General features: G+C 39.3%; 3 protein-coding genes across 3 annotated transcripts; 2 read left to right on the top strand and 1 right to left on the bottom strand.

Moving 5' to 3' along the window:
- The first annotated feature begins 23,204 nt into the window (after nucleotides 1-23,204).
- PRUNE2 (prune homolog 2 with BCH domain) lies at nucleotides 23,205-164,768 on the top strand. The gene is made up of 21 exons (XM_059834013.1): nucleotides 23,205-23,240; nucleotides 62,388-62,492; nucleotides 62,954-63,156; nucleotides 64,415-64,578; nucleotides 71,432-71,584; nucleotides 74,175-74,269; nucleotides 110,265-110,423; nucleotides 111,445-117,949; nucleotides 118,396-118,988; nucleotides 119,097-119,227; nucleotides 141,447-141,526; nucleotides 142,436-142,636; nucleotides 146,632-146,808; nucleotides 151,822-151,924; nucleotides 155,604-155,735; nucleotides 155,888-155,974; nucleotides 158,194-158,292; nucleotides 160,387-160,422; nucleotides 160,944-160,982; nucleotides 162,507-162,554; nucleotides 164,747-164,768. Exons 1-21 carry the CDS (start codon nucleotides 23,205-23,207, stop codon nucleotides 164,766-164,768), a joined length of 9,168 nt encoding a protein of 3,055 aa, XP_059689996.1.
- Nucleotides 164,769-202,593: 37,825 nt separating this feature from the next.
- GCNT1 (glucosaminyl (N-acetyl) transferase 1) lies at nucleotides 202,594-203,880 on the bottom strand. Its single transcript, XM_009821839.2, has one exon. The coding sequence runs from the start codon at nucleotides 203,872-203,874 to the stop codon at nucleotides 202,594-202,596; it is 1,281 nt and encodes a 426-aa protein (XP_009820141.1). The 5' UTR covers nucleotides 203,875-203,880.
- A 31,028-nt stretch (nucleotides 203,881-234,908) lies between these two features.
- On the top strand, nucleotides 234,909-241,683 carry LOC104250456 (riboflavin kinase). Its single transcript, XM_059833638.1, has 4 exons — nucleotides 234,909-235,005; nucleotides 236,756-236,907; nucleotides 238,266-238,368; nucleotides 238,969-241,683. The coding sequence occupies exons 1-4, from the start codon at nucleotides 234,924-234,926 to the stop codon at nucleotides 239,097-239,099; spliced, it is 468 nt and encodes a 155-aa protein (XP_059689621.1). The 5' UTR covers nucleotides 234,909-234,923; the 3' UTR covers nucleotides 239,100-241,683.
- Nucleotides 241,684-266,710: the final 25,027 nt, after the last annotated feature.

Here is a 266,710-nt window from a genome sequence, read left to right as displayed (position 1 = left end):
GGACAAAAGGGAAGCTGAGGAATACAGAACTAGAGAAGGCTGACTTTCCCTTCTTACTTTAAAAGACCTACTGAAGTAAGCAGTAGTCCACAGGTGGTACTGTCATAGCTGAACCTGTGATGCTGTGGAGGCCTGGAAGGCTTCTTTTGGTTAAAAACGCAGTGCAGTCAGTATTTTAATACAAAGAACATGGATGCAACCTCTGGGTATGAAGTCTCACTTGTTTTTTCTAGCATGCCTGCATAGGGCTGCTTGCAGGTAGTTTGAAGGCTGGTTCTGACAGTGATGGAAACATGAAGAAGGCTTTGAAGTGATTAATACACAAAGGAGGTCTTGAAGCGATGCTGCCATCCTGCAAGAATCCTTGATTCCGCCAGTGTATTCTATCTTAAATTTACTTTATACATCTATATGATGTTTTTTTAACCAAAATATTGACAGGAATACATGCCTGTCCGTAACTCAACATTACCTTTACATCAGTTCATCTTCTTGCCTGTATTGCACCATATGGTACCCAGCTCAGTCAAAAACAATAGTTACATGAACTCTTGACTTGAGTTCCCATGTGTTTTACGTCCAAACCCAGGAAATCATACAAATTATAGCTGGAAAGACATACTAGGTTTATTGCCAAACCAATGCAGAGTGTTCCCTATAGGGCATTTCCGTGTGCTCTCTGCATTCTAATTTAAACGACCTGAGCAACAGATCTCCCTGTTAAGAAAGCTGTTTCAGTTTTGTATAAATTTCATGGACAAGAAGCTTTTCCCACTTTCCTTAGGGTAATTCCACTATCCTTAAATATACTCCATGTGTAATACTAAGTAATTATTTGAATTTTGGAGTTTATGGCCTTCAAATATTTGGAGATGTTTATTATGTCCCATTCCCTAAGCTAGGATAGCAAAATGTACAAGCATGTGGTATCTTTTTATGTCACATCCATTATGCTGCTGATTAGTTTGACTGCCAGTCGTCCCCTATTTTTTGTTGAATTGCAATTCTGCTAATAAAGAATTGAATAAACTACCTTACATGTCTGAATGGTTTCAGAAAAATAATTTCACTCTTTTTATAGTAGGACTCTCCCACCTTTATGGATCATATTAGTTTCTATTTCATTACCCTAAATCACTCTTATTGCCTTTGACGTCTGGTTGAGAACAGGTTTAGGAGAGACTAGCTTGTCATTACTGCTGACAGGGTTTTTGTGGAAATGCAGCAATTCATTTGTACTGGAGGTTGTGCTTAGAAAGAAACTTTAAATAAGAAAATAAAATAACTAACCCTCCCCTTAAAAATATTCTGTAATAAAAATATTTTTACCAATTGAAGAAAAAATGCTTTCAATGATCCAGTATTTTGTATGAAGACAAAAGAATCTTGCCTCGTTGAAGTGCGTGATTATTTTGAGTTACAGTCCTTTCTGGGACAGCTGATATTCTTGACACATCCAGCAGAGGAAATAGCGGTTGGACAGCAATCATTATTCCTGTAGATTCGGTCCTGGCAGCAGTGAATAATAGTACTGTTGTCATTGCAATCTTGTTTTAAATTTCAGTGCTACATCAACATACTGCTAAATCCTTGATTCTTAATGTGGAAAAGTCTTACATACATACATGCATACATATATAGATGTGTATATATGCACATGTATGTACATATTTGTATATAATGAATAGTATTTGTGGGGAAATGCACATAGAGCTTGTATATATTTTCAGAAAGCAAAAGGTATTTGATACTGTATTCTGTTTGGGAGATGCTGTATTTTGTTTGGGACAGTATTTTTATGAGTTTTTTGTTTATTACTGCTGAAAAGCGAACATTCAGCTTTTCTTTACAGAAAGCTGAAAATGCAACAAATTGTTAGGTTTGTAAAATATTGGGAGTGTTTCTTGTCTTGAGAATTTGCAAACCATGGCGCATACGTTATTATTACTAGGAAGGCTATCTCAAACATCTAGCCAGCCATGTTACGCGTGCGTGTGTGTAATGGGAAAAGCTGAAGAACAATAAAAAATCTTTGGCTGCTCTTGCTGTAGTCATTCTTACAGTGGTTATTTCTGCTATGCAGTCTCGGAGAAGTGTTTCCTTGAAATCGTCAGGTCAGTTCACGGCCAGAATATGAGAACAATTGCAGAAAATATTTATGAGCATCCATGAATAGCCCTGGTGGTAGCACCATATGCCATTGCTGGTTGAAAATTAAGAATAATGTGGAATTAGTCTGAAATCAAGTGTTGGTGCTGTTATATATCCACTGCAACAAACTCTGTCAAACATGTTATGGAGGGCTTGTATAGTTAGCAGTTCCTCCTTTCTGAAAAGAAAGCAATTTTCTAAGCAGGGAGGCTGGGGAGTTCCTGAGATCCCTCTAAATAGGTTGTCCTTTTTTGACGTTCTCCATGTGTTTGGCATAAAACAAGATTTTTGAGGACAGGCAGCAAATATATGAAGTTCAAGGGAAATGCATGCCAAAACAATTAAGGAAAGTAACAACATTGGCCATTTAAAAATCAAACTGTTATGCATTCAAGTGTTATGGAGAAAATATTCAGCTTGATTTTATATATTTGTTTAGAGTGAGATGTTTGGGGACATGCTATGCAGGTATATCACAAAAAATGAACAGTAGAACAGATAGAAATCCTACTTTTAAAGAACATTTCATATGTTTTAATAGTCCTGAGAGATAATCCACAAAAATTATTGTTATTATTATTTTAAAATCTATTTATTAATTTATTTTCCAAAGATTTCAGTCCATATGAAACCTGGTTTTGAGCAGCTCTTTCTTTTGCTATGGTGCAGCTCTGCAACCAAGCAGTAGAGGGCATTCTTTCTTTAGGAGATGGCACTAGTTCCTTTAAAAGACTAGTGTTTTATTTAGCAGGTTGGTGTTGGGTCCTTTTTGTCTTTAAATGTAGCCCATTCACATGTAGATACTGGAGATAGGATCAAGCGATAAATTCTTACCTGGAATGTGCAGTATCTTCCTTAGGGTTGAGTAAATAATTACTAAAATTTTATATCTTTTTAATTATTTCATAGAATATTTTTGGAGAAATGAGAGATCATATACTCGTTAGTCAAATTCACTCTGCATCATTTTTCATAAATTCAGTTGTCTCAAAACCTGAGCTATTTCAGTTTACTATGACCAGTTAATAATACTAACAAAAGCATTTTCAACAGTACTTAGAGCAAACAGCTCATGTTGACAGCAGCACCTGGGTAGGTATTTTGAGAGCATGTTCAAATGGAATTGTTGGGGGCTGTATTAAAATTCCAATGGGTATATTTGTTTTTTACAGGTTTTGACATTGCCTTAACCCAGCCCTGGTTGAAATTAAACTTAGTGTGGTGTCTTCCTCTCCCATGTGGAAAATGCTATCTCACCTGGGGGAAATGAGCACTGGGGGCTAGACCCCTCCCTTCCAAAGCTGGGAACTTTCCTCCTCCATTCAGTTGTCTGCAGACTGTCCCGTCAGAGCCCCGTGTTGGAGAGCAGTAGGGGGGCTGCACCCCCAGAGCAAAAGGCTAATTGGCAGTGGCTGTGGATTACCTTTCTGGTGCTGTTGAATGCTGCTTTCCCCTTACCAAAGAACTGACTACACACTGGGTACTTTGAGAGTATGTTTTTAAGTGTTCCTCTGTTGTGAGGAGATTGAGATTTTGTCTTCTTTTTAAATTGAGGTGAAACCGAGGTGACTAAATGGCTTCTAAATGTGGATATTAGGCATAGGCAGATCTGTTACAGGCATGGGTATAGACTAGGCATAGGCATAGGCAGATCCATTGTATTCCAGATGTCCTTTCAGGAGACGATTGTCTTAGTGAGTCTAGCACCTTCTGCGTTACTGGATTGTGTGGAATCACAGGTGAGGTATGAAACAGCAGACAACAAAATGTTTCTGTATAGATGCACTTTAATAGCATCAGGAAAACAAAAAGATCTGATGCCAGAGATTAAAATGTTTACATTTTAAACTTGAGGCTGCATATTGCAATTATATTTGCAATGTTGCATCTGAGCATGTGAAAATAAAACTCCTTCCCATGGCATTGGTCTACTGATTCACATCTGGTATTTTATAATTTTTCCCTGGTGTTGCTTGGTCATCAACAGTGCATAACCTCACCACATATTAAGAAGAAACACCATGGGAGAAGTTATTATTGAGAAATGTAGAAAGAAGCCTGAAGAGACGAAGAACAGAATGTGATCTGATAAACTACTACTCTGCTTATGACATATTATTTCATTTGATGTCTGGTAAGTTATTGTTCTAATTTTGCACCAATTTTGCTTCAGAAACAAACCAATCGTTTTGTTGTTGTATAATACTCCTGTCAGATCCTTCTTGGAACAAAGTTTTTGATCTCTATTTCAGGAATTTTCTCCAACTCGCTAAAAGAAGTTTTACTGTTGATACTTGTTTGCTTTTTTAAAAAAACATTAGTGTTTAATTAGTATAAAATAGCAATCAGTTATGAATGGGAGAAAAAACTTTTGTTCCCTGGAAAAGGGAGAGCCCAGCAGGTAGTGCCTCTTCAGCTGGCTAATACTTCTGGTATTACAAACCTTCAAAATAGTTACTTAGGATAATACCTGCAAATAAAACTCCTTCCCATGTCACTGGACTACTGATTCACATAACATTTCCTGGCTATTTTGATTTTAAATAAACAGGTTTTGCTTGCATGACCTTGACACTTTCAGGAATCTGACTCTGCAAAACAATGCTTATTATTTCTGAGGATGACTGTGAGCAGAAGCCGAGTGAATTTGGGCACATCTAGACTCTAATTATGTGTAAAAGAAGAAAATAATCCTGAAAAGTAAATATCACGGCTGTCTGCCGCTGTGGAATTGTGAAGATGGTTTTGAGGCTGGAACTTTCATTGTCTGTTGCTTAGCTGGAATATCTGCCTTAAGTTTTTTTTTATATGAATGAGTTTGCAAAGAGAATGTCGGAGAAGGGCCATCTTAGTGTCACAAGAGTCATGGGAACAAAAGTTATTCCCAGCTGAAAATTGGCGTTTGGGGAGAAGGCTCACAGACTTGAGTTGAAAAAGGTCTTTCTGTGGAAAATTAACCTGAAAAAAAGCCCAAAACCAAACCGTTTTTTTTTAATGGGGAGGGGGAGTTATGCTTAGAATTCGTCAGTGAGGAGCCCAGTAAGCACTTCTGGTGCAAAGAAAGGTGATGGGAGTGCAGAGCAATGAGTATTGGTGATAAGAGAAAGCAGGATCTCTTTGTAAGGTGAAGAGCTATGAGTTGGGTCATCTGACTAATCCTCTGGAATATGAATTGGTAAGCTCTATCCCATGGCTTCTATCCCAGGTAATAAAGTGGAAAAAGCTGAAGGAGCATGGAAATGGCTTTAGACCAGCTGCTGGATTTGGTGAGCTACAGGTGAGTTAGATGAAGGAATGCAACATTTACAGGTCTTGGCAAGTTCGGATGCCTCGTTGCTCGGCACTGGCAGTTCTGTACTTGAATGAAAACAGTTTTGTAGGCAATTTTCCCAGTGAAAGGACTCCCTAGGAAGTTGAGCAATAATTTAACAGGGTATTTTAGTACTTGCATTTTTTGATTTGTGCACAGGTAGGAGAATTTATTTTTAAGATCAGTCCATGAAAGTTAGTGAACTGCAGTCGATTTGCCCAAAACCAGAAAAGAAGTCTGGGGTGAGGAGATAATTTAATACAAGTGTCCCAGGTTCTGCATGTTCTGCTTTAAAACTGGTCTATCTCAGTTTCAATTGTGACATACTGCTTTTTCCTTTAAAGTAGGAAGTTTGAAATCTTGATTGCACATTTGGTTGCTTCACCAATGAACTTAGCGCTTTGTAGACTCAAAGCATGGGTGGAAAGTATTTGACAGATTAACTAGGAAATGGGAAGTTCTCTGAATAAAATACTGTCAAATCTGATGTTAATGGTGTATCTAGTTAATTGGTAATGCTCTTTATATGACATCAACAGTCCTGAGCAGAAATTGAAAAGAAAAAAAACAGATTGTACTACAGTACTGTAGCATATCAAGGCTAGCTGTCTTGGGACTCAAAAGGTAGCGTGATCTTAAACTTTTAAAAAACATGTACTAATATTGAAGTAATGATGCTATCTATCCTGAATGTTAACCCACAATAAAATCTCTGTCATTGTCCTGAAAAGCACTGCATTCTTTATTATATTTGATTTTTTTTTCAGGAAAAAACAGCACTAGCAAATATTAAACATTGTGTTTAAATATTAAACATCAAAGTGCACCATGAATTTTTAATAAGCCAATTAACAAAGAAAGATCTCCATTTGTTTCTCTGCAACCGTAAGGGTACCGCAAATTGTTCAGCAGGCAGAATGTCAGTTGCAATGAAAGGAAAGGACAGCACTGTAAAGCAACACTGCAGCTCCCAGAAGGCACATTATTATACCCAAAAAATACTTTGAAGAAATGAAGGTGCTGGTATTTTTAAAAACATCTTAATTTTGGGAAATGGTTGAAGGATACAACCTTTAAATCTTTAAAGGTTCATTAAAAGGAAATTAGTGCTCTAAGTTGTAAGTGACATGACTTACTTCCAACATTAAGGAGATGGATGTTACAGAAAAGCAGAACAGCAAATTGCGTAGCTCTAGCTTTTCACAAATGTGAATGTATTTTCATAGGTAAGTATTTCTTCAAGACATTACTGCAGACTGCTGTTGCTGATGCAGTCAGGCAAATTTGTATGATAGTTTTTTTATTGTAAGGCTATTTCCAAAATACAGACCCTTCTCCACCTGGCAAAGTACTAGGAGGTTCTGCCTCTGGAAAGCTATGAATGTAAGTGGGAGCACATATGTAAGTAGGAATTTCTTTCATTTGACACAATTAACATGGAAATGCCTTGCCTCTAGCTGTCTTTGAGGCTAAGATGAGCACTTGTGAGTTTATGAGGTGGGACAAAGTTTGAAACAGTATTATTTCTGGTCAAAGGCGATTTGGTTAGCTGCATGACAATGTGGCACATGGTATGTGGAATCTTTCCAGGAATCTGTGGTTTCAGAGTTGAAGTACTGTAGCAGGTGAAGGCTAACACAAAGGTCTTAACATGTAAGAATAGTTCTCTTTCCCTCATAAAACTGTAGCTCATAGAACGTGTTGAGAAAATAAAGAATTACTGGTGTCAACTTGTTTTTATTTATTTATTTTTTAAAATGGTGAAATAGAAGGGGTAGGAATAAATTTCATGTGTAGAATGATTATTTGTGTCAGTAGTGCAGGTTTTCACAGCTTCCACTGAAGCACCTGTTGCTTTTCATCATCTGAGATGAAATGTGTGACTTGATACAACCTAGGCTTCCCCATTCCTTGTACTAATTGCTGAGGCAGGAAAGATCTATTCCATCACTGAATTCCAGTTTAAGAACAACTTACATTCCCTGTTTTTTAGCTTACTGGGAGCATAAGACTACATTTTTTGTAGCGCCGAAAGATGGTTGCTGTGGTTTATAAACATTTTTCTTCCCAATGCCTTTTGAACTTCTAAAAATCTAGTGGATTAGGCTTCATCTAGTCTTAACTTTCAACTCTTCTCATCTCCCTTTGTCTCAGGTAGACACACATACCCTCCTCCTTTCCCAACATCCTCTCAAATCATCCCTCAAAATGAAAAAAAAAAAAGCCTTTTAGACTGTTAACTTTTTGAAGGCAATGGGACATTAAGAACATTAACCAGCATAGCAGAATGATTGTAGAGTGTTTCTCTTTGTGAACATCCTGCATGAAATAGCCCTGAGAACAAGCTGTTCTTTTTTGCCATTAAAGCACTGCTTTTTCTGGCACTTAATACCTCACTGGACTCCATTGTTATTTTACAAGACCTTCAAAAATTGCCTTGAGTCTGCTCTATTAAAGCCATAGCCTTAAGTGCAGAACTTTGTACTGTTCTTTTCCACTCAAAGCAGCCAGTCTCTGCACCTCTCTCAATTTGCTATTCATTATGTATGAATAGCACTTACATATATACTGGAAATCTACAGTACTTATGATGGGATCTCAACAGATGCAGAAGACAGGTATTTCATGTTTTCATGTTGTAATTGGGCTAGCTTAAAACACACAGGAATTGCTAGCGCAGTCTCCTGTTGCAAAAATTGTGTAAAGTTTGCAGGACCTAAACAGGTGGTATTCCTCCCTCTTCTTTCTGTGTGGTGCCTATGAGCAGAAAGGGCTTTCCATTTGTTACCTCTGTTCAGTTCCTGCTATTGAAATGCAGATGGAACTAAGTACATGGGAAGAAAGATGTTCTGATTGTAGAACAGTCAATGTGGTTTAAATAGTTTGGGCTCATCATTTCCTATTATGTTGATGGTTATGGCTGTGTGGTGGGTGTCAGGTGCCCACCAAGCCGCTCTGTCACTTCCCCTCCTCAACTGGACAGGGGCAGAAAAAATACAACGAAAGGCTCATGGGTCGAGATAAGGACAGGGAGATCACTCACTAATTACCAGCATGGGCAAAACAGACTTGACTTGGGGAAATTGATTTAATTTATTGCCAATCGAATCAGAGTAGGATAATGAGAAATAAAATCAAATCTTAAAAACACCTTCCCCCCGCTCCTCCCTTCTTCCTGGGCTCAACCTCACTCCCAATTTTGTCTACCTCCTCACACCCAGCGGTTCAGGGGAATGGGGAATAGGGGTTGTGGTCAGTTCATCACACGTTGTGGCTGCTGCTCCTTCTTCCTCAGGGGGCGGACTCCTCACATTCTTCCCCTTTCCACGTGTCCTTTCCACGGGGTGCAGTCCTTCAGGAACACACTGCTCCAGAGTGGGCTCCCCACAGGGTCACAAGTCCCGCCAGCAAACCTGCTTCAGTATGGGCTCCTCTCTCCACGTGTCCACAGACAGGTCCTGCCAGAAGCCTGCTCCAGCGTGGGCTTCCCACGGGGTCACAGCCTCCTTCAGGGCACATCCACCTGCTCTGGCGTGGGGTCCTCCATGGGCTGCAGGTGGATATCTGCTCCACCGTGGACCTCCATGGGCTGCAGGGGCACAGCCTGCCTCACCATGGTCTTCTCCATGGGCTGCAGGGGAATCTCTGCTCTGGCACCTGGAGCACCTCCTCCCCTCCTTCTTTACTGACCTTGGTGTCTGCAGAGTTGTTTCTCTCGCATATTCTCACTCCTCTCTTCCAGCTGCTGTTGTGCAGCAGTTTTTCCCCCCCCTTTTTAAATGTGTTATCAGAGAGGCACTAGCACCATCGCTGATGGGCTCAGCCTTGGCCAGCAGCGGGTCCGTCTTGGAGCCGGCTGGCATTGGCTCTGTCAGACATGGGGGAAGCTTCTAGCATCTTCTCACAGAAGCCACCCCTGTAGCCCCCCATTACCAAGACCTTGCCACGCAAACCCAATACAGGCTGGAAGACATTATAGCAGAAATCAGTGGTATAGTTCCTGCTAAGATCCAATTGTAAGTCATAGATGAATCTCCAACATACTACTAATGTGATTACTGGGACACAGAACTGGAACGCCAAGAAGGGCATTCTATAATCAGATAAATATTCGCACTGTAGTTTTCTGTCTGTCTATAAGTATACATGAGCTGACTGTGGTTTTCTCAGATTCCTTCAGTCAAATTTACTTAAATACCTTAGGTTTTCATTTTATCTGGTTTTACTCTGGTTATTCATGAAATAGGCTTTCTATCATGGTTTATTTGCAATAGTTCTGGGATTCAAACTAGGAATTGATTGTCTTCTATCAGAGGTTACTAGATAAAACTTTCAGCAGAGAAGTCAAAGTTAATTCATTCCAAATGTTGAAATTAATATGGGGAATATATAATTTTTTTATCCCTCCATCACAATCTCAGTCCTTCTTTTAAGCCTTGGAGCAGAATTTAACTTTCATCACTTTTGTTAATTAAGCCACTGGTGGCCCCAGCAGAATCCCATGAAACACTCTGTATATCTCAAATGTCTATGATGTTGTGCGCCACTAGAGTGGGAAGCTATAGAGAAGCAGCATGTCCTTCAGCTGAGGAAACTGATTCCTTCAGTCTACTGCTCCTAATTCATCGACTGAAAAAAGTATTTCACTGTTATCAGTTGACAGATATCTGAAACAAATATGCTTCTCACTTATTTTACATGGTCTTGTGTCATGTACGGCATTGCTATTTCTACAGCTTTTGGAAATCTTGAGACAAAAATAAGAAATAGAATGGGTCATTCTGAAATAGCAACACTGTTGTTTTTCAGAGTCAAATGACTTGCCAAACTTAGATAAGTATGATATGATTTGTGTATGGTAGAAATGATAATTATCGCTGTTACTAGTGTTGTTATTTTATTATATCAAAATGAAGAGAAAAACACATTAGCTGGGTGTTCTGACATGATTTCCCAGACTGGATGAATCTTTTTAAATAAAAGAGGAAGGGTAACTTCATTAAACAGAGTATTGGAAATTGAGGCCCTTGTTTAAATGAATTACAAGGACATGCTTGACTTAACACACGTAGTCACTGGACTTACTCAGATAAATGTTAGTGTGCTTGTATGCTAGTGAGATCTGGGCTTTACAAAGGCCTTGAGATAGTATTGGTACTCATGTATTAAAGTCAATGGGGAGAAGGGAGATAAACTTTTCTCAGAGCTCAGTGCCGGGAAGGGAAAAAAGGGTAACATCTGTCAACAATACTTTCTTTTTTTTTTACTACCGTTATCTGTAACACTAGCAAGAGAGACAAATTACAATATGTTAAGACTGATTATTGACAATTAAATAAGAAATATTTCTGAATAGTTACAATTTACAGAAATAACACCTGTTCTATGTAAACTAAAATATTTTTGTGGAGTATTAAAAAAATGAATTAAGATATGGAATAAGACATTAGCTTTGGACTTCTGAAGGCACTTAAAAGCCCTAGGCAGTTTATGTTTAATTGGCTCTCCAAGGTAGAAAACAATTCTATATAGACAGATCCCTTAACATATTATGCTTCGTTCCTACCTCATCCCATCTGAAGGAGAGCTAGAGGAGAAGTAAAAGTACAGTCTAGCCAGAAAAATAGGTAGGTCAGTTTCCCACCAAGCAAATAATTCCTGTGTGTCTTGAGAATTTTCTATAAAAATCAGTTGTGTATTCTTTGATCTATACCATGTCCTATATGAAGCAAATAATACTAATTCAGTAATTGCTCTTGAGAAAAACAATTGCTGATATTGTTGCAAAGTTGAACAGCTTCAGAGAAGTTCTACCCTCCATCAGATGATTAATTTGACTAATAATTGACTATTATTCAGATTACAAACAGTTGCTTTCCTATAAGAAGTTTCTGAACTGTAAGCAATCAGGAGGCATGAAGGTAAGTCTATAGTTGTTCAACTGCCTGAATGCTGTCTTCCAAGAATTATGTGCCTGTGATTCTGCTTACAGAAACTTTGGGCCATAAAACAAATCCCATTTTTGTGCCTCTAATAACACAGTTCGGATATCTCTGCTCCTCAGTGATTCTGTATGTTCTGGACAGATATGAGCTCTTTAAGTAGTAAAGCAACTATACCAATGTACAACTAGATTATCTATGTACTGCCAAAAGAGAGGATTCCGAAGGGTAGTGCAGGAATTGCTTACCAAGAGCTATAATCACGATAGTATAAAGGAGGCAATTTTTAGTACTACCTAAATAGTGTCATGCAAATATAAGCCCATAAACATGAGATGATAGAATACTGCTAACAAAGGAAATCAGTATGAATAACTGTAAATTTTGGGACAATGTGAGAAAGACACAACTAATACACAATACGAAGTTTTAGTTTAATTCCAGACACAAGAATTGTGGCTGTCATGAAGCACTATGATACATGTGATCTCAGTTGAAAATGAGAATTTGGTTATTCCTGTATTCTGTTCCTCATTGATCTATAAAAATTCAATACTTGTGGATTAGACAATTTTTAAGGTTGAAGACGAAATGAAGACAAGTAAGAAGGAGGAAATCTTGACCTCACTGATTGTGGTGGAGAACATTCTTGTTGACTTTAGCAGATGCAGTGTTTCATCTTTTATTAAAAAAAAAAAACAAAACACATCATTGAGGAAGAACTTCCATTTGGGCATAGTGAGTTACTTCACCTTCAGGTGATACAACAAAATTATCCCCTGTTCAGGGGAGGAAAGAAATATACTATAAAAAAAAAATTCCCTTTTTAGAGCAAAAGGGATATCTATGCAGAAGTGAATTGATTATCGTATTCAGGGGGTCATGATAAAAGTATATGTGTTTATGCTGCTTATGTTTCTTATTCCAAAGATTAATTAGTTCTGACATTCTCATTCATTGATTAGGTTATTCCTCCCATAAATTTCACCCTCTGTAATTATTTATTCTACATCAGTGCATTTTACCAACAAGATTCTTTCTAGGCTCAGTGTTGGTTCCACTAGTTACTGTAAGCATTACCATTTTTTTAATGTGCTTTAATTGCATTTTACAGTTTTCTGCAGGCTGTAAATCTTTCCACAAAAACCATTCCTGCTAAAGTGAATGGAACTGCTCACTGAGTAAGTAAACAGACTGAACTCAACACTCAGAAAAGCCTATTGAGGCATGTATTTAACTGGTCCTGCATGTTAACATTATGATTGTAATTATCTTGTGACTGTGATGTCACTGTTTAGTTAGCAGATGAGAAGGTCACAACCTCTAATCTGATCTTTTTCTCTAGTTTTGTTATACATACTGGGAGTGAGGGTGTAGAGGATGCTAAGTACTGTTTCATTCCTTCATAATCTCCTTAACTACATAACCTCTCTTTTCTTACTTCCATGAAAAAGTTTTCCTCCAAAAAAAAGAGGGCGTTCTTACCCCACCACAGATTTGTACTGACTTGCTAAGTAAATTTTACTCCCTTATCCTAGATTTCTGACATAATATTCCAATAACTAATAAATATATTTCACTGTATCTGAGTTTTGTGGTTTAGAGTGGGAGACGGGGCATACTAAGAGCATCCTGGATTCTCTCCCTCTCTCCTGAAGTTAGTGAACACCCAAACAGAGCGATTATCCAGCAGTCGCTTAGGAACAGACTGAATCCTGAGGAAAAGATCTGAGTAGGAGCATGCACATAAAAGGACACACCAACGTTGCTAACAAAATGTATTCTGTCCATGGGAAAATACCACTAACTGCAACTCCATTCACAGCTGTAAATTCCCCTCAGGCAAGTGGCCTAGACAATGTTTTATATTTTTGAAGTGTTTGGGGATATTTAAAACATTAATCTTTTCAAACAAACAATAATTTAGATTATTTATCAAGACATTAATAACCTCTTTCAACTGTGTCTTTTGCTTTGGGATTGCTTTGGAAAAAGCATATGTTCAAATTGTGTTTCCTAAAAACAAAAGGAGAAGATGATGATAATAATCCATATTAGGCTGTAGCTGCTGAAAAAGATCATTCTTGGTTTTGGAAAGGTGGGCTTCATCTGAAGAGGGCAGAACACTACCTTCTTACCTGTCTAGTGGTCTGTCTTTGCTTAACAATGTTTGAAAATTATAATATTGACTTAATAAACACATTGCTCATACTTCAGCAAAAAGCGCAGCCGATAGACACTGGATTAATTTGAAGTTTTTTTTTTAATATTCTAAATGGATGTTCTTAAAATAAATTATCAAACATTCATACGTGTTTCTTGATGTTTTGTGTGATAGTCTTTATGATAGCCCCAGTTTGCATTCATCTATATCTGCTGCTATGCTGCATATAGTGAAGTAAGCCTTTCATTTCAGCTCTCAGGGGAGGACTTTATGATATCAAATCTCTGTTTGTAGATTCTGATACTGGTGTTCTTTATCTCCTAAAAGGAAGTATCCCTGAATAAATAAAATACTCTGTAGTATTTTGAAATATCATTTTTTCTTGTGGGTGATTTGCATTAAAAGTGATAAAGTTTTGATTGTTCATTTGTTTGTTTTTAATGTTTTATTTTTATAATGATATGCTGGTTTGAAGGCGGATGCTTGAACAGACTGTTTTTTGATCTACCACAGTTCTTACTCACTTCTCTGCTTCTGCAAGTCTTATCCTTAATATAACTTCATGCATCCAAAACCAGAGTGTTTTCTTTGCCGTACGAAGATCCACATTTATTCTATTCTTTCCCTTTGAGAAAAGCAGTGTCCTTAGTTGAAAGAAAAAGTAATTTCCAGAGCTGCACAGGGAAGCTTCTACAACAGCTGCCTGCACTGTATTTGTACTGTGGGTAAGTAGGGGAGTTTGAATAAATATTGTAATTAGGAACATAATAGCACATTTTGATTGCTTTAATAAATAACACCAACATTAATCTTTTCTTAGTGGTGACACTAATGATCATTAATGGCCAAGCTTGTTATCTTTACAGTATGAATTCTTAGCTGAAAAGCCTAAGTCTTGCATACAAGACGTGCTATTATTGAAACAGAAAAGAAATGCAAAACCTTGGCATTAATCTCATTGGTTTATGATAATCCTGAAAAATATAAAACAGAAATAACAGAAAATACTCCAAACCTTTTGTTTCCTCTGGTTTTCATGCAAAAATAACAGGAAGCCACATGGACACAGCTGGATTCCATATAACCATATTTACTCATTACATGCAGCCTAGCCACCTTTGTGCCCCAGCTCTCTCAGGGTTCTAAACCACACACAGCAGTATCAGAAGACGTTTCACAATTTCCAAAAGGTATGTTATTCAGTGCTGATACTACAGGCTTGAGGTAGGGCAAGTAAGAGAGACAGCTTTGCAGGGGACTTGTATTAAATGCTGCCTTTAGCTAGCTCAGTCATATCCAGAGCCATGTATTCCTTGGGGCTGGGCATTTAAAGCTATAATGATGGGACACAATCTTTTTTTCCCCCATTGTGTGCTACTGATTGAAGCACTTGCAGCCCTTAACAATGCTTTTGGAAGAACAATGTCTATTTTAGCCAGTTTTCCTTTGGAAATGGTTACTTGCACATCTGCTACTGTTTTCCAGCAATAAATTTTAAAGCATTGATACGTATCAACCACATTTGAAAGAATTTTCCACTTATTTAACTTGGGGAGAGGAATTAAAGGCCAAAGATGAATTTATCTTTATTAAATGTCAGATTATCCATCAAGAGGGTCATACAAAGATTATGTTGACCATCAAAAGTCTCAAGACTTCCAATTTAGGCACCAGAAAGTCCTCCAAAGGAAATATACCTGTTCTTAGAAGACACTTTGTCGATCTGCTCCTCTGTGCTGCTCATGGAGCTACTTGTTTTTTGCTGTATTCCTCCCCTTGAATATAAAAAGACATTTTGATAACTGAAATGCACTAATGTCATTAAATATACAGCATTCTACAAATGAAGTCTTATTACCAAAGGTTCTCTTTGGATAACGTTTTACAGACTTTTTATGAAAACATGTGGAACAACGTGCTTTCTGGCCTTTCTTCATCAACATAGCCATCCAGCTGTGGAGTATTGGAATCACACTTGAAGTGTCTTATAGCAACAGGAATGTACAGCACACTGGTGGTGTTCTGTGACATTGGCTGTGCTTTGTTTCAGAAGAGGTATCCATAATGCATAGTGTTCTGTAGAATTTGTGGAAACTTTCTTGCATCTTTGCCAGAACACATTGCTATCTCTTGTATCTCGTGACATATGGAGAATCACAGACTCTCGTGAAGAAACATCACCATCCCCAGGTTTGTTATCTTTTGTCAGCTTATCAGTCCATCAGTGACAGGGTTATAATAAATCTGTATGGAGACCTCCAGCTCCATCATATAGAACACCTTCTCTCAGCTTATAGGACGGCAGTACATTTGCAATTATATGTTGTAGGACCTATTCTCAGTTATAATTTGAAATACTTGCTGGAATTCATGAATAAGTCTTTCACAGGAAAGGATAAAAAGGTGATGGGACGTATTTGAGACCATTTCTCTTTGTAAACAATTGAAACTCTTCAGAAGTTAACTGAATTCCATGGTGACTTAAAATCTATTCAGGAACTCTATTCTTCAATTATTATGGTGATAATTTTCAACATCTACATTAAGTTACAGTCATACAGAACACAACCCATTTAGAATGGGAATCTGTGGATTCAAAAGTCTTTAGTATTATCTTCAGAAAACAATGATTGCAATTTTTGAATTATCTGCATATATTCTGTATGTGCTTCAATTTATTACTCTTTTTTTTCAATTATCAATCATATGTATTGTGAGTAAAACACATTGTAGTTACATGTTGCCAATGTCTTCTGTTTACCCGCAGTTTACCTGATGATATTGAAGCTCCCTGGGATTTTTAGCAAAACTTGCCATTGACATGATGAAGTTTAGTACCAATTTTAAGGCTTAATTAAACTTAGTATGCATATCTTACTTTGCATGCCACACAGTAGTTATTCCCTTAAACTCTTCCAAACTGACAACATTTTAATTTTACCCAATTTAGTCACATAGAAACAGCTGAGTTACTATTTAATTCTATATATAAAGGTGGAAATGTGCTGCATTGGTTTAGGAAGGAGTTAATAGAAGAGTTAACAGCCACAGTCTTAGGAAAAACAGTCTTCTGCTGCATTAGTAGGCTCTGCAGAGAGGAGAAAATGATAAATTTTACCTCCTACTATGATTAATAAAATTTCTACTTTTAAATGAGCTATCATAGTACTGCTGTATACTGTTACAGCCTGGATGTTAAAAGGCTAATCTGTTAAGAAAATTTTCTTTGCTGACACAGAAGATTTTAGTTACTTAGACTGAACGTTTCAATCATTTTTCTAATAGCTGATAAACAGTACTCAGTCCCACTTTCCTAGCTTTGTTTGGATTATACTTCGTCATTGTGCACCTAGAGTAATAGAGTTGTCTAAATACTAAGGGTTGCTTATTTTGGTATTTATTCTGAAGCTGTACACAGAGTAACCATAACACAGCAAAGCTGGGGGTAAGTGTTCCAGAATACTTGCCTGTAAAATATGGTGCACTTATATCAGACAATTTTTGAGGTATACAGAGTCAGCAAGCTTCATTCAGACTTAAAGGAAGGACTGTGTGTTACAAATTCTACACTCTTTTCTGACATAATCTTTTTTTGTCTGAAACAAGATTACCTGTGCATGAATGCCCTTCACTTGCATCTTCAGATCATTATGGCTTTTGTAATTCTACTGTTGTATTTATATGCTTCATTAAAAGCACCAGCTTTCCTTTTTAAAAAAGTCAGAGATAATTTTTTCCCCCTATAAATATCCTTCTCCCTTTAAAACATGAGAATTTCAACTATGAAATGCTCTTTATTGTACTTTATTAATCATATAGGATATTTTTACTGGTATTTGGGACCTTCACAGTAAACGTTCCTCTATTTCCAGATAAAGAAACTCTTCATCTTCCTCACACCATTGCACAAGCCTTAATTTTAGCCTCAGCATATCTACTAAACATTCAGTATCATCCTCAAGGCAGAGGTCCTACGAATTTGTTAAGTGTGTGTGAATTTCAAAGTTCAATGTAAGAATTATACTGGCTTTATAGTATTCTTTTGAGGAAAGTAATTGTAGTTGGCTATGATACTTCTTTGTGGAATGAGAAGACTTGGCTAAAAATGATAATATGATATTCTACTAATTAAGCAGTTTCTAACTTAAAAATTACTTTCAGCTGATCTGTGATGAACAGTTGCATACTTTGGTCAGCTTGCAAAATCAGAAGTACTTCTATTACTCTTTGGATTTAACACAGTAACCAATAAAATATTTAGTGTAATGTGTTTTGGAATTAGGTTTATTGTCCCAGAGCCAATATTCTGTTAACATTATATTCTTTAATTTAAAATTGGGGAAACATTTTTATTTTCTTTTTATCTGTATTCAAACTAACATTTGTAGGATTGTTCCCTTGTGTACTTTTGCTAAACAACTCAAAAATCAATAATAATAAACTTACTATATGCAATTGATCAATGGTAATCTATAAAGCAGCAGAAGTTTTACGGACTGTTTACTCAATTTTCTCATAGTTAACTTGGGAATACCTTATGCTCACTGCAGCATAAAACCTTATTGTCAAAGGCATGAGACTAGATGTTGCTGAGAAAGGAGATCTGTCTTCAAGGACTTTGACCCATGTGCATGGGAAGAAAACAGTGTTAATTATTTAAGCCAAACGGCTTAAGACCTTTCCCTCTATTTTAACAGGGATTAATGTCGCTTGGAAACATACTTTCTGCCTAGTTTAAATGGTACTAGTGAACAGCAGGGTAGTGGGAATAAAGTTCCTTCAATTGACTTCCAAGTGAGGGGTAGGTGGACAGGAGGTTTGGTAACAGCTTTAACCTGCAAAGCTGAGCTGAGCACATCTATCAGAATTAATTCTTTGACCTGGGACTAGTTTAATCCAAGTAGCCTGTATTCAGGCTGTCTCTTGGTAGACTGATCATTTGAGCAGTTAGGGATGTATTCATATGGGGCATGTAATTTACCTACGTTCTCAGTATAAGTAGCGTAAGAAAGGGGCAGCAGCAAAGCAGGTTGACTTCTATAATAACCCGTCTTAGTACTCAGTTGTATTGAAATTTGATGAACAATCTGGGAACTCGGTTTCCATGGACTTAGTGCTAATGCGAGATGAATCTGGATTCTGGCTTCTCACACTCTTTATATCATGTTTTTTTGGTACAATTTGGAGTTTGGGAGGGGACTAAGCCTGCAGTTCTATTGTCTGTGCCTGTTGGCCTGTACTTCCCCACAAAGCAAGCCATTCAATCAGCCATTGTTTGGGATACCTCCAAGTACTTTTGGTATTGATTCAGTGGTGCTTTTTGGCTTTGAATTAGTAGCCAGCCTTGGCTCAAAAACATGCACTCTGGTATCTTACTCAATTTCACATGGAGGAACAGAACAGACAATTATTGTAACACAAGAATTATGTGCTATTTACAGCTAAAATGAGATTAATGCATTTGGTCTTTGAAAACCTCAACAGATATTTGTAGCAGATCTTTAGGAGTCATCTTCTAGCCAGGCATGCCTTCTCCTTTCTCTTTCTCTACCCCTCAGGAAAAGTAACAGCAATTTCATTTTTACCATACCTAATGTTTCAGAAGAGCAATAGGGACTGTTATAAAGCTTTCACCTTGAAATTTATGCTTGGGAAGGAGGTAATCAATTAAACAACAGTGATCCCTTGAAGAACATAATTTCTTATTAGTACTTGGTTTACACTGGGCAAACCAGCAGTCCAACAGGGACACTGAGTTCATTGACTCTTTTCATGCCCACCTTCTTTAAAGAAAGACAGGAGGCATTCCCAGTGTAGAGGTTTTATGCATTATTGATGGACAGTCTTCACATTTGGAGGAGAAGAGACTTCTGATACTTGAAATGGTTTCTCTCTGACCATCTTTATAGGTTGACCAGTGTAATTGAAACAGGTAAAACCGTGAAGGGCAAGTAACATGGAAAAACATTGCTCCCGATAGGAAGTGAAGATGCTCGATACGGAAGACTGGATAACTGGTGACTCTAAGTACATGTCCTATTGGTAAAACCTGTAAGAAAAAAGTCGTAGCTTTCATGGGTGTATGTGGAAATCATACAGAGACTCTAAACACAAAAAGGCTTGAGTGCCAGTGTCAATGTCTGTCAATCTGCTGCTGCTACATGCGGTTTTGGTCTTTCTTGTTTCTTTGGGTGGTTGCCTGGAGAATTATTCCTTCAGTAATTTGTGAAATCACCTTTTTCCTTTCAAATTCCTTAATATTCTCTTACCATAGCTAACAGACGTGTTATGTACTAACAGGCAGAAACTATTCATTCCTACCGCGGTAGTATAGCAACTCTTGCAATGGGAACCTCAGCCTTACTTATAATGGAAATGATTGTTACTATGCTATTGAAGTGTTTATCATAAACACTACTTATGATAGAAATGCTAAACCACTGGATAGCTGTATCAGTGTATTGTAGCTCTTGAAATTCCTTGCTAAATTGTAAAGATGAGCTACAGAGTTCAGATCTGAGTTTTTCTGAGACATGGGTAATCCCTGGTTTTGCTTCTCTGTCATATGGAATAAAACCAATCTCAACTGTGTGCCTGGAGAATAGATAAAATGGATATGAACCGTGGAAATTATGGAAGATAACAAAAGCCCAAGTTGTTTGGTATCACATAATATTTATGAGGATATAAGGTTTTACTAGGATACTTTGCATATTATGGAAATTACTTTTCCCTGGATGATCACAGCGAAGATGAGAGGAGAGTTTGAGAAGATCCTGTAGTGTAAGGCATTCTCTTTCTTCATAATCACTAGAGCTATAGTTTTTTTAGGACACAGAAAAATGGTACAGCAAAGTCATTATAACTTCCTGCATGCTTTAATAATGGCTGAAATTAAAAAATGAACTTTTCATTTCCCATGTGAATGGAGAAACATGCACTTCCAAACCATACTCTCTCTGAGAACTACAACATTATTTGTATTTACATTTTCAAAACCACAAAAATGTACAAAGCAGAACTCATAGTTCACAGGCTAAATCTTTTCAGCATGACAAGAGGTATTGCAAATGTGCTTATGAACACGCAAAAATTCAGCATTGCTCAACAAGTCTATTTTTTAATAATTCAATTCTATGAATGAGATACGGAGTAAATTCTCACTTTGGGACACACACATGAGTCCCGCTGATTTCATAAAGAATTATGTTACACACATCAAGGAAAGAACACCCTATAGGAAGAGCTTCTGGATGACTGTGAATTGGTTTTGTTTAGCTACTTCAGAAAAATGAATAAAAATAATAATCTAGATCCTGCTCAATCTCTAATTTAAGCTTCAGTAAAGCGGAAGTAATTTAGTGGCTGCAAGCGGGGTAGAAAAGAGGAGAATCAGACTGAGGAACTTCTAGAAAATATTAAGCAGATACAAAGACCAGTTCTTCATGGTTTTGCACAATAGGATGTGAATAATTAATTATACGGTATCTAACTCATACAATAATTATAGAGGAAAACAAGTTGTTTAAAAACAGTTTCAAAAGGTATCTTTTACAAAGATTTTCAGGGAGCTCAGGCACATTCTGTTGTGTTTTCAACACAGCTGTACTGGGGCCATCTATGGATTGCGAGCATGTGGATCACAAAGAATCCACAGGGTTCTTCTAAGCTCAGCGGAAAACTACTCGGATATTACAGTGCAAGGGTATGTTTACTGACTCTCCCCATAACCACATACAGAGACCTATTGATTGGATGTACAAAGAAGTAATTAGTCAAAACACTTTATTTACAGTATATGGGGTTAAGTGTGCTTATTGATATGAGTCGTAAGAACACAACTTTGCTGCCTGTTTAGCACATTCAGCTTTTTCTTCACCAACTATTTGCTGTCCAGAGTCTGCCTTCTGACATAATTTTTTTTTTAATATGTATGCAGCAAAACGACCCCGTTAGGCATCTGTTTCCTAAACTTCAGTTTAGCTGCTGTAGCAAGCTGGATTTTTTTTTTTTACCTTGTTTTGCAGACTTTGGTGAAGGGAAATATATACTTTACTCCATTTTTTGCAAGATCATATTGATTTCTTACTTGGCAAAACATTTTTAGTAGACCTCAACTCTGCATCTCAAATTACATAGCAATTCCTCTATTGCAATACTTCAGTTTCAATTTTAAGTTCCAAGTATGTGAATATGTTATGCAAAACTTGTAATCTTTCAAGAGACCTAATTTTCTATAGAATAATGAGAAAACCCAAATTCAGATAGAGTTCCGAAATGTACTAATGTGTTTCAGAAGAAGAAATGTTCCAGTAAACACAGCAGAATTCAATTTTTTTCTGTAGAACAGTGTCATTTACTATACTTTGCTTCATGTCATTTGCAGGGTGCTTCAGTCCACCCAGATATTTTAATGAAGATTTACCTTTCAGTTTTAAAGGGTTATGATACAGACTAGGGTTTTTTTTCTGTTCCCCAGAACACTTTGGAGCAGGAACATATTATGACTAGGCAGAGCAGATTGATTGTGACAGGCTACTCAGTAATAGGTTCTGCAAGATATCATGAAAGAATTAACAAATCAAATGAGAGTGAATTACACTCATAAGAAAAAGTTGCTTAATAAAGAAGCAAGAGCTTTTAGCTTTTACAGTAATATCTTCAATGAGCTGTAAGATAATACACAAGAGAAAAAAATCCCAGCTCTCATAGCACTGAATTTATTAATAATTAGCCACCGCTAACCCCTCAGTGAGGCACAACTTGATTGGAATAATAAATCTGTACTATTCAGGTTAGTTATTTATAGTCGGCAAAGGAAACACACCGGTGAACACTAGTGGTGTGAGAGCATTGGAGAAGCTATGAATCGTGCAGTTTATCTCCTGGTCTGCTCTACCCTCATTGCATGACCTTCCACGGACTTGTACAGTCCTGGGCAGGGACTCCAGCTCTTCCACATTCCACTGCAGTTCTCTGTAAAGTGGATGCTGTCCTAGGAGGCTCCTTTGTGAGTTGTTCCGTTGCATGTATATGAAATGTGACCGTGGGCACTATAGCTAGAAAAGATCCTGGGTCTGAAGTAGACGGCAGGGCTTCTGGAGCCTAGATTGTGCCTGGTAGGCTTCCTCCAGACCTCGTGCCACCCTGGTAAGGGGACCCCGAAATGGTCATGGCCTCTGACCCTGATGCCCTCGAGCTTTCCGTTGCTGAGTTTTGCCACCTGCGAAATGGACAGCTGAGAAATCCCTGCTTAAGGACCGGCAGCAGCCACCAGTTCGTACCTGTTGCTTGGAGACCCTGAGTTGGGTCTCGGGGTGCCCTTTTTTCCGGTCATACGCGATTGACCCAGAACAGATCGGGGCTTTTAGGGGCCTGACGGACTGCGCAGACCAGAGCGAAACGCGATCCTGCCGCGCGGGAGGGGGCTGCCGGCTCCACGCCTCCTGCCGCGGGGCTGCGGGGGGCTCCGCGCCCCTCCGCGGCGCTCCGCGCCGGCCCTTGCGGCACGGCCTGACGTCACCGCCCGCGGCGGGCGGGGCGGGGCGGGGCGGGCGGCGGGGCCGCGCTCCGGAGCGGGCAGCGCGGGGACAGCGCGGGAGCGCGGCGGGGCGCGGCGGTCCAGGCTGCCGGCGCCATGGAGGAGTTCCTGCAGCGCGCCCAGTCCAAGCTGGTGAGTCACGGCGGGGGGCAGCGGGCGCAAAACTTCGCCCGACTTGCCGGTCACCGCAGCCCTCGGCCTCTCCCCGCCGCAGCCCCGGGTGCAGCACCCGCGGATGCTCCCAAAAACTTCTCGGAGTGTTCCAGCAGCGCTCTGGTCCTCGGCGTTGCTCAGCGGGGCGGGCGGTGGGGAGAGGATGGGGCTTGTGACCTTTGCGCCGGCTGGGGCATGTTTTGGGGGTGCGTGTTCTGCTCACACCTTGCTGCCCTCTAGTAATTGCTGAATAATGCTCTGCTTTACGAATACACGAACCCCTATTTGACAGGCACGCGGGGGGTGGCAGCGTGCCGTTTCGGGATTATTTGCGCATTTGTGGAGACTTTCAGATGCGTCGAGTTGCATAGCTGAATGGGGAAAAAATTGTATCAGATGTCACTGAAAAACCGTCATTTCTGTGGTCTAAATGTCACTAGGAGCGGGGGGTAAGTTTGGATAGGCAAGACTTAAAATAACTGAGGAATATGCAAAGGTGATCAAGGACCAGCCCCATAATTGTGTCTCACTTGCCATAGGTCGTTAATACTGTGTTCGGAATCACAGAGATATATAGGTCCTGTTCTCAGATGACTCTGTTGGTAGGGTTGTGCTGAAACTGCAGTGCATTTATTTTGTTTACAGTGATTGATAATCTGGCCTCAAATAGTGTGTGCTTTTTCTTCCCCTATGTGCAGTGCAAAAGTAGGGTGTTTTTAAGACTGGGATGGTCTTAGGCCAGCTTGTTTCCAGTCGTGAGGGTTGATACTCTGCACAAAACGCAGTTTTACAGTTGTTACCTTTCATGGGCAGCCAGCACTCCTGCTAGCTATCCCAGCTCTAGGAAGTATGTTCAATTATAGGAATAAGAGTGGGTTAGTAAAAAATAATCCCTTGGCTGCTAGTTTTGCCCCGTATTTTTGGGCACTTGGGACCTGTGTGCTTGCAGGGTCCCCTCCGCACCCTTTGGAGAATTGCTGTAGATAACTAAATGTAAACTTCTTTCTTGATAATTAGAAGCCTTCCCAGTAGGGCCTTCCCAGTTTCATAGACCTGTTAGGAATCTCTGGAGAGTGAGCAATCATAAAACCAAGATACTCTTTCTCCGATGGCCATCGTTCTCTATATGTAGTGATTTGTAAAGGATGGTTTGTTATATCATTTTTTGTTATGCATATGTTGGAAATCAGACAATCAAGGCATTTTTCAGAGGACTGGCAAAATAGAAGAGAAAATTGATCCCTTGGTGGCTCCTTTAATATTTAACTGTTTGGCAAATGTTAAGGGTAAACATGAGGTGTGTCTTCTTGGTCACATGCCAGCAAAGTTGTTTTACTATGTATCTTAAGGAGTTTGTAAAGTGTTTCCCTTATGTTTTCATGTAAACAGTCTAAACTTTGGTAGCCCTGTTAAAAGATACTGCATAGCGCAGTTACAAATACTTCATACATTTTCATATCAGCGTTTCAAATACTGCAACATTTGAACTGGAGATTCAGTTTTGACAAGTTTCCTGCTCAAGTACGTCAAAGGTGGTCTTACTTGATAGACATTAATTATGTTATGATAGCGGTCCCCTCTGCACCATTAATAAATGGCAAGCAGCAAGTACAACTTGATTTTACTACTAAAAGCAAATACTGCATTAATCATTCTGAATAGCTATTGATTATCAGAAAAGAGTTGTCTGGAAAAGTACAATCTGAAGAGGCCCATGGATAATAGATAATATTATTTCTTTAATTCATATGAAACAGGTGGTGCAGCAACTGAATGGGAGCCCTTTTTATTCCTGCAATGTGGGTTTTCAAAAGAAATGCAGACTTCTCTTTGTACTTTCTGAACCGTGGGAGAAAAATGCATGTTTTGGAGCAGGTCACCTCTACAGAGGAGTATTGTAGGGGGGAAGTGTCTTTCTGACTGTGATGTTTCGTTGTATGGCCACGTAGGTTGAGCATGGCTGGGGAAGGAGCATCTGAGTACTAGCATGTTCAGTTCAGAACCGATTTATAAATCTTATAGGTTGACTTCAATTTGCCAGTTTACTTTGTACCACAGTAGCCTGACAAAAGTGAGCCAGAGTAACTGAAGGTTTGCATTCTGCAACACAGAAGGCTGATGGTATGTTTTCCCTCCTGCTTGGTCAAGCCTTTTGTGGGGAATCTTTCTCTGTTGATACAAGGTAGCCATAGACTGAGCTGAGGGCAAACCAGGGGCTGTGTTTGGTTTGCCACTGACGAAAGGTAAAGCTGCCCAGGTAGAGGGGTGAATGGCTCAGAACTTATGAGCTGCTGTGTGTTGCTGTGCTACTGCAGCCATGTCTGTGGAAGATGCTGAAGCCCTACAGTTGTATCTCAGAGGCCTGATGATGCCAGTCTTACCGTGCTAGTATTTCACACCATAGGTAATCTTGTTAGGTTAAACTGATTACAGTGCACTGACTACATGAGTGTTACTCAGCGTGAGTAAAGGAAAAATTTCTTTACTCATGAACAATAGCTCCAGAAGAACAATTGCTCTAGACTGTGCAGGAGAACCTATTACTGCAAGTGCTTCATCATTCATCTGGGTCTGGCTCCAGACACAACATTAATCAAGACTGTTTTTCCACAGGGAGCCTGGGAGTATACCACACAAAGGACTTGCGCATTTTTTTGTTTTCGAAGACTCTTGTATTGTGTACCGTCATTGATTGTCAGGGAGGAAAATTCTCTGTGTATTATCTATTAATAATAAAATCTCCATTAGGCTATGTTTTCTTTAAGAACAATGAATTTTGATTTTGTGACTTCTCATGTAGTCATAGAACATTCTCAGTAATTTTCAGTTCCCATTTTTAAGATTGTTATATATAATCTATGTAAAACCAAGGGGAAAAATATTAGAAGGCAAAACATGTCAGAATATAAGAGATGCTGGACTGACATTTTTGGGCATTTATGGTTCACGCCTGCAGGTTGTTCCCCAGTTTTTCCTAAGTCTAGTAATAATATGAGAATAGGTGAGACTAGGTGAGACCAAAGGTCCTTCTAAACCAGCATTCTGTCTTGGCCAAGGGAGGATTATAAGCAGCCGAATATACAGTTCTGCTGATCAGGTGTTGAAAGCTTAGATCAAAATGTGTATCTGAACTACCACGTTAGCCACAGCTAGAGCCATCTTCCATACGTTTGGCTGCATTTTGGGTTTGTTTTTTTTCTTTTTTTTTAAATCAACCTATGCTTTGGCTTCCACAAAATCCCTGAGACAGTGAGTTTTACAATTTTATCATGTGCTCTGTGTGAGTGGGGCAATATCCCTGTTTGTTTGCTTTAAATCATCTGCCCGACAATTTTATTGGGTGTTCCATGGTTCTTATGCCTTGAATGAGTATTTTTTGTTCACTTTCTTTGTGGTGTTCAGTTAAGTATTATCATATCCCCCTTCTCTTCTCCCAGACATTTCCAAGCTAAGGTTTTCTATTGCCCATTCTTACACGAGCACTGTTCTATCACTCTGCTCATCCTTGTGGCCTCTCTCTGAAGATTGCTTAATTTTATTAACCCTTTGAAAGTCGTGGAGCCCAGAACTGCCTGCCGTATTTAAGAGATGAGTGCATAAAAGACTTTGACAGTAGTATAACAACATTTCTTTTTTTTTTTCATTTTCTTAAGAGTTCTTGGTATTCTACTTACTTATTCTATTCTTTCTTATTCAATTTACTGTCAGAAAGCATTTTTCTGATGCTTTCAGAGTATCATTTAAAGTGAACGCATGATGTTTTTTCTGCTTAGTAATACCCATTTTAAAGCCTGCCTGATTGTGTATGGTACCTAAATATAGTTAAAATATTGAGGTGGGATTGTTTCCTCACATTTTCCCTAGTCTGCACTTCTCAACCCCCATTTCCATTTACTGTTTTATTACCTAGTCCCTCAGTGTCATGAGTCCTTTCTGCAGCTCTTCTAGTCAGTTTTAGATTTGACTCTCTTGAATAATCTGGTATTGTCTGCAGCTTTCGTCATCTCATTATTTGCCTGCCTGTCCTACTGGAAGTAATATTATTTTTTATTTATGGATATGAAGAACAGCACATATCCCAGCACATATCCTTGTGGAGAATCCTTCACAGATATTTTTCCTTCGTTATGAAAACTGACGATTTCTTCCTGTCCTTTTAGTTCTTTATTATTCCATGAGGGGATTACACCCCTTTTTTCTTTGGTCATTTAGTTTCTTTATTAGCCTCTAGGAAATTTTTCCAGTAATATTTTTGGAGACCCAAGTACAATGCATTGACTAGCTTGTCCTTCTCTGCATGCTTGTTGAATTATTCAAAGAACTTTAAAAGATTTTGTACCAAAATATCATACTAAACAAAACCTTGCTGTGTCTTCGCCAGTATATTATGTCATTGATATGTTTGGTGGCAATTCAGTCTGACTCTCTCTGGGGTTAGACTATTCAGGCACAGCTAAGCTCTCAAGTGGGAGAAGAGAAACTGATCAGTCAATACATAATTTTGTATAATTTAATAAGAAAAATACATCAAAAGTTTAAGGCTTTAGTGGTGTAACTTCAGAATTATTATCAGAAAGATAATCAAAATGTTAAAGGCAATTAAATAGAGAAATAAAAATTCAGAAATTATTTCTATAGTAATTCTGTGATGTGAAATACTGTGTGCTGCATGAGGTAGTTAAGTTTGGTATTTTTCAAGTAATCTCATACGCTTCAAACTGTTTGCAGTGAAGCTGAATGACTGTGAGAAGTTAAATCAAGGGAGTCATGTCAAGAAAGAAGCTGTAAGAACTTAAAAAAAAAATATTAAAAAAATTGACAGAATTCCCCCTGAGAGATGCTGAGACAATGGCTGCCAGCCAGTACTTTTTCCCTGGCCTTAGGTCTGTGCTTAATGGAGAGCCTAATGCTTCATATGCTGGCTTCAGGGAAGTCAAAGAGGACAGAATGAGCTCCTGAAAGGGCTTAATGTGCAGATGATACTGAGATATCCACACACTGCAGCAAACGGCTTCAAACTAGCAATTGAAAGATGGCCCTCCCGCTGCAGAGAACAGCAGATTAGCTGGGGAAATAATCTTTCTAAATGCTGTGTCATCTTCAGCAGTTAACAGCATTTGGAATAAACCCCAAAGCCCCTTAAAACTTCAAGTTCTTTTAATCCCTTGCTGCCGTAAGAGATGAGACTATAATGCTAGACCAATGTTACACGCGGCAGAATAATGGACTGGGTAAATGGGGAATTATGCCCCTAGATAGAAGTGCCCAGAGAAAAACTGGGCTGTGTGACTGGACATTTTCCAAAGTGAGGGCCAGGCCCATGACCAGGGAGATGCCCTTGAGAATAGTGAAAAAGGCTTCCAAGGCATTGCTTTGATAGATATGAAAAATGAATGTTGTGCTTGTTTCTGAGGCAAAGAAGTTCAAAGAACAGTTAGTGATGATGGCATGACTTCAGCAGATTTATGTGACCGCAGTTTAAAAACAAGCTGAGTCACTTACATGTTTATTCGTATTGCCTTTTATTTGCCTATCTGGAGTTTTGTTATCAGTGTTAGGCAGTGGTTACTTTGAAAATAATATTTGATTTAGCTGGAATAAAGTGGTGGCTTTATGGGAAGTGAAAGACATTACAGAAGTGAAGCAGAAGTTTTTTCCCAGAAATTGCTGAACTTATCCAAGCAGAGGGGTAAAAAAGCTTTCAAGCATTAAGACAAGGAATCAAGCCTTACCCTCTCATGTATCTTCTTTGCATTAATCCAGCAGCACACAGGGGACTTGACTCCATTTAGCAAGGCACTTACAGTATATACAGAATTAGGAGTATGAGTAATGGTATTGACTTCAGTTGGAAAACTCACATGTATAAGTTGTACATACACCTAAAAATGTTGCAGAATCAGAGTCTTATAGCTGATTAACCTTGTGTTCCTTAAATCAGTCAGAAGAAACCATGTACTCTGCAAGCAGGAACTTCAGAGTCAGGGTTCATTAGTAATGTGGAAAAAAGAGCAAACATTGCGCTAACATAATTCTGAGATAAATATTTAAACAAAGGATAGTTATGAGCCATTCTGAGCAGATACAGTAATATCAAAGGACTTGCAGAAAAATATTTTTGGAAATTCTATGGAAGAGTAATTCCGAATATACATTCAATATGAGGAGAAATGTCTGAGGGCATGAAAATAGGAAGATGGAGATGGGACCATCACTCTAATGCAAATAAGACATGCTTGTAGGGTGATATAAGTGTTAAAAAATGCAGTTCTGGGATACAGTCTTCATATCCCATGGTAAGGCAGTAATAGACCTTTGTATGTGTATACACACACATACACATCTGTCTTAGGGAGGGTTACATCCTGCAGACTTACTCTGCCTCTTTTTTATCATCATTATGCAATTTCAAGTGGAACGCTTCCTTCTGTTTTGGGTACCATATAACCAAAAATATTTCTTAACTGGAGGAAGAATTTAGAGAATCATAACAAAATAGTTCAAAGAATTGACTTCCAAGGAAATAAAAATGAACTAAACATAAAACTTGCTTAAATTACTGCTGAGCTGAGACATGAGAGCAGTCTGGATCTATGGGGTGCTAAAAGCAATGCAAAGAAGGAATCATTCATTCATGTACATAAGTATAAATAAAAAATTGCAAAATGGTCATCAGAGGCTTAATAACAAGAGAATATTTCCTGAAAATCAGATCTTTTAGCTAGGAGAGCAGTTTCCCAGAGGAAGGAGAGGAAGCCCTTCCATAAAAGCAAATCAAAATAAAACCTGTATTGGATGAACATATGTAAAACTACCTTAAAAAACAACCTACAGTTGCAAGAAAAATGTATTAGGTGATTTAATAGCATTTTACAGTTGCACTAAAGCCATATAGACTACAAACACGTAACAGAAGCTGAGAATTAAAAATGCTTTTCCCCCATGGATTTTCTTGGTTTTGGAGGACAGAAGTAACATTTTTAAACTATAGTCTACATACCTTGCCTTTCATCAGTCTCTGGTGCGTGGTATTTTCTCCTTTTTCACAAAAAAAAGGAGTGGAAATGGAAGAATAAAGGACATCTTGGTGAATTTTCCATTGGAGGAGGTGAAGTACATCAGATTAATCAAGATTAAGCCGAATTCTCTCCTGAATAACTTTATGGGTGTTGAATGCATGCGTAGCTGACATACTTTGTTCATTGTTCTACACAGAAATAAATTCCAAAGGCATTTCAGTGCAGTATACGTCAATTTACTAGGGTATCGTGCTATCCATACTATTCTTTAAGTTTGGTACTCTGGTATTGACCAGGATCCTGTTGTGCTGGATGCTATGCAAATACTTCATAAAAAATCTGTTCAATCCCTGTCTTAAAGGGTCTGTAAAGTAAGTTGGAAAACATATAGGAGGAAGCAGATGAATCCAAAGTAATAGTAGGTTGGTAGTAGGTAGCTGTGATAATGTTTATGTATCCTAACCTGTTTGTTAGCATTTTGGCAAAGGGCAGCTTTCAGTAGTAGTTAGAAAAAGGAAGATGTGAAGGTTTGGAAACATGTCTTTAAGCACAGGGACAACATAGGAGGAAATGAGAAGATTGATTGCTCTTTCCATTCCTCTGCTATTGACCAGCTGGAGATAAAAGTTAACATTTCCTTATTGAATAGGAAATGATAGATGAAGCAGTGGAAGGTTTGAAACGGTTACAAAATGTAGTTTAGGGATTCTATTTAATGTGTTGGAACAAGGAGAGACAGGAAAGGGAGGCCTGTAAGTACAGAGCCGAGGATGGTTCTGGAAGCTGCCAGGTTAACTCTGCTGAAGCCAAATAACTTTTATGTGATTAGACCATCAGGTAATTATAGCCAGAGTGTTAGCTCTGAGAGGTTGATGAGAAAAAAAACCTGTGGGACTTTGCAACAGGCAGGATGTGCGTGTCTAAACTGAACATGGTGTCATGATTACAGGCTGGAGTGATGGGCGAGATGATAGTTTTGTTAATCCCTATATACCTGTTATATATGTCCCTGTGAGAGAGAGGTTCAGTAAAAGGAGAGGGAGTAAAAGCTCAGCTTTAGGTGTGCTGAGTTGGAGTGTATGGTGAGATTATGCCAGGGAGGTGGGGAGAAGGTGCGGGATTTTAGTGTGAAAGGGGCAGGACTGGAGCAGCACCAAAGTCCTGTTTGCCAGCCTGGAGTCCTGAGGGAAATCAGGCTCAGAATTTAAATTACTTGATAATGTTCCTGTTATATTCTTTTTCTCCAAAGAAGAGAGCCTGGTGCCAGCAACAGTTAGACAGGTCCTTAACAACTGGAATGATATCACTTGTTCTAATAAGATACAAATAGATTGCAGCACAGTAAGGACACAGGACGGACAGTGAAAAGGTTAGGAACATTTCAGAAAACGATGACGTCTGGATGATATCAGATAGTTCTCTTTCCTTGTTTACTGTATCATTTGACAGTAACTGAATAATGTGTAATAGACCTAATTGACATAATTCACTGGCCCAGTTCCATCTTGCACAGTCATAACCTGCTTTTGTACATTCCCCTCTAGCCTCAATTTATTAGTCTTAAGCCTCCTTACGTCATCTTCTGTCTAGAGCACAGTGAGATTGGGCAGTATACCTGACATGATTTGCCTGTTTTGTACTATTTAGGAAATTTTGATTTTTCTGTATTTTGATAGCAATTATTTGGACACAATTATTTGTCTTTATGTCCTTTTGTAATTGACAGTTTTGATTCTGCTTTAGTTTTCTGTGTGGAAGTGGCTCTGTATACAGTGCCTGGCACTAACTAACCAAGAAAGCCGCTGAACCAGCCTTTGATTAAGTGACAAACCATCATGTTGAAGTGAGCTTTTCCCTAATGGTTAATCTTATTGTGCTACATTGTGATACAGAGCATAAGAACGATTATACTTAATAGATACTTCCTTGCTCTTGTACAATAGTGATTAAAAATCCTGAGCAAAGATGAGTTGGTAGGGAAGAAGAAACCTCTGAATTGTTTCTTCAGACATCATCATGCTTTTATAACTCTTGGAAATAAGTGGAGATAGAGTCTAGCTGGTGTGCTGACAGAGAAAGGCATATTCTGCTTGATGAACCTTGCATGCTGTTCTGCAGTCAGTGGCATAGGAGGAAAGAAAGGAGCTTTTCTTTTGAGTTTGTTTTTTTTTAAAAATCAGAAGCAGAATTGCTCCATTTAGAAGATATTTGACTCTTTGTGAAGCAGCGATAAATGGTAAACTTTTAAACACTTGGAGGGACAGTCTCTCCTAAATATAGACAGTTGGCAAGTGATCAGTTGACCGATTCAGCAGCCTTTCTTTTATTTAGCAAAGGTTTTAACACTCAAAGTCATTTGCAGGCCTGGCTGGATTACAGCTGAGTCAAGTGGAGTGCAGTGATAGGTTAACTTGCTGGAAAAGTATACTACTAGTTTTTGACAATGCATGTATGCAGTCCGTGGAAGTGTCATGTATGTTTACCTAGTTATCTTACAGATAAATCTGTTTGAGACTGTATCATGAGCATTACTAAGAAGAGCAAGTGGCTTTACGTGACGTACCTGTGTATTGTGTGTTTAAGAGGTTTAGGTCTATATGAAATCTTGGAAAGGTTAGCCTGCCAGGTTCTTGCGTGGTTTTTTATACATGTTTGAAGCCTATCAAATTAAAAGACCAGATATGATTTTAAAACCACTGTTTCACTTATGGCCTTTCTCTGTTTTTGGATTTGTTTCTGTGTTGCTTTGAGGTTTTGGTCTTTTAATTCAGCAAGCATAAAAATAGAAATTACCCTTTCAATTGAAATAACTTTAGTGGAGAAAACAAACAAAATTTCCCCTTTCTGCAAAGATGGATTTAGCTGTCCTTTCTCTTGACTTAGTTAAGATAGTAGCTGTGGTAATTTTTTCACTAGCAAAAATACTGTAATTAAAGTTTACCTGAACTATGGCTTATTTTTTTCCTTCAACATGAGTTACTTGTTCAATTTGTGAGGGGTTTACAGGCTGAATCGTATCACTAAGGCATAGTCTGTGGTAAGAGATGATATACTTCTTCTCCGCCACCCCTCAGGGACATGTGTGCGTTTATCTCTTTGTGATATGATGGAACTGTAGAGGCTAATGATAGATAAACTGTGCAGTTGCTGCAACCAGCTTTAAAATTATGCATCTTGGCTATTTTTTTACATAAAAGTTGTTTTGTATATGAGAGGAAGAGGTGTGGGATGCCTTTGTACAACTCGTTGCTTTCTGCATATTCTGAGAGGCTAGCTACAAACTTACACAAAAACAGTTCCATGCTACTATGTGGAATTTTTTCCCTCCTTTGAGAATTTGATGCACACTAGAACTTCAGCGTTAGGAAGAATAAGTAAAAGCAGTGACTTCATTTATTCTTATGAAGGGTGGCATAAGTGTTCATTAAAGCATTCATTCCAGGGATGAGAGAGTGGTGCAGATTGGAGTTCTAGTCTTTCATCTCCAGAGACATGGACTCATACCCTGTTTTAGATCACATGTGAAAATGAGTTAAGTGATCTAATCTTAGCAGCTCTTTGTTCACCTCCCAAAATCATTGCACTGTTTTCAACTGGCAGCTTTTGCACAGTGGAAGAGGGATTTCTAAGGCTGGGTCTGAAGTCTTTTGGTTCATCTGTTTTGCAAAGTTTGTGCAATTGTTGTTGGTATGAGCCTGTCTCAGTACCAAAGTGTTGAGCCTTCATTTAAGAAAGCAACCAACCAACAGCTCCCTCCCCCCTCACTGTGTGAGAATTGGGCCAGTTACAATTTCACGGTCTGAAAGGATAATATATTTACAGATTCTAAATAAAACACAAATTACAGCTGATAGAGAAAGTGAGCTGATCTAAAGAAATATTTTTAGTTAAGTTTAGGTAGATGTGAAGACTATGAAGTCTGCTTGACTGAAAATGATGAGATCTTGTTTCTTGGAAATAGAGCAAGTTACAGTATATAACTTACTTGTTATGGAAACAGTTTATATGCCGTTTCTGTGTTCTATATCTGTCCCCATATAATTTGATTGTGTCTCTTTACCAAATTGTCTATGGTGGCAGAAACCATTGCTTGAGAAAACTTTTCAGGCTTTCTATTGATTTTTTTTCCTCTGCAACCATCTTGTAGAACTTATTTGAGATTTCATTCTTGCTGTCAAGTGTCTTGCAACTTTTCTATTAGATTGGGAATTCAAGTTCTGCTCTGTGTTACAGTGGTGAAAATACAGAGTAATGCCAGTTCTGGTAGCAGTAGTTTATGTTTATACTGGGAAAAACAGAAGAGACTGGTTTCAGCATGCTGAAATGGAACACTAAATATAAAAATGCTTTCTTTGATGCAGACAGCAGTGAGCAGGTGAACTTACCTTCTCGCTTCCTTTCCTCCTCAACTTTGTAGCTTCCAAAGAGGGGAAAGGAATGATATTTTTATTTATATATTTAATTTCTTTTCTTTTTCCTTTTTCCTCTGTTTTCTCTCTGTTCTCTCTCTCTTCCTGCCAGTAGGATATTTGATAGTCAGAGCCATGATATTGCCATGTGGCTTTTAGGAGTGGGGGCATATATACCAATCTATGTGAAACTAGTATAGTCTCTCAGTAAATTTCAACAGTTCCAGCACGCTGTAGTACAAGTACTCATGGTTCTCTGCAAGTGCTTGTAATATCACAGTTAGTAATTTCCTTCTGTGCCAACCAATGAGGTACAGATTGGTTCTTCTGAATGTCTTACAACGTGTAGGATAAATTAGTCTTTTGGCATATGATTGTTTATGAACTGCCATTTTCTGTTCTACCTTACAACATGCTGTCCATTGATAGACAACCAGACAGTTCATCCTGTCTGCCTCTGAGGTTATTTCTCTTTGCATTTTGCTGCACTGGAAAATAAGCAAGGATGCCAAACAAGATGTGAAATGACATTCTAAACCTTTCTAGCCCCGCTTAATTACAGGTATCCTCCATTGTTAACTGAGTGCTTAATCACTTACCTTTTAAGCTAGTTAGATACTAATTTTAATTCTTTGCACATTTCAGTTTTTCAGAGCTTAGATTGGTGCTGTTTGATGATGTTGTGGAAGAAGCAACCCACTTAGTCGACGTATTACGTAGTGATTAAAATCTAGCTGCTTCTCTCCCAACCAGATAATAATTACTGATATTGAATTAACATCAGTGTGTAAAAACATAATCTACTCTTTACTTCCATAAATCAGAAGTGGTTTTACAAATTAAGCTTATGGGTAATTGAGGGGCAAGGAATTCTGCTTAAGAAGTGCTAGACTTATGGCAGAAAGCCGGGAAAACCCAGCACTATTTCATAGTATTGTTTTGAGTTGATGCAGCAACCCTGTGGTACAATAGCAGAAGTTACAGCTGGAGTAGTAATCCAACATGTTCTGTCCAATTTGAAAGCCTAACAGGTGATAGAATAGATTGCACTCCAGGCATTGTAAGGTGAGAACGTGTCTCTCAGATGCATGAAAAAGTCTGTTACAGATTTATTGCATTGTGAGAACATGGGACTTGCTTTAGAGTACAGGTTTCAATTTTAATATTTCCAAAGTGACTACATAGATCCTTTAGGTAGAAAGCATATATGTTAGCAGGAGAAAAGAAACCAAGATAGAGGAAACTGGAAGTAAGGTGTAAACACTGAATGTGGCTGTCCAACCTGACATCCCAGCCTTACCAGTTTTCACTTATCCCGTATTATTGAAATACCACTTTCATCTAGTTCACCTGCTTGTGTGCTCGCACTCTCTGTCACTCACACACACAGAGAGAAACATAAACCCTCTCTCTCTGCAAGTGGATTAATGGACTAGGGAGCCCTTGGGCAGAGTTCTCTGCCTTAAATGCCTAAACCCGACCACAGTGCGAGGCTGAGGACTATTTCTGAAATCCCACCGAACCAGCTGGGGGACAATGTCTGTGTTTTTTGCATGCGCATGCACGTATGTGCACTCATATGCCTGCTGTAGTGCATCTCTCTACAAGTATAACTGGTGTCAAGCTCAGGTGATGCAAGGGGATGCAGTGTGTTGTATTTCCCACTCACCTCTAGGGAGGCTTCTTCGTGAAATTGTTGAGATGTACAAGAACATTCCTGAGGTGACAGGGGTGGATACCTTACTGAATAAGGCTGGTCCTGTTGGTGTCTTTCATAGCTACTAGAAATACTGTCCTCTTAGGTAAATTTACACCTCTGAAGAAAGGGGAAACTAGACTTTCCTTATGGCCCTATTGTATGCTATAGCTTTTGCCTTTCTGACAAAAACTGTTCAAGTAATAAAGTACTCTTAAAGTTCTATTTCCACTTTGATTTGAAAGAAAAATTTGAAGGCCTCAAGAGCAAGACTTCCGAGGAGTGGCTGAGGTCACTTGGCTTGTTGAGCTTGGAGAAGAGAAGGCTGAGGGGTGACCTCATGGCAGTCTACAACTTCCTCAAGGGGTGCAGCGGAGGGGGAGGTGCTGATCTCCTCTCTTTGGTGACCAGCGATAGGGCATGAGGAGATGGAATGAAGCTGCATCAGGGGAAGTTCAGAGTGGACATTAGGAAAAGGTTCTTCACTGAGAGGGTGGTTCATTACTGGAACAGGCTCCCCAGGGAAGTGGTCGTGGCACCAAGCCTGTCAGAGTTCAAGGAGCGTCTGGACGATGCTCTTAGTCATATGGTTTAGTTTTAGTCCTGCGAGGAGCAGGCAGTTGGACTCGATGATCCTTATGGGTTCCTTCCAATTTGAGATATTTTATGATTCTATGAAATGTGAAAAGTTTTTAGTTCTTTCTTTGAAACTGAAAGGAATATGGTAAAAAATTTTTGCAAGCTTTTCTACAAAATCTGAAATAGATCTGTTCTTCCATGTAGTCATAATTTGACATGCTCTTATGTGTATTTTCAAGGCTGGATATTAATAAGTATGTCATTAACAGATATGTTCAGAGCATCACAGGTTCTTGAGAAAACATTTAAAGTCAACCAACTGTCATTTTTAACAGGAAAGAGAGGGTAAGCTCCATCCCCCAGAGAGCCCATCAGAATCCACAGCTGCACTAAACAGAACAGTTGACTGGATGTCACCGACACTGTACACAGCTATAGCTGAAAGATCATTCGTCTTCCAGTTAAAAAGATTTAGCCCTCACAATAGGCTATTCATCTATGACAGCCCAGAGAAGCTAAGGAGTGGCATGCTTTCTAATTAAAATACTCCTTTTTTTTTGGAAGAGTAACACGCCATTGTGTTTGTTTTGAGGACCCATTAATACATTTCTGAATGTTTAGAAAGTAACTAGTTTTTGTGATAATTTGGTGTGAGTTAGGTTGATAGGTGATAGACAAAAGAGCATGTTGTGCGCACTGAGAGTTGGAAACTGCTATAACAAGAAAAATAACCACAAGTGTGTAAGAATAGATAGCAGGCAGGGCAATGGAATTTTCTTGCACTTTCTGCATCTTTACAGAATACATGGGTACTTGCAAGCCCCATTCTATCCCTGTGCATTAACACTGAGTACTATTTTGAACAAGGTTATGGTCTGACACTTTAAGTTAGGAATAGCTTGCTGGAAATCATGGAACTTTATTTGAAATGATTGGTGAGTGAGACAGGGTCAAGGCCAGGGAGCGAAAAACACACAAAAACCGAAAAAATGAAAAGTGGGAAGTAGAATGGTAATATGAAAGATATTATGTGTTGCATGCAGAAGTGTCCTATTTGGTTCCTGGTTCTGTCAGTAATCTAAATAAACTTGAAAACTTGAGTCTTGAAAACTTCCTCCTTCCCCTATGCTTACATTCTCTGTCTGCAATTTTTAGTTACTATTGTTAGAGAGATACTAATTTCAGGGTCCCAAATTTACATAATTGCAAATGTTTCTGAGGGCATTTAATTAATGTAAATCAACATGCATAAAGTTTAAAATAGCTCAAACCCACTGAGCTTTAGTAACTAGGTCTTTTTCCTGGCAAGCACTTATAAAAACACCTATATAGATTTGATAGTTGTACTGGGAGGCCAGAGAGCAGTGTAAATCAAAGGAACCAAATGTCAGTTGGAAATTTTGGGGTGTTGCCAGTCACAGAGAGTTGGGTTTTCCCCTCCCTCTCCTCTTTGGTGCTCATAGCTTCTGCTGCTGAATGATCTGTGAGAAGAAGGGTTTTCTTTTTGTTCTGAAAAAGACCATGCTGAACCATAATGCTGTTTCTATTTTTGACAGGGTGGTCTGTCATCCAGCACCTAATACTAAAGCTGTCTAGTCTCTATCTCTTAAAACGCATCTCTTGTAAGTGCGTCTTTTGAAGTGTCCTTGGAAGAAAGGATCAACAAGTCTGATTTTAGCTATCATCTGCTCTTTAATTACAGAGAGTAGTGCCAAATCCTTGAATTGGAATTTTTATTAGTCGGGAGAAAAAGGAAGACACAGAACATCAGCGTGATGTGTTCCTTTTAGCTAATGATGGTCTGTAATGGAAATGTGCTCAGTAAGTCAGTTGCGATACCTTTTTTGTCCCTGTCCTCAGGCCCACATAGGTGCTGTACCAAGAAACCAGTAAATGGGTGTTGGGTATAATTTGTTCTGGTTCTGAAGTACTGGTAGTGAGGAGAACAGGAGCAAACATGCCAAGGACTGACCATACAGTCTTTGAGGTGGGAATGGAAAACAGGATCCTTCTCTGTTTGTACACAACTTCTATGTGGAGTGGTAATTCCTGAGCAGGTATTCCTCATATTTAAAGTCTTACGAACTTACATAGAAGTAGTTTTCTTGTATTCCAGGTTATTGAATAGGAGGATATCCAGATACTCTGTCCTACTGAACACAGCCAGCATGCCTGCATGAATATGTATGTGCACACACCAGCCCTTGACCTGTGAAGTGTCCAAAGTTAATACCTGTGGGCATGGCTGCATCTGTAATTTGAGTCTTACGTTCTGATGGTAAAATAAAACTGTGCTCCATGGAGGTTACTGTAACCTCATCCCATCACAGACATTTAAATTTATTTTCTTCATAGAAATGTGTAAATCCTCAAAAACATAAAATGTAGGAATATTTTAAAATAGTGAAGGATATTCAGGAGTCAAACGTTAACTCAATACTTTTGGTAATTTAAAGATGAGAGCTTGGCTAAATTGTAATTCGTACAGTAAAGTTTGAAGAAAGGGCAAAGTATCTTTACCGGGATCAATAATAAGAAATTGAGTAAGTACCACTAGCACAGGTCAGCACCCTGTGGCAAGAAAAAGATATTTTGGAAGAAATAGGAGAAACACACTAATACTGTTCCAGAAAGCTGCTAAGCTTCATGTTCTTTCTGCAACTTTAATTTGACGTTCAGGTTGAGCTGTAATTGGTATTAATGTCAAATCTGTGGTATCTGGAGAATCAGTTGCACTTACATAACATTAAAAAAGTCACTTTTGTATCTGGGAACAAAATTTTGTATCTGGGAACAATACCATACTGCTGTGTTTGCTTTGGACGGAATGTCTGAAATGTCTTGCCTTTTTTCTTTTTTTTCCTCTTTGCCTTTCAGAATGTTTATGCTGAGTCTCTCCTAGTTTTATTTTCTGGTACTCACTGTCATGTTATTGGTAGCATTTAGCCATGACGGATGAAGGAAGTGCTTAGACAGGGATGATATGTCTTCTGTGTGCTGCTATTTGCAAAGTATTCAGACTTCCAAATCTGACTGTAATTTTTTCTGAGTAGTTATATATTAATTAAGAGATTTTGTCATTTAAATGTTTTCTACTATATTATCTGAATGTTGGCTTTTATGCTGAAGCATTCCTGAGAAGAGAATTCCATTCATGAGGAGCAGTTAGGTCTAGATTTCATTTAACTGTGTTACAAACTTTCCCCATGTCGTGCATTTTTAAATGGTGTTTTAAGTTGAGTTTCCTCTTATTGTTAAGCACAGCTATCACTTTGTGTCACATTAATAGATTTCACAGAGTAAATGTCAACAGAGTAAAAACTGAAGTTTTTCTTGCTAATGTCAGCTTAAGCATGTTGCACAGCCCAAACGCTTCACAATATACCCTTCATAACAAAACAGGTGTTTTATTTCATGCTGTTGTTAAAACATGTATATATGTTGCTATGTATAGATCTTTTATACTGTTTTTAAAGAAAAAAATTAAATACAAATTAAACTTTCTACTTTGATGCCAATTGCGACACTAACTACCATGATTATTAGCATTCTGGTTCCCCAAATTGACGGAAATCATTACAATGTATTTGTGAGGCTGGTTTTAGAATCACAGGCATGCAACATTCATGTGACTTCAGCAAGTGGACATGGATCTCCTCTGACAGCCATAACAGTCTATTTTTATAAGTAGACTTCATTCTCAAAATTTGCTTCTCATATATTGCTCTCAGTGTAATAGATGGCTCAAATCACAAAGCGGGTTGGTCCTTGTATAAATTTAAACAGCTTACTAATCTGTTTGAGTAAACATGTAGTGCAATGTCTCAAATCTCTTTTAAGCCAGTATGTTCTTTTAAGACCTGATGTGCTTTTTGTTCAGGAGTGGCAAGTATATGTTGGTATTTATAAATACGAACTCCATCTAGAGCCAGAGATTAAATGTTCAAATACAGCTGCATATAAATATGTTGCTATTATACCTTATCCTCTTTGACTGATCCTGAGAAAAAATATTGTTGTACTTAGCTGGTAAAAGAAAGGAAAGAATTATGCTGTGTTTATTTTTGACAGACTTTCCTAATTCCATTAATGCTGAACAGATACCCTTTCAACAGCAATACAAGGCCAGCACATGCTTCCCGTATAAGGGAAAGAAAGCTTCACATAGTTATTCATCTTGTTCTTTCAGTGCAAAATGCTTACATTACTTAAAATGCTCTGTGATGGTCCTCTGATCTGCTGAGATTTATGCAATTAACCAAGCAGAAATAATAACCTAAAGAAATGTTACACTGAGAACAGAGAGTGACCTTACACTGCAAAGCCATGAAATCATCACCAGTTTCTAATGTTAGCACTGTTCCTGTTCTGATAAGTGTTTAACTGGATGCTTGTCAGTATCTCCAAGGGTGATCAAGGTAACACCTTGAACACCTTGCGAATACAGAGGAATTTTATTTCCTGTGTTTCAGCATTCCCATAGCTGGAAACACAGGAATTGTCTTATTGGCACATACTAAACGTCCATGTGATGGAGTATGTTGTGTTGCTAGTCACTGAGGTAGGGTTTAATTACAAGCAAATTCTAAATGCCCTACCAGTGTTCTCAGACTTTACCAGTAGAAAAGTGTGGGTCTGGCTGCTGTGATTAGTCTTGTGCATCAGATATTTTGGCTTGCATAGGTCCCTTTTATGTACTTAGGTTTGGGGTTTTTGGTGTTTTTTTGTTGTTGGTTGGTTGGTTGGTTTTTCCCCCCACCCCCAGAGATTTAAGGGCTTCTCTCTGAGCAAGAGTTCACCTCGGAGGGATGTTGTGCTCTCGGATTTTTTTACCTTCAGAATCATTTTGAGCAAGTTTATTGCTCCATGATTTGGTGGAAGTAAGGTGTTAGCCTGAGAGGAAGCAGATTGTTCTTTGCTAGCTTACACATCTCTCCTTACCTTTGGAGCCTTTGTTCTTAACTACAGCAGACACAGAAATCAATGGATGCTGCTTTTCCTAACAGTATGCCCTTCAATTGAAAACCAAGAGCTTGACTATTGAGGAAAGTCAAGCAAGTCCCTCTGTGGAGGAGGACGCAGTTATCGGTGTTTTCCATAGATTAAAAATATATCATTGTGTGTTAAATATAAAACTAGAAGATATTGTTGATATGTCAATTAAAACGTAAAGTTGAAATATAAATGTAACTTATTTTGTTTGTTGTTATCATATTTTTTCTAAAATATTTGTTGTCTTTTGAATTAGCTAGGGCAGCAGATTTGCCAGGGATCATGAATTGCCCATTTTGGTGTTAACTGAGAGGATTCAGCAAAACTATCATTGAAGAGGATGTCTTACTTAAACAGTCATTAGTGTCTCTTCATATGTGAATTTGTCAATTTATATCTACTGTTTCCCCCTGCTTAATAAAATTTGAAATAATACATTGTGAAAACATTAATAAAAAAAGTATCTTCTAGATGTGTTCCTTGTTCTGATGTTCTGTTAATGCTTACCAAATTTTTTAACAGAAACAAATGGCATAATATAGCTTTAAAGAAATTATTTTATAACTTTATAATATAAGCAGTGCTTTAGTTTACTTTGTAATTACACTTTGATGATTTTGCCTATTATTTTCTATACTTTTAAAGCAATAGTTGATATGCTTACCATGAAGATCATCTTTAATACTATACACTCTCTATTTCTATGCTTCTTCTCTATATAACATATCTTTCATGAGATTAAATTGGACTACTGTGCCAGATAGAGTTTATCTGTGCAATCAATAGGCTATTTATCATTACAGAAGCTCTCAGGTATGTTCAAGGCGGGGTTCTTTTGGTAGCTACAGTGACAATCTGGCTATACCTCTATATGAGAAAGATTTTATAACTTTATAATATAAGCAGTGCTTTAGTTTACTTTGTAATTACACTTTGATGATTTTGCCTATTATTTTCTATACTTTTAAAGCAATAGTTGATATGCTTACCATGAAGATCATCTTTCTTGACAGATCTTGGCTGTGCTGGAATATTACTGTGATGCCAGCAGAATTAACATAATTTTTTCCTTTTTTGTCAGTACCAATTGTCCTAGTGCGTTAAATTTAAAACATGGTTCAGGTACACACATGTTCTACATCAAGACAAAATAATGTGAAATGAAGCTGTGATTCAGAGAGGCAATAGTAATCATCCATAAATACTATTTGCAGTATCATCATCTGTATGTCAGTTCAAGGTGTCATTGGCACTATACAAGAGTAATAAGGCAGGAGTCTTACCGAAAATATGTAACCTCTACATTCTTACTTTTATGGGGACTCTTTGCAATGGGCACTGTGATGCTCTATGGGACTTTAACTATTGCAGAGCTGAACATTGAAGTGCAACAAGGAATGGGAAATGTAGATTTGAGCATATTCCCTCCTACAGATCATTCCCACCTTGCCCCAGGTGTAGGAGGTAATCATGATTCTGCCTCCTGATAACTTTTTGCTTCCTCTGGAGGATATTTTTCAAAGTGATTGTTATTTCTTCCAGTTCTTTTACTATTTTTCCATTGTCAGTTGCAGTGGACAAATACAAGGATTAGATTCAGTGTTTTCCCTGATGCACTATGTTTTTGCAGAAAGACATTTAAGAAATAAGTCCCTGCTCAAACTTATTCTTTCCGGAAAAATCTTACAACATTAGCAGTATGTTTTCCCTGAAACCCAAACACTCCATTTCAGTTTCCTACTCTTTTCTCATCAAGTGTTAAAAGAGAAAATTTTTCAATAAGTTATGACTAGTGTTGCTTTTCTTCAAAGAGGAATATTTGTGGATTTTTTGTTTTTACAGGAGTGTATTTTACCTGTTCTATCTCATTAGAAGGAAAACTAACATCAGCACAGCAAACATTAACATTTTAGATTGCTACTGTACATTGCCTTTCAGCACACTTTAATTAAAGTGGCGTTTGTTTGTCCTATAATATCACCATTCCCTAATCGATGTACTGAGCAAGCACCATGGTGACAAGATAAGTTGCTTTGTTTTGTTCCATATGTCTGTGTTCCAAATTTTCCATAGTTTTAATTGGTTCCCTGCAGAATAACATTTACAAGCATATGGTATGGAAAATGCTGACTGCATTTGTTATCATATATTTTAGTACATTGGTGGCACTAGATCACTAAGCTTTTAAATGTGATTATGAGGTTATTTAATGCAGTCAATAGTGTGCTTAAAACACAGCAAAAAGCTGCAGTGAGCCAAATGGTATCAAGGAAATATGTTTGAATGCCTTCTTAGTGCTTCAAGGAGAGATGGAGAAGTCTGATTCAGAAAAGGTTTTGGGTAATGTTTATGCTGAAACATACTTTGTCATCTCAGAGCAATTTGGAAAGGTCTGTGGAGGCTGCTTGCCGTCACAACAAGAGGAATGTGTGTAGGAATGTGGAATGCAGAAAAGGCAAAATACATGATATGTCGAAGATTATTGACTTCTGAAGAAATGCACTAGCATTAGCTGATGAAGTAGAATGCAGGATCAGCCCTTAAATCTCATGTGACTGACTTTGGAGACATCAGCACTACATTTTTACACCAATTCTACTCTGGCAGAAGACAGACAATCCAAAAGAGGACATGATTGACTGAGAAGATCCCAGTCATCTCAGCATGTGTGAAGGTCTGAGTTCAACAATATTGACATAGGTGTTGGGTTATGCCTTTTTGATTGTGCTGAAGGGGAAGGCGTGTCACCATGGAAAACAGCTGAATTGGATTTCTTGCTGAGACAAATCGACCAAGGTGGTTTCAGACTGCTCCAGGAAGTGCTCAGTGGGTCATTGTATTAATGACCTCTTTGGATTTCATGAGCAGACTGGAAGTCAGACACAGCCCAAATGATCAGAGAAAAGAGGATCACTCCATACATGGAGATTTCTGATGCATGGATTACGTCCTTTGCATATGGATTCAAGAGGTACCATATCCTTTCTATTCCTAGCCCGAACCCAGCCTAACTTACTAAATAAATAAATTACTTCCAAATTTCTACTGGTTTAGCATCATCCATGTAAAAAAGAGTATTAGACATTAAAGCAGCATAAATTCTAAGTTTATTAGTGACTAGACATACGCTGAAAAGCATATGAATGTTAATAGTAATACAAGAATGTGATTATGCATTTTTTTCTCATATGCAATACATATATGGCTCTGATACTAGTATTGTGGTGAGGGCAATTCAGGGATCTAAAAAGTATAGACATAACCAATTACTGTATGAGTAAAAAGGCAGTGCCCCCTCATAAGAGAGCATATGTTTCTATTCTCATAACATCCCAAATAAAAAAAGAGATTGTTTTTGTAAAATCAAGTTTCATTCTGAGTGTTCATTTCTTAGTGCACTGTCATGTCACTAACAAGCACAGTGTTGCAAGGTAATTTTTAATCTCTGCTCAGCTTCTGCAGCAAATCAACCCAACGTCTATCTCTGAGAAAGACACTTGGACTTAAATATGTTACAATAATAGAATTCCCTCATGGAAAAAGAAGCTGCCAATAATAAGAAAGGGCTTTTGGGAAAATTCTTTTGGGGAATGCTGTTTGCAGCAGGCATAAAGGACAGCAGAGGAGTGCTTGTTAATTGGCTTCTGATTTTCAGTGTGGGGGAAAAAAAAGTGAATAAAATAATACTAAAGTAAAAAAAAAAAAAAAGCTGCATCTTTTCTGAAGCAATCTTACCAGAGAGTGGGTAAAAAGCCAAATACATTTTAGAATTATAGTATGATAAAAACCTGTTGAATAAGAAAGGCAAAATTGAAAATTACTTTGGCCTCCTGATTGTTTCTTCCAGCTGTGATTTTCTCTCTCAACTGAAGGTGTGTAATACATTTTAGGATAAGTCACTGATGGGAAGATGGTGCCTATGATTTTACTGTTAGTGTGGACTCCTTGTTTGTCTTGAATCACTTAAAATATAATTCATGATGAAGAGGAGACAGAAATTTACACAGAAGATCTGAAACAAAATGAAAATGTGAAAATGTAGTTATGCATGATGTTTGTATTTGAGTGCAATACAGTCACAAATATTAGCTATAGCACACTGATAAAAATTTAGAAGGAACATTGAGATTGCAAGATGATACAATTAAAAAAAGGAAAGAACGGGTAAAACCTGCTTATATATTATCCATATAAACACAGAAAATTCAGTCTCATGTGGTCACTAATGGTATTTCTGCTGGGCTGTTGGCTCACTTCAGGGTATGGGTCTCCTGCTCATCTTGATAAATATCACCTAAGGGTTATGCTGACTTAAGAAACATGAAGCTGAACTCCAAAGGCTCCTGTACAGCACTGTGTTCAAGTGCCTCATAACTCTTGGTAAATCTACTCTCAGTTGCAAAGTTGCTTCCACCATTTCAGAGAAGAAGCTATGCTTCTTAAACACCCTGAGGTCAGATGTTAAGCCTGTGACAGAGGCAGGTAAATGAACTGCATATTTGAGTTGAATTCCCTTGCCTTCACCAAAAAAAATCATCTTTTTTCTCCAATACACATTCTCTTTGCTCTCTATAATTCACTGAACTTCTGCAGCGTATGATGTAGGGGATTTTTGGTACCAGTCACCTCCTGACACACCGCAGAACTGATACAATTATGACAGGGGCACTCTGCTCCTCCAATAAATGTGCTCTCTACTTTTAACTCATTTGTTTTTAATATCTCAAGGGACATCTTGATCCTGTAGTAAGCCAAACAATTCCTAAAGGAGATGAATACTGTCAAGTCCTGTAAACTGATAGGCATCTCAGTCTCATCTTTGCATGTTAAGTGGCAAGTGGTGAAGGAGACAGAAGAGGAGTCATGTAACTGAAAAGCTGAAAATTTGAAGATATGCTGTGACTGGCTTTAGACATTAAAGATAACCTGGAATAGGAATATAACTTGTTCTTTTGCAGAGCTGAATTGCTGTATGCTCTATTGTTGATAATCAGTTATTAAGTGAGAGCACTAATCCTGCATAGAACATATTAATTTGAACAATGAATGAGTTAATGCAGCATAAAAGGAAGAGGGGAACTTTGATTTTCACTTCAGTAACATCTATGATAGAGAATCCTATTGACAGGCTGTTGAAGTACTGCTGATTCAAGCTTAAATAATCATTCTGCTGGGAACATTTTCCTTTTTCAGCCATATGAGAGTATATCCTGTTTTGTCTTGGCAGGAACAGCAATGCAATTATCTTTACTGATCATAAGGTCCTTTAAATAAGTTTTTACCCTCCTCACTTTATTAATCTTGTATCATAAAAACTTAGATTTCCTTAATTCCCTAAGACAAAACATATTTAATATCTGTCTGACTTAATGGGAGTTTTGTATTGATGTGACGGCAAAACTGTGATCAAAATGTGGTGTCAAAGTCATGCTTCCAAAATGTGTGTGAATGTGGGCATGTAGGTGTACTCTATGTATGACCCATTTTGAAAACCAGATACTATTGGGTATACCATATACTTACACCCCATGATCCAGTAGAAGTGGTCTCAAAAGTTGACCCTTAATGCAAAAATTTGGAGAAGCAGGAGAGTGTGAACATGTAAAATTTATAAAACATTGTGGAAAATCAATGCCAAACCAATTGATGGAATAAATCTAATTTTAAAAGGAACCAACAAGATTTTGATTGATGTTTTAAGTTCTGTGGTGCTTTTTCTGGTATTTAAATGGCATCTTTGCATTATTTGATTATTCCAACTATTCTTTTTCAAATGAAAACTGCATGTAGAAATCATTGTTCATTTTTATTTTTTGCAATGTGAATAAATGTATGTGATAAGTTAGAGAGAAGGTATTTTAAGAACAGGCAGAGCAGACTTGCATGCAGTTATATTCTGTCAAATTAATTAAAAGTGAAAACAGAGTAGATGTTTGCAGTTGGTAGGGATTCTTTCTTGAACAGTGTGAAGTTTGTCTATCTGCAGAATGCCAAATCAGAGCCTGTTGGTAATGCAGAAATATTGTACTGAATTATCAGCAGCAATAGCTGACCATGCCAATTCTCAATTAGAAATTACTGGAAAAGAGAGCTCCTGTCTTGTGGGAATTCCAGGAACAATTGGGGGACAATACTTCCTTGCCTGGTTGGCATGCCAGATAGTTAACCTGCCTCATTTCCATTATTAGTTCTGAAGGATCAGCATGCTTCTGTGGAACAGTGTGATTTTGGGAAATGGCATTTTTAAATAAAACTCTCTTTAGCAAGCTCTTGACTCTTAAATATGGCTTTTAAAGTATTAACTTCAAAAGACAAATAATGCTTGTTCAACAAGGCTATGTTCAACCTCCTGTGACAAGTGCAGTCACCATCAGAGAGGGGAGTGGAGGTAAGACTGAGTAAAATATGTGTATCAGTTAGGCCCCAGGTAAGTTCTATATGCATGACAACTAAGGTGCGAAGACCTTTCCCAGTCTTTGTTATAGACTAGTCATAGTCTTTTGTCATCAGATCTTACTCAACACAAAATATCGGGTGATATTTTATGCCTATCCAACCATTTCTGAGGGTGGCATTGAATTTTTATGACCCTTCCACTTTTGTTTATCTTTTTTATAAGGCTGTTTCTCCCATACAAAAGCAGATGGTGTGAGTTTAGAAAATTGCCCTTTTGCTTTATTATATTTTATTCTGCTAGTGGGATTGATGTTTGCTGTAAAAGCTTTTTTTTAGATCTATAAGTAAAGCAACATTGTACAATATAGATCCAACAGGTAATGATTAAAGTATCACAGAATCACAGAATCGCAGAATCATTAATGTTGGAAAAGACCTGTAAGATCATCAAGTCCAACCATCAACCCAACACCACCATGCCCATTAAACCATGTCCCAAAGTGCCACGTCCACACGTTCCTTGAACACCTCCAGTGAGGGTGAATCCACCACCAGCCTGTTCCAATGCTTCACCACTCTCTCAGTAAAGAAGTTTTTCCTAATATCCAGCCTAAACCTCCCCTGGTGCAACTTGAGGCCATTTCCTCTTGTCCTGTCACTCGTCACTTGGGAGAAGAGACCAACACCCACCTCTCTGCAACCCCCTTTCAGGTAATTGTAGAGAGCGATGAGGTCTCCCCTCAGCCTCCTCTTCTCCAGACGGAACAACCCCAGTTCCCTCAGCCGCTCCTCATAAGACTTGTGTTCCAGACCCCTCACCAGCTTCGTTGCCCTTCTCTGGACACGCTCCAACACCTCAATGTCTTTCTTGTAGTGAGGGGCCCAAAACTGAACACCCTATTTGAGGTGCGGCCTCACCAGCGCCGAGTACAGGGGCACGATCACCTCCCTGCTCCTGCTGGCCACACTATTTCTGATACAGGCCAGGATGCCGTTGGCCTTCTTGGCCACCTGGGCACACTGCTGGCTCATATTCAGCCGCTGTCAACCAGCACCCCCAGGTCCTTTTCTGCAGGGCAGCTTTCCAGCCACTTGTCCCCAAGCCTGTAGCGTTGCCTGGGGTTGTTGTGACCCAAGTGCAGGACCCGGCACTTGGCCTTGTTGAACCTCATACAATTGGCCTGGGCCCATCGATCCAGCCTGTCCAGATCCCTCTGCAGAGCCTTCCTACCCTCAAGCAGATCAACACTCCCACCCAACTTGGTGTCATCTGCAAACTTGCTGAGGGAGCCCTCGATCCCCTCATCCAGATCATCGATAAATATATTAAACAAGACCAGCCCCAAAACTGAGCCCTGGGGGACTCCGCTTGTGACTGGCCGCCAACTGGATTTCACCCCATTCACCACAACTCTCTGGGCTCGGCCATCCAGCCAGTTTTTTACCCAGCGAAGAGTGCACCTGTCTAAGCCACGAGCTGCCAGTTTCTCCAGGGGAATACTATGGGAGATAGTGGCACGCTTGAAATTTTCTCTATTAAATTATGTTCCTTAGGGAAGAATCCGCTATATAACCATGTATTTTACAACTATTACAGTAAACTACAGTATGTATTATATACTGTACATGAAAAATGTGATACTGCAGGGGCAGAGAAATAGAATAGTTTTTTTTTCTGTCCTCAAAAATAAGAGAAAACAAAGACTTACAGGGATAAGAGACCATCCTTTTTTTCCAGGCCAGTGTACAGCTTTCTTTTGAAAAGACATATGAAATATTAAACTAACTTGAACTTTGCATAAAATATTAAATTAACTTTGCCTTGGCTTAAAGCCATTTTTTTGACAACAGAGAAGGATAATCAACTTAAAAGCCCTCGACCGATGGAATCATAATACTGCCTGATACTATCAGCCAAATGCAGGATGTACTCCAAGATGACTACTCAATAAATTGTACCCCTAGGTTGGAGGTACAATTCCAAAACTACTGAGTAGGTACAAAAATCCTCTCTCATGTAAGTAAATTACTTAAAATCTCAGTTGCAATATTTATTACTATCTTGTCCTTGGTCCAGGTGGTTAGGGTTTTTTCCCAATGCATCTCCAGGAAAGCTAAGTATGTCTATGTAGCCGTGCTCCCTTGTTAGTGCTTCAGCCACAAGGTAGGAATAGTTTTCAGCGTTGTATCTGACACTGCATTATTATGTGACTCTGCAGCTTCTTGTTTATTAATATGCTTCTGTTGAGCCATATAGCTCCTTCTTTCAAAGAACTGTCCCATCCATTGCAGCAAAATGCAGTAATTTCACTGCAGTTGAAAGACAGAAGATCCAGTGAGATTTGAGGCAAAAAGAAAATAGTGGCTCAGAAAGCACGACTGTGTGTGGCTGCGTGTGTACGTGTGGCTGTGTGTGTGTTTGTGCATGTGGGGCGTGGTGTGTGAAGGAGAGGGAAGAGAACTAATTTTTTTGCCTTAAGACAGTGAGCATTTTGTAGGCATTCCTGTTAATACTGGAAAAAGTCTCCTGTGTTTCTTATCTTGCAAGATCATTTCAGCTTCTCTATTAACAGAAGAAAAAAAGACAATGTCATTTTTGACAGGGATATTGTAATTTGATGAATCACTCTAGTAATATGTCCTAGCCAAAGTTTTTGCAAACCTGATTGCCAGTATATGCAGTTTGAATGAATCAGCTGTTTGATGCAGGTAAGAACCAATAAAATGTACTATTGCATGCAGTTGCATAAAGATACAGTTGCCATACTAATGCCTTTATGTGACTAAAGACAACAAAACTGGGCAGATAGGAGAGTTTCTTCACTGTAATTATCAGAGTATAAGAAGAGATCTCTTGCAGAAGTAGCATAATGTTTATGAATCTCTTTTTTGAGCATAGTAATTGCATGTTGATCTGCGCAGGTCTGATCTGAATTGAGTTATCCTGACTGAGGCCATCTGAGAATGACACATCATTTCTTTAATTCATTTTATCCCAGGCATCCAGTGTTTATGCATTGTACAACTTACCTTTAATCTAGCTAAACAAAAACCCATCAGAACTAAGAGAGATCAGTGCTCTCTTATGTAGTTTAATTTACTAGTTCCAGTTTCATCTTCAACCTCTTAAATTTTTTATTCTTAGAGATATTGAGCGTTCATGATTCATCTCAGGTTTAGCTGTGGTAGCTGCAGGAGTTAGTCACATTTTAGTCCTATTGCAGCTAAGTCTCAGAGTTTATGGATCTAAAGCTTTGTCTTCCTGATTGTGGGCTTCTCTGCTGGGGTCTTTGCTTGGAAAGACCTGGAAGAGGAAGCCTCACATCCATGTGCCTGCTTTTCTCCTAGCTGGCTGTTTAGCAAGCAGTAGACTATGCAAACTAGTTGTATCTGAGATGTCAGAAGAGGAGGCAGTCTCAGACCTATATGATAAACTATAAGCTTGGAAGGCCCTGGGAGGGCATACTTCAGGGTTGCTTTTATGGAGTTAATAACTTTTTGAAAAGTTATTATTAATAAGTAGTAGTAAGATACTAAAAAGCCATTCAGGGACCCACACATGGGGAGAGGAAATGCTGGTGAAATTATATACCTTGGACCTGCAAGAGGGGAAGGAGGAGAGAATAAAATTTTGCTAGCGAATAGAAGAGCAGAGATTGGGAAAGGTGAAAAAAAGGTATCAGTGATCTTTAGAACAGCATGTGAGGACTGTCAGTGGAAGGTCTAACTTGTGCCTTGATCTTCTAGAAAAAATAGATAAGAAATCAAATCACAACAGGCAGTAGCCCATGCTGGTTTCATGTTGGTTTCTGAACCATGAGCAGCCATAGAAGCTAAGCAGACAGTTCCCCCAGCCTCAGAAGAGGTGGTACCAGCTTAACAGAGGAAACTTACCACATAAGTCTGTCAGAGCTGAAGATGTCACCTGAGCTTGAGAATGACATTTCTTTCATATTCTCTTTGAAAACCATTATCTGATGTGAGTATTGAGAGGGATAGCATACTTTTGTTCCAAATACACAAAAAAAGGCAGCACATTGCAGGGAATGCTTGTTTTGTGCAGTGTTCTGTTTATATTATTGTGGATAAGTTCATCACAACCACCTCTACCAAGGCAAAAAGGAGGGTGGTTGTTGTAGGTGATTCCCTCCTGAGGGGAACAGAGGGCCCAATATGCCGACCAGACCCAACCCACAGGGAAGTCTGCTGCCTCCCTGGGGCCCGGGTGAGAGAGGTCACGAGGAAACTCCCTGGTCTGGTACGGCCCACCGATTACTACCCACTGGTAGTTTTGCAAGTTGGCAGTGAGGAGATAGAGCAAAGAAGCGTGAAAGGGATGAAGAAGGACTTTAAGGCGCTGGGGAGACTGATTGAGGGATCGGGTGCGCAGGTGGTGCTTTCTGCAATCCCTTCAGTGGCGGGGAGGAACACTGAAAGGAATAAGAAAGCAAACATGGTCAACGCGTGGCTCAGAGACTGGTGCCACCAGAGGAATTTTGGATTCTTTGACCATGGGGTGGTCTCCATGGCACCGGGCCTGCTGAGTGCAGACGGTGTTCAGCTGTCCCCAAGGGGGAAAAGGATCCTTGCCCATAAGTTGGCAAACCTCATCAGGAGGGCTTTAAACTAGACTCGAAGGGGGAAGGGGATGAAGCCAGGCTAGCCAGAGATGAGCCTACGGGTGACGTGCCAATGTCGGGGTCAAGACCGATAGCCCAGCTCAAGTGCATCTACTCCAATGCACGCAGCATGTGCGGCAAACAGGAGGAGCTGGAAGCCATCGTGCGGCGGGGCAGCTATGACGTGGTCGCCATCACAGAAACATGGTGGGACAACTCGCATGGCTGGAGTGCTGCGATGGAGGGCTATAAGCTCTTCAGGAGGGATAGGCAAGGAAGGAGAGGCGGTGGGGTAGCTCTGTACGTCAAGGAGTACTTTGATTGTATAGAGCTGGATGATTGTCACGACGGGGTTGAATGCTTATGGGCAAGGATGAAGGGGAAGGCCAACAAGCCGGATATCCTGCTGGGGGTCTGTTATAGACCACCCGACCAGGGCGTAGAAGCTGATGAAGCGTTTTACAAGCGACTGGCAGAAGTCTCACAGTCGCAAGCCCTTGCTCTTGTGGGGGACTTCAACTTACCGGATGTCTGCTGGAAGTACAACACAGCTAAGAGGAAACAGTCCCGGAGGTTCCTCGAGTGTGTGGAAGATAACTTCCTGACGCAGCTGGTAAACGATCCTACAAGGGAAGGTGCCCTGCTTGACCTACTGTTTACGAACAGAGAGGGTCTGGTGGGAGAAGTGAAGGTCGGAGGCCGTCTTGGGCTTAGCGACCATGAAATGATAGAGTTTTCAATTTTTAGCCAAGTAAGGAGGCGGGTGAGCAATACCGCTACCATGGAGTCCGGAGGGCAGACTTTGCCCTGTTCAGGACACTGGTTGAGAGGGTCCCTTGGGAGACGGTCCTGAAGGGCAAAGGGGCCCAGGAAGGCTGGACCTTCTTCAAGAAGGAAATCTTGAAGGCGCAGGAGCAGGCAGTGCCCATGTGCCGTAAGAAGAGCCAGCGGGGAAGACGGCTGGCCTGGCTGAACAAGGAGCTTATGCTGAGGCTTGGGGAAAAAAAGAGAACTTACCACCTCTGGAAAAAGGGGCAGGCAAGTGAAGAAGAATACAAGGACCTCGTTAGGTCATGCAGGGAGGGAATTAGGAAGGCGAAAGCCCAGCTAGAGCTCAACCTGGCCACAGTCGTGAGGGACAACAAAAAATGCTTCTATAAATACATTAACAACAAAAAGAGAGCCAAGGAGGATCTCCATCCTCTACTGGATGCGGCGGGGAACATTGTCACAAAGGATGAGGAAAAGGCTGAGGTACTTAATGCCTTCTTTGCCTCAGTCTTTAACAGCCACACCAGGTATCCTCAGGGTATCTGTCTCCCTGCGCTGGATGACAGGGATGGAGAGCAAAATAGGCTCCCCATGATCCAGGAGGAAGCAGTTAACGACCTGCTATGCCACCTGGACACTCATAAGTCTATGGGGCCTGATGGCATCCACCCAAGGGTGCTGAGGGAGCTGGCGGAGGAGCTTGCCAAGCCGCTCTCCATCATTTATCAACAGTCCTGGTCAACGGGGGAGGTCCCGGATGACTGGAGGCTTGCCAGAGTGACGCCCATCTACAAGAAGGGTCGGAAGGAGGATCCGGGGAACTACAGGCCTGTCAGCCTGCCCTCGGTGCCGGGGAAGATTATGGAGAGGCTCATCTTGAGGGCGCTCACGGGACACGTGCAGGATAACCAAGGGATCAGGCCAAGCCAGCACGGGTTCATGAAAGGCAGGTCCTGCTTGACCAACCTGATCTCCTTCTATGACCAGGTGACCCGCCTAGTGGATGAGGGGAAGGCTGTTGATGTTGTCTACCTGGACTTCAGCAAAGCCTTTGACACTGTTCCCCACAGTATTCTCCTGGAGAAGCTGGCGGCCCGTGGTTTAGACAGGTGCACTCTTCACTGGGTAAAAAACTGGCTGGATGGCCGAGCCCAGAGAGTTGTGGTGAATGGGGTGAAATCCAGCTGGCGGCCGGTCACAAGCGGAGTCCCCCAGGGCTCAGTTTTGGGGCCGGTCTTGTTTAATATCTTTATTGATGATCTGGATGAGGGGATAGAGTGCTCCCTCAGCAAGTTTGCAGACGACACCAAGTTGGGTGGGAGTGTTGATCTGCTTGAGGGTAGGAAGGCTCTGCAGAGGGATCTGGACAGGCTGGATCGATGGGCTGAGGCCAACCGGATGAAGTTCAATAAGGCCAAGTGCCGGGTTCTACACTTTGGCCACAACAACCCCAGGCAACGCTACAGGCTTGGGGACGAGTGGCTGGAAAGCTGCCCCGCAGAAAAGGACCTGGGGGTGTTGATCGACAGCCGGCTGAATATGAGCCAGCAGTGTGCCCAGGTGGCCAAGAAGGCCAATGGCATCCTGGCCTGTATCAGAAATGGTGTGGCCAGCAGGAGTAGGGAGGTGTTCATGCCTCTGTACTCGGCACTGGTGAGGCCGCACCTCAAAGACTGTGTTCAGTTTTGGGCCCCTCACTACAAGAAAGACATGGAGGTGCTGGAGCGTGTCCAGAGAAGGGTGACGAAGCTGGTGAGGGGTCTGGAACACAAGTCTTATGAGGAGTGGCTGAGGGAACTGGGGTTGTTCAGTCTGGAGAAGAGGAGGCTGAGGGGAGACATTATCGCTCTCTACAATTACCTGAAAGGGGGTTGCAGAGAGGTGGGTGTTGGTCTCTTCTCCCAAGTGACGAGTGACAGGACTAGAGGAAATGGCCTCAAGTTGCGCCAGGGGAGGTTCAGGCTAGATATTAGGAAAAAGTTCTTTACTGAGAGAGTAGTGAAACATTGGAATAGGCTGCCCAGGGAGGTGGTAGAGTCACCCTCCCTGGAGGTATTCAAGGAGCGTGTGGATGTGGCATTGTGGGATGTAGCTTGATGGACATGGTGCTGTGTGGTGTTGGGTGGGTTGTGGCTTGTTGTTGTTGTGTGGTGGTGTTTTGTTTTTGTTTTTGTTTTTTTTTTTTTTTTTTTTCCAGGTTGGACTTGATGATCTTACAGGTCTTTTCCAACCGTAGTGATTCTGTGATTCTGTGATATTTAAGCCCTGGAAGATGAAAACAAATGTTGTTTGGAGGGTTCCATTTATCTTAAAATATCATTTTAATCAATATGAAAATTGTTTTGTTAACAGTTTATTGAATTATTCCTCTTAACATAACTTCAGATCTATCAGTACCTCCTTCTTCCTAGCTTTTGATGGCTTTAAGAGTTGTAGTAAGCATCTTCCTAGCTTTTGATGGCTTTAAAGGTTGTAGTAAGCAACATTGTGGTTATAGGCTACAAGACCTGGTTGTTCCTGAAGCAGTATCTCATGATTTTTATCCACGGATGGTGGTGTCTTTTTGGCAGTAATGATTATCTGCAAGAGTGATGTCATACTGAAAGTAGTGACTTCTACATCTTCTAAGATGCTGCAAATCAGATTGAGGGTTAAAAATGTCGCTTTTGTAGTCCTGTGGTAGAATTAGTAGACGGCACCCATTTGTACGAAGATGAATGTTTGCAATATCATTCAATTTTTTATCACTGCAGTTTGGCAGAGTTGGTCTTTTACCTGATGCACAGATCTCAAATTGTCTGCCTAGCACAGGATAAAAGAGTATTTAACCTGTTCTCACTTGTGTAACACTGTGGTCCTCGCTAAGCTTTTGATAAAGTATCTGTGTTGTTGGTACAAGAAGGTTTACTGTGTTAAAATAGAATGGGGGAGATGCTACCTAGCTGTCTGAATAATCTATTAAAATATAAACACATTGCCTGTGATTCTGGCATCAGATAAATACCCAGTTCAAATAATAAAGATGCTTGGAGTAGAAAATCTTGTCCATGTGAATAGGTTATGCAAGTGTGATATTTATGTGTCACTGAAATATTTTAGTGGTTATCACTGGGTAATAGGATGGTAAATAATTCAGTATTGATGTACTGAGCTGTGTCAGGCATAGCATATACCTGCTTATGTGCTTCCCTGTAGATGTCCTTGGCTGGTCAGTTTTGCATCTGGCAACTCTCAAACCATAGCTCCTGATCTATGGTTTGGAGTTACATCCATGTGCTTAGGGGAGTTGCTGCTTAGCCCAATGGTTCTAATCCTCCTCTTAACTTCACCTCCAATGGGACAGCACATACTGTGTGAATGGAAATACTAGGGTGGGACTTCTAACTGTGGCTGGTGCAGATTGTCTGCAAGCCTGATCTACTTCTATCTATGTCAAATTTATGCTGTTTTCTAGAAATGTGTCATCGAATCATAGAATATCTCGAGTAAGGATCGTCGAATCCAACTGGTCTTTGGGAGAACAGATTACTTGCGTGGATAAGAATATTTGTTCAGAAAATGGAGGATTGCATTTAGGAAAATAATAGCAAACATATTCTTGTGCTTTCTAGTAGTAATTAAGAGTGACATTTTAGGTTGGTTTTGCTGTATTTTACGCCCTTTATGAGTTTCCAGAACTACAGGAAGAATTAGCTGTCCAAATGTATTCTACAACTTTATTAATATAAATTTATTTTATTGTTAATAATTAGTTTGGTAATACATGATTTTGTATTGGAAGGCACCTCTTCAAAAATCATGCTTTCACGTTTTTTTAATAAAGAAAATTCTTCAGACTGGTGAAACGAGATGTGGACTATCACTTTTCTCTCTCATTGGCATCTTACATCATCAGAATGTGAAGCACAGACTTTCTTTGCTGTTTATTCTGGCCAGTTTTGGCCTTGAAATCTGAAATAGAAACTTGAATTATGTATTAAGACAGCTTACAGGTTGACTTTATATTCTAACATTATTAGAATAGCTGTCATACTTTATTAGAGAAATCCCATTGGAAAGCACTTTGTTAAAGACACAAATGAGAGATTAGGGAGTGAAATGGGGTAATTGTGTGCAAATCACAGAATCAAGAATCACTAAGGTTGGAAAAGACCTGTAAGAACATCAAGTCCAACCATCAACCCAACACCACCATGCCCACTAAACCATGTCCCAAAGTGCCACATCCACACGTTCCGTGAACACCTCCAGTGAGGGTGAATCCACCACCAGCCTGTTCCAATGCTTCACCACTCTCTCAGTAAAGAAGTTTTTCCTAATATCCTAAACCTCCCCTGGTGCAACTTGAGGCCATTTCCTCAGCCTCCCCTCAGCCTCCTCTTCTCCAGACGGAACAACCCCAGTTCCCTCAGCCGCTCCTCATAAGACTTGTGCTTCAGACCCCTCACCAGCTTCGTCACCCTTCTCTGGACACGCTCCAGCACCTCAATGTCTTTCTTGTAGTGAGGAGCCCAAAACTGAACACCCTATTTGAGGTGCGGCCTCACCAGTGCTGACTACAAAGGTACAATCACCTCCCTACTCCTGCTGGCCACACCATTTCTGATACAGGCCAGGATGCCGTTGGCCTTCTTGGCCACCTGGGCACACTGCTGGCTCATATTCAGCCGGCTGTCAATCAACACCCCCAGGTCCTTTTCTGCAGAGAAGCTTTCCAGCCACTCGTCCCCAAGCCTGTAGCGTTGCCTGGGGTTGTTGTGGCCAAAGTGTAGAACCCGGCACTTGACCTTGTTGAACCGCGTACAATTGGCCTGGGCCCATCGATCCAGCCTGTCCAGATCCCTCTGCAGAGATTTCCTACCCTCAAGCAGATCAACACTCCCTCCCAACTTGGTGTCATCTGCAAACTTGCTGAGGGAGCCCTCGATCCCCTCATCCAGATCATCAATAAAGATATTAAAAAAGACTGGTCCCAAAACTGAGCCCTGGGGGACTCTGCTTGTGACCGGCCGCCAGCTGGATTTGACTCAATTCACCACAACTCTCTGGGCTCGGCCATCCAGCCAGTTTTTAACCCAGCGAAGAGTGCACCTGTCTAAGCCACGAGTCGCCAGCTTCTCCAGGAGAATACTGTGGGGAACAGTGTCAAAGGCTTTACTAAAGTCCAGGTAGACAACATCCACAGCCTTCCCCTCATCCACTAGTCGGGTCACCTGGTCATAGAAGGAGATCAGGTTGGTCAAGCAGGACCTGCCCTTCATGAACCCGTGCTGGCTGGGCCTGATCCCTTGGTTATCCTGCACGTGCCCTGTGAGTGCCCTCAAGATGAACCTCTCCATAATCTTCCCCGGCACCGAGGTCAGGCTGACAGGCCTGTAGTTCCCCGGATCCTCCTTCCGGCCCTTCTTGTAGATGGGCGTCACTCTGGCAAGCCTCCAGTCGTCCGGGACCTCCCCCGTTAACCAGGACTGTTGATAAATGATGGAGAGCGGCTTGGCAAGCTCCTCCACCAGCTCCCTCAGTACCCTTGGGTGAATGCCATCAGGCTCCGTAGATTTGTGAGTATCCAGGTGGCATAGCAGGTCGTTAACTGCTTCCTCTTGGATCATGGGGACTTTATTTTGCTCTCCATCCTTGTCTTCCAGCGCAGGGAGACAGATACCCTGAGGATACCTGGTGTGGCTATTAAGGACTGAGGCAAAGAAGGCAATAAGTACCTCAGCCTTTTCCTCATCCTTTGTGACAATGTTCCCTGCTGCATCCAGTAAAGGATGGAGATCCTCCTTGGCTCTCCTTTTGTTGTTAATGTATTTATAGAAGCATTTTTTGTCATCCCTTAAGACCGTGGCCAGGTTGAGCTCTAGCTGGGCTTTAGCATTTCTAATTCCCTCTCTGCATGACCTAACCAGATCCTTGTACTCTTCTTCAGTTGCCTGCCCCATCTTCCAAATGTGATAAACTCCTTTTTTTTCCCGACTCCCAGCAAGAGCTCCCAGTTCAGCCAGGCCGGTTATGACAATCAGGTTCTTACTCAGGGAGAGGTAGAGTCATTAAAATAACCAGTTGTAGTGGATGAAACAAAAATATATCCTCTCTGGAGTGACCAGAGAAAGGTAGCGTGCAACAGAAACCCCTAAATGCCTTCAGAAATTTGTTTTTCATTCCCTTTCCTTTGGGAAAGATTTGGCAGTAGCTAGTAGGTTACCTTTACTGCATGTTTGTCTTAGACAGAAATATTCTGGAAGAAACCATCAGTTGTTTGGAGGGGTAGTATGTTACCAACCTCACCAAGAAATACACCATCTTACTGTTAGCCTGCTTACTGTCATATTAAAAACTCAGCTTAATAAGGTCCATCTCAGAGTTCTTGTTAAGCTCTTGAGAACAGTCCAAGGAGATGGCCTGTTCTTCCACAGTCTGTTCTGGTTCATATGTGTTGATGAAATTCTGGTGTGCTGGAGTTAAAAAATCAGTCCTGAGATGGCTAGTTGACCTGTTTGGATTACAAAGAGATGGTCTCCAGAGCTTTCTTGCTCCACTATGTTCCCTTTGTATTCTGCTCTTTATAGCCATGCTTTTCTCATTTCTTCAGAAGTCAAGTGTGAGGTTCAGAAACTTTCAGCCTTGGAATTCTTCAATTTTTGTGTAATTATTCTGTCTCCGTTCCTGAAGAGGTAGTAAACAGCGGGGGGGCATGATGGCACATACAAATGAGTGAAAAGTGCTGGATTTTTTTTTAGAAATGTGAATTCTTCTCCTTTTAAACAGATGTTAAGACAAAGAGGCTTTTCCATCTCTGGTGGTTCTCCCACGTGATTTTCTGTAGATTTTAGAGCTGCAGTATACCTGTGTAACAAGGCTACATATGACATGTGAGTTTAACAAAGCTACAGCTAACATGTCAGTTGTAAAAACAAGCAGGCAGATTTTAGTGCTTGAGAGAATGAATTCTAAAGACAACACAAAAAATTTCTTAATTTTTGAGAAGAAAACACTCATGTACCTGATGACATGAATAGGTCTGACATTCATCACTGAAACTCAGATTACTGTTGAGGATCCTTGCTAGTTCTGTATGGGATTGTGTTTTGTGGAATATAAGCAACAGGAAGCAAATTGTTTGTATCTAGACATAGAACAGCATCAGATGGCTTGAAATTTTTTATATTGTTGTTTTGACTGGATTCCTAGAGGTAGGTGACTTTGAAGATTTTGTAATCAGTTTGTCAGTTCATTCAGCTTCCTTCTTTTTCAGGGTTGAGTCATTTGCTATGCAGTTATGATGATCTTAAAGACTTCTATACACTGAATAATACTAAAAAAGGATGAAATAATGAACTTTATTTTAATTCCTTAGCGTGGCAGATCATTCACAAATGTATGCTGCAGAAGAACAATGTGACCAAAAATACACTGAAAAGAGGAAAACGGAGACAGTTTATTGCTGGTGAAGGCCTACAGCTTAAATGAACATATCTGTTCCAGACACTGTACTCTTCGGAAAGCTGTCTGTCTTTCCCAGTATATAGAGAATGGAGAATAGGTGTCCTGGTTTTATTACCCAAAGGTATTTTGATGGCTGTGTTCCATATAAGGGAAAAAGAGCTAAGTTTCTTCCTTATATCCAGATAGAGGTAAGGTTAGACACAGAATAAGAAGGTTAGTTTAAAAAAATTGCACATTTATAATTATTGAGGATAATATACTAATTATATACTTCTGTTGAAAGGTTAAAATTTTATTTGATATCCAGAATCCTAATTCAAAATAACGAAAAGTACATCAGCCTGTATACAACAACAACAACAAAAATGTTTAATTGCATATATCTGGTTCCGAAACATCTACCTTAGCATCAGACAAATATGTTTCTCAAATTAAGAAGCATAGCTCATTGAAAGAAAATAAACTGGAATGTTTCTGTGCAGCTAGCTTGATGTTAATGATGTGCACAAGAGAAAAACATCACCTTACATTTTGTGTGTGCAATTACGAAGAAGGTAGACGTTTCCCTGCAAATATTTTGCTTTCACAGAGTTTGCCTGTCTTTTATTTCCTCGTGTTTGGAAGGCTCCTAATTTTATTAAATGCAGAACAGACTCAGTTCCCTTTGCATGTGAGAAGAACTCAAATCCCTCAGTGCTTCAGCGGGTGTGTTCAGCTTCTGAAGAGTCAGGGTGAAAGCCACCTACTTTGCCTAGTTACTGATTTCAGCCCAGCAAAGAAAGAAGGGAAAATTAAAATTACAACTTGCTATGTATAATTTGCTATGTGTATTTCCACACTTTTTCAGGCTGCTTTTCTTGTTACATTTGTGAGGTGTTTTCAAAAGCTTTTTCCACATATACATGAAGCTGCTTATCTGTTACTTTGCTGCTAAAGGGACTTCTGTCAGGTTAGATCTCGTTTGGGTTCTAAACCGGGGTCTTTTATGAAACCCAGATTTCTTCACTTTCTTGGGAGCTATGAAGCCAAGGAAACATGTATGATCCCATGGCAAGTGCATTCATTCAGCCAATGGTTAAAAGTGCTACAACTGAGGACAATGTCTGATACTCAAATTGTCCTTTGAAGTGTCTTGGTGATTGGGCTTTGTTTTTTCTCATCATTGACACTCATTGCAATTGTCTTCTAATGTGTTACAGAACAGGAGCAAACGCCTGGAGAAAGTCCATGTTGTTCTTGGGAATAAATCCTGTGATTTGGATTCACTCATTTCTACTCTGGCCTATGCCTACTTTCTAGACAAGGTAATGGAAAAACTGGACCGAGTGGTCTTAACTCATTTGTTCCAGGTTGTTACAGGTATCTTATTGTTAAGTCAATTAAAACATACTGTAAAAACATTATTCTGGACAATGATTTTGTTATAATCAGAGGTGAGGTAGAATGTAGAAACAATTTACATTTCTTTCCATACAAAAATTCATGAGTTGGTATTAGATGGCTTATTCAACAGCAGCAAAAAATCACCCCTATACATCATTCTTTCTTCTTTCTCCTTGATAGTTTCCCAGTGATTCAGTAGGAGCCAAACAGAGACAGAAGAACAAGAAAAAAAGCAAAAGACATTTTTAGAAAATGAAGTAAAAGGGGAAAAAAACAAACAAAATTCAGACTGTTTCTAATTACTTATTCTGTTAAAACATCTTGCTAACAAAATACAGCTCTTATTTTATGCAACTTTGACAAATGCACACCTGTGTTACAGGTCAGTCCTCCTGACGTTCTTTGCTTACCTGTGTTGAACATACCAAGAAGAGATTTTAGCTACTTCACAGAGACAAGATTTATATTGGAGGAACTGAATATCCCGGAGTCATTCCATATCTTCCGAGATGAAATCAATTTGCACCAGCTGAATGCTGAAGGGAAATTGTCTTTAACACTTGTAAACAGCAACATGCTGACAAGGTATTGCATTGTATGTACAACAAGATGGCTTATGCGGGTTTTAACTGTTTTAAAAATTATATTTTACATGTTTTCTGCACTAATATTGGTATTGCTATGTTAACACAGACAAAAAAAAGAAGGAAGTTAAAATATATTTTGTTTCCCATTATGTCCAATAAATAAATAAAATCTAAATAGTCATCTTTCCATCATTTTTAATGGAACTCCTTTCTAAGGACCTTGCATTTTCACACAGCTTAGATTAGATATTTTAGTTTAGTTTAAATAGTCTGGAAGTTTCCTGTGACCAGTAAATAAGAGATCAGATTTTTTTCCTGCTTCTTAGTTAGCTTTCACTAAAGGCATTAAGACTCTCACATTGATCTGGAGATGGCCAGCACACTTGCATATGTGCTGTTAAGGTGGCTGCTAGATTACTGCAGTCCTTACAAACTACAGCATTTTTCTCAAAACTCCTCAGTGCCACAGGCTCAGAGTTGCTGTGTGGAAGACCATAGTCCATATACCCATCCTTAAGAGGGAGTATTTACAAGCCCGTAGAGAATCTTTTATAGGGAGCCTCTGTGTAATGGTCTGCCTGTCTTGCCCAGAGTGAAGGATGCTGTTTACTTCCAACTCTCTTTAGAACTTCATTTAAGATAAGTAACATCCTGTTGTGCTACGGCCCCATCCTACTCTGAGTGGTTTGTAGATTAGAATAAAAGTAGGGAAAATCTAAAATGAGAAATATGTGTAAATCTCATAGCTATTGATTCCTTAATTGCAGTCAGCTCAGTACATCATTCACTTTTTCAAAGTAAAAATTATCCATAAGATTTGCTTTTTGTCTATTGCTGTCTCTTCCTGTGTTTCTTCCTGATAAAGAATTATGATTAGCCTTTTATCTTACTTCTGTAAATTTTCAAAATATTCAGTGGGGAGAATCCCAAATATCCCCTATATAAAGAGTGGTATTTTCAGTACATGTAGAAATATTTTTTCCAAGTTACTAATTTTTACAGATTTTTGTAATGGAAATGTAAACATGAATTCAGTACTTAGTGATGTATCAAGCAATAAAACCACTGTGAATACTTCATTAAAAAAATCAGTTTTAGGACTTCATTGTGACATTCTTTGGCTTTATAGCAGACTTCAAGTAGCAAAAACAATAGTGTTATAGTCCAGAATTTTAAAAAAATTTTTGCACTGTTTTACTGGGTTGTCTAAGCAGCTGGAAAGAAAAATATATATAATTTTTAAATTTGCTTGATAGTGAGGATAAAAGTTTGGAATCAGCTGTTGTCAAAGTCATCAATCCAGATGAGCAATGTGATGGCAGCCTGGAGTTAGAAGCATCTTCTTCCTCTTTAGTAGTAAAAGAGATCCTTCAAGAGGCACCAGAGTTAATCACTCAGCAACTGGCTTATCTCCTCAGAGGTGAGAGATTACTCTTTATATTAAATACTGAAAGGTTTAATGGAGTGTTTCTGAATCTGCTCATGCAGAAAGAGTGTGATCCATTCTTTGGTTAACAATCCCTTTAAAGACCACGGGAAGCTTCATAAAAGAAGCAGGGAGTAAAGAGTTTGTTAAAGAGTAACATTATATTGAATATTAAAAATGTGCATTTAAAAATAGGCATGAGAGGTCTTTGCTGTATCACTAGACAAGAATATTAAATGGAGCTGTCGACACACCAGCTGGGTAGCTGGAAAAGCTGTGCAGTTCGTCGATTCCAGGGGCTGTGCAGTGCCGCCAGTTCAGCATTGCCTGCCTGTGGACAACAATATGGATTGGAATCTAATATTTACACATTAAAGCTTCTCCCGATGGTGGTACCTTTTTATAGAATGATGTTTTAATGACGTGATGCAAAACTTTTACTGTTTAAAAATGCTGTAACTAAATCTTCATTGTGCTCTCCTTTTCTTTTGTATCGTATGACCAGTAGAGTAGAAAGGCTTCAACAGTCAGAACTATTTTCATTTCTGTCTTCATAGTTCATCACATGTATTAGTTTCCTCAGTTTATTTGCTGCAGCAGAACTCTTCAATGGGAAATAAAACTGGGGTTCAAAAGAACTGATTGCTGCTTTTAAGTTATTTACTGAATTGTCATAGTGTTTAATGAATTTCAAAGGTTTTTGGTTTTAATTCATACCCATGCCCATTCCCTGCCCATAAAGTATAGCTTTTGAAATTTATCTCACCTGTGAGCACACGAAATAAAGAGACCACATATCATGGTCTGGAGGGAAGGGTAGCTGCTTCATTCTCACAACCAGTGAATGTGTGTGTAGAGGTTCGCAGGATAGCCCCTCTCTCTGGTGGCACTCCAAGAGTGTAGAGCAAATGAAAAGGTCCTACTGGGTTTTCCCCACTTTGTTACGTTACTTCCAATGTAAATCTGTATATTGTTAGTATGTATAAATTTCAGGGGAAGTTCAGAACAGAAGGCCAAAGTGGAAGTCTAAGTGCTAAGAATTAGGGTTTTATTTTCATAAAACATCCGAGAGATCCTAACATCTGAGTCTCTGAGCTAGGAACTCATCTTTCATTTTCTGGCTTTCCAGTGAGTATTTTGCTAGAAGACTTGTAAGATAATACGAGTATCTCATGTTTTAATAATTATCACACAGTGGCTGTGACAGCCTCATTTCTTGCCTCTATTTCAGATTTCTTTTTTCTCACAGTCAGTTAGCAATTTTTTTTATTTTAGTAACAAAGGCAGATGTTTATAATCTGCCATATTTCAGCTTTGAACAAACTTCACCTGCTTTTCTGTGTTTCAAAAAAAAAAGTCAAGAGAAAAGACTTTTCCTGTAAAACTGAGCATTATTGATTCAGGCAGTTTAATATTTAAGGACTTTTTTCAGCTGAACGCTTTCCTGGTATCTTTGTCTCCCCGTCAGACATTCTATAAGTTAATTCTACCCTTGGGCTTTGAATAGAGCCTGCTTGGAGAGTCAGAGTGTTGTACAGCCATATTTGCCTTAAGTTAGAGCTTGTGCTGTCCCTGGATTTGTGCCAGGAGCAAACAATTAAACCTGCCAGAGTCTTGGGCCTGTATTATTTTATTTCCCCAGAGATGTTTACAAGGGGACTGTTGCCAAACTCAAGATCCATTAAACTGCTGAATCATTACATTTTCTCTTGCAGCCAGCTGGCAAGGATGTGGTTCCAAGCACTCACTGTCAGGTACCTTGGGTCAGTGCACTCTCAAAAATGCCTCCTTATGTTTATTTGTATAAGGCCTTGAAGGATGCCACAAGGTGCAGACTGCAACATGTAAACAGAGACAGATTTACAGCAAGAGCATCAGCAATTTTTTTTTATGTGAATCTGCTTTTGCTAGTTATGAGCTGCATAGTTGAGGTCTTTTCATGCCCTGTTGGGGCAGCGTGACTTTCAGTAGAGAAGATGAGTTTGTTATTCTAGCCACCCAGACAAATGTTAAGAAAGGCCCTTTTAAGGACTTTGGGGATTATGCCAATTTTGTTTTGTTTTGTTCTGTCTTCTACACTGATCAGATGATTTACGTGTTCCCTACTTGGTGCATCCTTAATATGTATACCAGAAAGAAAGCATTTTTAAGTGCACCAAACGCTGCACTTACTTGGACTGATACTTTTGTTTTTATGTATGGAAACAGTTTTCTTGGAGGCAATGCTTCCCTCCCCACCAAATTACATTTTATTCCAGCTTTGTGACTTTCCTGTTAGTTACAATGAAGACTGCTTGTTTGGGTCCTTTTTACAGTTGTGGTTTGTGGGTTTTTTTGGGGGTGGGGAGTGTTGAAGGATACTTTCCATGAGGGACTGTTGATTTTTCCCTTTTCCCTGTCCTTTATTTTTTTTCCAGATCATGGAACAAAACCTTGACAGGAGAAATGCCTATATTTTCATTGTACTCTTTCTCTCAGCCATAAACTTATAATTCAGGAGATGCTTGTGCTGTTCTTAATGTTTTCCCAAAACGACTTCTGCCTTCATTAGATCATGTTTAATATTAATGCACAGCAATTGCTTTTGGCAAAACTAGTGCTCCACTTCCAAACTGCTTTGCAAAAAAGAATAAAATGCACATTTTTGTTATGAGGCCTAGCCTATTTTCTAGTGACCTCTCCTTTGGAAAAAAAAAATCTGTAATGTAGTGTGATGTACACAAGAAATAATATTGAATCTTGTATTACCTATTATATATTTCTTTTTTCTGTGCTTGTCAGCAGACAGAGCAGCCTCCATTACGCTTTTAGAAACCCTGGGGGAGTTGTACCAGCACTCAGTAAAATCCGCAGGAGATTTCTGAACCCATGTATCTCTTTTACAGCAGGTACTTACAAGAGAGCACATGACAAAATGGACTACTGACCTTTGGCCAAGCATAAGTACCTTGAGTGAACTGTTTTTCTAAACTACCTGGAATCTTAACCCTCACAGGGATGCTGAGGATGCCTGGGAAAAAAGACATGTGTGCCTGCCTTTCCTGCTGAGGAGCATAGTATTAAAGAATGAAGGAAGCATAAATGTTGATCTTAGGGCTTGCTGACACCCTATTAATTTGAGAAGGATCCTTTTCTTGCTTTCATCCTAGTAGAAAAGTTAGCAATTGCAAGCACTACAGTATTGCTGGGACAAGTGGGAAAAATAGCCTTTTAAAAACCTTTCTAAGATGTCTGCCTATGATGAGGCATTATTTCAGGCTGACTGCATTTCTGTCGTGTGGTAAGTGATAAACCCCAAAATTTCCAAGTTTGCTTTGTTCTTTGAAGATGTCACCCCCAATCAAAATATAAAGGGATTGACCCTGAGATGAACTGAGCAGTGAAAGGCAAAGGCTTCCAGTTAAATGCTGCAGTACAGTGCATGTCTAAACACATTCTGATTTTACAACTTTACAATAATGTCTGTGTCCTGCCAAGGGTGAGATCCAATCCAAGACAGCCTTTCCGTTGAAGAAACCAAGAATTTGTCACACATGTGAAAGCAAGAGACAAATGCACACTGGTACTTGTAGAAACGCATGGTAGGCTGCCATAGTGTCCTAGGCAATCTTTCCATCCCTTTTGATTGGGGAAGAGATAAATAATGTAAAAGCTTCCTTCCACCAATCCATGTGTTTAGGAGAATTAAGCTAGTTTTATTGGCATAAGCAAAGCTGCTGCAACAGCATAGCAGAACTGCTTTGGTGTGAAAGAAATCCATGTATTATTTTAGCAAACAGATACTTATGATGATTTTTGGTGCTGCATAGCTACTGCGGTTCAGGCACTTGAAAAATCACAGCCCGATACTGACCTGGCTGCTAGAACCTGTCTTGGTGTAACCACAGCCTTCTGCTGCCAGTTCTCTTATTTCCTGCAGTTGGAGAAATATGAGACCCTTCCTATTTTTTGTTCAAATCCTTTCCTGTCTTGCCTCTCAATACCCTTTTGCTTAGCTCTAGAAGGGCTGGGCTACATTGGGCCTGGAGCTAGTCAGTTTAATTTGGTGGCCCAGCTCTGAACATTACCGTAGAAACTGCCTGTGCTGGATGGGAATATTACCTGTTTGAAATACTGACATAGAAAAAGGTTGATTAAATAATCTGTTTGATTTTATTGTAATAGTTTGGGAATTGTTTCTATGAGAAACAGGAAAAATACTTTTCCTTAAATTCTGAGACTCAGAAACTGTCTTCATTTGACTATTTCTGTATGGTTGAGCTTTTACTTTGTTTTAGGAAGGACATAGTTCTGCATTTGTCATATGGCTTAGTTGAAATCCAGGACTGACTGGATAAAAACTGTGGTGTAGTTATTGCTCAATTCACAATCAATCCTGTAATTAGGCTGGAATGATTTGTGGTATATGCAGCTAAAATGAATCAGAAGTTGCTGACGTGACACCGAACCCACTACATAGTAGTTATTTCTGTATAATTAGGCAGACAACGAGGCTCATGTCATGTTGACTTCAAAAGTGATGAGCTTGATTGGATATACAACTCACATCTCTTGTTTTACTGCATTTTCCACTATGTTTGTGTTAAGATTTTTTCTTCTCCCCCCCAAAGCACACACAGGTGTGGTAAAAGTTTGGCACATTGTGTGTCTGAGGACCTATGCAGATGGGTAGACTGCCTAGCTCATCCTAGTGCTGCTGGGAGGCTGTATGGGGTATGCTACAGCCTCCCTCCAGCAGGTTAACTATGATGAATTTGAGCGTGCTTTATAGGTCCAGTACTATCTGCTGGAGTCTCCGTTTCCTTTGTGTGTACATGAGCAATTTCCCCGTCTGCTCCTGGAGGAAGAAAAAAAGGGTGCTGAAAAAGCAGATGATTGCTATTGCTAAAATAATTCATGCAACCTGATCCCTGAGCTGCCATTTATCCAGGTGCAGCTCTGTGCTGACTGGGAGAGTGCTGTGGGCCATCTACCTCATTATGGTCACTGCCCTTCCCAAGGTATGGACAGGAATATGTAGCACAGGCACAGTTATCTGGTTAGAGGTGGGAACAACAAAGGGATATTGTTAAACGAATTATCCTGGAGGCTGCTGATTGAGAAGCTTGTTTCTTATAAAAGAGACTGAAAAATAGGCCTTGCTAATATATATAGATATCTTGGGTGCTTTATGTATCGGTTATTTACCTGTAGATATCTGAAGTCTGCTTGCTGTGGAGCCATGTTTTGTGTACCTAAATTTACAAATGTCAATCTGGGTCAGTATACATGATTTTCATGCAGTCTGTATTTCTTTAATATTTTTAATACTATCAAATAGGGCAGGAGCATTGTCTTAAAGTGATGATAACAGTGACATAAAGAAAGGGATGCTGAGAATTAAAAGAATATTGGCAGTTACAATATCTGTAACAGAAACACAGAATATAATTTCATGTATGTGAATTTCCAGAAATTAATATCTGATAGGGAACAGCTTTTGGCTTGTTAAGCATTACTTATTATTTAATCCACACAGGATTTTTCTAATAAGGAGGTGTGTACTTAGTATGGCAAAATTGTTTTTTGTTGCAAGTACTTTATGAATTTTGAAGAAATGCTTTTCATTTTTTTATGTGACAACAGTGTAGGAGAAAAACAGACACATACTAGATGTTTGGGTCCTAGTTAATCTAGTGAGATGGAGGATGGCTCTGTCCAAGTTTTTCTTTTCCTCTTTTGGCTCTGTGCTAAAGGCTAAACATTTTGGCTTACAAAATCTATCTTATAGTATTGTACTGATTTGCTCATGGACCTAGCATGATGTAATGCAATCATACAGTTGTTTGAAATCCCTGTGCACAGTACAGTAATAAATAATTTCAATGCTGAAGTATAAGATTTTATTATCCTTAATTTAGTGTGAGTAATTGGAAGCGAAGGCTATCTTTGGGTATATTAATAAATGGGATCCCAGTCTCCAGGGAATGAAAGGGTGACTTTAAACCTTGAACCATCAGGAATGTTTCACATCTAGGATGGAATATATGCAGCACATAGTTGTCTGAAAAGACATCAAACTCACATCTGTATTGTAAGAGCATACCAATTATGGTGAAGTTATTTATTGGATCATGTTTCTTTTAAATTCTAAAATTGAATGCATCATTTTGTTTGGCTGACTGTGCAGTGCTTTTTTGGTATGTTCATTGACGAGGAATTAGCCAGAGTCAGTTACACCAAAACGACCAATGACTTTAAGATCATCTAGTCCAACAACCCCCCTGCCACACGCAGGGACATCTTTCACTATATCAGGTTGCTTGAAGCTCTATCCAACCTGACCTTGAACACTTCCCATGATGGGGCATCCACAGTTTCTCTGGGCAACCAGTTCCAGTGTCTCACCACTGTCATCGTAATAAATGTCTTCCTTATGTACATTGTAGCAGTTCATTGACATGTCTGTAGAAGGAAAGTTGGTAATGTGGATTTACTGTTTCCAAGCATACCAACACTTGGTCTAATGCTTAGAGAGAGGAACAAGCCCTGGTGTCCCACTGCTCGCTATTGGCCATGCCACAGAGCTGTGTTAGATGTACAGAAGCATGCTGCACACTGTGGCAGCAACTGGGACCATCCAGTTAGCTATAGCATAGGCCAACCAGTTCAGATTTTAGAAACTGCCTTCATGTTAGGAGGAAGTTTCTATGCGAAAAGCATTCAATATCTAATTGGGTGAACTTGTCAGTGGTAAAAACCTCCAAGAAGGAAAGGGCTTGGACCGCGATACAGTAAACATTCTTTTTTCTGTAGGACCTCTTTGCTGTTTACAGGAGGCATTGATTTTTGTCTTTCAATGTTTCAGGAAGCATTCTCTTCAAATGCATGTCTTTGGAGGCTGACAGAATTACGGAGCAGCAGGAGAAAGTACTGTCAATCCTAGAGGAAAAGTTTCCAGATCTTCCCCCACGAGAGGAAATTATCTCTGTTCTCCAGGAGACTCAGTTTAACCCACAAGGTAGTGCAACTTGCTTCTATTTTTCAGACCTTTTATAAATTTAGTTATGTAACTGTATCAGAATATATCGGCTCATTGTGTGTGATGAAAATAGTTGCAGCATGCTACCTTCATTGACAGTTACATGTATTATATTTAATTTTAAATTAAGTGGATTACATTCTGAATCATGGAATTGTGATTTCTGTTCAGGAACAACTGAACTCCTTAATAATCTTGTATTGCTTTTACAGATAAAGTAAACATTAATTTATTTCATATAATGCTTTTACAAGTGTATGCTAGTCAAGAATTTATGTTGATAAAGTATAGGGGCCTACTCAATATGTCAGCCCATGTGCAGAAATTGTGCTGCAATTGCCTACATGGTGCGGGAGTGGATTTTGTCTTCTGAACCTTTGCAGATTTATTGAGGGCTGTGTCCAGGTGAAGTGAATTTGACTTCAGGCTAAGGTTAAGGAAGCAGTGGCAAAACTGCAATTCTTTCATTTCCTTCTGCTTGAAATAGGTGAACACAGTTATCATTTTTTCAGTGATGGAAAGTGTGAATGTATGAATCCAAAATTTGGTAGCAGGCTTTTGAAGGGATGCATTGAAAGTCTGAAGAAAATAGTTGTGATAATGCTCACATTTTTTACTGTCTTTGTTAAATGGTGTTTGCTACCAAGTTGTTACCAACGAGTGAGTATTGAATTACTGAGATATTTCTTTGTTAGATATATCAGGTATGCACAGAGTCCTTGCAGACTCATAGTCTTTTTTTACCGTTCTCTATCCACCCATCTGCAGAATCCTCTCATCTGAATTCAGACCTTCAGCCTGAGACCGCTGCCTTAGCTGGTACTTAAGGACAGAATTTGGGGTGCTGCTTCCTTTGCTCTTTCTTTCAGTGAGGTTGCAAGCTAAATTAGTTAAAGGCTATAAATCTTCACATAGTTCCCTGAAGTTCCTCCAGACATTAGTCAGGGAATCATAGTTCAGAAATGAACTGAATGCAGCCTGGATTGGAGAGAGCCAGGTGGCTTTTATGGAGCTCAGTTCTTAGTTCTGCCAGTTGCCTGGGAAGATGGTTTAATAATGTTTGTTGTGTACTTGGCCCATGAAGTTTACCCTAATATCCAATGCAAAACTTGGACAAGTAGATATAACAGATTCAGTCTGCATGGCATTGGTTGCCAATAATTTTTATATGCCACATGAGGAGGGCAATGTCATACACTCCTTTTTTTCTCTCATAGCTGCTGTTTGCTGTGTATTACAAGGTACAGTTTTAGCACTGCGTATATTCACGTGGCATTCGTATTAGTAAGGTGCTGTTGAGTTTCTGAAGTCCTTTGAAGGCACTAACCTCTGCTGAATATTTTACCTTATGTACCTGTTATTTCAGGCAGTATTAGGACAATTCAGCAAAAAAGTTCCCAGTTCTGTGCAGAAATAATTATTTATTGGCCTGAATTCATTAATTCATTTGTTACTTGAGGCACAGTGGGCTGTAGCCCACCACATAGTCTACAGGTTACCTATAAATATTTTTAAAAGGACAGACATAAATATAATAAATATGTGAACATTAGCCAGTTCATCTTGTCATTAGATTGAATGCAGTAGCTGGACTCCATACAGGAACAGTAATGAGAGGATTCATTTCTTTGGCTTAAGTTGGTATTTGGCTCCCTCTTAAAAATCAGTCATGCAAACACATTTTGGATGTTATGCTGCTAAACTTTAAAAGTCTGTGGACATTTTAGTTGCCACCCTACACTTAAGCAAGTGGCTTGAAGCTTTCTTTTTATAGACATTTGGCTATCATGTCTGTATTTTTGATTGTGTGATATGACCATGTTCCTATACATGATATATATTTATTTTGAGACTCTTCACAGCATTTTAGACACACATGTCCCATTAGGGAAACTTAAACTTAGTCACATAGACTTTCAATACATTGTACTTAAACATATCAACATGTCTGGTTGCAATGTGAAGCAATTCCAATTTTATAGTGTTGTTTCTGGTTATAACTTCTGATGATAACTTTTGTTGCTATGGTACATAAACATCTAATTGGTTCACTCGCCATTTGATGTACATAAAAAACCCCATTGGTGTTGGTATCAATTTGTGTGGAAGGTCAGAAAGGTTGAATGTCTTTGTGTTTACAGAATCTCTTAAGTGCTTTACTTCTGAATATTTTATAAATATGTGCTTTTCAATATATTACTCATTCCAGAAGTGCTTCATATTAGTGATTTCATATTAGACCATAGGAATGGTTTATCTATACATTTATCATCAACTGGAATTCAGTTCGCCTAAAAAATGTGAGTGTTCACACAACTTCATTGCAGGAGACTTAATTCTTCATCCTTTACTTCCCTCCCCCCTTGTTTAAATCTCTTCCTTGCTTAAAAAATCCCTCTAGAAACATTAAGCTTTGAAATATTAATGTTGGTTTTCATTTTCTTACAGGATGTCCTAAAATACAGAAGGCTCAACATTAAGGTCTAAGCCGTGTTTCTAATTTATGTTGCTGCATCTGGTCAGCTGTAGATACTTGTATGTATTGAAATTCATTTCTCTTCTCAAACAGGTATAAGTATTGAGGAGGTTATGCTGAAGGATCTCAAGGAGATTTCAGATGGAGAAATCAAAGTAGCAATTAGCACGGTGTACATGACACTGGAGGTAAGAGGAAACCTAAACAACATAGTTGGTAAACAGCCCTACTGCATACGGAGACGGTTTTTTAACAAAGATTTTGAGCTAGTTATTTTCTGAAGATTATATCTGAACAGAATTTTCAGTGATTTAATTAACTTTGAGAGAAGCAGTAGCTGTTTGTAGTCTGTCTTACATTATTATGCATCTGCTTACTCTTTCTTGTTAGTCTGTACCATGGTGTCTTAAAACAATGCATCAGCAAATTGCGGCCTTTGGGTGAATGGAAGGTGTGAGCTTTCTCTTGTACTTCAGTAGGTAGTTACTAACTAGGACTTTGTCCTACCTTTCATTTACAGTATGGCATACAATTTATAAAGCCGGTCTAACACTCCCTCAGCTTTTTGAGAGGAGGGAATATTGTTTTATGCCTTCTATAAACCTATCTTGAAACTGTGTAATGAAGTGTGTCTATTGCCACAATGCCTACATGAAAATGTTGGTAGAAACAAAGGGACCTCGATGGGGCAGAAGTTCCTAGAATTCTGATCTTTTGGATCAAAACTATACATTTGTCTTTATGAGTATCCCTGAGGCAGCCTGAAAGTGTCTGCTTGGATTTTCTTTCTTGACCAGTCCCAAATTTTTTGTAATTGCTTAGGAAAAACTCTTGTGTAGTATGTGTTCTATCATTATTTGTGGATTATTTGTGTTACTGATGTCAGTAGCTATTTACCTTGACCTGAAGTAGATATAAATGTTACTGGCTATTATGTAAGAATATTAATTAAAAAATATTAATGTTTAGATCACTGAACAAGTATGACATGGCAGTATTACTTCTGATGGAAGTTTGCATAGTAGTATACTGCTTAATAATAAAACTAATTAGATTGAAGAAAATCTCAACAACAAAGAGACACTTTTACATAGTATATATTTGCGATTTACAGTCTCACCATTTGCCTGAAGGTTAGCCATACGAAAGTATTTGACATCCAAAATAAGTTGTCATCATCTACTTTTGCATTTTACCTTAATCAAAACTTTATTTTACCTCAAGTGGTACTAAAAAAAATCACTTGAATAGTTCTTTCCTGTGTATATCCTATAAGATTTCTTACAATATGTCTTTTGTGATGCATTTTACAAAAAATAAGGTGCTTCTGTGGTTGAAGAAGTTCGTGGTGCAATCCAGGTAATAATTATCCATAGATTGCTGCTTGCATACTAAAACATATGAAGTAAATTGGGTAGCAAAGCTTCAAGAAATGAAGTAGTTTCTTGGTTAGTTCCTCAGCGTCAAGAAATCTTTACCAGCCACCAAACCTGCACTGCTTTATGAACTATAATTTTGCTCCTGAAAATTATGCCAAGGTTGGGAGGAAAGGGGATGGGGAAAGAGTATTGTAGGATAAATTCGTAAAAGAGGAAATGGGATTTTAAGAAATTCTTAATAAAATCTTCCTCTTACTTTCTTTTAAATCTTTCTCTTTTACTGTCAGTTTCAGTGGATGGTGGTCACACAGGGCTAGTAATTAGAAGCTAGCTTTAGCATTACATTTTCTTTTTATTTATTTTCAACTTAATCCTGTTTAATAGACTATGTAGAATGCAGGCCTTGTACTCCACAGATCTAAGCTCCAGCTAAATGTGGCTGAACTCATCTTTACTACTCTGCATACTCAAATTAATCATAATGTAAAACTTTTCTTCCTTTTGGCTGCAACTCACAAATTGGATTTGGCAACAGTAGGTTTTCATTAGGTCCTAAAAGCAGGCAAATTTTCAAGTTTTTTCACTGATTGTATAACTTTTGATGCTGACATACTTTGTTCAAGGAGCGTCAAGATCTGGCGGTCAAGCAATAAGTGTTTCATAATTGTTTTTGTTAGGACATATCTAGTGGCCATAGTGGAAGAAAATGGAGATTCAGCTGCATGTAAAAAAAAAAAAAAAAAAAAAAAAATCACTGTTTTACTGATATTAGATGGTTTTTAATCCCAATCTGTTAAGTAATTTTATTACTAGCATTTTTGATGGTATTTTTCTGGAAGACACAGGTATCTTGCTTCACTTTTTGCTCTCAGTTGTTCTGTTGTGAATAGTTTGCTTCAGAAAGAGGCAATTTTTCAGGGGTGTAACTGCTTTTTTTCTAGTTATAAAGTTTACAAAGTCACACTTTGTACTAAAAGGACTCTTAATTTCACAGTTGGGATGGAGATCTGTTTTGCGTTTGCTGCATTACTGCCCTTTGTTCAAACATTTTCTGAACTCCCTGATTTACAGTGCTTGACTAGCACAAGACTTTTTTTACTTGCTCTTATTAGAGCCAGGGATTATATGGTCTGCACAATGGTAAAGGACATGGTTTGTAAAAACATACTGCAGGAGTTACTTCACCCAGTATCAGAAACATAATATATATAAGGGTATTATAGACAAAACTGTCCAGACCTGTCTGTCTATTCAGTTTAGAATTCTGTTATGAACTCAGAATACACAAACTTTAATGACTTCAGGATTTTCTCAGCAATAATAATGGTAATTTGTTATTCAACCTCAAAGTGCTCTACAGACATTACCTGATTAAACATTAAGGGAACATGAAGAACAGGCTTGGCTTTGCTGCAGGTGTTGAATCTCTAATGTGTTTGCTTCTTCAGAAATCTCACAAGGTCATTTTTTTTTTTTAAATCAACAGGTGTGCGAAAGCATCTTTCATTAAAGTGCTTTCTGTAGGCTTGATTATTTGCTTTGGTTCAATGGTATACCATATAGGTGATACTGCTAAGAACAAAGATGATGATTACACGATTATAGTTGGGTAGAGTAAGCTGTTCACAAGCAACCCCTGCTGCATTGGGTATGTATCATGAAGAGTGAGTGTTGCAGCTCAACACTCAAGCTCTGATTTCAGAGTTTCGCAATAGTAACGATGGACATCAGTATGTCTGATATTCTAACAAATGTCACACCTCAGTAGCACATACTCAAAAGATTCTAAGCTTTCCTTATTTCTGTTTTTATGGCAAATTTTACAGATCTTTATTGAAAGTAGATTCTGAAAAAATTGCCTGTTCTTGAGAGGGTGGATGCTCTTTTTAGCAAAGTCTTGACCTGGAGCTAAGTTCCTTTCCCTTGTCTACTGCTGATTTCCTATGTTAAATAAATAAATTGTTTCCTCAGTTTCCCCTCTGTAAATGAGGATATTAATCTTTTATTTCCTAAATGTGCCGTGAATTTAAATTAATTGAAGCTTGTGTTAGATATGTTGCTATAAACCCTGTTTTTATTAGTATCGATACAGATTTCCTAGTATCTGTGGGCATGTTTTCTAAGTAAGTTCTGTACTTTATAAGGAAGGAAATGATGGTAACTAATAAGTCACCAATTGTAAGTTAATACTTATAATTACTTCTACTGCTATTGTAGCAGTACTCAGACATGTAGGACACATGCAGGTACACTCCTGCTCTCCAGTTTCTCATGAAGACAGACAAGAATGCAAAAAGAGTAGTGCAATTAATCTCAGTGCTTTATTTGTATGTACATACTGATATCAATCAACTAGCTGTCAAATGATTTTTAAGTGTCTTGATAAAAGCAAATCTTTCAGATATTATAGGAATAGACAATGTTGTCATTAGTGACAAAGGCAGGAAAGGCATTTCGTGACGATGTGTTTAGGCTTCTGTAAGAGTCTATATGCAGCTTTGCATTTCTTGAGATAAATACCTTTGGATCTGGGCTTCCTGGATTTAGGTGGCATTAAAGCTATAAATTGAAATCAGACCTGTGTCTCCAGTGACTGGCTGCCAGAGTGTATGCTACTTGGATTTCACATGCATAGTGGCATTTTTTCAAGAAAGTGACAAAAGAAAAGTGACAGCACCCAGATCACAGTTATTTTTGTTGCCTTTGACAGAAAGTTTCCCCAAGTCATAATAATGATTACTCATAGGATATTGTAGCAAAATTCAGTGCATGCATTACAGTTAATTTCTGTTACATTATGTTATACCCTGAGAGTATATTTTGCTTGTTCTCTGCTGGAATTCTCTTGGAAATGAGAAATATCTTCTCAATGTGACTTTCTGTGAAAGTCATTTTTTTCCCTGAGAAAGGAATACTTCCTCTGTAAACTGAACTCTATTCTCTGCTTTCTTAAGTCTAGTGCACCAGCAGAACAATTCAGGTTTCATGAGTGTTCGGTTTAGTTGAAATGGCTCATGATACTGTAGCTTAATAACATGTTTGTTGGACTAAGTCCTTAATCTTTTGATTAATGAAAATGTATTCTAACTGCTTACAGAACTTGCAGTAACTTAGGAAAATAGAAAATCAAGTTTCTTCAGGGAGAAGCAGGGCAGTCAGTTGAAAACAAGGCAAATAGTCTATGATTGTTTGCTGTTGACTATTACAGACAAGAATACGTGTGTTCTGAAGGTTGACCGGTACCTGTTGACGTTCTTGTTCATGTTTCTGACCATGGTATCTGAATATCTCATAAAGACAGTTTCCAGGTTGTAGAAGTTGTGTAATCTTTCAGTATTGTAAGGTTGGAGCCACCTCTATGGGGGTCATCAGTGTTGTTGCCCCAAGAAAGTGACCTGCAAGTTCATCCCAGCACTGTGAGCTTGACTGTCCTTAGGTAGCATCTAGTAGTCCAAATGAGTTGAGGATGGTACAAAGGGAAAGCTCTGGCTCTTGCAACAACTTTCCTCTTTGTGGCTCTGTGTCTCAGAGAAACTCACAGTGGCTGTTCCAGCAACAATAACTTAGGAAATTTAGAAATGTTTGGGCACACAGTGGGTCTGCTTCCTGATGAATAAATAGTCTGATCTCAGAAAGATGGTTTAATTTTCAGGCTGGTTTGTAGTAGTAGCATGGCATGCAACTATGTTACTAATTTGGACAATTTTATTTGTGTATTATAAAAAGTGATGCTTTTAATACTTCTGTAAAGCAAATCAAGAATCTCTGTCTCAGCTGGAACATGTCAAACAAGTGCTAGGTAGACTATTGCACGCAGTTAAGTGAGATTACACCATGTTTGTTTGAAGGATTGAACTTTTGTTGTCTGTCTGTAATGATTGGACCATAGTTATGTATTTTGGAACTTTTTTCTTGCAGTATAAATATAAACATATTTTAAATGGCATCAGATTGGTCCATGAATTTGTTTTTAATGCTAAAAACAAAACAAGAAGAAAACCCCAAGTAAACATGTTAACATTTAATCTTCCAGTAATGGAATTGGAAACAAAATTCTCAGCAACTTAAAATAACAACGCCGTTCAGAGATATTTTTCTGATGCCTGTTGTGAGAAGTTAGGGTATGTAAAATAAATGATGTATGGAGCTGTAGGAATGCGACTTTTGCAGACTACCTTATGTCTAAGGAACATTAAACATAGGGTTCTCGTTTAGCAAATAAATAACCATTCATTTCAATGGCTGCATAGTCTGGACTTTTGTGCATATTTTTGCAAAGATGAGAAGAGGCCATTAGGGATTTAATATAAAATAAATCGCCAAGGGGTCTTCTTGTAGTCCTAGTCTTTCTGCCACATGGTGTGTCACTAATGTGCATAAATGGGCTTAAATGAATTTGTTATCTGTATTACATTTGCAGTATGTATATATTTATATATTATTTTTTAATTGTGTTTAAAAATAAAACATTAAATACATCATTTCTGAGAGTCGAAAACATACCATTTGTAAATAAATCAACCTTAATTAAGGTCTTAAAATGTAAGTGTGTGAGATCTGCCTGTAGGAAAATGTATAACGTATATGGTACACAAAGCTTGAACATACTTTTGTTTGCTTTTTTAGAAGTATTAGGGGGGTTAAGACATCACCTTATAGGACTGAGTAATGCAGCCAAACATGTATTAATGTAAATAACGTACTTGTGTTTAAATGTCAGACTGCCGTGTTCTGGAGGACAGTAGCTGTTCTGTTGATGCCTCAGGTCAGCCGAAGTACCCCAGTTGTAATAAATACAATCCAAGGTGTGAAGAGCCTGAGGCAGACCTGTAGTTAGTTAGTTCTGTCTGAAGATATGAAAGGAAACTGGTGGGGAGAGCCTTAGACTGTTTTAAGTGCTTCCTAATTAACTATGTGAAATCAAATGGCAGCAAAAATGACATTGATTACACTGATTATCAGGATTACTTACAGTTTTAAAATCAAGACCAGATCCCTTCCAGAAGATGATGTGAGGGTGGTAAGAGCTAAAGTTCCCCTACTCAGTGAGATGATTCTGCATGAAGGCATGGCAGATGCCATGTTCATTATGGTTCTTTGTGATGTGAGAAAAATGTAAACTTGTAAAACTGTCCAAGACCATTATATTTCTCAATCAGTCCAGTTCAGCCTATGCTTAAATCAATAAATAATGATTAATTTGTCATTTTTGCAAGGTGTATTTGATTATTTTATTCTATACTGCTCTCATAACTCATAGTAAACCAGAAGCATCAGAAATGTTGTGCTTGCAGTATCTCTTTAAGAATGCATGAGGTATACAGTGATATCAGGTCTGCAATGGTATGTATGTAGAATTTCAGTTTATTTTGGCGTCTGAAGAAATTGGATAGTCTTAATCTGTTATAATTTGTGTGACATCTGGTCTAAATTTGGCTCATGCTATTGTTTATGATTTTGCCTGTACTGGTTTTGTTCCATCTTGGTTCAAAAGTTAATAAACAAAGTAAAATAACTATGAGAATTATTAAAGGAATAAGCATAGGCATTAGATTAGTCTACTAACATCACAGTAAAAATGTGCTTGTGTTTCCAAGTACATCGTTCAAGAAGATAAACTTTATTTTCTTTTGTATCATTTATGAAATGTGTTTAAATAAATTGAGATAGTTTCTTTATGCAATACTGCTGTATAATATGCACTATCTCTCAGCTAAATAAAATGCTATCATCTACAGTATCATTATTGGACTGCATTCCTGACTTCTACAAAGCTGACTAATTTATCATTTGTGTACTCTTCTAGTTCTTGTCAGTAGCATCTCAGCTGCTCATGGGGCATAGACATTGACAGCGGGAGGTGCTGTTTTGAGAAATGTTCAGCATAAAACCAGTTTTTTCTGTGAAATACAACACGCTTTCTTTAAATTTCAATGTAAAGCCTAGCTGGACATTTATTATTTTAAGATCTGGCCATAATGCATGAGAATATGGGAACTGATAATAATTAGGGATAACAACAATATGAATATTACAGAAAAGTTAAAATTTATTTTCTGCTATTTAGTTAATGTTTTTTCTTTGCTTTTGTGTGGGAAACAACTTAATTAGAACATTAAACTGTTGATCCAAGATTACAGTATAATTCCAGCTATAAGTAAAAAGACTTCTTTTGGGTTTGCTAGTGTTAGTGTTGCATTACTACAGAAGACAGCAATTCTGTCCACAGGAGAGATACAGGGTATTTCTAAGCAAATGCCTGTCTTGGTGACTGCTTTTGTGTTGTTCATTTAGAAATTAAACCCCCCATTTAAAATCATGGAATATTTATTTAGAATTGTGATATTTTGATGCAGAAAACTAACAAAATATGTCTGCTGTGTCTTGAAATATTAATTTTGTTCCATCTGTTTGGCAAAGCATGTGCCTAAAACACCTTCTGAACTGGAATGTAAATGAATGCTTAACTCTTGTAAACATTACAATAGCCTGTGTTTTTAGCATACACCACTGAATTTTATACCTTCTGCTACCTATCAGGAGCCTAGTCCTGAAGCTATTGGTTATTTTAAGGTCAACATTTTGGAATTTTGAATTAGTCAGATCAACTGCTCTATAAGATTTTTCAGCATTTATGATCTCTGGTTACATGATGACAGGGAAGATCCTTCTTTTGACTCTGTGTAACCGGGTAGACTCTCAGGCTTACTTGAAGTCAAGTGTTTTGTCTGACTGAAAACTTCAGGGTTTACTTAGTTTTATATATATTTTCATATATTTTATTTGTAATACAGGGATCAAAAAATACAAATTTATTCAAGTTGAAACCTTTGAGCCCCAATTTGAGTACTCAAATTCAGACCAGCTAGGAACAGCAGCTGTAATTCTACCAAAGAATGCAATTTTTCTTTCTCTTTTTCTAGGAGACAGATAAAGTTTTTCTCAGAAAGATTACTGCTTTTGTATTCAGAATTATTCACAGCTTCTGTCCCTCTCTAACAAAATGTAGTTTTCATCATAAAGCTGCTGCATGAATGTTGCTCACCAGAAAATATAATTTATTCTGCAACTCCAAAGCTAGATTGCTTGTTTAAATTTTATTTTTTTTATTTAAGTGAATACAGGTTAAGTCTACAATGCAGGCTCTTTGGCCCTAGAAAAAAATGTCATTCAGAACTCCTGACCATTTTTTTCTTTTCTGTATGGACTTGATAAATAAAGTATCAAATGAAAATTCCTTCAAAGTAATTTTGCACTGCTTTGGGGATAAAGACCTATATTATTTTTCTCCATAAGAAATTCTATGTATGAATATATTATTTTTAGTCCTGAAATTGCCCCATTTCTGAAATAATTACAATAAATTTAACCAAAGTTGCTAAGTACAGATTGAATTTACTAATTATGATAAAAAGAGTAGGAAGTGTTCAAGGTCCTAGGTAGGTTTTTAGTATTTCTTTTTTTCCTATCTGCTTTTATTTTTAATGACTTTATCTGAAGAATCAATCTCAGTAATTTGAGTTTCATAACTTTCTCCATATTTGTGATTTGTGGTTAATAACAAAATCATGCTTTGATGGAAAACTTAGCTATGGAGAGATTTTCCTTTCTCATGCTAGCATAATTCTTGTGGTTTTATACAAAGCCACAGAGTTCTTATTATTGTTTAAGTAAAAAAGGTAGAATAGGATACTTTTTCCAGCTGTGATCATGTAGCTCTCAATGCATCAGGATTTCTTATGCATATCAGGCGGCTGTCTTCCAGGATTCTTACAGTCTTCTTTCCTTCTGAACACGAGATAAACACAGTACTTACGCTGATATAAAACAGGAAAAAGGTTATTGAGGCCACTAAGTTTATGCTAAATGAAAACTATGGCAGCCGATTATTTTGTCTTCCCCAAATAAGAAAAATCACAGTATTTGCATTGTAGAGATGGGGAATTCAGATGTACATACAACCCTTTCACACTTGGGAGAATGTTATTGTCAGCTCTGTAAGAAAGAAATAATGAATCTGAACACGGGTTGCTTGGTTCTTTGGCTCAGGTTGAACAGGACTATGGAGTTAGCAATAAAATCAAAGAGAGAACCTGGCAGAATTATCTGTCTTCATTGCCGGATGATTTTTCTTTTTCCTTTGCATGAACAACAAAACAACAAAACCAGTTGAAGAAAATCTCTTCTACCCTGGATGCTACCTTTGCCAACAAAAACCATTAGTTGGTATCTATTTCTTTCCGGTTCTGGTTCTTTTTACAGAATGACAAATCTCACTACTAGATGTTCTGACTGCATTTCAGCATTTCTGCCTTGCTGTTGTTCTTGCCTTTTTCTTAGTCACATTTCCAATGAATTTTTCATAAAGCATGACTGTCCCTCCCTCCTCCCTCTCCCGGGGGAAAAAAAAAGAAAACCCGGGAAGATGTAGACTTACAGAAACAGAAAGGTCAGAGTAAATCGAATCCACAGGGAATCTTCTTGCAGTCCAATCTTTTTTCCCCCTCACTGCAAGATTGCCGGAGAGATATAGCCAGCAATCTGTGCCTGGATTCCACATCCAGAATTTGATTTCTTTTTTAGGTTTCATGGCTACCAGACGTCTGTGCTTGCTGGTTTGTCCTCTGAGTGTTTGTCACAGACCAGAAAGGAAAAAGCTTGGAATAGATCGATTTTGTACCCGAAATGGGAACTGTTAGGTCAACTCTCTGGTTGGTAAACACCATGGACTTACACTAGCTGTGGATCGTTTTAGCTGAAGAAGGATTTGGGGATGAGTTTGAATAAGTGGTAATTGTACAACCAAGAACTCCTGTAACTGTGTTTTAAAACCAAAATTCTTAACTAAGCACTGAGTTAAGTGCTATTTTTTGTCAGGTTTCATCACGTACTGAATCATATTCTACTGAAAGTGTATTGTTTTGGTCTAAAAAGTTTGTCACCTCTTTTTGTCTACATAAATAGCATTAGCAGGGTTGTTTCTCAGCATTTGCTGTTAAACAAGACTTTCTAAATAAAGGGACTAGAGATAATTCAGAAACAAAAAAGTGATTTTCCTTTCACATCTCTCAGTTGAGTGTTTGCCATATGGGTTGCTCAGCATCATACTCTCAGCAGGTCTAATTTATGGTAAACACACAGTGAGTGAACAGAAAAAAAAGGCAATAAAAATATTAATATTCTCCCCCCACCCCATTTATTTAAACTGAACTAAACATATTCAGGTTCAGCCCATATAGTTGTGGCATTTAGTTGAGTATGTATGTATTTGCCACTCTGCTGGGAGTTTGTGAAGACTGAAATGCTGCACTTTTCTTGCCATGAGACTGATTTGCTGGAGCTTGCATGGCAGTGTGTAAATTATACCTTCCCTGCTCCGATCTGGCATGCTGCCAGGCCCCCCAGGGCTGTGCTCTCTCCATGAAGGGCAGTTGGTGAAAAAATTGCTGCGCTCGCTGTGGCACAGGGTGCTTTAGCTTTTTCCCTGGGCCTCCACAGGAGGATCACCAACTGAGTGAATGTGTTTGTGTGCTGGTCCACTGCTAGGATTTGGAACAGGCAAAGAAAGAGAAATAAAATAAATAATGGTATGGATTTTCCTTGAGACTCACAACCATGGAAATCCACAGCATCCATATCTGGAAACCTGCCATCTCCCACGAGTTCCTGGGACTTTCTCTTACTGTTGCATATGTGCTTTATTTCTCTCTGTGGGTTACCTTCTCCCTCTAGGGACTTTGCTGCCATAACTGTCCTTCAAGGACTCTTTAGAACTTGGTCAACCCCACTTCCTAGCATGCCTGTGTGGAAAATCACTGGAGAGCAACACAAAGTACTAAGCATATATCAGCAACCAAGTGAGCACTCTTTCATGGTGCTTCCAGCGCAGGGAATGAGTTTTTTCACAGGAGTGTCTGCATTGCTATATTAAAAAAAAAATTAAAATTTGTTTTACAGTTAGGAGCAGGCGTATCTGAGCAAAAGAAACATTGCATAACCAGATGCATTGTTCTGAAAATAGAAATTGCTGCCGTTACACACTTGATATTGTAATTACAAACCGGAAATAGCTACAAAAGAAAATGCTTTAAAAAAGCTGTGGTTTGAGTCCTGCCCTCTGCCTTATGGTTGTACAATAGACCTTGGTAATACATATACTTCCCTTTTTGTCTGGCGACTTTCTGTTCCAGCAAGAAACCTGCACATTCCCATTCCAGATCTGAGGATTCAGCCAAATAATTGAGACCTGTGCACAGTTCAGATTTAGAAGAAAGTGCAATAGTCCTGCATTGAACAATCATGATATAATTTCCTTTAGGCAATATTTTTTCAAAGTCTTCAAGGGGAAATACTTAATTTACAACACCTGAAGGTATTTAGTTAGAAAAAATACAAAACTCTTTCTTTGGATCCTGCTAAATGTTTGTCTCAGCATGATCTCCACAGGTTGGCAGTAAGATCCACAGGTTGAACATTTAACTTCTATATTAGTATTTGCAATTGTGTTTGATTTCCCCTTGTTCAGTCTTTTGAATGGATGTTAATTGGAATGGCCAGTTTTGTTTGTCTGCTTATTATTGGGTATTTTGTACTCCTCTAGTGTGCTGCATCTTGTTGATCTTCTCCATGAACTAATCTGTAAATACTTGTAGATGAATAAAGAGAAAATATTGGTTGTTTTATCATCTAGTATGAATCCTTCTTTCATGTATATCATTAGCCTAATTGTTTACAGTGTTCCAGTCAGTTACACTTACACAGATCCTCTGAGGTAATGGAGTTGTGTTTTGTAGTATAAACCAATATTTACTCAGAAGTCAAACCTCAGCCTCACTTCCTGTGGACTTCTAGTACTATCAGCATAGCAGTAAAATCCAAAGTGAGATTTTCAAGATGCCTTGGTGGACAGAACTGTGAAAGTAGTAATTTTACTAATTCCTATTTATGCACTTAAATTCCTGTGAATAACAGCCACCTGAAGTCAGGTGACACTGGTGACTGTTTTGGACTTTGTGGATTTTATGCTTTAACCATTTTAGAAAAATGTTAATTTACAGTGTCTTCTGTCAACTAGAAATGGTTGGGACGTTAAAGTAAATTAAGTGATGAGGGATCCTTTGTGTAATGTACATTCAGTCATTGTGAACTTACATTCTAAACACATTTAAAGTGGCATTGAATTTGGTTGTATTTTTGATCCATTACTAAAGACTCAAAAAACAAGCACATTTTCAAATGGCGTTCTGCATAGTCAGTGATGTATATCTATGCTTGATGCCACTATTCTTCACAAAATGTGATAATAATGTTATCTGTTAACATAAAAACAAAGTTTGGCTCCACAGAAGCTGCTGGAAATGGATAACCACAATATGCTTAAATCTTTTAGGAGCACACTGTTTGATATATACTGCTAAAAGTTCCTCATATTTAGGAATTATTTTAAGTGAAATACTTGTGCTGAGTCTCAGCTGGTGTGCACAAAGGAATATTCATTTCCCAGTGGTGAGATGGAATTTGATTTTTTTACCTTTTTTATATATATTTAATGGATTGAAACACTTTGAAGAAAAAAAATACGTACATTTCTGGTCCTAATCTAATTCAAAGGGCTTTTATGGTTCTGACTCCAGCCTTGTCTCATGTTTTATGTATAGGTAAATCAGAAAGGTATGTCTTGTCCAAGGTAGCAGGGAGCACAAACAGTCCTTCTCTGTGACATCCAGGAAGATGATCAGTGGGGCAATGGCAAATGGATGTTTACTGGGTGGATACTGCAGGTGATTTGAAAAGGGATTGTCTACAGCTTGGCAAGAGCGTCATGCTAACAGCAGTATGTGCTAAAACATTATTTTGTAGTTGCAAGTTGCAAGAGAGTGGTATATGAACCTCATAAGATATATTGGGTATTTCATGCCTGCAACTCCATTATAGTTTAAAATTTTAAAGTATGGTTATTATATTGTAGTGTTCTGTGCATAGAGTCAGGTGAAGTGAAGTTTCTGCAGTAGAAGTGGGTCGTGGAAGCAACTGAAAGAAAGGATCTTTCAGGGATTCGATGTCTGGTCAGAAAGGACATTCCAAGAATCAGAGAAGAGGCATGAAATGATGTCAGAAGAGGAGAGTGAGCTACTACGGCACAGAACATAAAGGCATAAACCAATATGAGGTGTGATATAAACTGAGTTGAAGCTTCACCAACTTGTGGGCTTCAGGACTATGCCATAGGATTGTTCTTAGAGATGAGGCTACTAATTTGTGGCACTGCGTGCCACATGAAAGTTTGCCATACATTTATGTGTGTGTGTATATATATGCGCACCATATATGCGAGGAACATCTGAGCTGTGAGAAATACGAGCTGTCTACCTGCTGTGTAACATGAAATTTTTGCTTCATGGAAAATTGATTACACTCACTCTGTTTTATCTTTAATGACCCATTTTCTTTATTCTAATGTAATTTGGTGCTCTTTTCTGTCTGTGATGGTACATCTAGATTTCTGACTCAGATCCTGAGAAATAAATTTCTAACTTTCTGAAATTCAGACTTGTTCTGAAAAAGCATCTTGCCAAAGTTTCTTGTTTCAAAGAAATGGAGAGAGGCCGGAGTCTCTGCTGGCATAACTGTTACCAACCAGGAGTGTAATATCTCTCTTAAGTTTGACCACACAAAAGTAGTAAAACTGACTCAGTTACCCTCAGCAGTAAAAGCCTTTTCCAGAACAGCTTATTCTGTGTATGATTTGGCTTAAACTTTGCTATTGACAATGCACATTTTGGAGATGGAAGAAGTATTTGTGGTGAAAGTCAACTGAAAGAAAGGGGCTTTCAGATGCAGAGTGAATTAACACTGTCCATAGGATATTCTAGAGGTCAGATATAGTCCAATTTCCATTGAGGGAAAGTATAATTGTAAGCAGATGAGTAGCAGTGCTGTTATACCAGAGACATAGCCTAAGACAGCATCTTGCATGGTACCTACAATAAAATATTTTACTATTTAGGCAAACCAGAATGAAGATCAAGATGATATGATATGTGGAAATAACTGCATAATTTCATAGATCAAAGAAAACTAGAGACAGAAATCTCATGCAGATACAGAAGATATCTCATATTAGGTCTTAGTTAATCATGTTTCATAATCACAGACAGTAAAGTTGAAACTCTTCACAGAAGCATAAGTGATTTAGTTACGATGGGCAAATGCAGATTTTTACAGAAAAGAGCTTATTTTGGGTCAGATGATAGAAGCTTTGTTTTCCTGAAGAAAAAATTGCAGTAGTTTTGCAGTATAATGCTGGTTTTCTTCGTAGTTTTAAAGATAGCCCACTGGTAAAGCTTTAAAAAAAGGATCTCTTGACCTCGTGAAAAAGTTAGTTATTTGAAATGTTAGATGCAATTATATTGACATATGGTGATAATGTGATAAAGCATAAGGGTTAAAGGTTGAAGGAACCATGGCTTGGCAATTAGCAATGTAAATGAAACATTCATTATCCAGCATGCTGAGAAGTTGATGAACTGTACAATAAATCTGAGCCCAAGTCACTACTGAGATAACTCATTTCAGACATAACGGTATTTATTAGGACCCTGGACATTGTTTTGCATTCTCTGATGAAATATCTTGCGATATAGAAATATTTTATCCATTAATTTATACAAAATAATTCATTACTAAAAATTCATAAGGCCCTAAGCAATTCTCCAAATAACGTAGAATAAAAAAGGGAAAAACATGAAAGACATTGAAACTCATCCTATCTGGAAGGTTGTTTGATTAGATGTATTGGTATCGCTTTGATGCATTGGCACTGGTATTTCTCCAATGTAAATTGTCTCCAGTGACTTATATTAACTCATCTGAAGACATTTTTCATCTTACGAGATGTAATTGAAATCAGGATCTGACCTAGTAAATAGAGAGCCAGTTATTCAGTGCTGTAAGTCCCGTTTATACACAAAAGAAGGTATTTTTTGGTGAGAAGACAGGATGTAGACTTGTTTGAGAGACAGTGCAGAACATATTTACTCAGTATTTGTAAGTTCCATGAAGATTAGGATTGAGTATTAGCAGGCATTATTACAGTTAACTGTACTTGTGTCTCTCTTAGTATAATGCTCAGTACCAATAAAACCACAGCTAAATTTATTAACTTAATGACAGCAGTGGTAGATTACCTCCTATTCTTTAGACAATTCTATGAACAGCTTAGGAAGAGTTCCTAATAATAAAATAAATAGTGCATAATTTGTTCAGTAAAAATAACTAAGGGGAATTTAGCAGAAACCAAGACACACAAATATGCCCTAGCTTTCTTGTCAGTGAGACAAAAGAATTTTATGTTCAAGTGATTTGTGGAAACAGAGTATATATTTGGTTTGTGTTAAAAAAATGTTAAAGATATTTCTTCCTTTTAAAGCCTACCAGTTTATCGTGGCCATAGCAAGTGACACATTGTATTTTCTGCTCCAGCTTTACATATATTAGACATTGTTAGAAATTTTGCATTACATCTTATTTTCCATAGATTTCCCACTGTGGAATAGACGAATTTCTTACTATTGAGGCAAAACATTTGAGTAGATATGTACTAATGATATATAAACTCTGAGGGAGTACCACATCTTATGTAGTTTTCGTGGTAGTTCTGTGGAAATTTATTCTTATGGATCATAATAAAACCTGAAAGATCACATAATCATTTATGAATTGAGCTAAAAAACCTCAGTACTCCCTTAATCTCTTCCTCTATGAGTATCTGATGCACAGAATTCTCACTTCTCTCATCAGTGTCAGCAAGAAATGCAGTATGTATTCAGTAGTACAAGGAAATGTAATGCACTGTTCAGAAAAAGAGTTTAATAATAAGTATTCTATACGGAAGAAATAGCACTCCTGTATGTATATAGTACGGTATATTTGCATAATTTTCTGTACAACACTGAAAGTACAAGGAATATGCAAGGAAAACTCTACAGAGCATTGGCTCCCCCCCTCCTCCCCTTCATTTATTGTGCAGAAAACTATTCAGAGAGTGAGATTACATGATATACATACTGAAGTGCTGAAAATTGCTTTTGAGTAGGCACCTGTCAAATACTTTGTATCTTCAATTTCTTTTTAGAATCTCTAGTTTTACTATTAAACTGAAAGTTCCTTGGGTCAGCATGGTACACAGCGCAGAGGATGCAGGATATGTTAGAGATCTATGGGAAGCCTATAACAGCAGCAAGAATTAAATTCAGTACTCTGAGTTCTCTAAATATCAATTTAAACTCAAGAAAAGTCTTCTAACCTTCTTGGAGTAATTGAGATGGCTGAGTATTATATATGTCCCAAAAATAGTTTGCAGAACAGCTTTAATTGTAGGAACTAATTGGTTTCTGCTGTGGTTGTGTCAGAGCATGGCTGTACTTTAAAACGTAAATTGTGGGAACTTAACGGTGAGTGAAGCACATCAGCCAAAAGACTTATTATAATGACAAATGCAAGTGCTGTGTTGAGCACAGCTGTGCCAGAACTGAGTATGTAGCTACTAAGTTATTATAAAATTGTGAGGAAAACACTATGAATAAAATATTTAATAACTCTTAAGTTGTATTTATATAAAGAGTCTCTTATTTAACTACCTTTGAATTTTTCTGGATGTCTATGTAGCTTTCACTTCTGCAGCTATTGCTGTGCTTTCCTGTAATAGTGCGATCAGTTAGGAGAGTTTGAGGCATTAAACTCTGAAGTATGTAACAGGTCATCCTTTACCCAAACTTTTAAATGTAAAAATGACCACAAAGAAGTTAATATGTTCTGTTGCTTATCTTTCCTTTCAGAATATTTCACTGTAACATCTCTAATCTAAAAAAACTTGCTGACCCACAGCTTATTTGTACTATTTGGATAAAACAGTGTTCTTCTGAATTACAGTATTTGTAAAGTCTTAATTTCCTGACTACTTATTGATGGGCTATACTGGATCAACTTGAACTGATATGCGTAAACAGTAGTGTATATGTGTGTTTATATACTTACAAATATATTATTTTGACAATGTATATATGCACATGGACAATGTTGAAATATGAAATATTCAGCATATATACAGGTTATATACAGTATATATAAAATATTCAGTACATATACAGTACAAAATACATATACGTTAGATCTGTTTAAACAAATTTATTTCCACAAGGAGCTCTAACAGGAAACAAAAGTTTAGACCTCAAGTCTGAGTGTTGCCTTTACTAATTTTTAGGTGTTTTCTTTAAGTGCTATGCTTTCAGTTTCTCACTTCTTTGAAAAGCTATTAGAGTTTTAATGGAGAAGATTGATCATCTTTCATCTCCCATTGCAGCCTTCTTTCAGAGCTTCCTTTGCCATTTTTTTAGCTAAGCTTGAAATTTCCTTTTGATCAAACATGGAAAATCCACCAATCATTGTGGTGTCATGACAACCCAAGACAAGTAAGCCAGAAGACATTATAGTCTTTCCTAACTTTTTGATGTAGAGACCACTTATGATGATGTCGCAGAATATGTCTAACTTACTGCAAAGTCCCTGAACAAACCTTCTGGAAAGATCATAGATGAGATGAAGGAACAGTAAGGCATTGGGAAACTTTTTGCATGCTAACATGAAGGTACCTACACATACACTGTATACTTTTCAAACAAGTTAAGGCAACATTCTTTTTTACAGCATCCAACAAAATTAAATAATACTGTGACATACGGGTAAGTCCTTGAAGATCAAATCCAAGCAATTTCTCAAAGTTCCAAAACTAACAGATAAAGAATCTTTCTTCTATATATTTGTAAATTTCTCAACACCAATGAAAGATATTCCATGGCATATCCATAGGCATGAGGCCCTCATGTAAGACAGGAGGGTCCACCTGTAAACAGCAAAAATGTCAGTCTTGAATCAATATTTTTTTCTTATGTTTTTCTGGGTAGAACACTCCAAAGTGTCACTGCTTGTTCTCAGGGTAACTGTCCCATCAACAACATAGGCTTGTTCCTGTATGATGCCAGTGAGTTGCTAGTAAGAGTCAGGCTTGAGGTGATTTTGTCTATTTTTTTATGTGAGCTGGTTTATAAACATCAGTTGTGGGTTTTGCAGTCTAATCTCATTGGTGAATTTTCTTTAAGACCAAGTCTTCTATAGCTGGTTAGAGATAGAAACTATTTATATTTTGCTTGATCACATTTACATTGTGCTTTCTAATTGCTTTCCTCTTATCAGCTGCAAGGCCAGAAGTAGATCTGGCCATAACTCTCTTGGCAAACATGGTGGGAGACAAAAGGCCTTAGACCTTTAACAATATTTTTGTTAACTTTTTACTTTTGCTAATAGCTATGCTTTGCAGAATGGATGCAAAAAAACAGAGTAAACCAAGTAGTAGTAGTAAGTGATGGTACGGTGTTGAAATGTCTGGGAAGAGAAGGTGGTGGCTCTTCATGTAAAGCTCCATGAATGTCTTTACACTCCATGAAAGAAGTGTAAAGATTCTTCTCTTAATAACTTTCCTGATTATTTGAGACAGCTAAGTGCTTATCAGACCACAGAGATTAGCAAGCATAAAGGTAGAATGTGAATCTACAGAGCCTGGCTGTAGTTGATCTTTACTGTAAGCTAATTACCCAGGAGGACATTTATACTATTGGTGAAAGGTGCCTTTTTGTAAGGTGGTTACCTAACACTGCTCACAAACAGCAGCCACTTAACATCCTGTTTATTCATATCCCGCTTACTGCATACCAACACCCCCTCTTCCTGTATTGTGGAAATGACAGTCTTGGCTGAGAATTTTAGTGGTAGCTTTCTTCTGTGGAAAATTGGAGCCATCTACTGTCCAAAGAGAACATCGTTTAAAGTGAAGTGTGATTTTTCTGTCTTGTCCTAGATCCTCAAAAATTCTCCAGTGTTTGTTGTTGGTAGGATATTTGCTGGCAACATGGATGCAAAATTAATTAGGTCTAGATGTTGCTGGGAAAAACTTATCCATTAGTACATATACTAAAAGGCATTTATCCAGACTTTAGCATTAACTGTTATTTAAAAATCTATATTACATAGGCAGCTTGAGAATCAGGACAAAAGCTGGACAAACAGCCATCTGCAAGTGTGCGATGTCTGAAAAACTCATTCAATAAAATTAACAAATTTTCTGCTCAGTTCATAGTTAGCTTCCATTCCTAGTTATCTGCTCAATACTTGGTAAAGTACAGTCCAATTCTGAACATGACTCAATGGAAAAAGCACGCCAGGTTCTAGTTTCCTGTTTCTTCCTAATTTCAGATCTAATAGATACCAAAAAATATTTGATCATACATTCAACAACAACAAAAAATCCCCAAAAACCCAAGCCCCAAACCTGGTAAAAGTCATGCTTTTTTGTTTTTATCTCTGGCAGGTCTTCCAGCTCAGATCAACCTTTGGAAGCCTGTCAAGATCTTTTTCCTCTAATGCTTCTCCACCACTTCTGCAGGCCACATTGTGCCATTGTCTGCTGATCAGTTGCCCCAGTTATGCCCTTGTGACACCTAGTGCTATGTTTCAAAGTCTTAAACAGGTGTAGCTAGATGGAACTAAACAAATAATCATGTGTCAGTTTGAGACATAAAATAGGCTATAATCTAGGCAGCAGTTTCTTAGTTGCAATGAGCTATTCAAGAGTAGGAAGAGAGAAGAAACATGTAAAACACTTATTTGCTGTTAAATTCAAAAGACACATACTAATTAGTTTAGCTCGTAAGGTTCCCCATAATTTTCATTGCTGTAGTAGTTGCTCATGTCTTATGCACATACACAAACACACCCAATGCGAGTAAGACAGCATTTATGTGTAGGTTGAACCAAATGATTATAAATGAATTGAGGGATGTCTCCTGGGATTGGACATAAAGGTCTTGTAAACTGAAAATTTTATAAACAAACAGCTGTTGGGAAAATACCATTATGCTGTAATAGCTGCTATTAAAATCCATTAGCAATCTTGATGGCCTGTTTGAATTTGATGCATCATTTGCTCTGACAGCATTTCTTTCTGAAGAATTTTGTGAAATATATGTAGATTATGAAAGACAGTAGTAATAGACTAGGAGATTAACACTGATTACACATTTTCTTCCATGTGCCAATCAAGCTTTGAAGAATGCCGTGTGTTCTCCAGTGTAAATGTCAGCGGACAAACAGGAACACGTTAACCCGAACAGCTGCAAAGCTTTCTTTCTCCATCACTGTGGGAGAAATACACAGCTCTGCAGAGATGAAGTATTTCCAGGTTAGAAGCCATGTTTCAGGCAACAAAATAAATCTCCAGTGTTTTCTAAGAGTTTGTGTGCTCTCCTAATTGATGCCAAACTGTCATTCTCCTCCTGCTCACAGATCCAGACACCACGGTGGACACCAGCTGGCATAGGGGCAGGCACGGCCTGTAGATCATGCTGCTACCAAAATTAGTCAGACTTCTAATGAGATTTTGAAAAATCTGTATGCCAAGAACTATCTGAAAACTCTCCTCTTTTAAGAACAGTTCAAGTGTCAGTGTTATATCTAAGCTGTCCCTTCAGAAACAGGTATGAAAACCCACGGAGTGAAACGTATGCGTCTGTGCCTGCGGACAGAGGCAGGGGTGCACTTCGCTTGTCCGTGGGTGCTGCAAGGGCCCCATCTGGTGGGTGAACAAGAATAAGAGACTAAAGCTTGACAGAGCCATCGGGTTTAAACGTCTTCTAACCAAGGCTTCTTGTCTGCTCCCTTTTTTTGTAATGCTTATACTCAGATGATGTGCTTGTCATTGTATGTACTTTGTTTCCTATTTCTTCCTGTACCTTGTGTTTTTCAATGCTTTATTCAATGAATGCAACATAACAGAGAATTCTTTATAAGTATTATTCTGATATAAACTCACAAGCCAATTTTACGGATAACATCTTTTCCCCCCCTCTCCTTCTACCTGTTCTGAGTTTCTTTGCCATATCCTCTTTCTCTTCTCCGATATCTGCAAGCAGCTTTTGCTAAAAGGACTGGCAAAGGATGCCGTGTCTTCTACTATTTCCTCTCATCACTCCTCTTCTCCTTCCTGGTGGAAGTACAATGGTGGAGGTAAACCACACCTTGTGTCTAAGAATGTTGTTCTGCTGAAGTATATGGCAGAGCCATGGTCAGTTCCTTTTGTAAGAGGGAGGAATAGAAGGGTTCGTGCTTTAGTGTGAAGAGAGATAAGTCAGTGCCTTTACATCCTTCTAGCTCTGGACCATTCTGTCTTCTTTTCTTTTGCAGATTTGGTGTTTAAAATATTCTTTTTGTTAAGGATTATGATATAAGTATTTTCATCAAAACAGCTGTAGGTCTGTGGTACTGCTGTTTATTCTGGTGTTGCTGTAACAGAGTTGAAAGAGGCTAAAACTAGAATAATATGGTAGTTGCACCATTTATCATGCAAGTTGTTAAAAGAGCCTTTTCTACTTACAGAATCATAGAATTGTTTAGGTTGGAAAAGACCTTTAAGATCATCAAGTCCAACCGTTAACCTAACACTAAGTCCACCACTAAGCCATGTCCCTAAGTGCCTCATCCACACGTCTTTTAAACACCTCCAGGGATGGTGGTACATGCTAGTGCATGGTTGTGATAATATATGATGCATTCCACTATATGCTTCTCTCTAGCACTCAGCAATAGATGGTTTTGCAATGCACAGTGTAGCAGAGGTAAAGCCCTCGTGTCATTCCATATGGATTTTTTTCATGGTTTGAAAGAAGACTGGATGCTATTTGGAGCCCCAGCTTTCTCATTTACATGTTAACATTTTTAATAATATTTTCAGAAAATAAATGAGGACCTGAATTTAAAGACATCAATTTCACAGATGTTGAAATGAGAGCATTCTAAAAATTAGCCAGCAGGACAGAAAGCCTTAACTATGGGCCCAATTAATAAGATGCTCATGCACGTATTTTTTACTTCCATGTATTACTTCGGTTCCATGAATTTGGTAAGATTTTAATATATTTTAAGTACATTTTATCTGTAAGTGTATTAGCAGTTTGATCACCCTACCACCCTATCTTTGCTTTGTTTACTTTAATGTTCAGACAACACAATTCAACACAAAGAATTGTATTCAAAACCTTAGTTTTGAAACCTCAGATTATCAACAGGCTACAGTGAAGTCAATGGGTAGCAGGACAAAATTTAGTAAATAAGCTACTTGCTTTGTTAAATGAAATTTTGCTTTGACATTGCTGAGAAGTAATTGTTTCTTTCCTTACTGTGTTAGAAAGATGCTTCAGTGACAATGCATGACTGCATTCATGAAGCAGAGGGTAAACAAATGTTTTTTAAGGCATTACAGCTATGCATGGCATGCCTGTGGCAAACTCAAATATGTGCTATTAACTTGCTATATATTTATTTTGTTGTTAATTTTTTAGTTTGTTATTTATTGAGTTTATATTTAAATATATTTATTCACTTTATTAACAGTCTTGCTATACAATTTACCTGACAGATTAGGCTTGGCTCAAGATTTCAGTGCTTGGAAGAAAGCTGTAATGGCGTGAGGAGAGTCAGTTGTGCTAGCTGGAGTCGCTAGTGCACAGGGTGGAATTGCCAACAGTTGGTAAAGCCCATTTTAAACTTGTGTTAAGCTGCAGAGGCAGTACTGACCTATTGTGTTTCGCACCAACAAAAGCTTTTGGGAACTTAATTGTCCCGGCTGCTGAACATATTGGAAAATAATGATTTTGCATTTGCACTCTTGCTGTAATGTTAAAACTTTGAGCCCTTTTTTGTTTTTTGTTTTTTTGTTTACCAACCCCAACAAAATCCCTGTATTATTGTTCTTAAGCAAAAAAAAGAGATTTTTTTTTCTTTTTACACACTCTTAGCCTTAATTTCTTTTAAACATTGAGTGTTCCATGTAAGTATCAAGTAAAATTAGAACTGTGTTAAATGTATTCCAGCTGCTGTGAGCCCTGAGGGCCAATGGTTGCTAAACTAGATTTACATGCCAGTGCCAGCAGAGCAGTGGTCCTGTGCCTCAGAGTGGTTAAGTCTGAGTTGGATTCAGGGTACTGTCTTGTTTTGCGTCTCATTTTTCACTTTTAGTTGTCTAGAGAGAGAGTAAAGCACAACTTTCTGAAGCATATGACCTGAAGAAAGCACATATGCTGGAGAACTCGATCCTGCCAGTTGTCATCCAAAATCTGCCTTACACACAGTTTGTATTTTCTTCTCAGAAACTTGAACCATCTCAATGGTAAAAGCTGCTGTCTTAGCTACTGTAAATGTAAAACAGAGACAAGGGTACCACAGCTGAACTTCTGCCTAGTGTAACCAAGTGTGTGTCCCCTGACAGGCATCTACAAAGAACTTTGTCTTATCCTGTTTTTGCTTGTGTTGGTAATGACTCCTTCTATCTCTTCTGAAGGAACTGACTGTTTAACAAATGAGTTGCTAAAGGCGTTTTGCTTGCATAACTGTAAGAGCTTATTAGAAGAACCCTTAGGAAAACTTAAGTGAATTACAAGAAACTGAATTGCTACTCTTAATTGTAAGAAGACTGGGATTTTTTTGGTGGCGAAGTTCAGTGTACAGTATTTGATCATCTCTGTCCGATTCCTAGTTCCTGTTCACAAACAGCCAGTGCAGATGAGACTAAAGCCAGTTCCACTGAAAACACATTAATCCCTGTTTGTTTGTGTGTCTTGGAGTAAGATGTTCAGCTTCCTCAGCAGAAAGATGAACTGAATGAATGGTAAATTAATTACTCTTTTATCTCCAGTTGTATTCAAGATGAGGGTTACTCCATATCAACAAGCAGCATGGGTGGCCAAGCAAGGTGCAAGTGATTTAGCATACAGGGCAAAACTGACTTAATCAAAATAATTCAAAATGCATTTCTAAAATTTTTACATACTTAGCAGAGAACTTTTACTTCCTGGAAGGGTATTTTGCTAAACTTGAGTGCCTGAGAAATAGCATGAATATTGTAGGGAACTGATTGGGTGAATACTTACATGTACATTAGTGGTGTGTGCCAAATCCTTTGAAGTCAGCAAGAGGCTTTCCATTAACTTCTAGTTCATGTGATTCTGAACTGGCCTATTCATTCAGGCTTGCAGAATGAACACCTAAAGGTAATAATTACTATTTGTATTTTTTAATATGCAGAGACCCTGGTTAGAAGGGAGCACTTCAAAGCCATGGATCTGTGCTCCTGAAAGGAAAACATTTATTGTGAACCAAAGGATAAAAGTATAATAAACACTGAGGTACAATCCAAGAACATTTTGCCTCAGCGGGAAACTGCATTTGCAATTAGAGAGATTTGGGGCAATTGGAAAAAAACTATAAAAAGCTAAAACTAAATTCTTAAAGTGGCATCAGTGGTTCTTGCTAAGAATTCAATTGCAATAGGAAGGAGAATGAGGAATTGGAAATGGGATCAGAAAGTTCATGACAGGTAATAGGGAAAGTAAAAATTAATGTAAGTCAAGAATTTGCAGCACTGCAGAAAGAAAACATGTAGGAGAAAATAGTATTTTAGAGTCAAGAGAACGAATGGAAGAAGTACAGTTTTTGAGCAAAATGGTTTGCAATCAAAAGACCAAGAGAGGAAACAAACAGCTCTTTCAGAAAGGCAGAAAAAGAGGTAGCTAGACAAAACAAAAGGCTCCACCGATTACTAAAATTTAATGAAAAAATCCAAAACTGACGCATTATCAACTTAGAATATATTAAAAGTGATAGATGTCAATCCTGCAGAAATGGTTCTTTTGATTTGTTACCAGCTGATCATTTTCAAAGCAGGATTTTTAATGGGGAAAAGAGGTTTGGATCCTGCACAAATCTGGATGCCTGATGGACCTGTATCGATAAGAGTGGTCCATTTTTTTTATTCTAGATCAATTATCTTGCAGAATCATTTGCCCGTCTATGTAAACAGAGTGAAATAGCTTTAACAATTAAGCAACTGTGGTTTATTCCTGCAGTGAGATTGTGAGATGCTTACATAAATTAGCAAAGTAAATGTGATGAAAAAAAAAAGGTAAAAAATAAAAAAGTCAGCAACTTGGGATTTAAAATTGCCATTTAACCTTTCAACAACTTAAAGAGATTTAAGGGATTATAAGTTACTAAAATTTTGGTAACTGAGCCAGAAAACAGAAAAAGTGTGAGTGCATCTGCATGGCTGCATTGCTGTGTGAGGAACACTCAGATTGAAAGACAGTATTCCCCAGCAGATTTTGTTGGGTTTTTTTTGTTTTGTTTTGCTGTTTTTTTTTTTTTAACTGATGAACTAATCATTAAATACCATTCCCTTTTAGAAGGAATTAATGCTGAGAAATAATGTCGTTCCACAACATATTTTCAAAGTTTCTTCTTCTTCTTTTGGCTGCTTTATCTACAAGTTTTTAAGGTTCATCCAAAAGATTTTCACTGTTTTTACATTCTATATTAGCATTAAAAACATTGGTATTTTGTTATTAAGTACATGTCACACCAAATGATTTGTTCAGAGTGCCACACTGGAGGAAGAACTGAAGGTTTCCTTGTAATTCCTACACAGAAATGAGTTTTCCCCCTCAGCATAGTGGTGTTAAGGAACGGGGATACTGGTAGAGACATGGTGCAATGGAACTCTGCTAGGCCATATCACAACAACATGAGGTGGAGGTGTTTACTGGCTGCTCTCTTTGGGCTGCAATAGAAAGTCTGGCAGCATTTTTATCTCCTTTACCAAAGAGGTGACAGGGTTGGCTTCCATTGTATTAAAAAACAAAACAAAACAAAACAAAACATAAAAAAAGCCTTCAGGAGTAACTCAGCAATTCCACTACATTATTTCTCAATATGGTCTTGGCTGAAAATTTATTAGCTTGAGTGAAAGTAATTTTCAAAGATTAGGAGAAAGTTATTTCCTGTTACAGGCTCAGAGGATATGTGTGATATGTAAAATATAGAAGGTATAAATGAGCATATAATTTTTCAGACTGTCTGCCTGTGATGGTATCCATTATATATTCTTGCTATTGAAAAGTGTTTTTAATGCCACATTAGTCTTGCTGTCTCCAAACAAAAAAAGTGTTCCTGAAAGTAGGAGAGAAAGCACTGTTTCATCCCTCTGTAGTGACAGCAACTAAAGAGGTACAGCACTTTTTGCCAGACAAAACTACATGTTTATCAGAAAATGCCAACAGTATACTGTTGTCATTGTTATGATGAAGGAAGTCTCCATTTCCAATTTAAGCTGCAAGCATTAAAAGTGTACGTAAGAATAGCTCACCATCCTGCCTTGGCATTTTGGTTTTTTCCTTGATTATATCTTCAGGAAGAATTAACATTTTGATACAACATTTGTTCATGGATTTGCAGTGGTTAAATCAATAGTTAATGAGGTTCGTCGTATAATTTGAGCTTGTAGTTTGTTTATGCTAGACCAACTTTATCCATACTCCAAACAAATTATCTCTTATAATCACCAGCCTGAAGATAAATCTCTAAATGTTTTTCTGATGATAGTGCTGTGGTTGGCAGGTGTTAGAAGTGCCTCCCAGGGACAAAGATTGAAGATGGGCTTGTTCTCACAAATCCTTCAGGCGAGGTTGTTTAGCTTTCTATCCTGTCATCTGCAGAGGAGCCTTGTATGGTGCCCTGCTAATGAAATCTAATAGGCAAAGGTCATATATCTTTATGAAGAAAAATGCAAAGCTGGTGAGTGATAAATGTTCTCCATGGGGCTCAATGGACGATGCTTAGCAATAAAAACCCATGTTTAAACAGTGTTTCAAACGGCTTGGCATAGCTCTGTTTTTTGTGCCTTAACTACTTTTTATAACAATTCTCATTGCTAGTGATGGGATTAGATAAATACAAAAATATTCAAATGTGCATGCAAAGTTGCCTGTGTAATTAAAGAAATAGGTGGGGACTTTAAGTGGGTAATTATTTTTCAGTATTCATACCATAATGAATAAGGTGGGTCACATAAAAGTACATGGCAGTATTGTATTTAAATCTGAAAGCTGTCTTGACTAGTAATAGAAGCATACTAGCTAGTGTGAAGATGTGAAGACTTAGGTAGATTCTAGCATCAGTTGTAAATCAAAAATGCCTTTGTCAAATGTCACAATATAAAATAATAAAAAAAAAAATAATGGAAAGAAAACATGCCAGCATAGAATTGCAGATAAAACTTCTAAAGAATGCAAGTCAGTGCCTTTAAGAAATTGCTAATCTGAAGTTAGAAGGAATTAAATAAACCAGATATTGTTGAATCACTGCTGTTTTTTGAGAAGTTACCAGTTCATTTGCTATAGTTATACTGCTGAGCTAAGAGACAGTTCAATAAATCAACTCAGGGTTGATGGATTCTACAAACCATTGCAATGAGTGCGTGGAAGAGGAAAGAAATCTCTTAGTATTCCCTCTTTGACAAAAGGGTATGCAAAGAGCCTGAATGGATGAATGGTTGATTAATTTTGCCAGAAATTTTCTTGACAGCCAGAAATGTGTTTTTGTGTTACCATGTTTGCATGGGAATTATTTTGTAAGGTATGAATTATTACATATAAACTTACACCTGAGACTTAGCTGGCTAAAATAGACAGCTCCTGGTCAGTATATATATATGGTTGTGATATTTCTTATGTTTTAATTCATCACTCTGGCAAGTCAGCCTTTTGCTTGTTACCACTTGCTAATCAGTCAACAGTGAAATCAAATATTGTATGTGATTAAATGAACCTTGTAAGTGAAGTGGTAGGTTGAGTCTTTTCAGTATTTTTAATTGATTTACAAGCTATGGAAAAATCAGATGGAAGTTCTTAACGTAGGATCAGAAAGCAGGATAATATAAAGGAGAATAAATAAGTGTATCATATGCTATGTCAGCATGGCCTATTGATCAGTAAGACACAATAATAGTGTTTGTTTTTCTCCTCTAAGTTTCTGAGGTAAATAATATATTAGAGTATATATACTATGCTGTACTTTAGTACTGAGGTTTTTCCTTTTAATTTTGTACATATTTTGTGCATATTTTGTACAGGTGATATTTGCTTATAAATGTGGTGCATAAGCAGGTCCCTGGATTCCTTTACTTTTAGGCTTTGGATACTCATACCTGTGGTTTCAAAATAAAAGACTTTCCTTTCCATGCAGTACACTACAGAAAAATATGTACATACTTACTTCAGCCTTTAAAATGACCTGGAGGGTGTACATTTTAGCATAGTGCAAGTACATTTCCCTGTAGTTCCCTACTCGCAGCAAAAGTTGTACTGTTAGGATTGCAAGTTTTCTAGTTTGCCCCTTTAATTATTTTACAGAGGAAGAGTTTTAAAGACACACCTGAAAAAGTATGCGGCATTTAAGCCTTTAAACTTGAAAATCACATCTATATGTTTGCTGTATTTTGTATTTTTAACAACTCCAAACAACTCATCCTTCAATCCAGACAAAAATGCTGAAAAATGGCAGCTTTATCAGTCATGATTTTCTTATTACAGAAAACATACATTAACAATGAAACAAATTACAAGTGCTTTGAATTTCTTCCCTTGAAGATGGAAATAAATAAGTGCTTTCACCTCTATCTCGCTAGACTAGATGGCATACATCCCTTTTTTTGATTCCTGTGCCACTGTGAAACCTTTCTTCTTCTAGATTTTGTGCTCACAGCCATGTAATATTATCATGTCATTCTGGTGCACACCACAACAGTATGGACACTATTACTTATGTTTATTTATGTCTTTAGGCTACGTGCTTAATATTTATCTCATGCAGCAGTGGCAGTGCCTTAAGAGGACTTCATCTGCAGCCCTTCTGATCGATTACATTCTTTGGGTGTACATGCATAGACCCCGCTGACACCAAGGGAGTATTTTTCACTGTTGTATTTCAGGCAGTTAGTTGTAGTCAGTAGTCAGGGGAGTCTGCCTTGCTTATGGATAAGAATTTGTGTTCCTTCAGGCGGGTGGCAGTGATGGCTGCTGAAGGCAGGTACTCCAGCCCAAGGAAGAATGTTCTAAGCCAAATGGGCCATTATGATATCCTTATGTTACATGAACCATAATGTCTCTTAAGATACATGATACCCCAGCTGCTAAATTCAAAGCTGTCTCAGCTAGCTCTGAAAATGTGGAATAATGGAACTGAGGTTTGGCTGTTTACCCGAGCAAATTCTTTTTTGAAAATTTTATGAATGAATCGAGACTTTCCAGTTTTTCTTGGAAAGTATGTGCTGTGCTAAATACATATAAAACCTGGACATCTTTATAAGTTCTAATTAAACACAGATTAAAATGGACAAGCCTGAACTTGAATTCACAGAATTTGTACTTGTATCAAGTGCACGCAAAACTTACTTAGCTGTAATCTCAATTCATACAGAGTGGATCATTTTGAAGACACACTATCATAAAATGTACCAGTGCTGTAGAAAAGGCACTGTTTCCAGTGTGAAACTGGCTAAACACGCTTTCATTGAACAAAGCATAGTAATTTCTTTTATTGTAGATGACTCCTTCTTTCTTCTTTGCTGTATTTTTTTTTTAGTTACTCTGCATTTAAGGAAAATAATAGACTGTAAAAACACAGCCATCCCCTATAGTAAGGGGAGTGAGATAACTGCTAAACAGGCATTCATCACTTCATTCTATATGCAGTGTTTCTCAGTGCTATAGAATTTCCTGTTTAAATTTCCTTCTAAGTTAAGCTCTGGATGCCGGAAGTTAAACATAAGGTGTGACTGGCATCTCTATAGAGCAGGGTAAGACAAGCTCTCAGATGCCCACTCTCCTGCTCTGCAGTTTAGGACCTGATACCTATTTCTCTTTGGAAACTTTAAACAGCAACACAGAGAAAGCAGAATTAGCTGCTATTTTTTTCTTGTCAGAAGACTGATAAATATCGGTATAGCAGAGCTACTATTTGGTAGTTTGAAATGCACAACAGAAAAATGCGATCTTTCCTTACAGAAAAGATGGTGAATTTTTTATAGAGCATTTTCACCAGTAGTGTTGATACAAAAAGAGAGGTAAAATAGTGAATATACTTGTCTGTGTTTCTGGACTCTTATAAACACAATACTGTTTATATTGTTTTTTCCATTTTTAGTGACCTTACCTGAAAACTTTTATAAAAAATGGAGTCTTTTTCTGCCTTTTTGCCTTTTTTTTTTTTTTTTAAAGGAGGGGGCTTCTAGTAATTAGCTGGATTTACAACAAATGGCACACAGACTGTTAGCTCTGCATGTGTGCTATAACATTGGTGTTTACCCTATTATATTGCAATTTAAGTATGTCATAAAGTTTTATCAGTGATCACATAGAAATAAACTGGAATGCAGAAGTACTGACCATGAAATATTAAGAGAATACAGTGTGAAGCAGTATGTATCGACTTCTATATTGTCATGATTGCTTTGGTTGAGAAAATTGTAATGGGATACAGTGATATTCCTCATTTATATTTTGTGATGGTTGGGTATTTTTAGCAAATGAGTTGTCAGCAGAAAGGCTTCATTAGACCCATCAGGGTATCTGCCCATGAATAACGAATCCCAAACTGTACTGACAGTTTCCTTGAGCCAAAATGATGGAGCACCTCTGACAAAAGCCATATTGTGCTCTCCATGTGAGGAGTGTGAAGAACAAAAGAGACAGTTTGTTCTTAATTTGGTCAGGTTAATATTGACACAGTTAGCTTAGAAGAATCAGAAGTGTGTGTAATGTACATTTACAGTCATCTCTTGGGTAATAGGCTGTTGGCCTCATGAATTAGAAACTGTTGCTAGAGAGGGAGAAGTTACAAATTCTCTTTGGCTATTTCTTGGAGATACTGCTTCTTTTAAACCCATGTTTGTAGTCATGTTGACTATCGACTAAAAAAAGAGATTCCTGTAAGAAAATCGAGTTGCAGAGGAAGAAGTTTTACAACAATATACAGCCTACATAAAATGGTATTTCTCAACAGAAGTACATAATAAATGAACAGGTCATGTTGAAAAATCCTTCAAAAGTTTGTGGATTTCTTAAACTTTCTCATTCTGTTTACCTGGCTGATAAAAAAAAAATTGTCAATTCAGCATGTTCACCATATTTTTAGGTTGCACAAACAAATGCCCAATTTTATTACAAGTGCTAAGACACTAAATTTCTCCAGTATCCATATTGCTGTTAACTATGCATTTGCATATTTAACATCATTTGCAAAATATATTTAATACTAGATTCTATTTATTTCAAGTGTATTACATTTCAAGTTTACTTACAGTCCATTTTTTTTGTTATAGGTTACTTAGAGGACATTACGACAACTAATAGTGTTTACATATGCTGTTTACCTGCTGTACACTATGCAAATATTAATTAATGTTTAAGCCAGCACATGCTAATAAAGTAAGGAAAAGTAATATAAGAATGAATAGCTGACTGACCTTTGTCATGGTTTGGCTGTATGTCAGTGTATTTCCTACTATACTAATTAATCAACAGCATGTTTTACACTGCTTGTAATTAATTTGGGATGTAGCAGCCTAACTGTTGAAATGATTAGCGTTTTTTCATTTCTGAAGGAAATGTTTTCTTTTCTGTTAGCTTTTACAATACATGCAACATTCTGGTTGTTTACTTATGTTAGCAAATTTGTGGAAGAGTCCATATGTCTACCATGTCTTTCAATATATAGTCTTTGGTAATTTATAAGAGTTTCTTGTTTGCAACTGTCTTTATTTATTTGAATGTTTGAACGCTGGTGAAGAGAGTATCTGAATTGTGTTGTTGGTGCTAGTTTAAAAGAGTAAACTATGGATGTTTGGGGGGAGGGATGGAATTAAACTAAGTTTTAGAAAAAATAATTACTTAATAATATTTATTAACATTAATAAAATTACCTTTGCTTATTTTAAAATTAATAATTGATTTTATGTTTTGATTAATAGTCCAGCCAACTAAAAAAATTGATGAGGTGGAGTCATGATGCTGTAAGACATGTAATCTGATCTTGTTTTGTTCAATAACTTAGTGAACAGCATTTTCCAGGAAATTTACTCTTTGACCTATTCTTTTAACGAGGTCTGTTTGCCTTGTGTTTCATTTCTGGATGCACTTAGTGAAGTAACAACTTATGAGAAACATTTATTGTTGATTATTAAAATGTCTGATTATAGGAAAGTTGAGTAACTTACATTGCCAGGTATTATTTGAATATTAATCGTTACTTAGTAATGTGAGAAGCTTGTATCTGAGTCCTCATGCCACAGAACTGAATAGGGTCTTGGGTTTTATACCTTCACTGAATAATGACTTTTTTGTCAGAAAGTTTTCTCTTTGACAGGCTATGAGGGAAAGTAATAAATGGGATGTGATCAGCATCATTTTGCTTGACTTGGACTGTGTTCTGACATGCCTTAATGACTTCCTCAGTATTATTGTTGATTGGATGTCACTGTAAAACATCTCTTGCCCTCTTGCACTTTTAAATCCTCAAATAATTTGCATGTTTTCTTTAAAGATGTTTTCTTTCAATGTGGTGTATGGTGCTGGCACACCTAAACCCATTCCCATGCTGCTCTGAGCAGTCTCTCATCAGTTGATAGTGTTTTGCACCAGGGAGCGCTATGATCCCAGTAAGAAAAGCATGCAAAATCTGTGAGGCATCTTTTAAAAAGCTGTTTATTAATGCCAACATTATAAGGAGAAAACACTACAGATAATCCTATATCCCTTTAGGTGGTGGGAACCCTGAGGGATGTAGCATTGAATAAGCCTCCAATCCATGCACAGCATGCTGGAGACACCCTGTGCGTAGAAGAGATTTCCACCTTTTGGTCATTTCAGCTATTACAGGATTTTCTTACAAGGAAACAACTCCATTCCTCATTTTTACTGTCAAACAGAAAGGATGTTCATATGAGAACTTGTTGCTGCACTTTTAGATAAAGGCAAAGACACACAGGTGATGTAAGTGCTAGTACCAAGTGGATGCTGCCTGCAGGCTTCTCTGGTACAGTTAGCTGGCCAAGTTTATTCTGCACCCAAGGAATACATGTAGCACAACACAGCCCAAAGGCCAAGCTGGATGTGAAGCACAGAGAAAAAAACATGTAGTACATAACTGATCTCCTTCTGCAGCTTGTATCCAATGGAGAGGGACAGGTAGCCTGCTCAGAGTTAATCCTTTGCTTCTCTCAGTCATCAACATGCTAAGAACCTCAAGAAGAAAAAATACACACTCTGAATAAAATTAAGTTTGAGGGCATGGAAGAAATGGAGAGAATCTTAAGTAGCTGGATTGGGTAATTACATAGATAGTATGGATCCATTATTGTTTATATTAATGTGGCCCAATGTGAAACTCTCCAGTCCAATTGCTCCACCAGGGATACATACTTGGCAAGTTCCCCGCTTATAGCAGCAGGCTACTGGATCACTTGCTGCTATATCCATTCCTCAGTATTGCTCTTGATCATATGACTACATTAGCAAAAAACAGGGCACAAGACAAATTCAGGTTTCTGCACCTTCGGGGGCTTTACCATGACCATTTACATCTTTAGTTCTGTCTCTGACTGGCAGAACTGACCTTTTCATTGTATGGCATTTGGTGCCACACCCTTGCTGTGGCAACCATTCCCACCAACAAATAGCTGCTAACATGTGAATGTTGTATCTTGTTCTATTCTATTCATAGTTTTGCTCTATGATGCCATAGTGGTCCTTGGCCTTAAACTCTAGAAATATACCCCTGATTGCCCTGCATGCACATACTGACTCTCGAGTTGGCTATGGTGGTGACAGGGGAGTTTTCCCTGGCCATGTAGGCAGGTTAAGAGGTTCCTCCCTCAAAATACTGCAGGAAGCAGGATTTTTGGCACTCCCCAACCTACCACTTTGGGAGTGCCAAATGCAGGCTGACATGAGGGCAGATATAATCTGAGTCAATGTCACTTTCATGAGGCTTCCAGTTCAGTCAGATAATTCTAACAGAAAATTTCTAATTCCTTGCATTTTCAGCTGATACAAGCAATATAGAAGATAAAGCATCATGAGGCTTGAAGGCTGGACATTTTTTAGAATGATCATTTATTATTTACCTTACATACAGCCATAAAACACCTTGATTGGTCCATGTCCTTCCCTGTGACCTCCCAATCTTCTTGAATTGGCTGTAAGGGGCTAACTGAGATAAGGAGTTACCAGGGATTTTCAGATGATTTTGAATCTGCTCTAGTTAAATTTTTTTATTTGAATAGAATTTAATTATTCCAACTGCAGTTAGGAATGGGATAAATGAAGTAACTTTTCCATGCTTAAGCACATTTTGGTACTTTTTCTAATAGACTCTATGCTTGAGTCTTCAGAAAAATGTTACTGGTTTGGATGTTCAAACCTTATTTGCCATAATTCCTCACCATAACCCCCTATTCAGATTTCATATCTGAATGTCCACCAGTAAACAGACAGCTAACTTTTATTTGTGCATTGATCTGCATCAATTTCACATAAAACTCATTTTTAGGTGCTATGTGAGCATCGAAGTGGAACTACTTCTCTATTCTTGGAAAAGAATCTACTTCCAAAGCATCTGACAAACAGATTTTTTTGTTTTAACTTACAGGGAGGGAGATGGATTTTGTGGACACATTTGAGTAGATTAATAAATAGTATTTGTATATATGTAACCAAAACAGTAATTTATCAGGTAAGAGACAGATGCAGGGGAATAACATGCCAATCTGCATATACAGTTGTGTTGTGTTCATGATGAACTGCTGTTTATTCAGGGCCAGTGTAGCTTGGCAGCATCAGAAGAACTATTAGCTAGAAGATGACAAAAATTATCTCAAATACAAATAGCAGAAACTTAAAGGAGAAAATAAAATTTTGAAGACTTTGTTCACTGGCAGTTATCAGAACTGAGAACTGAAGAGAGACGTTTATACTCTTGCAATATGTCCTCAGGTGACAAAGAGGGATGTATGGGTTATGCTGCAAAATCTAGAGAATTCAACATTGGGCTAGTCCAAGTATAAATGAGAATAGGAATGACAAATGCAGTGTTCACCTCCTGTGTATTTGGGGTGGGGTGTGTGTGAAAATAAGCATTTTTTTGACACAAAGAGATTTTAAAACTAGTTTGTCTTACTCTGTCCTTATTTTGGGGGGTTATAGTTTTGAAGACTTGCATAGAATTCAAAGAGCCGGAACAAAGGAATCTAAAGGAATAATCCATGGTAAAATTGTATACAATCATGTAACACCATAATGGATTCATCTAAAGGGCTGCAAAATTAAGTTAGCACATGCAATTTCCTTTTGAGTGCCTGATTTTGCACCTCAATACTATTATTATTAAATGAATTATCAATTATTTTAAATGAAATATTAACATGACAAATTTAATAAAATATTTTAATTTTTCTAACAAATAAGGGGTTTTATTCAAGAAATAGCAGTAGCCCAATACTTTTAAGCAACGTTGCAAAAGCAAATAGCAGGAACAAGTAAGAATTCTGTTTCAGCAGCAGTTTCAAGAAGGCAAAACAGAAATTTTCTGTTTCAGTGTTCCTCAAAAATAAAAGTCCATTACTGTGCTGTGAGACCAGTTCTTGATTATTTTTTTTTAAGCACATAGCTGTTTTGACAAATGGAATGGAATTCTGTTGCAAGTTACAGACACTGATGCCTATTAATGTTTCTGGCTATTTTCACCACGGATTTGGATGGAAAGAGCAAGAAAAAGATGCTGACATTTCTTTTAATTTCTTTCTGTATTTCAGGACTGCGTGTTACACAGGAGTCTCATTGGTGATCTGAAAGCATTTATAGATAAATACGGGTTTGATGTACTTGTCATTTTGGCCAACTGTTTGTCAGATGAGAAGCAAACAAAACAACAAATAGCAGTATACTCAGAAAACTTAGAGCTAAGCAATCAAGTAAGTACCTGGAAAAATAATCAAATAGTGTCTTTCCTGAAAAAAATGGTTTTTTAAAGTAGTATGTACCAAAGTGTTGAATAATTAAGTGGGGCCAAAAAGTAGCAGCAGTTGGCTGGCAACTATTTGAAATGGCTGTGTTATTTATATGATGCAAAATGAACAATTGTTATTTTTATGATGCAAAATGAACAATTGTGATATTTATGTGATATTTATGATTGTTTCAGACCAGCCAAATAGAAAAATGTTACAAGAAATACAGAAAGAGACAAGATTTTTCAATTTAGCTAAAACAGAATGATCTTTTTTTTTTTTACTAGTTTTGGCTTGGTTTTGTATTGTGATCTACACAACTGAATCTTTGGCAGTGAGGGACAAGCAAACACATTGTAAATGGTAATGACCAGAACTCATCTATGTGTATGCTATCACTAAAGCATTTAAGCTCTGAAATTAAGCCAAGTTATTACTAGAATGTTCATTTATGCAAAGCCAGGTGCTGTATATTTTTTGGACTATGTTTGTCCCCACATGGAAGAAATAATCTCAGTGGCAACTTTTTGAACCTTTTTCTCAGTCTTAAAAGCTTCTGATTTTAGGGACAGGTAGCTAAATGACTATATTGCTTTCAAGGTCATTATAAATGTATTTTTGTATGAATCTAATTATCCCATTCTAGAAATACTTTTCTCAGGTACCCTTACATATTTTACTCAGATTTCTAAAGGTAACAACTCAACATTTATTTGGAATTTCTTTTAGTAATCAAAAGTGAACTTGAAAGTCAAGTGGTATCATTTCAACTAAATATTCTGACCAATTATATAATACATATTTTATATTGATCTTCTATTTTAATACTTCATCTATTTAGGGATCATAATAAGGCTGTTACAGCAAAATGGCCAAGACATAGATTAATAGGAATAGATAGGTATGGCTGTGTTACATGGTGAAGTAATATGTGCCCTTATGACCATGATTGCAATGGCTTTTGAAACATCCTATTTTTCAACAGATCTGCTGTGAATTAGAAGAATGTCAGAATCCTTGTTTGGAGCTGGATCCTCTAGAATGTGGATGTGACCAAATTCTCATTTATCATCAAGAAAATTCTTCGGTGACCTGTGATCAAATTTTTCTCCTAGTTAAGGAAGTTATAAATAGAAGACAACCAGAAATGGCATCAAACAGTAGAACTTCTTCTACTGAAGCTGTTGCTGGAAGTGCTCCACTTTCACAGGGTTCTTCTGGTATTATGGAGTTATATGGTTCTGATGTAGAACCACAGCCCAGTTCTGCCAATTTCATAGAAAATCCTCAAGATCTAAATGGATCCATGCAAGCCCACGTTGATGTTAACGTAGACCTTGTGAGTCCAGACAGTGGATTGGCTACCATTAGAAGCAGCCGGTCTTCCAAGGAGAGTTCTGTTTTCCTTAGTGATGATAGCCCTGTTGCAGAAGGTGGTGTTTCCCATCACAGTCTTCTGCCTGGCTTTGATTCCTATAGCCCTATTCCTGAAGGAGCAATAGCCGAAGAACAAAAACCTCAGTCTAGAGACAATAGCGATAACTTTGATCTTTTCAATTTTGATCTAGCACCTGTAGTTACAGCTCCATCCGAGTCATCTTCTCATTCTGTTGATTGTTCCCCAGCAGATGACTATTTCCTTAATAGTGATTCATCAGAAGGACAACAACTCACTGTGCAAAAAGAACTTGATGAGGCAAACCTGCTAGAAAATGATACAGCAAATTATTCAACTGACTTACTCATGGCAACAAATGAGGAAAACAATTTAGCTGAATTTGGTGAGAGTCCAGGAGAAATGTGTGAGAAAACTTCAATTTTGGTTGATTTAGTTGAAGGTGATTCTTCTTCACCTGACATGTTGACATCTGCTGATTCAAGAATTCCACCAACTCCTATGAACAGTCTTGTAGAAACTTCACCATTAGATAATGGTCGGCCTTTATTTTTCGCACAAGATGTCATAAAAAAAATTAATGAAATAGATGGCACAGATCATTCTCAGTCTCGTGTTAGATATGGGAGCTGGTGGGATGGCTTTGACCTAGAGTCCAGAAACGCTGATACATGGAGTTCAAGTGATCAGGAATCTGTATTTCAGAGCCCTGTCTTATGGAAAGACTGTAAAGAAAGTCCCTTGCTACGAGACCATATTGATAGAAGAGCCTCAGATTCTATATTCCTCCAAAAACAGACAAAACAGATGGAATACATGAGAGCAGGTCTGTGGGATAATCAGTTTAAACAAGATAATTGGAACCATGAGAATCAAGGGAAAAACAGTGAACATTCACGTTTGCAATCTGCTTCTTTAGAGGAGACAAAGCAAGAACTGGAGAGCTTTACTGACCTGTGGAAGGTCAGTCACCCAAAACCTATGATGTCAGATGCATGGTGTAGTGGTGAAGGAAAAGGTAGTCAGATAGCTGGAGACTCTTACAAAGTCTGGACTAAGTTTGATGCAGGAGATATTGCTAGATCTTCAGAAAATGTATGGAACATGCCCAAACTGGATAGTGAAGAAAAATCAGTGAACAGTCCTGAGGAATGGACCATATCAAAAACTAGTTTATCAGATTCTTCAGAAATCACAGCGGACAATGAGACTGAAAACCCACCTATCCAGGTGTCTCCAGAAGCCTGGGATAAAGAAAGATATTATTCAGTACAAGAATATGGAAAATCTGAAAATACAAATTCAGTTTTCAACAATATGCAAAATATTTCCAAGCTGCAAACAGAGGAAAACACTGTATTTGGTGACCCTAAACATAGACCAAAACAATTCGAAAATACAGAGGCCTGGAATATCTATGATAAAAACATCAGGAAAGAAGTAACAGAAGTAGTGGTGCCATGGGAGGATACCTTCTTGTATAAACACTCAGACCTTAGTTCATCAAACATAGGTGAAGATTTAGTTGTTTCTCCACCAGACACCAATTATTCAACATCTGATTCGTATATATCACCTACATATGTGGAAGATGAAAGAGAAAATGAGGACAAAGATTTTGGTGAAGAAACAGTTATTGATAAATTGATAAACCCAAATTTGCCTGAGCCAAAAGTACTTGAGAAAGCAAATGAGGAACCATTGTCTCCTAGAAACATGCCTTTTTCAAGCAGCAGAAACACAGACATCTGGAACACTCCCCTAAATAATGTCACCCAGTTACAAGAAAGAAATTCTGAAATTACTGCTCTTTCTGCCTCTGCTAAACCATTCCTTAATTCAGAACAAACAGCTAATCAATGTTTTTCAACTGAGATACATGCCAGTGAAAATAATCTTTCTATATCTGAAAACAGAAGAATAACACCAGTATACAATCAGACAGTGAATGACTTATCACCACCACAGAACGAATTAAATGCTAGACAGACAGCAGCTGAAAAGGTAGAAACAGTGAACACTGTCCCTGTAGAAGACACAGACACATCTTCGCCAACTTCAGACACTGGGAATGGTTTGGATCTGAAAATGTGTGACTTAGGGAGTGAGATACTTAGTAAGAAGGCAGCACAAAACACTGCTGTTGTTGATGAAAAGCTAGATAGTCCGGATTCAGTGCAGCAGCAGAACTCATGGAGTTTACAGAGTGAGCAGAGTTGTGAGGAAGGCTGGGACAATACCATTGTCATCTCTCAGAAAGGAAAAGAAGAATATAAAAGAACAGATGAGACAAGTGGACAGCAAATGATTAGTGACATTTGTTATAAACCAGTGCAAGAGGACAGTGAACCTTCATGTAATGCAGATTCAGAAGAAAACAGGTCAACAACTGAAATTTCCAGCTCCCCAGAAAAAATGAGGAGTAGTGTTAGTCTGGAAGCATTAGTCACAGAGAATGAGCCATTTTCCAATCAAAGTAATCCAGTTAGTCAGGAAGAGAGGAAAGACTTGTCACAGAATAATGTAGAATCTTCTTCAAGTGCTTCTGAGGAAGGCAGAAATTGTGAATTTTTTGATGACTCCAGACCACAAAATTACAATTATAGTGAAACATCACAGCTGCTTTCTGAGAAACCTGAAAAGGAGACAACAACAAGTCCTGAGATGGAAAGTAGCTCTGAAAGTTCTGATAAGGGTAGTGATAATGCTGAAAATAATGCTTCTAAAATGCCTGGAAGCTCAGGCATCTGTAATGACTCTGGAAAGAGTGGTTATCGCCTAGCCACATCAATTCCTTTGATGAATGAACCACAAGAAGTGCTGGGGGAAGTGAAAGAGGGCTTACATGAATTGGTTCCTAACCATGCAGGCAGCTGTAATTCTGAGTTAGTATCTTTCAAAAATAGCTCAGAACTGAACAGCACTCATGAAAAGTCTTTCATAGATGAGTTTAAAAAGAGTCCTTCTTTTGGATATGTCAGTGTTCCTGACATTACAGATATGTCTGTGGTGGAAAATTCATTTTCACATGAAATAGGTTCTGGGAGAAATGAAAACTCTGAAAATTCAGAATCTGTTAATAATATTTGTGGAGAGCCATGTGTAATGCTTAATGACAGTTTTCCCCAAACTGCTTGGAATTCACAGCCATGTGAAGATTTGCAATCTCCTGGAACAAGTCCTGAGGCAAGTGAAGTCCTTGAAATGGCAAACACCACAAGTAGCCTCTCAAAGGATATACAGATCAAAAGTTATTTGGAAGAGGATAATGTGTGGAGTGATTCAATAAATGATTATGCACACTCAAGTGGAACAAGTCCTGATTTAAGTGATGTATCTGTGAATGTGTGGGGAGACCTTCCGGTTGCCAGTCATCACATAAGAAGTAGGGATATGTGGGATATTAAAAATAATAAAAATCTTGAAGATGCTTTTAAAAGGAATGAATTTGGGAATGAATGTGAAGAAGGACTTGAAACAAGTGCTGAACAGAACAAAGTTCCTAAAAGCTTAGATTTTTGGAATGCCCATTTAGATGATGATACCGTATCTTCTTTATCAAGTCCTGACATAAATGAGGATTCAGAAAATTCAGAGGCAGGTCCAGAACTCATTCAAGATGATTCCATGTATGAAAACAAACAGCACAAAGAGTCTGAAATTGGAGAGGATTGTGCTCAACCCAATGCAACAAGTCCTGAAGCAAACAAAGACAATTTAGATGCAAAAGCTAAGGTGGGAGAGGAGGTCCAGGTAGCCATCTTCAGTGAAAATCCTGAAACAATTAAAGCTGGGAAAGTATTGCAGGAGGACTTGACTATAATGGAGAGTAATGAGACTTCTGAATATTTAGGTCACTGGGAGACACTTCAGAAAAAAGCCCAAGTGAGTATTTTCAGTGAAAAAACAGGTAGTGGAGAAGACTCATATTTGTATCAAATGAATGAAGATACTACACCGACTTTTGCTGTTGGTGATAAAGAAGAGTATTCTTCAAAAGCCATAGATATGTGGAGTATGTCACTGGAAGGTGATTCAAGAACTGATCCAAAATCCACAGTAGGAACATTTGGTTTTCCAGATGACAGTTCAGAATGGTGGAATACACAACCTTGTGAAGAAAATCAAGTGGAAGATCAGTATTCTGTTTCAAGAAGCTCTGCAACAAACCAGTTAACAAATAGTAAGGAGGACTTCTGGGGATATCCTGCACAAGATAAGGAACTAACAGAAGCACATTTCACTAATGCAAGTAATGATGGAAATCGGTCTCCCACCCTGTACTGTGATGAAAAAGAAAATGAAAGGCTAGTACATCCTATGAATATTCCTGGTAGTCAAATAAATCAAGACACTGTACAGTTCAAACAATGTGATCCTTTCATACTGGATAAAGAAGAAAGGGGCTTGAAAGAGCAGTTTTTTCCTACAGATGAGGAAAATCAACAGACTCCACAGAATCCTTTTTCAAATGAGGAACAAAGTATGCCAAATACATCAGTTCAAGAAAGTGAGGGAAATGCAAGTCTCACTCCTCAAGAACAACAGCGGGACGCTTGTGAAAGTTTAGAAGTGCACAACTCCCTGCCAGGTGCTTTCACTGTAGAAGACTTATCTTTTCAAATGACACAGAAGTCAAGTCCAGGGTGGAGTGTATTAGTTCCCCAAACTGCACTTATCCCAGATATTTTACAGGATAACACACAAGAAAGTAATCAACTGTTTTCAGTGGAACCTGACCTTTGGACTAATGCTGAGCAGACTGTCACTTTGAAATCAGATGGTGAAAATCCTGATATATTAAGTCACTGTGACCAAGACAACAGTTCAGAGGCATCAAGCAGTCCTGACGTGTGCCAGGAGTATGAAGCTAAGCATGCCTCTGTCCCACCTTCTCAGATTTGGGTGGAGCCTGAAGACAAAGATAGTCATCTGATTCACGCATGGTCACATATGAGTAAAGAGGCAGATTTTGATTCAAAGTGTGAGTTAGTAATGCAGAAGGTAGAGACACAGTCTGAAAGTGGTAGCCCCCAGGACTATGATCAGGGAAAGATCAATGAATCCTATCAGCTACTCTCTTCTAATAGTCAAGAGCCTCCTGAATTTGCAGTTTTGGAAGAATATGGCCTAGAAAATAAACTTGTTACTGATCCAATTGAGTCAGCTGAAATTACCAGTGAAGTCTCAGAAGTGATGTCCCTAGGTCTAAAATACACCTACCATGAAAGCTTTACTCCTGCAAGCCATCAAGGAACACCAGCTGATACAGCTCAAATAGCAACCTCCCAAACGCATTTGATTCCCATGGATTTCACTCTCCCTGATAGGGCAGAACAAAGCTTAAAAGAAATTAGTGCTTTGTCTGAAGTTGGAAAATACTCTGATATTGACCATACAGCAATAACTGGTGATGAGCTAGAGGTGTCAGAAGAATGTGTGGATGAATCTGAGACAGGGGTAGAACATAACATCAGGAACACATCGGGGACTAATGTCCTGGCAAGCACATTTGGTGGAATGAACATTCTGGCAGTAGTAGGCAGAGAAGCAGCAGAAGGGGAATCAAAGGGTAAACAGATACTCTTTCCCAAATCCTTTCTGCCTGGTGGTAATGAAGACCACGAATCTGATTCAAATAATCAACTGGTCGATGACATAGTGAAAGAATCTGAAGATGTAATTGAAAATGATGTTCCTCTGTTTAAGGAGATGCCCAGTGACCAATCACCAGTGGTGTGTACTCCACCACCCTATGTATCTTTTGATGCTGAACCCTCTTGCAGCAGAGAGCGTGCAAAGGATGAGCTCTTGTTAACGCAGCCATTTTGTGACAGTGTTTCTTTGGAAAAACCTTTACCACTGCCAACTCCTTTGGAAGGTGCAGAAGGCATCCTAATGACCAAAGACAGCAGCATTAAAGATCAGGTGTCTGACACATCCACAGAGTGCCTTCAGGAAAATCACATGCCAGTACCTTCACTCTCCGAGTCTGAAGCAACTCTAGGAGCTTCTGAGGTTTCCATAGGAAAATCTGAAGCAGAAACAACTGATCTCGACTCACCGCCAGGTGGAGATAAAAGATCACCTGATGGTAAGAAAACCTGCTTTCCAGAGCAAGTTCGTAGGACAAAGAAAGAAGGAAATGCCTGGAGTATTACTGTTGAATGATGAGGCTTTGAGTGAAGTTTGAAGTTTGTGTGTCTCTCTGATGTACAAAACTCTGTACTTTGGGAAGACGTCTAGCATCACCCTTCTAGTCAGATCTAAAGCTTTTAAGCATTGAAGTAGGCACATTATTTCTGTTGTTTGTACAGGGCCTAGCATACGGGACACTGAATCATTTCTCCCTTAGGAACGATTACAGTGTTAATGTATAATCTTTAACAATTATAATGATGTTGATGATGTTATAAAATTCAAGTACACATTAACAGAGCAAAGAAGACCTTCATTGCACTGTACTGATTTAAAGAAATCATGGTGACTGAAATAGCAATTCAAAAACTAAAAGGATTTTCTGTTTGCCTGTTTTTTTAGAAGCTGGCACTGACAGCCTACTTCGTAGAGAGAATAAGCTGAAAAATTCCTCTGAGAGCCCTGAACTGAGAAGTGCAGAGGGTAAAGAAGATGTGAGGATGCAGGTGCACCAAGATCCAACTTCACTGGAGATGGATTACATCCTTGTTACTGAGGAAGAAAATATACCTTCAACGAAGGGAACCCTTGAAAGAAATGAAAGTGATTTTGCATTTCAAGAAGCTAAAGTGGCTGAACAAACAGAATCTCATGAAGGCTTTTCACCAGGCTCCTTGGATACTTTTCAGCCAATCTCCATTACAAATGAAAGGGAAGATCACTCTGTTTGTAGGACTGAATGGGACTCTATTCACTTAGAAGAGAAAAGTTTGTCTGTTGTGGCTCAAAAACTGGACGGTGAAAGGAGATCACAGGAAAGCTGTGTGCAAGATGAGAGCTGGATTATATTGGGCCAAAATGAAGTCAGTGACATATCACCTGAAGAAATTTCTGCCAAGTCAGAGATGCCAAAATCAGAGCCGGGACATTCTGGAGAAGAACTGGCAGCTGTTGTAGCACAGGAATCGATTCTTGACACTTGGGCAGAATTTCAAGTAGAAACTCCCCTTCAGAAATCTTTTGAACATGAGGGCTGTTCTCCTTCAGACAGCCTGACTACTGAGGATGATAGTCTGGGCATCACAGGAACACATGTGTTGCAGATGCTTGGTGGTGATGGTGCATGGGAAGCAAATTCTCAACAGAGACTTGGAAATAACGTAGCAACAGAACACGAAATGAGGGAGGAAACCGTGCTTCTCCACAGTGAAAGAGAACTGAGTCAAAAATCAGGGTAAGGCAAAACCAGTTTGTTTTCTTTCAAGAGTCTTCTGTTCAGTTGTTATCAATGTTATTTAAGTGTATGATGTACGAATAGATGGCAGGACTTTCAAGTCTGAAGTAATAATTATATTTACATGATTTAAGTATCACTATATTCCTCCTTTGTAAAAAGAGTCTTGGTTCTTGGTTGCTTGATATGAGTCTAATTAGGATTGTTTTGCAATGCAGGAAGCTTGTAAGGCCACTTCCCTGCAGGAATAAGTCTGTCTTCCTTCTATGAAGTCCCAGACTTCATAATCTACCTTTAAATCTGAAACAGATGTGGCCAGGGAGCACAGGCCAAAGCCGGGTACTGATGTTATTGCCAATCTAGATACAGTGCCAGTGATGAGATTATGGAGGGATTAAAGTGAAGTTTTACTATCTCTGTCTGATGCAAAACTGCTGGGAAGGAAGATAGGAGGGAGTCAAGGCCCAGGGTCAGAAAGAGGTGCTGCTTATAGAGAAAAGGAAAGGATGGTGGAAAATTATGGTCTTTGTGGCTATTTCCAAGCTGTAGTCAGGTCAGAGCAGCATTTCTGTCTGTTCGGACTGGACTGGCAGTTGAGGCCATTCGAGTACATTTGCACCTGCCTTTGGGTGGAAGCGTGGCCTCTGTGCTGACAGCGTTACTACTGCTTGCTGTCTCTCTGCTGTGTCAGCAGATGGAGAGAGAGATGACCCTCTTGACTCCATCTACTGTAGTGTATGGGAGAGGGTGCTTCTGTTGTTAACTCCTCATCTTTTACAACCAGGAGGTTGTAACTGTTACAGTGGACTTCTAGGGTAGCCCTGGAGATGCAAATGTGGAAGTCTGACCTCGTTCTCCTGGGCTTCTGCAACTGACATGCTGCAGTTTTACGAAGAGGAACCTGGCATTGCATTTATACAGTGAAATTCTTGTGAACAGTAAAAGAAACTTCCCAGTACAAATAAAACTAGGGGGTGTAACTGCTTTGTACTTGTTACTCCGTTTGAACTGCACTTACCCCAAAGAACATAAGTGGTATGAAACATGTGGAAACATATTTTTCGTGTGAAATTCAAGACCAATTTTTTACTTTTTTTCTAGTTTCTCCCAAGCAGTTGTCAATTCAGTGTAGAATACACATCACATCCACAACTTCTATTATCAGGTTTTAATTGGCTTGCAATTTATTTTAGACTTTATTTTTTGACATTTTCACTAACAATTTTGCAATTTTAGCAGTAGGCTTTTTTTCCCTTAAAGGTGGCATGCCTATGTATGACAGTATAACCCTGATAACAGTATGTACAAATAATCTGTGATAGAAAAGCACAGCTTTTTGCTAACTCCCTCCCCACTCCAAAGAGTTCACATTTTATTATGAATTCAGGAATGAATAGTTCAATAGCTGTGATTTATCTTCCCCCAGACTTGTTAAAATACCTCCCCTCTAAACATTTTCACACATTTTTCAAGGAGTGTATCATTACCACAAGATCAGACACTGTTACAGCTGAGCTATTTTTAATATACGGTAAGTGCTGGCTTCATCCGAAACAGAAACTCCAGTCTCAGAAACGGAGATATTTTGTTACTTGCAGGCTTAGACTTAAGCACCTGTATAGGACTTTATGTTTTCTTGACAGACAAGATTTTGAGTACTATACAGAGCATACTTTGCCCTCACACACTGCCCCTGGCTGAAATTGCTTCAATCTAACTAGACAGACAGCACTGAGGAGAATATGAGATGAGAGGGGCTCTGTTTCTGTAGGGCAGTGACAGCTTATATTGATGCAGGTTAGCATTTACTGCCCTCAAGAAGGAGGCAAATCTTCAGAAGGGTTAGAAGAAGATGAGCACTCCCCAGTTCTGTATGGTCTGAACTAAACCAAATGCTGAGTGCTTGACCTTGAAACTGTCAAAAGTAGAGCTGGTTGGCACAACATTTCTGTTGCACTCAATCCTCCAAGCTTCTAACTTCCATTCTAGAAGGAAAAGTAGAAATCTTGAAATTTTCTACAAAAGAGAAATGTGAAAGAAGCAAAACAAGCAAAATCCCCAAGCAGTTATTTTGAATCCACATTAGTGCATGGAAGGACAGCTTGGGATGTGCAGGTCTATGAAAACTAGACGTCCTTTGACTTTGAGGTGGTTTGCTTGCCCGGACTAGTCCACATCCTGGAAGTCATCTTCCTCCATTAGGTCTGTAGGGTTTAGCTCATCAAAACCAACTAATTTCAATGAATAAAGCTGTTTTTTGACAAACCAGTAATTTCTAGTGAAAATCTTTAAATCAAAAAATGCTTACCACCTCTGCTCACAGTAAATGGTGAATGGGACAGGAAAAAGGAAGGATTGTTTAGAGGTGATGGCTAGTTGCAGGCTTGCAAATCTGACATGAACAAATCAGCTGTCAACTCCTCTGTCTCCCATAAAGCATTTTAAATTAAAAGTAGCCAGATGTTGACCCTGCTTAAGTCACACTGATTAATTACATGCAGGCAACATCCCAATGTTTGACTTGCCGTGCTTATTTGCCCGTGATGTTCTTAGAGAGGAAAACAAAACTGGTCTAGGTATCTGATTTTAAATTATTTTTATAAATCAGCACAATGGAGTTGAGATAACTTTGAAGCAGTAAGATTCTCTGTCAGATACCTCAAGAAAAGAATCTGATTTTTTAATTTACATTGGCACTAGAAAAATAATTCCTATGGCCATGGATTTATAGGGTTTTTTTAATATCTTATTGCTATGAATTGTTAGATCTGCTTTGAGAAGAAGTCTGCTATTCTTCAGGAATTTCTGTAAGTCTCCAAAGTAAAAACTTGAATCTTGTACACACTAGTAGTTTGCATTGTTGTTTCATATGTAATACATTCATTATTCTTAGAGCTTAGCATATTCTGTTAGAACGATTCCTACGTTAAAGTCCAGAACTGGACCATGTTAATGTAAGATGTAATGTAAATGCATGATGGAATATGGTGCATCCTACAAGCAAAGGATACAGTAGTTCTTGGTATAGAATAAATGTATGGTCACTATAGCTTCCACTATAGGGTTTTTTCTTATCTGACTCGGAAGTTGTTTAATACTTGTTTAATACCAAACACACATGATAAGGTGTGAAATCTAATGGAAGTTTTTTCCACCATTAATATTATTAAAAATATTGCTCTTGTATGAGGATTTCATATCTAACAGAGATCTCTTTTAAGGTGCTGTCTTCCCCTCAGTTTCCCCTGTGCTTAGTAGCTGACGTTCAATAAACTTGTTATAAGCTTATGTCTTTAGTCAGTTAGATAATGACTTCAGGCTTTTGGGGGGATAGCAAAGACACATGCAGATATCCCTATGCATACCCACAGCATGATCACAGAGCCTGTGATTCTTTTGAAACAAAAGTAACACAAAAAAAATATTATGGTAGAAAGGATAAAACACATATGGGAATAATTATTTCTATATTATATGTCAATTTCATTAAACCTCGTACATAAACATCTGAAGAAACAGCAACTGACATGGTAGAAGTGTATAATTAGAAATGCTTTCTAATGCATTTTTTTGACAGTTTTAAAAACACAAGTTCCTTCTTAAAACATACCTCAGAATGCAGCTTGTAAGTCTGGAATTAACTGCTCTTCTTGGCTGATGAAGTTTAAAACAATGTGATATGGCAGAACTCTCAGCCTATGGGAGGATATCACAAAAACACTGGTGTCATCACATAGGAGAGGAAACTAAGGCTTTTCTCTTGTTCTTATTGCAGTAGAGTTTCTGGATGGCCTGATGGTGCTAGTCATCAGGCTCTGAGTCCGCCAAATATTTACATCTTTGAAATAGGCTTTGGTAGAACTGAACCAAAGTCTAAGTAACTGATACTCAGCTCACAGAAGTGTTCTTCTGCCTGAATTCTTGTACTTCTGAAAGGCCATAATTTTGACTCAGGAAAGTTTCTTGGATGCTTCACTAAATGTGACTCTTGCCTTGACTGAATAGTCTATTTCCTAGCTTATGCTTACTTAAGCCTACTTGGTATCAGAAAACTAAGCACCCCTGATCTGAAGGCCTGGCTGGATAGCTATACCCTGAGCATGGATTATGTTCTCTGCTCATTTTTTTGTTTTGTCAAATACTTTTGCTTTATGCAATCCAGTAAATTTTTAATAAAGAAGCCTGTTTTCATCACATGGCCTGTGGTTGACAGTGAATAAAGGCATTAAATATAATGAAAGAAAAATCTGTGACTATTTCAAGATTAATAAGAGATCTGAGAGCACTCTGCTATCTCTGTGATTTAGCCAAATGCACATCATATCTTTCAAAGCCATTAATGATTCAAGTCAAATATCAATGTCCAGTACTGAACTGAAATACTGACAGAATGGAACCAGGGAAAAAATTCTCATTTACTCCAGTGGACCAAGGGTTTCACCCAGTGTTTTCTCAAAAAGTCTGTTCTATCACCCCAAAGCTAGGATAAAGCAATGAAGGGAGCCCAGGTTTGCTTCCTGCTTTAATGGGCAAAGCAGGCTGCTATATATAGAAAGCCTGAAGGATTGAAAATCTGTTGTAAGTTTAAGAGGCCACATTCTGCAAAGTAACCTTTACTTCCCTTTGGATGCTTCTGTTTCCTGTTTTCCTTGCATACCCGTGGGGCTTCATCTTTCACTCCTGTCAAGATTGTTTATTAATTGGCCAGATTTGCTGGAAAGCAACTCCAGGCACTCTGGGGACCAGGCATGCTGCTTCAGTGGTGCTTCCAGCTCCTGCTGAACTACAAGATTATGGACTTGAAATGGGAATTGAACTCAGGTCTCCCGCTTGGCAGCACAAATCGTGACAATTGACTAAACACAAGGAGCATGCTGTAAAGGTTAAAAACAAACATGTAAGGAAAGGAGGAACAACTGAGAAGGTTGCCTGTAGAAGACTCCATGTAAATGAAAGTTAATGCCTGGTAACAAAAGCAAAAAAGCGAATTGAACCTAAACAAAACGTTTAGATTGGCATGACATATTGGGTCTGGCTGAGATGGAGTTTATTTTCCCCGTAGCAGCCCTCATAGTGCTGTGCTTTGTATCGGTAGCTAGAAGGGTGTTGACAACACTCCAGTGTTTTGGCTACTGCTTGAGCAGTGCTCACACAGCACAAAGGCTGTCTCTCCAACATTCCCCCTCACCAGTAGGCTGGGGGTGGGCAAGATCCTGGGAAGGGACATAGTGAGGACAGCTGACCCAAACTGACGAAAGGCATATTCCATACCATATGATGTCTGCTCAGCAGTAAGAGAAAGAAGGAGGAAGGGTGGGGCATTTGTTATTTATGACATTTGTCTTTGCGTACTGAAGCCCTGCTTCCCGGCAAGTGGCTGGATATCACCTGCTGAATGGGAAGTAGAGAATAAATCTGTTGTTTTCCTTTGCTTCCACACGCAGCCTTTACTTTTGCTGTATTAAACTGCCTTTATCTTGACCCATGAGGTTTTTTTTCTTATTCTCTCCCCTCATGTCCTGCTGTGGGGGGGAGTAATAGAGCTGCTTGGTGGCACCTGGTGTTCAGCCAAGGTTAACTCACCACACATGAGCAAGAACTCTTTAGAACTGCTGGCCCAGAACTTGAGATTTCAATGGTCATCTGAGTTTAGGATGGGAAACTATATAATTAATGTATTTTACTTTATTATATATCATACCATTATAATCATTATAGTAATATATACTATGTATTAGAAGCTCTATGTTATATATTAGCCTTTGGAAATATGTTGCTTCTGTGAAAACAGAAGAATTCCTGGGACAGATTCAGATCAGGGAACTTTCCAACAACATAGCTGTAAATTCATTAAAACACTTAATTATTTATTTTTTTAAATTTTTGTAATAATCTATTTTAATGTCAGTGAATCTCACTGCTAACCTTTTTTATTGATGGAAGTTACAACATATGCTGTTCATGCATGGGCTTTAGTAATACCATTTCTTTCCTTCTACTTGATTTGGCCTATGAAGTTATTACAACCATCTTTTTTGTTATCAATTTCGGGGTGATACAGTATTTTTCATCACCATCTGGAGGTTGAAAATTAATTAAAACTAAAAACCCAGTTTTCCATTGAAGAGCCAGCTGTTAAACAATAGCAGTAGCCAATATGGTGATGATCCCATTTTTGTAAAAACAGCATTAATATTTACATGCCAAATACCAAGTACCTTATAAAAACCTTTTAGCAAAAAGAGAACAACACTTCAGTGACTGAAAAACAATTTTAAAAGGAAAAAACCCCTACTTACTATTATTCACTTGTGGTCCTGAAATTTTACTTAAATTCTGAGACTGGGATGACAGAGCCACCTTCTTAAAGCAAGAAGACTTGAACTATGTTAGTACAGTTTAGCAGTCATATGAAAAACTCCCCCACTATTCAAAACCCCACGGTTTTCTGAGCTAAATTGCTATATAATTTATTCCAATCAATGTGATCAATGACATGAGATTTCGGCCTAAAGCATTAATGAGTTTTGACACTTAATCCTGTTGACACAGACGTGACTTTTACAGTGAGCCTCAGTGAGCTTAGTGGGTCCCAGCAGAACGTCCTAAAATCTCAAAGATGTTCTGTGTCATTCTGAGCAGGGATGGTCAAAGCCATAGCTTCTGCCACGTTACTAATTTCATAGCTGCATTATAATCATGCTGCTAATGACTTCTGTTGTACATAAATACTTTATATCTCAGTTTCCTGGATACAGCTTCTGGGTGTCTGAACTTTGAATTTCAAATGAACTAAAAATTGTCCAGTTGAAAAAGTGCTAAAAAAATAGCCCCATAGTTGGAAATTTTATGTAGAGCTAGCTGACAGTAACATCGAAGATCACATGTCAGCAGCAGTGTCCTCTTTAGCAATGTAATTTGATATTGGTGATGATTTTTAATTTTTATTAAATGCTTGATCTTGGTCTGTTGTTCTTTACAATAGCAGCTGGGGAATTATTTCTCAGGAGATCTGCAGCAGATGATGAGAATTTTCCCTGTGGGATTACTAATACCATGAAGAACAAGTTGTGAGCCACTGAATTTTTATTTACTCTGTGCTGTAGGTATGCGTGGAGCTGTACTGACAAATGAAAATGGGGTTAGGCTTTTGTTTATTCCTGACTGCTTATGGCCTAGCAATTTGATGCGAAAGCACCTCCTGTTCCCACGTAACTCATCTTCAAGGAGGAGTTGTGCAGTGTGAAGGAGAATCTAGCTGAAGGTTCGGCTGTCCCAGGGCCTGTTGCCTTGCTGTTTTATCCCCACAGGATTGCAAGGGAATAGGATTGAAAGCTGTTTTGCATTTGGAAAGAAACCTGGAGTTCCTAGGGACCCTGCCCCCAACCAGCTTTTATAAAAGGAGACTGTGGGACTCCACTGCATGAGAAGAAATGTCCTTCCTTCAAGCACACCCCTAAGAAACACAGTCAGGAGCACAGGCCATGAGCATTTCTTCTTGGTGCTCGTACAGTTAGTGTTTCCAGAATTCACCCTGCCTTCTGAACTGGTGGTTGTTTCCGTTTTTTTTAAAATTTGCATCTGCATTCCCATAGCTGAATTGCAAACCGGACAAATTATGTAAAGCATGTTTGAATATGCATGTGGTCTATAACCATCGATGCAAACAGAAATGAGGGCTGAGGAGGGTTGAATCCATAAGAGGTTTCGTCATGCAGTCTCTCATCACAAGCTTTCCTGGGGCTCCGAAACGAAACAGCAGGGAGCTTTTCACTGCTGCCAGCTGACTCGCCGTATCAAGGTTTGGTGATGCTCCGATAGAGCTCCACAGGGAATGTGAAAAAAAATAATTTTCACAGCCGAAGCACAGCTCCGCATTCATTTAAGTGCTCCGTTATCCAAAGCCCGGTAGCTGCTGGTTCATACAGCCAGCTATCTGAAGGCAGGTGATCACCCTTATTTAGCAGTATCGCTAGCCACGTGACAAGAAAATGGTGGAGGAGCTGTATTCCTAGTAAACTGCTACAGAAAGAGGGATGCTGAAGTGCAGCAGTAAAGCATCTTTATTATTTTCCCAGTAGAAAGGCCTCTTCAAATCTTTAGAAGGTAAGCATCTCTTTACTCCGAGAGGCCGATATGCAAAAGGTTTTCTGATTAACGGCTCTATTGTTGCAGTTACTTTAGACAGAAAAAGGGGAAATGTTTGTCAGCATGATGCAAAGCACCCAGGACCTCATTACTGGAAACCGTGCAGCTGTATTTTAATTCTGTTGCAGGTCTTTATGAGAGAAGCTTACTGCAGTTCAATGGGATTTCTTTTGTCTGAGCGCAGGCACGGTGTGTGTAATTAGGAAACAAAACTTCACTGCACAGTCACCTAGCACGTTAGATTATTTTCAGCTTGTTTGCCAAGCTCTGGGGATATGGTGGGAAAAAAAGGAATGAACGTTGGGCATTGTCAGCGGATAACTTGCTTTTAAGACTGCTTAATTACTGCTACAGAGATTGTGATAGCTCTCATTATAGACTACTTGACAATGGTATTGTTTTCAGGTTTTTTGCTATCAACTGAAGCATATGATTTTTGAAGTTTTTGCAATGTCCTCCTAAAATGTTTCAGTGAACAGAATATGTAATCTTTGAAGTTTAATGGACCAAGGATGCACTAATAATCTCAGTGGTAAGAGGACTGAAAAATTACTGCAGAAGTTGGATTGTACAGGCAGTACTTTTGTTTAAATTTAATTATAGGGGCTTGATTCAGCTCCATTCGGTTCTTTGCTTTTCTGTCTGTGATGAAGGAATGAAAATATTACTCAGTTTTAAGTGCGGTAAGTAAACAAATGATAGTGATGTACAGGAGGCAATGAAAATGTATGGAATGTCTAAGTATTAGCTACTTAGAGCAACACTGAAAGGAAATGTATGCAGGCTTCGTAGATGTATTTAACCAAAATCATTCTAAGTAAGTGGGAGGCAGGCAGAGATGTCATTTCTGAACTTACCTTATTAATGCTCTTGGGAAGCAGAGCTGTGTTGAGAAAGGGAGGATGCACACAGCTCCAGCAGCATTGTCCGGAGGCATTAAGGCAACTGTGGGGGTTGGGGGGGGGGGAACGACACACGTCAATCCTTACCCTGCCAAACCACTTTTTCCAGAGCTGCTGTGTTCCTCCCACTACTCTCACCCATGCTCTCCACTGCTATCTCTTGTGGGGCAGGAGAGTACTAAGGTCTAAAATAGCCTTTTTATTCCCATCTTTGATGAGTCTGGCTGTTATTTGGCCCTGCATAAATCTGGACAATATTATAGAAAATTCATGTAGTCAGAGACAAGTCTAGCTTTTGCATAAGTTCACTACTTTAAAAACTTAGATCCTGCTACAAGAAGTCTATTCTGGTTTTGTGGCATCTCCATTATACTCAGCAGTAACAGGAGAGCAATGTTGTTTAACAGCTTGTAATATATCTATAGGAAAAGGGCAGAGAAATAGAAAATCAATCTTTAAGCCACAGTCTTTGTTCAGGCAAAAGATGCAACTCTCAAACTTTCCAAGAAATAACATATAGGTGAGAATATGATTTTGTCAGTACCTTTGAATATTGATAAAGCTGTTTTTATTACTGTAGAGTCCTCAGGACTGGAGACAGTTCCTACCAGACCCTGTACAAATATCCAGAAAAAAATGGATACTGCAACAACCAATGAGACCAAGGCAGAGGGGAGGATGGGAGTGACAGTCTGGTTGCTTGACAGATTTCTTAGTTTATCTACTTGTTTTTCCTTTGGACATTGAAGGAAATGGCTTAGCTGTTACAGGATTTTATGAATTAACTTGTTCATATATTCCTAATTAGTTCTTAGCATATCCTGTAGATTGCGGTCTTCTCTATAGCCATTGCTCCTGTGAAAAATAGACAGCAACAGATCAGGCTTCCTTGTTTCAGGCTATCAGTTGAAAGCTGACAGTGTCCTACAAAAACAGGATCACTCTCCTTAGCAGAAAACACTAGCAGCAAACTCTAAGGTGCTGTCTGATGAACAGCAGCCCAGCAGGATAGACTTTTGCCTGCTTGTCTGAAGCAGTAGAGCATATAACTAATCTTGCCCTTGTATTTCTCAAGCTATAACGTGTGAGGAGTGCCGTGTGGGAGGAGGAGGAGCCCCATTTTCTCACCTCTGTTCCTGAACATTACTTCTTCAGTCTGGCATTTCCTGTCGCTCCGGCTCTTTCACAGCATTTTTGCTATGCCTGACATTCTCCTCTCTCCCACACTCAGGTTGGTTTTTATCTTCCTACTGCTTCTGTGGCCCTTCCAACTCAGTGATGGAGTTCTGCTTCTGAAGATAACTGGTGGCTTTCTGCATCTCCGGCCTCCCTTTGCACATGCCTTTTTAGACCTGCCTACTGCAGGGTCTGCCAATCTTTCCTGCTCTGAACACCTCCTGCCAGTGCAGGTGGGCTGCAGGACTGCCTTGTTTGGTGCCAGTTTTACTGCTTCAGTAGAGCTTATGTGCCCTGATGAGGTGTCTCCTCTGGCTCGTGGTTGGGCTTTTCCTGTATTTTTCCCAAGTTGCAAATCACCCAATATGGATGGGAACTTTTCAGTTACCAATTTAAACGATTAGGCTATTTTCATTTTAATCTGCTGGTTAAAATTCCCGGTCCACATTGTGCATTGTCACTTAACATGGGCATGGTGGTGTTGGGTTGATGGTTGGACTTGATGATCTTACAGGTCTTTTCCAACCTTAATGATTCTGTGATTCTGTGAGTCTGTGAATAGTTGGAGGGGAGTTCTCACAACTCTGCTGGAGAACCTCAGTAGGATGTAGAATGTACAACTTTAAAGATTTTCTGCTTCTGATCCTGCAACCTCTATCCTGTTAACTAATCTCAAAGCATTAGCATACTTCCTGAAAGTGCAGATGGCTGCACTGGGTATAAGGTGCACACTGCTTTTTCAATTACTGTTCTTGTGCCAGTTGCATCATATGGAGCCGCAGGTATTCTGATGAATAGTCTTGACAGCGCAGTATGGCAGGAAAATGGTCACTGTGAACCGCACATGCTGGAAGGAAAACTGGTTTTAAAGGGAGGAAAACTATAACTGAGTTTTCTCAAGGAATAATTAATTGCTCAATGAAAGTGGAAGGTGGGAATATGGTCCCAGATCTGTGGTTAGGCCTGGCGTTTTGCTATATTTTTAGAAATACAGTTTTCAAACAAAATGTATTTTCAGGTTATGCTTAAGGATCTTTTACATCAGATTGATTTAACTCCTACTTTCTCTGCTGGCATTACCTTGTTACAGTGCATTTGTAGTGTTTGTCCAACAGTGGTTGTTGATTAACAGATCATCTAGATGTTATTTGTAGAATATTAACAACATTTATTAAAAGCAGAGAGATCAGATAAGTTTAAACAAGCCTTCTAAATGCTAATACTGCTCTGAACCTACATAGCTCATTGCCTGACCCTGTGATCTTCCAACATTGGTGGAGGAGCACCCATCACACAGGCTACCCAACTTTGTCTTGTTAATTCTGGTAATATTCCACTGGCTCAGTTAAGATGAAGCAGCATTGAGCTAGGAACATAACAGAGGACAGCCCCTGCTCTGAGAGCAAGACCATCTGGTGGTACGTGAATGCAACACCAAAGCAGAGCAATAAATGTCAAGTGGCATGTTATTTCTACCTTAGGATTTGTTACTCTTTACCTGCTTTTGCACACAAAATATTGAGTTAAAAGAATATTATTAAAATGTCAATATTAGGAAATGCCTGGCAGGTTCTACACTCCACTATAAGAGGCATAGTTGGAGACAACACTATTTTATAGGTACAGTTAGATAACACTGCCTCAAAGGATTGTCTCCTGTCTGTGTCCATGCCATGAAGTTGTTATGTGGTACGGGGCAAGTCACTAGGAGTCAGCAGCTGCTTGAATCACACATGTCCTTCTCCTCTGACCCCTGTCTGATTTGTTCTTTTTCTGGATGCCAAAGTGAAGCCACTGGGGTCTGACTATACCAATCTTTTTCAGTGGCAGCTAGTCATGAGGATCAGTCGTGGCATACTGAAGATGTTACAAAAAGCTACATGTTCAGGAAAAACCCCAAAGTTTATTAGGCATCACGCATCAGGAACTCACAACTAATGGACACTCACAAAGTTAATTTATCTGTTTCTCTTATGTGAGTGAATAATTACCTTTAACTCATAAAGCTGTTGTCCAGGTATGTTAAATAATGTTTGGAAATGCCCAATACTCATGTGATTAGCAGCTCTGAAAAGCCCCAGAAAGGACTGATTGTCCTGTCTCTAGAGCGGTGTTCGAATGGTGCACAGTTAATAATGCTTCGGGATGCAGAAAGGACAAGATAAGGTATTAAACAGTTGTTCATTGAGTTGCACTGTCTTTCCTGTGTCATCCTATGACCTGCTGGAGACAAACCTCTAGGAAGAGACTTCTGGGGACTTTGGGATATCACAGAATCATAGAATCACTACGGTTGGAAAAGACCTGTAAGATCATCAAGTCCAACCATCAACCCAACACCACCATGCCCACTAAACCATGTCCTGCAATGACACGTCCACATGTTTTTTGAACACCTCCAGTGATGGTGACTCCACCACCTCCCTGGGCAGCCTGTTCCAGTGTTTCACCACTCTCTCAGTAAAGAAATTTTTCCTAATATCCAGCCTAAACCTCCCCTGGTGCAACTTGAGGCCATTTCCTCTTGTTCTGTTGCTAGTCACTTGGGAGAAGAGACCAACACCCACCTCTCTGCAACCCCCTTTCAGGTAATTGTAGAGAGCGATAATGTCTCCCCTCAGCCTCCTCTTCTCCACACTGAACAACCCCAGTTCCCTCAGCCACTCCTCATAAGACTTGTGCCCCAGACCCCTCACCAGCTTCGTCACCCTTCTCTGGACACACTCCAACACCTCAATGTCCTTCTTGTAGTGAGGGGCCCAAAACTGAACACAGTATTCGAGGTGCGGCCTCATCAGCACCGAGTACAGGGGCACGATCAATTCCCTGGTCCTGCTGGCTGCGCTATTTCTGATACAGGCCAGGATGCTGCTGGCCTTCTTGGCCACCTGGGCACACTGCTGGCTCGTATTCAGCTGTCTGTCGATCAACAACCCCAGGTCCTTTTCTGCAGGGAAGCTTTCCAGCCACTCTTCCCCCAGCCTGTAATGTTGCATGGGGTTGTTGTGACCCAAGTGCAGGACCTGGCACTTGACCTTGTTGAACCGCATCCAATTGGCCTGGGCCCATTGATCCAGCCTGTCCAGATCCCTCTGCAGAGATTTCCTACCCTCGAGCAGATCAACACTCCCACCCAACTTGGTGTCATCTGCAAACTTGCTGAGGGAGCACTCAATCCCCTCATCTAGATCATCGATAAAGATATTAAACAAGACTGGTCCCAAAACTGAGCCCTGGGGGACTCCGCTTATGACCGGCTGCCAACTGGATTTGACTCCATTCACCACGACTCTCTGGGCTTGGCCATCCAGCCAGTTTTTTTACCCAGTACACCTGTCTAAGCCACGATTTGCCAGTTTCTCCAGGAGAATACTATGGGAGACAGTGTCGAAGGCTTTGCTGAAGTCCAGGTAGGCAACGTCGACAGCCTTCCCCTCATCCACTAGTCGGGTCACCTGGTCATAGAAGGAGATCAGGTTGGTCAAGCAGGACCTGCCCTTCATGAACCCGTGCTGGCTGGGCCTGATCCCTTGGTTGTCCTGCACGTGCCCTGTGAGCGCCCTCAGGATGAACCTCTCCATAATCTTCCCCGGCACCGAGGTCAGGCTGACAGGCCTGTAGTTCCCCGGATCCTCCTTCCGGCCCTTCTTCATGTTGGCAAGCCTCCAGTCATCTGGGACCTCCCCTGTTAACCAGGACTGTTGATAAATGATGGAGAGTGGCTTGGCAAGCTCCTCCGCCAGCTCCCTCAGTACCTCAGCAGTGTGCTGCAGGCAGCATCAGCCTGGCTTGCATTTGTAAGAACCCATTTCAACAGGACATTTAGGTTTGGGACTTAAATCCAATAACCTTCATTCTGTATTGAGATGGCTTTTTATTTCATGTGGCTGGAAGTCACAGACAATTGAAGAAGCCTGGAGCCCTGGATTCCTTCCATCAGCCTTCCTCATCCATGGGCATGTGCATAAGGTTGCTGAAATAGCCTAGTGAATCTCATTATCACTCATCTATTTACTTAGATTTGCCTCTCCATGGCTCCCTGCATCCCCCCCTGGCTTTGCCTGCTTCTCTGGCATTGTGACAGAGGGAGGGAGCTGGTAAGGAGTCAGGACAGACAGCCTGTGGCTGCCTGGCAGCAGTGAAAAGTAGCGGTGTGCTTAAGAATAGCAGCTTTTCTTTTTTAACATTCTTAAACTGGTAAGAGCGGGCAGGAGAGCCTACTACTGTGAGTGGCTACCTGGAAAAAATTGAGGCTTACAGTATGGATTTAAGAAGAGGAAAAAGGAAAAAGATGGCTAGATAAGCGGATACTAAACACTAAAGTTGATTGGAGAGTAGGAAACATTTTCATGAAGAATGGTTAAAAAGTGTATTCAGTGGCCCAAAGTAAGAATTTTAACATGTTTTCAGTTAACATTCTGAAATGCAAACAATTTAAATCTTCTGGCTAGAATACCGGATTTTCCGACAGAAAGAATATTACCTCTTACAGACATGCCTAACTTTTTCATCCAACTTTGATGCTGAAAATGGAGTAAAAAAGCAGCACATGGAAAATATCAAGTAACAGTATAATCAGTAGAAGCAGCTTTAAATCTGAAGAGTGAAGTGTGAAAAACTAGGAAGTTACGACTTTCACTGATTTTTAGCAATGGTTTATTCTGTGGCTGTAAAGAAAGTCAGTGACATGTTTTTCTGTAAAATGGGAATATCAGCATGCATTTATCTACTGTGCAGCAGTATGACAATGATTAGTTAACATTTGCACAGGTGTTTGGTTTTTTGTTTTGCATCCAGAGATGGGAATAAAAGTCGCATGCTATGCATAAATTCCAGTGCTCAGTGTATAGATTTTTCCTGAACTAATTTGTGATTAAGAGCTACCAAAAAAATATCAATAGAAACACAATTAATTTAGTGTACTAACGTATGGTTGCTAAACACAGCTCTCAGGATGTTATAAAATTAATCCATTTTTACAAGTCACCTGTATACAGTATGATTATTTTACACATCTGTGAGTAAAAGTAATGACTTTTTGCTGGTCTCAGATATCCTGGAGTGGATTCCTTCCAATATGCTCATTTTCTTGGTATGTGGATGTAATTGAAGCATAGTCTCTGACTGATACTGACTGAATCCTGCACAGTGTATGTCAGTTTGATTTGTTGCATACTCTGCTACAGTTTAGGGATCATTAATTCTGCTGAACCTAAAAAATTCACACTGCGGTCTCCTTTATCTCTGAATTGGCAACTGAAGAAATTTTTGTTTATTGTCTGGAAGTTTTGTAGCAAAGACTAGTTTTAGGAAGTAATTTGGGGGGTTGTTTTTAGTGGGTGCATTTGCTAACACATTTCTTTTTCTCTTGGTGCACAATCCAGTTGATTTTTTTAGGACTAAAGTTCCTGGCTTCTTTCTCTGTTTCTTTCTGTGTATTTTCATCACACTTTCTCTGGACTAAGCCCATATTTTGTCGGGTTTTATTTTTCAAATTTATATACTAATGCTTTATTTCCTATAGCATTTCCTTTTGGCCATAGACACAGTTGATATCGAAGTATGTCCAACGGTTCTCTGACTTCGGTTGTAGAACATTTCTACCCATCTTATTAAAACACAAACATGTGCACATTAAACTAGGATTTGTTATTAGACCATTAGCATAAAAGGTCTCTGAAATAATACATCTCAGTTATAACATAGTTTATGGAGTTATGTCTACAACCAGCAGAACCATCCTCTATTTAAAACAAAGGACAGAATGACTATATTGTGTCTTTTCTGAGCACTCCAAGAAAGAGTAATGATTTCAGAAAGTAGATACTTATTGTTATTTTAAAACATACCATTGTAGCAAGCAAGGGTCTGCGAACTTCTAATCTCTCGCTTTTTCTGAACAGAAATGCAACAGCAATTACAAGCCACAAGCTTGGAGCACACAGAAATGAAAGAAAGGGAAAGGTGTTTTATTTGGATATAAATGCAAAACAGCAACACAGTTTCTGTTCTAAAAATGGAATAAAGTGTCAAGTATTTAATCATGATAACAGAATGGGTTTTGCTATTCTTTTTTCTGAGGTGAGGCGAATGCTAGAGTAGCTACAGAGATGGATGACAGCAAAACACCCCTTGTAAGTCAGCTATCTGGTGAGATATTTTGGCTTTATATTTATATAAATTTCTGTAGCACAGAATTGTAAACTGAAGAGGAATATCACAATTAAGAAAACACTTTGTGTCAACTCCTCCTGGATGCAAATTCCAATTTGTGGAGTGCTTAAAGGTTTGCTGTAGGCTCCACTTCCGAGGCTTTTTATTGTTTCTGAGTATGAAGGAACAGCATTCTCATTTTGTCCAAAGGAGGTTAGACATCCTCCAGGTGGAGCAATCAAAATGCTGTGAGAGCCATCAGTAGGTCGCCTCTACAGCCCGTCAGAGCCCGTCAGAGACGGGCTTACGCAAGGTACTGTGTACTCTGGCCTTGGCTGGGCAAAACACTTAAACCTCCTTAATCGTAAGAGCACTTTCAGGTGAAGCTGCACTGAGAGTCAGTGGGCAGGCGTTACTGGATAAACGCCCAGGGCTTTTTCATACTTTCCAAGGAAAATACTGTACTGTCATGTCCAATCCCTCAAGTTCTCCCTTCTCCTTTCCTGGTCTCTGTGCTTGTGTAAGGACATTGTTACAGGGTGGGGACAGGAGGGGTTCAAAGGAAAAGTACTTTGTGCTGCCTGTGTTCTGCAAACGTGACTCAGGGAGGAACTTAAGTTCCCTTACCTTGGTTTTATACCTAAAATTTCACAGTTCATGAATTCTTCCTCAAAACAGCTCAATTTTTCACTGCAAACCAGCGAGTCAGTGGGCTATAAGCAGGAGTTTTATTTCATCTAAGACCAGGGTGTACCTGCATAATGTGTGAAATTTGAGAATATGAAAAAAGCAAGATGTCTAGTCTCTGAATAACCTTTTCATTGTACTTCATCTCCCATACTCCCATTTAGTTTTCAAAACAAGCATGTATTAATATGAGCAGAGGTGATTTCATCCTGTCACTTCTTTTACTAATCATGCTTTGAAACTTTATAAAAACCTTCAACATGTTCTGAAAATTTAAGTATAAAAGTATTTCTCTATATGGAGGGAACAGCATGGAAGAAACATTATTTACTTACCTAGGAAAAGTGTTTGGCAGTTATGGGCTCCACTTCAGATTAAACTTTTGTGTTGGTGAGTACAGAAGCCTGGAAAATTTATCCAATTTAAAGTCCGGCTGGTGAGCAAGTTCTGGTGGGTTGGAGTGGAGTGGTTCACTTTAGTAAGGTGACTGTCACCATTGGATTAATGTTGCTTTCTTTTGCAGGCTGTAGGTGTTCATTCAGAGCAGCCCAATGGAGAAATTATTTGTTTTAGACAAGAGAAATTAACTTCTTGATATGTAGTAGCTGTAGAGCAGCTTGGGAAACTGGTGATATATCACATATGACACAAGGGTGAGGCAGCACAGCCCATAGGGATTATGACATATTGTTGTGAATATTCAGAGCTGCTTTTTCCAAAATAGCAGAATGCTGCTCTACCTAGAAAAGTTAGGAAGGATAACTTTTATTCTGAGAAATACTGATTTCAGAGGGCACTAAGAGTTATTTAAAGTTTATCAATTTATTGAGCTTTAAGAATGTCTGAACCAAGAAAGAGCAAGGAAAGGATTTCAGCCGCCAGCCTCTCTCTCCTCCTTTCATAATAATTTGGTATCTGTTTCTGATCCACCTGTGAGAAACAAGGGGGTTTTAGCTGCTTCTGAACAAGTATGTAGACCTGAATTATCAAAGCAAATATGCAGTAATTTGATTCCCAGTGCAGCTGATCCTTAAATGACTGGTCTGTGTACCACATAAAAGAAGTCATTTATGACACAAAAAGCTTATTTGACTTTGACCTCTCTTCCGAGTGAAAGATCCTTCTTTTTATCAATCCAGTAAATCATACCTGATTAGAATGGAGCTTTCTAAAGTAACTTAATTTACTTCTTCAATAAGGAGCATTCATTAAAAGGGCAAAAAACCCCCAAGTGTTTTCTTTTTCAAATACTTTTGGCCACATCATGCATGGCATCAGTTGTACCTGTATGGAAGGCAAGAAATTTTGTAAGCCAAAATTTTGGAAGTATGTGAAGTAGTCTGTGGGAAAGGAAGAGGAGGTAGTTGCTTAATTTAAGTTTCTGGAGTCCATCTTCCATTACTAGGGTTCCTGCTGAGATCTTTTGAGAGCTTGTGCACAGCCAGAAATTACTCTGCAAGTTGTTGAGCTGCTCAGCATAGCATGCTCTCAAAATCCATCAGAAACGGGGAGCTATGTCTGTAGAAAACAAATGTTGTCCATATCTTGCTCATTCTCACACTGATGGGGAGTTTGCAGCCATATATTGAGGTACAATGTCACAGAAGCCATGCTCTGTGACCGGCTTTCTAAACCCACCAGATTTGAAAGATTCCTGTATTGCCTATTAATTTATGACTGAGCAAATAGTAACTCTGGCTTTTAAAAAATATGAACTTTCACTGAACATAGAGTATGTATGTCTGGCAAGGAATCTTTAATCTGTTTTGGTAAAGCACAAGAGATCTGGAAAAATAATGTCAAACTCCAGAGTCAGACTCTCTTGTCTCCAAAAAGCCTGTTGACTGTTTATTTGACAGTAAATGAGTATCTGACACGATTTTTAAAAAATTAAAAAATAAAAAGAGGAAATCTAATCTTGGCTAAAAAATTTCTGAAAGGTGATACAATCTTTTATGTGATTGAAAGTACAATGGACAACCTTGTGTCAGCAATGCTTTTGGTAACTGGGCTTCAACCAATTTTTAACTGCTTGCCTTGTCCCAGATCTTTTAGGACCGCAGACTCTTGCTTCCCAAATCGAATGTCCCAATATGAACGATATGGATTATTGACAATAAAAACTCTGTGCCATCAAAATAAAGTTAGAGATTCTCATACAAATTCTAATGCTGTTTACTTGTAATCCCTAAGCGAGGGATATTTTTTTGAGCATATTGCCTGTAGCAGTAGCTCTATTTCAGTAGAAAGTCAAACAAAAGGATATGAAACATGTTTATTTTTCAGTCCCCTAGAAGTGTACCGTTCTTGTAAACACAACTCTAATATAAAATTCTAGTTTAACTGAGCTGTAGTTGTCCCACTGAAAGCAGAAAAACATTTGAAATTCATGTCGTGAAAGTGTAAGAGATTTTAGAGAAAGCAGCAATGCCAGCTCCAAGTACCTACACGTTTTCAAAAAAAAAGATAGACGTCACAGGGAGAAAAGCATTTTAAGGCAATCTTAGAAATGTCATGACTTAAGATAATGCTGTTCCAGGCATTGCAAAAATTTTAGGGAACTCTCAAAATCCTGAATTAACTACTTGTGGCAAATTGCTTTTTTCAGATTATAATTGTCACTGTTTCTGTCAGGATAGAGTATATAAAACTCAGCCATGCTCTTATCATACAGAGGAGAAGATGATCTTCATTCTGCTCAAACATTTTTGCAGGCTTACTGCAGAGAATACTGTCTTTTTTAATACAGAAAGCCTGAAAATTCACTGTCCTCCTATAGCTTACTCTCCACACATCTTGAACAAACAGCATTTCTTTTCAAATAATTTACTGCAGTGATTTCTGCAGTTCAGTAAGGAAATGTCATTTGGTGTGATAAGGCTGTAAGAGATTTTATAAATGAATGGTTTATAAGTTAGTATCAAAAACCTGTTCTGTCCGGCCAAACCATACACCCTTGAGTACCCATAAGTCATCATCTGAGTAGTTCTGAGCTGCTTTAATCCAAGAACTTTTCATAGTTTTATATTAGAAAGGTTAATAAAGCCCCAAATAAAATCTTAATCTGAATTTAAAATGGATTAGAAGTATTCATCCTCTCCCCACACTGTTTCCACAACTGTGGTTTTTTACCTTATCTGGCTGTTACTTACAGCACTTTGTTAGAATTCAGATTTGTCTCTGCTAAGTTCAGATGAATAAATTAGACTTCATTAGGTGTCTGTTCATTTTATTATGAATTGAACAGACACCAAAAACCCCAAAGACTGTAGAGACTTATTTACATTTTCTAAGTAAATTGTGATGTGTATCAGTTTTCTGTACAGCTTTTGAACATAGGTGATGCTACAGAGCAGAAAAAAAGGAAACGGTACATTACAGACAATTTGTGCCTTTAATTTTATTCATGAACAGAATACTGTGATCAAATTTCTTTACTGTTCTGTTTTGTATCCAAAGAGAAAGAATATTTCAAGCCTTATTTGACAGTAATTAAACATATTCCAGAATTGGCATGTTTTGTAGAAATCATTAAGCAGTTAATCTCTGTATTTGTGAAAGAGGTACTCTACAGTATGTGGGGATAAATCTACTAAAATTAGCAAGATTAATATGTGTCTGCTTTTACTGAGAAACAAGGCCTGGTCACGAGTTGAGCAACACAAACATGTTTGACCCTAGCTTTATAATGTCTGTATTTTGTATGGCCTTACAGGAAAAGTGGGAGTTCACTAGTTTGCCTGTCTGTATTGGGAATTTGATGGTATGGGGCTTGAGGTAAAGATGTTTCGCAACTTTAAGCACAGTGAAGCCTTTGGCTTACTTATAGGCAGGCTTACATGGACACATTTATATATAATCTATATGTAATTAACAAGAAATCACAGAAACTATACTCATACTCTGATGGAATGATTGGCGAGAAGCGTCTTGTCTGCACACAGTAAAATAATGAGGTTAGTCCTCATGGGGAAAGTGAGGATAGGAAGAAACTGCAGGAGCAACAAGCCAAGCCTATTCAGACCCGTTCAGCTGAATCATTCAGAACAGAGCTAGCTGATACTGTGGCAGGGAAAAGTACCTTCTTTGATTTCATCACAGCTCTTTCAATCAAAGTGTAAAAATTGTCCGTTCTTCAGCTTTTGTGGGGAAAAAAAAAAGAAATTTGTTTTAAAAATAAAGATTTTGGAACAGGAATATAGAAAAAAATGCTATAATTATTTTGATAAAATAAATGAAGCTTTTTTTGAGTCATACATTTTTAGTGCAAATCGTTTGGAAGCCATCAAGAGTGTCCTGAAAGTGTAAAATGTTGTTTCCTATCCGCAGCTGAACCATCCTCCTAGCAAGCATTTTGCAAAACACCTGAATAGAAAATAGATGTGAAAACATTTCAATTTACTTTAAACATTCAAACACCTTTGTTATTCTTTTCACTGCCTAATGACGTTTACTTTTTTAGGTATGTTAAATGTAATTTCTTAGTCTCTTCCTAAAAATGGAGTCTAGGTAGGATATTTTGCAACATTTTATTATTTGAAAATCTGTGATGTAGTTTTGGTTCTCGCTTTTGTGCTTTCTGTACTCTTTCACTGCAGGACATCAACTGTTTCAGTTTTACGAAATGACTGATTTGGGTCAGAATTGCTCTAAAATACAAATGATATCAAAAGAATGAAAAAACCCACTCATTATCTAATTTTTGCTATACAGTAACTTTATGTACAGCAATGAAAATTCTGTTATGGAACTCTTAACTGTGGCATGCAGTTTGCAAACAGTAGCTGAAGCTCCCTGTAACGATGTGGCTGGTTTGCCAGATGACAGAAGACCAAATTCATTTGTATAGAATGAGAAACATTGCTGTTTGACAGCCTGTTATTACTCAGCGCTATGTCTTGATCCATGTAAAAGTGTCTATGTGTGACCTGTAGTCTCAAAAGTCTTTACAGATGTGTGCATAAATAAGGGGTAAGAGCAGCACAGTAGAATTACAACAGCTGTGTTCGTTTCTTACATCAGTTTGCGATCAGACTTCTGAACTGGCTATGTTGAGGAAAATTTCAGTTGCATATGAGATCATATGAGCTGTATTGATAGTAAGGTCAACCTGGGCATCTCTTTAAGATTTTTCTTTGTATTTTACCTCTCAGGTTGGTACAAGAGGATGTGGGAATGGACATCCCCTTTGCTGAGGGTGTACTAAGCCCCAGTTCTACAGAGATGAGACCAGGTGAGAGCAGCTCTTACTAATTCTCTTAATTATATCTTATTCCCTTGGCATTTGATTATGCACTAAGAAAGATGTTTCTGCACTGGTAAAGAATCAGTTCAGTGTTAAAAAGAAAAGGTGTTAAGTTCTCTTTATTTAGTCCATTTTCTTCTTCACTTGAGAAATGATAGTTGTAGTGTGCTATTTTCTCTTGTGCATGGTTGTCATCACTAATTTAGTCCTTGTGAAGTTTAAGTAGTCTCTATTATTTATCTTGTATTTGACTACTGCCTAAGTGAACTAAGTTAGCATTAGAATACTTCAGACAGAACAGCTTGAAATGTGCCACACAATGCAGTGGCAAGGGGCAAAACCATACCTAGCTTTTGTCTTGTTGAAGACTACTTTTATTTAAGACTGATTAAGAGACTCAGAGGTATTTTTATGTCTGTTACTGTTTTGAATGAGATATTGTATAGTTAAAGCTAAAGATGATGCTGCTTGCAAATCAGCACCATTTGGATATGACGAAATGCATAAGAAAACAAATATTTACAGGGGATTTTCACTGTCATGAATTTTTCCAGGGTTCAACAATACCCTGGTTCGTAACTCAAATTATATTGCTCTTTAAATTCTTAAACATTGTAGGTCAGAGCATGTCCAAGGCTTGATTTTCGTCTGATGGTTGCAAAAAAGTGAATCTGGATTTTGCATAACTTAAGAGCTCCCAGCTACACCTGCCAAGATGCTTGTTTTGTTTCTTTAAACTTTAATGTTGATATTTGTGTTTTATGTTAGGTGGTCTTAAATGGCTTGGTGTTATTAGAATTGATCTGTCCCAATGTGTTTGAAGGTGATTCTTAAATATCTGGGAGATGAATTATATGTGGAGGAGATAAAGTTCTTATTTTCTTTCTCTTTTTTCAGAACCTCCCAATTCTCTTGATCTTAACGGTTCCCATCCCAGAAGGATAAAGCTCACTGCTCCAAATATCAACCTCTCTTTGGACCGAAGTGAAGGGTCTGTACTTTCTGATGACAATTTGGATACGCCGGATGAAATTGACATCAATGTAGATGACCTTGACACTCCTGATGAAGCAGACTCTTTTGAATACACTGGACAAGGTAATGTTCTAGATTGTAAATGTAGAGTTCATCTGTTTCTTTTGTTACTGCTTACACGACCAGCCTCCCCTCTATCAGGCTATGAGTATGGTTAAAGCACGTGAGAATTAATGCTAGATGTCCAGATATTTTTACTGTCTGCTATTTTTTAACCTTTCTTCCCCTGTGTAAAGTAATACATTTCTACTTATGCGGACTGCAGAAACACATAGTACAGCTGATCAAATAAAATAAGAAGAGCTACCTAGACTGAATCAAATTCAAAGTCCCCTGTTTGTCCAGTGCCATAGGACTTGTCTGAAAAGAGTTGTTCAAGAAGGAGAAAGTTGCTCTCTGTTGTAGAGAACACTATAGCTAACTGCACCTTTGTGCAGCTCTGGCCAGCCCTAGATTACAGTTACATCAGTAATACTTAGGGATATACCCTTGTGCAAAATGTGTTGGCTGACATAAGCTGCACCAAAGACCTTGCAGTGTGTAAATGAAGTAGACACAGTGTGGTGAGAGAGGTCTTCGGTTAGTGAGAAAGGTCTTTTTTTATCCCCATGGATGGCTGGAAAGCTGAGACATGGAAGGTGTGTACATGGCATGATAAAGCTAGCTCAGGTGATGGAACAACAGAATTCCTCATTCCACCAATTTAAATATGCTTGTTCAGCAGGGCTAGTTGTATGGTATAGATACACCCTGAAGTGTGCAATGAATACTTCACTCTTCCTTCACATATTAATGTTTTTCTCTCATGTGGTGTAAAAGTGTTTTACACTGTCTCACTCAATTTACTTACCCTCATGATGTACAAAAGGGTGTTAACACTCATTCCTTGCTAGTACCTTAAGAACCATATAAGAACTGTATTCACTAATGTAAATACATAAAGATCATAAGCTATTTGAGGAGAAAATGAGTGTGACCATTTTACAATCTACAACAGTAAGAAACTTTAAAAATGGATCACTTTACACTGATTTTTCCCTTGCATTTAAATTCTCTATTGCTAGTGAGATCACTATAATTTAAAAATTGTATGCTCTTTTGAGCATACAAGAACAGTTGCATCAGTTTAAGTGATATTGCCAAAGAGGCATTACTGTGTACTCAATCATGCATGAGTGTCTCTAATGTCACTTCTCATTAGAAGGCCGATTTCTTTATGGGTAGGTGCAGAGCATAGTGATGAGTTGCTTGATGTTTATAATATTTCGTAGCAAAGGTTAAAACTAACACACACGTGTGCACACGCTCACACTAGAGCAGCGTGTGCTTGCAGTTTTAGACTGTTATGACCCCTGTGTGAGAGCACAAATCTCTGTCTGCAGTGGAACAGATTTTGCTTTTAAGCCCTCAAGTAAATAAATTAAACTCCAGTGATTTTGGTGGCAGTTCTATTTATAGCAGGCATTTCTCCCCAGCTTTTTTTGCTGCTTTCTAGATGTGATGACTTGTTCAATTGCTAAAGTTGGACTAGTTTCCCTGAGCTCCTAAGTGATAAAGAACTCAAGGTGCCTGTGGTTTTGGTGACATTTTTACAGTTGTGCATTTTGATTTTAGACGTGCTTAATCAGCAAAATGTGCTCCATTGAGATGAGCCAGGAACAGAGAGTAGAAAAAAGAAAAAAATAACTTTTTATCAAAATAAGCTGGCAATAAAATAAGTAGGCTATATATTACATGAATCTGATAGCTAAGAGTATAGTCATAAGAACTAGTGCAGGACGGTTTATTTGCGTGATAAATAGCCTTTGTTATCTTTGTACATTTGTCACTCTACTGTTAACCAGTATGCACTCTGCTGTTACCAGCACTCATAATCTCCCACAGATCAGTGTTTCTAGACTGTTGTGCCAAACCCAGGGAAGTAAATACTGAGAAGGCGTAGCTTTTGAGACTGTAGAGAACAGTGATTATTAGCTTGTCATGCTCAGACTGCTGAAGGTTCATTTGAACTACAAAAGGCAACTGAGAAAAGCAAGACTGTTGTGATGATTCAGACGTCCACCTCATTGCTGGAAAACCGATGGCTCTATAATACAAGAACTAATGAAACCCATTTGTTTAAAAGAATGATGAAGAAGAATCATCACAACTGCAATGTGCAAGAAAATAGATGAGAGCAGAAATACTAAAGTACTTGTCTTAAACTAGCACCTGACTTATTTACTAATAATACTTTGAATTAGGGACAGAAAATACAAGACAGACAACAGTAGACATTCAGACTTCATTAGTCCTACTGTAACAGCAAATGTGTGCTCAAACTAATATATATTTTTTTAAAAAAGTTCAAAGCTTTTTTATTGTGTTTTGAGGAACTTGATATTCCTAACACATTTGGTGGAATTATTGATAGGTTTTAATGCAGAAATTGGTTTTACAAATAAATAATCGGTACATGTATGTTTATGTGCACAGAGGTTCTATGTGTGTAGATATATGTGGTATATTCACCGGATACTATCTTATTCCTGATTTCATAAAGATTATTGATTTAATTCTTACGGTAAACTGGTATTTTTTAAGGGTCATATACTTCCATTTGTGGGAGTAGTTCAAGAAGCGGCATTAATCGAAGAGGCATCCAAAGATAAACCAAGACATAGAAAGATTTCAGGACGTCCATGAAACATTGTGTTCTTTTTTTCTTGTTGTCAATTAAAATCACTTCTTTTAGTTTATTCTTAACTCCCATAGATCTCTCTGATATTTTCAAATAAGATGTCTGATCAGCTTTTTATGTACACACATGTATGTCATTATGTATCCCACTATATCTTTATTTACTGTTACCTCGCTTATTGAATTACATGATCAAATTTTGCTCTTACTTATGACTGCAGAGCCAGAATAATACCTTAAAAAGAACAGTCAATTTTATTTGCTTACTTCAAATGTGTGTAATGCATAAAATGTATAGAATCTTTGCTATGAAGATAAACATATAATATGCACATGCACACAAGGCAAAGGTGCTTCCGCAAGAATAATAGTACAAAAGAGGGATTTCTTTTTTCCCACGGAAAAAACAGTACGTTTTAACAATAACCAAAGAAGGAAATGAAATAATTCCAGCTGTGTATGGAATCACTTTTTATGTCACTTTCTCTGTAACCAGCCATTAATTTTGAAAAACTGGAATGCAGTTAAGTTGTTAAGAGCCATCTCATCAATGTGCAATGGAAATGTAGATTTTGTTAATTACTTCACAGCTTTTCTGAAACTAAGAGTATCCACCAGAGGGGCTGTGCGATGAGACTTCATAGTCTCTTGTCAGCCGTGCAGCTTATTTATTGCGATCATTGTGTCCGTGGACTACATGTACCTGTTCTCTCACGGGTGCTGGTATAAACAGGTGAGATTGCCTGGCTGCTCTGTACTTCACCTCTGGGAGGGAATTGGTATTTATCCTCAACCAAAAGGCCCTGGGGGTGGCGAATACCGTGCTTATATGAGGAGTCAGCATTATCTCATGACCGAAACAGAGGAAGATGGGCATTCTTTATATTTGCTGGTGCCAGATGTGAAGAGATTGGAGACAAACTGGGAAAAAGTTGAGAAGCTGTAGCTCTTTGGTAATTCCTCTCTACACAAGAAGCAACCCTGGGTTCACTTTTAGTTCCCTATTTTGCTTTTTAGTATAGGTCTCATACCTGCAACACAAAGATTTTTGAAGACCTACAATGCAGTACCTCTAGTGAGCAGCTCATCAGTTTTACTAACTGGATGCAAAAATGCAAAAATCCCTTGGCAGTATTCTGCATAGTGATAATTACCACTGGTCTTTTTATGTTTATAATGATGAAAAGTTTTTAAAAAAGGAAACTTCTCCTTTACTGATTGTTAGATCATCAAATTCTGCTCTTATTTATACCAGCGCAGATCCAGGAGAGTGCTGTAAAAATCCAGCTGATTTCAGTCATCCATTTCAAACGTATGTTACAGAGAAAATATTTAGAGCTTTTACAGGAAGATGTAATAGATACAATTTTATGTTTCAGAAGAGCAGACTGCCACTAAGGATGCTTCCCAGGAGGAGTCTGAATCAATTCCAGAGTACACTGCTGAAGAGGAGAGAGAGGACAACAGGTTATGGAGAACGGTGGTTATTGGAGAACAAGAACAAAGAATTGATATGAAAGTCATTGAACCATACAAAAAGGTCATTTCACATGGAGGTAGGAAAACCCTGAATGTATTTTTTAGATTTATGTTAAAAAGTCATGCTTTATTGAGCATGATTTATTTCTATTTTAGTTCAATTATCATACTGGCAAAGGCAGAGATTTTATTTTTCAACCATAGCTGAAATCAACCTAGCTTTCAATTCAGTGTGGCAATGACTAATGAGTATTCTAAATACAAAGCAAATTCAAAAATAAACTGACATACATGTGTCAGTAACAATCTGGTCATTGTAGGCTAAAACTGTCTTTGACTAAGGAAAAAAACTTCTGTCTTACAGAAAAAAAAATTTGAAAAATTTATTCTGTGGATTTTGCCAAAAACTTCTCCACAAGGAGGTATAGTGCTCTGTGATTTGCTGAATGATGTGCGTGGGTGCACAGATCTAAACAAGTAGAGTGGCAAAAGAAAAAAAATACAGTTTTCCCTGGGGCTTCCATTCGTCTGACTAAGCTCCTTACGTTATTTTTCTGCCATTTATAGTTGTCAGCAGATAGCATTTCACCAGCAATTCGTTTATGGTTTTCTTCACGTAATTCATTAATGATTATCAAATAGCATATCAAAGAAAACATTTGAAGTAGGAGAATGACCTTATGTGCTTGCTATATTGTCTCCTGTGCTCATCTGCTCCCTAACCTCCTCAGAGAATTTGTAGTTCTGTTGTTACTAGCACACTTCAGCATAAATTAATTCAAATGGATAAATATTACTATAGATATTGAAGGAAGAAAATGAAACAAAGCCTTTTCCTTGGTGGCTCAGGTTTAGATTATCTTTGGATTCTATATGTTTGGGGGACACTGTTTGCCAGCTGTTAAGTAAGGTGTTAAGTAAGGATGAGATAATCTATTCCTGCAAAAACTGAGGCAGGTAATTTAGCATCTCAGAGGTAAGATTTGTGAGTTTATATGAGGGTGCTTCTGCCACAGTGTGGTGGATCTGTAACATTGTTTAATGGTAAACCATTGTTTCCAGTATATTTTCAGTGTTTAATCTCTATCTGGTGAAAGTGACATAAATAAATTATTGTTAATTATATTATCTGAGGATGTGGTCCTCAAATTTGCACATTTACATGAAAAGCAGCTAAATGCTAGCTTACACATGTTCACAGTGGCCAGTGTGCAGAAGGTTTAGTAGGGATTAATAAAGATGTTTAAACCTCCAAGCATTTTCCCACTATAGCACCACCGTCAAAGATTTATGAATGTTATGACACCTCAGACACAGTTTAGCAAACAGACACAGATGGCATAATTTAGGAAACAAACATAAAATATGTTGAGGCCTTGCTAATGGTGTTTATTTATATTTTTTTGTATGCTGTAAACTAGTCTAGGTACATTTGTGGTGAAAACTATCATGTACAGTTCCTACTAGATGCTGATATATACATTTATACCAGCTTTTATGAAAAATAAATACCAGTCCATTTTAGTGAGTGGAGGAGTAGCTCTTACTTGAGCACTGTTTGACTGTTGAACAGCGACTAGTTCCAGTGGCAGACATCTCTGATGGCAACTATGAAGTACATAATAATGCACAGTTACCAATGGGAGTGTAGGTCATTCAGCTCAGCTCTCAGTGCGAAATAATCAGGATTCAAATTTTACATGTCTGACATCTTGTTTTGTTAGATCACTCAAATCTAAGATAAAGAACATTATGTTTCCTTTACTTTTGAATGGGCGCTGGTCAGTAACTTTGCCATCGAAAAGAAACGGTGTGAGATGTAACAGTAAGTTTTAGCCCGCCACTGGCTAAATTGGAAGTTCTACCTGAAATCTAGCAAGATAAGGACTGGATTAAATTCTGTGTTTATGAAGTGGCAGACTGAAGATGTGGAAACAAAATCATTTCTATGCATGGGTCATGGGAAAACTTTGGACAGCTTGAACAGTTTCTGCATTATGGTGGCTAGGCCTATTCTGTATGATGTTCCCTTTGGCAATACTTTAGTATCTTTGGAGTGCTTTAGAGGGCCAGGAATCTTTCCTCAAGATTCTGGCTAAAATTAGTTAATTGGAAGTCAGGTCAAGCATCTCTTCATGATTCAATGATCTATTGAACATTCCTCTCTGCCAAATGACAGATAACACCAAATGCAGAATCTAGATGGTAGCCACAAAATAAGAAAGGGGAGAGTAGACTTGGCAGTCTAGGTGTGAGATTGCCTTCCACACACGTTGATGGAGAAATTTCTTAGAGATCTGTCTGTTTGCATAGGCTGACTGTGAATTTGGGCAAATGGCTTTTACTGGCTTCTAGTGATGAGTTAAAAAGCACTTCTCCCTTGGGTGAACATTCCTTGTCTACAAGCATGTGTAAGAAAAAGTGGCTTAGACTTATCTGTGGGTTTTTCTTCTGTGTGCTGCTAGGTGGCATCTGCATATGATAATTTTGCTTTACATGAACTGCAAACTGTGTTGTGTAATCTAGTGGACACACCTGCCACAATGTGCTCTGGCTGCCAAGCTGGACAGATTGTTTTACGGCAGCATGATATAAATTGTCCTAAAAGTCATTTAAGGTTTTTTAAACTTATGGAAGGAAGGAAATCTCCTCCCTATTTGTGAAGCTGAGGGGCAAAGAAATACTGCTTTATTCCATAATGATTTAGCTGAGGGATGAGCTAGGATGGGATAGGTGAAATGTGTGGGTCTACTGAGAAGATGGAAACGTAACAGAGAATAGTATTAAGTGATGAGCGTGGGAGGTGGAGTTCTTTTTTCTTTGTTTCTTTTGAGAAGACTGGTATATTCCTTCATGTCAAACTCTTAAGTGCAATGCTACTCTTTGAATTTGACCTTGACATCTTCACTGGGACAGGAAAGTCAATAAGCCATATGTAAATCTATACATATGCTGTTCATGTTTACTGGATCCTAGCATGAGCTGGAGCTATGACACACCATGCCATGACATATGGTTTAAAGTGGTTATATCCACATTGCCCTTTGGCTTGAACTCAAACCCTAATACTGAGCTCTTCTGCCTCTCCAAGTCCTCCAGCAGGATGGAGAGCCACGCTGCACTGTGGGATTGGAGAAGACAGTGGACGTATGCTGGGCTGCCGTTGTACAGTGGCTTCTCTAGCTCTGGAAGCCCAGCTGTAGATTAGCTGGCCTTTGGCCTCTGAGAGCCAGGAAAAAAGCTACTTCACAGTGCTGGGAAGACAAGAGATGCCAAGATCATGGAAGGATGGAGTTAAGGCTAAGGACAGAAATCTTCCTGCAGTGTCCAAATGATTCTTCAGTGGATGAGGTCTAGTCTAGCTAGCATTCTCAACTCGATGTTGGTGTTACCATCAACAATATGTATTCTCATCTTATCCAATGCATTATATTTAGTCAAATCTACCAGATAAAATTCAGAAAGAAAAAAGTCCAACATAATCCTTCAAGAGGTTGCTTTGCCAAGCCTTGATTTGAAACAATATGGCTCAAGGCAGGACACTTACTTCTGACATGCACATTTTTCTCTCAGAGACTTATCCTTCTTTTGCTCCCCTTTGTAACTGGGGAAGCAGTGGTGTTTTTCTGAGAGCCCTAAACAGAGAGTGCCTCTGGAATAGTGTTGAGATTAATCAGCTGTGGTTCTCCTTGGCACGGAAGACTTCATGGGCAAGGGCCTTGAAGCACACATTTTATCAGGGATTCTGGATTCTTTGAAAATCTCTACAAAGTGGTGTAAGAAATTACATCTTTGACATCTTCTCCTTATTTCAGCTAGCTGAGACTCAGCTTAGGTGTTGAGTGAGAAAGGAGAAAACAAACTAGTTTCTCACTCTTCCTTGGTTAGCACAGGTGGATTGTATATTATCTCTGTCTTTCCATAGAGAATTTTGCTTTGCTTGGCTGGCTACAATGCAAGTTCTATGAGCATTTGAGTTAGGCTTGGATACCGCTCTCTAGTATCCAAAAAGCACTGTAAAAGTCTTAAAATCCTTATGAAAGTGTTGTATAGGTGCTGGTATTATCCTTTAATTTTGCCAGGAAATTGTTTCTATCTCCGAGGGACATTCAGGGTTTCCTTCACAAACATTATCATCTCTTCCTCATGGCTAGTTTCTCCTAGCCTCTTTTGAAAAGCTTTCAAGTTGTTCTCTAAGTATATCCAGCTTCTACCTCTGTGCTATTAGTGTTATCTACCTCTCTGTCATTAGTGCTATCTACCTACAACCATTTCTACAGCATCTTTATAAATTGCCTCCTCATTGCATGTATCTTTTAAACTTTCAACTGAAATGTAGGAGTATTTTGTGTGTATTATTAAAAATAGAGATATCTGTAGCAGCTGCAAAGGATTGTAGAGAAGATTAACGAGCATTAATCCATCATGAGAAAAAGAATATTTTGAGTAACAAGCAACTGTCCTGGACCCCTGAACGGTAATGTGGCAGCTTTGAGGGTTTACAGCTGTCATTAGGCAGTGGTGCAGCCCAGAGAATGCCAGTATTGAACAATTGGAGTGTCCAAGGTAAAAAAGTATTTCATACAAAACTTGCAGCAAAGGATTTATCTGATCCCCAGAAGCTTTTAATGTATAGTGGGATGCAGTCATAATTGTAATATCGTGAGGCCCTTGGAGTTGCACAAGCCAACTGAGATTGGATTGTGAGACTTTGTGAAACCTCATTCAAAAGATGCAGCATAATAAATGTAGCATATTTTCTTTAGCCCCTTATTCCTCAGTCTAAGGTGAGCATTCAGTGCATGATTGCTATAGAGATGTAATGAACCAGGAGTTCAGATAAGATTGTATTACTTACAAGGTTTTTTTGCTGGTGCGTATGAAAAGTTTACTAATAGTTGTGCTAAGTGTGTTTTTCAGGAATTCAACATAACTGAGTATCCTACTTCCTTATCACTTAATGATAGTTCGTACATTTTTGGTCTTCTTCAGCAGTAGAACTCTACTCCAGGACTTTGAGATTTCTTTTTAAATTTATCGTGTTAAGAGCCTTTGACAAAGATAAAAACGCCTTTTCCTTTTTTCCACAGGATACTATGGTGATGGTCTGAATGCTATCATTGTGTTTGCAGCATGCTTCTTGCCAGACAGCGGTCGAACTGATTACAACTATGTCATGGAAAATCTTTTCCTGTGAGTGATATGTGAGCAATGTGACAGAGTCTTTTGAGTTAGTACACATAATTATGTAGTGAGAGATAACCTGCCTTTAATTAAGAGGTAGTTTTGGCCATTAGATGGTGAGTGATCTGAATGACAAGGAAATTAACTGTTTTAGATAAAATACTCAATGGAGTATTATTTTGGTATTCTTTACCTACTCACCCTCCCAAATTAAGGCATATTTGTCAGGACCAGATCTGACTGTAGCATCTCCCTAAATGTCAAGGAATGCAGTATCTTCAGTTTCTTGGGTCTGCAATTGTTACAGTTTCACTAGTGATTTCCAGCCCTTTCTGAGAACAATCAGCAGGGACTTAGGCCACCAGACTGATTTTCACTGTTCATTGTTTATTATCTGTTATCATGATGTATCACTGTATATCATAAATACATGCTGTATTTAGGAGTCACAGGACCATTTTGTGACACTTGTTTTAAAAATACAGGATAAATGACAGTTGTTGACACAAACAGCTCTAAGTATTTTTCCTGCCTCCAGCTGCTTCTGATTCAGTTGTAAGTGGCAGGGGCCAGCTGGGCAGGTCACAAATTCGGCCACATGAACCCAAATTTATCACAGGAAAATCACTCACTTGGTTTGGCAGCCAAAAATTGTGAAGGCAGCATTCCCCAGAAGTGCCCCCAGCTACTTCCACTCACATCTGTTAAAAAATTAATCATTCCAGTGTTTTCTGTGCTAAAACCCACTAAGTCATTTCTAAAGCCAGCAGAGGCCTGGCCTTTGCCATTTGCAGCTATGAGGCACCAAAAGCACGGACCCAGTCTCCTTAAAACTCCGGTCCTTGAAGATGCACGTGGTGACAGACAATGCCTTCAACATTGTGTTGTCTACGTGTGAAAAATGAGATTGAGTGCTTTAATTCCAGGTCAGACCAACTGCTAGCATTTGTTTGGTACAGCCTCTAAGAATCCCTTGTCATCTACAGTAACTGATTTACACAATGCCCAGCAATTTAGAAGGGAGGAATTACTACAGTGGTTTTAACTTGATAACTAGGGAGCAAAGCTGAGTGTAACTGTGATTGACATTAAATAGTTGTTCTTTGACTTCACCCAAGACCTTTGTTCATAGATAGAGCTAGTGGTAAATGGACTTTGCAGAGAAAGGCTTTTCAAGCCTTAAGAGACTTTTCCACATCACTTGAGGATATTGCCAAACTCAATTTTATAACTCGCTCTCTTTTTCTGGGGTAGTAGTATGAGAGAGAGTTCAGGTTGGTTGTGAACCTTAGGCTTATTTTAAGGCTTGTAGACTGTTGGTTCTCTGTAAGACAACAAGAAAAGGGAAAGTCAGATCACCCCTTTCTTTCAGTTGTAGGTCTATTAATTGCATTGAAATAGAGGGAGTGCAACAGTTTACACCATATTGAATAACTGATATATTTAAATATTTGTGAATTCTTTACTATTGAATTATATAAGGGTCTGGACAGACCTGCAAATCACTAAATCCCTTCTCATTTTTATACAGCATGTTTCTGATAGATAATCGTGCACTTGCAGTATATAAGCCACCTCTAGTTTCTGATTGACAACCGTCCTCAATTGTTCCTGAGTTTTGCAGTTACTTTCCCTTCTGGATTCCCTTCACATTTCCAACTACCTTGTTCCGATTTGTTACCTTGACTAGTCCTGTAAAACTGTCTTTAAAGAGTTGGGTTTGAGCCAAAACTCTTGAGACAGCATCTTCTACAGCACTTCTTCTAGATGATGCAGAATCACACAGAAAATACTGCTGTTTCATTTGTGGCTGCCTGATACAGTCTAGAGTTTAAAAGTTTTTTAAAAGAATCACAACTTGAAAAACTACACTTTGAAAATCAAACCCAGCACTTTTTGCTTTCAGAGTGACTGAATTATTCTGGTAAATGAGAAAAAGTCTGTCCATCTTTTCAAATAATGAAGAAATTACCATTATTACCAAATAGTAAGAAATTACCAGTTTGGTAAGGTTTGAAAGAGAGCTCAGCATCCCTAAAATGGTGAATGGTCTAATTCAACCCACAGTGAATAAGAGCTGTTGAGTGAAAGTATATGAGATAAGTGAGATCTGACTAAAAAACTAGCAGAGATTTCTTTTTGTTGTGATACTCCTCTTATTCCTGATGAGAAGTATGCACGATTATTCTTATTATAACTGCATATTCATAATATTCACAATTCCCTTTACCTAGGCAAAAATAGACATTTTTCAGACTGTCTCTGTTTCTGTATCTGAGAGGCTTGTAGCGTTTTGAGAGGTACTTATACACACTTTTCTGTATGTTTCAGTGTCAAATGCCTTTAAAGCACTAGATGTTGTGCCCTATGGGAAGGGCTAATTTTATAACTTGTCAAATAGGTAGGTTCAGTTAAATTAAGCTTTTAGTATCAGACTATCCATACAATCCCTCGCTTTGATATTTTACTGTTAGACATGAGCCTTTTCAAATGTCAGGCAAAAGCAGGGAATGCACAACTGCAAGGTGAGAAAGAGAGCAGTGAAAAGTATTGAGTGAGTAGTGATTTAGATGGAATTTTTCAAATGCATGGAACTGGTCAGTTAATGGCTGCCTACTTTATGCCCAGGTAAAATATCACTCTCTTCGGTGAGAACTAGATTTCCCACTATTCTTTTCAAGAAACTGCATCTTAAGGAATTTAAGGGTCAGATTAGGCTGTGAGTCATTCCCATACACCTGTGAAAGGGTCCATTATGTTCAGGGATAGAGCTGCCTTTTGTAGTGAGGGCACTCAAGCATCCAGATTTTTAAGGTGTGACTGGTGATTTTTCACTGTAGTTTTTACATAGACATGCCTTGGGGCTGGATAGTAGAGGGAACAATTTAAACATTCCTGTGATGAACAACTCCCAAGTGAGGTAGGGACTACTGAGCGGAGCATCTGCATACATAGTCGCAGAGAAGAATTTAAAGCTACCCTTTCATTTGACTGAGTACTGTGCTCTTCTAGGTAGGGTGAGTTTGGCCCCAAGAGCACTGTTCTGTCTGAATTATCATTGCTGAGCTGAGGAATTTAATGAGTGTTTGGAGTGTTTTGCTCACAAAATGAAGTGATGCCATGGAGTACTCTGTCCCATCAAAAGGCAGGTTGATGGACAAGTTTTATTAGCCTTGAGATTTAAAGTGTTTGCAGTCGGCAGTCACAAACTCAGTAACGGTAGTGTGAGGATCACAAAAATTATAGACAAGTTATCTTCCCCTGACCCTTATTATTTTGGCATTGAACAAACATGACAATCAATAGGGAAGAGAATTTTCTCAACAGTTAATTTCAGAAGTTCCTGGAACGTCACATGGTCCTGCCATGCTCTCTCTTGCAAAATCTCATTATTTTTTAAGAAAAAGCAAAGTCACCTGTAAGATTTGAAAACTCACTATGAAACTGTCTCTTTGTAAGGAAACCGCTTATTTCTGAAGATGCAAATAAGATTCTGGTTTTCTAGTTATACATCTACAGGTAGTGTGACAACCAGTGCTAAATGTTTGCTTTGGTTTAAAGGAAAAGAAAACACTGTCTTGTCATAAATTGCTTAGGCTGCCTTGATTTATACCTAGTAGTCTGATTTAGTTTGGGCTTAAGTGGATAATGTAAAGTATGTGCTCAATTACTTCTGTACTTTTATCAGCTATGTAATCAGTACCTTAGAGCTGATGGTAGCTGAAGACTATATGATTGTCTACTTGAATGGAGCAACACCAAGAAGGAGGATGCCTGGATTGGGTTGGATGAAAAAATGTTACCAGATGATTGATCGACGGTGAGTAGTATTTTCCTTTCTGATCCACAGCCGTTATTTTAAAAAATGTCCATTTCTGTTACTCCCCTGAATGACAGTGTTCACTGTGTATGATGTTTCTGTATGTTCTGTGGTTTTTTTGTTTTTTAAGAAACCATTTCTTTTTTACTTAGATTACGGAAGAATCTGAAATCATTTATAATTGTTCATCCATCATGGTTTATCAGGACAATTCTGGCTGTGACACGACCTTTTATAAGGTATGTAGTGAATACCAGTGATTTTCTATGTCCTTAAGAACACAGAAGCACCCTAAATCATCAAACATTGCTGTTAATCTTCCACTGAAGATGAAACAGTTCATGTTGGGATTTTGGCAGTTGCAGTTGACTTTCCTAAAGTGAGTGGAAAAAACCCTGTTATTTATATGAGTATCTAGTTGCAGACATCACAGGCACGATATCGTAAACCTGTATGTGTATGCAGAACTGGGAATTCAGTCCCTTAAATTGTCTTCGTTCCAAGCCCAGCTAAAATGCATGTAGAAAAGGGGTCTGCATGTAATAATAATCAGCTCATAAAAAAACTCCTAGCTACAGGACAAGATTAAGCTACAATTCTGGGTTTAAAAAAAATTAGTTGCTGCTCATGCAAGAGGACTGCCACCACCCAGAGCTGTTTGAATGCATAGGAGTTCCAGTTCCAAAAAAGGTTTAATGCCACCAAAAATAATGCTTTGTTTAGTAAAAAAGCAAAGAAACGTTACAGACCTTGAAGACCTCACAAGTTGTTGGAGCGTGTCCAGAGAAGGGCGATGAAGTTGCTGAGGGGTCTGGAGCACAAGTCTTATGAGGAGCGGCTGAGGGAACTGGGGTTGTTTAGCCTGGAGAAGAGGAGGCTGAGGGGAGACATTATCGCTCTCTACAATTACCTGAAAGGGGGTTGCAGAGAAGTGGCTGTTGGTCTCTTCTCCCAAGTGACTAGCAACAGAACAAGAGGAAACGGCCTCAAGTTGCACCAGGGGAGGTTTAGGCTGGATATTAGGAAAAATTTCTTTACTGAGAGAGTGGTGAAACACTGGAACAGGCTGCCCAGGATGGTGGTGGAGTCACCATCACTGGAAGTGTTCAAGGAACGTGTGGACATTGCATTGTGGGACATGGTTTAGTGGGCATGGTGGTGTTGGGTTGGTGGTTGGACTTGATGATCTTACAGGTCTTTTCCAACCTTAATGATTCTGTGATTCTATGTGATTGTTGATTGCTGAAATTTACTTTAGCTGGCAGTTCAGATAATGCAGACTATGATTAACATTTTGGATAAAATGCTAAGAATTATCTCTATGTTATCATGGCTTTGGCTGGACAATTCTGAGTCATTCATGCGTCTTAAAACATGACCGTTGGCTTGCTCCCTTATGTGTGCCTAGTGATGCTAATCTGGTACAGAGACAAATTAAGATGGATGAGCTTAAACAACTATTCACAGTACCTTCATGTATTCCTGTTTCAGTTGTCTCACTTTACCTTATTAGGAAGATATGTATGATAAGGGGAGGGGCAGTAACCTTCTGCTCAGAGCTGTTTCAGTGGCTGCATATTGTCTGGTCATACCCCCAAATCAGCAGTAAATAGGAAGAATATGTTCTGGTTTTCATGGCCTACACTTAAGAACATTTACAGTCAATGTGCATTTGTCAATGTCACTTGTCACTGATGTATCTAAATACAACCAGAGCTGAATTTGGAAAATTGCTTTATGAGCCAAATGAGAAAGATCGATTTCTCATAAGCTGATACATATAAAATAATTCAGGTTAGACAAGTGAATAGCCTTATTTTTTTAAGTGTGTTTTCTGAACAATTTAGCGTTTTTCCGAGTGATCATTTCTCAAACACAGTAAGTGATCATATAGCACAGCTGAAATAAACAAGGGAAGTATTTCCTCATAAGAAGGCCCTGCAGCAAAAATAGACATGCACATACACAATCAGATCTGTACTCATCTAAACAACTGAGGAAGTTCAGTTTTATTACGTTTGATTGAGAATCAGTGTCAAATATAAATGTAATTCATCATGATCACTTGATGTTAATTCATCATGACCACATTAAGTGGATGCTTCCCATCTCTTTTTACATGTAAGTATGCTGTAGGGGGTTTGATTCTTTTCAGAATTTTAATACATCTCCTTCGAACTGTAAAACTAATCGCATTGCATAGTACGTAGGCATTACAATTTATAATGTCCTGAATAATGTGATTCAGCCTAAGGAAGGAGCAGCAAAAGGTCTAGACTTGATTTCAGCCTCATTAGAACTCTGGCATGCTCATGATCAGCTGAACTCTGTGATTGAAATATGAATAACAAAATGCTTAATTATGTAATACATTAAGTACATGCCTTCTCTTTTTTTTTAATATAGCATAAAAGATTTTGGGGGGAAGTTCAATTAACATGTTGTTTCTGTGTTTCAGCTCTAAGTTCAGCAGTAAGATACAGTATGTCAACACATTGGCGGAGCTTCGTGAGATGATTCCAATGGAATACGTGCACATACCAGACAGTATTGTCAAGTAAGTGATGTACAGTAAGCATGTACTTATTCTAACGGAAACTATTTCCGCAAACTAATAATAGTGTTTCAGAGTCTGTAAGAAAATTAGAAAGCCCATTCCTGATGTTGTTACAAATGCTTGTGTGTTGTTCCACAAAAATTCCACTCAGAAGTGGGAAAACACTGTGTAATGGAAACACAAAACACAATAAATATATACTCCTAGGGGAACCAATATTTATAGGAAGAGGAAGGTTTTGTACTGGGCCAAATTATACTGCTGGTAAAATGAAGAAAAACTTTCAGGCTCAAGAGTTACTTCATCAACCCTATGACTATATAATGTGATTTGGAACAGTCTGTTCACTCACTAATTGCAACCCAGAAAGAAAATAGGAAAAAAGTTTAACCCTTCCACAGGTATCACCTATGCTATATTTTTCCATAACTTTTACCACTATTTAAGTAAAAGTGTTTTTAAGTTTTAGTCATACAGAGCTTTGAACTGAAACAATAATTCAAAGATAACCTGTTCAATAGAAAACCACTGAAAGTCCATAGGTTCACCGTTCCTTATCTTGTTGTTTTTCATGGTTTAACCCAGAACCATTGAAAGACAGTGTCTCAGTCTTGCTTCTTATGTGTAAAGGTTTTTTAAATGCAGGTATTTCTAAAGGAAAGATACCTATTAAAAAATTGTAAGAAGTTGATTTGAATTGCTCACCTCAACTGGCTTTTTTCCAGACCTGAAAACAACAAAGTGAAATGGTATACCAAGACTGAAAACCTTGGAAATCAATCACGGTTTTCATTTGGGTCATTATTAAAAAGATATGCTGTTCAGGAATGCCTTTTTTTTCATTACTCTTTTTATCAAATGTTCTAAGTTTTGAACAGGCAAACATTCCGTTCTAGAAAGTATTTTGATGAGTAGCTACACAAGTATGATTGTCTTTTCGTTATGGTTTGTCAGTGACGAGGTATTAAGAACAGTTCTTTTGCAGCTGTCATGGATCTCTTCAACCCAGGCAGGAGTTTTCACACCTGCCTCACAGTTGGTGTGAAAGCAGCATAATTTCCTTCATTGAGCTGGTGGCTGCTCTGATATTTGTGTTAATTCCAGGGAGCAAGTGGGAAGCTCAGTTCTTGCAGTGGCACTTGTAAAAATAGTAAATTATAGTTGTGAAATCAGGGATCATAGGGACTTTCACTCAAATTTATTTGCTGCCCTAACTTCTTTAGAGTTGGAGTGATGGTAAGAATGTGGAGCACAGAGGTCGTTGGTCACCTAATAAAGACATGTCCAGAATCTTTCAACATCCCTAAAATTTTTTCATCCTCCTTCCATCCCTTCCTCCTTCCCTCCCTTCCTCTTTTGATTCCTGTAAACATTTTAATTTCTTACAGTTCCCTGTGATACAGATCTTAACCTGATACTTCAGTGTGTTTCTCTCTCCGCTTCCCTGCTGTCTTTTACTGTTACACTGTCTGTAGCAGTACATACATCTGTGTTACACAAATCTTTTATTCCCTGTAGACTGAATACTGTTTGGAAAGTCCATTCACCTCTCAGACCAAAGGTGAAATGATCACAGCACCAGTACCAAAGAAACTTTAGGACTTGGAGCTTAAGAAATTTTAGGGAGCTGCCTACTTCATGTCATCAGCAGCCAGATGAGAGATTATGATTTTGCTGAAGTAAAAAATCCAAAGGTGACAAGCGTGCCCATTGATGGCAAGCATTTTCAAGATGTTGTGGTACGAAGATTTAGTGGGTGTGCACATTCAAGGCACTGTGGGTGGTTATTCCCATGCCACAGGGAGAAGAGCAGTGTTCCACTGATAGCTTCCCTTCTGCTGCAAGTTGAGAAAGATTCCTGTAGCAAAATAAAATAAAATTCAGCTTTTAGCGTCATAGTTGCTCCACTGGCAAGAACAGAAATACCACCTGTGGTCATGAGGAATCCCACCTCTAGAAAGTAGACAGGCTTATGCCAGGATTTGGGTTGTGTGGCTGTTTGGTAGTTTTTACTGAAGTGGGATACAATGTGCCTGTTGTATCATATGAACTTGTACATCTTTTCTCTTCCTTCACCCACTCTTATCTTGTAAGGTATGATGAAGAGAAGTGTGTTAAGAGAAGAATGAGGTAAAACTTACTTTCTAGCCCATGCTGCTGCTCATAATGGAGTGCATCTGTGTGACAGCCTTTCACCTGCAGGCCACCTCAACAGCTGAATGAGAGAGAACTTGCAATGATGTGGAACCTTACTTTCCCCTTCAAGCTGTTGAGATCAGCCTCCCTTGCAAATAAAACTTACTCAACTGTAAACGTCCTTGACTTGGCCCAGGCTGCAGCGAGTTTAATACTCTCTGATAGAGCAACTGAATGCTTTCAGCTCTGTCCACTGGGCATGCCTCAGATCCCTGCTGCTTTTCTGTTTCTGCCTCCAAATGAGCTAAATAGGGAGGTACAAATTAAAGGTGGTTTGAGCACAGGGATAAATGGTATCATACCGAACTGAAGAGCTTTAGGGTCAGTGCATAATACTGGGTGCCTCTTTTAGAAGCATGCACTGTATTTGTTCTTTGCTCTGCTATTGCTCTGCTTCTCTCTTACGCTCTGCTTGCTTCTTTGTTTCTTTGTATCAATAACTTTTACTCGTGCAGACTGGATGAAGAGCTGAGGGAAACTTCAGAAACAGCTAAGTAAGATAGCTTTCAGCTGGATGCTGGCATTGTATTTACCTTTTTCACAGGAATAGATTGAATGCAGTAGTACATTATGTGTTTGGTACAGCAATCAGCTCATAGTTTCAATTACTGTGTAAGTTGCCACATTGGTGAATTGACTTCCCCTCTCACTGTAAGCAGCCTGCTTTTGTACTGCTGGGTCTCAGTAAGGAATAATCATACCCTTACACTATAAAAACCATTTTTGCTATTTTTTCATGACTGTTTCTACAGTCATGAGGAGGACTGAAATAACTTTTTTACTCCATTAAAATGATTCATTAAACATTTTTTACCATTCACCCATTATGTCAGATGATTCATGAAGTTTTTAGGTGTTTTTACAAATTATTTTTTACAATTTACTAAGTTAGGGATAGCTATTATACCTCATTCTCAGTTAAGGTAGGTAGGTAACTTTTCCTGTCTTTTCAGTGTTGGTTAGATAGGCCAGTGGATTAATACCTGATGATATCATATTGTCTATGGTAACTTAATAAAATCAGTGTCAGCTGATGATCACACGCTTTAAACTCGTAACTCTGTGCTTTGACTTTATCATACTGAGGCTGTATGGTGTAAAGTAGCACAGAAATCCTTAACTGGAAGGACACAATCCTTGACTCACTGAGTAGACCTTAGAAAGTATCCAGTGCACTTTTTCCATGTATGTGTTGTACACAAGATTCCAGAGAAGGGAGCTGTGTCTGTCGGTTCTAGTATGACATTTTCCCTGCAGTTTTTGTAACCAAAGATTTTGAGTTTTTGAAGTTTCTTTTCGGTCTCCTTCCGTTAGCTTGTGCACTTCAGAATTTTCATCGTACTACTTCTTCTTTGTTGTGTTTTTTCTAAAGTTTCTTCTTTTGTGGTACACATTTCCCTCCGGTTCTCCTGAGATTAGCTTTTAAAACGACCACAGAGAAATACCCAAAACATTGGCCATTGCTTTTTGATTCTAGCAGTTAGACTGCCTCAGAAGCAATGAATTCACATAAGTAGTTATCTGATACCACCGGAATATTTTGTTAAACAAAAGAAAAGAGGCCCACCCAACCTTGAAATGCAATTTCTATCCCTTGTATTCAAACATTTTCAAATGCATTGTAGTATATGACAATGAAAACTCTGTGGAAGAAAGCTGCTTTCTTGTTACTCCTTTCATTTAAAAGAGTGCAGGCTGCAGCATAGCAAGTGAAAGGGGAACTAAATATTCATATGAGGCATCACTGATTATTGTTATTGCTGGATGTATGAAGTCACTGTAGTGCATTTCCCTTCCCCAGCTTAAAAAAATAGCTTAAAAATTTGTTACTCAAACTAATTTGTGTCGCAGGCACTAAGCTCACTACATTCCTATCAATAACATTTGTATGTTTGTGCTGTCAAAGATACTCACTACAGTTAGTTATTACATCCCCCAAAACTGATCTCATCTTTAAAAAGAGAAAGAAATAAACACGGAATAAATGTTTACTACTACCTCTTTTTCCTTGTGCCCAGAACTAGCTGCCTCTCAAATGATCCAGAAATGACTTCAGTGGAGCAGGAGTAAGGATTTATGCCTAATACTGTCATTACGTTTTGACATTGCTTTACAACCATGCTGCTAGGAACTGAGGCTGGGTAGACTCCATAAAAAGCTTTTTTTGGAGGCCTAAATGCTTATTTTCAGGAACTTTATTCAAATATGCAAGCAGAAAATGCACTGAAGTTAGGATTTATTTCACTTGCATTACAGATGTGTTTAAAGTGTCCTTGACCATTTCAAGGAGAGACAGATAGAAATCTTAGCCTGAGGATATTCAGGTTAACTTGTGTGAAAAAACAGATAGAAAAAGTGCAACATGATCACAGTGAAGATGGTCCCATTCATTATTGTCAATTAAAAGTAAAGTGGTAAACTTGCCATTCTCATTCAGAGATTAAAAAGTCTCATATTTTACTTTGATTTCTGGTTCGTGCTCTTGAAGTCTTCCTTCTCTTTGCTTTTTGTGCTACTCAGCTTCTTTCACAGTTATTTCCCTGATTAAATCTCCATTATCTTTATGCCTTTTCCTTTCAAAGCTGGACTGGTTCCCTTGGAAATGGGAATGTGTCAGTCCTCTGGCATGCTGTTCCTCCCTCTGATACCACAACTGAAGCATGCAAGTGGAAAATCCTGCACTGCTCTTACTGCATGCATCAGTGAGGACGTTTGTAATTGTAGTTTGTCACACAAGCACTAACAGTTCCTTGCTAGAATAGCATGTCAGGAGGACTAGCCATTGCAGCAGTGTGTGTATTCCTGCCGAGTGTTTACACGGGAGGAGTGACTGCGGACTTTGCTGTCCCTACGCATATGACTGGTATGTAGAAAGACACTGGTGTCTCACACTGGAATATTGTTCAGGAAATAGCATATAGTAAACATAACTCCTCAGTAAAAGATTCCATCAATAACGTGAGTATTAATAAGCAGACAAATAATTAGAAGTACATGTAGCAAACATGCATAAATAAAATGGAGCTTTTCTTTTCACTTTTTTAAAATAAAATTTTATTCTAGTAAAATTACTACATAGGTTAGATCCTGGAGCTAAATTCCTGATGCCTAGAGCAGTTGACATAATATCTCTGAGCACCTTTTTGTTTTTTATCTCAAATACTGTTTATTTTGTAATGAGTCAATATGAGAACTGTTTTTTAAAGTATGAAAGCAGAAAATCAGTAACATGTTAAAGACTATTTATTTATGATTTTGGTCTTTTTGTGGCTTGAAAAATTTTCTTGTTTTTCTCAAAAGAGAAGCTGGGCACCAAAAAGCAATATGAGAAGATAATTTGTATTTAGCTTAAATAAACATAGTTGAGGCCAAATTAATGCTAAATCCTGCTATTTATTTTCTCTGCATAAATATGAATCTGTCTTCAGAAGTGGCAATAATTTTCCTGTGGTGGTATCACTCATTTCTGGTCTCATTTCTTCAAGAAATAGGATTTCCTATGTGAATGCCTCCACAATGGTAACAGCAGTTTTACACAGACTTTTCTTCTGTATGCTTTCTGCTGAAACCTCTCTGGAGTCTGCCCAGATCTTAGTTTGCTTCTGTTGTCTTTTTCATATCTATTCCAAAGGCTTTTGTCTATTGTCATCCTCTCTTTTGTTCTATTTTGTTCAACTTCATGTACTTCCTCATGACTTTTAAAAAAAATCCATTATGAAATAATTCACAGTGAAAGAATCCTGTGTGTTCTGTAACAGTTCATAAGTATTGAAGGTGCTTTAAATAGTTATATATTCTGTGAGGAAAATTGTATTTTGATGCAATGTTTATGATGACAACTTCTTATTCTAAAGAATGCTTCTAAAGTATTTGATGACATGTGCTTTGCACTAAATGGCAAAACCATACTCTTAGAAACATTTTTAGTGGCACCCTTGTATTGCCACACTGTGGTGTCATGCCACCAGTGGATCTCTCCACATCTGGTGTCTACTTCAGATTGGAGTTGCTGGGAATGTAGTTATTAATTTCACTAAAACAGTAACAGGTCTTATTAAGGTGTGTGTTTTCCATATATAGTAGATAGGATGTGTGTAAATTATTTGACATCAACGCATTTAGGTAAATGAGAGATGAGGATGCTCAACACTTTGTCGGAGCTCAGGATTGGGGAAATGGCTAGCCACATGTTTCATAGCACTGATTTATTTTTTGTTGTTGTTCTTTTGTGTTTGTTTTTTTTATCTTTAATATATAGCATTGACATGACACTGAAATAAAAAGCATCGTTGCCAGGCATTTGAAGAAGAGGCCTCACTTGGATTTTCATCACCCAGACATCCATGACCATGGTGTACGATAGGCAATTTGGGTTGATCTTGTTCAGTTTATGATTTTTCTGTGTCATTCAGCAATTCAAGGAGACCAAAAGGGCCAATGCTGTTGGCATGGAAACAGCAGATTTTAAGCCTGGCTATTTGTGTTGTTTTCAGAAATAGAGTTTTCATTAGGAAAGCTGTATCATCTAGCATTGGTTTCTATGTGTGCGTGCAATTTCTGTTTAAGAGGATACCATTTTACCAACAGTGTGCCTCATGAACAAGTCATGAGGATGTGGATTTTTGTTTCATTTTTGTCTTCAGCATATTAATGTTTATGCATAGCTGAACAGAATAGTTATTGTTACAATAAATGTTAGCTTTGTTGCGTCACAGAGCGGCAGCAACTTTATTGTTTAAAAATGATTCTAGAAATGATGCAGGACTTTCTTGAATTTGTCTGTTTCGTGCTGTCTGAGAAGTCTTTCCATGTTCATTTAATCCTAATGATTTTTATTCTGTCCCAGAAAAGACTGATATACTACAAAAAAAAAAATTAGTCATCAAACAGACTTCCCAGAGGACAAATGAGTAACTGAAATTAATTTTACTTTAATAATTTCATTTAGTGTCTTTATTTTAAGCATAGTTTTTATAGAAGCAGCTAATCCTATAAGTGATTGACATATATTCTAAAAGCCTTGGAGTGTTCATTTGTTGTTGTTGTTTTATAAGTCTGTTTTTCCAGAACTTTTTTTAAGTTATAAGTCTTCAAATGGCATCCTAACTCCAATTGTAAAGGCTATTAATGCTATGAATATGAAACAAATACTTAGTATTTCCTACTAATAACTGAAGGTTAAATGTATAAATCTACAGTTGGGAGTCACATTCATTTGTTAGGAATAGATGTCAAAGTGTATATAATCTAAAAAAAATAAGTATTACAAAGCAGTTTATTGTCTGTATCATAGAACACAGCAGTAAAAACATGAAAAGGAAAAAAACCCTAAGCATTTCTTACTTGCTGCTGTTCTGTGCACTAGCACAAAAGGCACTGCAGTAAGTCCTCATATTCACTGGAAAATAACTGCAGTCTCTCAGATCATTCTTTTGCAAGACAGTGCAAATTAATTGTAGAGTGAATTCCGCTTGTCTGTTTTAAAAAGACAAGTGTCGAGAATACGACTAATGCTTTTTCTTCCCCTAATGAACGCACGCATGCACCTTCCAAACCTGCTGATTCACCTGCCTTTTGGGATGTCCTAACAGAAGTAATAGTGTTACACACTCTCTGAAATATTATTCTTATCTTCACAAGATTCTCACATGCCCTAGAATTACATCTGTGGATTCTCTACTTTGTCTGTAAGTAAGTCCTTAGACATAACAATTCAAGATAATTTGCACCTTCTTTTTATGTGTGCACTAACTCCAGTCCTGCTTCGGGTCCAGAATTATTAATGAAAGAGAAGACAAGCAGAAGTTTTCTTGGGGAATAAAGTTTAAGCAAAAGGCATGAGCCTTGATTTTTCAGTTGAATCTAAACTGAGAGTGAAAATTATATTTCATCCTTCATTTAAAAGATTGATTTTTTTTTTTCTGTGTTTTGCACATTTCCAGCTCTCTCAGTGCATATCTTGTATTTGCAAGGTAGTCTGCAGGCAAGGAAGCAAGCATCCATCATTGTGTGCACAGTTCAGCTACTGTAATGAAGATTGACAAAATTGCCAGAAAGGCAAGAATTTGCCAAATGCTTTCTCATCTGCCGGCATCAAAACTGAAATATCTGCACCTCTGCAGTCCTTGCTCTGTCCTGGCAGGTGGTGCATTGTATCTCTGTCATACTAACTAGCCTGCTGTATTGTATCTTTCTGTCAGATCCTGTTAATTTTCACAGAGGAAGGGCCTAATCCTGCTGACCATTGTTGCTGCTCTATAACCTTGCCCTAAATTAGGATCTGGTAGTTTCCACTTTTTCTCAGATATTTGAATCTTGAATTGTGTCTGCCTTATAAAAGTGCTGTCACTTAGTATATTGGGGATAATGTTTTATGTACAGATTAATATTTGTATTAACTTCCAGATGCTAATTAAGCTTCACCTAGATCTAAACTATTAAAAGCATTTAGTAGCATGAAGTCACATTTTCTGTAGACCTGTAGTTTAAGCCACCTAGAATGAGCCAGATGACTTGTGTTATGCTATACGTGAGAGAAGTGTTCGCTAGAAGAGAAGTCCACCACAAAGCAGAGGTTCAGCACAAATCTTTATGCACTGTTTGAGACCTAAGTGGTGTGTAAGAGATTTGTGGTCTTAGTGGTGGATGTCAGCTCAGAGGTGAATTTAATTCTAAAGGCTTTGTGTGAAATTACTAAACAGCAAAGCTACACATGAATTAATATGATTAATGTGGGCGAACTAATAGTGGCAGCCTGAGACAGGAGGACTTTCTTTAAGCCAAATGTCACATTAAAACAAAATGGGCCATCAATGTGATGGTGCAAAAATGCTTGCAAGATCAAGGTGTCTTTATCTTTGCTTATTAATATATTTTGAAAAGTTTTTTAATGTTATGATATGGTAATTCTATATTATACTAACAATAATGTATCAATATTAATAAATCAGTAGTTTGTTGAAAGAGGAATATAGTACGTTTAATTGCACAGATATACTCTTTTATATATGGATTTTTCTACTGTGTAACAGTGCTCAGATCAAATATAAATTAATAGTTGCAACTTTTTTTTGTTAAAAGACTTATGCTGACTTATATTATAGATTAAGCAATACAAGGATATCTAATATCATTGTATGCATATATATACATATGAATCAGAAATAAAGAACTGCAACCCACCACTGGAAGTATTTCCTTTCAGCTCCAAGTTTTTTTCTTTATTCCCTGGGTGCATGGAAACACTTGATCATTCCTTTGCATAGTTATAAATACTTTTTTCTTTCCATTCCCTACCTGCCCTTCCAAAAATTGAAACTGAGACAATTCTGTGTTTCATGATGTTACTCTCCACCTCCATGTACTCAAATCCTTGCTTTGCTGATACTAGCAATATTGTTACTGAAAGAAAGCAGGAGGAGCGCTTCAAATTGCGCTCTACTTTGTGTCTGTGCTGTTATCTAAACATCAACTGCATAGATAGTCTCACTCCATTTCATATGGTAGGCAGAAAACAGAAGCTACGGGGCAGAAACAGATTGACTGTGAAACCAGCCTGAGCCTTTTAACAACCTCATTGACTGCAGTGAAGGGAGGAGTCAGAGCTGGTGGATGTTCAGTCCTCTCACCTACCTGGTACTATGTGCCCACTGCTGTCCCAATCTACGGCTATGTCAAATGGGTCAATTCATACTGCCACTAATTTAAGTAAACCTGGCTGACTTCTGGACAGCTAACCTGGAGCATTGGCCAGTGAGGCACCAAATATGAGCTAAAAGGGGATAACCTGTGACTTCTTAATTGCCACCCATCTGCAAGCAACTGAATGAATGCTCCTAGATCTTTTCAGTGCAAAGTCAAAGAAGTTGGATTAAACTAACCTTTCATGCTTATTGAAAATAGTCTCATTGACTTTTGATAGGTTTGAAGATTTATCAGATCTTAAGGTCTGATAATTTAGGGCTTAAATTGAGCCTCAGAAGCCGACTTAATTATGGCCATGTCATACAAAGGAAGTGCTGCTTGATTTCAGGAATCTTGAATTGTGTTTTGGTTTTCATTATCTTTCTCCAGGTCCTTCCAATATAATCACAGTTTAAATGTTTTGTTGGCAGTTGATCTCCGGTTCTGCAGTAATATGGGATCTTTTATACCCTAAGTCTCAGGGGTTGGAATGGCTACGTTTATGTCCAGCTACAACGCTGTAGCAGGGAGAGCCGTCGGTCATCCTAATATCATCAGTCGTTGTAATGAGAGCTCGGATATTTTCTCTTTGTTACCTTCTGTGTGCCTCACCAACTGGCAACTTATGTCTTCCAGAAATTTGACTAATGTTTTCAGAGGGCTAATTAATGGCTTTTTTAGCTGGGAACACTGGTGCAGTAGTCACAGCTATTTATAGAAGGAGAAGCTGAAAATGCAGGTAAGTAGTAACACAGAAGCCTTATTTTCAAAAAAGAAAATCCTAGTATATTAACTTTTTGAGCCCTTCATACAATTTAGGAGTCAGTAGCTATTGTTGGGTCGTCCTTTGCTTTAGAGTCATGCTTCCTTCAGTGTGATATATCTGAGGCCACATTTTTTTCCTTTGTTTGAAGCATATGTTTGTTCTCTTGGCAAGATATCACATGCAACACCCTATATGTGATATACTGTAACCTTTTCACCACCCTGCTGCTGTCGGGTGGTAGGGTCTTCCACTGACAAACTCTGGCCTTCCCAGAGTGCAGGTCTTATGGTCCTGACATAAAAGACGGATTCCTCGATTTTACTGCTGGGATCAGTGTCCTGGGAGGTGTGTCCTTGGAAACGGTGCTCTTTCTTATCAGTCCCTGCTGTTCTTTTAATCCTTCTTCTGCCGTGTTTCCCACTGCATTCACACACATGCATATTTTCTTTCATACGGCATTCGTACAGAACTCATTTGTTCTGTTACAAATTTCTACAGCTTTGCAGGACAAAAAACCGCAGTTATGCTGTAGTTGCTAAGTCAGGAAAGTGCTGTTGGCAGAGCTGTTGGGACTCGTCACAATGCGTTAGAGTAACTATAGAAAAAATAAAGGAAATCTAGTTTTCTTAATGCAAGAAAGTACTAAAGATTCTTCAAGTGTAAGTACAAATACAGAGCTGGGAAATAGTCCCATATTGTTATAAGTCACATGGTAGTTTGGAAGTTATTAGATTAAATGAAAATATCATCTTTTAAATTAATTCGGAAAGTTAGAATGGTTTGGTTTGAAGGGACCTTTAAAGATCATCTAGCCCAACCTCCTCTCTAGTCTTCTTGAGAGATCAGACATTTAAGATGTGAAATGTAAATGCTTCTAAAGAAAGCAAATAAAAGACTTCCTTACCATTTTCTGTGCAATAAGTGTGTAGCGGATGCAGTTTTTAGATCCACCTGATTTTGGTGTGTCTCATCTGCCCTCTGAAGCCTTTGGGCTGGTAAAATTACATCCTCTACAATCTAAACTTGTTAGTATTGAAGGCTTGTGACAGTGCCAGCAGTGTATTTTGTTAGAAACACAAAATCTACAAACACAGATTTTCAGGTTTGTGGGATAGTATTTTGTAATTTTTGAGTGTTAGAAGTGCCCCTCAATTTCCTGCTGGTGTTACTAGTGGCAATAAAAGACAGGTATTAGATTGTGTTAGCTGTGTAGCCGTATATAGTTATTTCTAGAGACAAGAGGGGTGTCCCTGTATTACCTGGCACAGATGAAACCAAGGGAGCAAGCGTCAGGAAATTCGTTGTTCTACTCCTCATTCACTGTCCCTCTCCTCCGGTCATGCAACCCATCTAGCACCCTGTTCCCATTGCAGAATACAGCAACCTTGCAGGCAGATGGTCACAATTAACTAAATGTTTACAAAGCTTTAAAACAAGGGCCTAAGTTCATGAGAGAGCTCATAAATCCCTCAAAAGTATGGGGAACTTATGGAGGGCTTTAGACCACTGGGTTATTACTGGCAGCATTCAATTTTTTTCTAATCCTTTCTTTGATGCAGGCTTGCCCTTTAGCGCAGCTTCCCTCTCACTCTCCCCATGGGTTTATTTTCTGTGCATCAGCCCTTGAAGTAGGCAGAGGTAAACGTTTGAGACTTAGGTGTTTTTTTGGAGCTTGTTCTACTTCTAAACAACAGCTACTAGTCTGCCATCCAGCTCGTTGATCTTTCTTGATTCCTCTTATGTTTGTATTTAATTTTCATGTCTTGCCATGTGCCAAATAACACCATATTTTCATTTTAACCAGTAGCTTTGTGCTAGTGAAAAACAAAACCAAAAAAACCCACCAAAAATCCTTTATTGAAGAAAATAATTCACTTTTCAGCCTGCAATTAGAAAAAATCACGAAATTGCAGTCACAGATTATAGCATAATTTATCTTTAATTTAAAAATTGCTTCTTGGTAGAAGGCAGTATCTAGTGAAGAATAAATTATTATCTATTTTACTTGTTGATGCTGTTCTGTATGATTAGCTGCCTATGCTCAGGGGAAGGTCAAAGAATGGCACTGCGAAGTTAAAATGTTAGCTGTTCCTGTTTGCACTTTTTTGATGTACAGTTCTGCAATCTTTGCCTTGAGAAATGCTCAACTACTGCAGAATACAAACTCTCACCCAAATAAATTATTTTGCAAAGCTACTGAAGTCTCTTTAAAAATCACGTGCTTGGTTCTTACCGTTGTTTTTCCTAGAAAGATGCACCCATTTAAGAAGAAATGATCACTTGCTGCTTGCACAGAGTGACTTCTCTCAACAGTCCCTGTAGTGACTCTCTGGGTTTGTCCATTCAGCGGGAGCAATAGAGTTGGCTGGGCTGAGCTCTGCCAAATTTGAGAACCTGAAATTAAATGCAGCCTGAGCCTGCTGCCTCTTTTTTCTTCCTCTTTGCTTTTCTCAGCTTAAGAGAACCCTATCAAACGCAGCTTTGTGGAAGTAAAGCAGAACACCTCTCAAGGCTTATAGTACATAACAGTAAATTTGAATGTGTGGACTGGTACAGGCTTTTTGCTGTATCTTTGCTGGCTGTCCCTGTAGTGATAATTATTGTTAAGGAAAAACACAGAGGACTGATTCTACAAGTACACTTGCAATTTCCTCATTTTTCTTCATTACGGAAAATCCCGTGTCTTGGTCTTTTAGGAAAGACAGGAATAACAAAGCAATATTATGAAATTATTTTTAAACAATTGAATACTATTATCAGATTTAATCTCTTTTTGAAGAAAGAAATTCAAACAGTCATTTCATAAATATCATTAGAAAAAACTAATTTCACATGCTAAAGCATGTGTACATTAGCATTGTTGGCAAGGTGTTTGTTGGCTTCAGTGGACTAAGATTTTGGTCTTGAATCCAGAATTAGGTTAGGTGTGAGAATGCACTGTAACGTGTTATCACTACAGGTTGCATCATATTTGGATTATAAAATTAGAAGGAATGACATTTGAAGCCAATATTTCTGTATCATGAACAAGTAATTTGAATCCAGTGCAGCACTATTTCTGAATTATTTTTAAATGTCTTGAGGCCACAGACGAATAGACCCACATCCCTGCCCTAACATTAGCTAGTAACCTATGAACAGTGTTGGAAGTAGATGACAACTCCAGAGAACGAGGTTTCTTTTGTGTTTGAGGTGACCAGCTGTACCTCAGCAGTGGGCTGCTGCAGAAAAAAAAGTGCACTGTGTCTCTCGTACAGTATCTAGTCTGTCAGAAAATCTATTGAACTGCAGGATTGCCAAGCCACACTGTTCAAAGGAATTAAATGCAGGTGAAGAAATAAAAAGTGTAAGATTGCTTCCCAGTATTATCTGTTTAGCCAAGTCACAACTTACTACAAAAACAGAAGCAGTTAACAGAAGATTAAAATCAGAAATGTCAGAACCTTATCTTCTTGCCTCTCTATTATGTTCTTCAGTAGGCAGCAAGCAAAGCAGCCTCCAGCAATAGCAGGAAAATAATCCACAGAGTACTTCCGACACCACTCCCCAAGGCCTGATATGTAAAGCAGACTCCCCCCATGAGAGAGTGACTCAGAAAATGAAGTGCTGGCTTTATACGACAGGCCTGTGTTAAGCCGTAAAAACTGTAAAACTTAATCGGTGTCTTCATCCCTTTGAAGTATGAGTAACGTTGCATTAAACAGTCAACCTAAAGAACACAGAGAATATTAATGTGAGATTTGGGCTTTATAAAAGAAAAAAAGGAAAAGTAACACAGCTAAAATTATCAGTCTGGGAAAGGAAAAACAGGGGAAGGAAGGACATGTCAGGGAAATGACCAGAGGGAAAGTAGTGTTACAGACATCTTTCTGCTTGGGGCTCCAGCCTTATTCCAAATTCTGATTCTCCTTTGGGAGAGCTTCTGAAACACAGCAGGCCCTGTTTGCCTGGAGCCTTGACTCAAAAGAAGCGCAAGTCATCTCTGTTCCAAATGTTCTTTTTTCCTCATTTAAAGAAAAGATGGAATCCCTGGAGACAAGTACCTTAATCTGGCTTTCACTCATTGTAGAATAAAACCCTCTCAGCCCTTGTGTAGTCAGCACAGAAAAAGAAGCTGGAAAAAATGGGAAATGTTGCATGAATTTAGAAAAAAAATGTACATATTGCCCAGTGACTTGCACAGAATAAGCATAAGTCAGAAGACATCATAGGTGTGAATAAGGAAACAAATTAAATATAGACAGGAAAGAGCAAGATGCAATAGGGGGGCATATAGAAAAGAGTGTTTCATAGAGAAAAATAGCTGCAGAAGAGAAATGACAGAATAGGAGATGAACTATGCCAAAGAGGATAAACAGGGACCAGAAAGGCAATGTAAAAAAAATTTAAATGCTAATTGCCTCAGAAGAGAATTCCTGTGCTATTTAATGGGTCAATAGCAGTCCTCAGTAGCGAAGCTGCCATCTTCTGAAGGTGTCTCAGTGGTGTATGATGGTATAGATGTATACAGCAATAAAAAATCTCAAGTTATCCATTCACCCACTTCCTACCCTGTCACCACTGGAAAAGGAAAGAAAATCAGTGTGGGGAAAGCAAGCGGATTTAACACTGCAGATTTTGGGAGCAAGCACCAAAATTAGTGAGACCTTGCTGATCCACTAAAGCTGGTCTGATATTCTTTAACTAGAAGAGTTGGGTTTCGTGTTTTTTACGGAATTCCATCACTGATTTGAGCATACTTCCTGAACACACACCATTCCCAGAACCCAGTCCACCAGCAAAGTAACACTCTTCAAGTGGTCATTGTAATCCCAGGAGGAAAAATTCATAGGTCCTGGCTGCTATTATTTTCTCTGAAAACAATTTCTTTTGGAAAAATTTCCTTTCAAATCATATTTTCTTCAGTTTTCAGTAGGTGTGGATTTGGAATCTCTATTCTGTCTGTCAGCCTGGAAGTATCTGTGAGAAGTGTCTCTCATTCACAGCTGCTATTAGATGGAGAACTTTCTGCTTTTCTTACTCATCTCACAGATTTTGTGGGTTAACCCCGGTAGGCGGATAAGCCCCCCACAGCTGCTCACTCACTCCCCACAACAGGGTGGGGAAGAGATTTGGAAGAGCAAAAGTGAGAAAACTCATGGGTTGAGATAAAGACAGTTTAATAAACAAAGCAAAAGCCGTGCGCGCAAGCAAAGCAAAACAAGGAATTCATTCACCACTTCCCATCGGCAGGCAGGTGTTCAGCCATCTCCAGGAAAGCAGGGCTCCATCATGGGTAACAGTTACTTGGGAAGACAAACACCATAACCATGAACACCCCCCTTTCCTCCACCTTCTCTCTAGCTTTTATTGCTGAGCGTGATGTTGTATGGTCTGGAATATCCCTTTGGTCAGTTGGGGTCAGCTGTCCCGGCTGTGTCCCCTCCCAACTTCCCGTGCACCCACAGCCCACTCACCGGTGGGGTGGTGTGAAACCCAGGAAAGGCCTTGATGCTGTGTAAGCACTGCTCAGCTAAAACAGGTGTGCTGTCAACATTGTTTTGGTCACAAATCCAAAATAGCACAATACAAGCTGCTGTGAAGAAAATTAACTCTATCCAAGCCAATGCTAGTACACAAGAAGATCAGACCCAGGCTGCTGTTAATAAGCATAATTTTGGCCTACCACACCTGACTTCAGGCATCTTTACATTAAAGTGTTCTGCCTTATGTGGAGCAGTGATCAGCTAGACACTCGTCTAAATGCTATTGGTGTTGGTAGACACCTCCAGTTCATGGGAGGATTGTCAGGCAGGTTCAGTACCTGCTGCAGAGTGCTTTCTCAATTGCTGGAACTGTGAAGTGAGTAAGAATGGATGAGCATAGTGACATGAACCCACACAGGCAATGTCATCACCAATTCAGTTAACTCATTTGCCAGGTCTCTTCTAACAAGTCCTGGAAAGAAAAAGGCACCCCATTTCCCCCCCCCGCCAGCCAAATCAGACAGGGACAAAGCAGGGTAAAGTGCCCTCAGAATCAGCCTCCTCAGGCTGTTTAGACACCCTTCTCATTTGCCTCTGTGATTTCAGCTGCTGCACTTCCTACAAAGCTGGTACTCCATTCCCCTCTCTTGTGAGGAGAAACCGTGAGCACAGGAAAGAGAGCAGGATGAGATCAAGAGTCGGGCTTTTTTTGTGAATGCGGAAGAAAATCCAGAAGAGACACTCTGTTTCTCATCCCTAATTGCTTACTCTTGATTTTCATCTCTGGTTTGTGTAGCCTGGTAACTTCTTTTCTTGTTTATTCTGAGTCCTCCATATTAGGTGGTGTTACTTCTGAATTGCCATTCACTAGCATTTCATCCATCGATAAGCTTCCTAATTTTACCTTAACTTCAAACAAATAATTACTACTGATGAAAAGCTTAGGCTTTTCATGTTTCTAATCCAAATAGCACTATTTTGTTAATTGTCTTCTCTCAAAGTAGGAATGTGGTGCAATGGGAATCACAGAATCACAGAATCACAGAATCACTATGGTTGGAAAAGACCTGTAAGATCATCAAGTCCAACCTGGGGAAAAAAAAAAAAAAAAAGAAAAAAAAAAAAAAACCACCACACAACAACAACAAGCCACAACCCACCCAACACCACACAGCACCATGTCCATCAAGCTACATCCCACAATGCCACATCCACACGCTCCTTGAATATCTCCAGGGAGGGTGACTCTACCACCTCCCTGGGCAGCCTATTCACAATGTTTCACAATGTTTACCCAGCCTACTACATCACCATTCAGAATCGAGTAAAAAAGTTGATCAGCTGAAAATTAGGACTTTTATTGGAAGCTGATTTATAATAAGTGAGATTTTTCCCCCCCCCCCCATAAATCAAGGTGCATCAATCAATGAAAGAACTTTAAATATATTATGACATATATTTTCAGAAAGGATTTCGTTTCACCTCCTGAACTGACAGGTCACAGCCCTGCTATCCAGGCAGAAGCTCCGTGAGTGAAGATGTAACACAGCTCAGACTGCCCACGGGGTAAAGCTCTAAGCTGTTGATTAGACATGAATCCCTCTCACAGGGCCCAACACAGCGAAGTAAGAGAGAAATGGGTCTTTGCCACATAACACCAACTACATCCCTACTCTTTCGTAAGATCTTCACGTATAAACTTACTCCTTATTTCATGCTTGGCACTTTGTAACTTCTGGAAAGAGCATCTTTGCAGGGCAGTGAAAGACAGCTGCACTGGACAATAGTGTAGCTCATCAAAAATTACTACTTATTGTAACCTAATTTATTGTACAACTACAGATTTTATTTTAAAAAAATAGAAATAAAAAAAGGAATATGACTTTGGTCCCTTAGAGAACACCGGAAAACATTAAACAAGTGTAGTAGCAGCAGAACGTTCCTAAATTCATTACTTCATTCGTTACTCAAGGAGAACACAAGAAGGTTTCTCAGGACCTTTATAGACCTGAAGCTCCTGGACTAGCTCACTGTGAAACAGAAGGTGATGACAACTCACCTAGGTGGGCAGATGTGATGTGATGCATCAAGCATATATGTGTGTATATATATACACACACATATGTATAGATGCATAAATATATGAGCAAAGCCAGAGTTGAAGAAAATTATATTGCAGGCAAGCTTTTATGTTGCATTTAAGATTTAAGGAAACACCTGCAGCTGTTGTTCTGCTGCCTGATGCTGTGCTGGATGTTAAGTTAGCTGTTCCAGGGATACAACGGTTAAAGGATCAACTGGTCTAACCCGCTTTCATGTATAACAAATGAATTGTTTTCTACTGTGGAGATAGCATCAGTGAGTCGAAGTTTCACTGTCAAATCACATCATGAGGAAATGAGTAACATCAAGCTTTTGACATCTTAATATTACTCAGATTTCCCTGAGTGTGTTCCAGTATTTCTTTCCTTGAAAAAAAGATGTGATCTGCATATAATTCTGACTCCTAGCCCCTACCGTGAGTTATCAGGGCTTGCCTTCTTTGCAAAATTAATTCAAGCATTAAATTTTATGTTATTCCAGACTGATTTCTATCAGTATGCACAACCTTGTCTTTAGTTGTGATAATACCACTCTCTACAAGTGGCCCGAGTGGGCTGGTTAAACCTTAGGTCAGCACAACTTATCAGTTGCTAACAGGATGAGTCCAAGGGGCAGCCGCAGGACAGGACAACTGCTGTGACATGAATGCTCCAGTGTCTTTCCACAAGTCTTTTCCCTCCTGTCCAAAAGGGTAGACACCTTCTTCCAGAATGCCTTGGTAAAGGATCCAGCATCTGCCTCTGTGTATGGCAGTGCTTAGAATTTGGGGGTTTATTACTGGAAGTCCAAACACCCCTGCCAGCGAAGTGCAATGCAAACACAGACTTGCTCTGTGACTGCTCTCGCTTGAGCTGAGCTACCTCAGTTGAGGTCTGCCAGAAGAGCATACTCTTGACCATCCTTACGCCCAACAGGATAAAACTATAAATTTCTTTAAGTACACTGCAAAAATGCAGATTCTGTGGTTTTAGGTCTAACTTTGTTTCAGTGGTGATTCACCATCTGGAAACAAAACATCTCACTGCTACTTGCTGTCTCTTTTTTTTTTCCTTTTTCTTTCTTAGTGTGAATTGTAGGCACATTGTGTAAATGAAGGGGGAAAAAATCTCTAGAGGGGTTGCCTGTTTTAGCTTCTTTGCACTTCCACACACCCAGATCTGATGTCTATGAGGTGCCCAGCTGGTCCCAGCACCTTTCTCTTTCCTGCGGAGGGGCAGTATGGAGGCCACCCAGCTTCTGCAAGTGCTCACAGCTGCCCCATGATTTCCAGGGGACTCTTATCATGGAGGCCACAAGGAACCTACCTCATATACTGGCAACTGCTTCAACCAACTTGACTTTTCATACCACTAATCCATGTGGCATACATGGATTGAGCAGATGTGTGACAGCCCCTCAGAGTTATTGGTGAGGGGAAACAAGAGAATATTCCTTCAAATTTTCCTCAGGCTCTTCTGCCCTTCCATGTGCCCACACGCTCCTGAACCCTACTGGGTGGACTCCTAATTCAGAAGGTGAGCTGCAGCCTGTCACCCTGGGCAGGAACATCATGCTGTCATTATTATTCCCATCCCTTCATAATTTTATTAAATCCTGTATTTTAGCTAAACTCATTCTCAGCCTGTCTTTCCAAAATCAGGTAAGTTGTACTTAACATTGTGGAGGACCCAAGGTGCTTGTGAGGGATGTTCCTGCATACATGAGGATTAAGAATATTTAAATAGGTCAAATAAAGTATAACGACTAATAGCTCTGATACTACATATGTTCTTTCACTTTCGTTATATAATATTGATAGAGGGGGAAAAAAAAAAAACCCGACTTGTTTACAGGTTTTTTTGCTCTTTTGGGACCTCAATACAACCAAGTTTTGAGGTTATTCCTCTTCGTACAGAACAGTTGAGTCCTAAGTCATGGGAAGAAGTGGTGTCTAAGTTTTCGAGCTGGCCCACTGATCCTCCCTATGAGTTTCTGGTTGGTAAAGTTTATGACCAAACAGAATAGCTCTTCGTCCAGTACGTTATAACTGCTCAGCTGAAGACAAATAGAGATGTGCAAGTGTGTGCGAGAGAAAATCTTGAGTAATGTTGTGCTGCTTTTACCTAGGACTTTGTTTTTGTAAATTGCTGAGTCTGTTGGGCACCTGGACATTTTGTCTTCATTGAAGAAATGCAAATAAGGAAGTAAACACAAGTAGTCCCAACAACGCTTAACAGAGAGGAAAGAGGAGAAGAGAGCAAACAAGTCTAATTGCTTGATAAAGAAAGGGTAAACCAGAAAATATTTTTAATGGATTTAGAAAAGAAAACCCCAGATTGTGTAAACATCTTTCCTGAGTTCAATATCAATATGAATGCTTTGAACTTCGGTGAGTCTCCAGTGTTTTTTTAATTTTTATTAAGCTCTGTCCAAGAAGTTGAACAGAGTTTGACTGTACATTTCTTTGAACATGCAGAAGTTACAGGTGCCTGTTCAGCGCCTCTCCTTAGGAAACAGTATGTTTTAACATACTGTAGCTGTGGTCATCATCAGCAGACAGATTCATCTTAGGGAGATTTCTCTGTCAGCTGTTCCAAGCTGGCATGCATGGGGAATCCAAAATATGAATTAGTCATTTGGTGATCCAGGTTGCAAAGCTGAGATTTTTCTAAGTATATTAACAAGAAAAAATAAAACCTGGTCATGTGCATCTGCTGGTAGCTTCTTCACATAGAGCTAGATCACAGTTTAAAAGTAAATACCTGTATTAAAGAAATTAATCTTTTTTCTATTCTTAAGAAGAATTGGCCCTCAAGACCCTGCAGTGGCTCAGAGAGCCAGAAGCCTCCCTCACTCGGCTCACACTTACAGGCAGCAAACAACGCCTTCGTGTAAGCCAGGCTTGGGCTATTTCTGCTTCCCAGGGTAGCCTGCAGAGAGGCTGTTGCCCAGAGTAAACATTTCATCTGAGCACCTTCTTTACCAGCTGCCAGATCCGTTCCTGCCTCTGGCTGTACACTGTCTGGCTGCTGCCTTCCCACCGCACACCCCTCCCTGAGCTCACCTCTAGCCTTCTGGATTACCCTTCTCTTCCCCTGTGTTCTTGCATTTCTGAGAGGGTATGTAATAGGTTGTAACTATTTGCATAGATAAAAAAATGGGGCAGGGCTGGTACACTTACACACCTACATTCTCTGGCTATTCTATTAACAATGTGATAGTCCACAGTAACTATACTGAAATCTAGTAAAGACTGGTTTTACCTATTATTGTGATGCTCCTTAAGGAGAAAACTGCTACCAGATAGAAACTAGCTCTGGACTGGTCTGGATGATACAGAATTAGTCTGCTACCTGATGAAAGTGTTACTGCAATACTTAATTATGAGGCTTTCTTACACACCTTCATTTGAAACATTACCCAGTATCTATCAACTCCAGTATTTAGCTCAGGAAATAGTTTTAATAAAACTAATCAAGCTCCTCTCAGCTTGCGTTTTGCTGAACTGTATTTCTGTCTGGGACAAGCAGGACATTATGAGGCAGGGAAAATACAGCAAGTAACAAATCTATGGTAGCTACTGGCAACACTGTTGAATTCAGACTATTTATTTGGCTCAATTTCTACGGCTATATAAATCCCCCGGGAAAAGCCTGGTTGCACACTTTTCTGCCCTTCCCCAGCGAGACCTTTTTTAGCTTCAGATCTCTCACGTCTCAGTGCTGGCTACATAGTTTTCCAATTATTCTGTGCATTACCTTCACTTTTGCTTTCTTACCCCTTGCTATTAAATGACCTTTCATGGGTTTTTTACTTCTGTCCTGGGGAGAGGCAGGTTTGGTGAAAGAGGCCCCAAACCCATTGGCAGTACTCAGCCTCTGAAGACCTCAATGTTTGATAAACATTAGGTGTATTATTCTTCAAAGATCTTCATGTGGTAAGTAGGTCTGTAGCTATTCTAAATGAAAGGTGTCTTTAATGTAGTGTTACAGCAAATGGAATAGCACAGCTTGAGACAAGACCTTACAAACACAACTGTACAAAGATCGTACAAGACCATACAAACCAGAAAGCCTGTCCCCTTGCCTGGGTCTCAGACTTTCAGGAGGATGGACTCCTCCTCTTTTCCTTAAGGTAGCACTGTAAAAATGCGGGAGGGAAAGTTCAGGTAGAAAATAAAGCTAAGTAACAGAAGGATGCACTAAAAAAACGCTTATCGTTTTTCTCAGCAGCATGCTCATTCATATGCTTTACTAAGTTTATAAGCAGCAGTACTGCTGCACCTGCCTTTAGTGCTCCCCAGCACAACACCGTGGTCCAGTCCTGAACACATACTCAGCCTCATTGCTTCCACCTAGGAGCAAAGGTGAATTAAGTAACGCAACTCTGCTTAGCACCAGATTAAATGTAGTCTGGAGAAATAAACATACTGTATTTCAAGTTGCTTTCTAATTTGAATACTTGTTTTGGTGTCTTTTAAAGAAGAAATTGCTTAACTGGAACAGTGCACTCAGCGTCTTTTAGCTAAAAGGTGAATCATATTGTGATTTTCATGTTTTCCTTCTAGTCCCACTGCAATCCCCTAACAGTTTACTCATTATTTTTATTATTAATCCTCCGCTTCAAAGATGGGGATGAGCCATCTATTATTGTTGTTATTAGCAGAGTTAACATACCCCAAAGTGTTTTGCTAGTATTTCTACTACTGGTAGGTGGGGAGTACCCTGGTAAGTAGTAGAAGTTAGTATGAGGACATTCATGTTGACAAAAACTTTCCAGAATGAGTCAGTGCAAATGTGTGCAGCTAAAAACAACCAGCTAACCTCTCCCATTTCCTAAAATGTGAAGACTTACATTGGTGAGCAGAAGCTGTCTGTATGAATGCTAAGATGAAGGTTTACTTCACGTAATACATTGATTACATTTGTGGTTCTGCTTCTTTCTTTTTTGTGACTTCCACCAAATAATGAATGAAATTTAATTTGTGAGCACACTGGTCATGGGTTTAATTTCAATAGTGCTGCAATGGTCAGCTAACACCTTTTGAAGATTCCTAAATACCAGTGAATGCAAGTGAAAATGTAAATGTATCTGTATGGATTTTGGTGTATAAGTTTCAGAAACTTTTATCTTGTTCTTTGATGTAAACGGGGTAACATCAGTAGTGTCAAAACAGAATTACACAATCCAGTTTGATGTTTCTTTCACAGGAGATTTCTTTTGTAAGTACTAACCAGTCTAAAAAGGGCCACGCAGATTTTCTGAGGGCCATGTGTTGGCAAAGTATTAATTTCCTTACTTTATAATGTACTATACATTCATTTTTAAAAATCAGCAATATTTTAAAAGGCGCATGCACTGGCTTGGAGGCTGTGGCAGGAGGGTGAGCCCACTGTGTGCTGCTCATTAGCATAAAGGCAATCTCAACTGGCTTACTTATCTCAGTACCTGCCTCCAGACATCCTCGGTATGCATATATTTCCACACATGTGAGCCAATTTTCTCTTCAGAGACTTACTGTCTTCTGTTTGCTGTTCTGTTAATCAAATTTGGAAAGTATGTCTTCAAATTTGCAGATATAATTACTTTTGAAACCCTCTTTCATTGTCCTCACACCAAATCAACATACAATATTAATCACAGACTAGCTAAAGCTTTGACCTTCAGAATAGGAGTAACTACTACTTAATAAGAGAGTTCAGTTCTGCTGAGAGCACCTAATATTAATTTGGCTGCGTATCAGTTTCAGCCACTGCAGTCTCAAGCTGAGAATAAAAGCCTCATTCACTCAAACGGTCTTATTTATTAGCCTCTTAAGAGTTTCCACAAGTATGTGCCCAGGACTTTTCAACAGAACTGTTATTTTTCTCCAGTTTTACTCCTGTTCACATTAATTTAGAGAGGAAGAAAGTCTGTGTCATTGTAGTCAGGCCTATGTAACTATTTTGCTTTGAATCTTCATTCCCAGATTAAAGTGAACAGAAGTGTCTTTAGGACCAAATCATAGTAATTTGGGACACCCTGTGCATTCAGTGAATTTCCTCCAGATGGATACAGAAGTGAGCTGGCTGGGCTAGAGTCTCAGACTTGGAAGAGCCAGGGTATTTACAAATGTTAAATGTATTTAAAAGGAGAGATGTAGAAGCTGATCCATTCCATGAAAACAGACAAGAAACAGTAATGAGAATTCCCCACTCGAGGCAACAAGCATTTCCTTAGGGTTATTCACTCTAATTCAGGCAGCTGGCTGTGACAGTGTGTGGTGCTTCTAAGATAAGGTCGTTTTGCATCCTGAAGGGATGGGGCATGGAGAACTTGTATTCCACCAAAGACAGAGATGAAAAGAAAGTTGACTAAATGGTATTTCCTCTATCCAAACAGTAGTCCATATCAGTTTGGCTGTTTCCTTGAAGGGTTCACAACCACAGCATGTGGCAAATGTTTGCGATGCTGTGCCCGGCATGGCCTAGCATGACACCGTGCTGGAAATAAGTACAGCTGGATGACTCTGATGGGATGCCAAAATGATTAAAAAGGATACAGTTGCTACCCATCTTTTCTTTGACTAATCCCTGACAGGGGAAATAAATAGTCCATAATAAAACCAGATTTTTCCTCCGGGGAGTTACAGTTCATTGAGAATAGACCTGACAGAATAACTGGCAGCCTAGAGCTTAGACCTAAAAGGAAAATAAGGTACCCAGGAAAGCATCTGCAGAGGCACAGGTTCAATATTTAAGGAATCTAGGAAATAAAGTTTCAAATCTAGATAGAGGAAACTCCAGTGACTCTGTGGTATTTGAAACCAGTATTGTAATATGTCCTGTTGTGTGCAATTAATTTTAAAGCCCGTTTGCAGCTTGCTGGATGGTACCTGCATTATTCTGATTATAAGCTGACTCAGAACAGCATTTGGTTTCACACTTGGATTCGGTTTTATTCCTTTCTGGGCACGCCTGCTGCTGCTCCGATCCTCAGCTCTGCGGGTGTCCATGATTTTCCTGCTGTGGCCAGCATCACCAGTACTGCTGCTCTCGCTAGCCCTCCAGCACGCCTGGCGTTGCCGCCCCTGCCAAGGACAGAGCGGGAAGAGATGTGGCGATGGCAGCAGTGCCAGCAGCCGCGGTAGCAGAAGTGTCCGGACGAGCCTCAGAGCAGGCAGGTTTGTTCCATGGCCCTGCAGCTTTCCAGAAAGTTGGAGAGTGTTAGATAACCAGGGGTCATCTGGTGGTTTTGTGGCTCTCTGCTGAAGTGACAAGTTACAGTGCTACTCTTGGGTGACCATTTGGGGTGCCGGTTGGGTTTTTTTCCTTTTGTGTACAGAAAAAGAGCCAGCTTGTAATCAGGACAATAAAGTAATTTATAGTGTTTTGAAATTTAACACCTGGCCAAATCCAAGTATCCTGTTGTTATTCTGCAGTCAGCATGTTTAACAGCATTCAGAAACACTGACTGAAGTGCCTAACTAAGGAGTGAAATGACCTATTACAGCTGGCCAGCACTGAGATTGAGTTTATCATTAAAGCAAATTCATTGTCCATAGAAATATATATCTGAGTAATTTTAGACAGTGAAAAATTATCCTAGAAAGACAGGGTGTTCCATAAGAAATTAGATCAACAAAATGTTTAAGAACATATACACATTTCCTTAGCATTTCCCCATTGCTCTTAAAAAAGTTAAATGTAAATGTTGGTTAATAAATGTAAAAAGCTACTACATCCCTTTTAAAGCCAGGGAAGTTAAAGCAAATACAGTGACCCTTCCAGTACTGGTAGAACATCTGTGGAACTGGAATTTCCTGGTGACTCTTGGCTTGTATCAAACTGAAACTTACCGAACAGGTTTTGTTTCTTTTTCAAAACCTTATCTGGCATAACAATTACTCTAAACTTTTTAAAGATTTTTTTTAAATGTAAATGAATTCTTGGCTTTCTTTTCTGACCTCTACACTCCTATGAGCCTTAAGCAAACATTCTTTATGCTGTGTGGACTAAACTAGTAACCAAATGTCCAGCCAAGAAAAACAATTGTATCTTGGCTTTCATTAACGAGGTTAAATGCAGGAATTTGTTCGGACAGGTCCTTTTCTGCATATGGGTAAATCAGTAGTGTAGTTGTACATCAGGGCTTGCTGCACAGGTAGTTTCCGTTTAAAATTAAACCAACGATAGAAAAAAAATTCAAAAAACTTAGCATGGGATTGATTTCAAGCGAGACAGATCTGGGATAAATCTTTGTAAAGTGCTAAATGAAAGTCAGATACCTCAAGGAAAACTGATATAGATGGGAAGTAAGCCACCTTTCATGACATAAAGCTCTTTTTGACCACTGCTTTATCAAGACCCTTTTTATACTACAAAGAAATTTTTCTGATCTACTGGTGATGAAATTCCAGATGCAAAGTCATGGAAAAATTAAGAACAAAGCAAGAAGAATTTATATCTGATTTGGTTAACAAACTTCCACATCATGATGATGGCCCTTGATTTTTTTTTTTTAACTTACTTAGTTCCATAGTATTCATAGTTATTTTCTGCCATCATGTTCAGTTCAATTCTCTCTGTCTATGGAAAGAGCAGACCCCAGAGAATACAAAGTACTGCTACCCAGCTGGAGCTAGTTAAGGTAATGATCTCAGGATGTATCAGATGCAGGTGTCTTCCTTTACCCAGGATTAATAAACAAGATTGGGATTACCTGCACAGGGGATGAGGTGAATCCTTACTCTGTTCAGTCTGCTCCTGTGAGAGTGAGAGTTGGTGTTGAGCCTCAAAGGTCTTTGAACAGGTCATCAGTCATCATAACAAATCGTTAGTGGGTAATATACATGACACAAATTATAGGCACCAAACTTCCCAAAGGTATTGCAACTGCTGACATGACTTCCCATTGTTTATTAGCAGGTGGAGAGAGAAATGGAGCTAGAAATAAGTAAATGTACAACTCTGTGAAAAATGATGTTAAGTTATGTAGTGTTCTCTGAGGCTGCCAGTCTGTCCTTGCAAAGACAAGCAGGAAGATTCAAAGCTGAAAACCGGCAGAAGGAGGTGGAGTTAAAATTAGCCCTAGAGTAGCATCTAGGAGACAAGGCTGGCACCTCCTGTGCACCACACTATAGCCAAGCACTGTAACTTTTGGAGCCAAAAAGGCATCTCAGGTGGCCTCAACAGCCCTGATGAGGTGACGGGTGAGATGGTGTCTGAGACCAATTTGTTCCAGACAGCTTTTTCCTGCATTCAGAACAAGGCTAATAGACAGAGGACTGGAGAAATGTGAAAGGAAAACATGTTTGAAGTAGATGGCATTTGTTGATTCAAAGTAAACTAGGGAAAAAGAACCTGACATGCTGGTGGGTTTGGGATTACGTTTCTTCAGAGAACTGACAGTTTAACCTCGAATTAGATCCACTAAACGATGTGCACAGGTAAAGCAAGGTTCAGGCACTTGGTTGTTCCATTTCTTTCCACAACCTGGTCTCAGAAATAAAACCCACTACTCAGTTGCTGCCTAAAACTACCTGAGCCTGAGCTGCTCAATACCTATCTGTTGCTTGAGTTCAGCCAGGATCCAGATACAGGGGAGATGAGTAAATCCCTAGGGATGGAGCTAAAGGAGATTTTCTCTTGCATTGATACAGCTGGACACCCTTAATATGCAAGCTTCAATGTCTGCTCTGTGAACAGGATATTCACCTACAAATGTCCTTCTTGGGCTTTAAGCATTCAACTTCATATGTCCTCTTCCCTGGAAAGTGTCCTTACCATTGGGAGAAGCTTAGGCACAGGGCTGCTTTTTTTGTCAGTCTTGTATGTGAAATCAGGTATTGCATGTGAAATAAAAAGCAATGGAGGGGGCATGGGGGAAAGGCTTTCTCTTCTTCCTGTTATTTTATTCTTTCCAGGCTTATCCACACCGGATAGCGTGACGATCCCTGGCATTTGAAAAATTATGTCTTGTACAGTGTAATGGACCTTCTCTTTATCACCAAGACATCATGACTTTTAAAATTTTTTTTGTGTTTACACAGATATACATCTAACTATACATTGCTGTACTTCTCTTCCATTTCTCTGTCATAAATACAGTAGTGTTATTTAATGGTTTGATTTGTAATGATACTCTAAATAAAAAGTCTTCTTCTAAAAGTGCATGATTTTTTAAAATTAATGGCATAAAGTTCTACACTGAATGAAGGCATGAAACTATATTCATTGTTTTTAAGCATCTAGTGACAATAATGTACTATTATATTTTTAAATGCCCAACTTTTAATTTTTATAAATGGCTGACATTGCAAAAATTGCGCATGTCCACGTGTGATGCTACATGATCCTGGGAGGATTGGGACAAAGATAAAATGGAGGAATTGAAGAAAGATTTAGTGGTGAAAGAATAGCAAGACAGGGACAGCTGGTTACTGTTAGCTAAAAGGCTTCTCTATAAAGGGTGCCTGGTACTATTAGCCACACACTTTTTTTGACTCTGTTGAAGTCAGTCAGCCAGTTAACACCTTCTCTAAAGAAATGTTCTGCGGGTTTTAACGTTTCCTTAATTATGGTGACAGGACTAAGAATAAATACTGTGCTATCTTTGTGGCAATGCTACTGTTAAAGATGAGCAGCCTAGCTGAAAAAAGATAACATTTTGATACGTAAAATAAAATACGTGTTTGGTGGTTTAGCTTGCCAGCTGTAGCTAGCTGTAACCAATCCCTACTGTCAACCTTTTCCATTTCAGGTGAATAAAAAATTATTTTAACACTAATGGTAATTCTGAAGACATCTAGGATTCATTGGTTTTTAAATCTGACAAGGTACGTGCCCTTTTTAGAGTGGAGGCAGGGGAATTTGATCTTAACTGTCACACCTAGGGTAACAGAGCATCGAGACAGAAAAAATGCGAAGCGCCTTGTTCACTCGACCCAGCGTCCTCCTGCCTCAGTTGAGCTGCAGGACGCACGAGATGTCCCCTGTTCTCTCGCCCCTCCGGGTGCCCCCTGGGCCAAGGCCACTGTGTGTTTCTCCAGTGTTCAGCAGCCCTAAGTGGCCACCGCCAATCTTGCATGCAACCCCAGAAGACCACCATGCTGAGGAGCAGCCCCCTCACCCAAAGCCACCTGAGATTACTGCAGGGCTGGCTGTAGCAGGAAGGCTAGGGCAGTGTTGTCCATTACCACGATGCTCCTTCAGTCCTGCTTTGTCACGACAGGGTATATTTTCTTATCTGTATATGATAGAAATGGATTTTGAGACTCAGACCTCCTGCATTGATTCAGGTCTTTGTTGATGCTGGGTTTGTGCGCTTGTAATTCTTTAGCCTTGGATCAACATCTTGAAACACCCGGATACTGAGGATAGGCAGAAAAAGATGGTTTTCTTGCAGTAAAAGCACATAATGTAGTTTGATCTCCATTTAGTGTGTATGAAGTGTCTGGAATATATTCTAAAACTAATTGTCGTGACTGTACTACTCATGACAAAAATGTCTGGATTACAGTATCTTGTAAATCACTACAGTAAGCAGGGTGTGTGCTCCCAAAGGAAGAAAAGTAGTCCTAGCTGTCTGGTAGTAATAAACCTAAAAACTCAATTTATTTTACTTTTAGGCCTAAAGAACAGCCTACACAGACTAGACGAAAACATATTATGTAGTGGGTACTAGATGGCTTCCTGCTATGATTTAGGCAAGGTTGTGGATGTATTGTGAGAAAACACTAGGATATGACTGCATACAGGGGCAAGAGATATGTCTCATTGTTTAAGATGATTGATGTGTAATGCTTAACTTCCTTTCTTTCAACTTTCAGATGAAAATGAGTGTCCTGATCAGCACTGTTCTGTTTGTGGAGTTACCTCAGGCTTTTTTGTTTAGTGAAAGTCAGTATGGATGGCCTTGTTTCAGAATAATATTTGCATTGCTCCTATTTAAGTCTAGAATTAGATGAAAAAAAGGATAAAGGCATTACTATGTTGAACTAATTTTCCACATGGAGAGATTTTCCCAAATAGTTGTTCCATTTTAGGTAAGGTAGAAATTTAACTTTCCAGGCAGGAAAAGCCCTAGGAGCCTCTGTGAAAGGGTTTTATTTCCATTTATTGTCAAATCTTCTGGCACTGACTGATGTCATTCATACTGAATGTATATGTACTGCCTTGCAGGTGGGAGGGGATTATATCAGTTGTTCCTGGGAGAATACTGTAAAAGTTTTAGCTTTATTATGTTTTAGTTTTATTACTAGCTGCCGGTTTTAGCTCCTTAGAGTGATATTCACTTAGGCTTCTGGTTTTGCCCTGGGAGGTGCTGGTCCATTGCCATCCCAGTAAGAAAAGTGCTCAGACCCCGTAAGGTATCACTCTCAATGCTATTTGTTAGAGCTAACACAATGAGAAGAGAAAAGCATAGATACTTTTACGTCCCTTTACATGCTGGGAGCCCCAGGCATTGAACAGGACTCCAATCCATGCACAAGACGCCTTGCAGACCCCGTTCATGGCAAAGAGGGCTAGTGAGTCCCCCCTGCCAGTCATTCAAGCTGTTACAGGATTTCCTAGCAAAAAAGCAACTCTATTCATCATTTCTACTGTCAAAAAGGAAATACATTCTCCAGAGAACTTCTTGTTGCACTGTTAAAGATAAAGCTTTATCACCAGTGCTGAGTGGGAGCTGCCCATAGGGTCCTCCGGCACCACGCACAGGCTGCGGCAGAGGAAGGCGTGCGGCACGGCACGGCACAGCATAGCCTGAAGGCCACGCTGGGCATGCAGCACCTGCCCAGGTTAGCTGCAGTGTGGGTCACTGCGTCCTAAATGTACAGTGGTCTCCCAGTCGGGATCACTACAGCTTCTGTTGCCAGAAACTTGTAGTTTTCCACAAAAAAACCTTTAAGTCATTTATAATACTTCAGCACAGTAGTGGTGGACAGGATGGATAGAGATGAACAGACAGAATGGACAACTTTTTAAAATGTCAAAACTTCATTACAACAGTCTCTTCCACCATCTCCTGCCATTTTAGTATCATTACCCTTCGCTAGTTTTTCTATTCCTCCCTTTCCACTCTCTCTTCTTTCATCAGCCTTCCTGTTTTCCTGTTTTTTTCCCATTTTTCTAGTTCCAATCTATTTTATTCAACACTATTTTCTTGTTCTATCTTTCTCAGTGTAACATAACATATTCTTCGTCTCACTTGCCTTTTAGTGCATTGCCCTGTGATTTTTGTGATATAAGTTCTTTGGAGAAGGTGATCTGTCTTCCTATTTGTTTACATAGTACTTGCCACAGTAGGGCATTTGGATAAAGTTACAACGAAATCAATAACCCTGTGAGATTTTGCTGCCTTTCCTTTCCTTCGGACAAGTTAATATTTAACTCTAGTAAAAGTCATACTGTGGCTAAATCTTTCTTTTTTCTTTTTTTTCTTTTTTTTTCTTCCTTTTTTCCCCCCAGTCAATGTCCACTGACTATATGTCCATAGTCCAGAAAAAGTTAATGGGTCCATGCCATTTTCTTTTCTATACTACTGTGTTCCCAAGGTTTACATGGGCTTGCCGAGCCACTTCACTTCTTCACATCTAACACTGAATGCTCTGTCCCATCTTGCCATCTCCCTACTATGTGAAAAAAGGAAGTGTTTGTACTAAGCAGGGTCTCATCACTGGTTCTGCTTTTCACAGCTCATTTCTAAGACTTGTTTTTAGCTCTAAGTTAATGCAGACAATTTCAATTTGCCTACAAGTCACTGTGCTTTCTAAACCTCTGCTGATGTTCTTTGTCTAACAAAAAATGTACTGTGTGAACCCTCTTATAATGCACTGTAGAGCACTGAAATTGCATCATGGAGCCTCAAATCTGCCCAGCAGCTGGACTCCTTATTGCAGGAATGACATGATCAAAGGTGGGCTGAGCAGCTCTGATGCCAGGATTTGCATGTTGAACTGCGGAACTGGAACTGATTCAGTGAGAAAAAAATTCCAATGGCCTCTTGAAATATACTTAAATACTATTTGACAGTGTTTCATCCAACAGCCTAATCCTTTTCTGCAGATTGCAATTTAACACTCAGGCTGACATTTTATTTACTTACCAATTTTTTAATAAAGGTAGAGAATCTTCTGCCTGGTAATAGACGACATGTTTAAAAGGCAGGAGGGTGAGGGGTTTTTTCCTCCAGCTGAGGTTCATTCACGTAAGCATTTTGAGGTTGATAAACTTTTCTTTCTGAAACTATGCAGATTACAGGCTACTGTAACTTGAATTGCTTTGTTGTGTTTTCCTGACTTCTCCTGCCTGGCATTTTTCAGATGTCAGTTCTTGAGACATACCATCAGTCTTAGCCACGCCCCCCCCAGTCTGGTGGTGTGCCTCTGATATTGATTGGTTTGTACCATAACCTCAGAGAAAGACACAAAAACCTGACATCAGATAAACAGAGCCATACTTCCTCCTTTGGAGTTACAAAGTGTGAACAGCATGCAATATCTGCATGGAGATCTGCGAACTTCAGTGAAGATGTACACATTGGGCTGCATTTACAGACAGCATTTAAAATGATTTTCCAGAGGGATGTTGGAGGTATGTGCCTAATTCCCTATTCCGGGCTTAAGTGCCAGGTTCCATACAGAGCGTGAACAACCGGCACAGGGAGTTACCAGCTGCATGGAGCTGGCCAAGACAATAATATGGAGAAGGGTTTGTCTTTAACTCACTTGTCTCTATAGAGCTGGTGTTTTCTTTAGAGAACAGACCAAATATTCCTGTGTAGACAGAGACATGTATTTCCTATTCTTTTAAAAAACAGAGGGTGTGCTGTTCTTCTGAGACAGAGGGGAGGGGAAGGGAAGGAAAGCCTACAGCAGTATGTCTTTGTGCAGACTTAAATATTAACTAGGCGCTGAGCTATGCAGCATGGTCCAGGCCAGGTGGAAGGAAACATGTAGATTCACATGTTTAGGTAAAGCATGAAAGGTCAAAGATAAGAATATGATCGAAAGAAGATGCCTCTAACTTCAGGTGCAGTGGGGCAGGGACGTAATTTTGGACATAACTATTCGAGTTCCCACATCAGGTGCTTTCAGTTCTTTTTGAAAACTGGCCAGGGCTAGCTGCTTGAAATACAAATTGTATCATAGTCATTTACTGCAGTTTAGGCAACACCAAATACGAGAAAGAAAATTGGAGCCAGTGCTGTTAATGTAAAAAAAACATTTCATGGTCACTTTTTGTTGCTAATATTTTTCCTTCCATTACCTTTGCCAACAAATGACACAGAGCACTCAGCAGAAAGTGAAATCATTTTGGTGGAATTATTTTTCCTTCTTTTTTCCAGCAATTAAAGAGAGTAGCACTTAACAAACATTAATCAAACACTGCCTTCTGCCAAAAATAATTTATACTACTATAACCCCAATGCCTATGTATAAAGAATAATACTTCCATTGGTGTATTCTGATGTACCAATTCTAAGCCAAGCTTTTGCATGGGATTGTTAGACTACATATTAGGTATCAAGTTCCCATCAAAGGCCTGCATAATGTGGTTTCTCAGTCTAAACTATTCTAAGTACCTGCTCCTGTCCAAAGAGATGACAAGCTACACAAACACACATGCATCTAGCCTTTTTTACAGTAGTTTTTAAAAGTACCATACAAGTCCAGACATACAGACTTTCCTATGCAAGAGGGAGCACACATGAAAATAATCACACAAAACAGATTTGCTTTCCGACAGTTCATCACTATAGGTACCTTTACAACAATCTTTAAATGGCCAAAAAGCCAAATACCTTCTTAGAGCAGCACATAGGAGAAGATTGACCTGATTGTGCTGACTCCTCTTTGTGTCCAAAAAGGGACTTGTACAAGCGCAGACTGATTTTCCTTCTGACTCCACTCCAAGAAAAAGTGGAGAATCGTCTCCTACCATCCCACTGTTGTATCTCACAAATGGATTAGTTTGTGGCTTCATTAGAGGATGTGAGCAGAGCCAAATAGTGGTCACAACAATTCCAGAAACTGCTAAATGTCTTCATTATTTCCTAGCTTTTTTTTAATCACTATTCCCAGCTTCACCTGGGCTAACTGATCCTCTGAAACACAACTGCCAGCAACAGGCAGATGCCTTTACATTACATGTTGTAAGCAGCCTGCCCACCTCAGAGTACAATTCTGTCATTAATGTAAGCAAACATTTGACCAAATTTAATCCTAGACAGATGTGGCAGTATTCTTGTGAGAAGAATACTAAATTAAAAGTAATAGAATAGGTGAAAAAAGGGAACAATGTGTTGGGGCTGGTATTTGTGGGGGTGACAAAGTGGATGTGTGCAACGTGGAAAAATGAGTTACAGCAAGCCCCAGGTATTACATATTATTTAAAACATTCAGTTCATTCATAAGAAATTAGTTATCTGACTCTGGAAATATTTTTCTTCAGCTCTCACTCTTTTGGAGTGGTTTTGTAACTGTATAACCACTGGAGGAATAGAGAAAAACAGTCATATGGGTTGGTGTGGACTGCAGGAGGTCTCCTGTCCAATCCCCTGCCCAAGACAGGCTCTGCTGTGGGCTCAGACACAGTTGCTCAGGGCTTTATGTGGCCAGGACTTGAAATCCCCCAAGGACAGAGATGGCACAGGCCCTCCAGGCAGCCTGTCCCACTGCTTAGTTATCCTGCCATGGAAATTCCCCTTCCCCGCTTTCTCTAGCTGGAAACTCTCCTGGCCCCTGGTAACCTCCTTGTAGGCAGAGTGGGCACCTCAAAGATGCCCTTCTCCAGTCCAACTCTTGTTGCCTCTCCTCACGGTATTGGTCTTTTCTCCCAAGTGACTAGCGACAGGACAAAAGGAAATGGCCTCAAGTTGCACCAGGGGAGGTTTAGGCTGGATATTAGGAAAAATTTCTTTGCTGAGAGAGTGGTGAAGCACTGGAATAGGCTGCCCAGGGAGGTGGTGGAGTCACCATCACTGGAGGCGTTCAAAAAACATGTGGACGTGGCAATGCAGGACATGGTTTAATGGGCATGGTGGTGTTGGGTTGATGGTTGGACTGGATGATATTACAGGTCTTTTCCAACCTTAGTGATTCTGTGATTCTGTGAAGCCTTGCTCATGTACATCCAGGCCAACAACATCTACGGCTCTCCCCTCATCCACAAATCCAGTCATTTTATCACAGAAGACCATCCAGCAGGTCAGGCATCATTTATCCTTGGTTAAGCCTTGCTGACTATTCCCAGTCCCTGTCTTCTCCCTCGTGTGCTCATACATGCCCAAGAGTTCTTGCTCCACCCATGATTTTCCCAGGGACTGAAAACCAGGCAAACCAGCCTGTAGTTCCCCAGATAGTTCCATTTGCCCTTCTCTGAAGATGGGTGCAACATTTGCTTTGCTTTGGTCGTGGGGGGCCTACTCCAGTCTCCATGATCTGTCAGAACTGAAGGACAGCAGCCTTGCAAGGGTATCAGACAGCTCCCTCAGTACCCTTGGGTGCAGCCCAACTGGTCTCAGGGGTGTGGGTATGTTGGGAGCTCACTTGAAAGCCACATCAGCTTCCATCATTAAATCACCGCCCACCGTACAGCAGCTGGTCCAAATACGCTGTTTAACCTCCACTGGCTGAAAGCAATTGGTGACTAGTGCTGAACCAGTAACTATAGCATCTCGGAGCTATGTGAAGTATTTTCAATTGTTGATTGTCATTGTATTCCATTGTGACTGTCATTTTCCAGTGTTTTCTGCTCTTAACATGCTTTTAATTTTTTGAGAGACTGATCCAGTCTGTCATTCATCTTCAGATGATGAAAGGTAGCCTTGTGGAGGATTTTCCCTCTTATTTTAAAAATTTCCACATGTGACTATTTTTAATCCTAGAAAGATGTTTAGTTGGTGGAAATTTCTCATAGGTCCATGCAAATTAACTGAAGTACACGGATTACGCAGCTGAGCTGCCAGTCTAGCAGAATTAATATTTTCTGAGTGTTCTTCAGGCTACTAGTAAAAATTCAACCTCCAAAGGTCAAGAAGGGTGAAAGCCTGCTATACTGACTGCAGACTTTGATACACTCACAGGTAAAAGAAATATGACTTCAAAAATACACAAAGCCCTAGTGGTATATAGTTCAATACTGGTTTAGTTAGACCTGAAAAATGTTAGGCTTGTGTGGACTTTGAGGTTTTTGGGACTACATCCCCACAAAGATAGATCAGAGACATTTAGGAATGACTCCTCTTTACCAGAGTATTTATTTTAAGAATTCTGATGAAAACTGAATTTGACAGGTGCAGCTGAGGGTTTCATTTAAAAGTAAACCCTGGACCTTTTTAACTATTCTCTGCAAAATAAATGGCAGCCATGCAAAAGCAATTATTCTTAAGAGGGTTTGAGATTCTGAATTTACTAAAAAGTTAAGCTAAGAAATAGCTACCAAATTGAGAAACAAAGTCACCCCTTATATACAAGATCTAATCCATTCTCTAGGTCCCACTTTCTCTTCAATAGTTGCTCCCCTTCCACAGAGGTATTGAAGCCTAGAGCTATGCTGAAATATGGAAGAAATTATTCTGCTCATCCTTCCCCTAAATAAATAAATGAGTATGCCTCTCAATTATACAACAGAGCAGAAGTGACTGTACTCAGTTTAAAACATTTCTGTTTGATTGCTTTTTATGAAAAATCCTATAAAACCTAAGAAATATGTTTTAAGTGCTGAAGTGTGTTAAATTAGTGAAAACTATTTCTAAATGATGGAATTTAACCTACATTCATGACTCAAATTTCTATTTTATCCTGAATGTCAGCCCATTACTCTTACACTTAAGTAAATGTAGCAAAATTGTAAACGTGATTTATGTAGTTCTTATTTTGAATTGTAATTCAAAAAGGAAAAAAGTGCGTGTTTGCAAATTTTACTGATTAGGAAGTACCTAGAAAGATTTCAGCTGCTGAGAGAAACCTCATTTATTTTCCCTGTGTTATCTGAATATATAATCATTGTGTCATTTCAGAAAGGTTTTCAGATTCAGTGTAGACTGCAGAATAAAGCTGGACAGATAATCCAGCAAAGGATTCTCCTGCCTATATACATAGTTAAAGGGGACTTGCACCATATTTTCAGTCTAGCTATCACTGGGACCTAGGGGATGGGAAGCTGAGGCGGGGCAGGGAGGCAGGGCAGGGAGGCAGGGCAAGGAGGTGGGTGGAGACAGCCTTCAGAACCAAAGCAATTAAGGACCCTTGCCCTGAGGAGGATCCGTAACCCCATCTGAAAATAGTTTTACTGAAACTTCACTTATCCTTGTACCTTGGCCACCTGAAGTAGCGTTTGGCAAGGTCTGTTGGCATTTCTTTCAGATGTGCCCTCTCTTTCCAGCAGATCATAGCAGGAGGAGAAAAGGAGGCAGGAGGCTGTGAACCAAGGAGGCAAGGGTGGAAAGTCTTGTTTGCTAAGGAAGGCGAAAGCCAATGAAACTGGAGGTACTGAGGAAGAGACCTTTTTCTTTGTGCCCTCAGTTGCAGTGGCTAAGCAGGCAGAAAAGGTTAAAAAGCAACAAAGGCAAAATGCTTTGACTAGTTCCTGTGAAAACAAAATGAAGTTTCTCTCTGGCCTTTCTAGGTTTGGTCATTTGAACAGAACAAGAGCTCTCCAAAGGTCAGTTGCCCTAGGGAGCAGGTATGGGAGCGGGGGCATTATCTCAGTTACTAAACATCCTGTTTGCTGAGTTTCCTGGCATGGCAGCAATTCAAATTAAATTTGGTGGGGAGGGAGGGAGAAAGAGAGGGAGAGAAGAGTATGTGTAGTGCTTGTATTTTACCTTCTAGCAGAAGCCCTTAAAGAAGATGTACATGAGTTGTGTGGTCTGGATATTTATTTTTTCTGAACTCTTTAAGTTTCATTGCTGTCTGATTGTTGTTAAGGATTATGTATCTCACAGGCAACAGCTGCTCAGTGCTATTATGCCACAAGCACAGAAGAAGGAATAAATGCTTTTGGTCTCACTGCCCCAAAGTAGGTTCACCTGGGTTTGCTCTGGTATAAAAGCAAATCCCCTCTGCTCTTTTGGGCCCCTGTAGCAGTAGGAATTGAATGCGTCCAGATGTAAGGCTTCCAAGTGTGTGATGTATTACATTTTAAGAGCATCTCCTTGCTTTGTATGACCAGCACAGACATGCCATGCAAGTAGCTAAAACAGCACTGCTTGATCCAGAATAAATTAACCCACTGGCCTCATTTGGGCTCCAGTGCCCCATGCAGGCAGGAGGGCACCTAGCCTGGCCAGCGACAGTTGATGTGTTGTCAACAACAGGTTTGCTGATTTTTGCAGAAGGACCTATCTGCCTTAAACTTGAAAAGGCACAAAAGGTGGCTGGGATTAACTGAAAGTTAAGGGTGACAGGATTTCAACTCTTGCTTGTAGAGGAGGTATTACACCACCATCCTAATAATCTAGTGGTTTGAAGAGGTAATTAACGTGTAACTGCCTGGTGCAAGCAACATGCTTAATTAACATCAGTCTCCTATTAAACAGGAATACGAGCATTACCTACAGACAGGTGATGTGCACTCTTCCAGTATGCTTTCCATACTAAACTCATTTCACATCAACACTGGGAAATCCCTCTCTCCAGCATCACTAATGTAATTCACACGGCTGGTGCCAAAATATACTAAAGACTCACCCATAACTGTTGATGCTAAACCACAACTTTCACTTTCCCTATCACACACCATTTGGTAAAATATACTGTGAAGCCGTGTGGCCATTTCTGCCCCCCACCCCCATGTGTAGCAAAGACAAGCTGGTTGAAAGGAAGAGAGATAAAGGGTTTTGATGTAGACAAACTAATTTCATTAAAGTTAGTGGAGACTTTAGTAACCAAACATTTTTTGCTAAAGGATTTCTGAAATACTGCTCGTTTAAATGGAAGAATGAAGGTAGGGTCAAGTCCCTGAAAAATAAAAAAATATGAAGATAGGTAAGATTAATATGATTTCATGGGACAGAATAAAAGATCATTACCTGTATGTGACTAGATCTTCCGATAGGCCTAGGATCCCAAATCCAGAGGAAATTATTTTTTAAAAGTATACTTAGACCAGTATCTGTCAGAAAAAGTTCCAGCATCCTGTCTTGGAGTATATGACATGGATTTTAACAGGTGACATCTGCTCAGGGCCCATCCTGACATGTTTTTCTTAGCTGACTTTTTTTCTATATCATCTTTTTTTTGTACACAACTTAGGTTTTTTGGGGAAAACAATGTATTTTTAAATACATTGGTTTGACTTCAAGGATTTGGTTGTGTTTTTAACTTTGTCTTGTCAAGCTCTATTATAGCTATAGAAGACAAACAAACTAACATGAATACTGGCAGATCCTAGAAGAACCCAATCATGTCTAAGACTCCCACAGCAAAGCTCAGTATCAGAATTTAAATGAGGGCACTGAGCAAAATATTTCCCTGTCTGAGGATATTGTAACATAAGGCAAGGCAAATAAGGAGGACCATAGTGCAAATACAAAGTATCTGTGTGAGGTTAGTGGCTGACCAGAAAAGGGAAAAAAAAAAAAAAAAAAAAAAAAGAAAAAAAAAAAAGAAAAAGAAGAAAAAAACCCCCAAACTGTTATTTGTATGCAAAGAGTAAGAAACTGACTCATTTCAGTTATAAAATAGAAAAACTCATGATACATATGAGAAAAATAACTTGATAAAACAGATTAGTGTAGATTCTTGAAAACTGAGTAAGAATATCTGGGAAAAGTTGAGTGATTTGATTTGGAATAAAGAACATAACCTAAAGGGTATTGCCTTTTTATGTCTGCTGTCTAAGGCACCTGGAAGGCTCCCTGCCTGTCAAAAGCAGGTTACTGTTAATTTACCACACCGCAGTCTAGGGCATTAAAAGCACAATAAAGGAAATGGATCTATTGGAAAGTAGAGAATTTGAAAACTATGGAAACCGGTCTACTAGATTATTGAAATTTTAAGCTGACAATGAATGGTATTCCTAACTGGAATTGGGAAGCCATTTTACATAATACAATTTCCCATGTTTCAATCGACTGAAAAGGTGCTCACTATAATATTAGCTCTTTCATATATTCTGTAAGTGACCAGAAAAGTCCACCACTAAAATTTTCAAGAGTAAAAGAAGCTATAAATTAGAACAGTGACATATTGGAACAGAACTTAAATTTAATCACATTTATTATTTTTAATGACTGCCACAGCCATTCAGAGCCAGCAATAGCACTGAATCTGGAGGAAGGGATTATGTCCTCCTTATCATCACAGTACAAGTATCTTCTTTCATTTTGATCTTCTAATGAATTCAAGTTATAACCCAGGTCCATTTTTAATTGTCAGGCCACTTGAAAATGCACCAAGTAATGGTGATCTGGCTGACAACCTTAATTATAACTGTAGTGTTCATCTTGAAGGTTTCCTGTCATTTTCTGTTGTGTTAGGTAGGAAGCAGCAAGAGTGCCAAACACATGCTTCCTGTCAAACCAAACCCAAGGCAGGAAGGAGATGAAAGCACAAGTACTAGGTTTCTGGGATCAAACCAGCCTTTGAGCCTAAAGGCTTTCAGCCTGGTGACTCTTAGTGATACAGGATACTTGGTTACCACAATTATTATCCATAAACCAAGCAAATTGTTATTATTATTAGGGCCACTCAGACTGCTTATGTGTAAGTGGGGACTGAACTAGAGCAGTACCTCCGAGGCACTGAGATCTTTTGAAAAATTCTGCTATGGAAAATTAAAAGACAAGTTAGGGGATTTTGAATAGCATACGTGTTACTTCAGCAACAGTTTCACTGGCTACCCATTCCTTCCCAGCACTGGTGAGCTGGACTGAGAAACTGAACCAGCTTTAAAACATAGAAGAAAATTAAAAAAGGTTATTCAGTAGGCAGAATGCAAACCAGTTTCCTTCCTAGCTGCCCAAAGGATGGTAAGGTAACAGTGCAAGGGCTAGTGTAAGCCGGTTGCATGCAGCAGGGACTGGAAAAAGCAGGTACTCTGACTACCCTGGGCAGCACCGTACCTGAACTCACCATCACGACTTTGATTTTTAACTGCTCTGTCCTCTGTCCAGCTTCCAAGTTCAATCCTGGTGCAAGTCTGTGTGTTGCCTTCTTCCCTGAGAGGAAACCTGAAGGTGATCAGAATAAACCAGCAGTTTTCTTGTATTAGAGCACCACTGTATTCAGAATTAATGGCTGCAGGGTTGATGTAAGCATTAAGTTTTTAATTTTTAGCTATTCCTAACAAGATCCCAGCATCTTCAGCACAGCATTAAGATTAACTTGTTGCTGCAGTATCAGTGAAGCATTTTTCTTTCATGTTCACTCAAGCTAGTACTAGACTTTTACTCCAGTCCTCTAAACATCTAGTAGAAAACTGAGACAAGTTATGAAAAACGAACTACTGATGTCAACAAGGGATATAATCTAGGTTTTATTTGAGTTTTATTGGTGCCACAAAGTTGCTCGATTCTAGGATGATGATTATTTTGGCTAAGTTTCTTGGCAGATTCAGTGAAATACTAACATAATTTAGATTGCTTTCTCTACCCATTACGGCTGGCTGTGGTGTTTTTTTCTGTATGTGTATTTGCAATATCTTTGCAATACCTCTATCAATTTCCTTTGGCACATTTGGTACTTGTTCAACAGATTAAGAGTTCTTTTCATGAAACTGCCTTTCTAGACCATTTAAAATCTACTAGATCAGGGTGTCTCTTCTATAAGTCAGTTTTAGGGAGATGATTTTTTTTGTGGTTCACTTTCCCCAGAAGAAAAAGAAATTCCTTCTTATCTTATGGATAATGTACACTTAACAGCAATGTTCTATTTTTCGTTCTGTACAGAACAGAACATACAGTGAGTGCACATAAGATCTCTCTTGATTCTATCCAAACAGTAACATTTGGAGCACCTAGACAAGTAGCACCTTCACTGCCTATCTACACTAGCAGTATCATTAACAACAGACAGGCATTCATTGCCTTATACAAGTAAGTAAGTATAAAGCAGGCTGGGATAGGTAGGTAAAGGGGTTGATGCTCCAGCTGTCTAGCAGATTTCAAGCAATTAAGTCAGCAGTCCCTCCTGTGCAGAGAACTTCATTATCACTTTTTCAGTCTATTTGAAGTAGTTCTGGTCTCATAAAAGCTATTCACGTAGCTTGTCTTTAGGTGGAAATTCTTAAAAACAAACAGCTTCCTTTCTGCTAAAAATATAACACGACTCCTGGAATTTCCCAGTACTACATGCACTGAAGATACACTTCATTGTAGCTTCTGCAAAGGTGATAGAGCACAACAGTGTATAAGAGCATTCTTGTAGAAAAGCCAAAGGGTGGGGAAGACAGGTTATTTCTCTCCACTGCCTCAGCTCACAGGCTTTAATTACCTGTTTATGCATCATGTGAGAGTCTCTGAAGACTCCCTAAACAGCTTTCAGGTGGTTTTGAAGGCAGGGGTTGGCAAGAATAGGCGCTATTTCAGATTAAATTGCTTGCCTCCCTAGCTGTTTGCATGATCAACAGTAAGCAGTGCATTATGTTAATGTCTAAATATTGGGGCGCGCCTTAGGAGAAACTTCATGACAACCTACCTTTGTAAGAAACACATCCTGCCATCACAGCAAAAGTTCAAGAAACAAAAAATTTAGTCTATTTTGACATTTGCTAGTGCCTGTAATGAATTCCACTGTCATCTCAGGAGATGAGACACCTGGCAGTAACTATGCATGACAAACCTGAATTGCCGTGGAAAGAAATAATATCATCCCTTAGAGTGTCCTGTTCTCTCATCACCATGCTTCTGTGCCACACTGCAGCAGCTAAACTAAGCAGGGACTTAACCTGGAACAAAACACATCCAGATTTCCTCCTTTCCCTTCCACCAAAAGAAGCAAATAAATAAAAATCAGCTGCACCAGCTAAACCTAAACAAGCATAGACACATTAATGAATGAACATATGGAGGAAAGGTAGGACTTGTCTCAGCTGCAGCTTCAGCTGCGTGTGGCAACCTACAGTAAAATCATGTTAGGTCTTCATCATTAGGATTTTTTGGTGGTGCTTTTAGAAGGACTCTAATTGTAGGAAGAGGTGATATCATTTAGAAAAATAACTTTATTTTTGCATACACAATGTTAAAAGAATCTGGAATTCAAGTTGAGCTTGACAGAAAGCTTGACAGAAAGCAGAAACCAGCAGTTCCATCAGTGACATTTAGACACTACTGCGGTTCTTTTAGGTTTTTGAGAAACTTGAGTCATTTTGGATCCATAAGCAAGACTCCTGATGCAGTAAGAAGTGCAAAATTACAAGTCTAACTCTCATCAGGCACAAAGCTGAAGTTTCCCTGAGAAGATGTAATTACAAACTAGTGTATAAACTTTGTATCACATTATCAGGGGGGGTTAAGAGTACAAAAGCAAGATTTGGCTACAAAAATTTAAACACAAGTCCTTAATACTCCATGCTGAAGATGAAATTTTCAAGAGAATTAAGAATTACATACAATCAGATTTAAGTTAAATAATGACAGCTGGCTTTGGTATATCCCCTTTTATATAGTTTTCTGATCAATTCTAATGTTATTTTCCTGAGATCTTTCAGTACTCAGCATGAAGTTTGTGCAGTCCAGCTGCTTTTTTCCTTTCTTTTTTTCCCCTCTTCACCTTTCCCTTCCAGCTAGCATCACATTCAAGGGAAAAACTGAGGAACAACCATGAACAACATGCATTTTTCAAGCCTTAAAACAAACAGTTTAGCCAAAGGAATTCCATTAATTACACCTTTTAGATAATAAATATTCAAAAATGTTGGCCTTCTAAAAATTGCTGTCTTTGATTTTGTACCTAAAGTTCCAAGCCTCAGTGTGCAACAAAAGGCATCCCCATCTTCACTTAAGACGTGTCTTCTCTCCCCCTTGTCCATGGACAAGGCAGGGAGGGTGTCACCACCACCATATCAATGTGGTGAGAACCATTATACCCATCATCAGCATCACCACCATCATCGGTGTTACACATTAAAGTATATAGCTGTATACTATTTGTACCTATGTTTCGTAACAGGAGCATGCAGTATTTCAGTTCTTTTGCAGATACAAAGCTTTGTGTCGCAAATACTCTTCCAAACATTTCACTGCAAAAGGGTCAACATCAGTGTCAAACTTATTAGCAAAGAAGTGGTGGTTTCGTAGCATCCAGTTCAGGTCTCCCACCCCAAAAACACACACAGAGCGAACATGAACTCCACTGCATGGTGGGTAGGGTGCACCTTTGGACATGTCACCTTCAAAGTACTGCCACTTGACAAACCTGGCCAGTGCATTCATGTCAGAAACGTCATACTTGTCACTAGAAGAAACTGCACCCGGGACTTCAGGGATTCTCTGAATTGTGGCCCACAGGTACTCATCTGGGCTATAAGTGTCTTTTGCCCACTCAATGAACTTAAGTATTTTGCTGCTTTCTAATACGTATTCTACAAATCTTCTGCTAACTACAAAATAGGCACTACCAGAAAAAATTGGAGTACTAAGAGGTGGTAGTTGTTTGTCTATGCCTGTGTTCTTTATTTTACCATCAATGATCTCATGGTGTTTTTTCCACCTTACTTCTTTATAAACAGGCATTTTTTCTGTTTCCAAGCTGTTTTCACCTTTAAGGGCTTTTAATTTCTCTACTATTTCCTGGTTGGTCTTTATAGGAAAGTCCATGCCACAGAGGTTTATTAGGTATTTCCAGTTTGAACTTCTTCTGTAGAGATCTGTCATGCAGTTAATGTCTGCCTGCACCCTGCTCCATGAAGCATATACAACACTCTCCAACTGGCTGGAAATAAAGACATTATCAAAACATGAGACTATTCCCTTCACAGCAGCAAAAAAAGATTCTGGAGACTTTTTGTCAACATGAATGCAGTAAAAATTCTGAGGGGCATAGATTGATCTTAGAAGTCTATCAAGCATCTCAATTTTGTGATAAACCACTATTGAGTAAGCAATTGGAAATTCTGCTTCTTCATTGCTGAGAGGTTCCATAACATATTTCCTAGTCTTGGTGAAGGAGGCACAGTCTGCCGTCATGTTAATATAATCACCTGTTGTTAGTCTGGGGCGTTTCTTAAATGACACTGACAACGTCTCAAGCTTTACCTTTTGAATTTCTTCTATATCCCCCTCTATAATCTTGGTGCAGTTAACATTGCCAATAGGATCTTCTTTTGTCAGCTCTAGATGCCTCCGATTTAAGAAATCTTGCTTCTGGTTAACTTTCAAAACTGAAATGATTACTAAAATAAGAGTTAGACCCAAGAAAAGCCTGAAGCGCAAGTTGTGGCAAAACCGTAATCTCCTCTTCAGCATTTCAAATACCAGGTAGCTTTGCAGGGCTAAAAAAATTGCCCTCCACTCTGCTCATATCAGCTTCAACAACTTCAGAAAAAAGTTTGCGTGTTTCTCAGGAATTTGGTGAATTTGTCAGGGAGTTGGAAGGAAAAATCCTAAAATAAAATGAAATATGACTGTCATTCAAAGACTAAAATGTTTCTTTAAAAAATTACTAGTTAATAGTTAAATTGTTATTTAGTGACAGTAAAAAGGTGACTAGTTTAGCTAAAAATATTCTGTTGAAAGTTAGAAATTAATGAATAAAATTAGTTTATTTTTCTAGAAAAAGATTGAGAGAGGCAGATAGTTTTCGTGAGACCCTATTTCCGTAGTACTAAGACTACAAACTAAAGTTCAGTAAGAAAACAGAGCTGATTCAGCTGCATCTGACAAAACTGAAGCCAGTAAATCAGGTATGCTACTGAGAAGCAAGAATTTGATGTTAATTCACGCTCCAGAGTTTGACAAGTATGTTTTATACTCATTTCAGCAATGACACAGATTTCATTGTAATTATAACTTACCACTCACTTCCTGGATGCTCGTCATGCTTTATCTTCTCACGGGGAAAGCAGTCCCTGAAGCCTTTGAAGATTTTTATGTGATATACAATCTCTTCAATGTCCTGCAGATGAGCTTAGAAATACCATCAGGAAAGAGCTGCTGAGAAGGGGAGAAAGAAGCTCCTCAGCTTTCAGAGTTGTGAAAACAGCTGTGACTGAATTGCTGAAGTACCCTTTTAAGGTAAAAGGTAATACTTATCGCCTATCTCTAAAGGTGATTTGTGTTAAGTCACTGCAAATGCACAAATCTAAGAGCACAGCAGTATTGTCTTACTATCATTTAAACACACTTGTTTTTATGATTCAGCAATTGCTTTTACGTTAAAATATGCTGCAAGGCTCAGTTGCAACAAGATTTATAATATGCCAATCTTATTTTCACCTTTATTTCACAGGCACTACGTCATTTTTGTTTGTTAGTCCTGTTTCCCCTTAAGCACCTTTTTTCTGTGTCAGTACTCCACAAAGGGATCACTGTGCAGTTATGCAGCTGCTACAGGTGTAACTGTTGAGAAAACTGCAGTCTAGAACTGGATTACAGAACTGGGTGTCTTTTTTTCTAAGTACTACCTCCTGCAGGTAAACTGCTCAAGAACAGGATATTCTTAAAAAACTTACATTGCCACTCAAATGCCATTTGTAATCACAAATTCATTGCCTAATAATTCAGTGCAGGTTTGAATTTCAAACCAACCTCTAATTGCAAAAGCCAATACAGTTTATAGGGAATGTCTTCCAAAATTTTAATCCATAAGGTAAAAGGTTAATGAAATATTGAAGTATTTGAGAGATATACAGCTCCTTTCATTTTTACTACTTTCAAGAAAAATTTAGTGCCTCTGAATAACTTTCTGAACAGCTCTAAGAATAACTGCTACCCAAAAAAACTGGTAAGAATATTTGTTTAAGAAAAAGAAATGTGTGCTGTGTCCACTTCTGGGTTTTGCTGTAGGCTGTTCAGCATAAGATTTTTCTTTATTTTTCCCTGTTTTCTTTAAGGTACCCCTGTATCACTTTCACTTGTAATTCTCAAACTGTGGCTTTTAACCTGCTACTTGCAAATCTCAGAACGAGTGCCTGTAAGAAACTGAGGCCTGGCATCACAAAGGTTTTCTGGTAGTAATGCTGCCACCAGGATGCACTACACAATGGGTCCACCACTATGCCCACAGCATTGCAAACTGACTGGGGGAATTGATCCACGTAAGTGCAGGGAAGGTGCGGATCGCTGCACAAATGTCTAGCACAGCTGTAAGGATCAGCAGTATTTCAAGGAAGTACTATGACCAAATATTTTGTAATTCAAGCCACCAGCAGGCAGAGACCACAAACTATTTCTGACTAACAGCATTAAACAAACATCTTATTTACTATAAAGTGTACTTTGTTTTCACAGTTACACCTGTAATTATTTTATCCTGCATTTCTTACTTAATTTAGGGAGATGGACATTTGTTCCAAGTCTGTTTTAGGTGTATAGTGAAGTGAAACTGGAAGAACTAAAATATTAACCCTTCGGGTAAGTAGCCAGGTGAACTAGTATGCAATTACAGCTGAAAGCATAGAGGTACCTTTAAAGTATCACGTTTCATACTTTGAATTTGAATTAAAAAAAAATTAAAAAGGGAAATTCCACAATTACCACTTCTAGTTTGCAATGTGGCATCAAACACAATAACATAATTTACAGCAAGTTTTAACATGCTTTATAACTTATCACACGCTTGCTTACTTGACATCCTGCTAGTTTTGACTAGCAGATCCGATCCAATAAAAATAATATCCATCACATATGAAATTAACAAAGGAAGGATACTAGCTATGTGATAGTCTCCATAATCTCTATCAAGTATATATTTCCATAAGATGAAACTTGTGATACTGGATATCCTTAAATCACTTTTTTCTGTACCAACTTAGAAATGAAGACTTTTCTATAACTTAAAATATATTTCAAATACACTTATATTTGTGAAGCTTTAGCTGACAGAAGCTGGAATCCTTCTTTCTTTTGGATGACAGCAATAGCACTACTATTTTATACTATTCTCAGTTTCTATAGGAGCACTAGCATTGTGGAGTAACACACACTTCAAGAGGATTGCCACCCGCAATCCCTCCCTGTTCTTTACAATGGTAATCGAAAACTACCATTGCGGTCTTCACCTTCTACAATTTCCAAAGGATAAAGCTTGCTAAGAAGTCTTTCCTGCTCCTGCTTTAGAATAAAGCTTAGCTGAAAGCAGGAAAGAGAATCTCTTTCAGAAAGGCCTTGTATACCCAGCTGTGTGCAATTCCTGTTGTTTTGAGGTCAGAATAATCAGACCCTGCATTTCCATTATACCAAAAAGAGAGATCTGCAAACATTTACATGTTAACATGGCCCTTATCTTTAAGAGTTTTTCCCCACAGTCAAATTTCTCTCACTGACACACTGCTTCCTCTGAACAGTCTTAACGATAAGTTAATACTTTTTTATGCTTGGAATTCCTTTTTTAAAAAGTCCTAAAACTTGATTATATCCCATTCTTCGCAAAAGCTGACCTTTACAGGACAAAGAAAGATTTGGTACCTTTCATCTAATAATATACCTGTTTTTAGGTTTATAAGCCTAGAATATTGATTAACATAGCTTCAGACTGCATTCAGTAAAGCTTTGAATATCTTTTTCTCAAGCCCTGTGTGGCTTTAGAGTGCACAGTAGACAATGTGGTTTCAGTGGCGGCACTTTGCACTGTGGGAAAGCAGGAGGGAGGTTTGCACAGCCACAGATAAAAAACTTTATGCTGCAGCCTTGGTCTTGCTCTCAACTGAAGTTCAGTTGCAGAAGTTATGTACTTGACCTGCTTCCCTCTTTTACTGCCTCCTCCTCAACTCAGAGCCTGTATTTTCAACGCAGTAGTCATTAAAAGGGGAAACTTATAGCAGTTGCTAGTATTTAGAGGAGTTAGTACAAATGTTGAGATAGCTGCCCGCTTCCCTTTTTGCTGCCAAAATTATTCTTCACTGCTGTATACAAACTGTACGGTATGACTAAACACAAAACCAAGATAATTTCAACTTGATTTCTACTAGAGACTAGTGTTGTCCCTTTAAATAGAACTTACGGAAAGAAGGATTACTATACCTCGTTTAAATCTCCATTTCTGGCACCTCTTCTGTGTCAGAGGGCAAATCACTTGGATCATCTGCCTCTTAGTTTATTCATCTGTGAAACAAGTACTTAATACCTGGCAGTTTGCAAGATGTCTTGGTAACAGGTTCTGATTTAACTTTTATATTACTGTAAAGGTGCTACTGTAAAACAGCTGATTTCGTTAACAATGTTTTTACCTGGTTACTATATAAACTTGTGTTAACCCTACATGCTGTATTATTAATCTGGCCCATGGCACTGACCGAAATGAGTCAGCGATACACTACATGGGTACTTATGCCAAAGGAGCGGATGGGGAGTAACCCTCATCAAAGAAAGGCTGCGGCCAAGGTCAGCAGGGAGTAGCACCTTCCGAGCCCAGCTCAGCATGTGATTTCAGGTAAGTTTGGCTTCACCCATCCTTAAAAACAAACAGAAAACCCCACAGAAAACCTAAGTCTTCAGAGCAAAAAACAAACAAAACGCTTTTACAAGATCATACCACAGCTCAGAGGGAGCCCAAAGTTCAGGTGGAGGTTTTACAGAGACAGGCTGGACTGGAGCTGCAGCACGTAATGGCAGTGCTCCGAGCGAGGACCCTTACATCCACACCACGGGGCTGGTTCTGAGAAAGAGGATGTTTGCGAGGGCGCACAGCCGGCAGAGCGCTGCTACACCAGCCCTGCCGAAGGGCGCGTGCCTCAGCCCAGCAACACGGAAACCAGCCTTTGGCCGCCGGCACAGCAGACCTCTTCGGCTGCAGTTTCACGGCCTGACTGCTCCGATATCGCGACGTGCTGCTGGTGGAAGGAGCAGCCCCACTCCCATTGCTGCTGGCCGCTCTTTGGGCCAGGAGGGGTAGGACAGCAGAGCCAACTAGCCGGCCTCTGGGGAGCTCTCTGCGGTCAGCTCTCATGGCTGCCAGCAGGGCCCCAAGGGCACTAACAGGCCTTGACAGCTCCAACCAGCCCCCTCCAAGCTCGCCCATGGCCCCAGTTCAGCCTCCCGGGGCTGTCAGCCCCTGCCCCACTGATGCCGTAGCAGGGCCGGTCTCCAGCCCCCACACAAGCCGGGCCCAAGTCCCAGCCCAGCCTCGGCCTGTCCCTGTCCCCAGGGAGGTGCCTGGTGCCAGGGCTGCCCCCATGCCCCCTGGCTGCCCTGCTCCTGGCTGGGGCGGTGGGACAGGCCTGGCTGCCGGTCCCTGCCCTGACAGACCTGCCACGGGGAGCCACCGGCACTGCGGCGCCCTGGAAATCTCCTAATCACCACGCTGCAGCCCAGCAAACCTGGGCTCCAGGCTTTAGGCTCTTGTTTGGACTGATAACGGCTGAGAGTGAGAGATGTGTCTTTTCCTAAAGAAGGTTAAAAGCAAAGGCAGCCTCTAACCAGCGTTACACTAGGGTAGTACCGCCCTCTGGGTCTATTCATTTTGCCTGAGTTATAGAGCCAGGATTGGGAAAACGGGATTCCCGGTTCTCAGGTGTCGCAGGGCCTCCCTTGTGCCAGCTTGCGTAAAATGCATCCCCCCCCCCGTGTCCCCCCCCCCCCCCCCCGTCCTGCCTGAAGTAGTTCAGAGAGCAGACTGAAAACGTGAACTAAGTAGATATTTTTTGTATTTAAGCAATTACCATACATCTTTACACTAAGTATATTTTTTCCTTGGAAAAAACAGTTAGGGCTTGCTGTGAAATGGTACGCAGACCCATCTCATGATAAGGTGAAAATCATTAGGGGCTGGTAGCACAGGAATCAGGTGTCTTTTGATTTTGGCACTTCAGCCTTTTCTCACATCAATGGAACAACTGTTGAGGCAACACCGATCCAGCATGCAGAAGGAAGCACTGTAGCCTCCAAAATACCTCATGGGCCAGTATCAGCACCAGAAGTTCAGAAGGTGGTAGGTAAATGATAAGAAAGTACTTTGGGGTACTTCAGCAGCCTGTAAATCTGCTGAAAATCAGCCTGTAAATCTTTCTATAAGGCAGGAAAGAGCTTAGAGTTAGGTAGCATCATGGAGGCTGTCAGGAGGCCAAAATCAGTTATAAGAAGAGCAGGGAAGATCTGATATGTCTTGCAGGCTTAGCTACAATGTTGTGGTATCAGAACTGTCTCTGCCTCGTGTGCTGCTGAACTAAGGTGCACTCAGCTCCTTCCCTTAATTTTTCCTCCTATTCTGCTTCCTCTAAGAAATACCAGAGCAAGTAGATGGTGATGTTTGCTCTCTTGTAGTTGCTTTGGTGACATTTTGCATATAGCTACTGTGGAGAGGACCCAACAATGTGAACATTACACAGGCTTCTACTGTATGTCCACAGACACATCAGCTTTTAAGCAAAGCTTTACAACAGCTATTTGAAAACTTCCTGGCAGCAGCACTAATATCCTACATCCATTCATGACAACCTGCGGGGTTCTTTTGGGTTTTTTTTTACAGAAATGTATTGAAGAAAAGCCAAGTGGAAAATGTAGTGCTGAGTACACCCACCTCTGAAGTGGTAGTTGGGATGGGCCAGGAGACAAGTAATCATTTTGATGGGTGGGGAGTGAGAGTCAGAACTGACTTATCTTTCCCTTTTCTTGCCTTGGAAGGAGGGAAGATGTAAGGAAACTTCAGCTACCCCTGACAACAGTGAGCAGATATTGACCAGATCCTTGCTGTTCTCTTACTCTATTCACAAATTCCACCTGAGATACAAAACTTTTCCTCAACACTTCAGAAGGCGGCCCACCACTGAGGGTGGATTTGCTGGAAAGTCCTTGAGTTCTACCAGGGCATATCCATGATGCTTCAAAGCATACATGTACTGCAAGCAGTTATTACAACTAACCTGCTTCCATTCAGGTCCAGTTATGCAGAACATTCATTCAGATGAGGAAGTGATTTTTAAAGCCGTAAGCAGCTTGCATAAACACAAACATGCATAAGCACAAAGACAGACTGCACAGATGCAGGGTTAGCTGCAGAGATCTGCCAGACACAGAGCAGACTCACATCTACTCAGCATTTCCATGATATCAAGCAGAACAATCTTGAAAGTAGATACGCCTGTAACTGAATGAAAGTACTCATGTTTGTTCCATTAGATAGTCTTCAGGCTTACTGAAAATAAGAATTAGTCATAAGCTGAGTATTTGGGTTACCATTAGACTTTATGGGACTAAGACCTTAATTCTGAAAGTCATGCAGAGGCAGCAGCAGGGTTCTGTGTGGGTGCAGTTGTCTGCTCATTGACAACTCAAGGGCTTTATCTTCAGAGCTGCTTAAAAAACCCCAATAATAAAAAAGAAAAAGGCACTTCCTTTTCACAGAAAAAAAATAACGTATTTCTAGTCCCTTGTTACTTAAAAGGCAGCTTTAAACAAAACTCCACAAGCGACTAGTACTGCTACACCTACCACTACATGGAGATTAAATACTGAGAGTACCTAAAAGTAGATAGCTGTTTTTCAGGGGGAAAAAAAAAAAGTATGAAAATAAATTAAAACCCCTGGGTTATTTGGAGACCTTGTATTCCAATGTCAGGAATCTGACACACTAAAATCTTTCTCTTTTACGAAACGAGTAAAACCCACATGACCACATACTCGGTGTGTAAAACGGGACTGAAAAAAAGTAAATTTTGGTAGCCTTTCTGGAACTCTCTTGTACTACTGTATCAAGTAAATCTTCCTCAGAACAGTTCAAAGCCTGATTCCCATTTGCATTCATGTCTGTCCTTAGTGGTCCCACAGGCAGAGCTGTAACAGTAAGAAATTTCAACTAAGGCAAGTAAAGCTGTTACGGCAAAGTCATTCAGTGGCCAGTTCCCACCTCGAGAAGTCTGTGACTCTTAGCACTGACAAAAAGATATGTTTTCCCTCAAGGTAACTAACACTGAAAGTACACTCACAAATGCCAAAATAAAAAAACCACAAAATCTTTAACGTAAGGATGTCCAATTTAACACCCAGTACAACTGCCTGGTGTTCATCAAGATACTCTGTACACATTGGATACTTCAAAGTAAAATGCATGTATATTTTTTTTCACATTATTCTAACGTAGGAGCTATAATTTTGCCAGGAACAGAGCAGTCGCTGCTCTCCTCACGCCCACCTACAGAAATTTTGCTAATTGCTGCCTTGTGACAATGCTGTATTTCAGAATGGGACACACTGGCAGACCTTGTTACAGGAAATGTAGAATCTATTAAATCACAACTAAATCTCATGGGGGAAGGAAGAGGCTGTCAAATTTTTGAGTACTTGGACCCCTCTTCAAGCACAACATTTTAAATATTGTTCTGAGGAGTCTTTCTTTAGCCCTATGTAGAAGCCAGTGTTTTAAAGCCATGCCTACAGTTACAGTTCATCAGTAAGCTAAAGGACGAATAGTACCAGCAACAGCTATCTCCTCTTAAATGAACATGTCTCTTGTAGTTACAGGACTAGCAAGGATCAGCACCAGGCTTAAGTGCACTGGTTTAACTCTATTGTGCAACTCAATAAAATACCTCCTACTTTTAATCTACAGCTTAAGAGATACTATATGATTTTTTTTTGTTTTTTTCACTGTTCACTTCAGGTGAGATGAGCTTAATCTGACCTGCAAGACAACTGCACATAAAAATACAGTTCAAAAATACAACTTTTTATTGTCAAAGGAGCAGATACTACCTGGAAAGTAGGTTCCATTGCAAAATACACAAAGAGGCAGACACACCCCCCCCACACACATTACAGGTTATAGTGCTGTATATATCATCAGCAATGGGTAACTTTCACTGTCATTGCAGAAACTTTATATTGGGTGAGAACTGTCACCTCTTATTCCCTTCCTTACAGGATTTTTCAGTAGGAAACCAGACTAATCCTTCCACCCCTCAAAAAGATAAACAAAACAAGACTTTAAAATCTAATTGCGAACAATATGTATGATTATGACCAGAGAATCCACACCTGGGAACATTTTGGTAACACAGGTACCAAACACACAGTTTTTGTTATGATTTACAATGCTCTTGTCTGGTGGGTGCAAACTGCTTTCTGAGATAACCTATCACAGTTTTTTGAGATGTGGTGGTTTCTCTTTGTTTTATTAAGCTTCTCTACCACCGCCACAACTATCCTGTGTATAATAATGCTCCATAGTGCAAGAAGTGGTTTCCCTGGAGCTTTGAAGTAAACCTAATAGCACAAGCTACTTTGGTTGTACTAGTTGGGCACACTACATTCCTATGGAATTACCTTTTTTCACCTTTCCCAAGACGGAATTCTAGGTTGATAAAGTTAGGTGTTTTCAAGTTTCAGGAGCTTATGAACCAAAGTAAGTGGAGAAGTTTTGGATTATGTTGGAATCCAAAGGAAAACCAGGAGGAGATTATTAGAAAAACAAAATTAAATCTTTTCATAAAACTAGCAGTTGGTTTTCCACTGTGGCAAAAAACTGGGAGAGCAGGATTTTGCTCAGTAAATCACCATATTCTCAGCACAGCAGACTTTAAATCTTCAGCTTTTATGTTCCCCAGTGCATTTTGCTTAAGTTAGAAAAAAGAGAGCAGACTTGGCAAAGGTGTTCATCGGGTTTTTTAAGCAGCTTTAGGCTCTTCTGGCCTCAGGAAAGAAGTAGTACCCCAGAAAATTCAGATTCATACGAAAGAGGCGATGCTGATAACTGATGTTTACTACAGGCAGAGAATCACTGAGGACAGAAAATAGAAGTATTTTCTTTTGTATACGCCTACTTTCAAAAGCAATGTACCATTGTAACTGAGCTCCAGCTTGAGCTACAAATACTGCATTATTTTTCACAAGAATTTTCAAGTGTAAATCGATAGACTGAAATGCTAGATTTGTTCCCTCTTCTCTTACTGCCATTTCTGACTCTGTTGTTCTTGCCAGTTCTGACGTCGCCCACCTCGTATTCCATTAAGAAAGAAATTTAAAATTGCAGACTCCAAAATGGCAATTCCCTCCTGCTGCCACTCCTCCTCTTTCCCACAAAGAAATCTACTTTTCTGAGCAACACTGAAAGGAGGCAAAGTGCCAGAGCATAACTGAGCCTCCTGTCAGGCTTCTGAGTCCTCCCACCCAACTTGGGTCACAGAAAACCATTTACAACCCTCTACACAGCTTTGCTGTTCTGAAAAAAAAAAAAAAAACAAACAGGACGTTTCTTCAGAGTTCTCCCAGTTCTACCAAGTTTAACAGAGAAAAAAAAAAAAATAAGCCACACCCCAGGATTGCAACACCTGAGGAGCATCAGATGTCCCCTGAACCCCCTGCTCGCTCACAGACTTCACACCAACCCAGCACCCCCGAGGCCAACAGCCAGCCCCGGGCTCCCCTGCACGCACAGCCCCGGGAAGAGGCAAAGGGAGAAAGGGAAGACAAACAGACAGAAAGGAAAAAAGAAAAGAAAAAAAGAGGGAGAAAGGGGTGAAGGAAAGAAAGGGAAGACAAAGAAATGGGAAATGTAAAGAAAAGGGGAGAGGAGGGGAGAAAAAAAGGGAAAAAAAAGGGAAAAGGGAAAGGGGGGAAAAGGGAAAAGGGACAAGAAAGAGGGGAAAGAAAAGAAAGGGAAGGCAAGAGAGCAAGAGAGAAAGGAGGGGAGAGAGAGAAGGAGGAGAGATAAACACAGAGAGAAAGAAAAATAAAAGAGGGGAGAGAAAGCAAGGAAAGAAGGGAAGGAGAGAAAGAGGGAAAGAAAGTTAAGAAGAGAAGGCGATAAAGAGGGGAAGAAAGTTAAGACGAGAAGGAGCGAGGCACAGCAGCTGCGCCTCCGCTGCCCTTCCGTGCGGCACCTGCCCGGCGATCCCGCGGCTCCTGCAGGAGCGCGGCGCCGCTCCGCAGGGCACGGAGGAGCCCCCCGGAAGAGCGATGCTCACAGCCCGGCCCGAGCCGCCGCCCGCTCCGGGGCCGCGCTGCTCCCGGCCGGCCCGCCCGCAGCACCCACCTGCGGCGCCGCGGCCGCTCTCGCCTGGCGCGGCGCGGCTCGGTGTGTCGCGGCGGGGAGGCGCCCCGGGGCAGGCGGGGCGCCCCGGCAGCGCGGAGCTCCACGTCCCCCGCCTGCGCGGCCGGCGCTGAGCTGCCGGCCCCCGCCCGGCCCCGCGCCTCACCCGGCCCCACCGACCCACCCACCCACCGGCCCGGCCCGGCCCGGCCCGTCGCTCCGCGGCGCCCAGCGCCGGTGGCCGCGTCCCGCCCCTGGCTCTCCCCAGTCCCGCCCGCCCCCTCCCTCACTCCACGGTGGGGGGCTGTCGCCGGCCCCTCTTGCAGCTGCGGCACGTTAGCCTTTTTCTCCTTCTCTTAAGGCTTCCCCTGGCGGTGCCGGTAAGGTTGAAGCCCACGCGGGAGGGAGCGGGGGCGACTCCTCTGCGGCTCACGGCAACAAAGGGCTTTCTCACGGCTCCCCAGGCCACTCCGGGGGACGGCCTGGCCCGTCTGGAGGAGGCAACATCCGCCGGGCATTGTCCAAAACGACCACAAACCCACCGCGGCTGTGCGGCACGGCAGCCCGCCTTGGGCTGCCACCCCGGGGGCGAGGGGGAAAGTCACCGCGACGGCGCTGAACGGGCTTGGTATGGGTGCAGCAGCCGGGCGCCTGTGAGCGGGGAGCCAGCGGGGCCCGGGCTGCTGCAGACGCGGGTGTGCGGCGCCCGCCTGGCACCACGCTGCCGGGGCTCGCCTTTTGCGGACGGATGTGTTTTAAAAGGGTCAGTGGGTGGAAAAATCGAGAGGCGCAAGAGGGGGAGTGGGGTGGGAAGGGAGCAGACTTGGTTGGGAAGCCGGGTACGAAACTTGCAGCGGTGAAAGGAAAAGCGTGTCTAGACAGAGTCTGAGGAAGAGTGTGATTTGTTGTTCACGTTGTCCCATCAAATGTCTGCCCGACGATGAACATACTCCACAGGGTTTGGCGAGCTGTGAAACACGAAGGTGGAGCTTCGGGTTAAGCAGCTTCTTAATATGTTATCAAAGTACTTAAAACAGAAAATTAAATTCCAGGGAAACAGGAAGTTCAAGGAAAGCATCTTCCTCGTTAAAAAACCCCAAGCGCTGCAGCCTGCAGCAGCTTGAACAGTGCTTGCGGCGTCCCCCAAGAATCCCTGCACATCAGCATTATCTGGAGTGCAGTACGATTTGGCAGATCGAAGCACACCTAAAGGACTCTCCTGTCCTTTCCTCATCCCAGTTGTGAGCTCCCACTGGAGGTTTATGCGTCTGTACAGTAAGGAGGATCAAGGGGCTGAAAGGTAACAAGAAAATGAGAAGATTTGGTTTCAAGGCTGTTGTTAGGAGACACTGACCGGAGGAGGGAGAATTGCCTCCAAATGTCGCCACTTAGGTCAGCCAGGTTGGTTTGGGAATGGACAGCAAGACCTCAAATCTGCATCATCATGTTGTCAGGAAAATTTTCATTATAAATGTACCTTCTGGGTAGAGAAGTAGTGTATAACTACATGCTAGCTTGGCAGTCCTCCCTTTTTCCTGACAGGTAGGGAAAAAAAGAGGGTCTTTCTACTGTAGGGCTGAATGTTTGGTGGAGCACCACTCTAAAAAGGCCCTTCCTCGGTAAATGCAGTAGAGGTTGGTAACGTAAGTTTCCAACAGGGGTGAGAAATCTGGGGTGAGGGGGCAAGACTTCCTACTTGTTTTTCCCATGGAGAGTAATGGTTCATGACTGCAGCTGATGACTGTATCTCGTTGGTCTTGCATGTAAATTAGAACACCAAGTTACAGGTAGCATAAATGTAAGTATTTGTCCTCTTGCTAAACCGTCTGCAAAGCATCACAGTATTGCCATTACAAGAAGTAGTAACAGTAGAGCTGAATACAGAGTATTCTTAAGAGAGTGAATTGGGTAAGCTTTGGGGGCAGATGTTTTCTTTCATTGTTTTTCGTTCCCCCTGCCTTAATTACTTACACAGTTATAGATGTAAAGAAGTGTGTTGGATCAAAATAAGCAAAGCACCAGAGCTGAAGTCTATTGCCGCAATAACAGAAAGTACCCTCTAACAACTACTTCCTGTGGAAAGAAAAAAAAAAAAGAAAAAGCATTGAAGTCATTACTGAAAGCAGTTATTTCAGGTAGATAGCTGAAGTTCAGACGTCTGTTATTCTCTGACTTCTGCACAGGTAGAAAGTGGATTTCTTCGTAGACTGACATGATTAGAGAGGCTGTGATCCTTGGCTGACCATGCTGGCAAAGACTCATCATTAGTTTATTACAGCTGTGTGAAATTTCAAGGACTGTGTTTCAGTTATTATTCCTTTCATGGACAGTTTTTGTCAACTGATCCTGTAAGAAAATGAAGTGGGTTTGCACGTGGTTTTCGCTTGTCTAACCTTGAGGCTGGAATATGAAGATGACAGGGTCCACAAGCTGCTCTTCCTGCTATGTGATAGACCAGTGAGAGATATGGCTGCGTGACAGCTGTTAAACAAAGTAAAAAAGGAAAAAGAGACGTCATTCGCAATTTTGGAAGTGCTAATAGAGGAATTAAATAAAACAATGGCAAAACTGGAACTCAGAGACAAAATGTAGACAAAAGTGAACAAAAAGCAACTCACAAATGTGGCAAATTTAAAATACATAATTGATTTGTCGTAAATCTTGACTGATTTGCATGAAATCAATTTGTACATGAATATTTGATAGTGTGGTAAGACCAACAATCCAGTGAGAACAACGCATACAAACAACATAATTGAGAAAGTTTCAAGAACAGTTTTCTGTCCATGGCTAAACTTACATAGTTATGGTACGGGAGAATACAGCTTACATATATTTCCACTAGAGTATACCTGTCTCACAGGTACGTTTGCTCTAAATTGATATTGGTATGTCATTTGTCATTTGACAGCTGCCTCCTGCCTCCAGGCTTTTTCTTGGAAAACGTAAAGAATATAGAACATTTTTAAAGAGCTTAGGGTTTTTATGCTCTGTCAAAAGTTTGAACTGCAAAGAATTTTTTAAGCCTAATACTGCTCATTCTTCTATCTTCTCAAATCTACCAGTTTTAAGGAAGTAAAAGTTTCCTTTTTCTGAAAAGCCAGACAATGGTCTAGCATTTTGTAATGTTAATAGCTTCTTTGCTAACCTTTTCAAAAGATTACTTGTCTGAGTTTTTGTGTCTAGTAAGTGTAACCCCCATATCTGTTTCTTGTGATAGTTCAGACCTGACATTAGGAAGATGTTAGATCCTAATATCTGACCTCAGGTAGACAGAGGATCCCAACCCCAGTTTTGAATCCTGCTAAGGCTTCAAGGTTTCTTAATATGGAGACTGTGCCCTTACTACATTACCCTTCTCTAAGGAAAGAGTTGCTGCAATCCAGAAATTTGTATTATCTTTTCTGTAAGCATCCCTAGTAACATTTCCCTTTGTTGTAAAGTTTATGAGACTTAATGTTCCTGCCTAGATTCCCCACACTGCTTGCTCTGCGCCTGAGTAGGGAAAAAAGTAATTCTAATCTTCAATTCGCAGATGAATTCTTGAAAGCTGAGTCTCAGCATAAGTTAGAGGGGGGGTGCCAGAAATACAAAAACTGTGCAGGGAAAAAATGGGGTCTGAAGAATATGATCACAGCTGCCAAAACCACTTTAACACAAAAAGTTGTCTGACAGAAGGAAGACACCCCATCCCATTTAAGAAAATGTATCCGAAGGAAATTGTAGCACACTTCTCTTTGAAACAAAGTGTCTTCTGATAATGGGTGAGTATTCATGTGTAGGGATGAACAGGGCTCGTGCCTAAACTTAATAAGGGAAGGTCATGTTTTCTTCCTCAGAATATGTGTAATATAAATTAGAAGTACTCTTTCATTTTACCTGTTGTGTGTTTACACAAAATTGTCATAATTTTTGAGAGGCAAATTTTTCAGGTAAGTTTAAAATAAGTGTAATATGAATAAACTATGTCTGTACTGTGTGATCAAGGCCGTCCTGGGACAAACTTCTTCCAAGACACTGGCTGGCAGTTAGTACTAATTACAGAATCGAAAATAGAGTGGAGCAGATTGCAGCCTTGAGTTGCCAAAATTAACTGCAAAACATATACTGGGTAAATTAGGGGCCTCTCATTGTATCACTGTGGTGGGTTTGACCTTGGCTTGTTGCCAGATGCCTACCCAGCCGCTCTTATACTCTGCCCTCTCAACAGGACAGGGGGAGAAAATAAGATAGAAAAGCTTATGGGTTGGAATAAAGACAGAGAGATTTCTTACCAATTACTGTCATGGTCAAAACAGACTCAAATTGGGAAAGATTACTTTAATTTACTGCCAATTAAAAATAAAGTAGAATGGTGAGAAACAAAGACCAAACTAAAACCACCTTCCCCCTAGCCCCTCTGGCTTCTTCCCAGGCTCAACTTCACTCCTTTGTTTCTGACTCTTCTGTGTCCTCCCTCCTGAGCAGCGCAGGGGGATGAAGAACGGGGATTGTGGTCAGTCCATAACAGCTCCTCTCTGCCACTCCTTCCTCCTCACACTGTTCCCCTGCTCTGGCAAGGGGTCCCTCCTTGGGATACAGTCCTTCACAAACTGCTCCAGTGTGGGTCCTTCACACGGGGTTCAGTCCTTCAGGAACAGAATGCTCCAGTGGGGGTTCCCCACCCCGGGCCGCATCTCCTGCCAGGAGCCTGCTCCTGCGTGGGCTCTCCACCGGCTGCAGTTTTCTTAAGGGCACGTCCAGCTGCTGTGGCGTGGGGTCCTCCATGGGCTGCAGGGTGGCTGTCTGCTCCACTGTGGTCATCCATGGGCTGCAGGGGCACAGCCTGCCTCACCATGGTCTTCTCCACGGGCTGCTGGGGAATCTCTGCTCCAGCACCTGGAGCACCTCCTCCCCCTCCTCCAGTGACCTTGGTGTCTGAAGGGATGTTTCTCCCATGTTTTTCTCACTCCTCTCTCTCCCACCTGCTATGCAGTGTTTTTTACTCTTTCTTAAATATGTTATCACAGAGGTGCCACCAGTGTCACTGACAGGCTCAGCTTTGGCCAGCAGTGGGTCCATCTTGGAGCCGTCTGGAACCAGCTGTGTCCAGCATGAGGCATTCCCTGGCCTCTTCTTGCAGAGGCCACCCCTGCAGCCCCCACCCCCAAAACCTTGCCAAGTAAACCCAGTGGAACCACTTGGGTTATTTTTTGTTACTCTGATCCAGTTAAAAAGTGTGACTTGCTGATTGCACTGAGGAGGTGAGAGCAGGCCTGGTGTTAACATGTCTGCTGTGGGAATGAATGACTCCTTCTCTTGCTGGCTGCTTTGGCAGGAGTGATGAAAGATCAGTCTGGTGTGGCTTGGCAAAGCCAGTATTTTAACCATGAGGAGAATCAGTCAAGCTCCTCCTAAGACACTAACAAATGAGACAAACTTCAACCTTTCAAACTTCGCCAAGTTTTACTTATGAAAAGTATCAACTGTCTTAGAAAGTCCCCTCTCCCAAAGTAAAAATAAATCAATATCAATATTATGTGTATAAATAAAAATAAACATGTACATACATATATATGTACATACATGCAGACATATACATATGTGTATGTATACACCGGGAATTGTGAACTAATGTCTGAGTTGGTTTCGTTTCTCCTCTACACTTTTGAAACGTCTCACGAATTTCAGAGCCTTGTCTCACAATTGCTTTAAGGTGATCTAAGTGCAGGCTTCTTCTGAAAGGACTGCAGACTGTGTATCCGCAATGCTCTGCTTAAGCCCTTCCTTTGATTTTCTATTATCTATCGACTACTTCATAGCCCGGCTTTTCATTTAGTTTGTTTCATTTCTCCTTCCTCCCTTTGTTGAAGGCAGCCTGTTGTTATAGCTGTGAGGAACAAGTCCACAATAAACTGTTTTATAGTCTCTCATGTTCATGTTTTGCTAGATAAACATGTATTTTCTTTCCGCTATAAATGGTTAAACTCATGTGATCCTATATCACAAGAGCAGCATCTTGGATTTAGTTACAGTATTTTTACAATGACAGTGTTTTGCCATCAGTTGTTACATAAACTGGTAGACTGGTGCTAAGCTTCCTATTTGCATTTTACTGATGTTGCAGACTTCAAGATTGTTGGTCTAACATATATAACAAATACGATTTCATGCTATATTGTCTGGTATTGCTACTTGTAGGCAGGAGGAAAAAAGAATTCCGTATCAACACTTTTTTTCCAGCATATCCAAACAAATTAATGCCAGCTTAGGATCATGAACCTGAAGTTCCTTTAGATGTTTTTTATATGTACAGCATTAGCTTCTTGTCTTTACTTTGTTCCTTCTTTATCGTCAAGCTTTCAACATCTACTCATAATTTCCCCATACATCGTCCTTTATGACGTTTTGTCTAATTTCTGTAAAATAGGCAGTACTTTTGTTATTACTGAATTTTCTTTCAGTTACAATTTCACTGTACACTATCTGTTATTGTGGGTTCCTTTTTTATAGCAGTGATGCTCTGTTTGCTGGGATCAGGTGAAATTTTTTTAAGAGGTAAGCCATTTTTTACCAAAATTCGCTCTGCTGGAAACAGAATGTCCTGCTCTGTCCCTCTGGGCAGCCACTCTCTCTGTACACCACCTTCATAAAAGTAACCTATATGTGATTCCTGAGAAACTGCAGAAGTATGAGATCTGAACACATGAATTTTCCAGTACTCCCATGAGAGTTCTTTTCTATTATGTCAGCTGTGAATAAAATTTATAGACTGATATTTTTCATTACTGGACTGGGTGCTCCATTCCCTAGGGAAATCATAATCCATGTATTTCCAAGTGTTGAGAATTGTTAGGATTAATAGTTTTGCTTAGCACTTGAAGCCTTAGGCCATAAGAGCTGTCTGAAAGTAAACTTTTTGATAAAGCTAATGTTGCAATCACAAAACTAGCTGAAATCCACAGATGCAAGCAGAATGAAGAAGATAAGCACCAAGGAAACAATTCTGAGAGAATGTGGTAACTTCAGAAGAAGGCCAGCCCAGCAACCAAGAAAATCAATAAGAAATCAAGAGACCACCGAGCAGAATTAAGTGATTGGAATTGGGGATCGGGTAATGGGTAGTACGTTCCAGGAAACCTGTCTGTAAGTGTATAATTAAGGTACATGGTCTGCAATAGGGGTCCCTCCTTGGAGGCACCCAGCTCGAGCTGCTCTGCATGTCAGATAAATAAACCATTTATTTTCTCGGTGGATTGGCAGCTCATCTTCTTCGAGCAGGAACCTAGGGCCAAGCCCTGGTGAGGTGGCATTCACGTAATTCCTAACAAGGACTAGGTGGCAGCTGCGTAATTCCTGCAACACAAGATTGTCTTTAACTTGTATATTTAGTACACATGAACCTATAATAAGAATTGTCCCCTGGTATACGATCTTATTATTGCCTGCTTGTGACTTTACTGTAAGCTTAGACATCACATAATCATATAAATTGCACATTACCGTAAATCACAATGGTTTTATTCTTATTACTAGATACAACTGCCTGTTGAACAGTTCCTAGAATCCATACTGGTGTACTGTAGAGTAAGAGTATACTTTCATTATTATTAGGAATTTAATCTTTGTCCACAGGCTTTTGCAGAAGGCTTAAGTTCTTGGAAATGTAGCAATTTCATCAAAAATATGGATACTGCTGGGATGTGTTTTTTATTGCACACTTTATATGTCTTTCACAGTGCCCTTTCCAAACTCATCCTACTGATTTTGTAGACTTAAGTTTCCAAATCTGTCTTGTTTCTTTATGTTCCCAAGTGTTAGTGGTTTGGTCATGTAGTCCATTATTGTTCTGCCCTGGAGGGTAAATGTGGGGTACTAATTACAGGCTAGTCAATTTACATTCTGCAATTCACCACTCCTTTATTTATTCTAAGTTTAAATCTGGGTTCTATGTAAATGTCTGGTTCAGGTTTGAGTGTCTCATGTCTGTCATAGATAGATGCTGAACAAGAGGTTCCCTAAGACTTTAAGACTGCCTATAAAATTGAGGCCTCTTGTAAGAACTTCATAAATTTCTTCTTCATACCTGATACCTTTTAACAGTTTCATACTTTCTAGATCAAGAATACTTAGTACCTTTCCTTAGTACAATCTGATAAATGTATAGTTTCACTTATATGTCAATTATTAAAGTAATCTCAAATATCCAGGACAAAACAACTTTCTTCTCCTATTTGTTTTCAACAGCTCAACTGAGCCTTCCTGAGGGACAAAATTACTGCTGGATCTCTTTGAATTTTTTTCCATTGGTCTTTCTTTTCTTAAGCCCAGTCTTACCATGTAGTGTTCACAGGTGGTGGTGTTTTGCGGCACAGGTAAATATTCAAAAAAAAAACCAACCAAAAAAGCAGGAAGTATTTACCTCTTGATGATGAGTTACAAGTAAGAAGCTTGTAAGAAAGAGTGAGTTTCATTTCTTGCTTTCAGTAGTGTAGTTAAGTCCTCAAGAGCAGCTCTGTCCTCTTAAAAGGTTTTCAGTCCTCAAAAGAATGAAACTTCTGAAAAATGCCATACCTTTTTCCTTGTGAGAAGTTCAGAGGGATCTTATGCTGCTCGTAATCTCTTGAAACAATGAAACAACTCTATATAAGGAAGAAGTCTGTAAAATAAATAAACACACAAAGAAACAAAGAAGCCTGATTTCCAAGCAAAATTCAAGCGTTTGCACTATAATGTAAAAAGGTTTAGTAGTGAAAAATATTATAAACAAATATTCTGTTGTGGTTCTGTGTCCCATTCCTAAAAGTCATCTCCATAGCTCTGCTAGGAAGTAGGATTGTTGCCACCCTGAAGAAAAAGCATTTTGCCTTCAAGATCCACATATGAAAATTTGAACTGCGTCCTCAAAAAGACTCCATTGTCCTGCACAAAGGCTTCCTGGCTCAAATATCTTCATATAATCTGTACATTTGTCATTCTATTTACTCTTAATGTTGTTTGAGCTGTCAGTCGGCTGCTCTCTATACCTTAGGATCGTGTTTACCAACAGGGTTTAAACCGGCACTGGAAATCAATGGACTTAGTTTTAATTTACCAAGAAACCATCCAGTAATCTGAGACAGGACTTTCCTCCCCATGTTGTGTAAGGTAAGGAAAATTAAGATCATAAGCAAGTGTGATGCTAAAAATCTCTATTCAAGCAGACACCAACAAGCTGTAGTGATATAAATTGATAAAGCAGAGAAAATCATTCAAGTAAATCACTGTTCTTTCAATAATCTGAAGTGAAAAAGCTGTTGTGTGAGAAGACCTGTAGCCTGTTATTTTCTAGCACCAAGCCAGAAAAGGAACGAGAAAGAAACAGACGTTATTGCAATCTGAAAAACTGCACTTATGTGAATACGAAGAAGCCTTTCTAATAATGCAGCTTGAAGCCGTGCCTTTGCAAAAATGTGTTTCTAATGCAAACCAAGAAGAAAGAGTGCCTGATGTATACATTTTCTGGTATCTGTAGTTTCTGAATTAAATAAAGAGGGCAATTATTTCTCCGGTGAAGTGCTTTGAGGTTTACTGATGAAATGTTCTGCATAGGTGTAGGTACTGCATTGCTACAGTCATTGACATGACTGTCCAAACCTTTTGCAACCTTTGCTTCTTGCGGCCACTTTCTGTGTAATATCTCAAGGTATGGTCAAGACAATTTATGGTCTGAGCCCAAAACATGTAAATATTCACTTAAAGCTCAGAGTGAAGTCCAGTGTTGTCAGTTTTGTTTCTTTGGCATAATGCTGCAACTTTCTTTATGAAGAAGTTTAATGTATTAATAGACCATTTTGGGTAACTGGCCTGGTGTTCTCACAGAAATAAAGACCCAACCACATATCATTCATCCTGTTTCTCTTCTTTCCTATACATGCATGGCAACTGCTATATTGAAAGCAAAGTCAAAAAGAAAAAAAAATCCTCATTCCTACCACACCAAATATTGCATTGCACATCTACTTGTGAAGAGGCATAAAATGAAGTGGTAGACGTTAATCATATCAGTTAATGCTGAACGTACTGAGGCTCTCCTAATGAGGCAAGATAACATTAGAGAACCTTTTATGTATCAGGCATGATTCTTCAGAAATTGGTTCAGGACTAAAAGTTGAATAAAAATCACTATATATATAATGCCAACTAATGCACAGGAAATAATTACCTTAACTTTGGAATTTCTGAATAAAAATCACTTCACTTTTTTACTAATTCAGAATTTAATATAATCCATATTCCTGGCAAACATACGTAGGGACAGCTAGCCCACGTAGGTAAAACTGTTGGGGTTTCATTACACCATGAAGAAGTAAAGTATAGAGTGAGGCTATCCTGTAATTTATTTTTATTTAAACCATTAAAATTCAATTGATTTCAAAAAATATACTTAGTATTTAAACTGAGGTATCTGAAATCAGAATTTGACTTGATGTTTAAGCAACCTACTAGATCAAAGTGTTAGGGATATTCATTGGCCAGAATTTTGGTTTTAATAATTTAATGTGTTCTGATATTTACTGAGAATAAATCCTTGGAGATCCTTCAAGTGTTCTTGGGCAAGTGAGACTCCTGTGAATGTGCTCACTATCTGACATATTTTATGAATTTATCAAAAACTATAGACAGGGAAGCTGTCCGATACAAATATATTTAGCAGAAGTACTTGTCAAGAAAGTGGAGGATAATCTTTAAGTAATTGTCTAATTTAGCAATATTGTAAGGACTGAAATGGAAGGGCCTTCAACTCCATATTGACATTCTCTTTGTTTAAATATAGTGTTGACATTCACTCAAAAACTAGCCGAGTGGCATAAACAAGTTGATAGGAACTTGGCAGCATTTTTGAGTGCTCAGGTAAACAATTGTTTTTTGTTAGACTTTTATCTATTAATTCACTAATCCATGCCCTTGGAACAAATCTATAAGAAAGCTACAATAAAAGCAAACAGAGAAGTGATTAAATTCCTGCACGGAAAAGTCAGAACGACAGAGGTGCTGATCTTCCTCAAACTTCCAGGTTCAGCCATATGCATTTTCCATCTGGCTGCAGTGAGAGTGAATGGGAGATACCAAACGCAATAAAGTCATTCACACTGAGAAAAACTTCCACAAATGAGTGTTCTTACTGAATTGGGTAAGGCGACAAACTGTGAATCTGAACCTTACATATGTAAAGTCTCAGCCTAATGTGGTAAGTAATAGGGTCATGGGCTTATGTATTGCTGAAATGAAACTAGATATAGTGATACCAAACAGCCCCTGAAATCACATTTGTGTCTTCTCTATAAGCATTGTCCTCAAATTGTTTGTTTGTTTGCTTGTTTGTTTCTTTGTTTCAAATTTGACTCTTTAGAGGATTATGAGTTGCCTGTTGAGGAGTGATGTGGAGAGTGAGCTGCCAGGAATAAGACAGTGCGGTGAACCAAAACGCTAGAAAAAGCATAACTGCAGTTGGTGTTGGTATATTTTATTTCACAGCTTCTTCTCAAAGATTTTTCAGAATATATCGAACTTCTGAGTCATTTGGTATTAAGTTCCTCCAAAAGGCAAGAGGTTCAGAAACATAGTTAACAGGCGTACTATGGGCAGTAAAAATTTATTAAATATTTAGCATGAAAACAAAGTGCAGTTCAAAATAGATGTCTGTACAGATTCTCTTGTATGGCTTGATTTCTCCTTAAAAGAAGAAGAAAATGTCAGTTTGCTTGTTTTTTTTGTATTCTCTAACATCAGACAAAACAGTTTGAATGCTTTTGTGCCACCTCCTTACTTCTCTCTAGAGACAGTTAATGACTGTTGAAGTCGCTTGCCTGATGTGAGAAAATATCAGCCTGAAAACTAAACAGACTATTTCTTCTCTTCTGTCAAAGAAGGAAGTGGAAGATTATTCAAACCTTCCGAGAATATGATGCCCTTTTCCATTCACAAGTAAGTCTTTTGCAATACCTCAGAATATCGGTTCCATGTTAGTACATTCCGGTTGCCAAGTACAAGATTGCCAAAATTCACAATGGCATATAATAATCTCTGATTTGTTTTTTAGGCAACAAAGGACTATATGAATCTCTTTATTAAATCTATCTGATACTACACTGATGATGGCTATGAAAAACCCTGAGTTTGAGGGGATAATTAGTTCTATAAGGTAAAGCAGGCTCTACAGAGTCTTTTGCTCAACCTGTTTTGTAGCATAAATTATGGGTTCCCACTGCTATTTCTTGGCCAAGATAAATAGTGTGGGGAAAAATAAGCAATCCAAGTGCAGGAGATAATCATATTAATAATACAGAAAAACTGGTTAGAACATCTCCACATAAATCTAGTACTGACATAGATGGGCTGTCTTGAACCTCTGCAGCTCAGGATACCCTGAGAAAAAAAGTGGAATAAAAGATGTCCTAAAACCATCCTGAGGTTTGGTTTGTTGTTTGGGGTTTTTTTGGGGGGAGGGGAGGGGGGAAGAAGAGATTTTTAATTATAACTCCCAGTGAGCAAAACAGTAATTGTTTTAATTTCTGATGGATGCAGCTTAACTGGGAGAACTGAGGGAGAAGCACACAGTGCTTCCCCAAGATAATTAATTTAGGAACAAACATATCAGATGCATTATTCAGACCATGCAAGCCGTCCTACTCTTAGGGCAAGACAAAATGACCCAGCAGCAGCTTGGAGAGCAGCTCTGTCAGACCTCACATATGGCACATGTGTTAACTTCCCATATTAGTACCAGCAGTCACTTTCCATCATCCACCAAGCAACTCACTGGAAACCAGCAGGTCTCATCTGGTGTGGAGGGCAGAGCAAGTGTCATGCTGGAAGGAGCCCTGTGAGACAAATTGGTGATGCAAATGTGCATGGAATAAGGCTGATATCCCAGTTACAAAAGGCTATTTAATACAAAGTTCCAAGTAAGGGTATAACCTACTAGACACCATGCTTGAGCCAAAAGACATATTCTCCTCATTTGCAGCCCTGCGTTTGGCATCTCCCACATCACCAGATCCAACTCTTTGGCACAAGCATCATTGCCACTTTTGCAATGGTATTAACACAATAGGTTGCATGCTGCTGAGTAAAAAGTCAAAGAAACTGGAGAGAAAGTAGAAAGAAAATATGGTGAAAGGGTTTGAGCTTCAAAGAAGTTGGAAGGAGTTACATGAGGAAGTGAATCTGATTTAACAGTTCAATTCTAAGTATTGCAGTACGGCTACTTTCTTCTATACTTGCTTACCGATATGGGTGATAATTATTTATTACACAATGCACGCCCTCAATGCATGACGGATTGCAAAAACAGTGCAGGAAACACATGGATAGAATAACAGTTATTTGTTAGCAGCCCTGACCCTAGCAACAGCCTTTTTTATCCTTTCATATTTGGTGTCTGTTTGCAATTAGATGGCACATATAGAGTTGTGCTTGGTTTGACATTAGGGTGGGATATGATTTAGGAAGAATTAAGCAGAAAAAAGTGCCTTTTGCTTATTGTTTCTACATATTGCTTCTAATAAGAATTTGCCGGTCTATGGGGGAACAGCTAGCTTTGGAGGAAATGCCGCTTTATTTTGCCCTTAATTGTTTAAACCCATACATGGTTAATAGAAAGCAGTTTTACGCTTCGTCTAGTTTATTAGAGTGTTCATGTTTATGGAATCAGTATTGCTGTTGTCTGTGCTGTGTAATCACTAGAAGGAAATAATTTTGAAGGAATTGCTTGAGGTATGATCACAATTTTTTCTTCTTCTTTTAACTTCAGGGCTTTATTCTCCTGCCCTAGCCCCCAAACAAAATAAATCAGAAACTAGTCTTGTATTATTTCCAGGTTTCTTCTTTGTACACATCTTTTGTTTGACACTGCAGATGGGTAGAGCAGCACCAGGCCAGGTTTACTGGCAAGGGCAAGTGACTGCAGCCCGCCCGTAGTGAGGCAGCTTTTGGGAGAGTGACATGGAGTAACCCTTATGTCTACAGCATGGATGGGTCTGGCACAGGCTGCTTGCAGGAGTACTGGGATTGTGTGCACAAGAACTGGAATGTAGCCCAAAAACCAGGAGTGGAAATTATGGGTAATACTTTCCCTTGTTGTGCAAATATTTCCTGTGTTAAGAAAACACAAGGTTGCAGTCAAACAGCATGCATGGAGAAGGCTCTCTTTGCAGTGGCTGGCACGAGCGATGACTAGGGCTATTTCTTCAATAGGCAGCAGAAAGAAGATTGCTAAATGAAAAAGTGGTTGCCTTATATAGATGGCAGTGCTGTCACAAACGCAGGCATGCCCTGCACGTGCTTGGGAACCAGCATCACATATTGGTGATGGCAGGAGTATTATAAACTCCAGGTTCCTTTTAACAATGAGAAATTTTCACCAGAATCTTTCTTGTTTGCTCAACCATTGCTTAGTGTGTGAACAAGGCTGTAACAGCAAGCCCAGCGAAGGAAAGAAGAAAATTATCTTAAAAACTGATAATTAACACGCAGGGAAAAACATTGCAGTCATTTCCTTCATTACCTCCTCCCTGCAATGTCAGTCACTAGGACAATCATCTTCATCTTCTGCTCTTTCTGATACTATTGCATACATGAAAAAGCTTTCTCCCTTGCAGCTTGAAAATTAACAAAGCCTTTTCAGCTTTCCATAAAAAGAATAGAGGTGAGGGCCTATGCAGGGTATTCCTGGACATAAAAAAGCAAATCTACCACTGGGGCAATACGTCTCTTGTAATTTTGAGAGGGTACTGTTCTTCCCAGCTCTTCTAAATACAACTTCCATGAATGAGTCCAGTGGTCACTGGTTCAATATTTTATTCTTTATGTCATTGTGAGAACAGTTCTTGCAGTAAAGACAGGCAGTTTTGACAAACAGACTTACTTTCTTTTGTAATGTGTTCCCAAACTTGTGAAGTCTCATAAGCATCAAATACCTCCTTTTATCTCCATACTCATTCCCACTTAAGCTTATGCCCTCCTAAGACTCTTCCCTCTGAGAGACTGCACTCTTCTGTAAGCCTTTAGCACCTTTGCTTTCTATTCTTCACCATTGAAAGTGGGAATTAAGAGCCAAGTAGTAATTTAGTTCTAGGTCAGAAAGTATTTTGGTATCTAATATTTTTGCTTTCAAACTCATCAGAAACAGAAATTATTCAGATTCACAAAAATCTGAAATGAAGTTATTTCTGGGATTTGTTACATTTAATGAGCTGAAAAATCCATTGCCCATCCCATTGTTTGTGGCTTTCTTAATTGATCTCAGCTAACTACCTCCTGTAACACATTATTACTGCTTACATGCCATTTCTGCAGGAATACAGATTAGAAATATCTTGACACTAACCTCCAAGTTGCCTAACATCTATTCATCTGCAAGGCTTTGCACAACTCATGACAATACAGTAAACATCTCCTAACCTACTTCACTGAGATCCCTAGTCCTGTTCTTCTACATTTCATTGTGGGACTCCCAGTAGCAATCCATGTTGATTGTTGAGAAATGTAAGGTGTTTTGGAACACAGACTCTCAAATATATGAGAGTCTTATGTAGTTATCTTCAAGGCTGGAAGGTGCCTAAGATACCCTGCCCTGTACTACTTTTCTTGTGCTACCAAAGCCTCTGTGGGTAGGATTCTCCTGCAGATTGCGCCAAACCATTAATCAGGCTGTGTTCTATCTTTCATTTTGTGGCAGGTCAGAAATCTAAATCAAAGGTTTTAATTGCTTTTATAATAGATGATAGACTGGTCACAAACATTTTCATCTGTGTCAGCTGTGGCTGGAAAAATATGTGTGATATACACCCAATGTTCAGATGGCCATCATTATGATTCAGCCTAATCAGTAGTTAGATCCCAGTTATTTGATCTGAAGACACCTATTAAACTATTTTTGGAAAGTGGACAAATAGGGAGGGCTGTAAAATGCATTTAAAGGCTCATTGCAGAAAAAGCTTGGGTTCTTCAGCAGTTTTAAAATTTAGACAATTTTAAGTGCTAACCATGAAGTATGTCCACATGGCACGATACAATGCTGTGCAGACAAGGAAAAGCGGTTAAGCTACTTGAAAGCAGTGCTATGCATTTTTCAAGAAGCCAGTTGAGGCTTTGGTGTGGAGAAAAGGCACTAGAAAGAGAAATAGTGATTCAAAAGCTGAGGGAATTTTTGAACACAGTGATACAAGCTTTCAAAAAGCATCGAGCTCTACACCTTTATGTCATATTTCTGCAGTATCTGAATTGCACCAGTAATTAGACAAGCTTAGTCTCTCACACATTGTTTAGGAACATACAAATGGTAGTTGCTAGAATTGTCTGTAATTACCAGAAGCTGTTCAGTAGATATCATCAGCTATGCCTTACTATGCAGACATTGATAGTACCTGTTGCTTCACTATAATCTAACACAGTCTTGTTAGCCATCACATTAATCTGCAGTTATTTCTTCCTAGAAGCATGTGGTCTTTTCAGATAGAACATAACTTCAAACTGCTAGAAGATAAAATTAACTCTTGTGGTTTGCTATTCCAGACTAGAATACAGAAAAAATACTTTCAAAGCAGGTGTGTTTATTAGACATTCTTGCAAGAGTGTTTTGTATATATCTCTGTACTCTGATTTCATCACCTGGTTTCAGCCCACTAAAAGTAAGGCGTGCCAGGGTGTCCTTGGATTGAACTCCTGAATCAATGAGAGTTTTGTCACGCTGGGAATGGAAACTTCCAAGGAGCTGGTTAAAATGCTACTAGTTTTACTACATGGCACTCTTTTCTCTGAGTCACCTCCTGAATATTTCACCGAGCCTGGTGTAGCCAGAATTTCCAGCTTGGCTAGGACAGCCCTAGAATATCCCAGTATCCAGCAGATTTTTTTTTGCTATTTTTCCATCTTACATGGAGGAAGCAGGATATTCCTGCTCTCACCTAAAGCTATGCCTAGGAATGCACCCTTTTGCAGTATGGCAGCAGGAGACAGGGACTCTGGCACAGGGTTGTGGTGTGATACAAGTTCCTACGTTTCACTACAAAACAAGATGAACATACTGTTCTGCATTGCGTTAAACATTGGTTAGTATGATGAGTCCACAAAGCTTATATTCAGTTAGGTAACCTGACGTAGGCTCTACACAGATGGCATAAAACATGCTCTGTTTTCTTTATTCTGGTTTCTATGGCTGTATATATATATACTAGAAAAATATTTAAACACTTCTCACTAAAAACAATAGCTGTAGATAAAGTAGATTAGGCAGGGAACAGAAGTTCTTTCCTAGTTGCCTGAAATAGAGCCCGAGTTTTCTCACTGCAGGTGTGAACTATCAAACTGTTCTTCTCTTGGCTGATAATGCTAGCAGACATGCTCATCACTAAAATTTGATGATGCTTTTGGAAGAAACATGTTTACTAACTCTACTAAAGTTTAGTACCGGTAATTAAATTCTACTTGTTCAAGATCCCCCTCTCCAATATGAACTAGGTACAATTGCTAACAAAAGAAAAGCATGTCTAGTATCAAGCATGGCTGAAGTTTTAGCTGGATCACAGCAACCCATTTTGATGACTGATAAAAATTGTTAACATTACAATTATTTGACAAAATGAGATAGAAGTCGTCAGTTAGACAGCTGTGAAATTACCTAATCATGTAGTTCTTAAACAAATACTTCCTTGACTTACTATTTCTCAAGGTCTTTTCTGTTACTGAGAAAATTGTAAACCTTATGCCCAAACCTACAGACACTGAAAAAGAAGACATTGCATGCCATCTTGTGGATATTCTGAAAAGATGTAGTCATTAAAAAAAAAAAGGGAAGAACACAATATGTATCTCCTTAAATACGAATAATAACCCGATGCATAATTCGTTACTATCGGGCAGAAACATATTCTGGAGAATATAATTTGTTTTGTTTTTTTCTTGCTCTTCAGCTGAAATAAACAAACAATTCTAATGGCCATAGGGTCACACTGTCAACTGTTACTGTCTGTCATTAGTTAAGCAACTACGTAACAACTTTGGGATTTGGACTTAAAATCCAAGATAGTTCCATTACGAAGTATTGCTGAAAACACTTTTTGTAACATTATTCTCTATATGCTGGGAGACAGCAGAACAGAATGTATACAGTAGTAACATGCTTAGGACATCTTTCTCATCCACTTTTCCTTCTTACATATATACTACCACCACACTATTGCTCAGCTACAGCTACATATATAATGATTCTTTAAGTCAGTCAAAGCTACTCAAACTGAAGTAATTAATTTAAACATTAGCATGAAAAGGATAGTGGGGAATTGGGATATGATAAAAAAGAAGAGGGTAAGTTTGAGGCAGAAGCACTTCTAAAAATAATTTTGGCCTTCTTACATAAGATAGTTTGTGGCCACAGCTTCCATGAACTGGTAGCACTCAGTGTTTTATAGTATGACATATAAGTCAGTTTCTCAGGACAGTTCCCATTTTTAAAAGTTATTTACTTGAAATGCAGTTAAATGTAAGCACAAGTCATAGGGTGTTTACGCTGCTTTTCCCCATTAAATAAAATAACTAACAGAAATAGAGGTAAGTCCTGAAATATTTTTGTAGCTTATACCAAACTGGTAAAATTAGCAACTGTGTTCTAGAAGAAAAAGGGGGAAAGACTGGAAATTCACTTCAAGGACTTTGGTGGTATTTCTAGATATAGATACATGTTCATACACAAATATGTTCATGTGCAGCATAGCAGTGCTGAATGAGACCCCAGAACTCAAATGGCATATATACCACTGATATAAACAGACAGCCCCCTGGCAGGCTGTCTGCTTTGTAGTTTAGACAGATTACACACATTTTTCACACTTAATACTACTATTTTGAACTCATGCAAGCTCAATTAATTTAAGCTGGATCAGGGCCATAGAAATGAACGTGTTAATGATCTAAAGACAATAAAGAGATTCATCAACACAGCTACAACATGAAGAGCAACTGGAAACAGGAAATGAAGGAAGGGAAATGCTGAGATAGATACTTCACTTTCCTTTAATATAGAGAGTGAATACAGGATGACCTTTCCTGTCTTGATGTTTTTTTTTTCCAAAGGAAATCCCTGCACTACCAGGGGTAATGACAGAAGAGGAGATGTGAGCATGATGGCAAATCAGAGGGGTGTAAAAGTATTTTTTTTAACTATGGTTCGTTGCTATCAGGTAACAAAAAGATCTGTTCTCAAGAGTTATCCCAAATGTCTGCTGTGCTCGGAAGCATTTAACCTTTTCTGAAAAAATAGGTAAAACCAGAGTTACCGAGGAAGAAACCATCATTATTTCCACACATGGGCACAGAGTGCAAGATTTAGCTTTTCAGGTCAGAGGGCTAAGATGTGGCAACAGTCAGTCACCGAGTAGCTGTTGCTGAACAGCCACAGCTGTCACTGTTTAGCTTTTATTGCATGAAAGCTTCCGCACTGGCCGGATCCAGTCACCCCTCGAGAGCGGAGTCCCACTAAGTCCGTCGTCGGCAGGAGCCAAGGACATCCCCGTGAGCTTGACAGCGGACGACGAGTCGCCCTGAGCACTACTGCCTGCCTGCCTCCCTCCGGAGACATCCCGTGGTTCAGCTCCCAAAACGAATGACCCGCTCCACACCGCGCAGACTTTCCTTTCCAGAGCGAGCCCGGGCCCCGCAAGCGGCCTGCCCTGCGCAGCAGCGTGCTCAACCGCCGGGAGCGGGCCCTGCGCGCCCCGCCTCGCCTCCCACAGCCCGCGGGTTGGTGGCGACCCTGCGGGCGACCCAGAAGTGCGCTGCCGGCCTCTGACACGGGGGGACGGGGCAGGAGAGTTTATCAACGAGGCCGTTTCACACCCAGCGCGGGGTGCGGGAAAGTTTCGGCCAGGCCGGGTGGTGAGGCCGCCACACCAGCGGCCTCTGCCAGCCGGGCTCAGGCGCTGCCCTGCGCTGCCCGAGACACGAGGGGAAGAAAGGTGAAGGGAAGGGAGCGAGGGAAGGGAGCGGGGCGAGGGAACTGGGCCCCGGCCAGAACCGCCAGGAGGCGGCGAAGGGCGGACCCCTTTCCCTCCCAGCAGGCCCCCGCCTCCCCTTCCCGAGCGCCGCGCCCAAGGACTGAGCTACGCGGCAGACTGAGCATGCGTAGGCCCCCGCTATGGGTGGGGTGGAAGTGGCAGTGTGGGCAAGTCCATTCTTGAGGGGAGGCAGGTGTCTGTCCGAGAGTTGTATGGATTGAAAACTGGAGCGCTTCACCGGATTCCTCCCCTCTTTTTGGTAGCGCCTAGAGCAAGGTGGTGGAGAGCGCGGCGCGCGGGCGGAAGCGGGTTTGTGGCGCTGGGAGCTGCTGCCGATTGTCCCCGGCGTCGCGTGCCGGCCCCAACGGCCGCCGTCGCCCGCCATGAGGCACCTGCCCTACTTCTGCCGCGGGGAGGTGGTGAAGGGCTTCGGCAGAGGCTCCAAGGAGCTGGGCATCCCCACCGGTGAGCGGGGTGCGCGGGGGACCGGAACGGGGCGGCGCCGCGCCGCTTCCCCCGGCGGGGCAAGGGTGACACCTCCCGCGGAAGGCCACCGGCGAGGTGTCCGCCGCGGCAGAGCCGCGCTCGGCCCGGCCTCGGCCACCCCTGCGGGGCCGCTGGTTCGCACGGGGTGCCTGTCCCGGGGTGGCTGGAGTGCACCCGCCGGTGGGGCCGGCGTCGGGCCCGGGGGTCTCTCAGCAGCCCGTGCCGCTCAGGCCGGCTGAGCGGAGGAGACGTGCCGCGCTCCCGCGGAGGCGGGGCCGCCGCCGCCGCGCCGGGAGGGCTCGGGCGCCTGGTTCGCCCGCCGAAGAGACGTGCGAGAGCTCGGTTGGCGGTGACTGAGCTCGTTTGAACTCGGGAGACGCCCGGCTGTCCCGCAGCATTGCGCTGCTGGCATGACTTGCTCTCTCCGTAAACAGGCTTGGCGTGTTCCCTGTGAGCATTTTCCTGACAATTTTTTTCTGCGTTGCTTAGAGTCTTGTACCCTCTTTCGTGGTATTTCCCCCCCATTCTGTTAAGCAGTTTCTTTCAGTCTTGTATTTTTGTTCGTTTAATCTAATGATCGTCATGATGATGTACAGGATGTAGATAAGTGGTCGCACGCATGGTGTTGTGGTGCGGCAGCTTGCAAAATAGCCGTTCACATAAACCTCAGATTAGAACACGAAGGGAGTAGGCATTGGGAATAGCTGGAAGGAAGTTCAAGGGGAATAATGCAGCGGTTAAAAAACAGAGCAGGTGGACTTGGCCTACAAAGAAATATATTTTCCTGTTGCCCATCTCTGTTTCAGTTGTCTAAATACAGATAGATGTGTAACTCAAATTAATTTTGTGTCTGTCTTAAACAGACACTGAACTCAACAGTCATGTTGCACCACTCCTAGGAGACAAGGAAACTTTATAAGACCAATCTTGAGGTGCTGGATTTCTGACAACATCTGTTAATAGTTTCGTATTTTTCTCTTGACTGTGTATAAATAGTGTATTGGTATCAGGCAATAGGGGAGGGAAGTTGTTACTGCTTGAGAGCTTTGATTAAAAATTCAGTAAACATAACTTTTTTCCAAATCAACTTGATGTCCTGCATGAAGAGATCTACTCGTGGGAAGCAGAAGTAGGCGAGTAATTTTGAAAGAAGGTTAGGTTCAGTCAGAAGGGAGTTTATTTTACGGCAGATACATAGTTTTCAAAGAAATTCACAGATGCCTCTGAAAGGCAATTTGTACGAAATTGATAGGTGACTAAATAATACTTCCATTTATTTATACATATTTTATTTAATAAGTAATTATTACTAACAAGTAAATAGTTCTGAGATGCTGTTTTATAGTACAGAAGAAACTTGGAGTTTTTTCTCATCTTTCACTGTATTAAAGCTGTGATAGTTATCCTAAGAGTGAAATGCATTCTGACTGGATATATTATTACATGTTTATTAATTATTACTGCAGAAGATAATGTGTATAACTGTAAAATATAGTATGCATAAGAGATGTGATAACGCTGGTATTACCACAGGGACTGAATTTTATGAAGCTATTTTGTATTTTATACTTTGCTAAATGGCACGTTGCATCATTCTCATCATCCTCATCTGTGTTATGTTTGTAAATAGTATTTAGACAGATTTTGGCTTTTAAGTGTTTGAAGATTCTGTTATGTCCTTGACTTACACAAAGTCACTCATGCTTTACACTTTCTAAAATTTTTGCAGCTAACTTTTCTGAGCAAGTAGTTGAAAGCTTTCCATCTGATATCTCCACTGGTATATACTATGGATGGGCCTGTGTTGGAAATGGAGATGTGCATAAAATGGTATTGAGCATAGGATGGAATCCTTTCTATAAGAATATTAAGAAGTCAGTGGTAAGAATTTTGCTTTGTGTGGGATTTTTATTATAATAAATGAGCCAGATGTTGAATTTGAGTAAGGTAAGCAGAATTTGATCCATAAATGAGATCTAGAAATTCTCTTTGCTCTTGGAAATGTATTTGTATATCATACGTTTGTATTCTGAAAAGACTCTCGGTAGCCAGAGAGTATGCAGCTGTAGGTGAATAAAGTTTATTTTCTTCTTTCTATTCCATGATTACTTAAATACTGCTGAAATAAAAATTTAACAGTATTTCTGAACTGGTGGTTGCTTATGGTGCTGATAGCTAACTGGACATAAGCTTGATAGATGCATTGAATTTACTGGTTATGAGAGCCCTAGCATGAGCTGGAACATGCTAATCTATTCTTCTCTGCAATCTATCTATATTTCAAATAAGAGATGTTGGGGCATCTTAATTTGTAATGATTTTCTATTAATTCTTATGTTAAATGATGGAATCCATACATCAGGTGCTGTGGCCTGATATACATAACAAATACTCAAAGGTACATAATAGTAGGATGGAGGAGTTGAGTTAAAATCCTGAGCTGTGGCAGCAGTGTTTTTCTTGCTGTCAGGTGCTGGTGCTTTTCCTGAGTCTTCCAGAGCTCTGTTTTAATTGTTTAAAACACTTTTATTTGGGCATGAATCCCTGCTTCTAAGGTTCTAAGTGTTTGAAGACTCCATAATGTGCTTATCTTACACAAAAGTATACTTTTTAAAATTTTGGCAGATAACTTTTCTGAGCAAGTAGCCAAAAGCTTTACCTCTGATCTCTCTGCTGATATGTGCTATGGGTAGGCCTATGTTGGAGAAGGAGATGTGCGTAAAATGGTTTTGAGTGTAAGATGGAACCCTGTCTCATCTTTCACTCCTTCTTGAATTTTATCGTTCAGTTCCCATATGAGCTGGTTGTAAAAGCTCTCCTTAAGCCAACTATTTCAGTAAAAATCTTGATAGTTATTTGGATGCATCAACTTAATGATGAAACATTAAGCTTTGTTTGTGATTTGCTGCCTTGGGAGTCTTACCTCTGAGAAATGGTGAAGCATTTCTCCAGAGTAATGGCTTTCTTTTGGTTGTGGGGTTGTTTTTTTTTTTTTTGGCTGTCAGAATACTCTTAAGCGAGTAATTTTTCTTAATTTCCATGCAAGGTATAATTCTCCTTCCTAACATAAGCAAAAGCCCTAGCCTTTTAATCTTACATTATACATGCTAAACTAAATGTCCTTTTTATTGGTATGTGTTGGAGAGAATTTGAATTAGGGATATTAGCTGTACATCCTTACAGTGTGGGAAAGAAACTCAAAGTTCATCATAAATGCCAGCTTATTTATCTTTCTTTAGGAAACGCACATTATCCACACCTTCAAAGAAGACTTTTACGGAGAAATTCTTAGTATAGTCATAATTGGATACATTCGACCGGAAAAAAACTTTGATTCCTTAGGTCAGTATTGCAGGTCTCCCTCAAACTAGTCTCTTATTTGCCTTATTCATGCAAGTACTGTGTCTTCACTGTCTCTCTTTCCATAATGAGATGTTTTGTCTGTTAACTTTTGAAATTTCAGTTAAATGTTTTCATAAGCCAAATGTACAAGTGGGTTTAATTAAAAAAACCAACACCATACCCCCACATCTTCCAATATCACACTAAAAAAATTGTATTGTTGTGTCACTTGCCTGAGGAGTAATTTTAAAATCATGGGCTTGTCATAAAAGCATCAGTCTAGTCTGTTAATTTCATCTTAAAATGCAGCTCTCTTAGAATTGAAACTGTTCATGAAACTGTTGATCTTTTGCTAAAATGTGTTTTGGAACAAGGAGAGGGTAGTGCTTATAACAATGAAAAATGCAACTCTGGCATGTTAAAAAAAAAAAAAGGGCACTTTAAAACCAAAGCTTTTTGCCTTTCAAAGCTCATGGTAATAATTATATTCTGCTTCTGTGATTGTTGTCTGGTGTTCCGTGGTACACCTCATTTTCTCTTGCTGTTGTGTGTTCAGAATTCAAACCAACTTTTAAGTATCCCTACTCTTATCTTTTTCAGAGGCACTCATTTCAGCAATTCAGGAAGACATTGAAGAAGCAAAAAGACAGCTAGATTTACCAGAACATCTTAAACTCAAAGAAGATAACTTCTTTCATCTGCCAGAAGGCAAAATAGTAAACAACCACTGAGCAAACCCATGCTGCTTTCTTTTTCTTTCTTTTTTTTCTTTTCTCCCTTGTCATGGAGTTTTTATATTTGCACTGCTTTTATATGTACTTTGTTATATGTCTGTTTAGGTAACTGAGGTGGGAACCAACCATACAAGATGATTTTGGTTTCCTTGTGTTAATTCATCATTAACCCAGTCATGCAAAAGGAGTAGAAGGCTGTTTTAGGTCCTAACAGATAAATTGGGTATCCTAAAGTTACCAGTTGTTCAGAGATCTGAGCACATGTGGAACATGACCAAAGTTAATCGTGACCTTTTCTGACTGTAAGGTAGGGGTAGTTCACGTAGGTGATGAATGTCTGTTTTTAACATAGAGAATGTTATTTCAATCTCTTTTCCCAGTTTTATGTCATTCTTACATCCAGATTTTATGTAGTAGCTTAGAAAATTTTGCTATTGATTGAGTCAGAAATTTCCTGTGGTACAGGAAGCCAATGATTAGATAACAATAGCAAGATTAATTCTCTATAGTTGTTATTTTTTATATGCTACACAGCTGTTGTGGTTGAAGCTGTTACTTTAATTGAAATTATTTATTTTAAGTTTATTTAAATGGAGGAAATCACTGTTGCTCATTGAGTTACTGGAATCTGAGATACACTTCTTCATAGTTGACTGTACATATGACAACACATGACCTGTGTAGTTTACTTCTGAGGAAGTGTTTCACTGAAATTCAGGAAATGAATGACAGTGTGGAAGTTGATAATCTTTAAAGGTTCAGGTGCAAAAGGTGCAGAAACAGTATAACAAGACTACTGCTCATTGGGCCTTAAGGCAAAAGAGATAATGAAAAGCAACTTTGCCTTTTATGTGCTGCTGGCATTTGTCCTAGGAAAATGGGGAGAACCTTGGGGTTATTCACTACACTGGCAATAAAATGGTTGACATCGATTGACATTATTGTAAGGCACAGAAGAATCTTAACAACTCTGTGCACCAAGTGCAGGTAAGAGCCAAGGTTTTGGCTGACCAAGTAGATCAATACACAAATGAAAGCCTTTGGGGATTCATGGAATAAGATACCAACACTATAGTGGGTATTGGTTATTTATTACAAGTAATTGCAGCTGGTCCTACCCTGAAATGTAGGGATAGGTAAATGGAGGGGGTCTTGTCAGAATTGATAGTAATTTGGAAAATACTTCGTGAAGTATGTAATGTGTGATTGCAAATCTACTCTTTTTTGACTCTTGATAAATTTTTCTATCCCCTACTCAGTGAGTGGAACTAGGTAAGCTGCAGTGACTTTGTTGTGTTCATAATATTTTGATGTCGGCGTGTGATGTGGCTGGAACATTTTCTGAAATTCAGAATGGTTCTGTGGATATGTCTCAACTGTAGTTCTGTGTCTGAATTACCATGTACAATTTGGAACGCACAATTTCTGTAGTGTGATTTTTATGAATTTATTCCTTATCCTATCCTACTCGAATTCTACTTTTCACTCTAGGGTTTGAGTTTTAACAAGGTAGCCATTGGGGTCTTTGTGGCAGGTACTGTCAGGATGTTAGTTCCACTTCATATTGTTTTACCTTTCAGCCAATATCATGGGATATTATTAGGCAAGAGGTCTAGAGCAAATCAAGGACTCATGTTTGCTCTGTAGGACTTCAGGAGAAACTTGATTTCATTTAAACAAATTGTTCTCCAGTGCTGTTGATAGCAGAGATGGATGGAATACGGAATTGGGGTGGAGCAGTTATCAGCAGTTGGATATACTTTCTTTTAAAAGAGAACAAAATAATTTGGTGGGCTTTTACTATATAGCATGTTGGAAACTGTATTTCTAAAAACTCTGTAAAAGAATTGTCTTGCAAGTGTGTCAGTTGGATTTTTTTTTTACATTTTAAAATGGAGGGATAAAGGGAGAAATTTTTTTGCAAAGACTTGAGGCATTCTTGAGATTGTAATATGTCAAAATCTTATATTTTACTTTTTTTAAAAGAATAAACAAAAGCCACACTAGTCAAGTGAATATATTGGCAAGAATATATTTAAAGAATAGATTGTTGTTCATCATGGTACTGTAGCTAAACACTCATAGCCTTCTTTAAAATTGTTTTTTGCCAGTAATTTCATGTGTCTGTTGTGGAAACCATGGTGCCTTAAGCTGGTTGTCTGAATAATACTTTTCTGTATCTGCTAATAAATGCTACTATCGAAAATTCAATTCACTGTTTGGTTATAGAGCCATTGTGCTATCGACAGAGAACAGTGGCAAAGAGAAAACTTGAAAAACTGTTAGTCTGCTCTGAAATCTTAGCTGAGGTGTGATGTATGGATACACTGAACTAATAAACTGTTCTTCCTGTGTTTGTCTTCAAATTAGAGAAAATGTTATTACGTTCATTTGACTGAGTGTACCTGTCCACATTATTTAAGAGAATGTTATATATCAACCGTTTGAGCTCAATACATAATTCCTAGAACAGTATAAACTTTATGAAGGGTTATATTTTTGTATTATGTACAAATAACTGTATTTCAGTTGATGTTGCTGCACTGTACCATTAATAAAGGAACTGTAATTGACAAAGTTATCTGCTTGTTGCAGGTTTCCTTTCCTTTGCCATGCCTAGCAAAGTTAGTTGTCTCAGTCTTACGCAAAGCTTTGTAGGGGTGACTGCCTAAAAAAAGGCAGTTAAAAAAAAAAAAAAAAGAAAATAGTAGTGAGATGTTGTTCAGCCTTCCTAGTGTGTCTGAAAACTGGCCCCATTCCAGGGACTTTTGTGCTTTAGTCAGAACTTAGGGGAGCTACAGCCTTGGAATTCGCAGCCTGAAACCCGTGAGTTGATTTGTCTATACGCTTTCTTTCAGAACGTCTTAAAACTGCTTGTTTCTTTTAGGATTCAGATGGAAGAAGTTGCATTCTTCTCCTATGTTCTGCTTCAACTGCTAAACATTTATCTAGGTCAGGGCAAAGATGTAGCTGCTGCTGCTGAGGGAGAGTCGAACCTGTATCTTAAAACACATTATTGTGGCGCTGGCCTCTTTTGGGAAAAAGTTGCTGTTGTACTTTCACTCTTGGCAACTGTTTATATGTAGACCTTTATATAACCTCTGCGTGGCATCACTGAAGTTGCATCAAGAAAGAATGTAACATATTGTGGTGGTATATATGGTAGGGGTTGCTTTTTAATGTCACGTGCAGTGGACTGTTCAGTGTAGGATAGTATCTGTCAGAAATCATGCTTTTAACAACAGTGCCCAATCTGGACATACGGATTTAGGAGAGAAAGCCTCAAGCACCTATGTTGCTCAGGGCTTTTCTTTAACAGTCAGGACTATAATTTCCAAGCATCTAGATTTTATACTGGTTTTCTTCCAGAATTAAACCAAAATTTAAAAATATCAGAATGCCTTCAGATGTCTTTTTCTGGTATAGGTATAACATTTTCTTTCCACTCATGCTTGTATTTCCTGAAGGGAGAAGAAACGTGTTTTTAAAAAAAAAAAAAACAACCCAACACCACCACCCCCCCCAAAAAAAAAAAAAAAAAAACCCACCAACCCCAAAAAACAACCCTAATAATCAGAAGGCTGTACTTGCTAGTGTGATGGTTGGTTGGAAAACTTAGGTTACCTACTCTTCCAGAGGAACATTTGGGTAGATTTGTGGTCTCTTTTGGTTTTTTAAATGGGCTGGAGCTTTAAAAACATTACTAACAATGGCAGTTATTATCTAATTGAGTGCATAACTGAAGGTAATGATCTCAAATCTATAATGGTTGGGAACTAATTTTGGCTTCTTGTTTGTGGCTCAGAATAGCCAAGTGCTTAGTATCTTTTGTGTTCTTAAGTTTGCAGTTGGCTTGCTTCTCCCACGGCACTAAGATTTGTAAGTGAAAGAGGAAGGCACAATTCAATGCAATCAATGAATACAGTAAGATTCGTATTTGGCATTTTTGTTTCGTCATGATGAGAACCTAGGTGAGGGAATTAGTTTTTTGCATAAGAATCAGGAAAAAAAGAAAATTTTGAGTTGAAGATGATGTTAAGTGACAAGAAAGAGAAGAAAGGATACAGCAAAATAACTGGATGGGGATTTTGGTCATGGCACATGTGGTGAGCAAGGATAGAGAAATTCAAGAAAAAAACTGAGGAAGAACAGTTTAACATAATGGTTGTTAGAGAAGTGTAGAACCTGAACTCTTAATGAAAAAGACAAGTCCTTATCTATTCAGCATCTGCATAATATAAATGAGGAACAATAAAAGAACATTTAGTTCCCCTTTTAATACTCAGTTGAATGTGTAATATAAATCTGCAAAATCATGCAAAGAAAAAATAAATGCATCTGCTTTGATGGTTAAGGAGGTCTGCCTCCTGCTTAAACCTATTCTGAAAAGGGACAATGGAAAAAAGGTGTAATTGCTGCCTGCTTTACAACTTTATATACTTTCCTAGGGAAAAATCTTCCATTCTGATCACAATTAATGAAGTCTCGGGAGATTTGTTAAAATCAGTTTTTAGACGTGTATTGGGCAACTCCCTAAATATTTCTGAGCAGTAGGAAACAACCAATAGAAGTAGGAACATATGGTACTTACTTGGAAAGAGAGCAATAGTTACATGTGCATATGATGTCTACTATTAATTTTGGATCTTAATATGTACAAGATTATCTAGTTCATTGCAAGTATGTATGTCCAGCCAGAATCCTCAGTCATCTGTTGTTTGATGGCAGAAGTGATAGCTTATGTATCTGTCTGTATGTTCTTGAAAAGGTAATACTTGAAAATGTAACACTGCTATTATGATATCTTGTATTTGCATGTTTGGTTTATGCCTTAAAATTCAGGCTTGAAACCACACTTATGTTTTTTTAGGTTGAGAGTAGATGAAAAAAAATCTGTGGTTAACATAGCTCTATTCTGCTGAAAGAAATGAACCATTCCCTCCCTCCCTCCCTCCCTTCCCCATATGTGTAATGGAAATACATATTTCTCTTGAAATTTGTGTCATTTGTCATGAGAAAACCAAATGTCTCAAAATCCATTTGAAATGCTTCTGTGGTAACTTACGTAGTTTAGAATTTAATATTTTCATTGCTCTCTTTCGTTTGAAATTCCAGCCTGAGTCCTTAGCCAGTGGTCATGTAATGGTCATACAAGACCCAGAGGCAATTGCTTGGTGTACTGCAAAAATGTGGTCTGATTTAGATACTAGCCTGTGGGGGGAAGGAGAGTTGGGCCTCAAGGCACTTAGACTGTAACTCCTACAATATACTTTCCTTCACTTCCTTTCTAGCAAAACGTCAGAATAGAGTCACAGAAGAGAAAGGTTTTCCCTATATACATATGCTCCATTGCAAAGAGGAAGGATAAAGAGCGCTGGTAGCCTACGCTTCCCTTTGAAATCAAATTACTGGATTACATGAGAGGTGAGTGGGTGGTAAAACTGTGCAGGAGATGTGAATTTACAAGATCATTTTGAAAGAGCATTATTAATGAAAGAGTAATGAGAGATAATTGCCTAGGAGAAAAAAAAAATACAACTAGCTAAAGAAGAGCTTAGGGCTTCGGAAACTCCATGGATACATGAGAATAGCAAAGAAAGGGTTAGAGGGTGAGGAAATAAGAAAACAAAAAATGGCCTTGAGATGAAGAAAAACTTGTGAAGCATTGTTCGTTTTTAAATGTGTTTGTTTTCTTCAGGGCATCTTTCTCAGTATGGTGGCTGGAGAAGGCAGGAGGATAGAAGCAGCATTGGCTTTGTGGGATCAAGATTTGTGGATTTGAACAGCTATGGATTTGAATTGCTCTAGTTTTTTTTCAGGACGTTGTAAAAGGTATAGACACAATAAGTCCATAAAACAGAAAGCAGTATTTCAGATCCTTTTGTGTGTGTTCTGTGTGCATTTATTATCTGTTTCCTATGAACTTGTTTTCTATGAACTTTCTCCAGAGGTGTCAGTGACTAATGAACAATTCCCTCTGAGTCAGTAGCTCTTGGACAAATGGCCTTTTATAAAGTTTATGATTCTGCTTGGTCTCCCTGTGCACTCTCAGCAGGCAGTTCTAATTGAAAACACTATAAAATTGGTATGGCTCTGTAGGCCTCTAGTTTACGCATCCTTGACCATTATTTTTAAAATGCCACTTAAAAAAAGTCTTCCTCACAATTCTCTTCCTCATACTGTGTCCTTCTAACATTATCCATCAGTTAGTTGCTGCTCTCTCAAGAAGACCCCTTCAAGGCAATTATCTGCCATTTTGTAAAACATGGACATTTTCACCCTACCCATACAGCATAAAATCATGCAGTCTTCCTGCTGCCTCTTAGGTGCAGGCTTCTTATCTGAGCTGTCATTTGAATCCCGCCAAAAGCACTGCTTTTCTGCGAGGAAAGAAGGTACCAGTACTGCTTCTCTCTACAACTGATAAATTCAAAATATGGTTGAAATGTTTTCCAGAAACGGAAAGTTTCTGTTGTAAATGCTCTCTGCTTATTTCAGTTCCCTGTAGTCCAAGAAGGTAGTTAAAAAGACAAAAGAAGTTCTTTTTGCTAGTGTACTTTTAGACTATATTTCACTTCGCAGTAAATCCAAAATCTCTGTGATGAAACATTACTTAACAACCACCGGAATTAAGATTAATTGGAGGTTAATGATGTATAAAATATTTCAGATATTTTTCATACAAATGATGAATACAGTGGAGGTACTTGGAAGAGAGTCACAACCATAAATCTTTAAAATCGTGTCATAGATGCAGTTTCACTGGGAAACATACTACAAGATTATGAAGAAAAACATGATGGCTTTGAGGAGCACAGGTGCACCAGATGATATCAACAAAGAAAATCTAGGTAAATACCTATTGTATTATGAATTACTTTGCAACTTAAAATTCCATAGTAGTAAACTACTGGCACCCCATCCCAGTGACATTCACCATGTAGATAAATACACTCCTCGTGTTTATATCTGCATGTTTTGGCAGTGATTGGCACAGTTCTTGGTAAGTGTGTGCATGCACAGTTTGAAGAGATGTTTGTATTAGTTACAATGCACACACATATGTATTGGGAAAGGATTTGCTTTCCGCACAATGGACAGAAATGTAATCTATTACGCAGCGTACATCTAGAGTGCTGCTTAAATCCTACCAAGTATTTATGTAAAGCTTTAGAAAACTGTATGTTTTTAGAAACCATGCCCCTCTCACGATATGTATTGGCTAAAATCTTGAGCTCAACACTCTAGGAAATAACTAAATACACTGCAGTAATTTTGTAAGAAAGGCAGCAGAGCAGAAAATCCATAAATTTGTAAGGAGTTCTCTAAATGAATAACTTCCATCTTATTCAAGGTCATCTTCCTCATAGTCCCCCAAGAGCACATTTTTAAATTTACGATGAACTGTTGCCATCCTGTCCCATATATGCCACATCATCATCTTCATCCCCAGGCTCAATCTCTGTACTCAATCACTTGATGTTCTTGCTAGTTTGTGTTCTTGCCATAGTTACTCACGTGAGAAGGAAAGGCTTTGGATTGATTCACCATCTTCATTAACAGCTGTGGGTTTGGCTCACTGTATTCTCCAGATACATGTAATGGTTCCAACAAAAAGGAGAAGCAAAATCAGCTGGTAAGAAAGTAAGCAGTTTAGGTTTTGCTCTTGGGCGGTAGAGTGGATCATAATACGCAGTCGTCTGATAACAGCAGTTAAAAAAAAGAAATTATGTGAAGCCAGGTAGGACAGGTCTTTGTTTTAAACGACCTAGTAGAACATTTAGGTCAGCGTACCATTTCGAATATGTTGGAGTTACTGCCTTACCCTTCTAATATCACAGTTGTGGTCTTGTAGCTGTGATGGTATAAGGATAAAGGCAAAGAGGGGGTTGGTAGGACAGCTATGTTTCTTTGTTAGATTAGGAACAGTCAGAAAGAAGCAGAAAAGCTAACAGGGACACAAACACAACCTACCTCCTAACCTTAGGCTAGAAACACAAAACCCTCAGAAATACTTGCATTTTTAATCCTCTAGCGTCTAGAAAAATTTGAAGACTGGTTGTGTGGCCTGAGCCTGCTTTTCCCAATTGTATCAGTTTGGTTTAACAAGCACATTTCATCGCTCTACAAATCTGTGTGTAAGATGCTGTAGCTATTTCAGAGTCAACGAGGTGATTTGACATGATGATACAGATTGCTATCCATTGAAATAAGTACTTCCCAGTCAACTGTTTTATGAAAAGCATGGATGTTTAAAACAACATTTGTAAGTGAGAGAAGGTGGCATCTCCCGTATCAGTTGCTGTTATTCAAGTAAAGCCCTTCCTATTCCGGTGATGGAGCAGTAGCAATACACTATGTGCCTGCAGCTCAGCAGCACGCTTTTGCTGTTTTCTGCTTTTCATTTTTAAATGTCAGCCCAGTCAGGCATAAAGCCCTTAGATGCCAGTACTGCTCTTCAGCGTGGTCCTACCTTGGGTTTTTTGCTGCAGTTGGAGTGATGTGGGCTGTCTGCCAGGTCAGAGTTACCACAGCAGGGTGGGCGGCAGCCTCTTCAGTGTACAGTGGCATGTTAGCTGGGCACAAGAGAAGAACAAAAATCAGAATATTTAAAGATAAGCCATCTTGAACTCAGACAGGAGCATTCTGCATTGTTAATAGTGTGTTCAAAAGTTCAGCATAGAAATCACAGGAGAAAATGCCTACAAATAGGTACCTCTTGTCCTGGTGTCTCCTGGACTTTGTATTCACCTACAAAGCAGTCCGAGTTGCATGTTCCACCCAATAACCTGTAGCTCCATACACAAGATGTGCATCCAAGTGCTGCCTTCCCTGGAAAAGCAAATAAAACAATATCACAACAGAAAAAAATGTAATCTGACTTCCCTTCAAAAATATACTGAGCACCCTGGCCAAAGCAAAGGGCTGTTTGTCATCATGAAGCCTGAACAGGAGGACGTCAGCATTAAAAAAGGTAAAAGCCTGAGCCTGGTCTTGAAACTTTATGTACCCACGAAGTATATTTCTTAGGTGTTTTAAAATTTTTAAAAAGCTGATTATGAACTGCAAGGACTCTGTTGGACTTCTGTCTTTTTCTTTTTTTTTTTTTTTTCCCCTGAGTGGTGCAACTGGTTTGCCAACTTACTTTAGTTATTTTGTGCCATGTGTGCACACGGATGTTCAGAGGCATTCAGGAGGATCAATTAGCTCAGTGCACTGAAGTAAAATTATGGGAAACCTTAGCCAAATACTCTCATTTGCAAAGGCAACGGGTGTTAGGCCTAGCAAACCCTTTTTAAACCACAATGAATTAAATTACATTTGTTTGAATAACAATATAAATTCTTCAGGTGCGTAGGAAAAATTGTGCTTAACTAGGTGCAAACAGAGCATTGTATGTGTTTTGTGTCCGTGAGGGTATTTTTGAAGACAGGCACTACATGTGGTTCTCCCATGAAATATTGAAGTGAATGCTTGGTCCTACATAATGTTAAAATGTGTCTGTCCAGTTTCCTGCAACTAGACATTTTCTGTCTGAAAAGAAAAAAATGGATATGTTAGTACTTCATGTTAGCAGCAGTTAAACAGGTGAAGTTACAGAAACACAGAATCACAGAATGATAGGGGTTGGAAGGGACCTTTTGAGATCATCTAGTCCAACCCCCCCACCAGAGCAGGTTCACCTAGAGCAGATTGCACAGGAATGTGTCCAGGCGAGTTTTTAATATCACCAGAGAAGGAGACTCCACAACCTCTCTGGGCAGCTTGTTCCAGTGCTCTGCCACCCTCAAAGTAAAGAAGTTCCTCCTCATGTTTAGATGGAACTTCCTGTGACCAACTTTGTGCCCGTTACCCCTTGTCCTGTCACTGGGCATGACTGAAAAAAGACTGGCCCCATCCTCCTGGCACCCACCCCTTAACTATTTATAAGCATTCATAAGATCCCCCTCAGTCTTCTCTTCTCCAGACTAAAAAGACCCAAGTCCCTCAGCCTTTCCTCATAAGAAAGATGTCCCAGTCCCCTAATCGTCTTCATAGCCCTTTGCTGTACCCTCTCCAGCAGTTCCCTGTCCTTCTTGAACCGGGGAGCCCAGAACTGGTCACAGTACTCCAGATGTGGCCTCACCAGGGCAGAGTAGAGGGGGAGGATAACCTCCCTCCACCAGCCAGCCACACTCTTCTTGATACACCCCAGGATGCCATTGGCCTTCTTGGCCACAAGGGCACATTGGTGGCTCATGGTCATCCGGTTGTGCACCAGGACTCCCAGGTCCCTTTCCACAGAGCTGCTCTCCAGCAGGTCAGCCCCTAACCTGTACTGATGCATGGGGTTATTCCGCCCCAGGTGCAGTACCCTACACTTGCCTTTGTTGAATTTCATAAGGTACCTCTCTGCCCAACCCTCCAGCCTGTCCAGGTCACACTGAATGGCAGCACAGCCTTCTGGTGTGTCAGCCACTCCTCCCAGTTTTGTGTCATCAGCAAACTTGCTGAGGGCACACTCCATCCCTTCATCCAGGTCATTGATGAATATATTGAACAGGACTGGACCCAGTACTGACTCCTGGGGAACACCGCTTGTTACAGATCTCCAACTAGACTCTGTGCCACTAATCACAACCCTCTGAGCTCTATCTATCAGCCAGTTTTCAATCCACCCCACTGTCCATTCATCTAACCCACACTTCCTAAGCTTGCCTGTGAGGATGATGTGGGAGACGGTGTTGAAAGCCTTGCTGAGGTCAACATAGACAACCTTCTATGACCGGGTTAATTTATTATGTGATTTTTCTGAGTGACACAGGATTTAGCCTCCTGCTCCTGAGAAAGAAGACACACTGCACCACTTCTTAGCTTCCACATCAACATTGCAGATAGATACATTTCAGAACACCTACAGGTTTGCCATTTAGAGGGACTGGTTTGTATTTCATCTTAGTATTTCTGTAATTATGACAGAAAATCTGTCCTGTTGTATTAATCCCAAATAAAATAAAAATCAATCATTGGAAACAGTCTGCAAATTGAAATTACAATCTCTTTTTGTCCCAAATCTATGCCAAAATATTGCTGTCATTTATTATAGTGTCCTTGTACAGTTACATTTTAAGAACTCCTGAAGGTGGCTTCTTTCTAGTTATTTCCACAATTTTAAGTATTATGTCATAATTAGTGATCTGCACTATGCAATATATCCACTGTCCAAAACAGTTTTTCTATGTTACAATATGGTACAGTCTGAGTCTGGTGTAGTAGAGTGGCACCTGCTAGCTATCATCTGATGCTGTGGAGAAAGAATAGGATGCTGTTTCCAAGGGGAGTAATGCTGTTTGGTTCAGAATTAGATACGGTATAATTTAGGTAAAAGAAACTGAATATATAAATGTGTCACAGAACAAAACAAACAATCTCTCAAAGTTAGCTCTGAAAAATACTTGACTATATTCAAAGCAACAGACATCACAGTATATTTTTTGCTTTTTTCACCCTGAAGATATGTTTTGTGGCTTTTTGATTTTTAAATTGTGTTGCTATTTGTTGATCTTCTACTCATTTCACAAGATTGTGACTGTGTGGGGCTATTTTACCTCTAGAATGAAAGGAAAAAAGTTTCAGTTTTGACTGTCTTAGAAGTTTTTTTGTTTATTTCACCTCATTGAGGGTCATTTCCTACTGGCTTTTTCAAAGCTGTTTTTAAAATTAACCACCTTCAATTTTTTAAATTAATGAAATTTGACAAATTCATTATTTTATTTAATACCACACTCTTAAATTTAAGAGCTGTTGTAATAAAGGAAAATACAAATGTTGTCCAGGGATTTACTAAGGCATTGTTCTGAACTGCTCATTTGAAATGAGGAGCAGTCCAGAACTGTGCCTTAGTGAATCATGGTCTCACTGCAAATGAGGCGAATAATTCAGCCTAATATTGTAAATTTCAGCATAGTGCTCCAAAGCCAAATCCAGCTCTGTAATCCCAACAGGTTACAAACAGGAAGAGCCGGGACATATGTGAATTTAGGGGGCTCGGTGTAGGAAGGTATTCACATGTAGATTTTGTACTAGTCAGCCACGGAATACTATTACCCTGTCTCTAAGGGGTCAAACTCTCAGTAGGAAGGGAAGTAAAATAAAAGTTTGGGAAGAAGTTGTGTAAAATAGCTCTCCTCAATGCTATGACCTAACCATTTCCCTCTGACAGGGCGGCCCTGAGATGTGTTAAGTGGAACTTTTATGCCTGCAGAAGACTAGGACCTTGGTTATGCTTGGCACAGACTTTATTCAACATGTTACTCAGCTACTAAATGTCAAGGGGATTTATGCCTTGTACCTCACGCACAGGAAGGCTGCTGGGAAGGTTGTGGGTCTCGGCATTCAATTCTGTATTTTGATCCAAGCAGTCATAGCAACGGGAAAATACATGTCTGATGAAAGAGCAACTACAGGAGAGTAGGCTATTCATTTTGCTGAAAATCGAAAAATAGAATAAAACCAAAGTGGGATGCAGATTGAGCTTGGCACTTCAGTTAGCATAACCAGCGGTTTCAAATAAATATGATTTTCATAAGCTGATGGATTAGCCCCATGCAGCAAATCACTACACTTTGTTGTTCTGCCTGTTATTGCAAAGTAGTTTAAAATGTTGACATTTCAAATGAAAGACAGGAAAGGAAATGTTTTGAGTAAAAGGAGAAGGCAGAACTGTAGACATACTGAGACTCTTTCCACTGGAGGAAAAAGTGGGCATTTTATTAAGAAGACGTGCACTGAGCAGAAAAGTGGGCATGTGTATTAACATGGCACAAGGGCAGAAGGAAGAATAATAATAAAAATAGTAATAATAATTATTAGTATAGATAGCTACAAATTTAAATGAGCTAGCTGTGTCATGGCTGTCTCAGTGATGGATGCTAGGTCCTTATGGCTAGGAGACAGTCTGTAACAACATGAGTCACACCCACATCTGAGTCTACCTGCAGCTCAGAACATCCTAAAAGCTCTGTGTTAGAAAAAATTAAAAATCTGTCTGTCGTCCTTAAGAACAGCTGACAATGGTCCAGGGACAGCACAGTGGATCAAATCCTGGCTGCCTAACAGTAGGGCACTTGGCAACAACATGGTTAGTCATTTTTTACCAGGCCTAGTTATGAATATTAGCTGCAGATGGTATTGAAAGCCTCTAGTGTTGCAATACACATTGGCAAGTGGCAAAAGATTAATCAGGAGCAGGTGTGGTAGGAGATAAGGAGAATTTTCCCCTTTATTACCAGTCTGGCTACAGCATGGCTGCCCTGAACAGGGGTCCCAGAGTGTTTGCAGGGTTCAGGCACAGGCCGCAGGGTCCTTCGTATAATGCACATAACCGAAGAAAGCTGCACACTGTCAGGGTGAATGTGAGACGTGGAAGCCGAGGCTGGAGAACTGAGCCTCTGCGGATGGCAGCAAATGTGCGAAGTGTTAGCTGCTGCAGCCTGTACTGCACAGCCCAACAAGTAATTGAGGGTCTGAAAGTAAAACTGAGCATTGGCAAATGAGTTTAGGAGGGGTAAAGCTCTCTTTGTCTCTAAGCTATATGAAAAATTCAATACTTGTATTTGATACATTTCATTCTCCTTTTGGACTTTGTTTAAGGAAATAAAGTGAGGCAGACATGTATTGTGAAAAGACTCTTTATAGCCTTAACCAATTATATCCGTAGGACCATTCTCCTCCCTAAGCTGATTACCCAGCTTTTTTATTTTCTTACCGACTCCACTTTCCCCTGGCACCCACAGCTAATTGTGGTGCTGGTGTGAGCTTTAAGGGCAAGCAAACCAGGTGTTTGCCTCTCTCAGTGAGTTCAGGGGCAGGAGAATGGATTGGGACAGTTACAGCTTGAAGTGACTTTCACTGAGCAACAGAGCATCCAGGAGCTAGCCTGGCACTGCTGTGGGATCACCCAATAGCGGAGTCACCTCCAAGCAGAAGTACTGGAGTAAGAAGAGCCAGAAGATGCTAGCTCAAGAAGGAAGGTGTGGTGGGGGATGAAGAAAAGGCAGCAGCTCAGGTCACTGACATTGGAAACAGTCATCTGAGTCATTGGATCCAGGTGCAGCTTATTTGCCTGGCCATTGGTGAGGATGTCTGATTGAAGAGCTGGTGGCAAATTGCCCTGAGAGGTGGAAATCAGGATCCTAGAAAGGGCTGGGGTTAGGCAAGGTGTCTAGCATGCAGAAGCCCAACCTCCCCACGCATTCTGCTCTACTATCTTTTCTATTTCTTTTCCCTGAGGGTGTGAAACTCTTTTCAGCCAAACCCACCAGCCAGCCAGGTGGTGGGGAGGAAAACCAGTGGCTACAGAAGGACAGGATCCTGACCGATTTCAAGGTTTACAGATAACACTTTACAGATAACAGTGCAAATACAATACAAGATTGGTGAATCTTGGAAATCGGGCTGTTAGCAAAACGATTACTGCCTACCCTAGGAGAAAAAGACAAAAAGCTAGTGCTATTCAGTGCAGTCTGTCCCATTAATCTGTCCTGCCATCTGATCTCAAACCAAGTGCATGTGGGGGACTGCGCCCCATCTCCTCCCCTCCAGGGGCGGCAGGGAGAGCCCCAGCCCTCTGTGCTGCCTGCCTCGGGCAGGAGGCAGGGCCCGGTGCCAGCCTCGGGGCTGGGGCTCTTTGCGATGGGGTTCGTGCTTCTGGGGAGGCAGGTGTCAGAGTCATTGGGCGTTTAGGCTGAAACGAGATTTCTTGAAGAAGGTCTTGACTAGCCTCTGTACTTCGCACTACCTATGTATTAGTTATATATTTAGCTATACATTAGTGGTAGCATAGTTTAGGGTGTGAAGAACTAGAGTTGCAAAGAGCTTTTTAAACGTCTTTTTTATTTTCCTGTGAATGCCATCCTTCTTGGGGAGAATGAGCATTTTGTTCTGCTTTTCTTAGCCCTTTTCAGTGTAAGGATGTGGATATCTTGCAAGGCTTCGTGCAGTGGCAAGGTCCTATGAGTTTAGATCCTTCCTTTCTCTCACTGACATATTGTCTATACTGGCTTTTTTCCCTGCTGAAGATCCATTTTCTACAGGATGGGTTACAACGTGCTGCTCCAAGCAGCCTAGTCTGTCGAAATGCCCCTGGGGGTAGAGGGCAGTCCAAGTCTCTCTCAAGCCTCTAGATGTACTTAACCATACTAGCACACAAGCATCTTTATCCTGCTTATACAAGTAACCCTCAAAGTAACTTGCTGGTGACCTTTGCTCACTCTTGTGAGATGCAGAAATTCACTGTCACCAGATTTTGAGAGACTATACCCTAGCTTCATATTTTTTCATAACTCTATTATTGAACAAATCCTTATGGAGTATCCTTCTTGGTGTCGTCTGAAGAATACAAGGAACACCCTGGGAAAGCTAGATGTTTGGTCTTAATTTTACTGAACTGAGCCATATTCACATTTTCCATTCTCCTATCCCCACTGCCCTGTAAATCCTAAGATTCTTCCCCTTTTAGACACTAGTCATTTGGCACACTCTGAAAAAGTGTTGAATAACTGATGGTATATTGGACAGCCATGTAGTTCTGATTGATGTTTTCCACTTTACCTCTAAAACCTTGGCTGAAGTAAAGACCCCTCTGTTTCTGATGTCTGCCTGAAGTTACACATCCTCTGTTCTGCTATCCGTTGCTTCTAAAAACTTCAGAAATTGTCAAGGCTGAATTCTGATTTTCCCATTGAAACTGTCTATGGACTACATACACAATATATACAAATTCTCATTTCTCTTCTTTGCATCCAGCTACCTTACCCTGGCTTACATTTTGTTTCATTTCTGTGTAGTTTTAAGTCCTGTAATTTAACACCGGTTATGCATGTGAAGAAATAAGCCAAAAACATTACTGTATTACGTGTTGAAAGGGACCTTGATCCTGATGAGCGAGTGGTTTTAATACAAAACAAATAGCAATAAGATAAGGTTAAACTGAGATGATGTTAACTACTGCTGAAGAACGCAGTTTCAAAAAGCATTTAAAGCCTTACAAGTAAAAATAAAGATCTTTTAAAAAAGTGAAGTACTTCCCCCCTCCCACTCCATTTAATCTTTGCTCCTTTAGCAGCATTTGTTGCTTTCTGTAATATTTGCCAGTCCCCTGGAGGGGAATGTACACAAGCAGTCAGGCTTCTGATATTCAACATGAGTGATAACCTTCAACTTTACAGTCAGATATAAATGCTTAAATGTCCCAACTTGAGTACTCCTATTGCCAACAGAAGGAGTGGAATTAAACTTTCCTTTATTTAAAAGAAAAATAAATTTTTTTTGCATGTCAGAAAGTTCCCAGAATGGACAGGTGTGATGTAAAAGATTTTTCTACAGAAACCGGTGCAGGGTATTTCCAGTAATGTAACCAGGGCTTTCCTGAGAACAATCTTGCAAAGTTTCCAAGAAAATCTGTCATGAAAAGAGAGTGTTTATCCTTGGCCTTTGAACCAACGCTAAATGAAAACAGCAAATGATGGGGTTTAGCCATAGAAAGATCTTTCCCTTGTCAGTTAAAACTTTATTCAGGATAGTATGACAAGTTATGTTCCATAATGCTGCAGAAGAACTAATTAATTCATGACAAAGTTGCCTGCCTTCATGGGAAAATTGCCAGCTTGGAGACTTCATCCCTCTTTTCCGGCCTATCATTGGTCCTTGTGTGAGAACAAGTCTCAAAAAAGGACAAATAAGTTCATGGCTTGCTGTTGAACTGTTTTGTTGTATTTCTTTCTGCCCCAATGTCTACCATGCTGTGCTTGAGGATCCTATAACCCTCTGTTTAAAATTTTCAGTCTGTAGCTCTCCTGGTTGCAAATGAAACATGTAAATATAAAAGTCATGTGTGTATGATGTGTGATTCTGAAGTAGTTGTGAAACCATGGACCAGAGAAAAGTGTAAACTAACCATATTCTGAAAATGGGGCATTGACTCTGGAAAAAAACACCCCTATTTTATTATTTTACTGTTCAGGATTTTTAAAGGCAAAAATGTCTGACCTTTTCAGATGTACTGAGCTGTTTTTATCGCTATGTGTATGCTCTTTCTTGATTTTGTTTGGGTTTTTTTTCAAACTAAACCACCTTCTATTTAAAACTCCCATTCAGGCCAGGCTCTGACTCAACGTCACATTGATTCTTCCTTCTTTATCAGAATGAGTAACAATTTTGGCATACACCCAGCTCAGTCCGCCCTGTTCCATTTTGGAAACTGAGAAACTGATCACAACACGGCATTTCTTGAGCTAAGGTTTACTGCAGCTCTGAAGCTACCATAGTACTCTGCCCATTCAGTCTATTCCAGCACTAAAAAAAATTGAAAGTCCTTGGAACTCTTAGGTACAAAAATTGAAAACTGCTAGAGGATTTGTTAAGGGGGAGACAGCAGCACCCTTCCAAAACGTCACTGAGATCTCATTACTGCAAGGTCTAGGTGGTTTGGCCTGGTGGCCTTAGAACTAATTTTTTTAATACCTTATTTTTTTTGCAGATCTCTCTGTGTAAAACACACAAAACAGGTGACAAGGAAACACAGTCTAATTTAATGTAATTCTGAACTGGAAAAAATAAGTTCCCAGTCCAAAATTCTGCCCAGAATTCCCGTGCTAATCTTATTTTGGACGTAACATACCTTAAATCAGTAATGTTTCCTCACCTATGAATTTTTCTGTACTCTGCTGGGGTATTGCATGGTCTGATTGTAGATATTTGCATTGTAAATTGTAGGATTGTTTGGGATTTTTTTCTTCTGTGCAGGAAAATGTCTTACAGGACCTGATTCCAATTTCATACCAGTTGGTTACAATGCAATTCAGTGCAACTGAACCAGAGTTATTGGTGTGAGAAGAACACTATTGATAGGACATAGGATTAAAAACAATAGACTTCCGGATTAAGGGTAAAATGGCCTAAATGTAAACTTCTGGGAAAGCTCCTCCCTAGCTCTGCTTACTCGTCTTGGGAGCCCATGAAAATCAGCCTTATAAATTAACACATCTGAGTTAGGGGCCTATGTTTAGGTGCTATGAGTATTCCTCAAATCAGCTGATTGCTAGCCTCAGTGTCCGTATTCATGCCTGTGCCAAATTCCATAGCTGTGCAAAGCTACAGATACCCTGGATTCCTGTCATGTAATTACCACTGTTGTGACTGCAGCAGTTATGATTTTGAATGGAAGACAAGGAAGGAAAGACTATTCCACGCATTTACAGACAATTTTCTGTGTTTATGGGAGTCATCTGGTTAATGGTCTTGGTCACATAACATGTTTTCTCACTTTCCTGTCCTGGTTTTGTTTGCAATAATGATCGATCGTCTCCTCACTCCACTCTGCAAGCTAGTGCTAGAGACTGTACAGCCGCTTCTCCAGCAGCTGAAGCAAGGTATTGCTGCGCGATGCCGGGAGGCACCTGCCTTGTGCTTGAGCACTCTGTTAACCAGGAACATGTTTGTGTTCGCAGCACCTGTAATTATAGATTTTTTTGTCTTCTTCCTATACCTTCTGGGCTCTTGCTGCAAGACTCCACTCCTGATAGACCTATATTTACTTCAAAGACTTAACACAGCCAGCTCTTGTTTACACTGGATGAAATTTTGGTGCCCAAAAGCCCACCTGGGCTTATAAAAAAAAATTGTTATTACAAGAAGAGTTGTCTGAAGGCAGAGGTAGGGATGTAAATGCTCTCAGATCATGAATGCAGTAATGTTATTACGTCACTGAAGTGCACAGTCCATCTCTTTATTTACTGAATATTCATTAAAATACTGTTACAAACCGTTAAGCTGTGCTCTTCATAACTCTTAGAGCACAGAGATTAGTTTGGTAAGTGGCACGAATACTGTCTCTGTGTAAAGCATGTGGGGATAGTAAATCAGTTTATCAAGCAGTGTTATAAAACACTAGATTGGGTGTTATATGTTAGTTTGTTACAGGAAAATTTGTTCTTATCAAGTGTATGTATTTGAGAAAATTGGCTGTTCCTACTTTTTTAAGTAACAGAAGAGGCTGGACAGAAGGGTCCTGTATAATACATAAAGCCTGCAGCCATTGTGTGATTCTGTAATTCTATACATAACCAGGGAATACCATCAGCAAGCATCTCAGCTGTGCTGTAATTCAAGCCATACCAGTTAGTTACTTGGGTTGTTCCCAGATTTGATCTTCATGTAGTGGTCACTTGGGAGGAGAAAGTATATACACAAAAAAAAAAGGGGGAACTGAAAGTATTATTGGAGTTAGCTATGTTAACAGACATAATTCCTCATAAATGGGAGATTTTAATGTATAATCTTTTTTGTGTCCCTGGTTAAAAGTGTTTCTTCAATTCCACACTGAAGCCTGGGGTACAGTAACATCACCAGCACTCCTGATATATTGAAAGTAGGCACCCTGGTCCATGAGTAGAGAAGTACTTCTGGATGATACAATCTCTGTTAACCTCTCTGTCTTGGATGCTACAATAAAAATAATCAGTGAACAGGACCTCCTCAGAGATCTCAGCTCTGCTAAAGACTGAGTAGTTTTGGAAGACATCATTGATGAACCATATTTCTGTGCATTTTGCTCTAATGTAATTTCATATCTGAATTCATACTCAATAGTAAGTATGTTGGGAGAAAACCAGAGCATTTTTTTGTATGTGTGTGGGGAAAAAGCACTATATAAAATTACCTTCACATGAACTTATTCTGCTCTACAAAAGCTGAAAAAGGAACCTCCACCCTCAGTAATGCTTCTTTCTGCAAACTCTCTGGAGTCAGTCATAGTTGCATGTGTACAAATGCAAACAGATTTATCCTGGCATATTATAGACCAAACTGATATGTCAAATGTTTGCATGACAAAATTGATATATACTGAGACAGAGGTTACTCAAAACTCATTGCATTAAACCTCTTTTTCTTTCATCCATCTATATCTGACCTTCTCTGGATGAGCTCTAGATTAAAATGACAATTCTAATTTCTTGATATGAAAATGTCCCATGCCTGGTTTACTTCTAGACTTGCAACACGACTTTGCACTGGATAGGAAACTTTTCAAAATTAGAACACCTAAAAATTAGCAGGAGCTGTAAACAGAAATAAGACTCAACCTTGCCAAATTTTCTTTTTTAAAATCTTTTATAAAACTCTTATTAAATCCAGATGAAGTGAGCTGCACCCAAGAGTTAGCTTTTACTACATTTGATGCTGGATATTTCTCACACTGTTTAGCACTGGGCTTTGTTCTGGTATGATTTTCCTGTTGGGCTGCACTTGTTGGATGGTAAAGACTAGTAGCAACATTTTTAGGGAAGCATGACATTATCTCAGTGCCTGTGTAACTAACTGTGGTGTTTGAAAGGAATGAATCATAGTGAATAACCAAGTCAGCCGTGTGGTAAGAATGACACATTGATTGTCTCAGAGAACTCTAAGAAAGTGCAAGTCCCCACCCAAGTTTAATTCCCTAATAAATCCTTAAATAATGTCCCTAAATATTTCTTCTTTTACTCCTGCTACCCCTTCACATAATTCTGATATTACTGTAGATACTTAAAATTGTTTTTACTTATCAACATTTTCACAGTTTGAAGTGGTAAAATACAAAACGGATTCTATTGATAGCACACTAAGATCTTCACATAAAAATATTTTGAAAGAAATGGCTTCTGAAAAACAGATAAGGAAGGAAAAGTCAGCTGTTGGAGGAGGAAGTTATTTTTGGAAAATTCAGATAAAGTGTATGTGACAAATCCTATTAATACACATATGTATTGTGAACAGTAACATCAAGCAATAAAGATACATGGTTAGAATAAACTGTATTATATAATTTCAGTATATCTTTTTTCTGAAAGAAATGGCTATGTAGTTGTAAAGCTGCCACAAAAATCTCTCAATGATTCCTTCTTTCTAGAAAGAAAATGGAGGGTATGATAGGAAATTAGAATGAACTCCGTTAAAAGCAAAGAAATGCATCTATGTGCACTTTCAAATAGAAAACTTAGATTCTTCATGTTAGCTGAAAGAATTCTGCCATACCAAAAATATATTAAAGAACAATCAAGAGAACTAAGATTTCCCATGTCAGCAACCATGTTGTACTGGAACTATGACATAGTAAAGTAAAATCAGAGGCAAAAATATAGAGGAAAGAAAAGGATCCCAGATAAATGTCAGTGAGGTATCTGCATGTATCGCACATGAACAGTGGCATGATTCATATTCCCTACTACTACGCTATTTTCCTTCTTCACAGCAGATAGCATATTTGGTACCGTGCAAACTGTTGTAAAAAGGGAAAAAATGCAGTGTTTGAGCTCTGAGCAGATAACAGCAACAGAGGACAACAAGGTCATTCACAAACTAGGGGTTCTCCTTCAATAAAAGAACAACTCAAATATTAGAGTTCAGCAGCTTCATTCATTGGTCATATTTTACAAATTTGGAGACAGTAATCACTTCAAGTGGGAATGAAGTGCAGTTTTGGCCGTGGTGAAATAGCAGCTGTCTATGTACTCATAGCAAATATTACCAAGTACTAGTAGACAGAAAAAAATGAACAATGCCAAAGGGTATTGAAAAAAATCAGGTATATAAACCATGATTTCCCATGAGGAATTTGGCACAGGGTCAGTACCACTGCATCCAGAAAAATGCTAAGGGACTTGTTAACAACATCTCATGCTTCTCTTGAAAGACCACCAGCATCTCCTGATAGTATGCTACAGCATAGAGTAGATTCACAGCGAAGGAAAGAGCCACCTCTTCCTGCAATAGCAGTTTGCTTTGAAACCTCCTGTCTGAATGCCAGTTCTGTGTGGCTGTCGAGATTTGTCAAGATTACAACTAGAGGTATTCTGCCTGCAGGCACTTTTGAGAGAGAGCACAAAAGAGTGAGTAATAGAGAGGAAAGGAATAGCGTAGTCATGTTTCTGTGTTTCTCTGCAAGTAAACATTTATGCTTTCACGTTACAGGGTGCCGACAACAGGGTTTTTTTAAGCTAGGACTGCCATGTTTGGCATCTTCTGCGGAACCTCAGCTTTCACCCAATTTAGCTGATTCTCTTAAAATGCTCTTCTGCTCTAGGGACTACCATCAGAGTGGGTGTTAATCCTGTTTTACAGATTGAATCCACTAAAACTCACATGTGCTCAGCACCACTGTAAATTTTCAAGAGTAGATACGGTCTCAGTTTGGAAAAACATAGCTTAAATCAGTAATTCAACAAATATAACCACACCTGCTTGCTTATTTTTTTTTCTCAGCTATATATCTCAAAGTACTTTACAAGGCAGATAGCATTACCATGTTTTTGCAGACAGGAAAACTAATAATTTGCACAAGTTTATTTAATGGGCCAGTAACAGGAATCAGAACTGGAATCCAGGTCTCCCAAGTCCCACCCAGGGCCCTTCCCATCAATAACTCTGCCAAGACAATACAGCAAGTGTTGAACTGGTGAATATGAAATGCATGTCCTACAAGGGTCTGTTTATTTGCTACCCTCACACAGATGTTATTCTTTCAAAACGTTATTAGAAATTGTCTCCTCTTACTAATATGCCTGAAGAAAACATGAAGTTTTGGTTCTTTTCATCTTTTTCTTTCAGTTTCTCCTTCTCTCCTCGTGCAGAATAGACTTGTCTCCCTTTTTCAATGGTGCTGCAAACTACCATTTGTGTTAATTGACAGGGAAGTACATTAACATAACTTTGACATAAACTCGGTTTGTGAGAAATAAAAATGTCAGCATAGCATTTTTTAGAGACTGTGACCTATAATGCCAGAAAGCTGTAATCTTGGGTTTTCTGATATGTTTTGTTATTGTAGGAACTTCTAAACTGTGACTTTGCGAATCTGATGTTACAGAAACACAGAAGGCCATGCTGAGTTTCCTAAGGTTTTCCACAATCTTAATATGGACTGCAAATTTAAAGGGAAGCAGGTATTACTGTTTCACAGAGAGTTAAAACAGATTAATGTTCTTTCCTTTCCCTTACATCATACATCCTCTTTAAACGGTCACTTGTAAAAAATTGCAGGAGTGAACCAGAAGAATTAATACAATTCATGAGCTTCACTTCTAAAATAATCTTGACTGCCATACTGTAGGTCAAAAAAAAACTGTAGAAGCCAGCTTTCCATATGACTGTGGCTTTTATTTTCCTGGAAATGAAAGGTCTTCTAAAAATCTATTATTAGCCAAAATGGTACACATTGGTAGAAGAAAATACAGCTGAAACAGTAATGGCACATAGGAAATGAGGGCCACTCACAGCTAAATAGCTATCTGACGTTCTTTGTTGTGTCCCCATAGACACACATGTTCTTAAGCCTCTTCAGTGTGTGTATATCTATATATGTATACTGTGTATATACATATACACACACACAGACATACACACGCGCGCATATATATAAAAGCAGAGAGACAGCCTATCTGGCCACCTGCTGCATTAAAGAGAAGACAATTCAGATAATGAAGAGCCAAACTAAAGAACTAAAACCCTCATTCCAGTTAATTCCATCGATTTCCACAGCAGTTATATGAGACTGTTCTGCAATTTGGATTTTTAGACTAGAAAAATCATCTAAGAAGCATAAAATCAGCTCTTCCATTTTGTCATAATTTTGAACTGAGAGGGTTTAGTTTTGTTCAAAACTGTAGAAACTCAGTTGAATTTGTCCTATGTACAACTTGGAATAGGAAGGAGGCAGGATCACTTGCCGCCTCTATGCACACACATTACAATTTGTAGTGCTTTGCCTTTCTCCAAATCATCGTGAAAATAATACTAACTGCTTTGAAAGAGGCTCATTTACCTTCAACAGGTGATTTGCACATAGCTTTCATTCTGATCAAAAATGGGAAGAAAAAGTTTTCCGCTCTATAAAGAACATCTCCACATCTGGTGGCAGAAATATTAATGGGACAAAGTAGACTTGAAAGTAAGTGGACCAAGAAGAACTGAAACATTATTATTCTAGAATGGTCAACTACATGCACATGTCCTGTCACACTACCTTTCTTATTTTAAACACATAGCTTTTAGGCACTTCAGTTAGCATTTTAACTAATGTTTCTTTATGTGTGCTTTTTCATGTAGTAGAAACAATAGAAGTACTTTTTATATTTGTTAGGGTCATTCAAATAGTTCTAGTGATGTCCAATAACCTACACAACTAGACATTGTTAAGCATTCTTAAAAATCCCTTATTGTTAAGCTCACAAAGATATAGCTTTATGGCTTCAAATACCTTCTTTTAAGTAAAGAGCTAAGTCTTAAAATTCATAATTGTTTTTTAGCAAATCAGTAAGAACATCCTGACTGCTTTGTGACTTCACTTAGCTGCCTGAAGTGTAATGTACTGGTCCCAGCTGTTCTATGGGTGCAGCACTGACGTCCCCCTCTCCCCAGTCTGCCACCCTCTTCTCCCATTTTCAGCAGTTTCTCTGATGAACCAGGTGTCTTGCTATGCTTGATGCTGCTGAGGCCAGCAAGACTGCTGGGGACAGCTGGGCTCCTGTGGGTCCCACATGGGGTTACTGGGAGAGCGTGGCCTTCCCCCAGGTTAGAGGGGATGTCACTGCTCAATGTCAGGAACTTCTTCTTCCTGTGCCCTGGAGAATTCAGCAGTGCCCTCTGCCACGCAGGCTTGAGAGTCCAGGTGAGTCATCTGTAGTCCCTGGAGGAGGTCCCTTTGCCTGGGACCGCTGCAGAGTCTCCCCAGAACTTCCTGGAGTTGCTGCAGTTTCTCTCTCCGTACCACAAAAGAAGGGTGTTTCACCATTTTGTGTCTCACCCCTCCAGAGTTCATGGTTCTGTGGCTGGGCTGCAGCCACAGTGGCTCCTTGCTCCATGTCCCCTGCAGCGGTCATCTGGAGCCACCACGACACAAACGTGACCCCAGTCATGAGGTCCTGCTTCCTGCTCAGCAGCCAGATACAGTGAAAGGGACTGGATATTTTTTTGCTTTCCACTTCAGATCACACTGCTGTCATTGAGATGGACATCATTTCAGCTCTCAGGAGCATGTTGATCAGCAATCGCCAGCGTGCGCTCCCCACACTGGCAGAGGGGAGGAGGAGTTAGGTAGGTAGACAGCAGGATAACATGCTCGGTCACGCAGCCATTTCCTTTGATCCTTTCCCTTGCAAAATTAAATGAGGAGAAAAGAAAGGGCTCAAACATCTGTGAAGACTTGCCCAAAGTGCAATAAACAGTAATCAAGTCACACAGAGCCTATAGTCTACCAGCATACAAGACGGCATCTCCCTCTATAACCATATTTCAAAAGAAAAAGCACGGCTTGTAGTGCCCATTGGGTGCCCTAAAGTGTTTGGCCAGTTTGCCCTAAGCCAAATTGGCCATGGCTAAGCTCTGTGGAGGAGAGCTTTCTTAATAGCTCTGCATTTGAGAAAACTACACAAGTGTCCCACTATATTATGGATTTGGATTTTAAAACTGTGGAAGGTGAAATCTCAGGCAGAGAGCTGAGCTCATGTGGTCACGAAGTATGAATGCTAGATTCTTGTCTTCCTGTTAGAACGAGCATACCTTTGTGTAACAAAGAAACTGCCCCGGCTCCAAAAGCTTCCTGTGCAAACTCATGAGCAGCTCATAGGCCCCTGAACCAGAGGAGTGGTATTTGGTCTACGGGGGTAACCACAGAACTGGTGGAAATGCAGGGATGAACCAAAGACAAAGCAAAATGACACTGCCAAATTAGAGTAAGTATCTGGGCACTGAAATTGAGAGACACATTGATCTTTGCCTGATTGTGACAACATCCAAGGCCCATTTTTTTGAAGACATTTGGGCAGACACAAAAATCCTCATCTACAAATCCTCCATGGTGTTATGCAGCTCAGCTGCCCATTGCCAGCTGATGTTCCCTGGGCCTTGCAAAGCTGAATGAGACCACACCTGCAGACCTTGACTATAGGTGACTATCCTCTCCAGTAGCCTCACACCTGTGATGAATTCAGTGGCAGGACAGGGGCTCAGCATCTTCCCTGGTTAGGGTCAGTGTTCACAGGAAAGTGAACGGACATGCTGAGCTGGTCCCAGTGACTGGGAATGCCAGGAGTGCCCAGGGCAGATCCAGAGGCTGTCTCTGAACTTCCGTAAGCAATGTTCTTCTCAGTATGACCAGCACCCATGGAAATAGTGTCAACCATGATGTGACATTCATTTGCTTGTGCTCAGCCCTCCCACAAGGACATGATATATGCTCTAGGACATCTGGGAAAGAGTGGATGGCTTTTTTGGTGTTGTTGCATTTACTTGTTGTCTGATTTCTATATGCCTCATACAGCTGGAACAGAAAATTGTTGAGAAAGTGTCAGGGATGTAAGAGCACTGATGAACCTCACTGTCCCTGCCCAACCCCCCAGGGCCTCCCCCTTGCCCCTACTCCAGGACCCCATTTCTGCCCCCCAGGGCCACCAGTCTCTGCACCACCAATGCCAGAGCAGGGCTGGTCTCCAGCTCTCCACAGCCCCTCAAGGCAACAGTTCATAAAGGACAGATATGAGAATCCATACTGGGATATCGAATGGGTAGAGGAAAGCTATATTGACCCTATGGCAGTCTGGTCATAGTGTGAGAGGTGGGAAAATCAAGTCAGGATTGTACCGGTTACTCAGAAGTTGCCTGCGGACAGCAATAGACAGGTTAAGAGACAAACAAGTTAAAATCTCTATCTGAGGAAGAAAACTTACCCAAACCAATGTAACTTAAAATACCAGAAATAGTCAACTGGAAGCACAAAATAAGTACTTAGAAAGTAAATTACAACCCCATATCATTGCCAAAGCTCTGCAGTGATGGCAACAACTGTTCCAAACTGGCAAAATAGGTCCAGTCAAGGTTATGACTGCTATGTATGAAATTGTTTGAGATAAATGGTGTGATCTGGACCCCAGCCCCCCACCCCCTGAACATGCTGTGATACCCAAGCCCCCATCCCCTGAGCACTCCATGATACACTCCTTGACTCAGAGGGTGACAAGGTTCAGGGAGTAGCACAGAATAAACACAACAGAAGAGCTTGACACACTGCCAGGACGGCAGCTGCCCCCTGCTACTACTACTGCCTGTGGTTTCACTTCTCAAGAATTAACTGATTTACAGACTCGATTTGCCATGAAATCTGGAGAAACCTATGTCCACGTGAATCGTTTATTGAATTGTGCAGCAGGATGGGCTTGTATCTCACCCACTAGTGACAGAGGAGGTAAAGACGGATGGCTTTTGGAGAATGCTAGCAAATCAGAAAAGGCAATATTAAAATGTGCCATCTTAGAGCTGCTAAAAAGAGGAATATAGGTCAGTGGTAGAAAAACTACTCTGAATAACCCATGGTAGCAAGACGCCATCGCGGGTGGACTCCATCCCATAATAAAAGAGGCTGGTCCAAAATGTAAACCTCCAGCACTGCCGACCACAACAGCTGTGGGTGCCGACACTCAGTGGCCAGGAGCCCTGCAGCAGTGTTGGCCGTATTGTCATTATATGGCAGTCCGAAAGCGACAGCTAAAGTCTGAGTAATACAAACCCAGGAAAGGTCTGACACCCCCCCAGCCTGC

This window comes from Gavia stellata, chromosome Z (genome assembly GCF_030936135.1).
Source record: "Gavia stellata isolate bGavSte3 chromosome Z, bGavSte3.hap2, whole genome shotgun sequence".
Lineage (NCBI taxonomy): Eukaryota > Metazoa > Chordata > Aves > Gaviiformes > Gaviidae > Gavia > Gavia stellata.
The sequence above is the reverse complement of the archived record's forward strand: the minus strand, read 5'-3'. Positions and strand labels throughout refer to the sequence as shown.

Bases quoted from the DNA above. Each gene is read 5' to 3' on its own strand.
- PRUNE2 (XM_059834013.1), top strand. From the start codon at position 23,205: ATGGAGGAGTTCCTGCAGCGCGCCCAGTCCAAGCTG. The intron at 63,157-64,414 runs GTATTGCATTGT...TTTGCTTGATAG, and splicing joins AACAGCAACATGCTGACAAG to TGAGGATAAAAGTTTGGAAT. The intron at 64,579-71,431 runs GTGAGAGATTAC...TCAATGTTTCAG, and splicing joins ACTGGCTTATCTCCTCAGAG to GAAGCATTCTCTTCAAATGC.
- GCNT1 (XM_009821839.2), bottom strand. From the start codon at position 203,874: ATGCTGAAGAGGAGATTACGGTTTTGCCACAACTTGCGCTTCAGGCTT.
- LOC104250456 (XM_059833638.1), top strand. From the start codon at position 234,924: ATGAGGCACCTGCCCTACTTCTGCCGCGGGGAGGTGGTGAAGGGCTTC. The intron at 235,006-236,755 runs GTGAGCGGGGTG...AAATTTTTGCAG, and splicing joins GGAGCTGGGCATCCCCACCG to CTAACTTTTCTGAGCAAGTA. The intron at 238,369-238,968 runs GTCAGTATTGCA...TATCTTTTTCAG, and splicing joins AAAAAACTTTGATTCCTTAG to AGGCACTCATTTCAGCAATT.